The 288,358-nt window shown below is 39.3% G+C and overlaps 1 protein-coding gene across 1 annotated transcript; it reads left to right on the forward strand.

Moving 5' to 3' along the window:
- Nucleotides 1-37,817: 37,817 nt before the first annotated feature.
- LOC128657214 (period circadian protein homolog 2-like) lies at nt 37,818-216,025 on the forward strand. The gene is made up of 22 exons (XM_053711471.1): nt 37,818-38,248; nt 48,692-48,784; nt 61,512-61,666; nt 75,786-75,907; nt 76,082-76,283; nt 85,536-85,587; nt 89,354-89,496; nt 90,169-90,247; nt 95,735-95,841; nt 95,990-96,143; nt 98,722-98,830; nt 100,450-100,578; nt 124,675-124,765; nt 130,657-130,801; nt 130,988-131,145; nt 131,359-131,730; nt 145,819-146,031; nt 156,902-156,924; nt 176,120-176,938; nt 177,016-177,190; nt 177,350-177,533; nt 215,787-216,025. The coding sequence occupies exons 1-22, from the start codon at nt 37,818-37,820 to the stop codon at nt 215,950-215,952; spliced, it is 4,122 nt and encodes a 1,373-aa protein (XP_053567446.1). The 3' UTR covers nt 215,953-216,025.
- Nucleotides 216,026-288,358: the final 72,333 nt, after the last annotated feature.

Below are 288,358 nucleotides of genomic sequence, written 5' to 3' on the forward strand. Positions count from 1 at the left end.
TGGGATATCGGGCAGCAGCGAACATGAGCTCTCGCTGCTGTCAGACTCCCATTGATTTCTATGGGATCCGCCGCCCTGGAGGAGTCTGACAGCAGATGGGAGTCTGGGAGTCTGCTGTCAGACTCCCATTGATTCCTATGGGATCCGCCGCCTCCAGGGCGGCGGATTGAAAACCAGGTACGCTGGCCCGGAATAGTGGCAAGCGTACCTGGTAGTAGTTTGATAACTACCAAAAGTAGTCAGATTGTGCCGAACTTGCATTCGGAACATCTGTAGTGACGTAACCATCGATCTGTGTTGGACTGAGTCCGGCGGATCGTAGGTTACATCACTATATTCTACTTTTGCCGGGCTGTAGGGCTTGATAACTAAGGCGAATCAGCCTCGCCACAAATACGCTGCGGAATTCCAGCGTACTTGCGGTTGACGGCTTGATAACTAGAGGCCAAAGTATTAACACCTAAACCGCCAACCACCACATCGCAAAATAATAAAGTAATTAACCCCTAATCCACAAATTAAACAACGCAAATAACATAATTAAAATATTAACCCCTAAACTGCCAACTCCCCACATCGTAATAAACCTAATTAACTTATTAACCCCTAAACTGCCAACCCGCACATCGCAATAAACCTAATTAATCTATTAACTACTAAACCGCAAATAACTAATTTAATTACTAAGCGCCCTAACCTAACACCCCCTAAATTAACACCAATACTAAGTTTCAATTAAAATAAAAAAACTAACTAATTTAAAAATAAAACTTAACATTAAATTACAAAAAAATAATCTAAAAGTAAAAAAAAATAAAAAACTCTAAAATTACATAAAAAAATAAACTAAACTATCAAAAATAAAAAAATAAACCCAATCCCTATGAAAATAAAAAAGCCCCCCAAAATAAACACCCCCTAATCTAAACTAAACTACTAATATCCCTTAAACCCCCCGAGTAAAACCCCACCAAACCCCCAAAATAAAAAAAACTAACACTAAAAAACCAATACTACCCATTGCCCCTAAAGGGGTATTTTGTATGAGCATTGCCCTTAAAAGGGCTTTCAGCTCTTTTACTGCCCTTAAGAGCCCAAACAAACCTAATCTAAAAAAAAGCCACCCCAAAAAATAAAAGACTAAGACTAAGCCCCAAATAGGTACTTGTTCCGGAAGTCCGGCGGAGAAGGTCTTCTTCCAGGTGGTTCCATCATCTTCTATCTTCATCCGAGGCGAAGGCGGCGCAGAGCAGAGGTGCGGAGCTGCTTCCCCGATGCTCAGATCCTCAGCGGTGGTCTTCAGCAGTGGCGGTCCTCAGCGGTGTGGATGCTCCTCTTCATGCGATCGTCTGTCGCACACTGAAGATTGAATGCAATGTACCCCATATTTATTGGGGTACCTTGCATTCCTATCTGCTGAAATTTTGAAATCAGCCAATAGAATGAGAGCTACTGAAATCTTATTTGAACAGTCAATAGGATTTCAGTAGCTCTAATCCTATTGGCTGATTTCAAAATTTCAGCCAATAGAAATGCAAGGTACCCCAAATTGAATGCGGTACCTTGCATTAAATTTTTAGTGTACGCCGGAGATCGGATTAAGAGGAGCTTCCACACCGCTGAAGACTGCCGCCGGATCCGTGCATCGGGGAAGGCTGCTCCACGCCACCTTTGCTCCGTATGAATATAGAAGATGATGGAGCCACCTGGAAGAAGACCTTCTCCGCTGGACTTCAGGAACGGTAAGTACCTATTTGGGGCTTAGTCTTAGGCTTTTATTTTTTGGGGGGCTTTTTTTTTAGATTAGGTTTTTTTGGGCTGTAAAAGAGCTGATTGCCCTTTTAAGGGCAATGCCCATACAAATGCCCCTTTAGGGGCAATGGGTAGTTTAGTTTTTTTTAGTGTTAGGTTTTTCTATTTTAGGGGGGGTTACTGTTATGGGGGGACTTAGTATTTTTTTAAATGTAAAAGAACTGTTTAACTTAGGCCAATGCCCTACAAAAGGCCCTTTTTAGGGCTATTGGTAGCTTAGTATGAGATTAGGGGGTGTTTTTATTTTGGTGGGATTTTTTATATTTATAGGGGTATTAGTTTAGGTTTAATTTTTTTTATTTTGGATAGCTTTGTTTATTTTTTTCTGTAATTTTACATGTTTTATTTTTTGTAACATTAGCTTGGCTTTTTGTATGTTTTTAAACATAGATGGCCCTCTGGGCAGGCTTATCTCCTAGTTATATATATATAAGTGCATTGGAGTCCTTTGCAGTTAAGTCGAAGAAAACATGTAAAAACATATTTATGCAATAATCATATTTAACCCCTTTCTATGATTGGTGTATTTCAATAGCCGTGGTCCTTGCCGGCTGCAAAATAGTGCCCGCAAACTGGACTACCACTGGAAGAAGGCTATCCACAATAAGCATACTAGTCAACAGGTTCCATTGTGGTACCATTGCTGGTACCATTGTGTCCTTCTGAAAACTTGGTGGCTTCTTATACTAAAGAGGAATATCGTTTCCATATCACTGTAGTTTCTAAACCTACAGACCACTTTGTTGAAGATCACTGATCTTTATGGTTCAAATAATGGGAGCATGATAATGTTTCCAAATATTTGCTTATGAATATTACCTATACGACTACATTGGAATTTGTCATTAAAGGGACGCTGAACCCAATTTTTTTTATTTTGTGATTCAGATAGAGCATGCAATTTTAAGCAACTTTCTAATTTACTCCTATTATCAAATTTTCTTCATTCTCTTGGTATCTTTATTTGAAAAGCAAGAATGTAAGTTTAGATGCCGGCCCATTTTTGGTGAACAACCTGGATTGTTCTTGCTGATTGGTGGATAAATTCACCCACGAATAAACAAGTGCTGTCCAGATTGCGGAACCAAAAATTGTCTGGCTCCTTAGCTTTGATGCCTTTTTTTTCAAACAAAGATAGCAAGAGAATGAAGAAAATTAGAAAGTAAATTAGAAAGTTGCTTAAAATTGAATGCTCTATCTGAATCACAAAAGAAAAAAATTAAGTTCAGTGTCCCTTTAAATATATCACTGGTAACAGAAGTCCTGTTCTTGCTCAGAAGGAAAAAGAAAAATACCAAGTTTGATTCCCTTAATGGCAAGTGCTGGTACAGCCACCTGAAAAGCTAGTTGGCAGTTAGTTAAAGGTACACTGAACCCAATTTTTTTCTTTTGTGATTCAGATAAAGCAACTTTCTAATTTACTCCTATTATCAATTTTTCTTTGTTTTCTTGCTATCTTTATTTGAAAAAGAAGGCATCTAGGCTTTTTTTTCTGTCAGCACTCTTGACAGCACTTTTTTATTGGTGGATGAAGTTATCCACCAATCGGCAAGAACAACCCAGGTTTTTCACCAAAAATGGGCCAGCATCTAAACTTACATTCTTGCATTTCAAATAAAGATACCAAGAGAATGAAGAAAATTTGATAATAGGAGTAAATTAGAAAGTTGCTTAAAATGTCATGCTCTATCTGAATCATGAAAGAAAAAAAATTGGGTTCAGTGTCCCTTTAAATTCAAAGAGCCTTGATGATCAAACCATTATTGCATAAGTTCTTTATTTAGAAAACAGGTTGAGACACAGGGGGTATGGATTTCAGATTTGTTAGATAATAGGGTAAAATAATAATGTCTTTAAAGGATTACAGCCTAGATGTTGTCAAGATTTCCATTCAGGTTGTTTTTTCACTAGCTCTTCAGGATTCCTAAGAAGGGAAAACAATTTGGTTATGATTATGGATTTCTTGAACCTACTGGTCATTTCCTTAGTCAGAGTGTTTACTTCAACCAAAGAAAGGTGCCTAGTTCAAGGCTGGATTTTAAATTACTAAACAATTTTGTTAGGATTACTTTTTTTCAAAATAAACGGCCAGATTACGAGTTTTGCGTTAGGAGCTGTGCGGTGCTAACAAGCAGTTTTTTCTCACCGCTCACTTACCTGGAGCGCTGGTATTAGAGGTTTGTACAAACCCGGCATTAACAGGCAAGAAGTGAGCGTAGAGCAAAATTGTGCTCCATACCGCACTCCAATACCAGCGCTGCTTAAGTCAGAGGTGAGCTGGTCGTACGTCCTCGTGCACGATTTCTCCATAGACATCAATGGGGAGAGCCGGCTGAGAAAAAGTCTAACACCTGCCAAAAAGCAGCGTAAATCTCAGTAACGCAGCCCCATTGATTCCTATGGGGAAAAACATTTTATGTTTACGCCTAACACCCTAACAGGAACCCCGAGTCTAAACACCCCTAATCTTACATTTATTAATCCCTAATCTGCCACCCCCGACATCGCCAACACCTACATTATACTTATTAACCCCTAATCTGCCGCTCCCGACATCGCCACCACCTACATTATACTTATTAACCCCTAATCTCCCTCCCCCAATGTCGCCGCAACCTACCTACATTTATTAACCCCTAATCTGCCGCCCCCAACGTCGCCGACACCTACATGATATTTATTAACCCCTAATCTCCCTCCCCCAATGTCGCCGCAACCTACCCTACATTTATTAACCCCTAATCTGCCGCCCCCAACGTCGCCGACACCTACATGATATTTATTAACCCCTAATCTCCCTCCCCCAATGTCGCCGCAACCTACCCTACATTTATTAACCCCTAATCTGCCGTCCCCAACGTCACCGACACCTACATTATATTTATTAACCCCTAAACCTAAGTCTAACCCTAACACCCCCTAATTGAAATATAATTTAAATAAATCTAAATAAGAATAACTATCATTAACTACATTATTCCTATTTAAAACTAAATACTTACCTATAAAATAAACCCTAAGATAGCTACAATATAACTAATAGTTATACTATATATATATATATATATATATATATATATATATATATATATATATATATATATATATATATTATTTACAGGCAAGTTTGTATTTATTTTAACTAGGTAGAATAGTTACTAAATAGTTATTAGCTATTTACTAACTACCTAGCTAAAATAAATACAAATTTACCCGTAAAATAAAACCTAACCTAAGTTACACTAACACCTAACACTACACTATAATTAAATAAATTACCTACATTAAATACAATTAAATAAATTCAATAAAATAAGCTAAATCACAAAAAACAACAACACTAAATTACAGAAAAACAAAACAAATTACAGATCTTTAAACCAATTACACCTTATCTAATAGCCCTATCAAAATAAAAAAAGCCCCCCAAAATAAAAAACCCTAGCCTAAACTAAACTACCAATAGCTCTTTAAAGGGCCTTTTGTGGGGCATTGCCCCAAAGAAATCGTCTCTTTTCTCTGTAAAAAAAAAAATACAAAGACCCCCCCCCCCAACAGTAAAACCCACCACCCACACAACCAATCCCCCAAATAAAATACTAACTAAAAAAACCTAAGCTCCCCATTGCCCTGAAAAGGGCATTTGGATGGGCATTGCCCTTAAAAGGGCATTTAGCTCTATTGCAGGCCCAAAACCCTAACCTAAAAAATATACCCACCCAATACACCCTTAAAAAATCCTGAGTCTTCATCCAAACGGCAAGATGTCCTCAACGAAGCCGGCAGAAATGGTCCTCCAGACGGGCAGAAGTGGTCCCCCAGACAGGCAGAAGTGGTCCGCCAGATGGGCAGAAGTCTTCATCCAGACGGCATCTTCTATCTTCATCCTTCCGGCGCGGAGCGGGTCCATCTTCAAGACTTCAGACGTGGAGCATCCTCTTCCAATGAAGTCTTCTTGCTGAATGAATATCTCTTTAAGTGATGTCATCCAAGATGGCATCACTTAGATTCCAATTGGCTGATAGAATTCTATCAGCCAATTGGAATTAAGGTAGAAAAAATCCTATTGGCTGATTGGATCAGCCAATAGGATTGAACTTCAATCCTATTGGCTGATTGGATCAGCCAATAGGATTGAGCTTGCATTCTATTGGCTGTTCCAATCAGCCAATGGAATGCGAGCTCAATTCTATTGGCTGATTGGATCAGCCAATAGGATTTTTTTCTAACTTAATTCCTATTGGCTGATAGAATTTTATCAGCCAATCGGAATCTAAGGGATGCTATCTTGGATGACGTCACTTAAAGAGATATTCATTCAGCAAGAAGAAGATGCTCCGCGCCGGAAGGATGAAGATAGAAGATGCCATCGGAATGAAGACTTCTGCCCATCTGGCGGACCACTTCTGCCCGTCTGGAGGACCACTTCTGCCCGTCTGGATAACCACTTCTGCCGGCTTCGTTGAAGACATCTTGCTGCATGGATGAAGACTTATCCCGGTAAGTGAATCTTCGGGGGTTAGTGTTAGGATTTTTTTAAGGGTGTATTGGGTGGTTTATTTTTTAGGTTAGGGCTTTGGGCCTGCAATAGAGCTAAATGCCCTTTTAAGGGCAAGGCCCATCCAAATGCCCTTTTCAGGGCAAAGGGGATCTTAGGTTTTTTTTAGTTAGTATTTTATTTGGGGGGTTGGTTGTGTGGGTGGTGGGTTTTACTGTTGGGGGGGTGTTTGTATTTTTTTTTACAGGAAAAAGAGCTGATTTCTTTGGGGCAATGCCCCGCAAAAGGCCCTTTTAAGGGCTATTGGTAGTTTAGTTTAGGCTATGGTTTTTTTTTATTTTGGGGGGCTTTTTTATTTTGATAGGGCTATTCGATTAGGTGTAATTATTTTAAAGATCTGTAAAAAAAAATCCTGTAATTTAGTGTTTTTTTTTTTTGTGATTTAGCTACTTTTATTGAATTTATTTAATTGTATTTAATGTAGGTAATTTATTTAATTGTAGTGTAGTGTTAGGTGTTAGTGTAACTTAGGTTAGGTTTTATTTTACAGGTAATTTTGTATTTATTTTAGCTAGGTAATAAGTAAATAGTTAATAACTATTTAGTAACTATTCTACCTAGTTAAAATAAATACAAACTTGCCTGTAAAATAAAAATAAACCCTAAGCTAGCTACAATGTAACTATTAGTTATATTGTAGCTAGCTTAGGGTTTATTTTATAGGTAAGTATTTAGTTTTAAATAGGAATAATGTAGTTAATGATATAATTTAAATAAAAATTACTATTTCAATTAGGGTGTGTTAGGGTTAGACTTAGGTTTAGGGGATAATAAATTTAATATAGTGGCGGTGACGTTGAGGCGGCAGATTAGGGGTTAATAAGTGTAGGTAGGTTGCGGCGACATTGGGGGCGGCAGATTAGGGGTTAATAAATATAATGTAGGTGTCGGCGATGTTGGGGGCAGCAGATTAGGGGTTAATAAATATAATGTAGGTGGCGGTGATGTTAGGGGCAGAAGATTAGGGGTTAATATTATTTAACTAGTGTTTGCGATGCGGGAGTTCAGCAGTTTAGGGGTTTAATATGTTTATTATAGTGGCGGCGATGTCCGGAGCGGCAGATTAGGGGTTAAAAATTTTATTATAGTGTTTGCGATGCGGGAGGGCCTCGGTTTAGGGGTTAATAGGTAGTTTATGGGTGTTAGTGTACTTTGTAACACTTTAGTTATGAGTTTTTTACTACAGCGTTGTAGTGTAAAACTCATAACTACTGACTTTAGAATGCGTTATGGATCTTGGAGGTAGAGGGTGTACCGCTCACTTTTTGGCCTCCCAGGACAGACTCGTAATACCGGCGCTATGGAAGTCCAATAGAAAAAAGGGTTTACGAAGTTTACGTAAGTCAGTTTGCGGTAAGGCCAAAAAAGTGCGGGGCCCCTAAACCGGCAAGTCTCGTAATAGCAACGGTAGTGAAAAAGCAGCGTTAGGACCTGTTAACGCTGCTTTTTTACCTTACCGCAAAAGTCGTAATTTAGCCGAATGTTTCTTCATTTATTCTTACTCTGTGATAGGATTGGTTTAATAAAGGGACTGTCTACGCCAAAATGTTTATTGTTTGATAGATAACACCTTTACTACCTATTCCCCAGCTTTGCATAACCAACATTGTTATATTTATAAGATTTAAACCTCTCCATTTCTGCCTGTTTCTAAGCCACTACAGACAACCTCTTATCACATGCGTTTTTATTAGCTTTTCACAGCAAGACACTGCTAATTAATGTGTGCCATATAGATAACATTGTGCTCACTCCTTTGGAGTTATGCCTTAGTCAGCACTAATTGGCTAAAATGCAATTCTGTTAATAGCCCTGAGAAAAGGCAGCTGTCTGCAGAGACTTAGATACAAGGTTATCATAGAGGTAAAAAGTATATTAATATAACAGTGTTGGTTAAGCAAAACTGGGGAATAGGTAATAAAGGCATTATCTATCTTTTTAAACAATAATATTTTTGGAGTAAACTGTCCCGTTAAGTCACAATTCATCTTTCACAATTCAGATAGATAAAACATGCAATTTTAACCAACATCACTTTTATTATCTTTTGTTGAAGAGTACATCTATGTATGTTCAGGAGTAGCAATGCAATAATGGGAGTCTAACTGAACACATCTGGTGAGCCAATTACATGGGGCATATATGTGCAGCCACCAATCACCAGCTAGCTCCCAGCAGTGCATTGATGAGCCTACCTAGGTATGCTCAACAACAGAGGCAGCCAGTTTAGAGATATGTTGGCCAGAATGATTTTTCTGTAAACTTGATTGGATGTATCTATGCATCTAAGACTGGATGAAAGACTATGACGACAGAAGCATGTGCTATTACCGCTGATTCAAATTTATTTTGAATAGGAGACTAATTTACAAGAGTACAAAACAAATCCAGAGGTTAAGAAACTGTCAGATCCTCTTTTGCCTCCTTCCTATTGGCCCCTTACATCCTCTCTACCCTATTTAACATACTGAACTACCACTCCTTATTGCTGGATAATTTCAATACACAACCCCATTGTGTATTCTATGAGCCAATCCGGCTCCAAGCTCACCACCGTTGTTTTCAGACGCTGCGCACATTCTCCCTGTCAGTTCTGCGCTCTACATCGAGTAAGACGTTGCCTGTGTCTCACTCGCTTACGTCATCAGCTATTGCCGCTCTCAGCTCACAGGGAAGAGCCGCTACAGCTCACATCACACAGACACGCTCTGTGTCTGATCTCTGCTCACGGTCAAGCTTCTACGGTTGGTTTAGCCCTATCTCTGCAGGAACCGTTTACTCACTTCTGCTGGAACTAGCAGCCAGGTTGTATACAGGGCTAAAGCTGTTATATATCATATCTCTTGCTAAGCATTGACATTGTCTCTTTGAATCATATCTAAACAATCTATGTGTGAATCTTATTTCCTGCCTACTGAGTTTAAACTGACTTTGTGTCTGATCCACAACTCTCTTTGGCACATAACAAATTCAGAGGGGTTAACTTATCATCAGCTGATGTAAGATAGCACCTCTGACACAAATAACAAATTATATTATATCCTGATTACCAGGAACATCCTAGTGGCATATAGAAAATCCTCTAAAGCGTGAAAAAATAAATATTACTGATATAATTATCCAGCCTAAATCTAGAGGTTATAAGCAATTATGGATGTGAATGAATTAGCAAATCAGGTTACCACTCTTTCACAATGTATGGATACTATCACTCAAACACTCAGGGAGGTACAAACTGAAAACCAGGTACTGAAAGATTGTTTTAGAGAGTTCTATACAGCTAAACCTGCACATACAGAAGTACTCCCTGAGCCTCAGGTTTCATTGCCAGATAAATTCACTGGTAATAGAGCAACATTTAAAGAGTTTAGAAACGCTTGCCTCCTATTGTTTGAACTTAAACAAAGAACATATAACAATGACAGAATAAAGGTTCTAACAACAATTTCTTATTTGAGGGGTGAGCCCCGTGCTTGGGCGGACAGCCTGTTTGAAACACAAAACCCCATACTGAATTCCATACAGGAATTGTTAACAGCATTTTCTTTGCTCTATGATGATCCATTCAAACAGGAGTCTGCGGAGACCTCCCTAAGGGCCCTGCGACAAGGCAGACAACCAGTTGAGAATTACATCTCACAGTTTAAAATATACGCAATTGACTCTAAGTGGAATGAACCAACACTTAAACACCAATTTAGAGCTGGGCTCTCTGAGGACATCAAGGACGAACTTTCACGCACAGGTGTCCCAGAGAGATTGGAAGATTTATTCATCCACTGCACCACTATTGACAGAAGGTTGCGCGAACGCAAACAAGAAAGGGCAAATAACCCACCAGCTTCTTACAGACGCTATAATCCTCCCTCAAGTCTTCCTAAGAAGTCTGAATCTCCCATGGATATTGGGTTCATTAGAGGCCCCCTCTCAGCAGAGGAAAAAGGCAGAAGAAGAGCACATAGATTGTGCATGTACTGCGCTGCCCCAGAGCATGATGTGAATGCCTGTCCTTTGTTAAAAAAGACGAAAATAGGTAACAATATTACAAATTCTCTTAGTTTATCATTAACAAAGCTAACACGACCTCATATATCTATACCTCTTACCTTACAGTGGGATCAACACAGTATAAAGATTGACGCAGTTATCGATACTGGCGCCTCAGGGAATTATATCGATTTTGATCTTGTAAATAGTAATAAAATACCTTCACAAGCAAAACAGTCTCCTGTCTCTATTAATTTGGTTGATGGGTCTACTCTTTCAACAGGGCCCATAACTTTAGAAACCATACCTTTACTTATGCACACTAACACTGGACACAGGGAGTCAATTAGCTTTGACATTATACCAAGTCCCCTTTATCCTATTATCCTTGGGCTCTCCTGGTTACAAGTACATAAACCTGACTTTGATTGGGACCATATGACTGTTATTCTATCTTCATCATATTGTTCACAGACATGCTACCCCCTTAACAACATTTTACTCTCAACCACTATCACATTACCAGAGGATTATTCTGACTTTCAAGACGTGTTTAACAAGGTTGATGCACAAACACTCCCCCCACATAGGCCGTATGATTGCCCTATCGACCTATTGCCAGGGGCAACTATACCTGTAGGACATATATACCCACTTTCCAAACCCGAATTAGATCATTTAAAACTTTATCTACAAGAAAATCTTGCAAAAGGTTTTATAAGACCTTCCACTTCTCCGGCCGGGGCTGGTATCTTTTTTGTAAAGAACAAAGACCTGTCACTTAGGCCAATCATTGATTATAGGGAGCTTAACAAAAGAACTAAGAAAAATCGCTACCCTCTACCGCTCATTCCTGAGCTAATAGAGAGATTACGCACTGCAAAGGTCTTCACAAAGTTGGACCTTAGGGGGGCTTATAATCTCATACGAATGAGGGCTGGAGATAAATGGTTAACAGCTTTTAGAACTCGTTATGGCCTGTATGAGTATACAGTCATGCCTTTCGGGTTATGTAATGCTCCAGCTACATTTCAGTGCTTCATAAATGATATATTTAGAGACATTCTAGACAATTTCATCGTTGTTTATCTCGATGATATACTCATATTCTCTGACAACCAACAAGAACATATCACACATGTAAGAACTGTACTAGCACGACTCCGTGAACACAGATTGTATGCGAAATTAGAAAAATGTGAGTTTAATAGCTCGCAAGTCGCATTTTTAGGTTATGTCATATCTAATAAAGGCATTAAGATGGATGACTCTAAAATTCAAGCTATTACGCAATGGCCTACCCCAAAAACCAGAAAAGAGGTGCAAAGATTCCTCGGTTTTGCCAATTTTTATCGTAAATTTCTTAAAAACTTCGCTCATACTGCCAGACCCCTTACTGACTTAACAAAACATACTCAACCATTCAACTGGACATCGGACTGTCAAAGGGTTTTCCAGAAATTGAAAACTGATTTCACCACCGCACCTATACTTACATTCCCTGATGCAAATTTGCAATATATTATAGAGGTCGATGCTTCAGATTATGCTCTGGGGGCAGTGTTGTCACAAAAACAATCGCTCACTGACACTATGCATCCTGTTGCCTACTTGTCCAGGCTCATGCTTGCAGCTGAACGAAATTATCCCGTTGGGGAAAAAGAACTGCTAGCAATAAAATCAGCATTTGATCAGTGGAGACACCTCTTGGAAGGAGCCAAATTTCCTACTATCATTATAACAGACCATAAGAATTTGCAATATTTGCAACAAAACAGGACGTTTTCTGCCAGACAACTCCGGTGGAACTTGTACTACTCTCGCTTTGATTTTATCATCATGTACCGCCCTGGGATCCGTAATGGCAAGGCTGACGCCTTATCCAGAAGAGACACTAGACCACCTTTGACAGATACCCCAACCTGTATCATCCCTAGTTCAAAGTTCTTAGGCATGATTGTGAACTCGGATCCACTCTTCCAGAAATCTCAGCTTGAGGATGCCACGAAACCTTTCCATCTGCTTCACAAGAAACAAAATGGTCTTTACTACCATGGAAATCAGCTTTATATTCCACCAACCTACAGGACCACTCTTCTTCAAACTCATCATGACTCTCCTCTTACAGGACACCTTGGAGAATGGAAAACCCTGAATCTTCTTAAACGAAACTACTGGTGGCCTGCTATGACCACGTCAGTACATGAATACATCACTCACTGTACCACTTGTGCGACTACCAAACCATCTCATACTTTCCCAGTAGGCCTTTTACAGCCTTACTCAGTCCCGGACACTCCCTGGTCTCACATCGCAATGGATTTCATTGTCGATCTTCCAAAATCATCCTCCTACACCTCCATACTTGTAGTTGTTGATCTCCTGTCGAAAATGGCTCATTTCTTACCGGCGGTTGGCACACCCACCGCACAACAAAAGAGTGACATGTTCATCAAAGAGATCGTCCGCTTACATGGCCTACCCTTGGTGATTTTAACTGATAGAGGATCTCAATTCACTTACCGCTTTTGGAGACTACTTTGTAGGACTTTACAAATTTCTCAAAAACTCACTACTTCTTATCACCCCCAGACTAATGGGCAAGCTGAGCGCACGAACCAGTGGTTGGAACAGTATCTCCGCTGTTTCTGTTCCAATCAACAGGATTCTTGGGCCGACCATCTTGCATTGGCAGAATTTGCCTACAATAATGCCGCTAATTCATCAACTGGGTTCAGTCCGTTTTTTATCAATCAAGGTATCCACCCTAGAATTACCTACCTACCCTACTTGCCCTCACCAAATCCGACAGTTAACAATACTGTAAATGATATTTCAGAAACCTTTGCTGTTGCCCAGAACAATATCAAACGTGCTCAAGCATCCCATAAAAGGTTCTATGATTTACGACACACACCTCAACCTCTGTACCAGGTTGGTCAACTAGTCTGGTTGTCTACCAAAAACCTTCGCTTGCATACCCCATCGCAGAAGTTGAGTAAGCTCTACATCGGTCCATTCCCAATTGTGGCAATCAGAAACCCAGCAACAGTCACCCTTCGGCTTCCTGACTCATACAAGATTCATCCCACTTTCCATGTCTCCCTGGTCAAGCCATGTCTTTCTGCCCATTTACCATCTAATACCGTTTCGCATGATGTTTCCCAGGATGTGGAATATGAAGTCCAATCTATTCTGGACTCCAGACGCCGTAGAGGTCACTTGGAATATTTGATCCATTGGAAAGGGTATGATCATACTGAGGATTCTTGGGAGCCTGCGTCCTCTGTTTCTGCACCCCGGTGTGTTTCCCTATTTCATCCCCGAAATCCGGATCGACCTAGTCCTTGAACCCTCGCTGTGGGTTTCCTTGGGGGGGGGGGGATGTGTCAGATCCTCTTTTGCCTCCTTCCTATTGGCCCCTTACATCCTCTCTACCCTATTTAACATACTGAACTACCACTCCTTATTGCTGGATAATTTCAATACACAACCCCATTGTGTATTCTATGAGCCAATCCGGCTCCAAGCTCACCACTGTTGTTTTCAGACGCTGCGCACATTCTCCCTGTCAGTTCTGCGCTCTACATCGAGTGAGACGTTGCCTGTGTCTCACTCGCTTACGTCATCAGCTATTGCCGCTCTCAGCTCACAGGGAAGAGCCGCTACAGCTCACATCACACAGACACGCTCTGTGTCTGATCTCTGCTCACGGTCAAGCTTCTACGGTTGGTTTAGCCCTATCTCTGCAGGAACCGTTTACTCACTTCTGCTGGAACTAGCAGCCAGGTTGTATACAGGGCTAAAGCTGTTATATATCATATCTCTTGCTAAGCATTGACATTGTCTCTTTGAATCATATCTAAACAATCTATGTGTGAATCTTATTTCCTGCCTACTGAGTTTAAACTGACTTTGTGTCTGATCCACAACTCTCTTTGGCACATAACAAATTCAGAGGGGTTAACTTATCATCAGCTGATGTAAGATAGCACCTCTGACACAAATAACAAATTATATTATATCCTGATTACCAGGAACATCCTAGTGGCATATAGAAAATCCTCTAAAGTGTGAAAAAATAAATATTACTGATAGAAACATAATATCACTCATCCTTTAAAAGTTAAGAGGGTAACCAGACATCCCATTTTCTAACGCATTGTTCTGTTTTTTAACACACTGTCCCTTTCTCCACAGAATTTTTTCAAGGAATGTCCCAATTTTTATCATGTTTAGTTTTTTCTTTTGTTATTAGATATGCTCAACGCTAGGGCTGATATTATTTTTATGATTATTGCAGCACTATGTTATGCAATATCTACGGCTGTTAGTAGCACTGCTTCTGGGGAACTACAGCTCCCTGCATGTTGCAGGGGTGGACACGTGTAAAAGGAGGAGGGAGAAGTTTGCCTTTTTGGTAGTGTCTGATTGGGAGTGTGGACAGGTGGTTTGTGAAGATCAGAGAGAGAGAGTTGAAAAGCAGAGAGATTACTCTGGGAGTTTATGGTTAATAACTACTATTGTATTTTATTGTAAACTAGGTGATAATCCTGCCCAGAAGGCAGTCTATTTTTAAAAAATGCTGTCAGTATATGGCCAGGTTATAACACAATTTATTTAATAATTATTCTTTAAAACAAACCCCCAATAAAATTCATATACAAAACAATTAAAATCAATATTTTATTCCTAAATTCTTTATATTAGTTAAAGTTATAAACACATTGAATTATATTTATAGGAACCAGATTATGAATCAAACTATAGAAGCTTAAACTGTTACAATATTCTATACAAAGATCATAAAAATATACCTTTACAATTTACCTTCTTCACAATGAGCACATTAAAATACCACAATAAAATACCAGAATATAGATCGTTAACTTTCACAGTGCCTAGTTAAACAATATAACAAGATACTTTAACAGCCAATTTCTATGCCAAGTTATCTGAGCTGAAATAAATCTTATTTTAGCTACAATTAAGGCAAGTTCTAAAATATATATACAGTTGCAAATATGAATTAATTAGCACTAAATATGACTAGTTAAACTACACAGGAATTGAACATGAGCTTGAAATACAAATTATGCCCTTTTAAAATTACTAACTGCAGTCTAGTTATAGTTACCAAATACCTTTGATTTAAATATTATTCCAGAATTTCTTGTTTCACCTCATATGAATAAAGGTATTGCAATATGGATAATAAAAGGTAGCCCAATTTTGCTTATAGTGACTGTGTCCCAATATGGCAGCAAAGTTATCAGTCAAAATTTAGCAAACAGACAGCCTCTTCTATTCCTTTGCATGAGGTTATATACTATAATTTTGAGTATTAATAAACTTATCTGGCCAACATATATGGGACCATATAGTGTCATTCTCTCTGATTATTTTAATATTAAATATGATTATACTTCTAGTAATCATATTAATAAGCAGCTCACTGTTAACCATCCTTCTTCACAGAATCATAGCTTTCAACATCCTGGTATTGTATTGCATCTTAAATAAATAAAGCACATTTCACTTTTCTAATAACTTTTGAGAGCATAGATTCCTGTTTATGATCAATATTCATAGGACATGTTGTTTAGAAATCTCATTTTCACATCAGTTTTTCCTTGTAACTTTCACTAGATTTCTGGAAAACAAAGAAAAATGTGTTTATCTTGAAATAAATGGGTCAATATTTATATATACCAATGCAGTTATTATTCAATACAACAGATATATATTTTACATAGTATAATTTTCAGATCTCTTTCTCTCTCTATATATATTATATTATATATATATATATATATATATATATATATATATATATATATATATATATATATATATATATATATATATATATATATATATACATATATATATATATATATATATATATATATATGTTTTAAATATGATCTGTGTATTTTAAATTATTATGAGGATTTAGACACAATTTCTTTATCTGAGATCTCGTTTCTCATGTGCTGTAGGTAACTTGAGTTCAGATGCCTTCTCAACTGAGAATGTGTATCAGATCTCAGCAGGGTCAATTTAACACTTAGATGAGGACAGCTGTTTCCTGTGAGTAAGTTTGTATATTACCTTATTCTTGCAGACAGACCGTCTGTTCCTTCCAGGGTTTCCTGTGATCTAAGTAATGAATTTCTTTGACTAAATTAATTTAGAGATTTCAATCTGGGAAGGCTATCCAGCAATAATTCTTTAGAAGTTATCTCTCTTCTGAGACCATGATCAAAGGCCCTTTAGATGTGACATCTCTTATAATTTGGGACCAATTTTTGTTTTTCTTTAGAAGTCCTGTCTATATTCTTTTTGTTCTACAAGTCTGTAGTTGAGAACAAAAGGGAGGGGTTGATATCACCCATTCTTGTGTTTGTTCGCAATGCAGCTAAATCAATTCATAGTAGGTATTAGCTAAATGAAATATTAGATTCTATGATACATCTGTAGTTTATTTATGTTTAAATATTTTTTATTGTTGTTATAAGAAAAGTTTTGATCATATACAGTACAAAAAGGGTTCAAAAGTAGTTTTGATAACATCAACAGATAATAACATGAGCATATCTGGTAAATCTTCAGTTCCTCTTATGTGTATCAATACTCTTCATATTGCCAGTGGATGTTTTGATCTGTAGACAGAACTGCGCTAAATAAATCTATATTCTCGGTTTATACATTAGTTGTCTATGTCCAGAAACATTTTAACACATTTATCACTCTGTGAACCTCTTAATCAGTAAAAAAGAACATATTAGAGAAAAAGAAAATAACATCAAAGATAAAGTATAGCCAGTGATTCTTATCTCTAGTGATGATCATAGGAATCCAGCTCTGTATAGAGCAAATATGGGTGGGGGGAGGAGGAGGGGGGGAGGAAGGGGGGGACGGAGGGGAACAGACAGTATTCCCACTCCCAGCGATCCTCCGCAGTCTCTAAGTTATATTTAGAGTCAATTCTCAAGATACAGGTGGAGTCTCAGCTTCTCTCCTAGACAAAACCGAATTACTGATCCAGTAGAACCATACTTTCTGGAATGAAGCTCTGTTATTTAAGGTGTCTACTGCGTATTCATGCATGATATAAGTGTAGGAAATTTTGTTATATATTTCTGACCATGTGGGGGAGCCTACCTTCCAATATTTCGCTATGCAAATTCTTGTCACCGTACATAGTATTCTTATGAACGTGTTAATGTGTTTATGGAATTTATCTATATGTTCGTGTAGTAATGCCTGCTGGATAGTAAGAAGGAACTCCTCCTCCAGAAGTTGGCCAATAAGGGCAGAGAGTTTCTGCCAGATCCTCTGTATATCCCTACAGTCCCACCACATATGCCTGTATGACCCTATCTCTCCACATCCCCTATAGCATAGATTACTGCTGCTTATGTGCATATGGGCTGTCCTCACTGGTGTGAGATACCATCTAAATACAGTCTTCATAACATTTTCTTTTAAATCCATGCTAATTAATCCCCTATCGGCCTCCTGGATCAGTTCTTCCCATTCCGAAATCCCTTTAGATATGTTTAGATCTTTCTCCCACGCCTTTATTATCAAGGATTTAGTCCTGTCCGGGGGTGTCTGTAGTGCTATGTATATTCTAGAAATGTTCTGTTTAGTTCTAGTTAAGCTTGCGCCACAGCTTTCTAATACCGTGAGTTTCCCATTTATCGGGTTTTTAAGGAAAGTATGTAGGGAGGAACGTAATTGGAGATAAAGATACCAGTGGAGTTTTATAGGTTCCAGTTTTTCCTGTAACTGTGTGAAGGGAAGTAATTGCCCCCCCACCACATCTGCCACTCTATAGAGTCCCTTGTTCTCCCACTTAGCAATCATTCTACGGGAGTCGCCTGTCAAAAAGGTTCTGATTGGGGTCAACAGAGAGTATGTAGGGAATAAGTCTGTTCTCCTACGCATTTGGGTCCAGGACTTTGTAGTCAGGTCCGTGGTGTATGCTTGAGTGTGTAGCTTCTTTGGATGACCAGGGTGTGTGTCCCAGAAGATTGAGTCTCTCTCTTCCCACCCTCCTAGCTCCATCTCTAGAAATACCCAAGTAGCCTCTTCTGATCTCCTCATGAGGCAGGAGTCTTGAGCCAATCTAGCGGCCCTATAGTATACAAAAAGGTCCGGGGCCCCCACTCCCCCTATAGCTCTGCTTCTGCTTATCACCTGTTTCGCTATTCTAGCCGATTTCGGTCCTCTTATGAAAGCTAATATGTCAGACTGCATTTTAATAATATCTGCCGTGATCAGCCTGATGGGGAGGGCTCTGAAAAGATACAGAATCCGTGGTAACAAGTTCATTTTAATTAGTGCTACCCTCCCCATCCAAGAAAAACCACATGCTCGCCACCTTAGGAGGTCTCTCCTGAACTGTTTAAGCAATGGGGAGTAGTTATATTTATATAAGAGATGCATCTGAGCTGGAAGGTTAATGCCTAAATATTTGAGTGTTTTAGAGACCCAGCGAAACTCGAAGTTCAGTTCAATTATTTTCCGTGTATGTGAGGGGATGGCCACCGGGAGAAGTTCGCTTTTTTCCATGTTTATTTTGTATCCCGATATCTGTGAGAATTCGGTCAGTGTCGCGTTTAAATTAGGGAGTGATAGAAGTGGTTTAGTAATGGTGAGTAGTATGTCGTCCGCAAATAATGATATTTTGTATTCGGTTTGGGCCACCTGAATACCTGCTATGTCTGGGTGTGCTCGGATTTTGGCCGCTAGTGGCTCAATACAGAGAGCAAAGAGCAAGGGTGATAGAGGGCATCCCTGTCTGGTCCCGTTTAGTATGGGGAAGAGATTTGACCTATAGCCTCCCGCAGTTACTTGGGCTTGTGGTTTTGAGTAAATTGCTTGTAAAGCAGTCATAAATGTTTCAGTAAAACCCAACTCTGCCATTACCCCTAGCATGTATTTCCAGTCTATTCTGTCAAACGCCTTCTCCGCATCCAGTGATAGGACCAGAGAAGGCGTTTGTGTGCTCTCTAAGTGATGGATCAAATTGATTACTCGCCTTATATTGTCCGGGGCCTCCCTGTTCTGTATAAACCCCACCTGGTCGGGGTGGATCAAATGTGGCATAATTGGTTTGAGGCGGTTGGCTAGGACCTTAGTAAAAATCTTGAGGTCCTGGTTGATTAGAGAGATAGGTCTATAGTTTTGACATTTCTTATGGTTTTTGTCTGGTTTAGGGATCACTACTATCTTTGCATCTAATAATTCCTGAGGGATGGGTTTGCCTTCCATGATGAAATTACAAAATTTAGTCAAATGGGGGATCAATGTGTTTTTGAATAGTTTATAGTATTCCCCCGGGAACCCATCGGGGCCCGCCGCCTTTCCTGGTTTCAGGTCTTTAATGGCTTTTGAAATCTCCTCTATAGTTATCTGGGCATTAAGGCTGTCTCTCTGTTCTGTCGTGAGTGGGGTCAATTTACAGTCATCTAAGAATCGTCTTGTCTGGGACATTGTCTCTGAATTATGAATCACCTTTTTTCCATCATAGAGTTTGCTGTAAAAGTTTGCGAAAGTGTTAACTATTTCTTGTGGATGGGATGTCTGGTCTCCCCTCTCCGTTTCTATCGACATTATAGCCGACGCTCTGCATCTCTCCCTAATCTTATGGGCCATGAATCTATCTGGCTTATTCGCAAATATGAAGTAGTGTGATTTGAGTCGTTGAGCTGCCCTAACTGCTTGCGAGTTTAATATTGTTGCTAGTGATTGTTTTTTATCCTGAAGTGTTCGTAATAACTCTGGGCTCTTAGTTAGGTTGTGCTGTCCCTCTAGATGTTCAATATCTTTGTGAAGTTGTTCTGTGTGGATTCTGTATTTGTGGTTAATCCTAGCCTTCAGTTGAATTAATAGTCCCCTCACCACTGCTTTATGTGCTGCCCATGAATAAATTGGATTCGTGGTTGAGTCGGTGTTGATTACCCAGAATTCAGTCATAGCTTGTAATATAGCTTTATGATCTTGGTCTGATTTTAAAAGAGTGCTATCATATGTCCAAGTCCTATGTCTGTTAGTGTCCCTTAGGCCCTCCAGGTCAAGTGAAATTATAGAATGGTCAGACCAAACGCAAGCATGTATACTTGAACTGCATAGTAAGGGCTGTAGTATCTGGCTCAGGTATATGTAGTCAAGCCTAATGTATGAGTTGTGTGCAGCTGAGTAAAAGGTGGTGTCTGTAGTCGACCCATAAAGCGTGTGCCATGTGTCCAAGAGTGTGTGTGGTACAAATGATTCTTGGATTGCTTTAACAATGCGATTATGTCTATGGTGTTTCGGAGTTAGGTGTTTGTGCTGAGAGGGTTGGATTGGAGTCATGGTTATGTTAAAGTCCCCCGCTGGGATAATTTTGGTTTGTGACCATTCTGTCAGTAAGTGAGCAATGTGGGCGAAAAATTCATGTTGGTTATCATTGGGGGCGTAAACGTTGCATAGGGTTATCTCAGAGTCGTGGATGCGTCCTCTTATTATCAAATATCTACCTTCAGGATCTGCCAGTGTGCTAATATGAGAAAATCCAATGGAGGAGTGGATTAAAATGGATACCCCGCGGGTTTTATTGGGTGCAGTGGCATGATAATGTGTATTAAACTGCTTGGTCCAATACTTAGGTAAATTGTTCTTAAGGAAATGTGTTTCCTGTAAGAACACCAGGTTAGCATTTAAGGTCCTATATTGATTCATTGCAAGCCTTCGTTTGATGTCAGTATTTAGGCCTCGAACATTATGGGATATCAGTCTAATTTTACTATTCATAGGCATATGTGGTGGTCTGCAATTCTAAGTGTATCATGTGTATTAGAAGTGTGTCACTCACGTAGTGAGTCAACTTACCCTGGAGATCTCGAGACGACATGGTGTGTTGCTTCTTGGAGGTCTTTGTCTTGGAGGAATCGCTGAGAGGGGGAGGAAGGAAGAAAAAAACAGGGAGCAAACAACATATTGTTAAACAATTAACCGTTAATCTGTCCCCACTAAGGGGACATCTCAACAATGCCTGAAAACCTTTTAACAAACAAGTGATTTCCACTTAAACTTAAGTACTAGGGGACAACTTTTTGTCCCTTTTAAATGTCAATGTAGTGAGCCTTGCAGCAGAATGTACTCATTTCCTGGTCAATCTCTTCCAGTGATATTGAGAAAGTCATCTGTCAGCGACATGGTGTTTTAGGGTGACCAGTTCAGTTAAGTGTCGGGGGTAGTTCCCCCCACATAGACAGTGATGTATGAAAGGAAAAGAAAAAAGAAAAAAGCAAGTGGGGGGGTAAGTCATCATACCTCGGAAATGTCTTGGTGATGTCCTCAAATCCCATAATTGTGGGAGATTGTATCCGCAAGAAAGGAGAGGGAGATCAAAAAGTCCAGTGAAGAGAGGAGAAGAAGGAAAAAAAAAAGGGGAGAAAATTCACGTCAGCTCATCTCTGGCTTCGCTCATCTTTTGCTTCTTGTAGCTGACCTTTTGCCAGGTCTTCTGGGTGATGGAGCCTGTGGGTTTGTCTCTCCGTAGGGTAGGTGAGTGTTGTTCTGGGGGAGTCGGGAGATCTGGGGGTTCCAAGCCCAGTATAGTGCACACCTCTGGGATATCCTCCTGGTTTTTGATGTTAATGGTTTTGGAGTCTTTGAGGATACTTAGGACAAAGGGAAATCCCCATCTATAGGGGATTTGTTGTTTGCTGAGAATAGTTGTTAATGGTTTCAGTGAACTCCTCCGTTGTAAGGTCCGTAGACTTAGATCCTGAAAGAACTGTACTACATTGCCCTGAAACTTAAAGGTTGGGTTCTTTCTGGAGGCTTGCAGTATCTTCTCTTTATCAGGAAAGAAAGTCAATTTAACTATCACATCCCTTGGGGGAATACCATTTTTAGTTTTGGCTTTAAGAGCTCTATGAGCCCTTTCCACATGAAGTGTATAATCAGGAGCAGACCCTGTTATTTGACTGAAAAGTTGCGCAATATATGCTGGAATGTCCTTAGATGTTACATCCTCTGGGATTCCCTTTAATCTGACATTATTCCGCCTGCTCCTGTTCTCTAAGTCCTCCATTTTGTCTTGTATTTCCTGGAGAAGCTGTTGTTGGTCGGACACTGTTTGTGTTATCTCATCTACATTCTCCACCATTGCATCCTTCTGGTCCTCCAGAATGTCAATTCTATTACCCATATCAGTAAGATCAGATTTGATTTCAGCAAGAGTTGATGTCACTGACGTGTGGATTGAGTCTATCTTCTGCCATAATTTCTCAAAGTTGTCCGTCAGATCCTTCTTAGATACCAGGTGTTGTAGGTCTGCTTTTGTAATAGGGGGTTGGTTGACAGTGGTTGGAGGTGAGGGTTGAATAGTGTCCTCTCCCTCTGCCATGTCTTTGATGGTTTTTGATGGTTGAGAGGCTTTGAAAAAGGAGGACACCGCAGAGTGTGCTTGGGTTTGCTATCTTTTCCCCTTTCCCTCCTCTTCTAGTGGTCATTATTTCACAGGTTATTGTGGCTGTGGAGGGCAAACTATATTTCCTCCCCTCTACTCCCCCATGTGGGATGTTTAATACATAAGGTTTGAGGTAATCTCCAATATTAGTGAGGTATGTGCTATTGAAACTTCTTCTCTTCCACAACAGGCATGGTTCTGCTAAGGCTCTTTTGTAGCATATGAAGAGACATTTGTCCCCTCACTGTGTGTTCATCAATTACATATTGCCAGGTTGGATTGTACAGCCGTATTTAGGATTCTGCTCCAGCAATCACCTCTTATTTGTATGGCTCTCTACCAGGGTTCGGACCAGTAGGTAGATCGAATTCCCACACACTCTCCCCAGGGAAATTGCCTTCACAAGGCGATCACGGGAAGGGAAAGTGGGGTATGACCCACCGTCCGCTGGGGCGGCAGGAAAGGGGGGGGGAGAGTGTGTTTCCTCAGATCTGAGAACAATCAGTATAAAGCAAACTGTTAGGTGGTTTTCTGGGGTAGGTATAAATAGTTTCTAGTGTTCAAGAGCCCCAAGGCCTCTGCAGATAGATCTTGTATATATACAGTGAAAGTTACATCTGTTTGTAGCTTAATGTAAGGTATTTCCCTTATTATGGTTCTGTCTGAAAGTGCACTGCAAAATCTTTTAATAATAATATATAACGGTTATGGGATCCAACCTGCAGAAGGGAGATGTCTCTACTCTGTGCGTTTCATATAAAGAGTGAGAATCATGTGGCTAGCTTGTTACAGTCCATATATTGCCTTTCCTAGTTTAAAGCCACAGGAATCTATTAGCTTGTTCCCCCGGTGTCATCAATCGTTGTGTGAACTAATAGGCTGATTTTTCTCAGCAATATATAATTTTTTATGCAGGGAAGAAGTGTGCAGGGGTATCTCTAAGATGGCGTCTGTTCGCGCCTTTGGCCCTCTCCCCACGTGGCTCAGGCAATAGTGCAATTCACCCGCTCGGGTCTTTCCATCTTTTAACCCCTTGTAGTGTTCTGATCTAGGGGGATTGCCGTTGGCGGGGTTGTTGGCTTGCTGTTAGAGGTAAGTGTATCAATAAGTGCGGTGTGGAGGGAATAAGTGTGGCGGTTGTTTTGTATCCAGAAGTGTCTGCGTTATGCAAAAAGGAGACCTCTGCCGTTACCTGAGATTCCGTTCCCCAAAGATGTAGCTCCAGGTCTGGAACAAGTCCGGTAGGCTCCGACAAAGGCAGGGGTGTAGATTGAGTGGTCAGGTTAATGGCGCCTTCGTTTAGCAATGTGGGGTTGTAGCGTTATAGGCCCCGACCACGGCAGAGGTCCGTACTCTCCTGCAGAAGTGCCCAGGTGCCTCGACCCTCCGGAGTTAGGCAGCAGAAGGCTGATCGTTCTCCATGCAGGGGTAATTCCGTTGTGCACACCGGTTCTTAAAGAGTTAGGTCTCAGGGACCGTTCCCTCCGTTGCAGGGTGTTAAGAGGAGATAAATGCGGTGTCTTGGCTGTCTCTGTATGCTATATATCTCCAGAAGTCTTTAACCGTACTTGATCCTCTGTGTTTGCATTAAAATTTTATATATGTTAAGCTTAAATCATATAAAAATTCAAGTTATAGCAGAGAGCTCTCTCCAGAGACGTCTTCCTTGCTTGGCAGTTAACTCCGCCCCCCATCTGTAGTTTATTTAAAGGGACACTGAACCCAAATTTATTCTTTTTTATTCTAGAGCATGAAATGTTAAGCAACTTTCTAATTTACTTCTATTATCAAATTTTCTTCATTCTCTTGGAATCTTTATTTGAAATGCAAGAATATAAGTTTAGATGCCGGCCCATTTTTGGTGAACAAACTAGGTTGTCTGAACCAAGAAAAAAGCTTAGATGCCTTCTTTTTTTTATATAAAGATAGCAAGAGAACGAAGAAACATTTATAATAGGAGTAAATTAGAAAGTTGCTTAAAATGACATGCTCTATCCGAATCACGAAAGAAAAAAATTGGGTTCAGTGTCCCTTTAAAGTTACTTCATAGATACCCTGACAATACAAACCTTCAAGCTAATGTTACAAAAAATTAAAATGTAAAATGACAGAAAAAAAATAAACAAAGCTATCCAAAATATTTTTTTAACCTAAACTAATACCCCTATAAAAATAAAAAATCCCCACCAAAATACCCCCCCCCAATCTAATACTAAACTACAGGGAGTGCAGAATTATTAGGCAAGTTGTATTTTTGAGGATTAATTTTATTATTGAACAACAACCATGTTCTCAATGAACCCAAAAAACTCATTAATATCAAAGCTGAATATTTTTGGAAGTAGTTTTTAGTTTGTTTTTAGTTTTAGCTATTTTAGGGGGATATCTGTGTGTGCAGGTGACTATTACTGTGCATAATTATTAGGCAACTTAACAAAAAACAAATATATACCCATTTCAATAATTTATTTTTACCAGTGAAACCAATATAACATCTCAACATTCACAAATATACATTTCTGACATTCAAAAACAAAACAAAAACAAATCAGTGACCAATATAGCCACCTTTCTTTGCAAGGACACTCAAAAGCCTGCCATCCATGGATTCTGTCAGTGTTTTGATCTGTTCACCATCAACATTGCGTGCAGCAGCAACCACAACCTCCCAGACACTGTTCAGAGAGGTGTACTGTTTTCCCTCCTTGTAAATCTCACATTTGATGATGGACCACAGGTTCTCAATGGGGTTCAGATCAGGGGAACAAGGAGGCCATGTCATTAGATTTTCTTCTTTTATACCTTTTCTTGCCAGCCACGCTGCGGAGTACTTGGACGCGTGTGATGGAGCATTGTCCTGCATGAAAATCATGTTTTTCTTGAAGGATGCAGACTTCTTCCTGTACCACTGCTTGAAGAAGGTGTCTTCCAGAAACTGGCAGTAGGACTGGGAGTTGAGCTTGACTCCATCCTCAACCCGAAAAGGCCCCACAAGCTCATCTTTGATGATACCAGCCCAAACCAGTACTCCACCTCCACCTTGCTGGCGTCTGAGTCGGACTGGAGCTCTCTGCCCTTTACCAATCCAGCCACTGGCCCATCCATCTGGCCCATCAAGACTCACTCTCATTTCATCAGTCCATAAAACCTTAGAAAAATCAGTCTTGAGATATTTCTTGGCCCAGTCTTGACGTTTCAGCTTGTGTGTCTTGTTCAGTGGTGGTCGTCTTTCAGCCTTTCTTACCTTGGCCATGTCTCTGAGTATTGCACACCTTGTGCGTTTGGGCACTCCAGTGATGTTGCAGCTCTGAAATATGGCCAAACTGGTGGCAAGTGGCATCTTGGCAGCTGCACGCTTGACTTTTCTCAGTTCATGGGCAGTTATTTTGCGCCTTGGTTTTTCCACACGCTTCTTGCGACCCTGTTGACTATTTTGAATGAAACTCTTGATTGTTCGATGATCACGCTTCAGAAGCTTTGCAATTTTAAGAGTGCTGCATCCCTCTGCAAGATATCTCACTATTTTTGACTTTTCTGAGCCTGTCAAGTCCTTCTTTTGACCCATTTTGCCAAAGGAAAGGAAGTTGCCTAATAATTATGCACACCTGATATAGGGTGTTGATGTCATTAGACCACACCCCTTCTCATTACAGAGATGTACATCACCTAATATGCTTAATTGGTAGTAGGCTTTCGAGCCTATACAGCTTGGAGTAAGACAACATGCATAAAGAGGATGATGTGGTCAAAATACTGATTTGCCTAATAATTCTGCACTCCCTGTACTAATAACCCTTAAAAGGGCCTTTTGTAGGGCATTGCCCTAAGTTAAACAGCTCTTTTGCTTAAAAAAATTACCAATTCCCCCCTAACAGTAAACCCCCCACCAAACCAACCCCCCCAAAATAAAAAAACTAAGTCTAAAAAACCTAAGCTACCCATTGCCCCTAACGGGGCATTTGTATGGGCATTGCCCTTAAAAGGGCATTCAGCTCTTTTACTATTATTAAAAGGGCAATCAGCTCTTTTACAGCCCAAAAAACCCTAATCTGAAAAAAGCCACCCCAAAAAATAAAAAAAAAGCCTAAGACTAAGCCCCAAATAGGTACTCACCGTTCCTGAAGTCCAGCGCTGAAGGTCTTCTTCCAGGTGGCTCCATCATCTTGTATCTTCATCCAGAGCGAAGACGGTGCAGAGCGGTCTTCCGTGATGCGTAGATCCAGATCGGCGGTCCAAAGCTGAGGTGGTCCAAATCGGCGTGTAGGCTTCTCTTAATCCGATCTCTGTTGTACACTGAAAATTGAATGCAAGGTACCGCATTCAATTTGGGATACCTTGCATTCCTATTGGCTGAAATTTTAAAATCAACCAATAGGATTAGAGCTACTGAAATCCTATTGGCTGTTCAAATCAGCCAATAAGATTTCAGTAGGTCTCATCCTATTGGCTGATTTCAAAATTTAAGCCAATAGGAATGCAAGGTACCACTATAAATATGGGGTACCTTGCATTTAATCTTCAGTGTGCAGCGGAGCATCATCCACGCTGATTTGGACCGCCGCCGCTGAAGACCAGCGCTAATAATTGCCGCTGAGAATCCGTGCATCGGGGAAGCCAGCTCAGCACCTCCGCTCTGTGCCGCCTTTGCTCTGGATGAAGATAGAAGATGATGGAGCCGCCTGGAAATAGACCTTCTCCGCCGGACTTCAGGAATGGTGAGTACCTATATGGAGGTTAGATTTAGGATTTTTTTATTTTTTTGGGGGGGGAGGGGGTTTATTTTTAAGATTAGGGAATTAATGGGCTTTTAAATGAGCTGAATGCCCTTTTATGGACAGTAAAATGCCCATACAAATGCCTCTTTAGGGGCAATGGTTTTTTTAGTGTTAGGTTTTTCTATTTTGGGGGGTTTGGTGGGTGGGGGGGATTTTACTGTTAGGGGGAACTTAGTATTTTTTAAATGTAAAAGAGCTACAAAAGGCCCTTTTAAAGCCCTACAAAAGGCCCTTTTAAAGGCTATTGTTAGTTTAGATTAGGGGGTGTTTTTATTTTGGGGGGCTTTTTTATTTTCATAGGGATTAGGTTTCATTTTTTTTATTTGTGATAATTTTGTTTATTTTTTTCTGTAATTTTAGACTTTTTTTATTTTTTGTAATTTTAGATACATTTTTTTGTAATTTAATGTTAGGATTTTTATTTTAATTGTAACTTAGTTTATGTAATTGGGGTTAATTTAGGGGGTGTTAGGTTAGGGGCTTAGTAATTAAATTAGTTATTTGAATAGTGGGGGGATGGCGGTTTAGGAGTTAATAGGTTAATTAGGTTTATTGCAATGTGGGGGGTTGGCGGTTTAGGGGTTAATATTTTAATTATGTTATTTGCATTTAATTTGTGGATTGGGGTTAATTACTTTATTATTTTGCAATGTGTGGGTTGGCAGTTTAGGTGTTTGTTAATACTTAGTCTGGGCGGTTAGGTTTTTTTATTTCGTGCTGGCGGTTTATTTTATTTTTTTATTTCTTGCGGGCCGTTACGTGTTTTTTTGTTATTTCATGCGGGTGGTTGCTTGTTTTTTTTTATTTTTAAGGCTTCGTTTGCCTACGCTGAATCCAGGTGGATTCTGAAAATGGCAGGGTAAATCCACCTGGATGCAGCTTACGCTGCATCAGGTGGATTCTTTTGGCTGCCTCGCGCAGCCAACATTCCTTTGAGGATGCGTACGCAACTAGTGGCGGACACGTTGCAAATGTGATTATAGTATAGATTGATATTTGGAAAATAGATGGAGTCTTCTGCCTAACTAACTTAAAACGTCACCAGTTACAACTAATAGGAATTACAGTTGATATATCACTATCTGTATTTTTTCAACAATGTTGCATGTGATGTTGGTAACTAACATTGATAACAGGGCAGGTATTATTTCCATTCGTTATTTAATTTAAAATAAATGGTTTGAAATGCTACAACTAAAACCTAGTCTAATAATTCATCCTTTTGATCTTGAGTATGTTGTGTGTTGTCACAGAAGTGTCTCTTTTAGAGTGCATAGCCTGCTTAAAAGGACATTAAAAACCTCAATATATTAATATAAATTGTTTAGTTACATGTAGTAAAACAACTTTGAGATATACTTTCATTATTTATTTTGTTCTCCTTTCCTGTAATTTGATTCTGAAAATTGTGAGCTTTCCAATTTCTGTTAAACATGTAAGTGCAGCTATATTCCACAGTCATTGGTTGCACACTCTAGTAAGCCATTTATAACCATTCCTAGTTGGCCTCAGCAGAAAAGTTAACCTAATATAGAGACGCCCACTGCTTTATGGACCCTAAGTTAACCTTTTTTTCTCTGAATACATAATTGAAGCAATGATTTGTTTAGTGTTTAATGTCCCTTTAAAGTGATGGTAAATTAAACCCTTCAGAAACTTACCTGTAGAACCTAGGTGGCATTCACAACTACACCACTATTATAATTTATATAATAATAGGTGGGCAGACATGGGGGTGACAAAGTAAGAACAAATAACAAAAGAAGAAAAAAATATTTATAAGCATTACAAAACTTTTTTTTCACATTTACTATTAATTTGAGTCATTAGTAGCTTCCAGTCCAGCTCCACACTATACAAGAGTTTAAAAAGCCGGAACCACATCATTGCTCTGATACTTCTCATCAGGTGCCTGGTGAGCTAAAGCTCTCTCCTCTGGCGAGATTATCAAAGAAGTCTCACTGGCACTGTGAGGTCCCTCAATGAATGCTTTAAAGGCAAATCTTAGCTTTAGTGCTATTTATCTAGCTATGCAGGGTTTTGGATTTGAAGGAGAGGCTTCTACATTACAAAAAAAAAGTACCAAAGTTTTTAATCATCCGTTCCCAGGTGCTTAATTACAACCTCCAGGAATCACAGCTACAGCAAACTGTAAGACACAACTCAACAATCTTCCAGTAAGCAATACAATTTGTACTTCTTCAGCAATGGGTACACAATGGATGTACAGCTCTAACAGGTGTCTAGTTAACTATATTTCTTCTAATGACACGGTGAGTCCACGAATCATCATAATTACTATTGGGAATATCACTCCTGATCTGCAGGAGGAGGCAAAGAGCACCACAGCAAAGCTGTTAAATTCCACTCCCCTTACCCACAACCCCCAATCATTCTCTTTGCTTGTATCAGTTGCAAGGAGGGGTAAAGTTAGGTGTCTGATTCTTCAATCAAGAGTTTGTTATTTTTGGACAGAGCCAGTCTCTTCAGTAGAGCAGTGGTGGCTTTTAAGCATTTGGGAACTTGTGGGGTATAATCCTTACTGTGCCTCCCAAGTTGTTGATGCTGCTCTTTTGGTAAAAGACTATGTAGGTTTACTTGGTCTTTTTTTGTATCCACAGGTCCATGTGAGGGATGAAACCTTTCAAACTTTGTGTGCTGCCCTGCTGCCGGGCAGATTGCTATGGAGGTAAGTGCTGTTTTTTTTTCTGATATGATGGTCAGAAAAGTTTGGCACTTATGGGGTTAATTTGTGATTGTGAACTTGCTTGTGCAGGTTTTTTTTATGGAGCACTGCTGATTTAGGCTGTTTCTTTTGGCTCTGTTTTAGGCTCTCCTTTTTATGGCGCCTTTATTTTTTATTTTTATGTCAGTTTTCTCTGTGGGACTGTGTATTTATTAGGCAGACTGCTTGGGGAAGTTAGTCTCTCATTTTATTTTCCTCCCGGCGACTGTTTGTAATGGATATGAAGTATGTCGGCCAGGAGGTGTTTGTATACACCCACGATGGGCGGAGCTTATGCGACGCAAGTTTTGCACACTCTTTTCTATCACTTCTAAGTGTAGGAAGTGATATGCTGTTGGCGCTAGTTCCGGTGTGGGGATTAGGTTGAACGGAGTTCGGGTGCTGAGAGTGGGGAGTCCGATTGTATTTGGCTACGTTTTTTATTTCCCTAGTCGTGGGAGGTCAGGTAAGCACCTCACCAAAGTTTGCTGAGGTGTAGAGGTGCAGTAGGGGTTTCGATTTTTATTTTTGCTGTAAAACAAATGGTCTGGGTGACTTTATTTTTTGGTTTAACATTTTTTTTTAAAGGAACAGTAACGTTTTTTTTTTTGTTTTTTTTCTGCTGCTTCATTTTTTTTGATAATTTCTTGTGTGCTAAGGATGGAACAAGAGGACTTGCAAGCTGTGACTTGAAATTTATGTCTTGATGCTAATGTGGAGCCTCCTATCCCTTTTTGTTCCTCATGTCTAGAGAGGACATTACATTATAGGGATAGGCTTTTTGATTCAGAGCCTTCATTCATCATTTATATTTCTCCCCAATCATCCCAATCTCTATCCTCTTCTCATGCAGTGCCCTGCGTTTCATCTCAGGTTGGTTTTTCTTTGCAGGATATGGCTACTCACATATCCTCTGCTGTCTCGGAGGCTTTGTCTGCTTTTCCTGCATTGCAGGGGAAGCGCAAAAGGAAGTATAAGGTTTCTGACTATGTTGCAGTTATGTCTAATGTTTCTAATCATAGGTCTGAGGAAGAAGATACTTCATTAGTGTCTGAGGTTGAAATTTCAGACTCTGATAGTGTGATTCCTTCGGCTAATTCTGAGGTTGTTTCTTTCAGATTTAAGCTGGAGCACCTCTGTTTGTTACTCAGGGAGGATTTGGCTACCTTGGATGACTCTGATTCGACGGTCATAGTTACTCCCAAGAAGGCTAGTAAACTTAATAAGTTTTTTGATGTTTCCTCTGTGGCGGAAGTTTTTCCTGTTCCGGATCGGGTTTCAGAGATTATTTCTCGGGAATGGGAGAAGCCTGGAATTCCTTTTTCCCCTTCTCCTATTTTTAGGAAGATGTTTCCTATTGCGGTTTCTATTAAGGAATCTTGGCAGACAGTTCCTAAGGTAGAGGGAGCTATTTCCACTTTGGCTAAGAGGACCAGTATTCCTATTGAGGATAGTTGTTCTTTTAAGTATCCCATGGATAAGAAGTTGGAGGCTTTGCTTAAGAGGATTTATGTTCACCAGGGGTTCCAATGGCAGCCTGCTGCGTGTATTGCTACGCTTACCACTGCGGCTGCATATTGGTTTGATGCGTTGTCTGATTCTATTCAACAGGAGACTTCTCTTGAAGAGATTCAGGATAGAATTAAGGCTTTAAAATTGGCCAATTATTTTATTGCGGACGCTTCTTTGCAGGTCATCAAGTTGGGAGCAAAGATTTCTGGCTTTGCTGTTTTGGCACGCAGGGCTTTATGGTTAAAGTCCTGGTCTGCAGATGTATCATCCAAATCTAAGCTTTTATTGATTCCTTACAAAGGGAAGACTTTGTTTGGGGCTGGTTTGGCTGAAATTATTTATGATATTACTGGTGGGAAGGGGCATTCTCTTCCTCAGGATAAGAGAAGTAAGCAGAAGGGTCGTCAGATTAATTTTCATTCCTTTCATAACTTCTCTGGTAAGTCTTCCTCCTCCTCTTCCAAACAGGATCAGTCCAAGCCTTCTTGGAGACATAATCAGTCCTGGAGCAAGGGAAAGCAATCTAAGAAGCCTGCCGCTAACTCAAAGTCAGCATGAAGGGTCTGCCCCCTGATCCGGGAATGGATTGTGTGGGGGGCAGGCTGTCTTTTTTCGCTCAAGCCTGGGTTCGGGATGTTCCAGATCCCTGGGTGATAGATATTGTGTCCCAGGGATACAGGCTGGAGTTCAAGAATTTTCCTCCCAGGGGCAGGTTTTATCTATCAAGGTTATCTGTAGACCAGATAAAAAGTGAGGCATTCTTAAGTTGTGTTCAGGATCTTTCCGACATGGGAGTGATCGTTCCTGTTCCAGTTCAGGAGCAGGGACTAGGTTTTTATTCCAATCTGTTTATCGTTCCCAAAAAGGAGGGAACTTTCAGACCAATTCTAGACCTCAAATGTCTGAACAAGTTCCTCAGAGTACCGTCCTTCAAGATTGGAGACTATTCGTTCCATTCTTCCTCTGGTTCAAGAGGGTCAATTCATGACTACAGTAGATCTAAAGGATGCATATCTGCATATTCCCATTCACAATGATCATCACAAGTTTCTGTGGTTTGCTTTTTTCAGTTTGTGGCTTTTCCTTTTGGTATTGCAACAGCTCCCAGGATGTTTTCAAAGGTTGTTGGCAGTTCTCAGATTGCAGGGGGTTTCGGTAGCTCCTTATCTGGATGACATTCTAGTTCAGGCGCCATCTTTTCATCTAGCAACCTCCCACACAGAGTTGCTGTTGTCTTTTCTGCACTCCCACGGTTGGAAGGTGAATTTAGGAAAAGGTTCCTTAATTCCGGCTACAAGAGTGGTATTCTTGGGAACCATTATAGATTCTCTGGAAATCAAGATCTTTTTGACAGAAGCAAGGAAGTAAAAAATGTTCAATTCATGTCTGGCTCTTCAGTCCTCCCCTCAGCCGTCAGTAGTCCAGTGTATGGAGGTTATTGGTCTAATGGTCTCAGTCATGGACATCCTTCCATTTGCTCAATTCCATCTCAGACCTCGGCAGTTATGCATGCTGAGACAGTGGAACAGAGATTATACGGATCTATCTCCAAAGATTGTTCTAGATCAGGCTGCAAGAGATTATCTTCCATGGTTGTTGTCTCAGGATCTTCTCTCCCAGGGAACCTGTTTTCGCAGGCTGTCCTGGGTGATTGTGACCACGGATGCCAGTCTGCTGGGTTGGGGAGCTGTCTGGGGTTCATTGAAGGCTCAGGGTTTGTGGACTTAGAAGGAATCGGTTCTTCCTATAAATGTCTTAGAGATGAGGGCAATCTTCAATGCTCTTCTTGTCTGGCTTCAGTTGGCTTCAACTGAGTTTATCAGATTTCAGTCGGACAATATAACATCCATGGCTTACATCAATCATCAGGGAGGAACTCAGAGTTCCTTGGCGATGAAAGAAGTAGCCAGGATTATTCAGTGGGCAGAGGCTCACAATTGTTGTCTGTCTGCGATCCACATTCCAGGGGTGGACAATTGGGAAGCGGATTTTCTGAGCAGACAGTCTTTTCATCTGGGGGAGTGGGAGCTTCATCCGGAGGTGTTTTCCAGTTTGATTCAATAGTTTGAATAGAACAATTTTGCAATACATGTTTATTAACAGAAATTCTACTAGTACAAATGATGACCTTTTTTTTACTAAGATCATATGTACAAATGCCCCATACACCCTCCTTCTTTTAAACACTGTACAGTGACCTGTATATTTCAGTGATAATGCAAGCTGTCATTACCAACATAAGGTATGCTGTCTGAGCAGGTGCCGTGTTTAAATGCAGGTGCACAGAGCATATGTATATATGTTCTGTGTACAGTACAAGCAATCATTGCATAATATTCTCATGTTTTTTGTTTTTTTAAATGATTATTAATACTAGAATTTGTACATATATCTTTGCACATACTTGTGTGTGTGTGTGTGTGTGTGTCACAATTGGAGCCTGTCTCTTTAAGGGGCGGTTCACATTTTCACTTACTTGGCCATAAAGGAGCTGGTAACATTCAATACCTTGCTTGGTTTTGAAGTTACATGCTTCCTGTCTTAGCCGAATCCGGACATCCTAAGTGGATCCTCCCTGTTTGCCTTCCTGTCAGCATACGCTGACCAACTCACGCCGTCTTCGTGACGTCACCCGAACTTCCGGTTTCACGGACCTGAACGCTGTGTCTTCTCTGCGTTCTGTGCTGCAGCTCTGAGTGCTGCTCTCCCATCTCCCTGCTGTCTGCCTTACAGCACACTGAACCACCACTGAAATAGATTACTTTTACCCTCCGGAGGTGAGTCTTATCTGGACTTTGTATCATCCATATTTAATTATACCTATAACTAAACATCTACCGATTTTTGTGACAAAGCTTATTACATATTTTTTTACTGTTATCTGCAGTTTGTAATTAGATCCTTAACTGCTTCATTGCAATTACTTGTTTAGTGAGAACCACAATCACACTCAGCTTTATTGTTCATGACAGTAGGAGATCTTACACTAAATCCCACTCACCCAGATTATATGTGGGTTTTCATAGATTAAACACACTCTAATTTTATGGTCTGCTAAAATATTTGACACTCATATCTAAGCTTCTAACTTTAAGTTAGTGTGTGTTACAGAGTGTGTATATATATTTATTTATTTATAAAATATTTTACCAGGAAGGATACATTGAGATTTCTCTCGTTTTCAAGTATGTCCTGGGTCCACAAAACATTGCATTGATACAATAGGGTACAATAATACAAAAACAATATTAATACATAACATATGCAGAATTTAACATAGAACAGGAAGGAATTATAAAATCAACCATGACAGATGCATTCTGTTTTGAGATATGCAGAGAGGGATCTCTTAAAGGATTTTAGACTTGGGGAAGGTTTTAAAGTGTGCGGGAGGTCGTTCCATAATTGTGGTGCTCTGTAGGAAAAGGAGGATCGAGCTGCTTTCTTTTTGTATTGAGGCAAGCTAAATAATGTGCTGGTACTGGATCGGAGGTTATGGGAGGTGGGAACAGCCGGGAGAGCATTCTGCTCAGGTAGGGTGGGAGCTTCCCAGAAAGGCTCTTAAACACAAGGCAGGAAAGATGGAGGGTGCGTCTGGATTCCAGTGACAGACAGTTTAGTTCTTTTAGCATGTCACAATGGTGGGTCCTGTAGTTACATTGTAGCACAAAGCGGTAGAACGAGTTATACAGTGTATTAAGTTTATTAAGGTGAGTTTGCGGTGCAGGTGCATATACTACATCTCCATAATCCATGATTGGCATCAGCATTTGCTGTACAACCTTTTCCTTTACTGTAGGGCTGAGGCAGGATTTGTTTCTGTACAGGGCACCTAGTTTTGGATAGAGTTTAGATGCAAGTTTTTCTATGTGGAGGCCAAAAGATAGATTGGGGTCTAACAACATACCCAAGTATTTGAAAGAGTGGACTGCGTTCAGTGTGCCATTTGATTTTGTTTTAATGCGTAGATGGGACTTTTGTAGTTTGCGTAATTTAGGTACCGTTCCAAAGATCATTGTGACAGTTTTGTTAGTGTTTAGGAAGAGTTTGTTTTTTGAGATCCACTTTTCTACCTCTGTGAACTGGTCTTGGAGCACTGCCTCAAGCTCATTTTCCAGAAGTCTACCTGTTGCTTGCAAATGGCAGCTTCAACAACTGAATGAAAATCCTTGTATTTTCTGGGAGTTTTGGGGCAGGAATATATTTCAAATTAGTCTGAAGGAGAGAGATATATTAGGGTCATGATATGCCTGTAAAAAGTGTTTTAAAGGAATGGGGAGGGTGCATTTATTGATGACTGAGGTATTACAGGGGGGTGAAATAAAACCATTAAACAAATAAATAGACAGATATATGGGCCAGAGCTGCTTAAACTAACTTAACATAATGTGCAGACATAAAGTGGATAAAATATGCAATGTGCTAAGGGTATGTAAATTAAGACTAGCACAGCCTGTGATTTTAAAGTCATAGTAATATATACATTTAAAATAAGAAAATAAAAATAACTACTAAATATACAAACACATACAATAAAAACAACTTGGTAGATAAAATATAATGAAGAAATCATTTTCCAGACGTCTACCTGTTGCTTGCAAATGGCAGTTTCAACAGCTGAGTGAAAATCCTTGTATTTTCTGGGAGTTTATATATATATATAGGTTATGTTAGAAATCTTTTGCAAACATATTTACATGTCCCTAAATTCCTTTTTCTGTTCTAAACAATGCTGTCTTTCACATCTCTGTGTTTATTTATACCACTATATGTATATAGTGTAAATGTATTTTTATTCTGAGCAGGAATAATTGTGAATATTGCGAAATGTAATCTGGGTATCATATGTATTTATTTGCAATCAATGGATATTTTAAGAGCTGGGCCAGTATTCTCTCTGCATCCTAACCCCTCCTGATTGCAGTCTAGTTTTAAACTCCACCCCTACACAGGTGTTTAAAAATGGGCTGGCATATAAGATGACGTTTCTTAATAAAAATGAAATTCAAGAGAAGAAAGAAAAACACTGAAAATAGCATGACAGTAAAGAGGTTATTTTAATTTCTGCTGTATCTGATTCATGACAGTTTAATGTTAGGTAGACTATCCCTTTGAGCTATCAACTTAAGATTATATTGAACCAAACATCATTCGAATTTTAAAATCATTGTCTAAAATATTACCTTGTGTGTCCTAATGTCATCATCAATGTTTAACTTTAAAAACTAATTTCATATACATACTTTGAAAGTATAATACACAATGTAACAAATGGCACTTGATGAGTGATCAATGACACAAGTATTTAGCAATTTGATTAGTTAGTAATAGTAAACGATTTATATTTAAATCATGTGATTATATATTTCCCAATAAAAAGTGGTGGACAATTTCACTAGTTTGTGGGTTGTTTTTGAGTATTGCATAAAATTTGGTGCCAAAAGTGTTACGTCAAATTTGGTGCGAAGTGGAGAGTGGGACGTGTATTACATGCCTTAAACATGGCGCAAATAGATTTATCCCAACAAAAAAAAAGGGAAGGAAGGAAGTTAGCTATATTATGTTATGAATTTATTTCATTTTTATCTCTATATCTACTAGTGAACCAAATTTGGAGCAATTCTTCGCACCAAATTTGGAGCAATAATATTGTCCCCTTGTTTTGAAATAAATACATTACTACTTATGGATTATGTTACATCTTTGTCTCTCATTACATTTTTATCCCAATATCTACTAGTGCACCAAATTTGAAGCAATACTTTGTGTATATATATATATATATATATATATATATATACTATTAATAAAAAAATAAAAAAACTTGTATTTCTAAGTTTTATTTTCTGACGCTATTTAATTCTCGCTCTCTCGTCCCTTTAGATAACTCTGTGCACTAATGCTGCCCCAATTTTGATGTAATGCCCATCCACTGCAACAATTAACTTCCAGAAAATGCATCACCAAACGGACTAAATGCATTATGGAGGACTAATAGATATGAACTCTAACCTCCTCCAGCAAGAAGACACCTCCCCTCAGGAGCACCAATCTTTTCTAGAACTGTCTTCCCAAATTTTGCTATCTAGTCCAATCTTGGAGCCCAAGGATCTCATATCACAGGATCCAAATACTAGCCCTTGTATTCAGTCTCTAGATCTTAAACCTGACACCCAACCAGAAAATCCAAATCTGCTAATATCCTCAACAGATCAATCAATGGAGTCTATATATAAGAGACATTATGAGACTTTGGGGAGAGTCCCTAGAGATCTTAATCAAGCACTTTTCAATCCTAGAAGCTCAGATGAACCTGAAAACATTTCAAACACTCTTCAAGACAACATGGATAGCAGTAACTTTTTTAATGTGATACCCAACAACAGAGAGGACACTGAAAAGAACAGGTAAGAGAATTCAAAATAGTTTGAAAGGAAGAGGTAATTAAATTGATGCTAAATTTAGTGATAATATTGCAATATTGGTAGAGTATAGTGTAGGGCTAATTTTGCATTTAAAAATGCATTTAACTGTCTAAAACAGCGGCTTGTTCCCCTTGCAGTTTGCACTGTAGAGTGAATAGGCCAGAGAAAAGGCCACTTTCTTTGTCTGTGCACACCTCAGGACTGTAGCAACAAACCATGAGGCAAGTAAAGTGGCGGCGGTAGCATTACGTTCTGTGACACTAATGTGATGCTTCGTGGTCTACTCTGGAGGAGTGATCAGTGCTGCTGCTGGGCTGGACTGGAGCGTTTTTGTATGACTAACAAGACATGTTAAAGGAATAGTTTAGTCAAAATGAAACTCATGATTCAGATAGAGCATGCTATTTTAAGCTACTTTCTAATTTACTCCTATTATCAATTTTTCTTCATTCTCTTGGTATCTTTATTTGAAATAGCAAAAATGTAAGCACAGGAACCCGCCCATTTTTTATTCAGCACCTGGGTAGCACTTTCTGATTGGTGTCTAAATGTAGTTAACAATCAGCAAGAGCTACCCAGGTGCTGAAATTAGCAAATTAAAAAGTTGCTTAAAATTGCATGCTCTATCCGAATCATGAAAGTTTAATTTTGACGAGACTATCCCTTTAAGGAAGCTGTTACTTAATAGGAACAAATCTTAACATAGTACAACATTTATTCCAATAGGTATTATTAAGCATTGTAGGCAATCAAAGAATCAGGTAAGTGCCAACAAGGATAATTGACATTGATACGATTGAAAATAATTGGCCAACGTATCTGGTTTTTACGGAAAATCACAATAAAAGCACACAGGTGCTCACAAACAAATATAGTGATAGTAATAAATGTGATAAAAAATAAAAACCAACAAAAGGATATAAACGTGAGTCAATGTTTGAATCTTCAATATAGTTTTAAATCATATGTGAAAGTCCAACTTTAGACTCTTTGTGTATTCCAATGAACCTTAAAGAGAAAGCATGTATAGTGTAACACTTTTAGACCCAGTTGGTAAAAATAAGTGACAGATCCGTACTCACACTTTAGAGAGCTACTATAAGCTCATGTATATATCAGTCCTGATTCACAACGCTGTCAGGATCAGCGAACCAAGCAGCTAGAGATCCGATGTATATCTATATATAAGAACTTAGAAGAGAGGTAGAATAGTGTGATACCATAAACACACAATATAGGGAATCGTGGTAAAGATATATACTCACACTTTTTAGAAGCGATACATAAAATATATAAAATATACCAGCCAAGGTAAAGTCACTCAGGGATATAGTATGTACATACTCTTAAATACAGAGTATCAAATGTCTGGAAGCAGGATGGCTTCGGATTGAGACTCTTGGTAAGCCGTGTATCGAAAGAGTCAAGATGATACAATGTAACTCCCTTTACTGTGACGTCACTGACAGACAAAACCCAACGTACGTTTCGCCACGCCCATGTAGCTTTTTCAAGGGTAAGATCCAAGAGTTCCTGTGCGGTCCATTTCATACCTTTCAATTCTTAAGGTACAAAAAAATGTTTTCAATCATAGGATACATACATGTGTAGAGATGAAATATAAATGTACCAGATACATATAAAACAAAAATTAACTCCACAGATAATCATAATCACGTCTATAAAATATGTGTATCATAGAGTGCATTAACAAGATAATGTTTAGAGCACCTAGAAAAAGGTGTAGATGAACAGTAACTAATGGTATCTATATAGTCACTGCCCTAACATGGTCGCCAACGTGTGTGTGGAAACTTCCCAAATAAATTACATAGATAAATAATCAATACCACATCCTCTCCAGCAATCTGATGAAAAACCTTTAAAAATTGAAGCTTATTTAGAGGGTGTTGGTACCATCTGCTCAATCATTTCAAGTTCATTTCCATGTAATGTATGGAGGCTGTAGCCCTATTCATGTTTCTAAAAATAATGGACCAATCCTGAGCTCCTCCTCTTATTTTTTAGTATAAAATGGCAAATTCTTTGAATGGTGCTTAAGGATTAATTTATAAGTGAGTAAAAGCATACCTCTTATAAAGGAGTTAGTGTTACATAGAGATTCAAAGATTTAAAAGGTCGATAAAATTTTTTTTTAATCAGTATGGCTAGAGATAAAATGTGATAATTGTAAATATCTAAACCATTGACTAAATAAGCCATTATGAATATCTTTAAGATCTATCTTTTGGTTTCATTTACCATTCTGTAGGACTACATAACATGGTATAAATGATTGGAGAGTAGTGGGAGTCCAGGATCTATTAGTAGTAGCAATTGGCAAATTTGGGTTGGCAAGTATAGGAGTCAGTGGTGAAGGGATTGTAGAAATAATTGGGATTTTTAGGATATATTTATTCCATATTCTGTATGTTTCATTGATTTACATAGTAGTTTGGGGTCGGAACTTTCTTTGTGAAGAGGAAAACCAACAATAACCATCGAATTGTTCCACACCTGCTAAAATATGTTCTAAACCCACCCATTCTTTATGCAAATCATTTTTGCACCAATCAACAGTTCTCAACAGGGACACTACCCATCTGTAATATTTCATGTTTGGGACTCCTAGGCGTACTTTATCGAATGTTCTATATGATTTTGCTTTCGCTATTCTTGGCCTTTTGTTCTGCCATATATAAGCATTTAATTAACTTTGTAATTTATTAAGAATTACATCTGTTGGTACAGTTTGGAAAATGTATAAAATCTTAGGCAAGATAGACATTTTAGTTCCATTTATCCTGCCTATCCACGATAGTGTCTTACCATGCCAAGAATTAAAAATTGAATGTTCCTTGTCGTGTGCCATTATATATATTAAAGGAGGAAAGAAAGAAAGTCATTTAATTTAATCTTGGCGCTCGGTTTATCATAAAATGCAAATATCTTGCCTATAAAGGGTGCTGTGAATCCGAATGTGTCTGTTTAAGAAAATTCTAGTTGAGCCTATCAAAAGCTTTTTCCACATCCATTGATGCAAATATGGTGGATATTTCAAGCTTTTTGGCGTGTTCCAACAGGTTAAGTATTTTAAGGGTATTGTCCCTAACTTCTCATTATGGTATAAAACTAACTTGATTTGCATGTATGAGAAAGGGTAATATTTTATTTATGTGGGAAGCCAGTATCTTTGCATATATATTTATATCGACATTAAGCAATTTATTGGCATAAAGTTGAATGTGGAATCTGGAGTATCTGGAGTTTTCCCGGGTTTAGGTAAAGCAGTGAAATGTGCTTCCAACATGGAAGCTGGGTAAAAGCTCAGTAAAAGAGGTATAGTTAAACATATTATGTAGATGGGGTGGTAAAAAGGGAGTGAATACTTGATAATATTAGACTGATTGTCCATCTGGACTAGGACATTTTTCTGAATTAAGGTCTTTACTAGCTGAAGCTATTTCAGATGGAGATAAGGGGGAACTGAATTATTCTGCCTGTGACCTAGATAGCTTTTGTAATTTACATAAGTCCAGATATTTGTTAAAATTTGGATTGTTCTCTAAGGTATGATATTGTGGATAAATATTATATAAGAGGGAGTAATAATCGTGAAACTGACTTAAAATATCTGGAGTGGTTTTTACGGTGGAATTATGAGGAGATTTGAGTTTGTGTATAACGGGTTAAAAAAAATTCTGTTAAAGTGTTCTAGCTAGGAGTTTACCTGTTTTGTTTTCTTCATAGTAGAATAGTTATTTAGTTCTCAAGGAGGATTTTAGGTATTCAATTGATAAATAGTCATTAAGTTTTGTACTGAGTTGAGCAAGTTCAGTAAGAATTTTAGTATTGGATGGGTCTTGTTTGTGATCTATTCATTTTAGTTAGTCAATTCAGTCTCTGTCTGACTAGTTAATCATTGAATTTGGGTTTTAAGATTGATAAAATCTGCCCTAGTGGTGCACGTGTGTGCTTCCCACAAGGTAAGGGAATCTTGGACTGAATTAATATTGAAGTTGAAGCATTCAGTCAAAGCTTTATTAATTTTCTCCACGAAAATGGAATTGCCAGGAAGGTAATCATCAAATTTTCAATTAAAGGAGTCTGTTGGGACATTAGGCCGAGTTCATATGTATTTTATTTACATACCTCATAGAATAGAAAAAAAAACAATGGAACAAATGGACAAAAAGAGCTACATAGACAAAATGACATGTAGTGTACCTTAAAAATTTAGTTTATGAAAAAGTGCTATTATGATATGTTCTTGAAAACTAACATTCTGCTGAAATGCAATACAGATTTATAATGAGTGACGTGACACACGACTAAGGTTATACCTCTTTCAGGACTGACTTTGGATTGTTGGAGATCTTGTCACACAGGCCCCAGACATTAATGAGTAACCCAGGGGGACCTCTATCTGTCTCATTCTTGGAGGCGTAGGCAAGGGGTCATGTTGGGATGACCTAGCTTTTCACTGTTGGGCCGTGTGATTGTATGCATTTTAGTCTACTGTATTTGGATATTGTGGTCTATCTCTGCTCTAGCTATAGCTTAATTTGTTATTACTCTGCTGGTTCCCACATTCTTAGGTGCTTGAACAAACCAAATATTTTGTAGTTTTCTTTAACATCACCTGATCCTTCAAGAATCACCTCCATGCTCGATATTCCAGCCAGTTCTGTGAAATTTCTTTATCTAGGAGGCAGTTTGAGGATTTTTATGATATTTGTATAAACACTAATGATATTCAGGGATATAAAATAGTTGTTTTCAAATCTCTTACTCTGAAGCTCTTTTTTTTTTTAGGTTCCAGGGAATCTAATTGAGTGCTTTTTGGCAATTGTTTATTATATTTTAAAATCTGGAAGGACAGTTTTTATTCCATTTACATACACGTTCCTGACAATTATTTTAATCTGTTCATTGCTACTAAGGGGAAAAAACTGTTTTGTTTGTGGTTTAGTTCTGTACTTAAAGAGACAGGAAACCCAAACATTTTCTTTCATGATTTAAGTAGAACATACAATTTTAAACAACTTTCCAGTTTACTTCTATTATCAAATTTGCCTCATTCTCTTGGTATCATTTGTTGAAAGAGCAGCAATGCACTACTGGTTTCTAACTGAACACATGGGTGAGCATATGACAATATATATATATATGCAGCCACCAATCAGCAGCTAGAACCTAGGTTCTTTGCTGCTCCTGAGCTTTCCTAGATAAACCTTTCAGCAAAGGATAACAAGAGAAGGAAGGAAATTAAAAATAGAAGTAAATTGGAAAGTTGTTTAAAATGGTATGGTCTGTCTAAATCATGAATGTTTAATTATGACTTTACTGGTGTTCCACTCATTCGCCATTCCTTCTCCAGCATCTTCTGGTATATGATGGTTTGGTTTACTAGCGTACTAAACAATCCCAGATAAACTAACACTGCACTATTTTTTTTCCTAACCCAGCTATCTTAATATCTTATGGTTCCATAATTACTGCAGTGTTTACTGTTAGCCTCTAATCCTTCATTAAACATTTTTTTTTAACAGGGTTTTAACAGTACTTATGATTTTACAGTTTGCTACAGTTACAAGTACTCTACAAGATCATTACTTTATATTATGGCCCCACGTATCAAAATACGCACGTAATCCAGTTCTCAGATTTATCAAGCTATGGACCCTTTTCAAAACAAGCACCTAGATTCCGAGTTTTGCGTTGCGGCTTTTAATGCTGAAAAAATGGCAATTTCAGCGTAAAAGCAGTAAAACCGCTATTGGGAGTCGTGTCGGTATAGCTATACCGCAAGCCTTTTAGCCTGTAACACAACGTCAGTCCCGCACTCAAAAAAATTACGTCTTTTGCGTGGGATTTCCATAGCGCCGGTATTACAGGTTGTGCGGTGATGCTAAAATGCTTGCGTTACAGCCTATACCGACACAATCCATATCGCCATCTCTGAAAGCAGTAGTTATGAGTTTTGCGCTACAAAAATGTTTCACAAAACTCATAACTAAAGTGTTACAAAGTACACTAACACCCATAAACTACCTATTAACCCCTAAACCGCCACCCTCCCTCATCGCAAACACTATATTAAACCTATTAACCCCTATTCTGGCACCCACCCACATTGCGACTATTCAATAAAGTTATTAACCCCTATTCTGCCGCCCACCCACATCGCGACTATTCAATAAAGTTATTAACACCTAATATGCCGCCCACCCACATCGCCAACACTATTTAAATATATTAACCCCTATTCCCCCGCACCCCGACATCGCCACCACTATAATAAAGTTATTAACCCCTATTTTGCTGCTCCCCGACATCGGTGGCACTAAATAAAGTTATTAACCCCCTAAACCTCCGGCCTCCCACATCTCCGTCACTAAATAAACCTATTAACCCCTATACCACCCACCCACATCGCAAAACACTCAATTAAACTATTAACCCCTAAACCTAACACCCCCTAAATTTAAATTAAAATTACAATATAACTGTGAAATAAATATAAACCTAACATTAAACTATAAATGAACCTAACATAACTAATCTAATAAAATAAAAAATACTACCAATTCAAATATCTAAATTACAAATTTAAAAAAACCTAACACTAAGAAAAAAAATTAAAAATCTAAATTACAACTAAAAAAAAAATTTTTACGAAAAATTAAAAAAAATCTAACACCGAGATTACGAGTTTTGCGGTAACAGGGGTGCATTGCTAACGCTTAGTTTCAGCTCACCGCTCAACCTAAAGTAACGCTGGTATTACAGTTTTTTTTAACCCCGGCATTATCCGCAAAAAGGTGAGCGTAGAGCAGAATTTAGCTCCACATCTCACCTCAATACCAGCGCTGCTTACGGTAGCGGTAAGCTGGCTAAATGTGCTTGTGCACGATTTCCCCATAGCAATCAATGAGGCTGATTCGGCTGAAAAAAACCTAACACCTGCAAAAAAGCAGCGTTCAGCTTCTAACACAGCCCCATTGATTCCTATGGGGAAATAAAAGTTATGTCTACACCTAACACCCTAACATGAACCCCGAAACTAAATACCCCTAATCTTACACTTATTAACCCCTAATCTGCCGCCCCCGACATCGCCGACACCTATATTATATTATTAACCCCTAATCTGCCGCTCCGGACACCGCCGCCACCTACATTATACTTATGAACCCCTAATCTGCCGCCCCCAATGTTGCAGCAAACTAACTACATTTATTAACCCCTAATCTGTCGCCCCCAACGTCGCCGCCACTATAATAAAGTTATTAACCCCTAAATCTAAGTCTAAATAAATTATTCCTATTTAAAACTAAATACTTACCTATAAAATAAACCCTAAGATAGCTACAATATAACTAATACAGGTGGCCCTCGTTTTACAACGGTTCAATTTACACCGTTTCAGAATAACAACCTTTTTTTCCAGTCATGTGACTGCTATTGAAAAGCAGTGCATTTATTACAATAGCCAGTAGGTGGAGCTGTCTGCTTGTGTTGCAGCAAAGCCAAGCCAGCTGAAATTAATCAGTTTAACCAGACCTGAGCTATTGAGCAGATTTCAAAGGAACAAGATCTTCCTGTCTATAAATCGGTCCAGATTGGAATGCATAGAAAGAACTGTTTGCAGAAAAATGCAAGTGAAGTCTGTGTTGTGTGATTAATTTATTAGGTTTATAATGCTGTTTAGCAAATTTTTTTGTTCATTTTACTTAGTTTAATTATATATTCTGTGTTGTGTGATTACTTTATTAGGTTTATAATGCTGTTTAGCATTTAAAGTCTTCATTTCAAAGCTTTAAAAAGGTGTTACTTATGACAATTTTGAGAGGGGCCTGGAACCTATCTCCCTCACTTCCCATTGACTTACATTATAATTTGGGTTTCAATTTACAACGGTTTCAATTTACAACCATTCCTTCTGGCACCTAACCCCGGTGTAAACTGAGGGCTACCTGTAGTTACATTGTATCTATCTTAGGATTTATATTTATTTTGCAGGCAACTTTGTTTTTATTTTAACTAGGTACAATAGTTATTAAATAGTTATTAACTATTTAATAACTACCTAGTTAAAATAAAGACAAATTTACCTGTAAAATGAACCCTAACCTAAGTTACAATTACACCTAACACTACACTATCATTAAATTAATTACCTAAATTAAAATAAATTACCTACAATTAACTACAATTAAATAAAATAAACTAAAGTATGAAACCCCCCACTAAATTACAGAAAAAAAAAAATAATTACAAGAATTTTAAACTAATTACACTTAATCTAATCCCCCTAATAAAATAAAAAAGCCCCCCAAAATAATAAAAATCCCTACCATACACTAAATTACAAATAGCCCTTAAAAGGGCCCTTTGCTGGGCTTTGCCCCAAAGTAATCAGCTCTGTTACCTGTACAAAAGAATGCAATACCCCCCAACATTAAAACCCACCACCCACACACCCAACCCTACTCTAAAACCCACCCAATCCCCCCTTAATAAAACCTAACACTACCCCCTTGAAGATCACCCTACGGTGAGATGTCTTCACCCAGCCGGGCACAAGAGGTCCTCCAGAGGGGCAGAAGTCTTCATCCGATCCGGGCAGAAGAGGTCCTCCAGATGGCCAGAAGTCTTCATCCAGGCAGCATCTTCTATCTTCATCCATCCGGAGCGGAGCAGATCCATCTTGAAGCCAGCCGACGCGGAGCATCCATCCAGACCGACGACTACACAACGGATGACGGTTCCTTTAAATGACATCATCCAAGATGGCGTCCCTTGAATTCCGATTGGCTGATAGGATTCTATCAGCCAATCGGAATTCAGGTAGGAAAAATCCTATTGGCTGAGCCAATCAGCCAATAGGATTGAAGTTCAATCCTATTGGCTGATCTAATCAGCCAATAGGATTGGGCTTGCATTCTATTGGCTGTTCCAATCATTCAAATTGTCCTTAAAAGGGCATTTTGTAGGGCATTGCCCTAAAGAAATCAGCTCTTTAAAAAAAATAAAAGTCCCCCAACAGTAAAACCCACCACCCAACCAACCCCCCAAAATAAAAAACTAACTCTAAAAAAAAACCTAAGCTACCCACCCATAAAATTAAACAAAAAAAACACTTACACCTAATCTAATAGCCCTATAAAAATAAAAAGCCCCCCCCCCAATAAAACACCCCCTAGCCTACAATAAACTACCAAAAGCCCTTAAAAGGGTCTTTTGTAGGGCATTGCCCTAAAGAAATCAGCTCTTTTACCTGTAAAAAAAGTCCCCCAACAGTAAAACCCACCACCCAACCAACCCCCCAAACAAAAAAAACCTAACTCTAAAAAAAACCTGTTACCCATTGCCCCTAAAGGGGCATTTGTATGGGCTTTGCCCTTAAAAGTGCATTTAGCTCTTTTTCAAAGCCCAAAACCCTAATCTGAAAAAAAAAAAAACACCCATAAAATAAAAAAAAAAACTAACACTAACCCCAGAAGATCTACTTACGGTTTCTGAAGTCTGGGCATCCATCTCCATCCAGTCTTTTAACTTTTTAAATATTTTTTTTTTTAATAATTTTTATTTGACAGTGTCAGACTTTTATCTTTCCCTACCCTTAACGTAAACTCTCAAATCGTGCTAATCTGACTTGCGTAAATCATAATTGCGCTTGATCGAATGAGTTTAAATTCATGTGTGCAAAAAGCTGAAAAAACCTGATAACGCTTGCGCACTACCCTTAGCATGCCACTATGTGTGAGACAGATACAGTATAATACTTTACTAAAGAAGACCTTAATTTGTAATTAAGACAGGGGACAAATGGGACCCTGCGAGGTGAATGGTGACATTTTTGAGAAACAAGTGCAGTTTTTAACTAATAGGAGAAGGAAAAGCCACTGAAGTCAACACTTGCTCCATAATCTTTAGAGATTAGGTCATCAGTAATGCTTCCCCATATTGTTGGCATATACACAGATCACTTATGGATGTTATTTTTTTTTTTTTTTTTTTAAACAGGCTTTATTGAAAATATCAGACATCGGTACAATATATAAAAAAAAACAAAAATACTTCGGAATACAATGTGGCTCACAAGAGCAGAGAGAAGTAAAACTGTAAACAAAGACCGTCTTAGCTCTTGCCCCCCAGTGGGGAGAGAGGTGTTTTTGTTCTCCAATAGTAGCTTTCAAAAATATTCGTATCAATCCTTGAGTCCAATCTAATCCACAAAGCCTGACAGTTTTACAGTTCAAAAAATTTGTAACATTAGAAAATATTCAATCCAACATCAATCTTATAAGGCAGAATTGTGTATAACTGGTAAAGTTCTGGGGAGGGTGAATAAGGAGAGAGAAGTAAAGAGAAAGGATGTTATTTTTTAATTGTGTATTGTTTATGTCTTCTCAACAGCCACTCTGAGTTCCAGTCACCTCCCTGTAGTTCCAATGCATTCTCCCTAATGATGGCAGATTCTGAACACAACCCTTCCACCAGTGGATACAGGTAAGAGTACTCTCCAGTTACTGAATCTCAAATACATGCTATAAACCACTATAGGTCTGTTGGATATTTTGCTGCATTTATAAATAAAGATATGTAGGTGCTTTTAACAATTGTAACTGAAGAAACATTGAACTACTGCTCAAATTTTAAGATTCCTTATGCTCTGGAAATGTTTTCCAAACCAAGTCAAGATCTCAATCCTGTTACTGTTATTTAGAACAGGAAGTCCTGTATATTAACCCTACCTATAGCTGGCTATGAAGCTAGATTATAATCTCCTCCCATTATAATTGGAGAGTGTAATAAAGGTGTAATTAGCATAATTAAATTGTGATGGACTCCAACTATCCCGATTGGTAGCTCCGCCAAAAGGGTATTTCCTGTACCTGGAACCTGTAGCTGTAGAGCGGGGAAAGTGATTTTAGCAAGAGCCCACCCTATTAACCAGACAAGACCAGTATTAAGGTGAAACAAGAACAGACTTTATTGGAAAAACCAAACGGCTTTCTATACACATTCTAATCTTGATAAGAGCCTTATCTGATTTTAAGATTCCCACTATTCCCGCCCCTCCCGACAGCCTGGCGCCTCCATAAGATAATTAGGTCAATAGGGATCCCATAATAGCTAGGTCACGATCTCTGGGTGATCCCAAGGGAGCAGCGGCTATATCCCGGTACCATAGTAGAGTTCTCAGTCCAAAAAGCGACATGATCTGTCGCTGGGGGCCCGGAGCGGCAGCTGATCAAAGGTATACCGGGTCAGCCAGTGGTAGTAGCGGTAGAAGGGGGTTCCGAAACCCTGAGTTCCAAAGTGAGCTTCCTCCTGGTAATCACCCCAATCCTTGCCCTTTATAGGAAGCACCAATTTCCAAAAGAGTGGAGCTCTGGGGCAAAGGGCCTCTGGAGTGACCTAGGTGGAAGTTCAGCAGGGATCCAGCCTGCGAGTAGTTCAATGATATTCCGGCCGGACCTCGATGTGGCGGGGAGGGGATAAGTGTGGTAGCGATCAGCTCTTTCAAGGCAAAAATTCAAGCAGTGTAACAACTAAAAGGGGGTGCGGTGAAAACACAGTAATCCAATAACAAAGAGTGGCCTTGGCAGCTTGGTATCCATGACACAAAGTATCCCAAAATTATTTAGATTTTGTATTTGGGACATAGATATTACATTAAGTGATTAGGTGATCATTAAAAACCATGTGCAAAATAATAAATATTCCCTGTTGATCTTTAATTGTGTTTTTCTTCTTAAATTGAAAGAGTCCACAGCTGCATTCATTACTTTTGGGAATTAAGAACCTGGCTACCAGGAGGAGGCAAAGACACCCCAGCCAAAGGCTTAAATACTCCTCCCACTTCCCTCATCCCCCAATCATTCTTTGCCTTTTGTCCCAGGAGGTTGGCAGAGAAATGTCAGAAGTTTGTTGTTTGTCTCTTATGGAGGGTAGTACTCTTCGACATGGGACAGGAGTTTTAAGTAATCCTGTCAGTCTCTCAGTGAGGGCCTGGATGAAAGTTAGAATCCGGAGATGCAGGAAGAGTCTATCTGCAAAACCATCCCGACTCATTTTAACAGCTCCACAAGCAATCGGCGTTGTCGAACTTCGCTTCACTGCCTGCTTTCTTCTCTCAAGTCCATGGCGGAGGCGGTGCTACTATCTGTCACACTTGAAGGGCCGTGTTCCTGTTTCCACGGCATAGATTACAGTAAGATAGTTTAATTTTACTTCTTCATGAATGTACTGTCATACAAATGTTTCCGGTGAGGAGCCTGCCTTGTGGGATTTACTAGACTATAGGGTCTCAGTGGGACTCCTTTTATATCTTGGAATCAAGGGTTAATATCTCCTGAGGAGGATTATTGAACAGGGTTTTTTTTTTAATCATGTTTGTTATGTGATTCAATCTGCTTATGTGTAGTGTTAACTGGGCTCATGGCTTGGAACATAAAGGCCTTTGGAAGTGACGCGACCTTAGGGTTGGGTGCGCTTTTTTGGACTGTATGGTTCACCTTGTGACTGGGCGTGATTACATTCTGGCCTTCTATTTCTGCATTCCTGACCGTGTGGTGACAGAGAAATTCTGGTCTGCAGGGGTCTGGTTCATAGGAGGTGGTGAGTGCCCTAGCCATTGTGCGTGTCAGGTGCCGTTTAATTTTTGTTTTTCTTATAGTCCATATTTGCATATTCTCTATCCAGTTATGGAGGATTCTTATGCTGAGACTGTTTACATTTCAGATTCTTTGTCCTGTGAAGAATCTGGTTTGGCCTCGTCGACACATGTCAATCAGTTATGTTTGGTATGCCGTATTAGAGCGCCTTGTTCCCTGGGCTCTGGGAATCAAGGGTACGGTGAGCCATCTGCCTCTGGGGGCCCTGTCCTCCGAGAGGTGAGTTCCTTACTGCTCCCTCTAATTACACATTTGGATAACCCAGATTATGTTTATCCCTCCTTGTAGGGCGGCTTGTCCCCCCCGGAGGTTGCAGCACATTTTTCGCTTCCACATATTTTTGGCGATTATTTGTCTGCAGAGTCCAGACATTTATTTGCGATTGTTCTCGTGCCCTATTGTCCCGGGTCTCCCAGCCTTGGGAGGGCTTGTACAGTTCCCTGCGGATGTAGCTGTCCCTGAATGTTGTGCCTTTCATTACAGAAAGGGTATGGAGGTGATGTGGAGACCAGCCTTTGCTCGAGTGTTTTTGGCCTCGAGGTATCCACTTGCTTGTGGTCCTGTGGCTGTTGTTGTACAACTTAACGCCTTAGCTCCTTTGGAGCGTTGGACTTCGGCAAGGGGTGGTTTCTTCCTTGGGTAGGGACTTGTGAGTTATTCTCGTTCTCCGGGTTGATTTGGATATTGCATTGATATCTCCCTGTGGGTCTGGTTTCTATATCAGACGGGGTGTTCAGTTCTCGGTTATTGTTTGTTTAAACAATTGTGGGCTCGGACCTATCTTCACCCTGGTGCTTCCAGTTGCTGAGGTTTCACCCAGCGTTTTCCCTTGTGGATCCCATTGCGGGTTGTTACTGGACTTTTAGGCTCTGGGGCTGATTCAGGGTCCCCCAGTTCCAGGGAACTTGGGCTATGACCTTTACTCTGACTAATTTACCTGGTCATGGTTGGCCAGGTTTTCCGAGTGCCGATGCTCATTGGGCTTTATGGTCGGTTTCTCTTGGTCAGTTTTCTGGAGTAACCTTCTGGATTCACTGCTCTGCAGGTGAATGGGTTTGCAGTGTCACTGCTGCAACTATTGCACATTGGATGTGTGTTAGCAAGCTAATTTTTTAGGGGAATTCCTTCCAAGTTCATTTTGGGTTGGAGATTTGATCTCTCCTTTAGCCTGTGGCTCTGTGTCTTATGGGCAGGTGCTCTGCTTTTATGGCCCCATTCCTTTTCTTAGGGTGGGGGCTTATTCTCCTTCTTATGGAAGTGTGGTCCCCTTCTTAGGGCTTCTCCTGGATTCAGGAGGTTGGAACTGAGAGTTAACCTTCAGAGAGGGGTATTCTTTCTGGGTTGTTATGTTCCATCTGGAGTCTTGCTGGCTTTGTGTCGAGACAATGTTTGTCCTTTGCTAGATTCCTTTGGGTCTACGGCCTTGACGTCTGTTCCTAAGGAGTCAGGTTGGCACCCGTGCTCTGTTGGGATGGCTGTGGCTATTTTTCCACTCTTTTTTGAGCTGGTGTTGGGGTTCTTCTGTTCCCCTGTTTCGGACCTTCCGACGATTGGGCTGGCCTGGCTGGGAGTAGGTTCTGAGATGCGTTGTCATCTTCAGGATCTAGGATAGCATAGTGGCTAGCTCTCTGGGCTTGCAGGCAGAATCTGTTCTCTTGCGGGCCGCTTTTTGATTCTCAGCAAGTATTCTTGTGTGTCATCCTGATGATTTCTGCGTGTTCTTGACTCAGGGTTTTTCGTTTGGGTCTGTTACACGTTTTTTGTGTCAGAATACTAAAGTATTCTGCATCTGACGATGTGAGGACTCCGTCTTCAGTTGTCTTTCGGTGCTTTGCACGATGTTGAGAGAGAGGTTTCTCTGTTCTGATGCCCGGTCCTAAAACTCTGGTTTCTGCTTGGTCTGGGCGTAGCCTCCCTTTGTTTGTCAGGACCCATTTGGGTCTTTGTGAGCTGGGCTCGCTATTGGGGGTTTTTCTTCTATGAATTCTGTGGTGACCTTTCGGTTTTCCTTTGGTTCTTCCTTGCCCTATCCCTTTGGGCGTTTAGGCTGGTGTTCCCTTCGTTAGTGAGGGGTGAGTGGTGAGGGACCGACCATTGGGCGATGGTGTCTCCTGAAGGACTGTTGGCTCAGTTGAGTCCATTTTTGCTGGTCAGTGTCCTTGGGGCTTTTCCTTTTCAAAGTTTTCTCGGCTTTGGACGAAGCAGGGGTTTTGTTGAGTAGTGGTTCAGGCTTGGTGCCTTCAGAATGGGCCACCTATTGTTCCCTCCCGTCTTGGCATACAGTGTCCTCTGTGGCTTGGGTATTGTTTTCCCAAAAGTATTGAATGCAGCTGTGGACTCTTTCCATTTAAGAAGAAAAACTTAAATTATTCTTGACAACAAAAAGTATCGGTGCACATCCAACAACTTAAGTCCACTCTTTCATGGCATATTTGTATATGCTTCTGTCTGTCAAATATACTTACATAGCTTCTAATAAGATTGGGATCAACATCCCACAATAATATTGGCTTATATTTGAGCTGCAAAAACAAATATACTTCTATCTGCTAAATATACTTACATAGTTCAAATAAGATTGGGATTAACATCTCGCAATAATATTGACTTATATTTATGCTGCAAAAAATTGCCTGTTAAATATGCTTTTAAATTTAAATAAAAACTTCTGTCTCTTAAATATACTTACATAGTTCAAATAAGATTGGGATAAACATCTCACAATAATATTGACTTATATTTATGCTGCAAAAAATTGCCTGTTTAAATTTAAATAAAATAGGGATCTTAGTCACACAATATGATCATATTCTGCTAAGCCAGTCACCACTTACAAGGTGTCCCATATTAGACTGGTCCTAACTCTAACCAGTTTCCACACTGCAGCAAGGCATGTCTACACAGTGTGAAGCTTTCTAGCTTATTAAGTATATCACAATTTATCTGGAACACACCTGGGCTGGGTGGTGTGCATTAACCAAAGGGGAGGGATTTGGTCAGCTCCCTATTCAAACATACAACAAAGGTTTTTTTTTGTTAAGCACACCACAAAAGGACTGCTTTATCTTAGCACACATTGTGGGAGTGCTACCGAAGTGACCAAAACAATTACAAGACAACAAAAGGTATCGGTGCACATCCAACCACTTAAGTCCACTCTTTCATGGCATATTTGTATATGCTTCTGTCTGTCAAATATACTTACATAGCTTCTAATAAGATTGGGATCAACATCTCGCAATAATATTGGCTTATATTTGAGATGCAAAAACAAATATACTTCTATCTGCTAAATATACTTACATAGTTCAAATAAGATTGGGATTAACATCTCACAATAATATTGACTTATATTTATGCTGCAAAAAATTGCCTGTTAAATATGCTTTTAAATTTAAATAAAAACTTCTGTCTGCTAAATATACTTACATAGTTTTAAATTATGCTTACCTGATCGTTTTCTTTTCTTCTGATGGAAAGAGTCCACAGCTCCCCACCGATATTTTTTATGTGGGGCGTTGTTATTTATTCTTCTGGCACCATTTACCCTGATATTTCTTCTACTATTCCTTGTTCCTCGGCAGAATGACTGGGGGATGAGGGAAGTGGGAGGAGTATTTAATCCTTTGGCTGGGGTGTCTTTGCCTCCTCCTGGTGGCCAGGTTCTTAATTCCCAAAAGTAATGAATGCAGCTGTGGACTCTTTCCATCAGAAGAAAAGAAAATTATCAGGTAAACATAATTTAAGTTTTTAACCTAATAATTTACATGCTTGCCTAATAGAATAGCCAATCCCCTACTTTTATTGTTATATGTGGCATACATTACATCTTTAACCCAGTCTCTCTTAAACTTATCATGCTCTTTATCACTCAGATGAGTCTCCTGGATAAAAGTGATATCAGTATTTAATCTTTTCAAATCAGGGGTCAAGTCCAGCAGGAACTCCTGCACTATTTTTGCAGGAGGAACTAAGTTCCCCCTGGATAGATAACATAAATGCTTTAATAAACACTGCTGCTGCTAGTGGGAGGAGCAGGAGCACAATCTGGTTAGAGGGATAGTGAGATCCTCTAATAATGGGCAGTAATACTTCCTACAATACACTAAATGTAAGCCTTTCAGCGGTCCTGCAGGTGTGATCCCCCTACACTGTGTGGAACAGATGCTGCTTACATTTCTGTCTGGCTTGCTCTGGGGTTATTTAGCTCCCCTTTGCAGAAATAGGACTATTGCACCTTAAACTGGTAAGACTCTCTTACAGAGGAGGAGTCTGAAGTTGCTGTCAGACACGGAGGTCTCAGCCTGCCCTGGAAGCTAAGCTGTGTATGCACCATGTGAGTTAAAAACAGTATGAGTACCCTGGATCTTGACATTAAACAGGAGTTCATGTGTGTCTAGTTTAGTTACTTAAGTTGTTTTACAAAAGTTCAGTGTTTCCCAAAAGAAAAAAAAGTGCTCATCAAGCAGGGAAGAGTCATGTTCTTCCAGCTTCCTCTTTGATTGAAATTCCTTTTAGTTCTTCCAGGGATAAGTTGGGTGAGGTTTGCAAGTGAAATAAATGTGTACACACAAAGAAAAATAGTCCTTGCAATTAAAGGTGTTTGTGAAGCATCTTGAAATAGAATAAAACCAATCCCAAAAAGAACTTTTAAAGTCCAAAAAGTGAAAAAATAAGAATGTGGTGTCCAAAAAACAACAACCAAGGCCTGTGTGATAATCAATCTATTGTAGTGCTGATATAAGGGACTTTTTAAGTCCAAAAAGTGAGGAGAAAAAGGAACCCCCCCCCTTTCATTCCTAACTCTATGCTGGACCTATCTATAACCTATCTATACGTAATAAGATATATATATATTTCTAGCAGCTTTGATATTATCTACCATTTTTTCAATGTCTTTGATTGAATTCAAAATTGTAACACCTTCAGATTTTTCTATCTTAAAGGGACATAATACTCATATGCTAAATCACTTGAAACTGATGCAGTATAACTGTAAAAAGCTGACCGGAAAATATCACCTGAGCATCTCTATGTAAAAAAGGAAGATATTTTACCTCACAATTTCCTCAGCTCAGCAGAGTAAGTTCTGTGTTAAAAGTTATACTGCCCAGCTGCAGGTAAAAAAAAATAAAAAAATATGAAGAAATGAACAGCAGTCAATCAGCATCAACCGTGCTGAGGTCATGAACTCTTTTACTGTGATCTCATGAGATTTGACTTAACTCTCATGAGATTTCATAATAAACTTTCTTTAAACTGAATAGGGAAATAACATGAGAGTGCACAAGGCTCAACCCCTTAGCTGTTCCGGGACAGACATACTGATTTGCTGCTTAGAGGTCCTTTACAATGGGATGTGGCTACTGAGGAACTTTTGAGGTAAAATATCTTTCTTTTTTACATAGAGATGTTCAGGTGATATTTTCTAGTCAGCTTTTTACAGCTATGCTTCATCACTTTCAAGTGTTTCAACATTTGGGTATTATGGCCCTTTAAGTTTAGCTGGAAAAAAGTATATAGGCCTTTATTCCTATCTTTTTTTCAATTAATCTGCAAAAGGGATTAAGCTTCTTCCTTTCCTTGAAGTTTCTACAAAATAGTCTTGGGTAGATATATTTTCGCTTGTTAAGATATTTCAGATCTCTAATGTCTTGGTAAACTCTTATAATTCTCATTTTAGTCTGGCAAATTTACAAATTTGATTTCTCTTGATATTGGGTGTAATTTCGTAATAACCAAGTAGTAAAGTATTTACGTGAATATAATCACAGTGGTGACTTTACCCCAATTAGGATTGTTCTATTAAGAACTTGAGTCTAGGAGTAATGCTGTATAGTTCTCTTCCTCTTTCTTTTTTTTTTTGGCGTGTCTCGGGTGAACAGACATTGGTATAGATAAAAGAACTTCAGGAACACTTGAAAAGTGAATAATAGATGTAACATATACTTACATGGTTTGTGATGTTATGAGATCTATAACTATTTGTAAATATTCATATAGTTTGAGGTATGAAATAATTAACCATTTCTAAACACCATATGATGTTTTAATATTTAGAGGGAAAAAACTCCTTTTAATAGTTAAAATTCTGGTATTTTTATGTTTACTCTACTTGGGACTTTGTTATTGAAGATATGTATATCTGAACTAGCCTGGTCAAGCTATGAGCCATTCATTGAGTAGGTTTTCATGATACGCTGTATTATCAGATATATGTGTTATAAGGAGTTAAGTAGGTTGAAAATGATGGTATGATTCTGTTTCGTATATGATACGCTGAAAATGAACTCATTTGTGTTAATCAGGATAATATCTTTGGTCTTATATGCATAAGAAATTCCGGTATATCTACAAAAGGCTAACTGAGTGATATTGCTTCATAGTGATGATTGCCAAAAATGCAATATATCCATAATATGACCAATAGGAATAACAATATTCACAATGGAGGCGATGTTATTAGCATCTGAAAAGCAGAGTTTTTTTCTCTGTTGTGCTATAGGTTGTTACTAGGATTAACAGGCTGTGATGAATCCTCATTAAAGAATAAGGGGGAGGCGTATGCACGCCGTAGCTGTCAGAGTCACGGTGATCGGCTGTGACTCTACACACCCTCTAAACATAGCGATCAATAGCGTGAAGCCCCTGGTGACATGTAACTGAGATGTAAGCTGTCATCAATAGCTGGCCAATATATGGTCATACTCCACGTGGGTTGTGTGGGTGTGTAGACAAACGAAGTTAGGGATTGACCTATTGAGAGAGAAGTACCGTCCAATGAGTTTTTCTGAACAAATGTAAACAATAATAAACCGTTCAGTATATCGAGCGGCAGAAAGCAATGAGAAGGAAAGCATTGGATAGACGTATCTGTAGTTAAAACATTTACATAACAGATATTATCTCGTAGAGTGACATTACTGATAAGATAGAAATAATAATGACGTGTTTAATCCTAATTAATTGCCCATAACCGTTGCAAGCTAAACAAGTGATGATTGGTTTAATCCTGGTGGGAGCTTTCTGATTGGCTAGAATAACCTATTTAAAGTGGAATGAGACATTTAACAAATTGCCTTTAATAAAGCAGGAGTGAAACGTGCATCAGGCGTTTTGTGACATGAGTGGGTCCTGGCCAGGAGCCTCTGGTATCGTATTTTCACTATATTATTGAATGTATTGATGGAATTTTTTCTGATTATTAGTTGTTTTTCATATACCAGCCTAGTACGGGAACACCCAGCTTTTTTTTAATAATTATATTGGAGGAACACGTGAGAATCGCCAATCCCTTTTTGCAGTGCTCCATATGGAGATCTAATAGTCACTGGTAGACTTTGTTCAGGGATCTTTTTGTTTCGTGTTGCCCAATGTAATGGGGATAGTTACCTACCTTGTAATTTTCTGGTATTAGGCAGTTATTTGATTATAGAACCTTATTGTTAATATAGGACTTATATTGTGAACTGGAGCACTCATGCCCCTGTATGTTGATAATCTTTTTTTGGGTTTTTATTTGTTTTTAAAACCATTTATTTTAACTCTATTCGTACATTAAAAGCTAAGTTTTAGTTATCTTTTTTTCATTTTTTCCTCTCTTTTGAGGGCAAGGTTCCCCCGTTTCTTCCAATACTTGTTGGATTAATGGTGTTTTGTTTCTTTTGTGTGCTTATGGGATGCTTCTTTCTTTTTCCTTGTTAATAACTGTAATTACCTGCATCCAGCACTACCTGACTGGAGGGTTCATGCTAGTCCTCTAGATCAGGGCATACTTATATAGTCTTGACATCTATACTCTCTTTATATCTACTCTAAATTTACAAATTTAGCCATAACTGGCCTTATTCCATAGTAGCTTTCAGATTTCCCTGATCCACTTCTGTATGCCCATTCAACAAAAAATGGGTCCGCATCCAAGGATGCGCATAATAATTTAGGCAGTTAGAATGAATCCGTTCCTTCCAGTTTAGTTTGTTCTGATAGTCCAATAATTCTTATGTTATTTTGCCTGCTTTTATTTTCAAGATTTTCTTATCCTTGTAATAAAACCTCATTCTGTTTAACTAGACTTTGCTATTTTTCATGCTGTTTCTGATAATCTTCCATGTCTGATATATTTTGTTTAGCTTGATTTAATCTAGCATTGAAAGCTTTAACCTCATCAGATAAAGTCTCTAACACTTTTTTTTTCTCTCTTAGATAAACATTCCTTCAAAAATTTGAGTCATTATAGGATGTTGACTTGAACAATCTATATGTTCCAAGGATTAATTAGAAATATCCATATTAGGCTCTTTTGTAGTTTTGACTCTCTTATCCCGACTTTTATTTTTAGAGGGCAATTTTTTTGTAAAATCTATTCATAGGATTAAAAAAAAGAAATATATGTAAGGCTTCAGGTGCCAATTATGCAGTCTTGTTACACTTTATGACAGCATCATCCATGTAAATGACTTATAAGATTACAGTTGCTGATTATACAAACATCTTTTCAGTGGCACAAAGAATCTTTATATGTCAATCAATATATCTCTAGTCAGTCTATGTCAATAAAGATATTGCAGATTTAATGTATTGAAGTTTCTTGCAATTTCTAGCACTCAGGTGCTTTTAATTAAGAAATCTTTTAATGTCAGCAAACAATGATTGGATTTAAAGTCCAGCACACAGATTGGTAAAAAATCTTTAAAGTGTTCACAGAGTTAAAATCATTGGACTCAGCAGTGTGGATTGGATTTCACAACTACTCTACTAAAATCCCCAGATCTTCTTATAAGGATAGCCTAGCCAGAGTCTTTCTAGCCTATGACCTTTGTATTAAGCAGCGAGCATGCAAACAGTTTTATTTTGTTACCAGCATGCCGGTGTTGTGTCGATAACTCCAATTCATCGAGAACTCCAATATGACATCACTTCAGGCTGCAGATTACACTATTTGCCTCCATTGGGCATGTGAACCCGAGATTATTCATCTGAAAAGAGGCATACCCTGGGGAAGACTCATCGAATTCGCCAATAAAAGCCATTGAGCATGCATATTTTTTTATGACGCAAAAAACCGACAACCCTTGAGAAGAACTTATCGAGTGCTACAAGAACTGCTGTTGTGCATGCACGCATTGCGTGTAAAGTTAAACACCGTGCTCGTCTGTTGCTCAATAGCTTTACCCTCAGGTTGTCATGATATTCAGCTTTGAAACCGCTGAGCACACATAATATTTATTATCATTTACTGTTTATTTCTTAAAACTTATCTCGGACTGAGGGTAAAGCTATTGAACACAGATGGGCCCGGTGGTTACACGTAATGCGCAACAGCAGTTCTTGTAGCACTCGATAAGTTCTTCTCAAGGGTCTGTTTTTTTGCCTTAAAAAAGAAAATCCGCATGCGCAATGGATTTTATTGGAGAATTTGATGAGTTCTCCCCAAGGGTACGCCTCTTTTCAGATGAATAATCTCGGGTGCACGCTCCATGCGCAATGGAGGCAATTAGTATAATCTGTAGCCGGAAGTGACGTCATATTGGAGTTCTCGATGAATTGGAGTTATCGACAGAACACCGGCCCCTCTGTGGCGCTTACAGCAGCCTAACCTTTGGCATCCTCAGTAGGCTTTGAGTGCCTCGCCATACTCCTTGACCACACCCACACCGTCGGCAGCGTCCTCACTCTGCCAGTCCCCCCCTCATAGCAAACAATTACCAGCTAGCTCCCACTAGTGCTTTGCTGCTCTGTAGTTAGATTTAATAATGTTGTTAACGCCTTTGCAATCAGCTGTATAATAATGTAACAGATTAGAGCATTTTCTTTTTCCAATATTATGTCCAATTAAAGGATTACTTTCTGTTATAATTTTTAAGCTAAACAACTAACATATTAAAGTTAATAAACATTAATTAAAACCTACTGACCTATATTTTCTCCAAAACGAAGTTTCATAACGTTCTAAAAGTTATATCTTTTATTCGCCGATGATGTCACGTTATCCTGCCCACTATTTTCAGCACTGCGTGTTCAAAATACTTAAACCAATAACTTTGTGTTTAAAGCGCCATTTTGAAACCTAGGTATTGTAAACGGATTGGTACAGAGCAAAGGATACCCACGGAGTGGGTTTGGAAAACAATTAAATTTGCAGACAAGATTTCTGATATACGGTAGAGATATGTTAATGAAATGCTATTGATAAAAAGCGTATTTGGGGTAGTTAGTTAGTAACAGGCATAGAAAATATTTACTTACAGTGGCCCTTTAAGAAACTAAATTTATTATTTATTTATTTTGTGTGATGGCTGTTATTAGCAATCTAGGGGAGTACAAGACTAATTACCAGACCCTTTCTTGATATCTGCATCTCAGTACTTTCTATACCTGGCCTTCATCCCATGTCTTGTTGCCATCCTCTCATTTCTTGTCAGCAATCATTTCTGTATGGTAGCTAATTAACTCATCTTTCTCTGGCTTTTTTTGTTCTTTCCTCTGCTTTTTTCCATTTACCTATATTTACCTGAAGTCTTCCTGTTTACTTCTCATATGTTTTTTTTTCTTTACAGCAGTGAACAGCCAGCAAAAGCAAGAACTCAGAAAGACCTGATTAGGACCCTGAAAGAGCTGCGGTCATTTCTGCCCCCAGAAAAGAAAGGCTGCAGCAAATCCAGTACTGCTGCGTCACTCAGATATGCTCTGCGCTGCATCCAGCAGGTCAAAGGTAACAGAAAAGGCTAAAAGCATTGCTAAACAGTAATTACTAGTAAACTTATATAAATTCACTGTATGGCCCAAACCATTTGCCGCATTGTAGGTGACATTTATAAAATATCTATGAACCAGAGTTTGTGTGTCCAACCTACTATGCATCTGTTTTATTTTGCTGGAACTAATCCCACTTTGCCCAGTATATTTTCCCATTATTATTTCTCTTTGTTATGTCTTGACCTCTTCACTTTTAACGCCATCATCTTGTCTCTAACCTGTTCTCTACCTCCCTTTTATATCTGTTGACCTCTTGATCTGGGCAAAAGTCACAAAATGGCTTATACAGGATCACCAGTTCCTTTGTTAATATGTGCAGCTTAAAGGGACACTAAACCCACATTTTTTCTTTCATGATTCAGATAGAGCATGCAATTTTAAGCAACTTTCTAATTTACTCCTATTATCAATTTTTCTTCATTCTTTTGATATCTTTATTTGAAAAGCAGGAATGTAAAGCTTAGGAGCTGGTTATTTTTGGTTTAGCACGCTGGATTGTGCTTGCTGATTGGCGGCTACAATTAGAAAGTTGCTTAACGTATGCTCTATCTGAATCAATAAAGAAAAAAATTTAATTTAGTATAATTTTAACACAAAGGGGCCAATTTATCATCGGTCTGACCAATATGATTTGCTCAGTGGATCATGTCCGACAGACATCCATGAATGCCGACAGCGTATTTAACATTGCACAAGCAGTTCTTGTGAACTGCTTGTGCAATGCCGTCCCCGCAGATTCGTGGCCAATCAGCCGCTAGCAGGAGGTGTCAATCAACCCGATCGTATACAGGCGGACCAGTTAAGGAGCAGCGGTCTTAAGACCGCTGCTTCTTAACCCCTTAATGACCGGACCATTTTTCAATTTTCTTACCCTTAATGACAATGGCTATTTTTACATTTCTGCTGTGTTTGTGTTTAGCTGTAATTTTCCTCTTACTCGTTTACTGTACCCATACATATTATATACCGTTTTTCTCGTCATTAAATGGACTTTCTAAAGATACCATTATTTTCATCATATCCAGGGGCGGACTGACAAGTCGGGCAAATCGGCCCTTGCCCGAGGGCCCCACACCTTAGAGGGCCCACTGCACTGCAGGCATGTGTCATGCTGCAGCAGAATCAATATTTTTTATTTGTAAGTACTTAGTACTATTATAATATAAGGAGTTAAATTCTATATTTTCTTTATTATTGGCAATGGGCATGGCGGCTTGGGGGGGCCTTCTTACATTTATGCTGTGGTGCAGAGTGTGGGATAGAGTGGAGTGGAAGGAGCCAGTAACGGTAAGTCATGGCCTGGCATAGCCGGGTGTCCCTGCTCCTGCAATATGTGAACCGGATGCGGATAACTCCCGTCCACATATTACAGATCACCAGCCGGCTCCAGCTCTGCCCATCCAGGCATGATGCAATTTTGTCTGCGCAGTGCACAGTTAGAGGCGGTCAGCCGAGGCAGCAGGCAGAAGGAGGGTACAGAAGCAGCCAGCGTGTGGACACGTGTGTTAGTGATAGTGGCGGCCTGGCGGATGGCGACAGACTCAGTTCAGACAAGGTGAAGGAAGAAGTCAAAGGGCATGTTACACATATTTTCAAAAGTAATCACTCTTGTGTGAAAGATACATAAATAGCAGTGGTTTGGGTAGCAGTAATGACATGGAGGAAACTCATGGTAAAATATCAGCATGGCTACAGGAAAATGAAATTCTTTTAGTACAATATTTGCAACAATACTTCTATCCTCCGATTATGAAGGGGTGTTCATTTTACAATGTAATAATGAGTTTTAGAATTGATAATCCACTCTGAGCTAAAGAATTTGTTTTAAATTTATCCTCTTTGTAATTTTTTTTATCCCTTCTAAACCGTATCTTAGTTTCCACAGCCAAGCTGGAATTTTCAATGAATGAATGAACTGTGGGAGGAACGATCAGCCTTTCATTTCAGCTTTCTTGACATTTTAATCTGTTGTGAGTGTGACATAAATATATAAATTCCAATGAATCAGTAGAGTGATATGTCTCCTGTATGGCTGAGTAAATTCACAGATAAAAAAAACAACATAACTTAGGTTCATGCTGTAGTTTTAAGGACCATAAAACATTGGGATGCATTTATTTCTGTTGCAGAAGCACAAATAGTTAAACTATAGTACTGTAATGTGTGCTTATCTCCTTACTTCTAAATATTAAATAATATTTAATGTAGTACTCCATAATGTTTTGTTTAAGACAGCTAACTAATGATTGTGCTATAGATAAAAACAAATATAGAATCTAGTAAATACTGACTTTCCATTTTGACCTTCTGTTTAAATTATTCTCTTTAAAATGATATGATGTCTCCTTATAATAATATATTACTTTTGCCATGAAAGTTCATGAAAAGAAAAGATTGTTATTGTCCGGTAAATGAACAATAAGTATCATTCTGTGGAATTAATGTGAAAAAATATTTTCATACCAAAGTAAGGAAGTCTTAATGTGTCTTATGTGTGATTGTGTGTGTGTATGTATGTATGTCTGGGTGATTGTATGTGTGTGTATGTATGTGTGATTGTATGTGTGTGTATGTATGTGTGATTGCATGTGTGTGTATGTATGTGTGATTGTGTGTATGTATGTGTGATTGTGTGTGTATGTATGTATGTGTGATTGTGTGTGAGTGTATGTATGTATGTATGTGGGATTGTGTTTGTGATTGTGTATGTATGCATGTGTGATTGTTTGTGTGTATGTATGTGTGATTGTGTGTATATGTATGTATGTATGTGTGATTTTGTGCATATGTGTGATTGTATATGTGTGTGTATGTGTGATTGTGTGTGTGTGTGTGTATGTATATGTGTGTATGTATGTATAATTGTGTGTGTGTATATGTATGTGTGTGTATGTATGTATGTGTGATTGTGTGTGTATGTATGTATGATACTAGAATATTATACATAACTCTTATGCATGGGCAATACAGAGGATGACAAAGGGAAAGGGGTCTTATAAAGTTAGAGGTAATATAAGGGCAGAGGGTAAGGAGGAGTTTCTTATAAAGTTATATATATATATATATATGGGTAAGACTCAAAGCGTGATAGAGAGATATTAGATTTTGATAGATTATAGTATAATCTAATATCCCTCTATCACGCTCTGAGTCTGTCCTTATATTACCTACATACATATAACTTTATAAGAAACTCCAACACTCCTGCCCTTATATTACCACTAACTTTATAAGACCCCTTTGTCATCCTCTGTATTGCCCATACATCAGAGTATAATATTCTACCAATCCATTTGTCCTCTGACCCTTGTATTACCCACATATAACATTATTATAGTTTGTTTATATAAGGAAAAAGGGTAATTAGTAGGGGTATTCTAAAGTGTAAGTATATATATATATATGAGTGCACTTTATAATTCTGTGTATGATTAAAAAAAATATATTAAATTTTTTGGGTACAATGCAGCACTTGTTAATTCATATTTTGTTATTAAAATATTTAAGTTAAAAAAATGTCGCTTTATATTGCAATTAAAAACATGGTAGGGGAAGGGCATATGAGGTGGGAGGGGCATTAGGTTGGAGGAGGGGCATATGAGGCGGGAGGAGCACAATAGGTGGGAGGGGCATTAGGGTGGGGGAGGGGCAGAGGAGGTAGGTAGGTGGGTGGGACCCTGCCACACTTTTGCCCGGGGGCCCTGGTTGGTCTCAGTCCGCCCCTGATCATATCTTATAATTTACTAAAAAAAAATGATAAAATATGAGGAAAAAATGGAAAAAAACACACTTTTTCTAACTTTGACCCCCAAAATCTGTTACACATCTACAATCACCAAAAAACACCCATGCTAAATAGCTTATAGATTTTGTCCTGAGTTTATAAATACCCAATGTTTACATGTTCTTTGCTTTTTTTTCAATTTATGGGGCAATAAATACAAGTAGCACTTTGCTATTTCCAAACCACTTTTTTTCAAAATTAGCGCTAGTTACTTTGGAACCCTGATATCTGTCAGGAATACCTGAATATCCCTTGACATGTATATATTTTGTTTTAGAAGACATCCCAAAGTATTGATCTAGGCCCATTTTGGTATATTTCATGCCACCATTTCACCGCCAAATGCGATAAAAAAAAAAAAAAAAAAGTTCACTTTTTCACAAATTTTGTCAGCTTCTGCAATTATGGCACAAATGGTTGTAAATGCTTCTCTGGGATCCCCTTTTTCAGAAATAACAGACTTATATGGCTTTGTGGTTGCTTTTTGGTAATTAGAAGGCCGCTAAATGCCGCTGCGCACCACACGTGTATTATGTCCAGGAGTGAAGGGTTAGGGAGCTTGTAGGGAGCTTGTAGGGTTAATTTTAGCTTTAGTGTAGTTTAGTAGACAACCCCAAGTATTGATCTAGGCCCATTTTGGTATATTTTATGCCACCATTTCACCGCCAAATGCGAGCAAATAAAAAAAAAAAACTTTACATTTTTCACAATTTTAGGTTTCTCACTGAAATTATTTACAAACAGCTTGTGCTATTATGGCAGAAATTGTTGTAAAAGCTTCTCTGGGATCCCCTTTGTTCAGAAATAGCATATTTATATGGCTTTGGCGTTGCTTTTTGGTAATTAGAAGGCCGCTAAATGCTGCTGCGCACCACACGTGAATTATGCCCAGCAGTGAAGGGGTTAAATTAGGTAGCTTGTATGGAGCTTGCAGGGTTAATTTTAGAGATCAGCCTCCCCCCTGACACATCCCACCCCCTGATCCCTCCCAAACAGCTCTCTTCCCTCCCCCACCCCACAATTGTTACCGCCATCTTAAGTACTGGCAGAAAGTCTGCCAGTACTAAATAAAAAAGTTTTTTTTTTTTTTTTTAAATAAAAATTATAAAATATTTTAGTTGTGATGGACCCCTGCCTTAGCACCAACCTCCCTGATCCCCCCCTCCAGCTCTCTAACCCTCTCCCCTACATAATTACCGCCATCTTGGGTACTGGCAGCTGTCTGCCGGTACCCAGTTTAGCCCCACAAACCAAACTATTTTAATGTTATTTATAACTTTTATTTGTATGCTTAATTATTTCTGTAGTGTAGCAGCCCCCCCCACAATACCCCCACCCCCTCCCCCTCCCAGATCCTTTTAAATGTAAAAAAAAAACAAAAACTTTTTTTCCCCTTCCTTTTTCATTGGTGTCAGTGTGGCTAATGTGCGCATGTGCATGTGCACGCGCGCCCACGTGCACACGCGCGGCCACGTGCATACGCACACCCGCGCATTGTGCACGCGCGCATCGTGCACGCGCGCACACACGCTCCTTCCTCCCACCAGACAAAGGCACCATCGGCACCATCACTACCGGTGCAGAGAGGGCCACAGAGTGGCTCTCTCTGCATGGGAGTCTTGTAAAGGGGTATTGCAGGATGCCTCCATATCGAGGCATCACTGCAATACCCTCAGAGCTGCTGGAAGTGATTGTGATGACTTCCAGCACTCTGTTAGACAACTGACGTACCAGGTACGTCCATTGTCATTAACTGCTTGTTAATGCATGACGTACCTGGTACGTCAGTTGTCATTAAGGGGTTAACTACTGTTTCCGGCTAGCCTAAAGGCTCTCATGGAAACAGGGGCATCAGGGGCCATTCACCCCTTGATAATTTGGCCCCTAAATCTCACTAATCTTGCCATTCTTTAGTGAATTAGTTGCAAAGAATAATATAAGAACTGGTGAGCTGGAGAGAACGGACAAGCCTTCTAGTTAGTTTTCTTGTTTATTTCTGTTTTTTCTCTTAAATCTCTCTCGCCTTCACTCTCATCTCTTTTTGTGGTCACTACTTCTATGTATTTTTGGAAGCCGGCATGAGTCGCAGCATATAGCCTCCCTTCTTTATTCAATATGATTTTGAGACAGCTCTAAATTGCTGCTTTGGAGAAGTTTTACCCTTTTAGCCTTTTTCTAGGTTCAGGACCCTTGATGGCACTTGCTTATTGGTGGCTACATTTAGCCACCAATAAGCAAGCATAACCCAGGTGCTGAACCAAAATTGGACCCGCTCCTAAGCTTTACATTGCTACTTTTTAAATAAAGATAGCAAGAGAAGGAATACAAATTGATAAAATTAGTAAATGAGAAAGTTGCTTAAAATTGCATGCACTATTTAAATTACTGAAAAAATTGTGTTTAGTATCCTTTTAATGAAAGATTTCAAATCACTGCAGTCTTTTCACAGATCACTGAAAACTGGGGCTCATCCTTAGAGGATCTCATTGCTTCCAAAAAGAATGACAATTTTGTTTTTATATCCTATCACTCTATAAAACAAAACAAGCAAAGAGGGTGCCTTAATGACAAACAAACAAACATGCAGCGTACTCACAAACTAGTACAGCACCCAAATGTGCTGTATGAGGCCTGCTGGAAGATCACAGTGTCCCAGCTCACCGGCCTGAGGTGACAGAAACACCTGCATCCCCTCCATGTCAGCAACACAATGCAAATGTTGCTGGAGAGATCGCTGCCCATATTTGTAAACCGTTCCAGGTGTTCCTGTCACTTCGACCAATGACCTGGGACACTGTGATCTTCCAGCACACCTCCGACAGCACATTTAGGTGCTGCACCACTTTGTGAATACCCTGCTCATTGGTTTGTTTATCATGAAGGACACTGACTGATACGCACATGAAGCTCCTTCTTTGCCTATTACAAGTGTGACATCATCTACAAACTGTTTATGGGACTATGGTTTCTATATCCTGGGTTCAGCATATTCTGAACTGAGAGGTTTCCATTTCTGACACAGTAATATTAGTTTGTTTTAATATAATTGTGATATATGTGGACACTTAACTTTTTTTTAACATAGTTGCTATACTGTTTAACCAAAATGTGTTGTATATAGTATTAATGCAATTCTTATAGCATGACACACTGTTCATATTGGATGAGCGTCCCCTTGTTTTATACATCAGTTGTTTGGTTTTCATATCCTTGGATCACTAACTGGCCTTTGTAGATGCACTGGCCTCTCACTAAGACCATAGTCCTCTCTCTAGTTGTGATATTTCCTAAGCTCCTCCATAACCTTAAATTGGATAATCAGCACATAGTGACATTGAGTCAGTTTGCCTCAAATGTGTTTACTCTCAGATCTGATGGTGTTCTCAATGTGATCCTTTATTCAATTACCCAGTCTCCAGGTTAATTCCTTTACCCAGACTTGCTTCTGAAGTCCTGGCAGACTATTTGCTGATTCCTAGTATTCAGAGGGGTATCATCTGTGGTCATTTATACCTTTTTAAAATACTTTTTCTAAGATCTTTAGCATCTCGACCCCCTGACCCAGGGATTGGTATGCTTTTGAAGTTCATGTTATTTCTGCAACCTTAACTTATCTCATTTGATATATCCTCTTTGTACGGATACAGTTAAATGTGATTTCTCTGGATTGTATTGTAGTAATTCATATCTTTGTATTTTTTTTATGATGGATTCTTTATGAGTCCAAGTGAAATCAAGCAGCCCCAGATACCCCTTATTTATACTATTTTTCAATACATGGTAATAAAAGTCTATTCATAGGTCCTTAAAAGTGCAGTAAACACTTGTAACATTGTAACATAAAATGCTCAATTCTGTCTAGTTAAATACAATGCAATAAAAATGCAACAGAGATGATAAGATAAAGAGCTACAAAACGACAGATATTTATGTTATCAAAATGCCTGTGGTTAGTCCAATAACAAATTCAGATTGGGATTTTTTTGGAGTTCAGCTACTGAAAAACACTTGCAACAAATAAGGTATTGATTTTTATGGTGTTTACTGACTCTTTAATGCCTCTATGAGATGCCTCTTTGGTTCCTTTGAACTTCCTTAGGAAGGATTCCCCTGGAACTGTACAGTCAAGATGAGTTTTCTCTTTGTCAAGGGGATGCTGACTGCAGATTGACTGAGATGAATTCTGAAACAAAGTGATCTTGGGGAAACTAGATAGATTAGCTAATGGTAAAGAACAATACCCAATAAACTACCAAATTAGTAGAATTTATTACTTTAGGTGGAGTAGTATCTGAGCCACCAAATTTTTATTCCTGCTCACATTTGATTTTTTCATCATGTCAAATTAATTCTCTGTCCAGTTAAATATATCACAAGAAGTAAACTATTAGTAAAGTAACTGTTAAAATCTATTTGTCATCTACAGCTACAAATACTATTTTCCAAAACAACAATAAGCAAATGTGCTATTGTTAAGCTGAATATTAAAACGGAAGGCAGTTATTAGCATAAAATCTCAACCATGATATGATGGAGAAAATACAATTATCCACAAAAAGAAAATAATGAAATCAATGAATGTCCTTTTGTAGTTTAATCAGATCAACAAATCTGTTTATTAGGAACCAGTAAGAATGTTTAGGGGCCAGACATACTTTTTGGAGGCAGACAGTGTTATTTTTATATAGCTATATGGAGAATGACCCAAAAACGTAGGAACCAGGGATAAGATTCTAATAGCCACTGGCTCCTGGGTTTGTCAAGCCCTGCACTAAGCAATGTTTGCATTAAAAATGCACACCTGAGAACATGCAGCATTTGCCAGAGCTCACAGGGTATCTTGCAATTTTTCTGAAAGCCTCAGTGGAACTATCTTTAAAAAGCTGAGCTTCAATAAATAAGTAGTAAAAACAAGTAAAAATATAGGTATGTGGGTTTATAAATATGCTAAACTATCTCTTCAATCATAAATGCTATTAATTTTAACATCAATGTATTATTAACATACTTTTATATGTGAATCTGATTACACTGTTTTAAAGGACATATTCTGATTTAAAAAATTTTTATGAATAATTGTATATTTTTCTTGATATTGGGCATGTATTTTTTTATAAATATCTGCCTTAGATATTTGTAGTAAACTTTGATATATCACTTCTTTGTTTTCATTTTTTTTTTGTCTGAAGATGCCAACTAAATTATGCCACTCAATTAATAACATATATATATATATTATTAAATTAAACCCGGAGAGTGGCTGCCCTTTTTGGAAGCTGTGTAGTGTTCTGCTGAGCACCCGGTCCAATATGGGATATTGTGAGTGCTAAACCACAGTGGATTTTTTTCATTTTTTTTTATTTTGTTTTTATTGAGATTCAATAAATATATACAAAATATATATGTCCATGTATGTTACATAGGAATAGATACAAACATAAAAACAGTTGTTATAAATCCAATTATCACAAAGCATGAAGACCAGACATCAGCGAGCTGAATATGTACAGTATATACCCTTCAAACTATATGCCATCAAAACAGGAAAACTATAAGGCCACTCTTGGACCTCACATTGTCATAAACAAAAAATACAACAGATTATGAATCAGCAGTTTCTTATTTTTGTACTATTGAGCAAGCTCTTATATCAGCTATGAATGTGAAAAAGAAAATGGAACGGCAAACTAATAAGAAAACACTATGTCACGTGTTAATTATATATAAGAACAACAATATATATAACAATATCATATGTAACAGAGGATGGGATTGCTATATGATTTATTTTCCTATGCTCACGACGTGAGCCCAATGGAGTATAGGGTGGGGAGGGGAAGGGAGGAGAATGATCAAATATAAATGTTGTGGAGGTTGAGTTAATAAAAACTAGATCTAATGAAGTAAGAGTTGTGAGTAGAGCATTGTAACAGAGCGGGGGTCTAGGGAGGTAGAAATGCATAGTTCTTATTGCAAACATAGATGGGAGGTTAAGGAGGGAAAGGGGATGGGGGGAGTGGGGGCGGATCTGAAAATAAGAATTTAAGACTGTGTTGGCACAAAGTGGGTATAGTATTCCAAGGATAACTGAGAACTATGTATTAATTCATAACTCCATAATGAACCACTATGAGTAAGGGATGTGATTTGTATCTCCCCTCAGGAGTTGTTGTCCCCACTGGACACAGACGGAAAAGGGATATTGGATATGACCCACCCTGATAGACAGAGTGGGAAAGGGTGAGGGGAGATACTTTCCCTATCTTTTCTATTCCAGTAAGGTTTTTATTCATACATAGTATAGAAAAGAACATTGTAATCAAAATATCTGAATGTAGTTGTATATATATGGTCAGGCTGATAAGGGAGCATAATTTGAAACAATCTGAGATCTAACACAAAATATTGTATGAAATTCTCAGCTGTAGGGTCATAAACAACAAGTAATAATGTTGGGAAAATAAATAAGGCATACATAAGGTTATAGGGAGATAGTATCTTGACTACCTGGAGTATAGTAAACATATCAGAATAATATTATTTTAAAAATTGATAGCCATGTCATCTCGGCCGCTGACAACATGGCCATATTACTTCCAGCTTGAGTCATATAAAACATTAAGGAAGAAGTAGTCACTCTAATTAATGTTGATGGAAATACCCCTATATGCAAGAGATCCTGACATTAGTTAACCCATATAGTGTGTATAGAACAGGCGCAGTTAGATAACGGTGGGACTATAGATTGTAATAAGGAGTGTACACGAACACATTGCCCATTAATTCTTTAAACAGTAAAATGTAATTTAGTTCAGTGGTGTACTATAATTGCCACAAATAAATGAATGCTGCCCACCTTCCTCAATATATCATATGTTCAAACGTCATATTGCCCTCTAAAGAACGTAGTAGTACTATCAGCCTAGAGAATATGTAAATGACTATGCTTTGGATCCCATTTAAAAATCCACATCTAGCTTACAACCAGGCTCCCCTAAACAAATCGCTACCTATACAGCTATATTGTAGTAAGTATCATGTGACTGCTTAATATATGGCATCCCAGATTAGGAAATAAGAGAGTAGCATATAAAATCAACCTAATGTGAACGACACATCACGTGCAAAAGAAGCTGATATAGCTATTAGTATACATGGGTGTATCAAAAATCAGGCATACCAAAGTGTATAAGAGTAGCAATGGGGATTTAGAATCTTCTTAACATGGAGCAGAACATAGTGGTCAAAGTTCTATTAACCTGAGCCAAAAATATATTGCATAAAACTTACATACATGAGACTAGATACAATTTTCTGCTTGAGAGTTATTAATGAAAGTCTGGATAGGTATGGGAATTTTGAAGTATGCTTAAGTGGTCAGGGTAGGATAAAACAAAGCATAATTATACCCAATAATATACTATAATGAAAAAGTAACTGGAGAGTCGACAGTTCCATTGCAATCTAAAAATGAAATCATGATACATTAACATAAAGTGTTGTCTACAAAAAGGTAACCAAGCACCTTGCAATTGCCAGTTAATATCGTTATTACAGTTCCAAGGATCCGTCCTCAATCATGGCGTACTTCATCCTATGCCTTCTCTCACATAAGGCCATCGATCCACAGGGCTGTCAAATGGGTCAACTTGTCTGTCTAGCTGGGAGATATGGCGCTTGAGAATCAAACCACTCAAGTCCCACCTGTGAGTGATTAGCTTCTCTAAATATTTTATTTTTTGACATTGTCTCACTCTTTATTGACTCACTATTTTTATTTTTATATATTTTTGGAGTATTTTGGAGTTTTTTGGAACTATTTGGGATTTTTTATCACCTAACAATTTTTTCATTTTTCTTGTTTTCATATTTTCTTCTTTACATTTTTTGGAGGACTTTTGAACTTTATATTTGGACTGTTTTCAATATCACTGTTTGGAATACATCAACTTTGGAACACTCCACACATGTTTTATTGCTTATCGCATTGAACGGGACCATAGACGATCACTTTTGTCTCTTAAGGTGCACCTTATAGAGTTCTGTTGATTTTAGTGGACTTTTTATTTCTTTATTTTTTATTTTATTTTACTGTATATTGTACCATCTCATTTATCTGTTTTTAATGTACCCATTCCCTTAACTAGGGTCTAACAGTTACATAGCATTACCATTTTTTGGTTATTAAATTTCCCCTTTTTAACACATTATATCTTTTGGCGCTCTTAACAGGGGGGATAACACAGCAGGACCACTGACAGTCTTACATTTAGTGTATTGTAGGAAGTGTTACTGCCCATTACTAGAGCATCTCACTTTCCCTCTAAACAGACTGTGCTCCAGCTCCTCCTCCAGCAGCAGCTGTGCTTGCTGAAGTGTTTCTGTCCTCTGTCCAGAGGGAACTTAGTTCCTCCTACAAAAATAGTGCAGGAACTCCGTTTCCCTGCGTTCCCGCACGACTTGACCCTTGAACTGTTATTGAGACAAACTTATTAATCAAGTTGAAAATACAGCAGTGTAATACAATAATACACACCATAAGAACAAAACCAAAACAGAAAGTCAACAATTAAACATTACATTGATATAAAATATGCCTGAGTTCAACATGAGACAGCCTTATATGATAGATATAGTCTATCTTACTCATAGGTCTATGAGTAAGCGCCTGTAGGGGGCGTGAACGCATCAGACTGTTTTGCACACCTTCTGCCTGCCATGTCTGTCTAACCTTTTAATGCATTTTGAATAAATTTGAATTTTTATTGATTTGGTCTTGGCAGTAGTGCCTGCCGCTTCCCTTTCTTCCTCATACTGTATTGCGGACTGATCCACTGTTTGGGCTACGGCACTCCGAGCTTTTCTTTGAGGATTATTGTGTTACAAACTTTTAAACCACCTTTGGAGGATTTCACTTCCGAATCTCAGTGCACACTGCGAGTTGCGTAAGTTCATTTTTATTCAATATACTGTTTTATGCTTGATTTATCAAGAAAGGGCGGACAGGAGCGTACATATTCACCTCTGTCCACCCCAGCTCTCCTCTGGCGGGCAGCAATTCACTGCCTTAATTTAAGATTGCACATGAGCACTATTTTGCGCTCACGTGCAATCCTGCCCTCTGCCTGCGCACAGCCAATCACGCGCGGGCAGGAGCTGTCAATCTCCTCGGTTGGACGAGATATGGCAATATATGGCATCCGATTTTGCAACAATTTATACATTAGCAAGAGCACTAGATGGCAGCATTATTTCCTGTCATGTAGTTCTCCAGATATGAGCACGCTACCTACCTAGGTATCTCTTCAACAAAGAGTAACAAAGCAAATTTGATAATAGAAGTAAATTGGAAACTTTTTTTAAATTGTAATCTTTATCTGAACCATAAAAGAAAATGTTAGGTTTAATGTCCCTTTAAATTGAATTGCAAAGCATTTGGAAGTTCTGTTATGTGCATTGGTTGCACACGAAAAACTTTTTTGCGACTTAATATTTATTTTTTTATTCTGAGGATCTGTAATGCAATATGGTGAATTTTTTTTGTGTTAATATCTCGATAATTACTCTGAATTGTAATTATTCACTTTTCTGTTATTTTTATGTTTAGTGAAATATTATTACCCCTAATTTGTCTCACTATTAATTAACCCTTAATAAACAAGTCATGTTATTAGTATTATTATCACTATTATTATTATTATTATTATTGTTATGATTATATTAAAGGAATAGTCTAGTCAAAATTAAACTTTCATGATTCAGATAGAGCAGGCAACTTTCTAATTTACTCCTATTATCACATTTTCTTTGTTCTCTTGGTATCTTTATTTGAATATAAGCTTAGGAGCTGGCCAATTTTTGGTTCAGCATCAGGGTAGTGCTTGCTGATTGGTGGCTAAATTTAGACACCAATCAGCAAGCGCTACCCAGGTACTGAACCAAAAATGGACCGCCTTCTAAACTTACATGCTTGCTTTTTCAAATAAAGATACCAAGGGAACAAAGACAAATTAATAATTGGAGTAAATTAGAAAGTTGCTTAAAATCGCATGCTTCATCTGAATCATGAAAGTTTAATTTTGACTTTACTGTCCCTATAATAATAATCATATTGTGCATAGCAGTGTATTCTATGGAGTTCAGACTATTCCTTACTTACTGCTGTATATTTATTATCTGTGAACAAGTGTTGTAGAAGTATTATAAGGAACATTGTAATTTTTCTTGGTGTTGAAATATTCCATGTGATTGAGAAGCAGCTGTCTGAGCCTTGTCTTTTTCTGTTGTGCAGCAAATGAAGAATATTACCAGCTGCTGATGGCTAATGATAAGCAGCCATGCAGACTGGATGTGTCATGCTACACCGTCCATGAGATAGAAAGCATCACCTCTGACTACACAAGAAACAACACAGTGAGTGCATAAGACTGACAGTGTATAGGGACACCTGATATTAGTCTTTATATGTGCTCAGTCCTGTAATCGTTGATTGATGATGTTTAATTGTGATTGTTCTGGGTATTGTGTGCACAGAATAAGTATATATTTCCTTACTAAGGGCTATTACTAATTCTCATATGTCCTCAGGATGTGTTTACTGTGGCAATATCCTTAGTCACTGGGCGGATCCTATATATTTCGGAGCAAGCTTCAATGGTCCTGCGCAGTGGGAGAGATTTGTTTTCACAAGTTCGGTTTGTGGAACTTGTGGCACCACAGGATGTCAGTGTCTTCTACAGCTCCACTAATCCATACAGACTGCCATCTTGGAGCCTATGCAATGGACCAGGTAAAAAACAACTCACACCATACATAAGTGATTATTAGCTTACTAGCGAATTACTCCAGTTCTAAGGTCATTTAGACAACTTTTTATTTTTCAGGTCTGGTTCAGTGAAGTGTTAAATATCACCCTGTGCATATTGATTTATTAATAAATATATGAGAGCTTATTGGGCTGTAAAATCTAAATTTTAACTGTGGATAAGGTTTAAAGAGTAGGCTTTGCAGAAAGGAGGTATGATATGAAGTGTCCTAACACAGTGTAGGGAACAAATTAACCTATACTGTATGTACAAAAGTATGTGGAACCTGAGCATCACACCTATATGAGCTTGTTGGGCATCCCATTCCAAAACCATCCCATTCCAAAACTCTTTAGGCAGGCTTTCCACAAGATTTTGGAGTGTGTTTAAGCCAAAGGAGCATTTGTGAGGTCAGGCACTGATTGTCAGGGTGCCAGGAATAAGACTGAGACGAGAAGTGCAAAAATAATCATACCTTTATTAATAACAAAAAATAATAAAAAGTCCACAAGTCAAATAACAAGCCAGGAGTCAAAACCAGAGCTGGTAGTCAGACGAGCCCAGTCAGGAGCCAAAACGAATAGTCAGATGAGCCAGAATCAGGAACAAGGAAAACAGCAGTGCCAGGAACAAGCCAGGGATCAGGAACCAGGAAGGACGTCAGGCAGCCAGGTAATACACAGGAACTCTCACAAACAGGTCTGAGACAATGCAAAGGCAAAGCATACTGAACAGAGGCCCTTTAAATAATAAGTGATGACATAACAATTCTGAGACTGCATCCTGTCTCACATGGATGATGCACACCAGTCTGGCCATAAAAGGAAGTGCAGGAAGTGAGCAGCATCCCCCACAATGCACCATAATCAGGAATAGAGGTGAGTAAAATGGCTGCCAGCAGCACATGGCAAGCACAACAAGGAAAAAACCCTGACAGTACCCTCCCCTCAATGACCCCTCCCCCGCAGGAGGACAAAAGGCTTATTGGGGAAACAGGCATGGAAGGCATGGAGGAGGGCGGGATCATGAACATCAGAGGAGGGAACCCAAGAATGGCCCTCCGGACCGTAGCCCCTCCAGTGAACCAAATACTGTACACAGTCCCTGGACATACGAGAGTCAATAATGCTGCTGACCTCATACTCCTCATGTCAACAAAGATAGGATAGGGACGAGGCAACACAGTGGTAAACCGATTACAAACCAATGGTTTCAAGAGGGAGACATGAAAAACATTGGAGATGCGCATAGCAGGAGGAAGGTCAAGAGCATAGGCCACATGATTAACCCGTTGGGGAGCCAATTTATTGGAAGGCACACGAAGGTTCAAGTTGTGGGAGGACAGCCAAACTCTCTCACCAACCTGGTAGGAAGGTGCAGGCAGACGCCTGCGATCAGCCTGGAACTTTTGGCGCTGCATAGAACGATGAAGGCAATCCTGAATCTGCACCCACGTGGAACGGAGTTGCCGGAGATGCTCCTCCAAAGCCGGAATACCCTGAGACATGAATGAATCGGGCAACAAGGATGGTTGAAACCCATAATTCGCCATGAACAGGGATAACTTGGAGGAAGCATTAATAGCCCTATTACGAGCAAACTCTGCCCAAGGTAACAGTTCAGACCAATTATTGTGGTGATCTGAGACATAGCAATGGAGGAACTGTTCCAGAGCTTGATTAGACCGTTCCGCAGCCCCATTGGATTGAGGGTGATATGCCGAGGAGAAGGAAAGCTGGATCCCCATTTGAGCACAAAAGGAACACCAAAATCTGGAGACAAACTGGCTACCCCAGTCCGACACTATCTCCTTGGGTAACCCATGTAAACGGAAGACCTCCCGGGCAAAAATTGAAGCAAGCTCCTGAGTGGTAGGCAGCTTCATCAAGGGAATGCAATGTGACATTTTAGAAAAACGGTCAACCACCATAAGGATAACAGTATTGCCATTGGAAACAGGGAGCTTGACAATGAAGTCCATGGAAAGATGTGTCCAAGGATGCTCACCATAGCAATAGGTTGAAGAAGACCCACAGGAAGACGTCGAGGAGTCTTATTCTGTGCACAAACTGAGCAGGAGGCAACATACGCAGCAACATCAGAACGAAGACCTGGCCACCAGAATTGTGACAGACCAAATCATTTGGTTCTTGCCTGGGTGACCTGCGGCTTTAGGATAGTGGTAAGTGTGCAAAAGTTTAGTTAGAAGATTCTCAGGAACAAAACACTTACCACTAGGTTTCTCAGGAGGTGCATTGGTTTGTGCAGCCAGGATCTCCTCCCACAAGGGAGAAGTCAAATTAGTACGTATGGTAGCCAAAATATGGTCAGGAGGTATAACAGGAGTAGGTACAGACTCCTCCTTGGACAGAGGCGAAAATTGTCAAGAAAGGGCATCAGCCCTAACATTCTTACTACCAGGCAGGTAGGAGACCACATAATTAAACCAAGACAAAAATAGCGCCCATCTGGCCTGTCGGGGCGACAAACATTTTGCTTCAGATAGATAAGTTAAATTCTTGTGGTCAGTAAGAATGAGCACTGGCACGCTAGTACCCTCGAGAAGATGCCTCCATTCCTTAAGTTTCAAAATTATGGCCAGTAATTCCCTGTCGCCAATTTCATAATTGCACTTCGCTGGAGACAATTTCTTAGAGAAGAAACCACATGGATGCAAGGAACCGTCAAGCATGGGACGTTGAGATTGGAACAGCCAATAGAATGCGAGGTCAAACCTATTGGCTGATTGGATCAGCCAATCGGATTGAACTTCAATCCGATTGGCTGATTGCATCAGTCAATAGGATTTTTCCTACCTTAATTTCGATTGGCTGATAGAATTCTATCAGCCAATCGCAATTGAAGGGACGCCATCTTGGATGACGTCATTTAAAGGAACCTTCATTTTTCAGTTGGACGTCGAACGAAGAGGATGCTCCGCGTCGGATGTCTTCAAGATGGACCTGCTCCGCTCTTGATGGAAGAAGATAGAAGATGCCGCTTGGATGAAGACTTCTGCCCGTCTGGAGGACCTCTTCTGCCTGGATTCGATGAAGACTTCTGGCCGGATCGGATGAAGACTTCTGCCCGACTGGGTGAAGACGGCTCAAGGTAGGGTGATCTTCAAGGGGGTAGTGTTAGTTTTTTTTAAGGGGGGATTGGGTGGGTTTTAGAGTAAGGTTGGGTGTGTGGGTGGTGGGTTTTAATGTTGGGGGGGTTGTATTTCTTTTTTTACAGGTAAAAGAGCTGATTACTTTGGGGCAATGCCCTACAAAAAGCCCTTTTAAGGGCTATTTATAATTTAGTATAGGGTAGGGAATTTTATTATTTTGGGGGGGCTTTTTTATTTTATTAGGGGGCTTAGATTAGGTGTAATTAGCTTAAACTTCTTGTAATTTTTTTTTATTTTCTGTGAGTTAGTGTTTTTTTTTCTAGTTTATTTTATTTAATTGTATTTAATTTGAGGTAATTGTAGTTAATTAATTTAATTAATTTAATGATAGTGTAGTGTTAGGTGTAATTGTAACTTAGGTTAGGATTTATTTTACAGGCAATTTTGTATTTATTTTAACTAGGTAGCTATTAAATAGTTATTTTACTATTGTACTTAGTTAAAATAAATACAAAGTTGCCTGTAAAATAAAAATAAATCCTAAAATAGCTACAATGTAATTATTAATTATATTGTAGCTATCTTAGGGTTTATTTTATAGGTAAGTATTTAGTTTTAAATATGAATAATTTAGTTAATAATAGTAATAGTAAATTTATTTAGATTTATTTAAATAATAATTAAGTTAGGGGGGTGTTAGGGTTAGACTTAGGTTTAGGGGTTAATAACTTTATTATAGTGGCGGCGACGTTGGCGGTGGCGGCAGATTAGGGGTTAATACATTTAATAGGCTATGTGGACTATGGCAGTTTAGGGGTTAATACTTGAATAGGTTTATTGCGTTGTGGGTTAATGGCGGATTAGGGGTTAATCGTTTTAAGAGGTAGTTTGCAATGTTGGGGTTGGAGGATTTAGGGGTTAATAGACTTTATTAGTTATTGTGGTGGGGGATTGCGGTTGACAGGTAGATAGACATTGCGCATGCGTTAGGTGTTAGTTTATTTTTGCAGGCATTTTTGGGAGTTTCGGTGCTCCCAAGGCCTGCTACGGCTGCCTTTTATGGCGAGGCAAAAATTGAGTAAGATTTCTCTTACTCCAGTAAGGCTTGCTACGGCTGCCTTTTATGGCGAGGTAAAAATGGAGTAAGATTTCTCCATTTTCGCCACGTAAGGCCTTGCGCTGGATATTGGATACCGATTTACGACGCGGTCCCATGTTAGCCTATGGGAGTAATAATTGTGAGCGATGGGTGAAATATACATGCGTAACTTGTATGCTACGCCGTATATGTAATACCAAAATCGCATAAAAACTGGCGGCGGAGGATTTTGCGGGGGAACGCTGCATATTTAATGGAGGCCCTGATTGTAAGTTCCCACGGGAATAGGGCCCTCAATTCCTCCTGTATGCATTTGTAAAATGTTGTCCTTTCTCTTACAAGTTTTATATCATTGTTTTATTTAAATGAATTGTATCTATGGTCATCGCTGCAGTATATATTGACGCTTCATAAATAAAGTAATAATAATAACATGAGCAGGTCTCCTCTTTCTGTAGGCTCAGCCAATTTCAGTGGGCATATCTTTGAGAACAATGGGTCTTGGTTTCAATAAGCAAAACAGATAGTTCAAATGCAAAAACAAACACAAAATAACATTTTCCCATACATGTAATACTCTGCAGCTACTGTAAGAAGTCATTGGGAAAATGAATTCCAATACAATATAGGTTGTGTTAATTTTTTTCACTTAGAAAATCAACAAACTACGGCCTAGATTTGGAGTTTGGCGTTAGCCGTGAAAACCAGCGTTAGAGGCTCCTAACGCTGGTTTTAGGCTAACTCCGGTATTTGGAGTCACTCAAAAAAGGGTCTAACGCTCACTTTTCAGCCGCGACTTTTCCATACCGCAGATCCCCTTACGTCAATTGCGTATCCTATCTTTTCAATGGGATTTTTCTAACTCCGGTATTTAGAGTCGTGGCTGAAGTGAGCGTTAGAAATCTAACGACAAAACTCCAGCCGCAGGAAAAAAGTCAGTAGTTAAGAGCTTTCTGGGCTAACGCCGGTTTATAAAGCTCTTAACTACTGTGCTCTAAAGTACACTAACACCCATAAACTACCTATGTACCCCTAAACCAAGCCCCCCCCCCATCGCCGCCACTCGATTACATTTTTTTAACCCCTAATCTGCCGACCGCCAACTACGTTATACTTATGTACCCCTAATCTGCTGCCCCTAACACCGCCGACCCCTATATTATATTTATGTACCCCTAACCTGCCCCCCACAACGTCGCCGCCAGCTACCTACACTTATTAACCCCTAATCTGCCGACCGCAAAGCGCCGCCACCTACGTTATCCTTATGTACCCCTGATCTGCTGCCCCTAACACCGCCGACCCCTATATTATATTTATTAACCCCTAATCTGCCCCCCTCAACGTCGCCTCCACCTGCCTACACTTATTAACCCCTAATCTGCCAAGCGGACCGCACCGCTACTATAATAAAGTTATTAACCCCTAATCCGCCTCACTAACCCTATAATAAATAGTATTAACCCCTAATCTGCCCTCCCTAACATCGCCGACACCTAACTTCAATTATTAACCCCTAATTTGCCGACTGGAGCTCACCGCTATTCTAATAAATGTATTAACCCCTAAAGCTAAGTCTAACACTAACACCCCCCTAAGTTAAATATAATTTTAATCTAACGAAATAAATTAACTCTTATTAAATAAATTATTCCTATTTAAAGCTAAATACTTACCTGTAAAATAAATCCTAATATAGCTACAATATAAATTATAATTACATTGTAGCTATTTTAGGATTAATATTTATTTTACAGGCAACTTTGTAATTATTTTAACCAGGTACAATAGCTATTAAATAGTTAAGAACTATTTAATAGTTACCTAGTTAAAATAATTACAACATTACCTGTAAAATAAATCCTAAACTAAGTTACAATTAAACCTAACACTATACTATCATTAAATTAATTAAATTAAATACCTACAATTACCTACAATTAAACCTAACACTATACTATCAATACATTATCTACAAATAACTACAATGAAATAAACTAACTAAAGTACAAAAAATAAAAAAGAACTAAGTTACAAAAAATAAAAAAATATCTACAAACATAAGAAAAATATTACAACAATTTTAAACTAATTACACCTACTCTAAGCCCCCTAATAAAACAACAAAGCCCCCCAAAATAAAAAATGCCCTACCCTATTCTAAATTACTAAAGTTAAAAGCTCTTTTACCTTACCAGCCCTGAACAGGGCCCTTTGCGGGGCATGCCCCAAGAAGTTCAGCTCTTTTGCCTGTAAAAAAACCATACAATACCCCCCCCCAACATTACAACCCACCACCCACATACCCCTAATCTAACCCAAACCCCCCCTTAAATAAACCTAACACTAAGCCCCTGAAGATCTTCCTACCTTATCTTCACCATACCAGGTTCACCGATCCGTCCTGAAGAGCTCCTCCGATGTCCTGATCCAAGCCCAAGCGGGGGGCTGAAGATGTCCATGATCCGGTAGAAGTCTTTATCCAAGCGGGGCAGAAGAGGTCTTCCATCCGATTGAAGTCTTCATCCAAGCGGGGCATTAGAGGTCTTCCATCCGATTGAAGTCTTCATCCAGGCGGCATCTTCTATCGACATCCATCTGGAGCAGAGCGGCAGCATCCTGAAGACCTCCGACGCGGAACATCCACCCTGGCCGACGACTGAACGACGAATGGCGGTTCCTTTAAATTACGTCATCCAAGATGGCGTCCCTCGAATTCCGATTGGCTGATAGGATTCTATCAGCCAATCGGAATTAAGGTAGGAATATTCTGATTGGCTGATGGAATCAGCCAATCAGATTTAGCTTGCATTCTATTGGCTGATTGGAACAGCCAATAGAATGCAAGCTCAATCTGATTGGCTGATTGGATCAGCCAATCGGATTGAACTTGATTCTGATTCGCTGATTCCATCAGCCAATCAGAATATTCCTACCTTAATTCCGATTGGCTGATAGAATCCTATCAGCCAATCGGAATTCGAGGGACGCCATCTTGGATGACGTCATTTAAAGGAACCGTCATTCGTCGTTTAGTTGTCGGCCAGGATGGATGTTCCGCGTCGGAGGTCTTCAGGATGCTGCCGCTCCGCTCCAGATGGATGTCGATAGAAGATGCCGCCTGGATGAAGACTTCAATCGGATGGAAGATCTCTTCTGCCCCGCTTGGATGAAGACTTCAATCGGATGGAAGACCTCTTCTGCCCCGCTTGGATGAAGACTTCTACCGGATCATGGACATCTTCCGCCCCTCAGCTTGGGCTTGGATCAGGACATCGGAGGAGCTCTTCAGGACGGATCGGTGAACCTGGTATGGTGAAGATAAGGTAGGAAGATCTTCAGGGGCTTAGTGTTAGGTTTATTTAAGGGGGGTTTGGGTTAGATTAGGGGTATGTGGGTGGTGGGTTGTAATGTTGGGGGGGGGGTATTGTATGTTTTTTTTACAGGCAAAAGAGCTGAACTTCTTGGGGCATGCCCCACAAAGGGCCCTGTTCAGGGCTGGTAAGGTAAAAGAGCTTTTAACTTTAGTAATTTAGAATAGGGTAGGGCATTTTTTATTTTGGGGGCTTTGTTGTTTTATTAGGGGGCTTAGAGTAGGTGTAATTAGTTTAAAATTGTTGTAATATTTTTCTTATGTTTGTAGATATTTTTTTATTTTTTGTAACTTAGTTCTTTTTTATTTTTTGTACTTTAGTTAGTTTATTTCATTGTAGTTATTTGTAGATATTGTATTTAATTAATGTATTGATAGTGTAGTGTTAGGTTTAATTGTAGGTAATTGTAGGTATTTTATTTAATTAATTTAATGATAGTATAGTGTTAGGTTTAATTGTAACTTAGGTTAGGATTGATTTTACAGGTAATTTTGTAATTATTTTAACTAGGTAACTATTAAATAGTTCTTAACTATTTAATAGCTATTGTACCTGGTTAAAATAATTACAAAGTTGCCTGTAAAATAAATATTAATCCTAAAATAGCTACAATGTAATTATAATTTATATTGTAGCTATATTAGGGTTTATTTTACAGATAAGTATTTAGCTTTAAATAGGAATAATTTATTTAATAAGAGTTAATTTATTTCGTTAGAATAAAATTATATTTAACTTAGGGGGGTGTTAGTGTTAGGGTTAGACTTAGCTTTAGGGGTTAATACATTTATTAGAATAGCGGTGAGCTCCGGTCGGCAGATTAGGGGTTAATAATTGAAGTTAGGTGTCGGCGATGTTAGGGAGGGCAGATTAGGGGTTAATACTATTTATTATAGGGTTAGTGAGGCGGATTAGGGTTTAATAACTTTATAATAATAGCAGTGCGGTCCGCTCGGCAGATTAGGGGTTAATAAGTGTAGGCAGGTGGAGGCGACCTTGTGGGCGGCAGATTAGGGGTTAATAAATATAATATAGGGGTCGGCGATGTTAGGGCAGCAGATTAGGGGTACATAAGGATAATGTAAGTAGCGGCGGTTTACGGAGCGGCAGATTAGGGGTTAATAATAATATGCAGGTGTCAGCGATAGCGGGGGCAGCAGAATAGGGGTTAATAAGTGTAAGGTTAGGGGTGTTTAGACTCGGGGTACATGTTAGAGTGTTAGGTGCAGACGTAGGAAGTGTTTCCGCATAGCAAACAATGGGGCTGCGTTAGGAGCTGAACGCGGCTTTTTTGCAGATGTTAGGTTTTTTTTCAGCTCAAACAGCCCCATTGTTTTCTATGGGGGAATCGTGCACGAGCACGTTTTTGAGGCTGGCCGCTTGCGTAAGCAACTCTGGTATCGAGAGTTGAAGCTGCGTTAAATATGCTCTACGCTCCTTTTTTGGAGCCTAACGCAGCCTTTATGTGGACTCTCAATACCAGAGTTATTTTTATGGTGCGGCCAGAAAAAAGCCGGCGTTAGCTACGCGGGTCCTTAACGACAAAACTCTAAATCTAGGCCTACATTTGCACATAGCTGTACATTTTAACAGATTTGTGTTATGTGTTATCTTCTGTGTATTTTGCGTGTAACCTCTCATTTCTCTTTAGACTTGGTGTCTATGGAGAGTTTGGAGGAGAAATCATTTTACTGCCGAATCAGGTGAGGTTTCTAGTTCTGTAGTGTGTAGCTAATATCATGTATGTAACTTATATGGTTAATAGTATTACGCATTTTTATATAATATTTAACAGTATGCCTATTATAAGATCAGGTGGATTAAAAAAAAAAAATATTTAACAAATTAAAAACATTGGATTATTTTTTTATTTAAATCAGATTTTTATTTATTGAATTTTTTTTTGTTTGTTTTTTTTTAAATATGTTTTTTTTTTAAATAAAATTATTATTTTTTTGATGAAAAATCTAAATTTAGTTTCTATTTAAGGAACATTATAATCCAAAGATTATTTATCCTGAAATAAGGAATTCTTTTTAATTATGTAGCATGAGGCTGTATATTCATGGCTGTAATATTTCATTTTTTGGCAAATGAATTCCATTAATCCATTCACAGTCTCATGCTCTCCCAGAGGTCTCTGTAAGATTATTTTTGGCAATTTTTCTGTCTAGAAGTCACATATTCTTGTTTTTTTAGTTCTTAAAACTGTGAATTTGTGTCTGCAGAAATAACATACATCTTCACAGCTAAATGTTATAACATTAACATACAGAGTTGAGAAATAGACCTTAAAGGGACATAAACCCCAATTTTTTTTTTTTTCATGATTCAGATAGAGCATACAATTTTCAGATTTACATTTATCAAATTTGCTTAATTTTCTTGGTATCTTTGTTGAAGGAGAGAAAAGCTCTATTGGGAGCTAGATGAACACATTTGGTGAGCCAATGACAAGCAACTAGCTCACAGTAATGCATTGCTCCTGAGCCTACCTATGTATGCTTTTCAACAATGGATATCCAGAGAACGAAGCAAATTCAATAAGACGAGAAAATAGAAAAGTTAACATTGCATGTTCTATCTGAATCATTAAAGTTTAATTTTGACTTTATTGTCCCTTTAATGCCATTGCTCTCCTGCAAATCTATGTGCACAGAATAAACTTTTACTAAGTTTCAAGAAGCTCAATGAATAGAAGATTTTTTTGAGGGGAATTAATCTGCACAAAGACCTACTTGTGAGGAGGGAGGGGCAAGCAGTAAAAATTATATATAATGTTATTGTTTCAGTTAAATAAAACTATTTAAATTGCGGGGCCGGATTGGGCCGCCGGGATACCGGGAAAAATCCCGGTGAGCCGGCAGCTGGTGAATATTGTTAACCAAGGATATAATAATTTGCAAGTAATATAGGGGTTGAGATTGTTATGATCTGTGACAGATCTTCTAATTGTGTAGGGTAGTGTAACATAGCTAGAATGTACATTATATTAGGCACTTGATGATGTTAGACTTAAATAATAGAGGGATTAAATAATTGCTTTAGAATTTGTGTTTTATCGGATAGCTTTGGTTATTGAGAGGTAGTGGGCAATTTAAAGAAAAGGAGTTGAAGAGACCCTGTGCTGTAAAATTATTTTGTATCTTGATGTGTTCCCAATTATTTGTTATACCTGTTGCAGAGTGTTAAATATATGTGAAATTGCTGCTTCAGACTTATGTTTGTATTTTAAATAAGTTTTTTTCCATTGCCAATTATATTCAAGGCAAATAGTTTTGTATTTCAATTGGTTTGGCTGATATTTATTTTGCAAATTTAGTGCAATACAAACAGTGTCATTGTATTAATTACGAAACCTAGAAATCTTTGAATGTGCTGGCTCCCCTGAAGAGAAGTAGGAATAGGTCTCAGGGGTGCAGCCCTGACTGATGTTCTGGGATAGCAGTGACACAGTGAGCACCACTGGGTGTGTGGTACATCTCCTAAAACAATATACATTTTGTAAGTAATAATTTTATATATGGGTATGTTAAAGGGGCGGGGCTGGAGAGGGCAGGGCTTGGCTTGAGGGGCGGGGCTTGGACAGTCTATACACATTTCCAGGGCCGGTCTAATTCCCCAGTCCGGCCCTGTTTAATTGTTATTATTAAGGTAATCATTATTTTTCTCCTTCTAATAAAGTACAGCTGAAAAGTTGTTCAAATATCAACCTAATAAACTGGAGATAGTTCAACTCCCAATAAGTTATTTAAATTCAATGATCTATCTATGTATTTCTAATCGTATATAACTAAAGCAGTATTTGTTTTATATAACTGGAAAAATTAAAGTTATTATTCTAAAAATGAAACCTTTATGTAGAAAACCATGATTTCTTTCTTAAGACACGGTAAGTCCACGGAATCATCAGTTACTGTTGGGAATATCACTCCTGGCCAGCAGGAGGAGGCAAAGAGCACCACAGCAAAACTGTTAAGTATCACTTCCCTTCCCACAACCTCAGTCATTCTCTTTGCCTCAGTGCAAGGAGGATGTGAAGCTTAGGGCTATTTCTTCTGCTCGGAGGGTTTCTGAACTCTCCGCATTGCAGTGTAATTCTCCTTATATCATATTTCATGCAGATAAGCCAGTACTCGGTACCAAGTTTGGTTTTCTTCCAAATGTTGTTTCGGACAGAAATATTAATCAGGAAATTGTTGCTCTTTCTCTCTGTCCTAATCCTTCTCATAAAGAACGTTTGTTGCACAACTTAGATGTTGTGCGGGCTCTTTAATTCTATCTGCAGGTTACGAAGTACTTTCGTCAGTCCCCTGCATTGTTTGGTTGCTTTTCTGGAAAACGTAAGGGCCAGAGAGCTGCTGCCACTTCTCTTTCTCTCTGGTTGAGAAATTGTATTCATATGGCTTATGAGACTGCTGGACAGCAGCCTCCTGAGAGAATTACAGCTCACTACACTAGGGCGGTGTCTTCTTGGGCCTTCAAGAATGAGGCCTCTGTAGAACAGATTTGTAAGGCTGTGACTTGGTCTTCTTTGCACACTTTTTCTAAATTCAATAAATTTGATACTTTTGCCTTGGCTAAGGCTTCTTTTGGGAGAAAGGTTCTGCAAGCAGTGGTGCCTTCTGTTTAGGTTACCTGTCTTGCCCTCCCTAATCATCTATGTCCTCTAGCTTGGGTATTGATTCCCAACAGTAAATGATTATTCCATAGACTCACCGTGTCTTAAGAAAGAAAACAAAATTTATGCTTACCTGATAAATTTATTTATTTCTTGACACAGTGAGTTCACGGCACTCCCTGTTTTTTCCGACAGGTTTTTTTTATATAAACCTCAGGCACCTCTGCACCTTGTGTTATTTTTTTTCTCTGCTTTTCCTTTGGATGAATGACTGGGGGTTGTGGGAAGGGAAGTGATACTTAACAGCTTTGCTGTGGTGCTCTTTGCCTCCTCCTGCTGGCCAGGAGTGATAATCACAACAGTAATTGATGATTCCGTGGACTCACCGTATCAAGAAATAAATACATTTATCAGGTAAACATAATTTTTGGTTTTAAATTGATTTCAACTGAGTCTTACTGCTAGTGATTTAAATTGTATTTAAATCAAATCCACCCTGTGTGAGCTTATCAATTTTCTGAATGCTTTGTCTTGAAATTGTTTTTATCTGTGTGGAAATCACATTGACTGGGTTTCATCTCTGTTGCAGCTGTTTAAACGTGTTTATTGGTCTCCAAAGCAAAGTAAATAATAATGATTAAAACAATAGGGCATTAAAGGTGGTGAGGATGAAAAAGTAAATTGGTAGAGTAAATTAGACAGGAGCAGATACATGAGGGGTAACAGGCATGAGGATTACTTTGCTAAAACATGTGTATTTGCTCATGAATTTAATTAAAAGTTATATTATAATTGGGGAACACTGTGCCCAACTGAAGAATGTTTTACAGCTCTTTATTTCTTAGCAGCTGTGGACGGGAGTCACATAAAGAAATCTGTTATCAGCCCTTCCGTATGATGCCATACTTGATCCGTATGAAGGATGGAGATAACATGGAGGAGCAATTGTGTTGTGTTCTGTTTGCAGGGAGGATGCACTCTGGGTATGAAGGTGCGTACAAGGGCAAGTTATATTGTACATACTTAACACAGAGAACAGTATGTTAGCAGCACGGATTTGCAGAAATAACTGTGAAATGGGGCTGCAGGCTTTTATATATACATTTTAAAGAATCCCATTTCCCAGAATTCATGTCAAATCTATGATAAAAAGAAAAGGAATCCCTTATATGTTTTTCTTCTTGATGCTGTCTCACCAGGGTGATGTTTTCATCTATCACTGTTATAACTCCTGGTTAGCAGATCCTGTAAATCTTTTTGTATCTTGATGTGTTCCCAATTATTTGTTATACCTGTTGCAGAGTGTTAAATATATGTGAAATTGCCGCTTCAGACTTATGTTTGTATTTTAAATAAGTTTTTTTCCATTGCTAATTATATTCAAGCCAAATAGTTTTGTATTTCAATTGGTTTGGCTGATATTGATTTATTTTGCAAATTTAGTGCAATACAAACAGTGTCATTGTATTAATTACGAAACCTAGAAATCTTTGAATGTGCTGGCTCCTCTGAAAAGAAGTAGGAATAGCATAATAAAGTACAGTACTTAGCCTTGTGACAACACTCGGTTGCTAGTTGTTAGTGTTTAAAACTCAGTTCCTTGGATTATTACTAAAATGATCTGGACTGAATAATAATACAGCATGTCTTTATTTTGTTTTAGCCCCACGGATACCAGCAGATAAACGTATCTTTATAACCACCCACACTCCAAGTTGTCTATTCCAGGATATAGATGAGAGGTGAGTGGGGGGCGAGACCTTTGGTTTATGTTTTTTAACCTTACGGTTCTGTGTACAGTGTCAGGAGGGCAGGTCAGAAACAGGATTGCTATTGTTTTAAAACAAAATACCTCCCATTCAGACTTGGCACCAAAGACATACAAAAAACACTATTCTTATGGCATTCCACTTCAGGACTCGGCATCTAAGAGACAGCGCACCCTGGACTGCCAGTCATGAAGTTCCCTTAGCGTGGCCCCCCTGAGCTTAGTGCACCCACCGGCCCTGCCAGCCACAACAGTGTGGTCTCTGCCGCGCCTCGGGGCCTAATACTATATTACAAAAAGTCTGTAGATGGCATTTTAAATGCAATGTTGTTTTTGAACAACAAAAAAGTGTATGTGCAGTGACTTTTTATTTATTATATTTTGTTTTCTTTACCTTTTATTGTTTATATTATGGTTCCCAGGACTTTCAGGGAAGAAATCTCTCATTACAACCTGTTATGTTATTAATATGGGTACATCATTTTGATGCCATGCTTGGTGTTTCTGAGCAATCCATATTAATCACAGTATTATGACTGCAGTTGACCACAGCAAGCTCTGACCCACCATTTGCTCCTGTTGGCTGTGATTTTTGCGCATGTCATTACCAAGTTGCGTTTTTGTTTTGAGTGGAATTTTTTCTCTGAATCTCAAGTGACAAAAGGTTCTGTAGGCTGTTTTATTATTATTGTGAGATAAAGGAGGGAGGCATAGTGCCCATGGATACAAGTAATTACTTAAATGAGGTTAACAGATCACATCACATATGAAAAACACACAGTGAAACCAAACATATGTTTAAACAAGATGTGAGGTCTCATTGGATGATGCATAATAAAGTGGTTATACAGATAAAAACTATAGTCCAATCTCCTGTTACATTTATCTTCTGTGTAGTATCTAAAGTACACAAACCACCATATATGCCCTAGCAAGAGGCAGAAATTGGTCTAAATTAGTAACGGTGTTCCCTCTAAGGCCAGTTTTGTCCGTGGCCCAGCAGTGAAATAGTTAATTAGCACATTTAGCAAACACTACAGAATGCAAACTACAAGATGTGGTTCCCTTATTAACTGTTGCACTGCTGAGCCACTCTCAAAACTGGCCTTAGAGGGAACACTGATGGGGGCAGCAGGTGAATATTTTTAAAGCTTTAAGGGCTGCATATAAATTTATGACTAATAAAGGGCCATAATAGTTGAAAATGAAATGCTCTAATTTATTACAGTATGTAATTTTAAGACTATCGACCCTACACTACTCTGTGTTTAACCCCTGCAAAGAAGTTAAACACACAGTCGAAGTGCCACTTGGGACCAGCCATGCTCCGTGGGTCCTGAGCGGCACTTCTACTATGTGAACCCCTTTGCTGGGGTTAAACACATAGTAGATCAGGGTCTATAGTCTTAAAATGACATGCTGTTACTTATCAGACCATGTAATTTTTAAACTATTCTGGCCCTTTAATTAAACACCCAAATTATAATATATTTTCTATGTCTAGTGGCATGAGGATTTAGTTAAGGTTGCAGGTCATTCTCCCATCCAGAGGGCTCTTTTGAGTTTTGGTCACCCCAGAGGACACATTTTTAGGTTTGCTTGTGTACATGAGTTGGATATACCTGATAAAAATGAAAGTTTGGGTGAATAAATTGCTGCTGTTCTTCAATCAAAAAAATCAAAGAAATATCAGAAAATTGCATAAGACAAAGAAAAAAATGTTATATGAAAAATCTTAATTATATATCATAATCCAAAAATAGCCAGATATTTGTATTTTTTTTAAAAAATATCGCCTAGATTTAGAGTTTTGTCGGTAAAGACCCGCGGTGCTAACGCTGCTTTTTTTACCAGCGCTCCCTTAAAGGGACACTGTACCCAAAAATTTTCTTTCGTGATTCAGATTGAGCATTAAATTTTAAGCAACTTTCTAATTTACTCCTATTATCAAATTTTCTTCATTCTCTTGGTATCTTTATTTGAAATGCAAGAATGTAAGTTTAGATGCCGGCCCATTTTTGGTGAACAACCTGGGTTGTCCTTGCTGATTGGTGGATAAATTCATCCACCAATAAAAAAGTGCTGTCCAGAGTACTGAAACCAAATAAAAGCTTAGATGCCTTCTTTTTCAAATAATGATAGCAAGAGAACGAAGAAAAAGTGATAATAGGGGTAAATTAGAAAGTTGCTTAAAATTGCATGCTCTTTCTGAATTACAAAAGAAAAATACCAGCGTTGCTTAAGTCAGCTGTAAGCTGGAAAAACGTGCTCGTGCACGATATCCCCATAGGAAACAATGGGGCTGAGCTGGCTGAAAAAAACCTAACACCTGCAAAAAAACAGCATTCAGCTCCTAACGCAGCTCCATTGTTTCCTATGGGGAAACATTCTCTAAGTCTACACCTAACACCCTAACATGAACCCCGAGTCTAAACACCCCTAATCTTATACTTATTATCCCCTAATCTGCTGCCCCCGCTATCCCTGACACCTGCATTATATTATTAACAGCCTAATCTGCCGCTCCGGACACCGCCGCAACCTACATTATAGCTATGAACCCCTAATCTACTGCCCTTAACATCGCCGACACCTATATTATATTTATTAACCCCTTATCTGCCCCCCAACGTCGCCGCCACCTACCTACACTTATTAACCCCTAATCTGCCGACCGGACCTCGCCGCCACGATAATAAATGTATTAACCCCTAAACCGCCGCACTCCCGCCTCGCAAACACTATAATAAATAGTATTAACCCCTAATCTGCCCTCCCTAACATCACCGCCACCTACCTACAAATATTAACCCCTAATCTGCCTCCCCCAACGTCGCCACTACTATAATACATTTATTAACCCCTAAACCTAAGTCTAACCCTAACACCCCCCTTAATTAAATATAATTTAAATTAATCTAAATAAATGTACTATAATTAAATAAATTATTCCTATTTAAAACTAAATACTTACCTATAAAATAAACCCTAATATAGCTACAATATAACTAATCCAAGTTCCGATCAGCCAATAGAATGCGAGGTCAATCCGATTGGCTGATTGGATCAGCCAATCGGATTGAACTTCAATCTGATTGGCTGATTGAATCAGCCAATCAGATTTTTCCTACCTTAATTCCGATTGGCTGATAGAATCCTATCAGCCAAACGGAATTCGAGGGACGCCATCTTGGATGACGTCCCTTAAAGGAACCGTCATTCGTCGTTAGTCCGTCGGTTGAAGAGGATGGCTCCGCGTCGGCTGGCTGGAAGATGGCTCCACTCCGGATGGATGAAGATAGAAGACCCCGCTTGGATGAAGACTTCTACTGGATGGAGGACTTCTTCTTGCCCCGCTTGGATGAAGACTTCTACCAGATGGAGGACATCTTCTTGCTCCGCTTGGATGAAGAATTCGGCTCGGCTGAGTGAAGACGACTCAAGGTAGGGAGATCTTCAGGGGGTTAGTGTTAGGTTTATTTAAGGGGGGTTTGGGTGGGTTAGAGTAGGGGTATGTGGGTGGTGGGTTTTAATGTTGCGGGGGGTATTGTATTTGTATTTACAGGTAAAAGAGCTGATTACTTTGGGGAAATGCCCCGCAGAAGGCCCTTTTAAGGGCTGGTAAAAGAGCTGATTACTTTTTAATTTAGAATAGGGTAGGGCATTTTATTATTTTGGGGGGCTTTTTTATTTTATTAGGGGGCTTGGATTAGGTGTAATTAGTTTAAACTTCTTGTAATTTTTTTTTTTTCTGTAATTTAGTGTTTGGTTTTTTTTGTATTATAGATTAGTTTATTTAATTATATTTTAGTTTAGCTAATTTATTTAATTAATTTATTGATAGTGTAGTGTATTTGTAACTTAGGTTAGGATTTATTTTACAGGTAATTTTGTAATTATTTTAACTAGGTAGCTATTAAATAGTTATTAAACTATTTAATAGCTATTGTACCTAGTTAAAATAAACACAAAGTTGCCTGTAAAATAAATATAAATCCTAAAATAGCTACAATGTAACAATTAGTTATATTGTAGCTATATTAGGGTTTATTTCATAGGTAAGTATTTAGTTTTAAAGAGGAATAATTTATTTAATTATAGTACATTTATTTAGATTAATTTAAATTATATTTAACTTAGGGGGGTGTTAGGGTTAGGGTTAGATTTAGGTTTAGGGGTTAATAAATTTATTATAGTAGCGGTGACGTTGGGGGCGGCAGATTAGGGGTTAATATTTGTAGGTAGGTGGCGGCAATGTTAGGGAGGGCAGATTAGGGGTTAATACTATTTATTATAGTGTTTGCGAGGCGGGAGTGCGGCGGTTTAGGGGTTAATACATTTATTATAGTGGCGGCGAGGTCCGGTCGGCAGATTATCGGTTAATAAGTGTAGGTAGGTGGCGGCGACGTTGGGGGGGCAGATTAGAGGTTAATAAATATAATGTAGGTGTCGGCGATGTTAGGGGCAGCAGATTAGGGTTAGGGGTTCATAGCTATAATGTAGGTGGCGGCGATGTCCGGTCGGAAGATTAGGGGTTAAAAAAATGTATTATAGGGTTGGCGATGTGGGGGGGGCTCGGTTTAGGGGTTCATAGGTAGTTTATGGGTGTTAGTGTACTTTATAGCACAGTAGTTAAGAGCTTTATGTTCCCGCGTTAGCCCATAAAGCTCTTAACTACTGACTTTTTTTGACGGTAGGATTCTTGTCGGTAGAGGCTCTACCGCTCACTTCTTCCAAGACTCGAAATACCAGCGTTAGGCAAATCCCATAGAAAAGATAGGATACGCAATTGACGTAAGGGGATCTGTGGTAGCCTCGAGTCACGGAAAGAAAGTGAGCGGTAGACCCTTTCCTGCCTGACTCTAAATACCAGCGGGCAGTAAAAAGCAGCGTTAGGACCCCTTAACGCTGCTTTTGACGGCTAACGCCAAACTCTAAATCTAGACGTATGTTTTTAAAAATGTTTAAAAAAATGTTTTTAAAATGTTTATTTAATATTTTTATAGAAAATATTCCTAAACATGTTTCTGTAATTCTACAGTTTTGTGTCTAAAACCGGTAAATAAAATCACCATTGCAGTTATGTAGAACATTGTATGCTTTCAGATGTGTACAACTCAGTGGAATTAGGCATCAAAACAAAATAATAAATTATACGCTACGTACAAAAATACCCCTTGACATTTTGACAATTAGCCATTTCAAAAAACCTTATGCATACAACTAACAGAAAGCAAAGTAACTTTAACTGCATTATGTGTTCCCTCTATATGTTTATCATTTCTATGCTTGTATTTATATGTTTGCTTTGTCTATATTACGTTTCCCTTCACTTTATGTTTCAGCTTTTTGTCTCTCTCCTGAGTACATACCTATTTCTTATTATTTTCCTGCAATTTTACCACTATATTTTAGTCACTGCTATGAATGCTGATTTGCTTATTTGATTTTGTTTCTATAGAGCTGTTCCCTTGCTGGGGTATCTGCCCCAGGATTTGATTGGCACTCCTATAATTCTGCATTTGCATCCCAGTGACCGACCACTTATGATTGCTATTCATAAGAAAAGTATGTATAAGATAAAATGTCACTCCTGTCACTATCTACAAGAAATTTAACATTAGAATAATGTGTAAAGCAATTCTTTCACTATTGAGCATTTTTTGTTTAGAATGTTTTATGCTGCTATAGTGATAACAATTGTTTTTACCCTTAGTTCTCCAGTATGGAGGGCAGCCTTTTGATTCCTCTCCAATGCGATTCTGTGCCCGTAATGGGGAATACATCACCATAGACAGCAGCTGGTCCAGTTTCATAAACCCCTGGAGCCGCAAAGTGTCCTTCATCATTGGAAGACACAAAGTCAGAATGTGAGTGTCTAATCCACATTTTCCCATACTCCATAAGCACAGTATACTGGCAAGTCCCTTTGATTGTGAAGGATCATGTAACAACCATGAAATATTAGCATCAAATGAGTTACTCAAGTGGGTGCTTATCATATAAAAAGCAAAACAGCTTGAGGGGGGCATTTGCCCCCTTCTTGAAAAAAAATGCTTATTTGCATGAGACTTCATTCAACAGACTAGTCATGTGTAAGAGAGCAGAAACAGATAGAATGTCCTGGAGGAGGCATAGTGTAGTTAAAAAAAACATAAAATGCAAGCTCTTGCATTGAGACCCCTGTAGTTAAGCCTCTGAATAGGAGAATAAAGTCAACTTTAAGAAAATGTAGTTTTCATAGCAGTGATCCTTTTGACCGTTTACAAAAGAAGGGGACAGATATCCTCACATAGCATTACTCTTTAGCATGTTCATGAGCTAATATATCTAAGTCAAGTGCCCTTTTGGAGACACCAAATGGTCACACTTGAACCTTTTGCTAAAATGATTTATTATTCACAAAAAAAGTTTAAAAATACATTATAACCACTCGGAGTTATAACCTAAAAACATATTTTTCTAATTTTTTTTTTACCAATAAATCAGTTTAACAGAATGTCCCAGTGTGTGTTAAATTGTGTTCTTATCTTTGAGCTGCAGTCTCTAATGAACATGTGAATAAAGACATTCATGTATGTATCCTCATCAAGTTGATTATACTCTCTTAGTTTGTGCACAGTAATTATTGTGCTATTTTTGGTGACTGGTAATTTTAGATTTTGTATAATTTTAGTGTTTTCTGTTCGCTTAACTTTTTTTGTTAGCACTTGTCAGCTGTATTTATAGTAAAATGGAATACAGTTAAAGGGAACTGTAATCCTTGCAATGCAATGTATATTCTAGACAGTGTCATTCTATCGCAATGAATAGGAGGAAAGAGAGTCCTGGACAGCTTGTTAAAATCCTTAGAACATCTTTATTAGAAAACAGCAGCGTACTCCATAGTACTGTATAAAACAATCCGACAGCATGGCACAGCGCTCAGGGCTGCAACACAGGATGGTGGTCACTAAGGCTGACACGCTTGAATCGCGGTAGTCATAGCTTAATTAGTGACCGCTAGCCTTTCAATTTAAGGCAGAATGAATCTATTACAATTGGTTAACACAAAACCACACCTAACCAATCCTGTTCACTATACATAATTCCTATCTACGCCTACTGATATCTTCATTTAGTTCACGGGCACTTGGCTAACCCTAGTACATATTGCTAGTACTATGTTGGGGAAGAAAAAATCAACTCACACCAATTCTTATGTGAAACAATATTTGCTTAAGTATCTGTCATCTCACAAAGTTAGGAACGTTAACTTCCTATTAAGCTTTGGACATAATTATGTTTACATAGCTTCTCAGCGTACCCTTTTAGTCATATTTTAATCATACAATAATCATTGTGAGATAAGATGCTAAACAAACATAGTACATATATGCATGCTAGAAAGTGATCATTTTTGTTGCTATATGAACCACATTTGATTCCAAAAATGAATTTCAAAGTAGTAACCTTTGTGGTCATTTTTTGAGCAACAGCATAGTGTACTAAATATAAACCATTTCATTACATTTTGATTAAATCTAAGCTCCTTTTAAGGGGTGATAATAGTAATGAAAAAAGGGGGATTACTTGATACAAAGCTAATCCAAACCAGATCACTGTTAATGGCAAAAGTTTGAGGTCATACTCACTATTAAGGCCAGATGGTCTCCTGGTTTTTAATCTAAGGATCCAGTAGACCTCCTCCCTTGCGAGTAATTGATCTGTCACCCCCTCTCGGTGGGGGGGGGGGAAATATGTTTGCCAATCGTCCATTTCAGACTACTAGGGCTCTTGTTATGATGGTAGTTGAAGTGTGAAATCAATGGGGTTGTCAGAATACCTGCTTTTTTATTACTGACATGCTCACGAATTCTAGATCCGACCTCTCGTGAGGTCATACCTATGTATTGCAACTTACATAGTGAGCATGCACGTAAATACATCACATAGGTAGCTCTGCAGTTGAAGCATCTCTCATGTGTGAAGTTTCCCCTGTTCCTTCACTTTTGTATCCATTTCCCACTAATAAGTGGCTACAAGCTATACAGTTTGCATTGTGACAGTTATACACTCCTTTTGTGGTCAACCAAGAGCTCAATACATTTCTACTCTTTAGAGTCGTGGGTGCTAATCTATTGCCTATTGTTAAGCCCCTTTTAAAGGCAAATCTACAGCCTTTGCTAGCAGTATCTGCTATGTCACTGTCAGCTGTAAGTAAGGGATAGTGTTTAGAGATGATGTCACAAATCTATCAGTTGCTGTCCATAAAAGTGAAAGTGCAGGGACGTCTATTAAAACTTTGGTCTTTGTACCAGAGTGACCTTCTGGCTAGCACTTCCTTTCTTTTAATGTTTTCCGATGCAATGTAAACTATTAGAGTAAAGACTCCTTTATAAGATTATCTAAATGCTGCCATAAAGATAAAAAGTCATACATGGTGAACAATTTTTTTTTCTTCCCTAGGGGTCCTGTTAAAGAAGATGTCTTCTCTGCTGCCCCTTGCACTGAGAATCGGTCAATGCATCCTGAAATTCAGGAAATCACAGAGCAGATCTATCAGATCCTACTTCAGGTAATATATATACGCTGCAACCAGTGAGCCTGCCCCAGCATTCATGTTATAAAAAACAGTCTAAATGCTATAGAGAGATGTTGTATAGGGTAGTCTTTTTTTAGAACAGGATGCAAGGTGTATGAAGCGTTAATACTGCTCATGCAAAATTCATTCCTCTTCCATTTTTTAAGTTCTGCATTTTTTAAATTTATTTTTTTGCTTTGCATAATTTAAAAATTCAAATTAAGTAATATAATTCATGACCATTCCTATTGGTTAATCCATGCAAGGATGCCAGATATTTGTTTTGGCTTATTTAAATTTTTCAATCAACCAAATATCAATGACCATTTCTATTGGATGATTTGGAATACACCAGCCAATAGGAGTAGGGGGAAAAAAAAGCTTAAAATGCTGGAGAATAGGCAGAATGGGACAAGGGACATCAAGAAGATGACACCTTCTTAGTGTAGAAGTCAATTTAAGTGGTGGTCTTGAAGTAAAGGGATTGCGGTGGTGGTGTATAAGGCTCTTAGGGTAGGGGTCATGTTAGGTGGCAGCTCTTAGAGTAAGGGTCAGTTTAGGTAGGGGTTCTTAGGATAGGGGTCAGTTGAGATAGTAGGCTCTTTGTATAGTTGTTATTTTAGTTGAGGGAGGTCTACAGTGGGGGCATCTTAGGGTAGGGATCAGCTTAGGTGGAGGGACCTTCTAGTGGAAAAGGTCCATGGTCGGGGGGTTAGAGGTTAATAGGAGGGAATTTTTGCAATAATTTCTGCTAAATTTGGAATTATGATGGCTAAATGGTTAGTGTGTTTAGTGGTTAGGGGGGTTTAGCAGTGGGGACTAATTGGGATGGCTGTTTATACAGTTAGAGTGTTAATTGTTTTGAGGATTTAGAGTTGTAGGCATTAACAGTAGTTAGGGGTTTTATTGTTAGGGGTTTAATTGTGTTTATGGGTTTTGATGGGGAGGTTTTTGGTGGTTTAGGGGCCGTTAATGGTTATTAGGTTTTAATGGTGGGGATTTAGTGACAGGGTTAAGAGATTTTGTAATTTGGGGGTTAAGGGGTTAAGGTAGACTGTAGTGCTTTTAAGAAGTAATATTAAAAGTCAATTACATGAATTAGCACACAACAGTATCAACAATATTAATGTAAATTTGGCTAGCATAGTATTTAGCAAATCTTATAATAAATATGGGATGTGCTAACTGGTCTTTGATTAACCGATGACTATAATACCCAATTGAGCAATTGTGATTGCTCAAGGCTGCATACAATTAGTATAATTTGACTTTCATTGTTTTGCTGTATATTCTGTTATCTCCTCTGCTGAGGCCAATTAGGAGGAGATACAGTATGTGGCAGGGTTTGGCTTGTAAAATCTGCAGTGTACATGTCCAATTCTCATAATTAACCCCCCCCCCCCCCCCAACACACACACACTCACTTTTTTAGTTAAATTAGAGGAAAAAGTGGAAAATAAGCAAAGTTTAATGTAAAGATTTTAATTACACTTAATTAATAAAGATAGAGGATACAGGAAACCAGGTTTACTGTGCAGTTTTTGGGTTATTTTATACTTACTGTTTTTGGGTAGTGGATTTGAGAGTGATTTTTGTTTTTTTTGTTTTTTCAGCCTGTCCATAATAGTGGCTCAAGTGGATATGGCAGTCTGGGCAGTAACGGATCCCATGAAAACCCGTTAAGTGCAGCATCATCCAGCGACAGCAATGGAAACCTTAATGAGGACATGAAGGACAAGCATGTTAGTTTGTGGGGGTTCTTTAGTGCAAGCAATGCTCCTTATTTTCACCTTGTTCCTACCCTTTATGTTCTTGTATCGTACATCTTTTAGTTATTCACCTTCCATTCTTCTCCTTTTGTTTGGTGCGTCTTTTTGTTGTTTGTTTTTAGTAACTTCACACAGATCTATACACCTCACTCATGCTTTCTAATGTATTAACCTTGAGTTCTACACCCCCCATCACATATCAAATGACCATCAGTGTGATGAGGGAGAACAAATAGTATATTTACCCCTTACCCTTGGTATCTTCTGCTGAGAGTCTAAATAAATTTATTCTTAACAGTGGGTACAAGAAAATAATGTTTCTATCACATTATTAATTACAGTTGTATTATTTCCCCTTTGTAAAGCTAGAGTTTATAAATCATGGCTTCTTCCTAAATATGACTTTTGCTGTTGCAACTTTCTGTTACTCATATTATCAATTTCTTTCCATAAGGCAGGGAGAGTCCACGACTTCATTCCTTACTGTTGGGAAATACAACACTTGGCCACCAGGAGGAGGCAAAGATACCCCAGCCAAAGGCTTAAATATCCCTCCAACTTCCCCTATCCCCTAGTCATTCTTTGCCTTTCATTACTAGAGGAGGATGGCAGAGAAGTGTCAGAAGATTCGGAGAGTCCTTAATGGGTATGTTCCCTTCAAGGACTGGAGTTTTAAGTAATCATATAAACCTCTCAGTGAAAGTATTGATGAAAGTTAGAGTCTGGAGATGCAGGGAAAGTTTTTTTTTTTTTGCGAAGCCATCCAGACTGTCTATCTAACAACTCCTGAGCAATCAGTGTTAACTAATTACACTTCTTGCTTTTCCACACTCAGGTCCCTGTCAGAGCATTGCTACAGATGCGAGGATACAGATGAGAGGCTGTATCTGTTCCACAGCACGGATCCTGGAGGGTAAGTGTGTTATTTTCATATAGCAAGGACACCTTATATAGGGTCACAGTGGGACTCCTCTATACCTCAGTAGGATCGAGGGTTAATATCTCCTCAGTTGGAATTTATTGGAAACAGTTTGGGGAGTTTATATACTGCTTTAAATTTTGTGAATACTTTTTCAGGGCTCATTTAGACTGTGTACTTTTGGCTGGAACAGGCAGGTTTCACTTTCACTTTTGTGAGTTGCGCAGCTCCTAATAGTTTTGCGCACTTTTTCATAGCAAGGGAGGTCCTTCCTTGCGCACCATGTGACCAGGTGCAGGTTCATTCACTTCCTTATGATCCTGCTGCAGACAGCACTCCTGAGGAGCGTTTTTTTGACAAATTGTCTGGGTCTAGAAGTTGGTGAGTACCCCAGCCATTAAAGTTGCCAGAATGTTATCTTTTTTCCAGGATGGACTGAAGAAGGGTCTATCTGCTAGTTCCCTGAAGGGACAGATATCGGCCCTGTCGGTGTTGCTGCACAAGAGATTAGCTGAGCTTCCGGATGTGCATTTATTTTTGTTAAGGCTCTGACTAGGATTAGACCGCTGTTTAGAAATATGGAGTCTCAATCTTGTTCTTTGTGTTGCAGCAGACTCCGTTTGAACCCATGCATAATGTTGACATTAATCTTTTATCTTGGAAGGTTTTGATTCTATTGGCTATTGCCTCTGCACGCAGAGTCTCCGAGATTTCTGCCTTGCAATGTGACCCCCCTTACCTTGTTTTTCATGCTGATAAGGTGGTTTTACGTACAAAGTTAGGTTTCATTCCTAAGGTGGTTTCTGATCGCAACATTAATTAAGAGATTGTTGTTCCTTCCTTGTGTCCCAATCCTTCTTCGGCGAAGGAACGTTTGCTTCACAATCTAGATGTGGTTTGTGCCTTGAAGTTCTACCTTCAGGTTATAAAACGGCGGCCTCCTGAGAGTATTACGGCTCATTGTACTAAAGCAGTAGTTTCCTCCTGGGTTTATAACAAAGAAGCCTCAATGGATCAGATAATGATTTGTAAGGAGGCTACCTGGTCATCCTTACATACATACTTTTTCTAAATTTTACAAGTTTGATGTGTTTGCTTCAGCTGAAGCAGCTTTCGGGAGAAAGGTTTTGGAATCTGTGGTGCCCTCAGATTAGGGTCCGCCTCTTTTTTGTCCCCTCCCATTATTCCTTCAGTGCCCTCTGGAGCTTGGGTATTGTTTTCCCAACAGTAAGGAATGAAGTCGTAGACTCTACCTACCATATGGAAAGAAAACAAAATTTATGCTTACAAGATAAATTCCTTTCTTTCCTGGCAGGGAGAGTCCACAACCCTGCCCGTTAGTTCTTCTTTGTTTAGGCGGCTCCCTTTTTGTTTTTCTTCTGGCACCTTTATACCCTGATGTTTCTCCTACTTTTCCTCGTTCCCTCCGCCGAATGACTGGGGGGATAGGGGAAGAGGGAGGGATATTTAAGCCTTTGGCTGGGGTGTCTTTGTTGGCCAGGCGTTGTATTTCCCAACAGTAAGGAATGAAGTCGTGGACTCTCCCTGTCAGGAAAGAAAGGAATTTATCGGGTAAGCATAAATTTTCTTTGTTCTATTGGTATCTTTATTTAAAAAGCAGATATGTAAGCAATCAGCAAGCGCTACCCAGGTGCTGAACCAAAAATGGGCCGCTCCTATGCTTTCATTCCTGCTTTTTCAAATAAAGATACCAAGAGAACGAAGAAAAAATGATAATAGGAGTAAATTAGAGAGTTTCTAAAAATTGCATGCTCTATCTGAATCATGAAAGAAAAAAAATGTGGGTTTCATATCCCTTTAACAATGCATATAATGTTTTTATGATGTTTTCTGGAGTTGACAGTTCTGAATTTGAGTATCAACGTCAGAAGCATTTTTGGATTGGTATTACTGGAAAAACACACTGTTAAAGGGCCATACTAGTCAAAAAAATTACATCTTCTAATTCGTTAGAGCGTGTAATTTTAATACTATGGACCCTGCACTACTTTGTGCGGAACCCACCACTGATCCAATCAGCAGCTCTAGTTGCACATCTGAGTTGTGCAACTAGCGCCGCTGATTTGATTAACGGTGGGTGCTGCTTGGGACCAGCAGTGCTTTGTGGGTCCTGAGTGGTACTTCTCCTATGTGTTTAAACTCTTTGGCGGGGTTAAACACACAGTAGTGCTGGGTTGAATTTGAGCATGTCATTGTTTTGACTATTATGGCCGTTTAATACCGGCTAACACATCTTTGATTAAAAGATAATGAGACAACACAATTTGGGGTATGAAGGTCTCATCAGTTTAGAAAAGACCATCTCTCACTTTTAACTTTCTTCTCATTTTGTTGCCATTCTATTACTCCCTCTTTCTCCTTGTTTAATCACATTATTATTGTTTAATCTCCTATTCCCCTCTTATTGTGTATTCATTTCATTCTTTCTTATTCTATATAAACTATATATTTTTTACAGAGACTGTCTATAGATTTGTGAAACCTTCTCTTTTATTTGCTATTGCTTGTGACTGCTCAGGAGCAATCACTCGTTTCTGTAACTTGCTGTCTATTGGGATCTATTTACAAACATTTTCCCTGCAATGTAAACACATATATAAAGCAGTTATTGATGCTGTTTATTGATTCTCTGCTCCTGTGGATTCTGTGTCATGCCGTATCAGGTGTCAGGGTTTTCCTCCTCTAGATCTGAGCTTCTGACTCCCTCCTTCCCTGTGTGTATAACTCTGCAGGTGGGTGGTTAAACGCCTGCGGACTGAAAATATGCATCACACTTAGAATATGTGCATCACACTTAGATAGAATTTGTGGCTTTGATAAGAAGTGTGCGCCACATTAAGATAATGTTATATATCTAAAAGAATACGGCAGTGTGGGTGTTTTGCAGTGACTCGTGTGTATATGCCAAGGCAATGTTTGCATTGCCCTTTCTCTTCAACTAATATCATTATTTTATCCGTCTACTCAGCACTATACACTGTACAGTTTTGTAGTTCTCTACTGTATTCAGTGCTGCACATAGTGGTATGAGTTATGCAGGGATGTGCCTAAAGGGTCATTAACGTTATTTTATTATGTTGCAACTAAAAACAAACATTTTAAAATGTTTTCTAGGGGCATATCACTGTCTTATCAATGCAACTGTAGAGTTTTCACTCTCAGCCAATGAGCTACAATAAAATACACTTAGAGCTAGATTTTGAGTGGCACGCTAACTGTTTTGTGCAACAAATATTTGGTCTATTGTGGCTGTTTGTGCACATTATATTACAAGTTTAAAGTAAATGCAAAGCGTGAGGGTAAGAGCGTCTTCAGAGCTCTGGTTAAATATTACGCGAGACAAAAAAGTGCAAAAAAATATTTCAAAAATATATTTAAAAGTACAGTTACACTTATAATAGTACTCAAATAGAGATCCATACATACACATGTCTAAATATGTATATGTATGTAAATGTGTGTGTGTGTATATATATATATATATTTGTATTTACAAACATATATACACATATAAACACATAAATACATATGTATACATATATAGACATATATGTATTTGAAGTCAAGTAGCTGAAAACATGGAAAATCATATTTATGCAATATTTAATTTTAATGAAGTGTTTAGTTATGTATTTACTTTAAATATTACATATTCCAATGTTCTTCACATAGGGGAATATGTTCTAAGTATTTTTAAATAGATATTCATATATACTGTATATAGTGACAACAAAGATTTTACTCACACATTATTGGTCAATACCTGTATTTAACCTTATAACAGGTGAACACCTGTAGATCTCTGATGAAGCGCATGTGAGCATGCGGGAAACGCGTCAAATCTAATCCTTGCACACTGTGACTGTGTCTCTCACTTACCTGCTCTAATAAACCAACATTGGCAACAGTCTTGGAGTTCCTTGTTTCCTTTCTATATTCTCTCTCTCTCTCTATATATATATATATATACAGTACAGGTGGCCCTCGTTTTACAACGGTTCAATTTACACCGTTTCAGAATAACAACCTTTTTTTCCAGTCATGTGACTGCTATTGAAAAGCATTGAGAAGCAGTGCATTTATTAAAATAGCCAGTAGGTGGAGCTGTCCGTTTGTGTTGCAGCAAAACCAAGCAAGCTGAAATTAATCAGTTTAACCAGACTTGAGCTATTGAGCAGATTTCAAAGGGACAAGATCTTCTTGTCTATAAATCAGTCCAGATTGGAATGCATAGAAAGAACTGTTTGCAGAAAAATGCAAGTGAAGTCTGTGTTGTGTGATTATTTTATTAGGTTTATAATGTTGTTTAACAAATGTTTTTGTTCATTTAACTTAGTTTAATTATATATTCTGTGTTGTGTGATTATTTTATTAGGTTTATAATGCTGTTTAGCATTTAAAGTCTTCATTTCAAAGCTTTAAAAATAATGTATTAGGTGTTACTTAAGACAATTTTGAGAGGGGCCTGGAACCTAACTCTCTCACTTCCCATTGACTTACATTATAAACTGGGTTTCAATTTACAATGGTTTCGATTTACAACCATTCCTTCTGGAACCTAACCCCGGCGTAAACTGAGGGCTACCTGTATATATATACAATATAGTGAAAAGATCAGCACTCACTGGACTTGTATCAATTGTGATATATATCACAATTGATACAAGTCCAGTTAGTGCGGATCTTTTCACTATATTGGATACAATTTATCTTTCCTGACCTCCCTGGCAGTTGCTGTTTCTTTTAAAAAGTGAGTGCAAACCACCCTGATATCTCTCTTTCTCTTTTCTCCCTCTCTCTCCATATTCTGCTATGTGAAGAACATTGGAATGTGAAATATTCATATTTTCATGTCGGGTTTGCGCACTTGAGAAAATATGATCAGGTTTGCGCTCAAGTAAACCTTGATCCATTGACTTCGGGGAATACGTTAATGTGATCGAGATATTCTAACTTCATTTTTTTGCGTGTTTAGGATTAATTATTGTTTGAAAACTTTTTACTTTCAACTTGTAATTCACGCAACTCAACACGTGCAAAAAGCTTACTTCTAGCGCATTTAACACACAAGCAGGAGTGATAAATTACGCTCCACTCGTAATCTATCCCTTACTATTAAAAAATCAAACAGACGTTAACTTTGTGTTTTTAGATGTAAAAATGATAAACATATTTAAAAAACACTTTTCTTTAAAATTCATGAATTATTGTAATGTCCCTTTGTCATAGTTTATGCATACAAAGTGCTGATGTTTATGTGATGCTGTGGGGTACTATATATTTTGCTCTGGTGTGTGTTGCTGTGCAGTTTTCTGCCTAGTGTATATAATGCTGTTGTGTGTGATGCAGTGATGTGCCTAATCAGTAGCGGACCTACTTAAAGGGACAGTCAACACCAGAATTTTTGTTGTATAAAAAGATAGATAATCCCTTATTTACCAATTCCCCAGTTTTGCATAACCAACACAGTTATAATTATACGCATTTTACCTCTGTAATTACCCTGTATCTAAGCCTCAGCAGACTGCCCCCTTATTTCACTTCTTTTGACAGACTTGCAGTTTAGCCAATCAGAGCTGTCTCCATGGTAAATTCACGTGCATGAGCTCAATCTTATCTATATGAAACATGTGAACTAATGCTCTCTAGTGGTGAAAAACTATCAAAATGCATTTAGATTAGAGGCGGCCTTCAAGGTCTAAGAAATTAGCATATCAACCTCCTAGGTTTAGCTTTCGACTAAGAATACCAAGAGAACAAAGCAAAATTGGTGATAAAAGTAAATTAGAAAGTTGTTTAAAATTACATGCCCTATTTGAAACATGAAAGTTTTTTTTGGACTTGACTGTCCCTTAACAAAGCCCCCCCCCCCCCCACCCAAGATATCTTAGTAGTAAGAAATAGTAGTAATATACATGCTGCTCTGTATAAGGATTTCGAGGGTGATGGATCTGCAGCCTGCTCTAGTGAAAGGCTCCCCTGCTTTAGGATTGTACACATTCTGCACACACCTATGAATAGACCGGTTGTTATGGGCCCCCCAGCACTTGGGCCCTGGGGCCACTGCACCTACTGCACCAATTGTAATTCTGCATTTATACCTACTAATACATGATATATCTCTCACATCAAATAAAAAACACAAGCAACACTGAAAAGAAAAAAACAGGTTATGTAAATATTTGAGATTGTACAATATTTGCATTTATTTTGTTATGATAAAGCAGTCTTATTGGACAGAATGAGAGTTGTCTCCAGAGGTGATTATAGGCAAACTGATGTATTCTAGAGTCATGGTCAGTAATTTTCACCTATATCTCAGTCCATTATAAATGGTAACAATCAATTATGACCACTATTCAGTAGCAGACCTACTCATTGAGGGTCCAGGTGCAATTTCTTTTCTTGGCCCCTTAAAGGTAAATCATTAATAGCCAATAGCAATTGTCATGAGATGCAGGGCACAACATAGAAGGTACAACGCTATTTTATTGCAGAGCATAGAAGAATACAGACTGCACAACACATCAGATTAGTAACTGCGACATAGACTATAACGGCTATAGGTCACGCCCCCATCCGGTGACGTCACACTCCCACTCTCGCCACATCTTCCCCTTTTTCAAAGGATAAATTATACATTTTTTTACAGTACAACCAATAACAAGGTATACAAGAAGCATACAATTTTTTTTAGTGTACAAGAAATAAGTTATAAGAGAATATATATGAACAACAAGAAATACAATCCGGTCTTGGACATCAGGGTAGACTACCCTAGTCTACAGTGACTTTTCCACTTGACGTAATTTTACATGAACTATCCTCTGATACAGAAGAAGTTGATTGAGAGTCTGCTGGAAGCACATAAATATCCCCGCTGTAGTCTTGCTAAGGGGAAGTCACCCCTCCTAAAACAGGGGATCCCACCGACTGTGGCTCCGAGGCATCCAGTCCCAAACTCTCAGGTACTGGCTGAAGATGTCTTCTATTTTGACGTGTGACTGTCCCTCCTTCAGTAAGGACTACAAAAGACTTTAGTTCTGGAGAGCGTCCTATTACAGTAGCAGGCGTTTTTGATTTCTTCTCATCATCCAGTTTAACTTTGACATTTTGGCCCACATTCAGCTCCTACAAGGGCCTCACAGAGAGTTTTCTGTCGTAGAAGAATCAGTAGCCCCTTTTCGCCTCTTCATCCCTCCTAAGTACCTCGTCCCGAGGAACAGAGGGGGCTGGCTGGAAGACACCCACAGAGGGTAAAGTAGTGCGGATCTGATGTCCCAACATCAACTGTGCCGGCTAAAACCTATGGCTTGGATGGGAGTCACCCTATAGGCCAAGAAAGCTAGGTACGGCTCAGATTGCTTCAAAATTAACTTGTTTGTTTGAACTGCCCTTTCAGCCATTCTATTGGCCTGCGGGTAATGCGGACTTGACGTAGAATGGATTAAATCATATTCACTGCTGAAAGAACTGAGCTCCATGGAAGCAAACTGCATTCCGTTATCACTCACTAGCTCCATCGGTATGCCCCACCGGGCAAACAAGCTTTTGAGATGAGTGATAACGGCCAGAGTCATTCAGGGGTGCAATCTCCAAATACCTGGAATAGTAATCTCACACCCAGGTACTTCTTCTCATGAAGTTCGCAGAAATCTGTGGCTATCTTCTGCCATGGGCCTGCAGGCTGTGGGGTAGAAATTAAGGGACTCCCTTTTTGCTCCACCTATCTACTCCCTCTGCTACCTACTTTGTAAAAATGTGCGCTCCATGCACACACTGACTCCATCTTACACAGGCGCTGATAGGTATGTATGCTTTGTGTAGTGAGCATTTTAATATACTCTGTCTTGCATACTAAGTGGTTCCTGCTCCCTAAAACAAAAATCAGGAGGTGATCCTCAGCTTTTTAGTGGTAACTGTGTTAAAACTGGTCTTTAATAAAAAATAGAAATGGTCTACAGAAACCATGTAAATCAATGTTTTTTATTTACCAAAAATGATTATTTTATAGTGCACTTACACACAAATAAATAAAACTAAGTAGAAAGCACACAAGGGACAAAAGTTGCATTTAACACATGCATGCAAATTACATTATAAAAACACAGGTAGTTTAACCATTTGTTTCCATGCACCTGTATCTTTTAGCACATCCCCCTATCAACTAAATAATTCTAAACTAAAGCCACTTTGAATTCCATGTCAGTCACACTAGCCTCTTCAGGGAAACAAGATAGTACAGTATGTGTTAATGCAGCAGTGTAAGGGTTAAGGTAGAAGTAAGTTGTCAGCCTAGTGATTTATTTCATGCAGGAATTTAGTAAGGGGGAGTTCAGCTCACTAACATAAAAGGCTACCAGAAAACAAGTTTGGTTTGCTCTTCTCTGCAAGCCATGTGTCAAAATTTGCCATTTGCTGGAAATGCCGGCCTACTCAATGTTGGTACTGATCCCATGTCACCATACCGCCGTAGCTGCCCTTTCTCTGCACTTTGTAATGCCCAAGTGGCCATTGTGAATCCTGCTTAACATCTCCTGCCACATGCTAACAGGAATAAAAATGCAGTCTTGGAACAGCACTAAACCGTCCACCTCCGTGAGCTGTGACCTCTCTGACTGGTAAGAGCTCAAAGACATCCAGGCTGCCCGGCTCTCGGGCCAACCTTATATATATATATATATATATATATATATATATATATATATTTAACTTCTTGAAGATCTGTATCTAAACGTGTCTCCTTTCTTATTTGCTCTCTTTTCATCGCCTCATTCAGCCGTTTCAAGTCTATGCAGATGCATACCTTCCCGTTCTTCTTCGCAACGCGCACAATGGGGGCACACCAGTCAGTTGCTTCGACAACCTCTTCAATAACTTCCATATTCTTCATACGCAGAAGTTCCTTCTCCACTTGAGGCATGAGCGGTAATGGAATTCTACGAGGAGTAGTAATGCTGTTTTGGACTGCATCAACTTTAAGTGATATTCGGACTGGGTTGCAATTTAGCAGGCCCAATTCACCAAACATATCTTCCGTAATCTCGTTTACTTTGGCAACAAGGCCCAAACCACAGGCTGCTTTTCTGCTCATGTACCATGTGGGTACATCTAATAGAGGACAGTGTGTTAACACTGTCCTCTAATTACATGTACCCACATGGTGAATTTCCTCTGTTTATACTTGCAGCTGGCAAGAAATTTCCCGGCCACCAGTACTATGAACTTTCTTAGTAACTTTACTATGAACTTTCGTAGTAACTTTCGCCAGCTGAGGCTGTCGAGGCAGTTTTATAAATTCTGCAAGGGACATAACAGTGATGTCTGCTCCTGTGTCAATCTTGAAGGCAACCTTGGCTCCCATTACAGTAAGGGTAACCCGCCAATCTTCGTCTGAACCAGACCGTTCTTGAGCCTCCTGGTCACTATCCACCTGCATCTCCTTAATGGATTCAGTTTTACACACCACTTCAAAATGGCCCATTCGGTTACACTTTCTACATCTTTTATCTTTAGCAGGGGGCATATGATATTCTGATCATGGGTACGGTTACACTGCATGCAGCAAGCCTGCTGCGCCCATCTGCTTATGGGCCCATCTGTCGCCCTTGGTCTACCTCTCACACTGTGCCTTTCACCTGCAGCTCTCCTGAACTGCTGCACTTCATCCACAATACTCTCAGACCTCATGTCAGCACTTTCCTTTTTACCAGTTCACTCTGGCGGGCCATCCTAATAGCCCCATCTAACGTCAATTCAACCTCCAACTGTAGCTTCAGTGAGACCTCAGCATCTGCAATTCCTATAACTATTCTGTCTCTGATTTGCTCTTCTTTAGCAGCACCAAACTCACAGAGATTAGCTAGTTCATAAAGGCTGCACACAAATGACTCCACAGATCCTCCGACATGCTGAGCACGTTTATGGAAACAGGCCCTCTTATGAATCACATTATGTTTGGGTACAAAGGGAGCACTAAGCTTGTTCATGACTATTTCAAAGTCAAACACTTCCCCTTCTTGAAATGTAAAGGCATTAAATACTGGCTCCACATCTTTCCCCATAGAGTATAAAAGAGAATTAACTTGTACTTCACCACTCTCCTTGTCTAGCTTGGAAGCAATCCTGAAGCGTTGAAACCGCTGACACCATGTGGACCAAGCTGCAGGCTGAGAGAAATCAAAAGGCTCAGGTGGAGTAAACTTCGACATCATCATTAATCAGGAATCAGAAGCGCAGGCAAGTAATTCTGACACCATGTCATGAGATGCAGGACACAGCATAGAAGGTACAGCGCTATTTTATTGCAGAGCATAGAAGTATACAGACTACACAACACATCAGACTTAGTAACTGCGACATAGACTATAACAGCTGTAGGCCACGCTCACATCCGGTGATGTCACCTGCCAGTCTAATCACAGCAATACTATACATGCTTCTCTATTTAATAGTTTTGAGGATAGATGATAGACAACGTTCACTAATAAAAAAACTCAGCTACATTAGTATTATACACATTCTGCACATGCCTATGCAGCTAGGGCCCCTTCCAGCACTTGGGCCCTGGTGCCACTGCACCTGCTGCATCAATGGTAGCTCCGCCCCTGTGCTTAATCCTGGTTTAGTATGCACTGTGTATACTGTTTGTGCATACAGTGCTCTGCATGCTTCTGTGTGTGATGCTATTGTGGCAGGCAGTGCTGTATGTTATGCTGTTAAATCAATAATGCAGTGTTTTCAATCATTATGCTATGTTACAAAGCATCCTGTACAATGAATATGCATTTTACTATTGTTTGACCCTAACAATAACAATAAGGGGTTATACAGATTTGTAAAGTCAGCAGAAGCAGGATATGGGTGTGACTTGTAGGCTATGTACATATGCTGCTCCTAATTGGCTTGCTGACCTTGTACTGTACAGGAGCAGCAGTGCATTGGACTCCTTGCCCAATGTGCTTAAAGGGATATGACTGCACCTCCCTGACGAGGCCCAAAGGAGGCCAAAACGATCATATGGGTTTTCCATTTCCCTTGTTCAGAGGAGAATTGCCTGATATTTTGGGGCTGGACTGACCTTGTTAGGTGGGATCAGATTGATATACTTCAGGAAAGTTCTCCACTGTGAAAAGCACAATTGAGCTAAAAGAAGCTACTCCCAGATGGTATCCAAGCCATAGAGGAATGCACTGAGTTGTTGTTCATTCATGGCAGATGCCTTCTCTTTTTGAATGTATTTGAACTTTAGGCTGACACAGATTCTGACATTATATATCCCTCTAATCTTTCTATGGTAATGTCTACCCTTCCCTTTCTTCTCTTTCTTTCTTAATTATCTCCATGGGTAATGATGCAGAATCTGTTGGTAGTATATAAAGACATATATAATTTGAGCCATTTATGTATGTGTGTGTGTGTATATATATATATATATATATATATATATATATATATATATATATATATACACACACACACACACACACACACACACACACACACACTATATAAGCTTACTTAGGGCTTGTTTCCATTGAGCCATAGTTAGGTTTGCATGCGCTCGCAAACTGTTAAATAAGCTGTCGGAAGCAATATTATTTCGGCAACCGGACTCCGGCTGCCGAAAACATTTTCGTGTCCCATACAAAGTATCAGAAGCCACTAATCTTTAAATAATACCAGGTTTCCAATGCCGGCACGAACCGTTTAAACACTGTTGGAGGCTACCGATACATTAACAAAAATTACACCCAGCTCTACTAGGTGTAAAAGAGGACTATTGGTAGTTTAGATGTAGGGGTGTTTTTATTTTGGGGGGCTTTTTTTTATTTTTATAGGGGTATTAGATTAGGTTTAATTTTTTTATTTTGTATAATTCGGTTTATTTTTTTCTGTAATTGTAGACTTTTTTTTATTTTTTGTAATTTTAGATTTAAGTATTGTAATTTAATCTTAGGTTTAATTTTTAAATTAATGTTAGGTTTTTTATTTTAATTGTAATTTAGAATGTATTATTTTAATTGTAATTTAGGATTATTTTAATTTATGTAATGGGGTTAATTTAAGGGGTTTTAGGTTAGGGGGCTTAGTAAATAGCTATTTGCGTTGTGGGGGCATGGCAGATTAGGGGTTAATAGTTTAAATAGATACTTTGCAATATGGGGACATGGCAGATTAGGGGTTAATAGTTTAAACAGATACTTTGCGATATGGGGGATGGCGGATTAGGGTTTAATAGTTTAAATAGATACTTTGCGATATGGGACATGGCGGATTAGGGGTTAATAGTTTAAACAGATACTTTGCGATATGGGGGATGGCGGATTAGGGTTTAATAGTTTAAATAGATACTTTGCGATATGGGACATGGCGGATTAGGGGTTAATAGTTTAAATAGATATTTTGCGATATGGGGATTGGCGGATTAGGGGTTAATACATTAGTTTTTGTGGTGGGGGGTTTGCGGTTGAGAGGTAGATATTGTGCATGCGTTGGGTGTTTCATTTTAACAGAGAGCGACGTATATGCGATCGAGTGTAGTGTAAGGTCGGGTTACCATAGTAACCTATTAATGTGTTAGAAATCTGGCATCGGGTGGATGCGTTAACACAACGCTATCTTACACCTACACATAAAGAGCGACCGCACGCAAATGGAAACTTTTTCAATGGAAACCTGGTACTAAAATGGAGACACAATTTACTTTTAGCTGTCGGCCACTTTGGTAGCTAACAGCTCCATTTTTTAATGGCTCAATGGAAGCGAGCTCCTAGTTGGTCCATCATAAGTCTGATTGGATTCATTAGCTGAAAATGTGTCTGTTTGTTCACAGTAGTAATCCCTACAAAGCTGGATGATTCTAATTGAAAAAGTAGTTTTTTAACATTTTAACCCCTTAATGACCGCAGCACTTTTCCATTTTCTGTCCGTTTGGGACCAAGGCTATTTTTACATTTTTGCGGTGTTTGTGTTTAGCTGTAATTTTCCTCTTACTCATTTACTGTACCCACACATATTATATACTGTTTTTCTCGCTATTAAATGGACTTTCAAAAGATACCATTATTTTCATCATATCTTATAATTTACTATAAAAAACATTATAAAATATGAAGAAAAAATGGAAAAAAACACACTTTTTCTAACTTTGACCCCCAAAATCTGTTACACATCTACAACCACCAAAAAACACCCATGCTAAATAGTTTCTAAATTTTGTCCTGAGTTTAGAAATACCCAATGTTTACATCTTCTTTGCCTTTTTTGCAAGTTATAGGGCCATAAATACAAGTAGCACTTTGCTATTTCCAAACCACTTTTTTTCAAAATTAGCGCTAGTTACATTGGGACACTAATATCTTTCAGGAATCCCTGAATATCCATTGACATGTATATATTTTTTTTTCAAAGACATCCCAAAGTATTGATCTAGGCCCATTTTGGTATATTTCATGCCACTATTTCACCGCCAAATGCGATCAAATAAAAAAAATTGTTCACTTTTTCACAAATTTTTTCACAAACTTTAGGTTTCTCACTGAAATTATTTACAAACAACTTATGCAATTATAGAATAAATGGTTGTAAATCCTTTTCTGGGATCGCCTTTGTTCAGAAATAGCAGACATATATGGCTTTGGCTTTGCTTTTTGGTAATTAGAAGGCTGCTAAATGCCACTGCGCACAATACGTGTATTATGCCCAGCATTGAAGGGGTTAATTAGGGAGCATGTAGGGAGCTTCTAGGGTTAATTTTAGCTTTAGTGTAGTGTAGTAGACAACCCCAAGTATTGATCTAGGCCCATTTTGGTATATTTCATGCCCCCATTTCACCGCCAAATGCGATCAAAGTAAAAAAAAAACGTTAATTTTTTCACAATTTTAGGTTTCTCACTGAAATTATTTACAAACAGCTTGTGCAATTATGGCACAAATGGTTGTAAATGCTTCTCTGGGATGCCCTTTGTTCAGAAATAGCAGACATATATGACTTTGGCGTTGCTTTATGGTAATTAGAAAGTCGCTAAATGCTGCTGCGCATCACACGTGTATTATGGCTAGCAGTGAAGGGGTTAATTAGGTAGTTTGTAGGGAGCTTGCAGGGTTAATTTTAGCTTTAGTGTAGAGATCAGCCTCCCACCTGACACATCCCACCCCCTGATCCCTCCCAAACAGCTCCCTTTTCTCCCCCACCCCACAATTGTCCCCGCCATCTTAAGTACTGGCAGAAAGTCTGCCAGTACTAAAATAAAAGTTTTTTTGTTTTTTTTTAAAGGAAAAAAAAAAAGCATATTTACATATGCTGTGTTTAGGATCCCCCCTTAACCCCCAACCTCCCTGATCCCTCCCCAAACAGCTCTCTAAGCCTCCCTCTTAGCCTTATTGGGGGCCATCTTGGGTACTGGCAGCTGTCTGCCAGTACCCAGTTTGAACAATCAAATGTTTATTTTTATTTTTTTTATATTTTATTTTTCTGTAGTGTAGCTCAATCCAACAACCCCCCCCCCACCCCCCACACACGGACCAACCCCCACCACCTAAATAACACCTAAGTTTTTTTTTTATACATTTAAATTTTGTCCCAAAATAAAAAAAATTCCGTACCCGTGCACGCGCCCGCCCCCGCGCGCGCCCCGGACTTACCCGCCCACGATCCCGCCCCCCTCCACATGACCAGGGCCATCGATGGCCGCCACCCACCTCCCACACCGGCTCCCACCCACCAACGATACCGGCCATCGATGTCCGGTGCAGAGAGGGCCACAGGGTGGCTCTCTCTGCATCAGATGGCCGTAAAAGGTTATTGCAGGATGCCTCCATATCGAGGCATCACTGCAATAACCGGAAAGCAGCTGGAAGCGAGCAGGATCGCTTCCAGCTGCTTTCCACACCGAGGACGTGCAGGGTACGTCCTCAGGCGTTAACTGCCTTTTTTCTGAGGACGTACCCTGCACGTCCTCGGTCGTTAAGGGGTTAAAAAATATATATTTATCTGTGACTCTGTTAGAAATTTTGTAATGTTAGGACTGAACTCACTGGATATTTATAAACAATTAATAATTTATTGTAGCATGTGACATTTTGGGGACCCAATCACCTTCCTCACACCAAACTAGATAGAGAAATGAAACCACCATAAAAAGACAGAGCCCTTCCCACTGGGTGGATTTGGGACAGTAAAGGCAAAATTTAACTTTCATGCTTCAGATAGAACATGCAATTTTAACAACTTTCCAATTTACTTATATTATCTAATTTGCTTCATTCTTTTGGTATCCTTTATTGAAAGCATACCTAGATAGGCTCAGAAGCAGCAATGATCTCCTAATGTTTTCAGCTAGCTCACAGTAGTGCATTGGTGATCCTTCAACAAAAGATACCAACAGATTGAAGCAAATTTGAAAATAGAAACAAATCAGAAAGTTGTTTAAAATTCTATATCCTATCTGAATCATATAATAATTTGGGGTTTGTATCCCTTTAAGGTCTATTTGTCAACTCTGTATTCTGTGAATAGAGGTCATGTCATTTCTGCACAGTTCTGAGAACGTCAACACCAAGAATATGTGATAATATTTTCTAGATAGAAATAAAATGCCCAAAACATAATTAAAAACTAGTCCTTATTTCAATCTGTAGATTGATTTTTCCTCAAAAAGCTTTTTTTTATTAAAAAAAAAAAATCCTATTTAAATAACCAATATCCGATATACAAAAAAAAAAAGCATTGATCTTTATCTTCCCTGCCTTCCCACCAATCATTGCATGTAAAGTCCATAACTATAGTGATACAATGTAAACAAAACAGAATGTGTACATTATCATATCTAGTAAAAACATTTCTATGTACCAAACATACTAATAGTATGTGTACAAACAAAATAAAATGGCCCATTATGTACAGGATGTAAACTATAACAACCAATTTGTATTAGATTTCAAAATTACTATATATTGCAACACACTAATCGCTATTCCAAGTAACTGTTCATTACCTGTTATCCTGGGTGTTATACATTGTATCAGATTGTATACTAGAAAGACTGTTACTCTGCTGCTAAATATTTGATCATATTGTAAGTACTTCTTTGGGTAGTAACAATATAGTGGTTTGTCAATTAAACATCTATACAAGGAAACTCCATCCTCATATTGCGTTAAGTTCCAGATGCATGGTGTAGTGCAACCTGCACGTTCACAAGAGAGTAATATCAGATTGCACTTCTATGACAGTTCCTACTGCTTTTTAGCCATGCCTCCTCCTGATAACAATGTATAGAGTCTGTTAGTACCAATCTGTCACAAAGCCTTTTCCCTCTACGGTACCCCACAATAGGTGGTTGCCAATCCTTGAAAGGTAGATTTGGGTAGAGCCTTTCTACCTGCAGGACACTTTCGCCTAGATTTAGAGTTTTGCGGCCAAAGGGGTGCGTTAGCTACGCGTGCTTTTTTTCCCCCCGCACCTTTTAAATACCGCTGGTATTTAGAGTTCACAGAATGGCTGGGTTTTCAGTGCGTTAGGCTCCAAAAAGGGAGCGTAGAGCATAATTTAACGCCACTGCAACTCTCGATACCAGCGGTGCTTACGGACGCGGCCAGCTTCAAAAACGTGCTCATGCACGATTCCCCCATAGAAAACAATGGGGCTGTTTGAGCTGAAAAAAAACTAACACCTGCAAAAAAGCCGTGTTCAGCTCCTAACGCAGCCCCATTGTTTTCTATGGGGAAATACTTCCTACGTCTGCACCTAACACCCTAACATGAACCCCGAGTCTAAACACCCCTAACCTTACACTTATTAACCCCTATTCTGCCGCCCCCGCTATCGCTGACACCTGCATATTTTTTTTAACCCCTAATCTGCCGCTCCGTAAACCGCCGCTACTTACATTATCCCTATGTACCCCTAATCTGCTGCCACTAACACCGCCGACCCCTATATTAATTAACCCCTAATCTGCCCCCCTCAACGTCGCCTCCACCTGCCTACACTTATTAACCCCTAATCTGCCGAGCGGACCGCACCGCTACTATAATAAAGTTATTAACCCCTAATCCGCCTCACTCCCGCCTCAATAATCCTATAATAAATAGTATTAACCCCTAATCTGCCCTCCCTAACATCGCCGACACCTAACTTCAATTATTAACCCCTAATCTGCTGACCGAATCTCGCCGATACTGTAATAAATGGATTAACCCCTAAAGCTAAGTCTAACCCTAACACTAACACCCCCCTAAATTAAATATAATTTAAATCTAACAAAATAAATTAACTCTTATTAAATAAATTATTCCTATTTAAAGCTAAATACTTACCTGTAAAATAAACCCTAATATAGCTACAATATAAATTATAATTATATTATAGCTATTTTAGGATTTATATTTATTTTACAGGTAACTTTGTATTTATTTTAACCAGGTACAATAGCTATTAAATAGTTAAGAACTATTTAATAGCTAAAATAGTTAAAATAATTACAAATAAATCCTAACCTAAGTTACAATTAAACCTAACACTACATGATCAATAAATTAATTAAATAAAATACCTACAATTATCTACAATTAAACCTAACACTACACTATCAATAAATTAATTAAATACAATATCTACAAATAAATACAATGAAATAAACTAACTAAAGTACAAAAAATAAAAAAGAACTAAGTTACAAAAAATAAAAAAATATTTACAAACATTAGAAAAATATTACAACAATTTTAAACTAATTACACCTACTCTAAGCCCCCTAATAAAATAACAAAGCCCCCAAAATAAAAAAATGCCCTACCCTATTCTAAATTAAAAAAGTTCAAAGCTCTTTTACCTTACCAGCCCTGAACAGGGCCCTTTGCGGGCATGCGCCAAAGAATTCAGCTCTTTTGCCTGTAAAAAAAACACATACAATACCCCCCCCAACATTACAACCCACCACCCACATACCCCTAATCTAACCCAAACGCCCCCTTAAATAAACCTAAAACTAAGCCCCTGAAGATCTCCCTACCTTGTCTTCAGCACACCGGGTCCCAATCTGTCCAGAAGAGCCTCCGAAATCTTCATCCAAGCCCAAGCAGGGGCTGAAGAGTGACGTCCATCCTCCGGCTGAAGTCTGGATCCAAGCGGCAAATGAAGAAGTCCATCTTCGGGAAGAAATCTTCATCCTATCCGGGCAGAAGAGGACATCCGGACCGGCAAACATCTTCATCCAAGCTGCATCCATCAGCCAATCAGAATATTCCTACCTTAATTCCGATTGGCTGATAGAATCCTATCAGCCAATCGGAATTCGAGGGACGCCATCTTGGATGACGTCATTTAAAGGAACCTTCATTCTTCAGTTGGACGTTGAACGAAGAGGATTGATCCGCGCCGGAGGTCTTCAAGATCAGCCGCTCGTCATCCGATGGAACAACATAGAAGATGCGGCTTGGATGAAGATGTTTGCCGGTCCAGATGTCCTCTTCTGCCCGGATAGGATGAAGATTTCTTCCCAAAGATGGACTTCTTCATTTGCCGCTTGGATCCAGACTTCAGCCGGAGGATGGACGTCACTCTTCAGCCCCTGCTTGGGCTTGGATGAAGATTTCGGAGGCTCTTCTGGACAGATCGGGACCCGGTGTGGTGAAGACAAGGTAGGGAGATCTTCAGGGGCTTAGTGTTAGGTTTATTTAAGGGGGGTTTGGGTTAGATTAGGGGTATATTGGTGGTGGGTTGTAATGTTGGGGGGGGGTATTGTATGTGTTTTTTTTACAGGCAAAAGAGCTGAATTCTTTGGGGCATGCCCCGCAAAGGGCCCTGTTCAGGGCTGGTAAGGTAAAAGAGCTTTGAACTTTTTTAATTTAGAATAGGGTAGGGCATTTTTTTATTTTGGGGGGCTTTGTTATTTTATTAGGGGGCTTAGAGTAGGCGTAATTAGTTTAAAATTGTTGTAATATTTTTCTAATGTTTGTAAATATTTTTTTATTTTTTGTAACTTAGTTCTTTTTTATTTTTTGTACTTTAGTTAGTTTATTTCATTGTATTTATTTGTAGATATTGTATTTAATTAATTTATTGATAGTGTAGTGTTAGGTTTAATTGTAGATAATTGTAGGCATTTTATTTAATTAATTTATTGATCGTGTAGTGTTAGGTTTAATTGTAACTTAGGTTAGGATTTATTTTACAGGTAATTTTGTAATTATTTTAACTATTTTAGCTATTAAATAGTTCTTAACTATTTAATAGCTATAGTACCTGGTTAAAATAAATACAAAGTTACCTGTAAAATAAATATAAATCCTAAAATAGCTATAATATAATTATAATTTATATTGTAGCTATATTAGGGTTTATTTTACACGTAAGTATTTAGCTTTAAATAGGAATAATTTATTTAATAAGAGTTAATTTATTTTGTTAGATTTAAATTATATTTAACTTAGGGGGGTGTTAGTGTTAGGGTTAGACTTAGCTTTAGGGGTTAAACCATTTATTACAGTAGCGGCGAGATTCGGTAGGCAGATTAGGGGTTAATAATTGAAATTAGGTGTCGGCGATGTTAGGGAGGGCAGATTAGGGGTTAATACTATTTATTATAGGGTTATTGAGGTGGGAGTGAGGCGGATTAGGGGTTAATAACTTTATTATAGTAGCGGTGCGGTCCGCTCGGCAAATTAGGGGTTAATAAGTGTAGGCAGGTGGAGGCGACGTTGAGGGGGGCAGATTAGGGGTTAATAAATATAATATAGGGGTCGGCGGTGTTAGGGGCAGCAGATTAGGGGTACATAAGGATAACGTAGGTAGCGGCGCTTTGCGGTCGGCAGATTAGGGGTTAATTATTGTAGGTAGCTGGCAGCGACGTTGTGGGGGCAGGTTAGGGGTTAATAAATATAATATAGGGGTCGGCGGTGTTAGGGGCAGCAGATTAGGGGTACATAAGTATAACGTAGGTGGCGGTCAGCAGATTAGGGGTTAAAACATTTTTATCGAGTGGCGGCGATGTGGGGGGACCTCGGTTTAGGAGTACATAGGTAGTTTATGGGTGTACTTTAGAGCACAGTAGTTAAGAGCTTTATAAACCGGCGTTAGCCCAGAAAGCTCTTAACTACTGACTTTTTTCTGCGGCTGGAGTTTTGTCGTTAGAATTCTAACGCTCACTTCAGACACGACTCTAAATACCGGCGTTAGAAAGATCCCATTGAAAAGATAGGATACGCAATTGACGTAAGAGGATCTGCGGTATGGAAAAGTCGCGGCTTGAAAGTGAGCGTTAGACCCTTTCCTGACTGACTCCAAATACCAGAGGGCGGTAAAAACCAGTGTTAGGAGCCTCTAACGCTGGTTTTCACGGCTACCGCCCAACTCTAAATCTAGGCCTTTGTATTTAAAGTGAGCTACTACTGATTGTGCTCAAGGGCAGGGATTCATCTCCTTTTGCATAACTCAATTATTGCACCTACAACTGTAATGTACCCCAATACTGTACTTGTTTGTTTGTGTATGTAATGCATCCCTGTAATGTTTTACTATTACTTGTATAGCGCTGCGTAATCTGCTGGCGCTTTATAAATACCTGATGATGATAATAATAATAATAATAAATCATCTGTTACAACAGAAATTTGTCTAAGAGAGGGACTTCTGTCCCTGCTTCAGTAAGGTATGCTGTAGCTTTAAGGAGCCCTAGAAGATCAATTAGGCCTTAATTGTAGTAGTCTTTATATAAGCTTTCTGGTCGCAGCATGATGCTGCTTGTGTATTGAGTGTTCTGACTTCTTTTTGGCTATACTAGTTTGATTTTGGCTTCCACTGACTTCGCTTCTGCATTAACCCCTTGTTTTGGACTGATTTGCTATTTGACTTTAGCTAGTTTTTTTACTTTGCATTTGTTAAATGATTTTGTGCTGCTTTTCCCTGTGAGGCTTTGACTCTGAATTTCCTATTTCTCTACCTTAGCATAGTGAATTGCAGTTTCTATCTGACTATTTATTTTGCACTATTGCTGCTGTTTACTTGGTATGTCTCTGCTCTTAAGAGATCTGCATTTAAAGTCATCTGTGCAAGTTTGTCTTAATCTGGACAGCGAGACTAAACTTTTACTAAGTTATGTTTTCCTTTGGTATTTAGATTTATGAATATACAGTTACATTCTACTACATATTTATTATTTTACTTTGTAGCTGCTGGTTAAAGTACTAGAGAGAGTTCAGCTACTAAGTTTAGTCTCATTTCTCTTTTACCACTAACCTCTGCTTGGTTACTGTGTTTAAATTGCAGTGTCCCAGTAAGGGTTTGTGGTGAGTTGGGCCTATCAACCATTGTTTCCTGATTTTATTTTTTTATTTTTTCTGGAACAACTGTACTCCACCTTATGTTGGCACGGCCAGGAAACGGTTTGTGTTACATCATCATTGATATAATCAATGCACAAGAGCATATGTACCATATCCATTGAATCCCTAATTTAGGAATCCATGTGTCTCTCTATTTGTTGCAGATGATAATCAACAAAAATGGCAACAGGTTGTAGTAATAAGCCTCTGGCAGATGCAATGGGTCAGCCATGGGGTTTCTCAAGATTTTTATGTACCTTGGGTAGAGTATGAAATATCGTACATATGGGAAACTCGACCGATAAAAAATCTTATATATACTGGTCAATCCATTGTTAATTTTTGTCCAAAGCTAAGATCATGTCAATTTGGGTTTTTAATTGCTTAGTAGTGTCACCGCCAAACAAATGATATGTTTGTATATCCATTAACTGTGACCTAACTTCTAAGAATATAATTGCTCCACGCTTGTCCTCATTTCTAATGACAATTTCTGGGTCCTGTGACAGAGTTTTAAGAGCCTCAAATTCATCTTTTGTCAGATTAAGGCTTGATAGTGCATGATGGTATTTTCAAAATATTGTTGTTGATCAGTCTAGTGTATGTCTTGATGCTAGCCCCCGTGTTAATAGGCTCAAAGTGGCTCTTTGGTCTGAAGGGGTGTTTTTGTGGAGCATCCATTGTACCAAAATATTCTTTTAGTTTAAACATTTTCTGAAACTTTTGTATATCCAAATATATGATATTATTCTCTTGTTCTCCTTCGTGGTAGTAGAGGTTTCCTTGTGGTATAAGCAGCCCACCCTCCTCAGGTGCGGCCTCCTCTTCTTATATTTCCTGACCTAGTGGAAACGCCTAAAAAATCTTGCGAGGAGGATGTTTCTTCTGTGTTATGTTTGTGTGGGTACTTGAGTATCTGAGTTATGTTGCATGTCAGATAAATCCAAAATAATCCACTGTTAGGACCACACTCACTGGATTTTTACAAACTATTAATAATTGTAGCATTTGACGTTTCGGGACGAAATCTTCTTCCTCAGATGAAACGAGATACAGAAGTGAATGAACCATAAAAATACAGAGCTCCTCCCATCAAACATTTTATATTATATATATAATATAAAATAGTTTATTAACCTCTTTGTTTATATGAATTTCAGAGAAAAGCTTGCCCAGAGTACCAGAGATTGTTTAGCATTTTTTGCTATTACTCAGTTTAAACAGAAATACAGCATTTATTTTTTTGTTTTGTTCTTTACCTATGAAAATGTTATAATATTTTTAAAGTACACAACCCAAGGTATTGATCTAGGCCTATTTTGATAAATTTGATGCCACTATTTGGCTGCCAAATATGATCACATAAAATAAATTGTTGTCTGCCAGTATGCAGTTTAGGACCTTTTTTCATTATTTGTTTTAAATACTTATGTTTTTAAATTAATGCAGTGTAGGGATTCACCTCACCCAACCTTCCTGACCCCCTCCCCAAACAGCTCTCTTAACCCTCTACCCCCTCCTACAGCTCCCCACCATGTTTGTTACTGGCAGCCAGTCTGTGTTTGGGGCAGTTGATGCTGTTATACACACAGTTCTTTGCATTGTGCAGTCCAGATTGCTGTTGTAAATATGGTGCTGTGGATCATGTGGTTGCATATGAGGGTGTTACACTGTTTGCGTGTGTTTATGTTGTATACGTGATGATGTAGAACATGGTGCTTTGTAGAACAAGACATATTATGGTTGATTAGAGTGTTGCCATTATTTGTGTTTGTCTATAACAGTATTTTTTTACACTGCAGACGACTTCTCTTGAGCAAGCTGCTGAGATTCAGGTGAACAGTGGTCTTGAATTTAAAGATCAACAAGAGCTTGAGAAATCCCCACAATCAGGTATGAAAGATGTGTGTTTGTACCTACAAATATATTTATGTGACTTTTATCCCTTTCTGCCCTATTCATTCAGTCTCACTGATATGTCTGGCTTTGGGGTGTGACATTCTGGGGTTAGCAGTTAGTTCATATCACATTTGTGGAGATTGGAGAGTTATGTTACTATATTATTGGTGACAGGTAAATCCAGATCTTTGTGTGTTGCACTTTCACAATAATAAATCCGGTGACAAAAAGAGCCGATTGTCGCTGCTAATGGCAATATTCAGCATTTGTTTGAAAAAACAAAAAAACGAAAAGCTGAATGCACAAGTCTAATTTGTATTTTTTTTCAGATGAAGATTGCCCTGTATAATATATTAAGTTAGGTGGTGATGGTCAAGTTGATTTATGATACTTAAATGATACTCATTTAAAAGACATGAAAGTCAAAATTAAACTTTAATGATTCATAAATTTACTTTGTTCTCTTGGTATCCTTAGATGTAAAGCATATGTGCATATCCTCAACAGCAGCAATACACTACTGGGAACTAGCTGGTGATTGGTGGCTACACACATTGTCATCTGTCATTGGCTCACCAGCTAGTTCCCAGTAGTGCATTGCTACTCTGGAGCTGACTTTAACCATAGAAGTAAAGTGGAAAGTTGTTTCAAATGTAATTCTCTAACCAATTTATTTCAATTTGATTTTGTCATTACTGTCCCTATAAATACATTTCCTATTCCAAATAAGTATCTATAAAAGAATGATGAAAAAAAGTCCCAAAAATATATCAAAACTGGCAGAAGCTGTTTATTCCAGGAAAATTGTTTGTGACAAGAGGTTGGAGGAAATGAGATTTAATCTCCAGCAACGGAAATGTTTTTTCACTGTAAGAGCAATAAAATTGTGGAACTCATTTCCAAAGGAGGTAGTGAATGCCAATACCCTAGATACATTTAAAAATTGTTTGGATACATTTCTGGCTAGAAACAAAATTCATGGATATGACTGCTTGTATTAAATGGGTCACCTTTTAGTGGGATTAATTTAAGCTAAACTGGAGCTTTTTGTAACTATGTTAGATTTGTATAGGTTGAACTCGATGGACTTCGGTCTTTTTTTCAACCTCATCTACTATGTTACTATGTTAAAACTCACACACATTAAAGGGACAGTGAAGTGTAAAAAGAAAATGATCTAATGTTTATTATTATTCTGTTGCTTACATAAGACCCTGTATTTAACACTTACATAGGGGTTAAACACATAAGTCAGCGCCAGAGCAGCGATGCTCTACTTTGGCCTAGCTGAACACATCTTGGGCCAATGACAAGAGGCATATGTGTGTATCCTCCAATCACCAGCTAGCTCCCAGTGGAGCATTGCTGCTCTTGAGCCAACCTGGTTTTTAGCAAAGAATGAAGTAAATTTGATAGAATAAAGAGTCTAGTAGAATATATGATCCATCTGAATCAAGTTTAATTTTAACTTTCAGTAACCTAATATAGATAACTAGTCCTAAAGCCCGTTCACACGGGCCATTTTTTGCAGGGTACAGCAGTCCCAACCCTTGCGCTCTCTCCCTGCCCCTCTCTTTTGCTCTCTCTCCCCCCTCTCTTTTGAGATCTCTCTCCCCCCCTCTCTTTTGCGCTCTCTCTCCCCCCTCTCTTTTGCGCTCTCTTTCCCCCTCTCTTTTGCGCTCTCTCTCTCCCCCTCTCTTTTGCGCTCTCTCTCTCCCCCCCTCTTTTGCGCTCTCTCTCTCCCCCCCCTCTTTTGCGCTCTCTCTCTCCCCCCCTCTTTTGCGCTCTCTCCCCTCTCTCTCTCTCTCTCTCTCTCTCTCTCTCTCTCTCCCCCCTCTTTCTCTCTCTCCCCTCTTTCTCTCTCCCCCCTCTCTCTCTTTCTCCCCTCTCTCTCTCCCCCTCTCTGTCTTTCTCCCCCCTCTCTCTCCTTTCTCTCTCCCCTCTCTCTCTCTCTCTCTCTCTCTCTCTCTCCCTATCTCCCCCCTCTCTCTCACTCCCCCTCCCCTCTCTCTCTCCCTCCCCCTCCCCTCCCCTCTCTCTCTCCCTCCCCCTCTCTCTCTCCCTCCCCCTCTCTCTCTCCCTCCCCCTCTCTCTCTCCCTCCCCCTCTCTCTCTCCCTCCCCTCTCTCTCTCTTCTCCTCCCCCCTCTCTCTCCCCTCTCTCTCTCTTCTCCTCCCCCCTCTTTCTCTCTCCTCTCCTCTCTCTCTCTCCTCCCCCCCCCTCTCTCTCTCTCTCTCCTCCCCTCTCTCTCTCTCTCCTCCCCTCTCTCTCTCTCCCTCTCTTTCTCTTCCCCCCCTCTCTTTTGATCTCTCTGTCCCCTTTCTTTTGCTCTCCCTCCCCCTCTCTTTTTCTGTCTCTCCCCCTCTCTTTCGCTCCCTCTCTTGTGCTCCCTTTATCTCCCCTCTTGATCTCTCTCTCCCCTCTTGATCTCTCTCTCTCTCACCTTTCTTATCTTTTCCCTACCCCCTCTCTCCCCTCTTTTGAGCTGTTTTGAGCTCTCACTGCACAGCCTTTCACGGGCTGTCTGGCCCCGCCCCTTCATGATTGGCCACGCCCCCATGGCCCTCGCGCTCGGCCACGCCCCCGGCCACGCTTGGTCACGCACACTTCTGCTCGCACTGCAGAGCAGAGACTTAGGGACTCTCAAAGGCCAGGTGTGTTTGTCCTCGTGCTGTGCTGTCTACTGCGCATGACAGCTTCGGACAAACACACTTGGCCTTTTATTATATAGCATATGCTTCAAATTGGATCAAACATCACATGCTCAGCAGTTCAATCAAGTTGTGAATAACACAAATTGTGTGTGGATTGTTATTAATTAAATAACCACAAAAGAGAGGATAGCAGGAGAGAAACTGACTGCCAATGAGCTGTTTTCAATTTCGATGATATCAAAATCAGCATTTTTTATAGTTTGTTGGCAGCACTTTTTTCATTATTGGTTTTGTAATAAAATGGCCCCTTACTTGTATGCCAGTAGTGTTTTCATCATCATAATCCAAATTCATTATACTTAGCAACACATTTACGTGGTCATTTTTTTTACTGAATTGAATTGAACAGCTAAAATGAATTGATAAACCCCTGACAGTACCTCAAAAGGATTTTGATTGTAACATTAGTTTTGCACATAGGCCACCATATCGGAAGCAACACCACCAAACAGATACCAATTATACTTTTATGCTAATAAAAATTAACCAAGTCAACAGCTGAACAAACACAACACGCCCTCGTCGAATCCCTTAAACCTTTGAGTGCTAACAATGGCTCTGAGCTGTAGCAAATTGACCCAGTCAGGTGCTGACGACGGCTCAGCGCCATCGCTAGCATTCACCCACCTTGAGGGCAATCTGGGGACTCCCACTGACTCCCACCCCGGCGATCTGGCCTGTATAGTGACAGGCATCACGGGGGCTTCACGTTTGGCATGGTGACATCATGCGTAATGACGTGATGACATCACCGAGCAACTTTATTTAAAGTTGACAATGGACAAGTATAGGGAGATGGGGCATGCTGCTTAGAAGCCTGTATCTCTGGTATCTAAGCAGCTACGAAACCCCAAGACCCACCGTTGGACTTTCCAACGTATATAAGTCTTGGGGATCTGGAAAAAAAAAGTAAAAATAAATATATTCAAAAAAAGTAAAAATAAAAAAAAAGCTCAAAACCAGCTTAGCACCCAGGTGGGAAATGGCTTGGCAGCCAAAGGGTTAAAGGGACATCATACTTGTATATGCTAAATCACTTGAAAGTAATTCAGTATAACTGTAAGAAGCTGACTAGAAAATATTACCTGAACATTTCTGCATAAAAAGGAAATATTTTTACTTCACAATTTGCTTACTGTGATCTCATGAGATTTTACTGAAATCTTGTGAGATTTCATATTAAACTGAATAGGAAAATAACATGACTGTGCCTACACATGCCAGATGCACAACTCCTTTGCAAGTCCAAGGACTAGCATCCTAATTGGCTGCTGAAAATTCCTTTGCAATGGGATCTGACTACTGAGGAAATTTTTAGATAAAATATCTTCTTTATTTACATAGATATGTTCAGGTGACATTTTCTAATTAGCATGTCCCTTTAAAAGATATTCACATATATATCTATGGTTTTGGAGTACAACTGGTTTAATTGCCCATATGTAATTTATTAGCATCACTAAACACTTATGAAAGTGATCAATCAACAGACCCCTCAACCTCAGCAAGGCCAGTAGGATACTTGGCAATATAGAAAGAGTTTCCTATACCAATTTATAGATCACTAGCAAGACTTTATCGTGAAAATTGTATACTTGAGGAAATCATTAATGATCTTTAGATGTACAGTGTTGAAGAGAAAAGGAGAGAATTGTTATGATACAAACGATAAAAGGGGACATTCTTGTTGTAACTAAAATACATATATAGCATATCTCAAATAAGATTAAATGCAGTTATTAGCAGTTTTTAGTTATAGTTTTTACTGTGCTTATGGCCTGAGGGGCATACTCTGTATGTTATGTCCTTTTTACATTCATGTAGTAATACGCTTGATATTGCAAAACTGCGTCTAATCAAAAGTGTTGTCCATATCAATTTCAAAGTGTTCCCTTGTAGGGTGTAATAAAGTAAAGATCATGAATTTTTTAAATCAAAAAAGACCTATAACATAACAAGGGGTTATGATATAAACTTTGTGACTATAAATTAAAGAGTGTTTTGAGTATATTACAGATATTATAGTTGATTTATAGAAATAATAAAAAGAGAAAAACAAAGAAGATACCAAATAGCACAGATGTCTACCGCAATTGAAAAATTAACAACCGTATACACATATTCACTGCTGCGCATAAATACATCATATTTGTACAAACTATTACAATAATACAAAAGGCACTTCACATGTTGTACCAGGATTTAGACTTCCACAGTAAAGTGTTTGTTCCCATTCGAAGAATCAGTTAATCACAGAGGCAAGCTTTAAGATATTAATAAGCACAAGTAATATAAAGCTTAGTGCAAAGTCTTAGCTGAAATTAATTAAAAGCTGGCAATGTATAAGCTGTCCATATCGGCTCTGGGTTAGTAACTTTGTTAATAATACGAAACAATTCAGTGTTTATACAGTTCCGTTAAAAGTCACTGTTCTCATAGACAAATAACAATACTGCATACTTTGGGAATCCATTGGGGTTGATGAATCCCTCACTGCTACCATCACAAAGATGATCTGCTTAAATGCACCAAGCTGATGAGAGCACCCTGTATTGACAGAGGTAAAGACCGGCCAAGGTGAGAGCGGCTTTAACAAAGGGGTGGTGTTCTCAAATATGTCACTGGTAGTCAGTAGCCCGGCCAATCTAATTAATTTCAATGGAGAAGCTATGATCTAATCTAGGGCACACTTCCAACCATGCCACTGATATAGGGCTCACTTAGAACCTCCAAACGCCAACTCCTACTAGGAGGTCTGAGGTGAAACCTATAGCAGTGGCATGGTTTGAAGTGTACGCTAGGTGAGATCCTAGGTTCTCCATTGAAATCAATTAAAAAATGCACCAGTGCTTGTCAAAAAGATCCAGATCACAGTGCGTGCAAAAAATGATGCATAATGATATAAGATGCATCAATATACACATTTTGTTCCTTTCATATTCAGTTGCATACACTATAATAATATATCACATGATAATTGTTATTGGATTGCTTATTGAGATTCAGTTGTTATACAGTTATTAAGGCAATGTGTGGCAGTTTTGTTTTGTATATGTTTCTCATGTTTATTTTAAATTTTCTTTATTATGTTACTGTAGAACAACTGCTCAATATAGGATATCATTGAATGTAGCATTGTAAATAACATTGTTTAGTATACTTTTATCTATAGGTTACCATTCTGTAGCTAGTACTGACAAACAAAACACTGTGCAAGAAACAACCGGAGGATTTATGCCCTCTCAGGGCAAAGAGTTGCCAGTAATGAAGCCGTCCTATTCCTACCAGCAAATCAATTGTCTGGACAATGTTATTAGGTAAAGGGAGCATTGATAACCATCAAATTGAAGTGACTGTATTTTTTAGCCATTTGTTTAAAGTGATTATGTGTGTTTATTGTTCACACTATTAGAATATGGTGAGGCTGAGGCACTAGTAATATATGTGTGTGATGTGTATGTGATGTTACTGCAAGCTTTACATTTCCCTTTCTCTCCTCACAGATACCTAGAGAGTTACAGCATCCCAACAACAAGTAAACGCAAGAGAGTTCCAACTGGCAACAATATCTCTTCTGCTTCAGATGACCAGTTACAGACACAGAGGCAGAATTTAAAGCTACAAGCCAGGAACCCAGACTTTGTGACAGGGTTAGGACTAGGTAGAGTGAAATACTTATGTTGATAAAGGAAATTTAATTCAGAACATAAAGTTTTAACTTAGATGATAGGTTACTCATCTGGTGGTGACATTGTGTTGTGTACATAAGTTTCTATAGATCAGGAACATAGTGACACATTTCTGTGTTTGTTTAACAGTATGATTGTGAAGATTCTACAAGTTGACTCTGTTTCTGTATCTTTTTTTCCTGCAGATACCCAATCAGTCTTACAGCCTTTACACAAGATGATTAATTCTATACCCCAGTCAACATTCACCCCCTTTTCTAAGCCAGGTCCTATCCATAGCACTGCTTTTCTTCCCATGAGTTTATCAAAGTCCACACCCTGCACATCCCCCCCAAAAGTGTCTGTGCCTGAGTCTGATCCTGAACCTGCACCAACACCAGGATCTGTTTCCTGCCTGTCCTTCAGCTCCCAGACTGTGCCAGTTTGTGCTCCTGACACCACTCTCACCAGCCTCTCCATGGACCCAAAGCCAGAGAGCGTGGTGTCCTTCACCAGCCACTGCAGCTACAGCAGCACAATTGTACATGTTGGGGACAAGAAGCTGCAACAAGAGACAGGTATTAATGGCATAATTGTTGATTAGGAAATAACAGGGAATAAAAATGCATTATCCAATAGATAGTTATCGGTTAATAAAAGCTACGAGATTACCTTATAATATCGAAGATAGTTTTGGATTTACTAAAATTTCAGTTACTGGTTCATAAATCACTATTATGTCACTATTATGTCCACCTGACAGTCTTCTAGATGTGCCACTCTGCTGGCTGTTGTATGGTGCTGTGATTATAAATCAATGGTTATGTGAAAGTAAACTTTGGTTTAGAATAGTGCACATTCAGTGACACTCAGATTCCCTCCTACTGAGCACATATAGTAATGGTCATCCTACCATAGAAAGTTTGTATGCCTCTATACTATATGGAATCCTCTCAACATTGCAGAATATTACAGCAGGGTTTGTAATAGAAACCATTTCCTCACACTTTCATATGGTTGTTACCCTGTTCCTTGATGTACTTGCTGCTTGAAAATGTAAAATGTATTTGTTATCACCTGTCTAAAAATAATATTGTAATTGTTTAGAGTGACCACTAGGTGGGGTGAGTGCTCAGGTGTGTAGAGCACAAAAGGGTTAATTTGATGCTATTTAAGGTAGACAGGATATGATGTCTGTATGCATGATTAAGGGGTTGACCCCTAAAATGTCTCTCCAATAAAGCTTTGATTCAAAGCCTTTGAACTATATTGGGGTGCTGCTGCCTTTTTTGACAAAGTTGGGTACAAGCCAGGGTTAACACAAAGAGGAACACATCAGGAACCAAAAGACAGGAAATAACCAGTTGTCGTAAGTAACCTGACCAGAGTGTAATACCAGGAAAAAAACAGAAGCCAAATGTTAGAAGAATAATCCAAATTATGTTCCATGGGTCAGCAGCCAGATTAACAGTCCACAGTTCAAGGTACAGGCAAGAGTGAGCCAAAACGCATAAACTAAGGTACACGCCAAGGTCAGGATCAGGAAAAGAGTCCATCAACAAGAATGCTAGTATTTCCATAAAGAATAAATAAGCATTTGACTGGCGTTAGCCAAGATCTTTTATCACCTCCTTATTTGTCTTGTTGCCAAAACAAGTGCGTGGTCACTTCTGACATCAGGGTCGCAAATAGTGCTGCCCTTAGCACAGGTAGCACAGTTAGTATTATTAATAGAATAAGTCTGTAGGTCCTGTGTGCTAAACTTAGGGAACCCCTTTAAATCCAGTTCAGCATCTGAATGCATCAGTAGAGCTAGTCTTTAGCTTTACAGCACAACCCTGGACTATATAAGTATCTGTTTTCTGAAAAGAATAAGGCATGAAGTTGGCAAAAGAGGCTTTATTAATGTGTATCAGAGCTGTGGAGAGGTTGAAATCTCAGTGAATGTTTCTCTTTATGGTGACCTAATTTTATTTTTGAATGAATTTACATTATTTTCATATGGAATCTGATATTGAAATGGAGGGTCATGGATAATAGCAGTAAATGTCCAGCATACATTGGGTTAATAGAAGTGGAGCTTCAGCAGGTTAGGATTAATAAATCACCTCTGGTGCAGTGACATGCATTGCGGAGTTCTGTTGCTGTTAGAGTTAACTACGGGCAGGGATGTCAGTGTTTTTAGGTGTTGTTTGGGAGCATTGAGGAGATAAAGTGTGGTTGTGATGGGAATCTGGTATGATTAGGGGTTACTTGTATTAAGGGGGTGTTGTTGTTAGAGATGTTAAAGGGACAGTCAACACCCGACACAACCGGCTTCCATATGTTTGTAACGCAAACGAAGATCCATCTGCACCGGCTCCCTTCTCTATTACCTCTATCCTTGTCCTAGGAATCCTTCCAAATACATACGTTAATGTAGTCGAAATATGGCCGCCAAACTCCCCACACGGTTATGTACTGACCTTCTCATTCAATCCATCCTCCAATCCGAATGGAATCCTAGGTCAGAATCTTCACTGGTTCACGGTGTTTCGCGCATGCGCGATTTAATAGGAACCAAAAAAGCGGAACTTTATTCTCCCCAATAGTTTCCAACGTATTATATTTTAAACAGTACCATATCACTTAACACTGATCTAATTAATTGGATGTGTCAAGTCCTATTGCTGATTTACAAATGCGCATGCGCAATGACATATTGTGCGCGTCATCTATCCCTTCATGAACGAGCATGATTTGGAAGTAAGATGGGGAAGAAGGAGGAGGGGAAGGAGTTTGGCGGCCATATTTCGACTAGAGTAACATAAGTATTTGGAAGGATTTCTAGGACAAGGATAGAGGTAATAGAGAAGGGAGCCGGTGCAGGCGGATCTTCGTTTGCGTTACAAACATATGGAATCCGGTTGTGTCGGGTGTTGACTGTCCATTTAAAGGATGGTCTGAAGATCCCTAATATAGGTACCAGTGCTTATTGTAGTAAGAGTCAGTAGCTTCTAACTATCTGGTCATTATGGTTTTGTGGCACAGCCACAAACATAGTGCACATGCTTCATTTCTTTCATCAGATGGTTTGAATCCACGAGTGATCATGTGTGGGAATTTCTCTCCTGAGCACTAGGAGGATACAAAAAGATACCCCAACACACCAGAGCTTTAAATCCCTCCCACTTCCCATGGATACTCAGTCATTTTCTTTTGATGGAGAGTTGATGTTTGTAACCGATCGGAGGCCCATTTCCTCCTCGCAGTTCCCTGTCGGACAGAGGAGTAGACAAGGATTTTACACTCAGGTAATGAAGGATCTTTTCTCAGTGGGAAACATCACAGGCCTCCAAGGGGGTAAGGTGGATTCATCCACCAACTCCCTGGTCCACAGTGTGCTGTTCCTTGTGAGATCCACAACTATCCCCAGGTGAAATCTGGATTCATTCACCAATCCCCTGGGTTAAAGAATGCTGTTTATTATGATAGATCTTTAGCATTGGGCTCACCTACTGAAAGCAAGTTGCTGCAGCTGAGGTGAGAACAGTGAAGGAAGATGCTATTAGTATGAACATGTAGCAGTTTTTAATCCCTTAAAGGGACATTAAACTCTAAATACATGCTAGATAGAATGATGCATTCAAAGAAAAGATTAGTCCATGAGTAACATGTAGATGTATTTTTTAAAGTTTCATTAGTGGTTTAAAAAGTGACAAAATAAGTGTAAAGTTTTAGTGTCTATAAAACACTGGGAGCTGCCATGTTGTAACTTGTGTTACCTTCTCTGCTGTGGCCAATTAGGGTCAGTTATAAATAGGTCACTAGAGTGTGCAGCCAATGGTTGTGCTGGATTTAACAGTGTTCTGCACTTCCATTTCTAACAGGAACTGAAAAGCTCACAATTTCAGAATGGAATTACAGGCAAAGAGGACAAAATAAATAATGAAAGTATATTGCAGAGTTGTTTTATTATATACAATTTATCATTTTATATTACCATCTCAAAGTGTTTAATGTCCCTTTAAGGACCAGGATCGAATTTAAGAGAAAACCTTGCCCAAAATACCTGGGGATTTTTATGATTTTTCAATCACTCCATTTAAACAGGAATAGAGGCTTTATAATTTTGGTATATTTCATGTCACCATTTTGCCGCCAAATGTGATAATATTAAAAAAAAAGTTAACTTTTTCACAAACTGTTTTTTTAAAATACTATTAAAAACAGGGGCACTTTCACTCATTAAACTTTACATAGTAGCGCTTCCTCCAGTCACGGCATGGCCACACAAGATGTATGCTCCAGGGTGCACGCCATGATTGGAGGAAGCCAGTTTCATCATTGCTGAGGTAAGTACAGAGAATCTGCGGGCGGAGTATCGCCAGTCTGGGTTTGCTAGAGAAAAAGGTAAGTATTTAAAAAATAAAAGGACTGCAATGTAAAGTTTAAAGAATGAAAGCGCCCCTGTTTTTAATAGTATTTTTAAAAACCGGGCACTCATTCATTCAACTTTACGTTCACTTTACGTAATGTCAGACAATCTGCCAGTATGACATTTTAGGGCTTTTTTTTAATTCATTAGTTTTTTTATGTTTTCTTATTTTCTGCAGTGTAAGATTCCCACCTCCCTGATCCCTCCCAAACAGCTCTCTAACCCTCCCCCTCCTAATGGTCTCTACCTTCTTTTCAGAGTGTGCATGGGATTGTCACAGCAGCGCTCAAACTTAGTGTTTGTCAGATTCACGCTTTTAAATCTACGTACGTCGTGGTTGTGCTCACACTTAGCGCTCGTCTGGAAGCAAGCATTTTCCTCTGCACATGTCGGACATTTCTTGCCTGTCTTTTGTGCATGTCGGCCGCTGTGAACGTGCTAAGCCCAACACGCTATTCTGATGTCTGCCTCTGGCATGCTAATTGTTCATGAGTGTGGGATTGATGGTCTGTTTTTTTTTATCCAATCTTTGCCAGTGTATAATTGTTAACTTTTGTGTGCGCTTTAGTTGATGGATTGCTTTTGTGGACCAACCTTTTTGCTTGGACTCTATCTACTCTCTCTGGATAGTGTTTTGTTTGCTTCATTGTATCCTTTGACCTCTGTCTTATCTATGACTACACTTCTGGATTGTGGTTTGGCTAGGTTTTAGTTTATCTAGTTATTGATCTCTCTACCTCAACTTACTACTCGCTTTAGAATGTGATTTGGTACCTGCTAGTTGCAGATTTTATGTTTAGGCCTGCTGTCAGTGTTGCTTGTGTAGCTACTGCTACAGCTGTTTGGTGTGACAACCTTTCAGAATTTGTTTCTGGGGAAACTACTCCGGATGAGCTTCAGGATTGCATTAATCTCTGGAGAACAGAAAATAGCTTTATATGTGATACACTGGTGGAAATGATTTGCATTAATGCTAAAAATGCTGTTTTAGCTAGACAAGCTTAATGGCTTGGTCTGCTGTTATGACTTCTAAACACAGGTTTCTTTCTCTTCCCTTTCAGGGTAAATCTCTGTTTGGGCCTGGACTGGATGCTATTATTGCTACTTTGACAGGGGGTGAAAGAGCTTTTCTGCCCCCCCCCCAAAAAAAAAAAAATCTTCCTGGAAGCCCAGTCTTTCTTTGTCTAAAACAGACCAAGAAATCTAGCCCAGCCTCCAAGTCCACAGTAAGGTGCATCCCCCATGCAAGATCAGTCTCGGGGGGGGGTCAGATTGAGACTCTTTCAGAAAGCTTGAGAGAATTTTTTTCAGGATCCCTTGGTGTGGGAAATCATTTCTCAAGGGTATTGAATAAGCTTTCAAACACTCTAAAAGGAAAATTATTCCTGTCTTGAGTGCCTTAAGATCTTTTAAAGGCTTGTGCTTTCTTGACTTGTGTAAGAGATCTAGGGGTCGATCCGATATAAAGCGTCGCCCGCAAAAGCCGGCGACGCCAATATTTGCGCGGATTTGGTATCACATATACGGCGTAACCTAGAAGTTACGCGCGTATATTTCTGCCGTCGCCCGCAGTTTTTTGGGCCATAGGCAGGTATACCAAACCCGCGCAGTTTGGTATCCAATATGCAGCGTAAGGACTTACGTGGCGAAAATGGAGAAAACTTACTCCATTTTCACCTCGCCACAAAAAGCAGCCGTAAGAAGCCTTACGCTGACTATTGGAGCCCCGTAACTCCCTAAACTAACTAGAAAATAAACCTAACACCTAACGCATGCGCAATGTCTATCTCCCTGTCAACCGCGATCTGCTAAAATAAACCTAACACCTAACGCATGCGCAATGTCTATCTACCTGTCAACCGCGATCCCCCCCCCCCCCCGAAATCCCTAATAAAGTTATTACCCCCTAAACCGCCGCTCCCGGACCCCGCCGCCATCTACATAAACTAACCCCCTACTGTGAGCCTCTAAAACCGCCGCCATCTACCTTATCTATCCCCTAATCTGACCCCTTACACCGCCGCCACCTATATAAAAATGATTAACCCCTAATGTAAGCCCCTTACACCGCCGCCATCTCTATTAAAATGATTAACCCCTAATTTAATCTACCTACCCCGCCGCCAGCTATATTATCTATATTAACCCTAAGTATATTATAGTTAATATAGGTATTACATTATATATATTAACTATATTAACCCTAATTATATTAGGGTTAATATAGTTAATATAGTTACTATAGTATTTATATTAACTATATTAACTCTATGTAACCCTAACTAAATTTATATTAAATTAATCTAATTCATTTATAAACTAAAATATTCCTATTTAAATCTAAATACTTACCTATAAAATAAACCATAAGATAGCTACAATATAATTAATAATTACATTGTAGCTATGTTAGGGTTAATATTTATTTTACAGGTAAATTGTTAATTATTTTAACTAGGTATAATAGATATTAAATAGTTATTAACTATTTAATATCTACCTAGTTAAAATAATTACCCAATTACCTGTAAAATAAATCCTAACCTAAGTTACAAATACACCTACACTATCAATAAATTTAATAAACTACTAACATCTATCTAAAAATACAATTAAATTAACTAAACTAAATTACAAAAAAAAACAAACACTAAATTACAAAAAATAAAAAAAAAGATTACAAGATATTTAAGCTAATTACACCTATTCTAAGCCCCCTAATAAAATAATAAACCCCCAAAATAAAAAAAATTCCCTGCCCTATTCTAAATTCAACAAATTTCAAAGCTCTTTACCTTACCAGCCCTTAAAAGGGCCTTTTGTGGGGCATGCCCCAAAGAATTCAGCTCTTTTGCATACAACAAATACAATACCCCCCCCCCCCCAATTACAACCCACCACCCACATACCCCTATTCTAAACCCACCCAAACCCCCCTTAAAAAAGCCTAACACTACTCCCCTGAAGATCTCCCTACCTTGTCTTCACCACACCGGGCCGAACTCCTGATCCGATCCGGGCGATGTCTTCCTCCAAGCGGCAAAGAAGAATTCTTCCTCCGGCGATGTCTTCCTCCAAGCGGCAAAGAAGAATTCTTCCTCCGGCGACGTCTTCCTCCAAGCGGCAGCAAAGTCTTCATTCTTCCGGCGGCATCTTCAATCTTCTTTCTTCGCTCCGCCGCCGCGGAGCATCCATCCCGGCCGACTGCTGAACTTGGAATGATGTACCTTTAAATGACGTCATCCAAGATGGCGTCCGCCGAATTCCGATTGGCTGATAGGATTCTATCAGCCAATCGGAATTAAGTTAAAAAAATCTGATTGGCTGATTGAATCAGCCAATCAGATTCAAGTTCAATCCGATTGGCTGATCCAATCAGCCAATCAGATTGAGCTCGCATTCTATTGGCTGTTCCGATCAGCCAATAGAATGCGAGCTCAATCTGATTGGCTGATTGGATCAGCCAATCGGATTGAACTTGAATCTGATTGGCTGATTCAATCAGCCAATCAGATTTTTTTAACTTAATTCCGATTGGCTGATAGAATCCTATCAGCCAATCGGAATTCGGCGGACACCATCTTGGATGACGTCATTTAAAGGTACATCATTCCAAGTTCAGCAGTCGGCCGGGATGGATGCTCCGCGGCGGCGGAGCGAAGAAAGAAGATTGAAGATGCCGCCGGAAGAATGAAGACTTTGCTGCCGCTTGGAGGAAGACGTCGCCGAAGGAAGAATTCTTCTTTGCCGCTTGGAGGAAGACATCGCCGGAGGAAGAATTCTTCTTTGCCGCTTGGAGGAAGACATCGCCCGGATCGGATCAGGAGTTCGGCCCGGTGTGGTGAAGACAAGGTAGGGAGATCTTCAGGGGGGTAGTGTTAGGCTTTTTTAAGGGGGGTTTGGGTGGGTTTAGAATAGGGGTATGTGGGTGGTGGGTTGTAATGGGGGGGGGGGTATTGTATTTCTTGTATGCAAAAGAGCTGAATTCTTTGGGGCATGCCCCACAAAAGGCCCTTTTAAGGGCTGGTAAGGTAAAGAGCTTTGAAATTTGTTGAATTTAGAATAGGGCAGGGAATTTTTTTTATTTTGGGGGTTTATTATTTTATTAGGGGGCTTAGAATAGGTGTAATTAGCTTAAATATCTTGTAATCTTTTTTTTATTTTTTGTAATTTAGTGTTTGTTTTTTTTTGTAATTTAGTTTAGTTAATTTAATTGTATTTTTAGATAGATGTTAGTAGTTTATTAAATTTATTGATAGTGTAGGTGTATTTGTAACTTAGGTTAGGATTTAATTTACAGGTAATTGGGTAATTATTTTAACTAGGTAGATATTAAATAGTTAATAACTATTTAATATCTATTATACCTAGTTAAAATAATTAACTATTTACCTGTAAAATAAATATTAACCCTAACATAGCTACAATGTAATTATTAATTATATTGTAGCTATCTTATGGTTTATTTTATAGGTAAGTATTTAGATTTAAATAGGAATATTTTAGTTTATAAATGAATTAGATTAATTTAATATAAATTTAGTTAGGGTTAGATAGAGTTAATATAGTTAATATAAATACTATAGTAACTATATTAACTATATTAACCCTAATATAATTAGGGTTAATATAGTTAATATATATAATGTAATACCTATATTAACTATAATATACTTAGGGTTAATATAGATAATATAGCTGGCGGCGGGGTAGGTAGATTAAATTAGGGGTTAATCATTTTAATAGAGATGGCGGCGGTGTAAGGGGCTTAGATTAGGGGTTAATAATTTTAATATAGATGGCGGCGGTGTTAAGGGCTCACTTTAGGGGGTTATAGATATAATATAGCTGGCGGCGGGGTACGGGAGCGGCGGTTTAGGGGTTAATAACTTTATTAGGTTGCGGCGGGGTAAAGGAGCGGCGGTTTAGGGGTTAATAGCTTTTTTATTGTTAGGCTAGTGAGGGGGGATAGCGGATAGAGGGTTAGACAGTGCGGGCTATGTTAGGGAGGCGTGTTAGACAGTGCGGGTGTTTTAGACTTTAGTCAGGTTTTATAGGCGCCGGCAGATTCTAACGTGGCGCAAGTCACTGGCGACGCCAGAAATTTGTACTTACGCAGATTTCTGGACATCGCTGGTTTGTGAGACTTACGGCACGTTAGCATCTGACGGCGACTTATATGGGATGGCTCGAGTTGCGAGCTGAAACTGCGGGCGACGCCGGTTCCCTCGCTTGCGCCGCAAACTGCGATCGATATCGGATCGCGCCCCTGGAGTCAGTGGGAGTTAATACTCCAGTGCTAGCTTAAGAATTAAACCAAGATTTTTATTAAAATCTTTTATAGTACCAAAGAAAGTGGGTACTTTTCTACCTATTTTAAATCTCAAAATCCTAAATGAATTCCAGAAAGTTCCTACTTTCAAGATGGAGAAAATTCACACTTTACTTCCTTTAGTGCAGAAGTATCAGTTTGTGTCTACCATAGACTTAAAAGATGGTTATTTGCATAACCCTATTTACAGGTCCCTGTGATTTGCTTTTCTATACAGGCAATCTCAGTTTGTGGCACTCCCTTTTGGTCTGGCTGCAGCACCCAGAGTCTTTACAAAAGTGCATGAAAGTCATGGGTCTTATGATGCCGTTCCATTTTCCAGACTTCATCTTCTGTGCCTCTAGATTGCATGCAGTGGAATGAGGACCTTGTAGATCATCTCAGAGAATCTTGTTAAATCACAGGGCAAGAGAGTCCCTAACTTTGTGGCAGATGCACCTTTCCTTGATTCAGGGGGCATTTTTCTTTGACTAGTGTGGGTAGTAATTTCCAGAGACGGCAGCCTGTTAAGTTGGGGTGTAGTCTGGGGGTTTCCAAGTGTGTAGGGAATGTTGGCTCCACAGAAGGCAAGGTAAACCGTAAAATATTGTGAAATGCTGAGCAATCTTCAGGGCTCTCCAGAGTTAGCCCAACCTCATGGCTCACATAAATCATTAGGGCGGAGCTTGCAGTTCCTTAGCAATTTGTGAAGTTTACTGCATCATCAGTTGGGCAGAACCTTTTCATAATAAAATTTCTGACATCCACTTTCTAAGTGTGAATAACTGACTCTCAGTTGCCAGTCTCTTAACCTAGGAGAGTTTTCTCTAAATCAGGAAGTTTTTGACCAGATTGTGAGAAGTTGGGCTCTGCCAGAGATAGATCTCATGGACTCTTGCTTGAACCACAAACCTTCCTAGTACTGTGCAATGTCTTTGGACCCTTGTGCGAGTTCAATAAATGCCTTAGTTGTTTCCTGGTTTTTATTGCTATCCAGAGTGATAGACAGAATCAAGCAGTAACAAGCCTCAGCAACTTTTTTTCAGGCTAGGAAACTTATTAATATGTGTATTTATCATAAGGTCTGGAGAAACGTTTTCACTTGGTGAGCTTGCAAAGGTTACTGCTTGAATTCTTTTGCAATTATTAGAGTTCTTTTGTTCCTACAGGAGAGTTTGGATAAGGGTTTGTCAGTCAGTTCTCTGATGGATCCGATTGTCCCATAAGAGAGTTGCTAAAATTACAGATTTTCATACCTTTAATCAGAATTAAAGGGACAGTAAACCTTAAAAATAATGTTATATAATTCTGCACATAGTGCAGAATTATATAACGTTATATTAGCGCAAACGTTATAAAACAAAATTTCCCCTTTGAATTTTAAAAAAAACCCTGTTGTATAGTCACAGCCCGGCCCGACCACGCCATAGCACTAAGTACAGCTCGCTCCTGCTCTGTTTGAAAAAAATAGACCCGCTCAGAAGATCACAGAGAGCGGGTCTGTAAAACAGCAGGTTTTTTTTTTAATTCAAAGGGGAAATTTTGTTTTAAAACGTTTGCGCTAATATAATGTTATATAATTCTGCACTATGTGCAGAATTATATAACATTATTTTTAATGTTTACTGACACTTTAAAGCAGTTTTCCATCCACTTTCGCCTCCCTGGAATCCTAATCTTGTTTTGAGTGTCCTTCAAACTCCTCCTTTTGAACCTATGCATGATTAAAGGCACAGTACACTGTAAAATTGTTTTTATATTAATTTATTTTCAATGACTTGTTATACCAGCTGCAGGGTATAAAATGTATGATAAATTGCATTCTCAGGTTTATTTGTGTATATGCAGTAGCTGGTTTTGTGCTTTTAAACCACAGCATTATGTTACCACTTTGTGTAAAAACTAAAGTTCAATACTTCGAGAGAACAATGGAAAATTATCATTTTATTACTTAAATATCCTGCACCCCACTGGGAGGGTAATTTCTTCTGCTAGCTGTGTTTACATAGGCTTATCAATAGCTTAGACTCCAGTATACAAACTTCTACGAGTCCCACCCTTTCTCTTTGTTCAGGTGGCAACAGTACTTGCTTCAAGGTAGATTTCAAGTGGAGCGCAAAATTACAGCACGCCTGCAAATGGGCAAATTTGCGCAATAATTAATCAGCCATTACTAGTAGCTGGTTATTGCTACCGCGATCTCTGGTTAATTTTATAAATCTGCCCCAAATGGTCCCAAAAACTGTCTATCATATTTTATTAAAAAATAAAGATAACTGCATCTTTATTTTTTAATAAAATTACTGCATTAGGCAGTATCTTGGGGTTAAATTTGGTGGCAGTGGGTGTTAGAAAAAGCCCATAGCGGTCTATGGGAACTGTGTGTTTCCAGAAAATATATATGTATATTATTATATATATTTATGTGTTAATATGTGTATATACACATAGTAACACATAAATATAATTGTATATAATCTGGTTAACTGCCTGTGACTCTGTAAATAGAGGAGCTTTATGTGATTTTGATAGCAACCAAAGCTGAGCCTGTTTATGGGTCATGGCATGTGTATCCGGTCCAGTCTGGATGTGCTGCCCTTATTCCTGATTTTGCTTATGCCCAGGGTGATTACATAAGTCTGTGAACCCTGACTTGTTCCCAGTTTTTTTGATTATTAGCTTGCATGTGTGTGCATGGCTGCAGTTGTGTGGCTGTATTAGGGACCCAGGTATGTGGAAGAGACCATGACGTGGTTCCTGGGCTTGTCCCATTTGGCATAAAGGGGTAACTAACTCTTCCGATTTTGCTTTTTAATCCTAGCTGAGAGCTTGTAAGTGAGTACTGGACTTTATGTGTGTTTTATTATCTGTTTTTGTAATTCTCCCTAAGGACTTGCACCCTGGCAGGACCGGGGGTTAACTGCCTGTGACTCTGTAAATAGAGGAGCTTTATGTGAGTGTGATAGCAACCAAAGCTGAACCTGTTTATGGGTCATGGGATGTGTACCCGGTCCAGTCTGGATGTGCTTCTCCCTATGGACTTGCACCCTGGCAGGACCGGGGGTTAACTCCCTGTGACTCTGTAAATAAAGGAGCTTTATATGAGTGCGATAGCAACCAAAGCTGAGCCTGTTTATGGGTCATGGGATGTGTACCTGGTCCAGTCTGGATGTGCTGTCCTTTTTCCTGATTTTGTGTCTATAATCATATACATATATATTTAAAATTGCTGCCATCACTGCGCTACTTACTCCCTTCACGGCGGCATCAGAACAAGGTTCCCATAGGAGCCTATGGAAGCGCACTCTCGTGGGCGCAATGCTTCCCAGCAATGGGAACGCAAGGTCACATTCGCATTGCTGTGAATTTGTAATACAAGCGCACATTAGCGTGCGCTGGTATTATACAGTAGAATGCAAATATCGCTTTCATGAAAGCGATATTTAGCGCTCCACTTGTAATTTGACCCTTTATCTTTACTGCTTTTCTGTTTCCTACATCTACTTAGCTATATGTATGAGGAGTCAAGGAAAGTAGGAGGTATTTAATGTGTTGGGGAATTTTTTGGCTCCTCCTAGTGGTCAAGAAGGAAATTTCCACACATGCTGATTGATTAATTTGTCAGACAAGCATACATTTTGTTTTCTTTCAGCAGATCACTATGATGAATCATACAAGATACAGACTTTGTTATTAATACATGGTAGCCCATGGACAGCCAACGTCAGTACATTTTTAGAATACGAAGTAGCCATGTTTGATTACATTTCTGCTTTGATTGTATGTTATACTCATAGCAATGCACATGATCTGTTGTTTATATTCACTAACCTTCATAGTATTTGGTAATTGTATATAACACTAAAAGCACTAACATATGTCTGCAACTTTAGGGTCACAGAGGTAATGTACAGCTAATTCCTTTAACCTAGTGACTGTGCAAACACAACTATAATCGCTGACCTGATTTAGCCTTGAGCCTTAGTGAGATCCATCTGACAGCTGCTTTCTTCCTCAGTGCCATGATCACTATGTGGAGCTTGTGTGACATCACCGGACTGAGGCTGCAGCTTTGAGAAAGATTTGAGCAGTGGGATATGTAGTGTAGGGAAGGCTGGTATGGCTATGCACATGTTAATTACACACACTCTGCTGAGCTGCACACCGTCACTGACTGCTGTGCTCCTGGCTGTGCCGTAACCTATTGGAAAAGAGCCACAGGCTCACAGCAGTCAGGGACATTGTGCAGCTCAGGAGAGTGCATGCAATTAATAGGTGGGCTGGACTAAGGGAACTGGGCCTGATTGAGATGCTCCTTTCCCCTTCACAATCAGCCATATGTGCATCCTACCAATGTCGCCGCTCCTTGCTGCTCCTAACTCAGTTAATGTGAGGCTTTTGGCGCCCTAAGGGCTCAGACATTGTAAACGCCCCCTGTGTTGCGCAGCCTTAGTTGTCAGGTGCTCGGGTAGCTGATTGGCTCCCCGGGGTCTTTTTTTTTTTTTTTTTTAGAGCAATAATAAAGACATATTTTTTTGCCCATATGACAGGGGAGGCTCTGCCTTACCTGCCTCTAGTGACTGCACGTGCTTCTGGTAAATATGTATTATATCACAGTAAACCTCTTTGGCACATTAACACTTTCAATCATAAAACTGCAATGGAGAAGAAACTCCCTGATCTTTAAACAATAGTAATAACTATTGTTAACAATTGCTATTATTTAATGCTCTTCTTAATCCCCCTGTGAGTCAAGAGGTGTCCCTAATAACTTTTTGATCCCTCCAAGACCAAAGTTCAATAATATTATATTATATAGATGGATGGATAGAGATATATATTCTCACAGTATCCCTTTTAAAATAGGTATATGTTACACAAGGGAAAATGATGGATAATAATGGCTAATGATGTTGTTTTGTTCTTCACATTACTCAGAGCTGGAGGATTATTTAGCATCAATGGACGTTCCCTCGCCTGCTCCTGGCACGGCAGAGAAGAAGTCATTCAAGCAGTTGGGACTAACCAAAGATGTGTTGGCAGCTCACACTCAGAGAGAGGAGAATGATTTCCTTACTGGCTTTATGGACATGAAGAAACTTAGTGACTTCCACACCCGGTGTAACAGCTACCTACATGAGAGGCCTAGAGGTGAGTATACAGACAGACAGTATATGGCACTATAAGAATGGGGCAGTAATTAACTACTTGAATAATTTCCCTTCTTCTGTAAGGTGTGAAAAGTAAAATATTACCGAACATCTTAATCATTTGTTTAAATATTTTCAATGATGAGTGATCACATGAGTATATAAAGCAATGGAACTGATGATGCAGGAATTAGAATACATTGTAGTATATTGTGGTAAAAAGAGTGTGGAAATGTTTTATAGATAAAGAAAAGATCCAACAAATAAAGAGGCTATTGAAGTATGAAAATAAAGATCTTGAATAAGAGGCAAGAGGAGAAACAGAAGGAGAGAAACAAGGAGCTATAAAAATGTAAAAATGGAGGTGGTCCAATGAAATAAATAGTGTAAAATGATGCATTAGATTTAAGAAATGATTGAAACTCTTGGAAATTGATTGTGGAAGGAGATTTGTAAAGTCCTCTGAACAAAGACACTTATAGAAAAATAAAGGGGGTTTTCTATACACACTTCCTAATGCAATAAAGCTCTTTTAATGAGATTCGGCCTCTACAACCAATCCTATCGAAAGATGCAAATCTAAAAGTCTGGGGGAAAAAGAGTGCTTAAAAGCAATCACATCAAACAATATGGTAAAAGGCAATATATATTAATAAATGAATATACAAATACACATGTAAACGAACAGTTTATGTTGATAAAGATAAAAATAAAGGTAAGTATCAGAGTCCAGAAAAAACACCGGTGGCTATTTTTTTTTAAATTTCAATAATTTTTATTAGTTTTCAATTTTTTCCAAAACAATACAACAAGTAGACAAATACGGTTCGTGCCAATAACAAAAAAGAAAGAAAGAAAAAGAAAAAAAAAAAAAAAAAACATCTGCGGTATATGGCATTCATATAAATAACATATCTAGATTCTCTAGATCCTTTATTTCACATACTTTTTAAGCCACCACATTGTTATCTGCTATCTGTATTGTTCTATCTTTAAAGGTTATATAAATAAAGAAAGGCAATAGTGTTTGGGGAAAATGGGGGAGGGTAGGAAGGGGAAAGAATAAGAAAGTGTATCCAGTTCCCACTAGTGTATGTCTAGTCTGAGTGTATGTTAAACTAGGGATGATTTACCATGTTCCCAAATAAAGAGTAAGTCATTAATAAAGTCGTGTTTGCCGGTATAGGTGTAGTGATGTTTTTCTAGTGTTATAATATGGTCTGTCTCAGCTAGCCATTGTGTTTGAGTGGGTATTTCTTGGCTCTTCCATAGACGAGGGATTAGTCTTTTTGCACTTGTTAGCATCAGTTGGAGAAGTTTCGTGCGGTAAATACAATGTATTGGTGGAAGGATATTGAGCATAATATGTTTACTATTGAGAGAGATATTTGTTCCTAGTATTTTATTAATACCCCTTTCTATTTGTGACCAGAATTCTGTCAGAAGTGGGCAATCGCACCATATGTGAGTTAAGCTGCCTGTCCCACCACAGCGCCTCCAGCATGCTGAGGAAGTGGTCGGATATATGTATCTAAGACGCTGTGGTGTCAGGTACCAGCGGGAGAGTATTTTATAGTTCAGCTCGGTTAGTAACACCGAAGTGGAAGCAGAGTGTGTAGCTTTAAAACTGTTTTTCCAGTCCTCATTCGTGATCTCTTCTAGTCCCTCAGCTTCCCATTTCTTTAAGAAAGTAGGACTACGGTCAGGAAAAGATCCTCTCAATAGCTTATATGTCAATGAAAGCAATGATCTTTGGTAGTCGGGATTAATACATATCTTTTCGAATACAGTCAAAGGTCTAAATATGTGATCTTTGTGTGTGTTGTTGTGAAGCGCTTGCCTTATCTGAAGGTATGAGAACCAACTATAACTCAGTTCTGTCCTTAAACTTTCCTGATTCTAATAAAAGATATATTGGCAAGTTACGTAAATGTTTCTCAGAGTTCCGATGAGTAAAGGAAACCCCTTCTAAAAATAGCCGGTTGCCTAGTAAGGGAGTGAGAGGCGAAACTGGGGTGGAGATTACAGTATCATGGGCTAGGACTGAATCCCAGATTTCTAGAGTGGCCTTAATATAGGCATTCTGGTATGCCTGTGGTGGTCTGTGAATTTTAGGTAACCAAGCTATATCTCTCATTTGGTCTATTCCAGTAAGGGAGCTCTCCACTTGCACCCAGAGGTCTGATTGTCGGGAATGAGTCCAGGAGATCACCCTGGATAGGTGTACCGCCTTGTAGTAGTTTAAGAGGTTTGGTACACTAAGACCGCCATCCTCTTTATGCATGTATAGTGTGTGCTGGGAAACTCTAGGCTTTTTGTAGGACCATATAAATGAATTGATCATTTTCTGTTGCGACCTTAGATATGAGATAGGCAGGGCCATCGGTAGTGTCCGGAAGAGAAATAGATATTTGGGTATTATCATCATTTTAATAGTGTTCACTCGTCCGAACCAAGAAAGATGTCCCCGCCTATGCCATCCCTCCAGAAGGTTTTTGATAGTTTTTTGTAGGCTGATATAATTGCACCGGAAGAGGTCTGTGTTGTTCTGGGGAAGATTTAAACCTAAGTATTTAAGTTTGTCTGTAACACGAAATGGCGTATGTTTCTTTATAAAGTCAATATCTTGCTGGGGGAGGTTCGATAGCATTATGCCTGATTTTTCCATATTTATAGAAAAGTTAGAGACCTGCCCGTATTCCTCTAGAGTTTTTACCAAGGCAGGAAGGGTAGTGGTAGGTGACTGGAGAGTGAAGATCACATCATCCGCGAATAAAAGGCACTTTTGGTTTACTTGATTATATTGCAAGCCTAGTATATCTTTATTTTCTCTGATTTTTATTGCAAGGATTTCGATAGTTATTGCAAATAGTAAAGGCGACAGAGGGCAACCCTGACGGGTTCCGTTTGTTATATGAAAAGGCTGTGAAAGGGTTCCATTCACTCGGACTCTAGCTTGGGGGTTTGAGTACAACGCCTGAATTCTTGTAATGAAAGCTTCCGAGAAGCCGAACTTCGACAGAGCCCCCCACATAAACTGCCAGTTGACCCTGTCGAAGGCCTTCTCGGCGTCGGATGACAGAAGCGCTAGAGGTGTCCCATTTTCTTTTGTACACTGCAGGGATTGCAACACTCTAATTGTGTTGTCCTTTGCCTCTCTTCCCCTTACGAAGCCAACTTGATCTGGGTGTACGATCTTAGGTAAAATTGCATTAAGGCGGTTAGCGAGAATTTTTGCATATATCTTTATATCAGTATTCAAAAGTGAGATGGGTCTATAATTACCCGCCAGGGTCCCCTCTCTGTCTGCCTTCGGTATCACTGTAATTATGGCGTCTAGTAAAGAGGTAGAAAAAGTCTCTCCCTTATCTACAGATGTAAAGAGTGCATGTAGTGGGGAGCAGAGATGAGCCTGAAATAATTGGTAGAATTTGGCAGTTAATCCGTCGGGTCCAGGGGATTTACCATTTGGGAGTGTCTTAATAGTGTTTGCTATTTCTTGGATAGTTATTGGGGCGTCTAGCACTTGGCAATCTACCTCTGAGATACAAGGGGTCTCCAGAGAAGCAAGGTAATGAGAAATATTTTTAGTAGTCTCCTGGGTGGTGTTGGAGTTGATGTTATAGAGCTTTGTATAATAAGAAACAAACGTGTCCGCTATTTCTTCGTGTTTGCTGACCGGCCCTCTAGCTGGGTGTATGATAGTCCTAATAAACGAATGAATCTGTCTTCTTTTGAGTGATCTTGCTAACAAGCGCCCCGCTTTATTACTTTCTGCGAAAAACTTGGCTTTGGTTGTTAAAGCCCTCAGGTGGGCTTTTTGGGTTAGATAATTATTAAGTGCTTCCCTTGCTAGCTTAAGGTCAGTGAGCTTTTGGTCTGAAGTTGGATCTACCTTGTGTGCTTTATCAGCTGTGTTCAAATTGTCAGTCAGCGAGGTGAATTGAGTTTTCCCCAGTTTCCGCATTGTAGCGGTGTATTTGATTAAGTGTCCTCTTATGAAGCATTTATACGCCTCCCAATTATTGCCTACAGATGTGTCTTCTGGTTTGTTATGTAGGAAAAACTCCTTAGTCGCCTTAGTTACTTCTTTTACTGTTTCTTGGTTTGTCAAAATAGTTTCATCTAACCTCCAAGTCATTGTGTTTTTTGGTCTAGTTGTCCAGAGAAAGGTGGAAACGACCATACTGTGGTCTGACCACGGTGTGTGTGATATAGTAGACTGGGTCAGGCTAGTTAAGAGTATTTGACTACACATGATATAATCCAGTCTGGAGTAGGAATGTTGGGGGTGAGAAAAAAAGGTGTAATCTTTCTGTGTGGGGTGTGCAATTCTCCAGGTGTCAAAAAGTGAGATGGAGTGTAAGACTTCACAGTTGGCTTTCAGGGCTTTTTTACTAAGATATGATTTCCCTGTGGAGTTGTCTAAGGACGGGTACATGGTAAAGTTGAAGTCCCCTCCCATTATAATTGGACCTTTGGAGATGTCAAGAATAGCATTGGTAACAGATTTGAAGAAGTGGGGAGTGGGTCTAATCGGGGCGTATATATTGACGAAGGTGACTAAATTACCATAGTATAGCCCTACGAGGATCAATAGTCTGCCCTCTTTATCAGTATATTTCTGTGTCAGTTCAAAGGGGGCGCCTCGTCTGAACGAAATACCAACACCATTATGCCTATTTGTGCTTGAGCTAAGGAAATGCTTGTCAAAGTGTCGTGTGGCTAGCTGAGGCTCATTTCTTTTCTTAAAGTGAGTTTCCTGCAGCATAATAACATCAATACCCTTTTTAAAAAAATCAAAATAGGCAATTGACCGTTTGCCTGCTGATAAGAAACCTTTTACATTCTGGCTTGCTACTTTAATTGTATTCATTTTTGGTCCTAGTTGTAGCTAAGAAGAACACTAGGTTAGTATTTTACCTTATTAGACTTGTGTGCCGGTGGTCTGGAAAAGAGGAAATAAGCAAAAGTGGGGAGATAAGGGAAGGAGAGATATAGCAGGGGTAGATGAACTATTGCCTTTTAGATAGAGCAGATCTCGTTGTATTGTGAAAAAATATAGCAAACAGTAATATAATTAACAAATACAGTACAATTACTTTAGGTCTTGAAAAACTTTCAACAAACAAGTGAGGCAGGATAACAGACCGGGAAACTATACACATTTCTGCCAGTGTTTCAGCTGTTAATATCCTTAACTAAAACATTCTATGTTAATCGGTATAATACAAAGATATCAACTCACCATCTGTCTCTTATTGTTAATTTGAGACACCTCTCTATGTAATCTGTCCTATGAACATTAACATCATTATAAATCAAACTTTAGAGTGAACCTCCTTGTTACTTGTGTAAGCTCCTGTCCTCGCTCATTTGGTATCAGTGAGCTGTTAGTTTACCAAATGAAAAAATATCTGACTGAGCTATCTGTTTACTTACTCCGGGTCAGTGATTTACCATGCCCCTCGACCCCTTTTCGCACCGATTACTGTGTTGGATTATAGATTTATCTGTATTAGGGTCAGTTATGTTGGAGGTAACACTGTGGGTAATACATCTCATTGTCTTTCAGGGGCCCTTATATACAATTTAAGTCCCATATAGTAGGTACTGCATTGAGACATAAACGATGTGATATAACCTAAACAATTAAGGCGTGCCTAATACATGTAATATACAATAAGCAATTAAAGTACTAACCCTGTATGTTTTTAACATTCGATCATTTTAACTAAACCATTAACTACAACCATAGAACGTGATAAATGATATACTTGCCCAGCTTCGTCAGTATTATCTTCACTTAATATTTCTTCATACTATTGTAAAAATTCCTGATGTTAACTCATCAGCCTGAGAAATAAGCGTGAACATATACTAGGGCATGCATAATAGACAATGATCTTCAATAAACAAAGCAATATATCTAGTTCAACCTGGTTGTATAGAGTCTGTGTCCACTGTACTATCTTGTTTCCTTTTAAGTTGAGTGCTGGTGTTATTAGACCATGCTTTCCTCTGCTGTTTTGGGGCCAAATGATCTGGCAGAGCATCATGAGAGGACAGTTCAGCGTATGGTGTGGGTGTGGGTATTCCTGCTGTAGTACAGAATTTGCCAATATCAGATATGGATCTGCATTCAAGTCTATTGCCGTTTCTCGAGACGATCACAGAGGTGGGGAAACCCCATCTGTATGGGATGTTTAGTCGTCGTAAATGAAGGGTTAAGATTGAAAAGTCTCTCCGTTTTTGCAAAGTCCTCGGGGAAAGGTCCTGAAAGATCTGTATTCTGCTTCCTTGGTACATTACTGCTTGTTTCTTTCTAGCCAGATTGTAGATCTCTTCCCTTTGTGGGTAACTTTGAAATCTGACAATGATGTCCCTTGGTGGCGATTCCGCATCAGGTTTTGGGCGAAGGGCCCTGTGCGCTCTGTCTAGAGCCACATCTGTTAGCGTTGTGCCCTCCTCACCGTTAGCCATTTCTGAGAATAACCCTCTTAGGAATTCTTTTATTTCATTGTTTTGCACTGTTTCAGGAATCCCTCGAAATCGTAAATTGTTTCGTCTGGTGCGATTTTCGAGTTCATCCAGTTTTTCTTCCAATTCTGCATAATTATGATGTTGATGTGATACTTTAGAAGAGAGATCTGCCATTTTCTGGGAGAAAACAAACTCATGTTCCTCTAGTGAATCGACTCTGCAACTGAGATCTGTTATATCTTTTTTTAAATCGGCACATTCATTTTTGATGCACGTTTTAACTTGATCTATTAGCGCCTCCATGGCCCTGTAGGTGATAGGTGGTTCATCTATTGAATCAGTGACTTCTGGTGTCGTGCTTCTAGAATCCTCAGAATCATCCATTTTTTCTTCTAAGACTGGAGGGTGTAGAAGGGTGGATTCGATTTTATTTTTGTGCTTTTCAGCCTGTTTAAAAAAGGCATTCACTGCCTCCTGGGATTTCTGGGGTGTTTTTGGATGTTTGTCTGCTTTTCCTGCCCTTCTCTGTGACATTATGATATGGTTGTATGGTGGTATGGCAGAGGTGACTTATCGGCGTATTGAATGAGCTCTATCCCCCCGGGGCTTTGCTCACACAGAGCGATCACGGACAAGGGAAGGTGGATATGACCCACTGACACACGGGACAGCAGGAAAAGGGGGGGGAATAGGCTGTATTTATTGTGTTGTTAGGGAGTTCTTCAACTAACAGACCCAAAAATCCAGATGAGGCCCCCAATTTTCTTCTGTTGTGTTGAACGATGAAATGCCTATTCTAGAAGTGTAGGTGTTGGAATGCAGCTAGATAACATAAGTACTGCTCGATCTCTTGGTCTGTTGTCCTAAATTATGCGTTTGTGAGAGGCTAATTGGGGAAGGTGTACAAAGTTCGCTGCTATAACAAGGAATCCAAGGTTATCTGAGCACTTTATGATGTTGGATTAACCAAGTTTCAGACTCTGTAGCAGTGAAGCGCTGATCATTCAGGGTTCAATCTACTTTCGGTTCTGTGTAACTGCGTCACAGCTCATACAAGAATGTCTGAATTAATGTCTCACTTTAAGCAATGGACAGGTTCTCTGTGCTGGGGTTGTAATAGGCTTGCGGTATCATTTATGAGTATCTTGCATAATAAAAGTTAAAGCAAAACAGATATTAGGAGGCCCCTTTTCTCAAGTAATAAAAATTTGCGCTGATCGTTCAGGGTTAAATCTACTTTCGGTTCTGTGTAACTGCGTCACAGCTCATACAAGGATGTCTGAATTAATGTCTCACTTTAAACAATGGACAGATTCTCTGTGCTGGGGTTATAATAGGCTTGCGGTATCATTTATGAGTATCTTGCATAATAAAAGTTAAAAACAGGTACCAGGGGGCCCCTTTTTTCAGATAATAAAAAAATTTTCTTTGGTCTTACAGTTCAGTTACGGTTCTCTGTATTCTAACAGTGAGATATAACCGTTCCTTGGTATCTACTTGTCAAAATTACACATAATTCTTTGCATATCACGTTTAGGTATTAGTGGGTTTGCTTCTGTCTCCTTACTGGAGTAAGATAGGTGCTGGTGGTTGGTGATATCGTAACATTTTTATCATTAGATGGTTTCTCTTACCCTTCTCGGCGATGTTTTGGTTTTCCGGAACATTTGCAAGCCGTCTTGAGTTAGGGTTTGAGCTGGAGTTCGCTCGACAAAGCGTTAAGGGCTTTAGGCAGATATCACCCGGACTTCTCTCCGATCTGCTACGTAACCAGGGTTTCACCCTGCCTTGTGGTGGTGTAGTTCCCATGCAGCTCTTTGCGGCTTATAGGCCTCCTTCGGTGCTGACTATCAGGTCTTATGGCAGTACTCCGAGGGGATAGAAAAAGCCATACTAAGTGATATCTTTGTGATCCAGGTTATCTCCCCCAGCAAACTGCACCTTTAGGATCTCAACAATGCTGAAGAGAATAGTTATATTTTGTATAATTCCCGGTCCGTCGTAAGAGCTTTAGCTTGTTGCAGCCATCTTAGGAGACCGCACGCTCCGCCTCACCGGTGGCTATTTTATTAAAAAAACAAAAAAATTTGCTAGCAATAAAATGTTTCAAAACTATTTACGTTTCTAAAGTATAATAAAAACAATAGGTACAGTGGGGATTCCCCAGGTTCCTTGGAAACCTTTGTATCAATAGTATGGTTGCTCACAGGAAAAGATTGCCGTCAACTATACACGATTGCAGTCCAATGAAACCACACACCCGCCGTTTGCTCACCTTTGGCTTTCAAACTTCATGTGCTTTATTCAATCACTTACTGCGATCCACACTTGTTTGTATGGCTCTCTCAGGTGTATCAGTAATGCTCTCTTGGCATGTTCTCTTGTGTCTGTGACTACGGTCACGTGGTCAGAACTTGTCCAATCCAGACCTTGCTCCTTCGTGTCAGCCTACAGGCATTTTTTTGTCTCTTCTCACAAATTCACCAGGTAGTTCACAGAGCGCTGTGTATTTCAAGTGGCAATATTGAGTCTCCTGCATTCATCTGCGCGTTTTCAGCCAATTGTAGGCTGAAAAGCATAAATGAATGCTGGAGACTCAATATTGCCACTTGAGATTCAAAGCGCTCTGTGAACTAGCTGAAATCGAGACTTATCAGACCAGGCAACATTTTTCCAATCTTCTATTGTCCAATTTTTGTGAGCCTGTGTGAATTGTAGCCTCAGTTTCATGTTCTTAGCTGACAGGAGGGGCACCCGGTATGGTCTTCTGTTGTTGTAGCCCATCTGCTTCAAGGTTTGACGTATTGTGCATTCAGAGATAGTATTCTTCATGCCTTGGTTGCAACAAGTGGTTATTTGAGTTACTGTTGCCTTTCTATCATCTCAAACCAGTCTGCCCATTCTCCTCTGACCTCAGGATATCAACAAATAACAAGGCATTTTTATCCACACAACTGCCGCTCACTGGATATTTCCTTCTTAATATAAGGAGACAGCATCATTCCTTACTGTTGGGAAATACTGATCCTAGCCACTAGGAGGAGGCAAAGACACCCCAGCTAAAGGCTTAAATAACTCTTCCACTTCCCCCATCCCCCAGTCATTCTTTGACTTTCGTCACAGAGAAGTGTCAAGAGATTTTAGAGTAGTTCCTTAGGAAGGGTATCTGCCCTTTGATATGGGACTGGGCTTTTAAGTAGTCTTTTCAGCCTCTCCGTGAAAGCATTGATGAAAGTTAGAGTCTGGAGATGCAGAGAGAGTCTTTCTGCGAACCCATCCAGACTGCCTGCTAACAGCTCCTAAGCAATCAGTGTTGATGAGTTTCACTGCCTGATTGTTTTCTCACTCAAGTCCATGTAAGGGGCGATGCTACAAGACTGTCACACTTGAGAGGCTGTGTTTCTGTTCCACAGCATGGATTCTGGTAAGATCGTTTAAATTGTTACATATGTTGAAAACGCTCGAAGACAGGGTCACAGTGTGGCTCCTTTTATCTTAATAGAATCATGGGTTAATATCTCCTGAGGGGGATTATTGAACAGTGGGGATTAATCAAATGTGATGCTTTGATTTTATGCTGCTTTATGTGTGAGATTTATTGGGCTCATAAACTGTTTGTTATGTGGCTGGAATGTACAGGTTTTTACTTTCACTTTGAGTGCTGCACAGCTTGTAGCTTGGCATGCTTTTTCTCATAGCAGGGGCGGTCCTGCCTTGCACACCATGTGACCGGGAGTGGTCTTGCTTTCATTTCCTCTTTCCTAACTGAGCTGGCTGTCTGAGAAGATGCTATTTCTCTGTATTGTCTGGGTCTAGGAGGTGGTGAGTGCCTCAGCCATTGGGAGTATAAAGGTGCTGTTTTTGAGAAATAAAGATTGTTTATTTTCTGTGTCCTGCTGTCATTAGCTTAAGCTATGGAGGATTCTGATATATTAGTGGGTACTCCCTCTGTTCCAAATAGTAATACCTGTTTATATTGTGAGGAGGCTTTGGTATGCCCGTCCTCTCAATTATGTTCCACATGCCTTGACAATGTTATTCGGTCAAAGAAGGTTAACCCTTTTAGTACCACTGAGCCATCCACCTTTGAGGATTCGCCATCCCATGAGGTGCATACCCTGCATTCATCTCCTTCTACACATGCAGCTTGGACTCCAGGCCTGGACTCCATTATCGCTACAAATACAGGGGGCAAGGGTGCCTTCCTACCTCAAAATAAAAAGAGCAAGTCTAAGGGACAGGTTTCTAATTTTCGTTCCTTTTGTTCTGATAAATCCCAATGACAGCAGTCCTCTGCTAAGCCCGAGTACTTGTAAGCCGGCTCAGTTCTGGAATAAGTCCAAGCAGAGCAAGAAGCTCACCAAGACTAAATCGGCATGAATGGGCAGCCCCCAATACGGCTCTAGATCGTGTAGGGGGCAGACTGTCGAATCGAATTTCGAATGTTTATATAACATTCTAACATTCGATTTTCGAATGTTCGGTTTCAAATTTTACAATTACATTCGAAAATATTCATTTAGAAAAATTCAAATTTATATTTCTAATAGTATTTCTAATGCTTTCTTTAAATATAATATTCAAATTATGCAATATTCGAATTCGAAAAATTTGAATTTATATGTTTGTAATAGTATTTCTAATGCTTTTGTAAAATGTAATATTCGAATTATGCAATATTCTATATAGAAACAATCGAAATTATATATTTGTATCTATTATGTATCAATTTACTAGATTCCCTCCCTACCACATGAACTATTGAACTTCTGAATAGTATTTGTTAAATAGAATGTTAAATTCGAAATTTCGAATGTGGACATTCAATATAATTATAAACATTCGAATTCGAAAGTGACATTCGAAAACTGTAAATAGCATTCAATTATAGAATTTTTAAGAATATTCGTTCTTATCAACATTCGTATTTATAATTCGAATTTCGGTAATAACATTCATTCTAACATTCAAATTCGGAAATTTACACATTCACCCATCCCTAGAGATTTGTGTCCAGTACGGAGATCAATGAGATATTCCATACCTTCAGGCAATTTACACATGCAGTGGCATTAATAACATTAATCCCAAGGTAAGCAGAGAAAGTTTAGATTTTTTTAAATACACCTATTTCGGAAGAAGAAATCATTAAAGAGATTAAACAGGCTGCATTAAACAAAGCTCCGGGTCCTGACCAACTACCCATAGAATTCTATAAGATACTTTTAGAGCCATTCATACCAACACTACACTGCCTTTTTAACCATTACTATACTCAAAACAAAATACTCTCTCCTTACTTTACATCATCCATTATTACCCTTATACCTAAAAAATGGAAAGAGTCAGAGTCAATTGATGCATATAGGCCTATTTCCCTGCTTAATAATGACTACAAGATTCTGACCTCAATTGTGGCCAAAAGGCTTAAACTTATTTTAGATCCCATAATACACACGGACCAGACCGGGTTTATGCACGGTAGAAACCCTGCAAAGAATATGCACAGAGTTCTGTCTTTAATCGAACACCTCTGGTCCAGTAACCAAAAGTTAAAGGTCAGAGAAAAAAGAAAGGCTGCAATGCTTACAATTGATGCAGAGAAGACCTTTGACTCCATCACAAGGGATCACTTATTTGCCTCCATAGGTGAATTTGGGTTGATTGGACACTTTGAGAAGTTTATTCAAGCTATTTATAGTAACCAACATCAGTATTAACCATTAATGGACAATTTCCCCCAGCAATTAATATTACTAAAGGTACTAGTCAGGGCTGCCCCCTTTTCACTGTTACTGTTTAATTTGGCAATAGAACCGCTGGCGATAATTCTTAGGAAAGAATTAGATGGTATATTCTTGGGCGGCAGGAAATTAGTTTTATCGCTCTATGCAGATGATGTCCTGATTTTTATATGAGACTCTAAAAAAAATATTCCTATCTTACTTGATACTACTCAAAAATTTAGTTCATTCTGGGGCTATAAGATCAACTTGTCTAAGTCAGAAATCTTATGGTTACATAAAAATATTAAAGCATTGGTAGTACACCTTTTAAGGAGGTAAAAGAACAGATCCAGTATCTAGGTGTCACAAATATCTCAGGATTCAGCTGCTAAGGAGTTAACTTTGTGTAGCTTGCACTCAAAACAGTTATTTGTTTTCAAGAAGAATTGTGTTTGTATTTTCTTTGAAGTGCCAGAACCCCCTAAATAGCCACCAAATGTTAGTGTGTATGCATTGGGTCATAAAGTCACTGAAACTCTTAGTCACAGAGATACACAGGATAAAGTTTATGGCTTAAGCTGTCAATAGAATGCCTGATGCAAAACAGGCTCTTCATTACAAAAACTGACCAGGTCACTGACAGGACATTGGTATATTATGTACATATGTGGGTTAAAGCTGTTATAACCTAAAGGCAGGTAAATATGACAACCTATGGCATATTTGATATCAAACCGGTTCTCCCAATAAAACTAAGAGGTTCTAAATATGTAAATATAGAAATTTCTTACCTAGCAGGAATGATAATGGGTTGTATAAATTCAGGCAAGAAATTAATCTATTGAAGGTTGTAAAGACAGGGGGGTTTCTTAGCCCGCCCAGGAGGGTGTGGTTAAGCAACCTTATCTCTGAAAAGTAGGGTTTAAGAATCTTATTTTTTAACAATAAGATTGTCATTCTTACAAGGGGAGCTGCTGTACAGAAGTAAGGAGCCATCATTTTCATGCCAGCCCCTGGCGCATATCTTGAAGACTAGGAAAGTATTCAATTCTGTTTTTCTCCTTTTTATTTTAAAATACTGTTTGCGTGTGTAATTTTATTTGTAACATCTTTTTATTAATAATGCATTGTGCATAATATTTTTGGCATAATAAATAATTCCTTTATTAAGTTTGGCCTTTGTCTAATAATTGAACCACATTACTGAAAGAGACTGGAATATTAGAACTGTATAATTTTAGGTTATTTTCTGCTAAATTGTATTTCTAGAGTTAATGTGTAAAGTCTGGGGTTTTCCTTAAGATTTTCCCTTTAATAAATTTTAAGTGGTGGCAGCATTTGAGCTATAGGATTTATAGTTTATTGTGGGTGACATTGGAAAGGGAGTGTTGGGCATTTCTCTTACGTCTAGTACAGATTAAGGGAGTGCAAATTAACTCTTGCACCCACTAAACTGAATCACAAGCTTGCCTGGTGTGGCTAGATTGTGACCTATAGGTGACAGAAAAGGGGGCTGAAAACCCTTTCTGTGCCAAATAAGTGACTGGCGCAGGGTTGGATAACCTTGGTTCGTCACAAATTGGTGGGCAGCGGTGTAGATCATTTTTTTTATTTTATTATTAGATTTTAGTGCTTGTGGATTTGCTAGTGTGAAAATCCCGGTACTAAAAGAAATTGTTTCTTACAATTTCCAAAGGCTAAAACTCAGTGCATTATATAGTCACACATTGCAAACAGTCCCCTTCCCTATTCTCTGTTTTTCTTTTCTATTTTATTTTTGCTATGGAGGCATACGAGCAGCGATCTAGAGAGGCACTTATACTCCTATGCCAGGAGCGGGATATTCCAATACGTTCAAAGAACAAAGATTCACTAATACAAGCTCTTGTTGAATATGATAACAGCCAAATCACACCAGTTGAAGTCTCAGGAGAGATGTCTACAGCTGTGGGCGGTGATTCATCAGGATCTGGGGATCCATTGGACCGTTATTTGCAAACTGTTCTTAAACATATGGGCTCAGTGGATGCAAGTTTGCGCATGGAACTGATTACAAAGTTTTATGAAAGACAGGCTGCTGAACGACAGGCTGTCATGGCTGAGAGGCAGGCGTCTCTGGCAGCTGAGAGACAGGTTGCTGAAAGACAGGCGGCTGAACGACAGGCGGAGAGAGAGTATCAGCTACAGCTTGCACGGTTGGAGAGAGGGATGGTCTCACCTGTTAGTTAACCTAGAGACCCCCCTGCTCCCAGAGTGCGTGCAGAGAATTTTCCCACCCTGGAGAAAGATGGAGATGTGGATGTATTCCTGCGTAGCTTTGAGAAAGTTTGCAGACAGTTCCAGTTGCCAAGGGAGCAGTGGGCCAAGTACCTTACCCCTGGCCTGAAAGGTCCTGCACTGGAGGCGTTTGCTGAACTACCCCCAGAGTTTGATCAGGACTATGATTCCATTAAAGCTGCACTACAGAGGAGATACAATCTTACTCCTGAAGTTTACCGAAATAAATTCCGTTCTCTGCTGAAAGGTTTGTCAGAGAGTTATATTGCAGCTGTTGGGAACTTGATGACAGCCTTTAAACAGTGGGTCAGAGGATTAAAAGTTGCCACTATGGAGGAGCTGGAAGATTTGATTGTGAAGGAACAGTTTATGCAGCTGTGCCCAGCCGGAGTTCAAGAATGGGTTTTAGATCGGAAGCCCATAACAGCATTGGAAGCTGGCGAGCTGGCTGATTTTTACACAGCTAACAGGTCTCCAGAGAATGGGAGGAAATCCTTTTCTAAGGGGGGATCCACCTGTAAAGGAGCTGCTGCACGACCCCCCTTCACAAAACCTGCTGTGCCTTTATCCAGTGTTTCTGCTCCCTCTGGGAAAGGAGGGGCGAGTGCTGCATCTGGGCAGGGGGATACCCGCAGATGTTTTATTTGCAACAAAGTGGGCCACATCAGCTCCACTTGCCCAGAGAGGATTAACTTGGGGCAATCAGATGGAGGGAGTAACCCCTCAGAAGTACCAGCATCTGTTTTGTTTGTTACCTGTCCAGAGGAAAACAACCATGAGAACCTGCAACCTGTGACTGTTGGAGATAAGGTAACCCTAGGGCTAAGGGACACAGGTGCAGAAGTGACTATGGTGCATCCAAAGCTAGTGAACTCTGAGAACATTATCCCTGGAAAGACTCTAGCAGTTAAAGGGATTGGGGGAATGAAACTTGCAGTGCCTATGGCACGTATATATCTTGATTGGGGAGTGGGGAGAGGTTTAAGAAATGTGGGGGTATCTGAAAATATTCCTAATGATGTTTTACTGGGTACTGATTTGGGTAGATTGTTATCTCTTTATGTGCCTGACAATGCTACATGTGACCTAGTGACATTAGTTGCAGACCCTTATGTGGAAAGGGCTGTGTGTAAAAATGCTCAGAGACATTATGACCAGGAGGGAGGACAGAGTGCATGTGTGCACAGGGCTGTGCCTGCACTGGGGGTGTCTGTGCTGAGAGGTGAATCTGTGAGAGAAGAGACTGACTGGGGAGGATGACAGACAGACGGTGTGTGTCTTCCTGTACTTAAACCAGCAGTATCGGCAGAATTACCGTTAGCTGTACAGGGTGAGACTGATGGGGGAGAATGGCAGATAGACTGTGTGGGTCTGTCTGTGCCGGAACCAAGTTTAGCTGTACGGGAAGAGCTTGTCTGTGAGAGAAGGCAGATGAGGGGTGCGTGTCTGTCTGTTATTGAATCAGTGGATTCTATAGAAGGAGGTGAGATTGACGGGGGAGAGAATGACTGGGTGACTGGGCCGCTGGATGATGTGTGCCAGTCTCTGCCAGGGACAATTCTGTACCCTGTGAAAAGACACAATAGTTGGGATAAATGGCAGAAGGAAGATGTGTGCTTGTCTGCACCTGTGTCAAAAGGATACCAGATTCTGTGTGATTACGCAAAGTGGCAGACTGACTGTGAGAGAGAGCAGGGGGGCAAACTAGCCCACTCTATGACAGAAGCAGCAAAGCCACAGATTTCAGACTGTGTGGGGGAGGAGGGTACAGGATACTCTTTGAGGGACCCCCAGAGTGAGTGTGAAAGATTGTGGGTGACAGAGACCCCAGTAACCTCAGCTGTGACCTATAAACAGACTGCACAGGCTAGGGGACAGGGACTGACACAGACTGCAGGCACAGGGGGGAGGTGTACAGAGAAGTGTATTTACACAGCCCCACAGTGCCATTCAGCAAATACACTGATAGATGTGCAGCATCAGTGTCCTCAGCAGGTTCAGCAGTTAGAATGCACAGTGAGGAGGAGGGGGGCAGTTAGTCAACCCCCTACCAACCATAACAGAGTGCAGGAGTACAGGAATTCGACTCCAGTGGGAGGGCAAGAGCCTATGGTAGTTAAGCAGCAACTGACAGCACACAATATGTTTAGAGAGCACACCATAGGTAGCAAGACACTAGGTTTCACAGGCACCTCTGTAACAGGGGATGATGTGTTATTCCTGGATAAGATGCAAACCTTATTGGGGGAGGTACCTGCAAAACCCAGAGATGCCATATTCGCACAAAAACAGTTGCAGGAGTTTACTGCCAGAGAGGGAGTGTGTGAGATGGTCCATAATGTTCTTGTACTCACGCCCATGAGACAGAACAAACTAGAGGCTGCATGGGAGGGGCCCTGCAATATATTCAATCAGTTGGGTAGAGCAACTAGTGTGTTACTTTTAAAAGGAGGGCATCCTGCTGCCAAAACTGCTAGGTGCAATCTGTCTGGCAATGGTGTTCTCACCGCAAGGGGAAGCTCCTTTTGATACGCATCGGGAGTGGCTCATAGCCACCCCCTTTTGCTTCTCTTATTGGGGGAGGTGTCACAAATATCTCAGGATTCAGCTGCTAAGGAGTTAACTTTGTGTAGCTTGCACTCAAAACAGTTATTTGTTTTCAAGAAGAATTGTGTTTGTATTTTCTTTGAAGTGCCAGAACCCCCTAAATAGCCACCAAATGTTAGTGTGTATGCATTGGGTCATAAAGTCACTGAAACTCTTAGTCACAGAGATACACAGGATAACGTTTATGGCTTAAGCTGTCAATAGAATGCCTGATGCAAAACAGGCTCTTCATTACAAAAACTGACCAGGTCACTGACAGGACATTGGTATATTATGTACATATGTGGGTTAAAGCTGTTATAACCTAAAGGCAGGTAAATATGACAACCTATGGCATATTTGATATCAAACCGGTTCTCCCAATAAAACTAAGAGGTTCTAAATATGTAAATATAGAAATTTCTTACCTAGCAGGAATGATAATGGGTTGTATAAATTCAGACAAGAAATTAGTCTATTGAAGGTTGTAAAGACAGGGGGGTTTCTTAGCCCGCCCAGGAGGGTGTGGTTAAGCAACCTTATCTCTGAAAAGTAGGGTTTATGAATCTTATTTTTTAACAATAAGATTGTCATTCTTACAAGGGGAGCTGCTGTACAGAAGTAAGGAGCCATCATTTTCATGCCAGCCCCTGGCGCATATCTTGAAGACTAGGAAAGTATTCAATTCTGTTTTTCTCCTTTTTATTTTAAAATACTGTTTGCGTGTGTAATTTTATTTGTAACAACTTTTTATTAATAATGCATTGTGCATAATATTTTTGGCATAATAAATAATTCCTTTATTAAGTTTGGCCTTTGTCTAATAATTGAACCACATTACTGAAAGAGACTGGAATATTAGAACTGTATAATTTTAGGTTATTTTCTGCTAAATTGTATTTCTAGAGTTAATGTGTAAAGTCTGGGGTTTTCCTTAAGATTTTCCCTTTAATAAATTTTAAGTGGTGGCAGCATTTGAGCTATAGGATTTATAGTTTATTGTGGGTGACATTGGAAAGGGAGTGTTGGGCATTTCTCTTACGTCTAGTACAGATTAAGGGAGTGCGAATTAACTCTTGCACCCACTAAACTGAATCACAAGCTTGCCTGGTGTGGCTAGATTGTGACCTATATGTGACAGAAAAGGGGGCTGAAAACCCTTTCTGTACCAAATAAGTGACTGGCGCAGGGTTGGATAACCTTGGTTCGTCACACTAGGTATTATATTAAAGGGACAGTATACACTCATTTTCATTTAACTGCATGTAATAGACCCTACTATAAAGAATAAGATGCACAGATACTGATATAAATATCCAGTATAAAACTGTTTAAAAACTCACTTAGAAGCTGTCAGTTTGGCACTGTTGAAAAAGTAGCTGGAAAGCCCACTGCAAGTGGCAAATAAGACACTACCCCCCTCCCCCTTCTTTTGCATATGAAAAGACCCTTTACACAAACAAGAGCAAGCTGGAGAAGGTAGCTGACGGTATTCACATAAAACTTTGGGGCTTGGTTAGGAGTCTGAAAATCAGAGCAATGTTATTTAAAAATAAGCAAAACTATACATTTATTTAAAAAAAAAACTTTATGGGCTATATAAATAGATCATCTACAAAACATTTATGCAAAGAAAAAATGAGTGTATAATGTCCCTTTAAGTAAGAACCCAAAAAGATGGTACAATCTAAATTACAATAGGATATAGAGTTCGATTACTAAAGATCTTCAGAGATGGAAGATATTAGCATATCTGCCAAAGTGCAGCTAATCAAGATGATACTCATTCCTAAAATCCTACATCTGTTAGAACTTCCATATATTCATTAGGGAAACCGACCTGGGGAAATTTTATTCAGATTGCACATACTTTCTCCGGAAAGGGAGAGAGACTCAGCTAGCACTTAAGAAATTAATGCGGAAGAAGGTTTCCCAGATGTTAAATTATACAATCAATCATTTTTGGTGAAGATTGCCAGCGACTGGTTAACAGGGAAGGATTTAGTTTCCTACTCTCAGATGGAGCAAAACATGATCTCTCCTTTCTCACTTAAAGGACTATTACACTCCAATCTCAAAAATATACCCAAAGAGATAGTAAAGAAAAAACAATATTTAATGTAGTGGTTGCCTGGATCAAATATAACCAAGATTTAGAGATCAATAATCGGATATCATACTATCTGACTATTGTAGGTAATGCAGAATTTACACCAGGTCTCACCTGTAGAATCTTTAGGAAATGGGAACAAAAAGGTTTAAGATTTGTATTCCAGTTAGAAGATACAGAACATCAGACAATTAAATCATTTGATACTCTATCCCAAGATTTTATCATTTCATCTAAAGAATTGTATGCATACTTGCAAGTGAGACACTACTATTGTCAAGCATTAGAGAAGCACGGGAATAATTGGTCCCTGGGGGTTATAGACACCAATTTGAACCTATACCAAGCCAGGATAAGTACCATCTCAATCTGGTATAACTTAATAATGCAAAGAAGAGGGCAGATCAAGTAAGATCAAAAATGTTCCCCGCTACAGAAAATGGATATATAAAGAAAAACTGATTTGTGGTTTCATAACAATCACTCCTCTGGGAACATCCAATTTTTTCCTTTTCCCCTCTTTTTCAACAGGTTATCCTGAACATTTTAACCTTATTTGGTCGGCCGACCTTTGCTCTGTATTTACTGTGACAAATTTAAATTTTTTATATTAATGAGCCTATGACTAGAAACGTTTAGACGATTTGTAACAAATTTACATTTTTTATATTAATGAGCCTATGACTAGAAACATTTAGACCATTTGTTTTAACATATTAAATATAATTTATTTGAATCAGTACTTTTAGCTGTCTGTTTTAAATACTCTTAGGCATTAATTCACAGATACAATCCGTTTTCTTCATGGCATAATTTGGCAAAAAGACTTCATTTTTAGTTTAAATAAGTATTGGAAGTACTCATATCGGTTTAAGCATCCATTTCTGCTTTTTCTCCTACCACTTCTCTTTTAAGGTATATGAGGACAGGGTGGTGCCTCAGGCCTTCCCGGTTCCTGTTAAGATGGCAAATATTATTAAGAATGAATGGGAGCGATTAGGTTCTACCTTTTCCCCTTCTTCTTCTTCTTCCTTTAAGAAGCTGTTCCCCGCTGTTCCCCGTTCCAGACTCTCAGCTTGAGCTGTGGGGTACTGTCCGTAAGCTGGATGGTGCTATCTCCACGCTAGCGAAGAGGACAACTATTCCCCTCGAGGATAGTTTGTCGTTTAAAGAGCCCATGGATAAAAAAGTTGGAAAAGGAAGATGAACATGTTAAGGAAGATGTTTCAACACACTGGGTTTGTTTTTCAGCTGGCAGCGGCCATAGCCACGGTTGCGGGAGCTGCAACATATTGGTGTGAATCCCTGTGTGAAATGGTCGAGGGGGAGACTTTCATCGACGAGATACAGGATAAGATTAAGGCTCTGAAGATCGCCAATTCTTTCATATGTGATGCCAATATGCAAATTATTCGCCTGAACGCCAAGGTGTCAGGTTTTTCTGTTTTAGCTCACAGGGCACTGTGGCTAAAGTCTTGGTCTGCAGATATGACCTCTAAGTCGAGGCTGTTTTACCTACCTTTTCAAGGAAAGATTCTGTTCAGTCCAGGATTGGATTCGATCATATCCACGGTTATGGGAGGCAAGGGCGCTTTCCTACCGCAGGATAAGAAGGCTAAGCCTAAAGGATCTACCTTTCATCCCTTTCGGGCAAACAAGGCCCAGCGCAAGCGGCCACAGTGAAAGTAGACCAGTCCAAGGGAACTTGGAAACCGGCTCATTCTTGGAACAAGTCTAAGCAGAGCAAGAAGCCTGCCGAGACAAAATTGGCATGTAGGGGGCAGATTATCTCTCTTCTCAGAAGCCTGGTTGCAGGACGTTCAGGATCCTTGGGTTTTGGACGTTGTCGCCCAGGGTTACAGGATAGGGTTCAGATCCCATCCACACAGGGGCAGATTCCTCCTGTCAAACCTGTCTTCAAGACCGGAAAAGAGAGAAGCATTTCTAAAATGTGTGAGAGATCTCTCCTCTCTAGGTGTTTTCGTACCAGTACCCCAAGCAGAGAGGGGTCTAGGGTACTATTCAAATCTTTTTGTCGTTCCAAAGAAGGAGGGCACGTTCCACCTGATTCTGGACCTAAAGTGTTTAAACAAGTTTCTTAGTGTTCCATCGTTCAAAATGGAAATTATCAGATCTATTCTGCCCCTAGTTCAAGAGGGACAGTTCATGACAACTATAGACTTGACGGACGCTTACCTTCATGTGCCAATTCACAGGGACCACTTCCAGTTTCTATGATTGGATTCGATCATATCCACGGTTATGGGAGGCAAGGGCACTTTCCTACCGCAGGATAAAAAGGCTAAGCCTAAAGGATCTACCTTTCATCCCTTTCGGGCAAACAAGGCCCAGCGCAAGCGGCCACAGTGAAAGTAGACCAGTCCAAGGGAACTTGGAAACCGGCTCATTCTTGGAACAAGTCTAAGCAGAGCAAGAAGCCTGCTGAGACAAAATTGGCATGTAGGGGGCAGATTATCTCTCTTCTCAGAAGCCTGGTTGCAGGACGTTCAGGATCCTTGGGTTTTGGACGTTGTCGCCCAGGGTTACAGGATAGGGTTCAGATCCCATCCACACAGGGGCAGATTCCTCCTGTCAAACCTGTCTTCAAGACCGGAAAAGAGAGAAGCATTTCTAAAATGTGTGAGAGATCTCTCCTCTCTAGGTGTTTTCGTACCAGTACCCCAAGCAGAGAGGGGTCTAGGGTACTATTCAAATCTTTTTGTCGTTCCAAAGAAGGAGGGCACGTTCCTCCTGATTCTGGACCTAAAGTGTTTAAACAAGTTTCTTAGTGTTCCATCATTCAAAATGGAAATTATCAGATCTATTCTGCCCCTAGTTCAAGAGGGACAGTTCATGACAACTATAGACTTGACGGACGCTTACCTTCATGTGCCAATTCACAGGGACCACTTCCAGTTTCTATGATTTGCATTTCTGGACCAACACTTCCAGTTTGTGGCCTTTCCCTCAAAGGTTCTGGGGGCGCTACTGGTGGTGGCCAGGTCCAGAGGCATTGCTGTGGCGCCCTATCTGGACAACATCCTAGTCCTGGCGCCATCGCTCAGTCTCGCAGAGGATCATTTGAGGGCGCTTCTTCTTTTGCTCCAATCTCACGGTTGGAAGATCAACTCAGGAAAGAGTTCCCTGGTTCCCAGCAACAGAATGGAGTTCCTGGGCACGATAATAGACTCTATGTCCATGAAGATATTTCTTACAGACCATTGAGGCTGGCAGATTGCGTCATCTTGTCTTGCCCTTCAGTCCTCCTCAAGCCCCTTGGTGGCTCAGTGTATGGAGGTGATCGGACTCATGGTCTCCAGCATAGACATCATTCCATTCGCCAGGTTCCATCGCAGACCTCTTCAATTGTGCATGTTGAGACAGGGGAACGGCGATCATTCAGATCTGTCACAGCAGATATCCATGGATGCTTGGACTCGGATTTCCCTCTCTTGGTGGATCTGTCCAGAGCAACTGTCCATGGGGACATCCTTCTTGAGACCTTTCTTGGAGATTGTGACCACGGACGCGAGTCTGGCAGGAAGGGGAGCTGTTTGGGGTGCCAGGATGGCACTAGGAAAATTGGTCCCGGGGGGAGAATAAATATTCTGGAACTCCGAGCAATCTACAATGCTCTGAAGGCATGGCCTCCTCTGGGGGCATTCAGCTTCATCAGATTCCAGATCGACAACATAACTTCTGTGGCTTACATCAACCATCAGGGGGGTACGAGGAGCTCCCTAGTCATGAGGGAGGTGTCTTGAATCTTGGAGTGGGCAGAGTCCCACAGCTGCTCGCTCTCAGCGATTCACATTCCAGGTGTGGACTGGGAAGCAGACTTTCTCAGCAGGCAATCCTTCCATCTGGGGGAATGGCCTCTTCACCCCGAAGTGTTTGCAGAGATTTGTCTCAGGTGGGGGATGCTGGAGATAGATCTCATGGCGTCCAGACTCAATTGCAAGCTACCCCGTTACAGGTCAATGTACATGTATCCTCAGGCAGAGCTGATAGATGCCTTGGCGGTGCCTTGGGGATTTGGCCTAGCTTACATTTTTCCACTGTTAAGACTTCTACCTTGTGTAGTGGCAGGAGCAAGCATCGCCATTCTGATTGCTCCATCATGGCCGCAGAGGACGTGGTTTGCAGATCTGGTGGGGATGTCATCCTCTCCGCCATGGAGGTTACCCTGTTGCAGGGATCTGCTGGAATAGGGCTTTTTTCAACATCAAAATCTCGATTCTCTGAGGCTGACTGCGTGGAGATTGAACACCTAGTTTTGGCCAATAGAGGCTTTTCTGAAAGTGTAATCGATACTCTAGTTCAGGCAAGGAAGCCAGTCACTCGTTGCATCTACCATAAGGTGTGGAGGACTTACTTGTCCTGGTGTGAGAAGCATGGATATCCTTGGCAAAAGGTAAAGGTATCCAGGATTCTGTCCTTTCTCCAAAACGGTTTGGAGAAGGGTCTTGCCGCCAGTTCCTTAAATGGACAGATTTCGGCATTATCAGTCTTGTTGCATAGGAGACTCGCTGAGCTCCCTGACATCCAAACTTTTGTTCAGGCTCTGTCTAGAATCAGGCCTGTCTTTAGACAGTCTGCTCCCACATGCAGAGGGTTCCGTTTGAGCCTATGCATTCCATTGACATTAAAGGGATACTGAACCCAATTTTTTTCTTTCATTATTCAGATAGAGCATGCAAATTTAAGCAACTTTCTAATTTACTCCTATTATCAATTGTTTTTAATTCTCCTGGTATGTTTATTTGAAAAGCAAGAATGTAAGTTTAGATGCAGGCCCATTTTTGTGAACCACCTGGGTTGTCCTTGCTGGTTGGACAGCACCAATAAACAAGTGCTGTCCATGGTCTGAACTAACAATTTGCTGGCTCCTTAGCTTAGATTACTTCTTTTTTAAATAAAGATAGCAAGAGAACAAAGAAAAAATCATAATAGGAGTAAATTCGCTTAACATTGCATGCTCTATCTGAATCATGAATGAAAAAAATTGAGTTCAGTGTCCCTTTAAGATTCTGTCCTGGAAGGTTCTCTTCCTGTTGGCCATTGCATCAGCAAGCAGAGTATCTGAACTGGCTGCCTTGCAATGTGAGCCTCCTTATCTGGTTTTTCATGCGGATAAGGCGGTGCTTTGCACTGGTTTGGGGTTTCTTCCCAAGGTGGTGTCTAACCATAGAATCAATCAGGAAATAGTGGTTCCTTCTTTGTGCCTTAACCCTTCTTCCAAGGAGAGGTTACTTAATAATCTGAATGTGGTTCATGCCCTGAAGTTCTATCTTCAGGCTATGAAGGATTTCAGACAGTCTACATCTCTTTTTGTGGTGTATTCAGGAAAGCGCAATGGGCAGAAAACCTCTTCTACTTCTTTGCCCTTTTGGTTGAGGAGCTTGATTCGCTTGGTCTATGAGACAAGGTGACATAAGCCTTCTCAGAGGATCACGGCTCATTAAACTAGAGCTGTGGCTTTGTCTTGGGCCTTCAAGAATGAGGCCTCTATGGAGCAAATTTGTAAGGCGGCAACCTGGTCTTCCGTACACACGTTTACAAAGTTTTATAAATTTGATGTCTTTGCTTCTGCGGAAGCTGCTTTTGGGAGAAAGGTTTTGCAGGCTGTGGTGCCCTCATATTAGGGTCTGCCTTTTTTCCCTCCTGATTTTATTCAGTGTCCTTTAAGCTTGGGTATATGTTCCCAACAGTAATGAATGAAGCTGTGGACTCTCCTCCACTTTATGGAAAACATACATTATGCTTACCTGATAATTTCATTTCCATCAAGGGGAGGAGAGTCCATGACTCCCGCCCGTATCTCTGATGGGCGGACCTAAATTTAATTCATCTTCTGGCCAGGTTCTTAATTCCCAACAGTAATGAATGAAACCATGGACTCTCCTCCCCTCGATGGAAATGTAATTATCAGGTGAGCATAATTTATGTTATTCTCAGCATTCCCCTGCGTTACTAATTGTTGCCTCCATAGGAGAAGGTAAAACTTAAAATTATTCTGATCTTCAAATTGTTTATGTGAAAGTTGCCTCTTGGCCAGAGCAAATGGAAAGAGTTTAGCGAGGAAGTGAAATCTTTTTACAGTCACAGTGCCCCAAGTAAAATGCAGATTTATCAGCCAATGTTCTGGTGTACAATGGACTTCTTCTTGAAAGATCCTTGGAACTGTGATTCCCCTTTCGGTTAAGCTCTTCAATTGAATGCAGTCTGCTACATTTGTGGTAAAAGGTAGAGGAAGTAATTACAGGTAAAAAAAATATTTTACATTCCATGGCATAGCAACCATAGCTTCCCATTGGACACACCAGGCAAATTCCTAGTGAGTCAGCTGGTTAGCTTAGCTCCACCCACCAATTAGTCTAAAGTAGGTCTTGACAGAACTACACGGAACCTTGAGCATTGACATGAAACCCAATTGTTTTTTCTTTCATAATAACATAGAACATTTTTTTAAACTCTATTCACAAATTTGATTTATTTATTATTATTATTTATTTAATCAATCACAGCTTGCTTTTACTTCTATACTGTTCTGTGCTGTCTACAATAGGTTTCTCACTGAAATTATTTACAAACAACTTGTGCAATTATAGCACAAATGGATGTAAATGCTTCTCTGGGATCCCCCTTTGTTCAGAAATAGCAGACATATATGGCTTTGACGTTGCTTTTTGGTAAATAGAAGGCTGCTAAATGCCGCTGCGCACCACACGTGTATTATGCCCAGCAATGAAGGGGTTAATTAGGGAGCTTGTAGGGTTAATTTTAGCTTTAGTGTAGTGTAGTAGACAACCCAAAGTATTGATCTAGGCCCATTTTGGTATATTTCATGCCACCATTTCACTGCCAAATGTGATCAAATAAAAAAAATTGTTCACTTTTTCACAAACTTTTTCACAAACTTTAGGTTTCTCACTGAAATTATTTACAAACAGCTTGTGCAATTATGGCATAAATGGTTGTAAATGCTTCTCTGGGATCCCCTTTGTTCAGAAATAGCAGACATATATGGTTTTGGCGTTGCTTTTTGGTAATTAGAAGGCCGCTAAATGCCGCTGCGCATCACACGTGTATTTTGGCTAGCAGTGAAGTGGTTAATTAGGTAGCTTGTAGGGTTAATTTTAGCTTTAGTGTAGAGATCAGCCTCCCACCTGACACATCACACCCCCTGATCCCTCCCAGACAGCTCTCTTCCCTCCCCCACCTCAAAATTGTCCCCGTCATCTTAAGTACTGGAAGAAAGTCTGCCAGTACTAAAATAAAAGCTATCTTTTATTATTTTTTTTATTTTTTAAGCATATTTACATATGCTGCTGTGTAGGATCCCCCCTTAGCCCCCAACCTCCCTGATACCCCCCAAACAGCTCTCTAACTTATTAGAAGCCATCTTGGGTACTGGCAGCTGTCTGCCAGTACCCAGTTTAAAAAAAAATGATTTTTTAAAAAAAAAATGTTTTTCTGTAGGGTAGCTTCCCCCCCCCAAAGACAAACCTCCCAGATCCCTTAGATCCTTTTTAATTTTTATTTCCCTCCTCCCTCTCTCCCACTTTTCTTACAAATATTTTCTGTAGTGTAGCGGTTCCCACCCGCTCCTACCCCGTGCACGTGCCCGCCCCCCGTGCACGTCTGTGTGCGCCCCTGGCTACCCCGCCCACGATCCTGCCCCCCTCTGCATCATAGAAGCCATTGATGGCCGCCCACCCGCCTCCCACGTCAGCTCCCACCCACCAACGATTGTGGCCATCGATGTCCGGTGCAGAGAGGGCCACAGAGTGGCTCTCTTAGCATCAGAGGGGTAAGAAAGGTTATTGCAGGATGCCTCGATATCGAGGCATCACTGCAATAACCGGGAAGCGATTAGGATCGCTTCCACTGCTTTCCAAGACCGACGACGTGCAGGGTACGTCCTCGGTCGTTAAGTGTATTTTTTGGAGGACGTACCCTGCACTTTGTCGGTCGTTAAGGGGTTAAGGAAGTTTACTATGAAATCTCATGAGATCACAGTAAAACAGTTCATGACCTCAGCACTGCTTATGCTGATTGGCTGCTGTTTATTTCTTCCCTTTCTTTTTACCGGCATCTGGGCAGTAACTGAAAGATAACTTTTTACACAGCACTTACTCTAGTGAGCTGAGGAAATTATGAGGTAAAATATCTTCTTTTTTTACATAGAGATGCTCAGGTTATATTTTCCTGTCAACTTTTTACAGTTATGCTGCATCACTTTCAAGTGATTTAGCATATGAGTATTATGTCCCTTTAACAAAAACAATATGTGGACAGTCCAGAATAGCACAGACTTTGCTAAAAATATAATTGTAAACATCAGGGCTCTACAAACCGAGTCACAGATGCCTTTAGGCCCTGGCAACCTGGTTTAGAGCCTGCAAGACACTCATTGGTGTCCCCCCCCCCCCCCCCCAATCAGCTTCACCTGAAATAAAGCCAGGTGTGGCTGAATTCTTCGTAGTTGTGAAATACAAATCTATTGATATATTTTCGGCCCCCCTTCTAAAACCTCTTGCTCAGCCTCTATTCCAATGAGGGCCCCCAGGGGGATGAGGAATAGGTGAGACAGTTAATGTCACTTGATCTCACGTGCGATACCATCCAGAGCTTTCAATAACATGACATACAAATTGGGAGTCAATCTTCCAGGGGTCTTTGAGCATATATGTAGCCAAATGCTGCAGGTCACCCTGCACACAACACACACTCCCATACATACAGACATTATATATATATGTATATATATACAGTATACGGTAGGGGTAAAAATATCAATTTCATACAAATAAGCTTTTTGCAACAGTCCAGTTCAGTTATGTCACTACCTAACATGCTCAGTAGAATGCTTCTTTTTCAGCGCATTATTAATGTAGCTGCTCTGCAGAAGTCTGTCAGCAGAGGGAACCTGTAATGAACAGTCACCATCATCAGTACTTAACTGTGATCTAATGCTATTTCACTGAAATCTCACAAGATTTCATAGTAAGCTTCCTTAAACTGAGCGGGGGGAGTAACTGTGGTGCCAATAAACTGAGAGCTGCTATGGCTTAATAACTTTAACTTGATGTACCTTATAGCTAAAGTCTCAGTCTTTTACATAGTCTCTAATAGCATGCTTTTATCTCTGCCCTTTCAACATACAATAAATTCCTTTTTGGGCCTGGCCTGGATGCTCTCACATCCATAGTCTCTGTGTGTGTGGGGGGGGGGGGTTTACCACAGGATAAGAAATCCAAGGGCAAGTGCTGAACAGATGGACATTTTCATTAATTCCTTTTGGCCCTCAAGATATCAAAAAGCGTGTTCCTCCACTCATGCTGCAGGATCCTCCAAGACTTCATGGAGACCCAGCTTTTCCTGGACTAAGACCAAGCAGGCCAAAAAGTCCTCTCGCCCTTCAAAGTCAGCATAAAGTGTGCTCCTCTGTTGAGATTCTCTTTCTGTGGATGGCAGGTTGTGACTTTTCTGGAGGTTTGGGCTCACTCTGTTTCTAATCCCTGGGTTCTAGAACTGTAATTGCAAGGTTACAAAATTAGTTTTCATCCCATGCCTTGCAGGGGAAGAGTTATTTTATATCATGTGTCAGAGGACTCTATTAATGTTTCTTGTTGAGTGGATCCAGAAGGGAAAGGAGGTATTTCTCTGGTTCCTTGATGATTGCAGTAATAGTTATTGCTAATACCAGTTTGGGATTCCCAAAATGGAAGGAGCAAATTCTTCCCTTTTTGTTTATTTTACTACTTTAGCAGCCTGGATTAAGGCTCTGATCAGAAAGGTGGTGGTGGTCCCCTTCTGAATGTATAACTGCTTATTCAACTAGAGCAGTGGCTGCTTTAGGGACCTTTCAGAATTATGCTTCTATTGACCAGATTTGTAAAGCATTTGTAAAGCAGTCAATGTTTATGCCTTTGCTGAGGTGGCCTTTGAAAGTGCCTGATTCTTAACATGCTTCCCTCAACGTTTTAGTATATTCTGGTGCTCTCATAGACCTCACTGCATAGGTATTAGATCCCACATGTGATGGACTCTCGCCATCATATGAAATAAAACATAATTTATGCTTACTTGATAAAAGTATTTATATCATGATGACCCTGCCTATAAATACTGTATTTACCTTTAGTTGCCAGTAGGTCCTGTTTTGTACATCTTTGGCTTCACTTTGGTTCTTTCCTGTTTTTAGCTTTCCTATTCTGATTTGCCATACATATTTTTGGAAATGTAGAACAAAGCTCTGCAATGTATGGGTGTTTTTCATCATTATAGTTTATAGGAAATATATCCCACACATGATGAATTTCACCATCATGAAATAAATATATGTATCAGCTAATCATAATTGTGTATTTTTTCTCTCTGTTTCTCCAAAAAAAGTTCTAATTTGGCTGAAGTAGCAGGAAAGGGAAGGAGTCCCAAAGTATTTTAGGATATTTCTAATTGAGTTCAAATGAAACAAAATTATATCCCCACTAGTACTCAATATGTTTTTTGAATATGAAGAAACGGAAATATTATAGATCAGAATGTCAACTAAACAGAAATAGTTTTACTTAGGTGCATTGAAGTTATCCATAAAAATAATAATTTCACTTTCAGAGTATTTTATTCCTGCAGCAAAAGTACGTCTGTAGTGTAGGTATTAAATCTGACCCTAGGTATGGCAACCTGCTTATTTAATATATTTTCATAAATTAAAGACTTTAGCCCAATTATAAACTTATGTTAATAGGCATGACTAATGTGTATATACACAGTGGACAGTTAGGCTCTAGATAATGAACTTCAATTTAAGATACTGGAATGAGACAATTAAAAGATATGATGTTGTTTTAAAGATGTTTTTTTTTATTTTTTTATTTCCTCTCTCAGGCTGTCCAAAGGCACCTAATACTTTATGGAAAAAAAGTGGGAAGACTCGAAAGCCCAAAGCAAAGCGTGTATGTCCAGAGTCATGGGACAGCAGCAGTTCTGGCCTCGCACAGATACCTCGTTGCCCCCTTCCTGGTCTCAACACTACAGCTTGGTCCCAATCAGAAACCTCTCATGCCAGTTATCCTCCATACCCTATTTTGCCTGCATATTCTATTCCTATTATCCCTCCACCACAGATGCCAGTGCCAAATGAAACACCACATGAGCCTCTATCCAGCACTTGCCCCATACCACCTTTCCCAAATCCAATGCTTCCTCCTATGGTGGCTGTTATGCTGCCTAACTATATGTATGCCACTAGCATTCCACCTAATATTCACCCATTGACAACGGCACAACCTATAATCTCTGTTCAACCACCCTCTCTCCCTAATCCTCAACCTACCTTTCCAGTTACAAATACACCCTTTACTGTTCTGCAACCTACGTTTCCTGTTGCACAGCCTATATTTCCCTTTCCTCCGCCTCCATTTCCAGTTCTGCCACCATTACATACACCACTGCCATCACAAAACCTGGCTGAGCCTTTAACTAATCCGCTTCCCCCTGTCTCAAAGAACATGAAGACCCTTTCCTGCTCCTCTCTTCCTCGGAATCCCCTATCTCCTCCTCTCTTCCAGTCTCGCTGCAGCTCTCCATTACAGCTCAATCTACTGCAGTTAGAGGAGACACAGAAAGAATGTACAGATGGGATTATAAGAAATGTGTACAGGGGAATGCCAGTCAGCAATGTTGTAGCATCTCAATCCTGCAATGAATTTGAAACAGTGAGTGTTATTTTTGTGCTCATTATTTAGTTTTGTATTTAAGTAGACACAATTTGAATTTAATTTCTTATTCCCAGGTCCATCCCCAGCCTGGATCTTCTGCAGTTGCTTACACAAGTGAAGCTTTGTCCACCTGCAGTGACCTGCTTGACCTCCTTTTGCAGGAAGATGCATCTTGTGGGACAGAGTCTGCTTGCTCTGATTGTCTTACATCTGGATCCCATGGACCTGAAACCACTGATAGTCAAACGGGTGGGTCTGAAACAACAATAGGAATGTGTTTTACTTTATTTTTTATAATATTTCAGCAGAGAGCAGAACAAAATATGTATGTATTGTTATTTTATCTGTCTTGAAAAAAAACTATATATTACAAGTAACAGAAGTTAATTACTGGTTGTAAATTCATAGGGAGCAGCCTGACTAGCTGTAGTAGCAAGTACTTTGGCAGCGTGGATTCATCAGAGAACATTCAACAACAAGTAGTTCAATCTCTCGAGAGCAAAAGCATGAATTATATTCTGCAGGACCCCATGTGGCTGGTCATGGCCAACACAGATGAAAAAGTAATGATGACATACCGGATACCACAAAGGTACGTAAGAAAAAGTTTGGAAACAGGGTTGGAAATAAATGTACAAAACCTACTATATAAAAACCAGGAAAATGTTTCTTCTACAAAAAAAATCTTTACCCAAAATAACTGCCCAAATTATTCTTTAAAAATTACATAGACCAGTGATTTTAGGAAAGCAATAAGTGATTAGTCTTATAATGGACTAAAGCCAAAAAGGTTGATTATTCACTTCTGATGGGGTAGTTTGTGATGACATGAAGTTAAAACTTTGATAAATATAGGTTTGCTAAGTCTCTAACAGTTGGAACAGTTAAAATGAAACCAGTTGGCAACAAAAATTGGAGTACTATCTTAAAAATATCAGATGAAATGACAACATAAATTATATTTAAATGAAAAAGAGGAAACACAATGATCAAATCTGATCTGGAAAATGAGCCAAAGTTTGGTTTGATTTGATTTTCCATAATGTGGCGTGGGAAAAAGCAATCAGAAAGTAGGCATAGAGTATTGGGTAGTATTGAAAATATAGGTACATAACACTTGTGTTATTGAAAGGTAGATGGTACAAGTTGTATTTTTATTTAAGTTTTGAAAAATATGAAATGTCAAGCTTGGAACTGGCATATAAGAGCAAAAGTAGTGTGTCAAAAAATCATGATGGATATATTATGGATCAAAGTGATGGGAAGACATAGAAGGCCCTTTGGCTTTAAATAAGACAAAATATGGTAAGTCAATTAGGACCTGATATTCAAAAGCTCTAGTGAGATGATTTAAGACATCTCGTCAGTATGGAAAGATCCCTAAAAAAATGTTAGAAACAAAAAACTTTAGTTTGAAAGATATGTATCTCACTATGCATGGTTCTTGATGTGAAGGAAAGACACCTTACATTACAACTTAAAGGGACAGTCTACACCAGAATTTTTATTGTTCTAAAAGATAGATAATCCCTTTATTACCCATTTCCCAGTTTTGCATAACCAACACAGTTCTAATAATATACTTTTAACCTCTGTGATTATCTTGTATCTAAGCCTCTGCAAATTGCCCCTTTTTTCAGTTCTTTTGACAGACTTGCAGTCTAGCCAATCAGTGCCTGCTCCCAGATTACTTCACGTGCACGAGCACAGTGTTATCTATATGAAATATGTGAACTAACACCCTCTAGTGGTGAAAAACTGTTAAAATGCAAACTGAAAGAGGTGGGCTTCAAGGTCTAAGAAATTAGCATATGAACCTCCTAGGTTAAGCTTTCAACTAAGAATACCAAGAGAACAAAGCAAAATTGGTGATAAAAGTAAATTGGAAAATTGTTTAAAATCACATGCTCTATCTGAATCCTGAAAGTTTATTTTGGCCTAGACTGTCCCTTTAAGGTCTAAAACCCCCCCAAAGATTTTGCATGATTTCTCTCCATGCTGTCAAGCTTTTGAATATCAGGCCCTTAGAGATTTGCTGCTATGAATAATGAAGGAGAAATTTGAATCAATTATAAGCATAGTAAGTAAGAATTACAGATTTAAGTGAGGTAGTATGTCTCACTAGAATTAAATATGTCATTAGTTTGAAAACAAATACATAAATATAGAACTGTAAATTGTAACCGTGTTTTTGTTTCTCTCTAAGATTTCTCCATATCTTCGTTATTACCTAACTTACTGCCTAATCTTTTGAATCAGTTTTCTAAAAGTGAGATTGAGCTATGTCAGTCAGCTCTTACAGCAAATATCCAAGTCAGACAAAGTGACTGTATTTGCTTCCTCTAATAATTGTAATAATAAGAAGCATAGGTTTATACTATTTTCTGTTTTTCAGATCAAGCAAGCATTTGCTTAAGGCAACTTTCTATCTTTCATTTACTTTGAAGGAGGATATTATGGGTCTGTAATAAGTTGCTTGATGTTAGGGGAAATGAAGCAAAAGAGGAGGTAGCTATACTTTTCTACCTCTATGTGGCTCTTCCTTTTAGTCTTTATACAGCCATGTGGTTATTTAACAAGGTGCCACAGTGAAAGCAAATGACAAGGGATTTTAAAAGGCTTCACTGGTGTTATTGTGTATATGACTCAGAAAATGTCATGTTTATAGATGAGAAGTCTTATTCTACATGTGAAGTTGTGCTGAGTATTTGGATTACTAAGACCAGGAATCCAGTGAGATATACTACTGTGAGTGAGAAGCCTTCCTGAATCGGCACAATTGGGTGCTGCAACTCTTGTAAGTCTTGGTTTGCTGTTTCTTGTATATCCCTTTGGTCTACATAGAGGGGCCGATTTATCAATGTCTGTCCGACATGATACGCTGTAGCGTATCATGTCCGACAGACATCGCTGAATGCCGACAGCATACGCTGTCATCATTTAACATTGCACAAGCAGTTTACCAGAACTGCTTGTGCAATCCTGCCCCCTCCAGATTCGCTGTCAATCGGCCGCTAGCAAGGGGTGTCAATCAGCCCAAACGTAGAGGATCGGGCGGATTGCAGACCGCAGCCACAGAAGCAGTGGACTAGTTATGGAGCTGCTTCATAACTGCTGTTTCTGGCAAGCCTGGAGGCTCGTGCGGAAACAGGGGCATCAAGCTCCATTTGGAGATTGATAGTTCAGCCTCATAGACTACACTGTGAAGTGCCTTCTATCTTTTATTTATTTTTATTGGCTACCACCTTTTTTGCTTCATAACTACTTAATCAAAGGCCAGTGGACAGACTTCCAATGAAAGGAATGTACATTGGCTTTCAGTTGAGTTGCCAGTTTACAAGCATATGAGAGACTAGTAGAAAGACTTACTGCAAAAGGACCTGAAACAGGGGCATGCTTACTGTTGAGAGGTTAATATGCACAGGATTATTGCTAAAAGACCAATATACACTGTATTGCTGCTAAGAAGACAAGATACTCAAGATTATTGCTGAGTAGTCAAGGCACACATGCTTGCTGCTGACATTCCAGTAAACCAAGGTTTGCTGCTGAGTTTTAAGGAAACCAAGCATTGCTGTGGAGAGGGAAGGAAACACAGCTACGTGTTTACCCATGATAGATCGGGAAACAGATGCAGGCTGAGAGAATAGAATACAGGCAACTGGAAGCCAGGACTTAGGCTGTTTCTGTGAGCCATAAATACAGGAGTTTCCAAGACTGGAAATACAGGCAGGCATATAGAATAATTGCTCACAGGAAGCTGAATAGAGCAGTCAAAAAATCTGACACATGCTCAGTTGTTATCTAACTAGAGCTTTGTACACTTTTTAGGGTGCTACTCAGTCTGAATGCACATGGCTATCTTTTAGTGGAAACCTGTATACATTTCTTTGCCATTTTCTTTGAACGTGTAGACAAATGTAGATTTCTGGAAGACAGCAAAACTTTCTCAGGTCTGGTCAGCTGCTTTCTTATGAGCTTGCAAAACTTGAAGAGCATAATAGACTACCTTGAAAAGACCAGCTGTACATCAAACTTAAGGTATGGAAACTCTGAATGAAAAGCTGGATGAAATCCAAAACTTATGAAGAAAGGAGAATATTCTGTAAGGTCAATTTTTTAATTAGGGAAAAACTGATATCTGTCATGCTTTGTATAAGAGTTAAAACAATACATGAATTTGGGGGGACTTCCAGTAGAGGCTATTGCTGTGTTGGTGAAATCGCTTGCTACTACCGAGGATCTTAAAATCTATTTAATATTGCCACTACCAGGCAGCATCTTCACCTTCTGTTGACACCTGTGGTACCGGGAAAGTGCAGACATCATATGAGCAAATTTGAGGCCTCTCATAGGAGTATAGTCAGTGAAAAAAATGCAGTGGTGGAGGTCTCAGTGACGATCCCTAGTCACAACTTCCCTCTCCCTGCAAGAGGTTGAATATGTATAGCTTGATAATGCTTCAGAGGCGGCATGGTTGGAGCCAACAATAATGGTGACAACAATAGAACATATTTTCAGAATCCTTGAGGAACTTTTGTCTCTTCTTTGAATAGATCTATTGGGCCTTTTGCAGTCCAAAAGCCATGATATACTGAAATGAGCTGAATAATGAGTTGAATAGCAGTAGTTTTACGAAAAAAGAAGTCAGGCATTGCTCAGAGGGTAAAAATAAAATACATCCTTTATTAGCAACAAATTAAAAATAATGTCCATAGCAAGACAGTCACCGGAGTGTGAAAAGTTATGGCCTGACGCATTTTGCGCCCTCTAGTGGCACTTAATCATAGGCTGCAGTATGTAAGAAAGGATACCCTTTTATATGGAAATTCATTAACCCCTTACAACATAAGGATCAATAAATAAAATATAGAATCGAATTCATAAATGTACAAAATATATTAGGATTACAAGCACAATCACTACTAACAGGGGATATAAAAAACAGTTATTAATGCCTCATATGAGAAATCATGAAAATCAACAAAAGGAGCACAACAAATTATTATACATGATTTTATAAGGACGAGTATAATGTAAATACTCTCAACACTGTATATTAATGGGACGAATAAGGAAAAATAGCTAGGCTACCTAAACAAGCTGAGCACAGTTAATGATCTATAAAATAGTTAATATCACACTCCTTATTCACACCATTAGATTGACATGAGTGCAGTCTCAAAATCCAGAATAGTTCCTTTTTGTCAAAGATTTTTTGCTTATTACCTCCTCTTGGAGGAATGGTAGCTATGTCTATAATTTGCACAGACATATCCGCAATGTGGGCAAAATAAAAACCATTAAAATGGTTTGCCACAGCTGAGTCTTTGCAATAATTTTTGACATCTCTAACATGCTCGCCAAATCTGGTCCTAACCTCACGAGAAGTCATACCCAAGTACTGGCAATGGCAAATATTGCAAGTAACGAGGTAAACAGCAAATGTGATTTTGCAATTTGCATAAAATGTTATGGTATGTTGAGAATGATCAAAGCTTGAAACAAAAGTATCCCCAATAACTAAATTGGAACAAGTGACACATTCTCTACTCCCACATTTGTGCCTTTCTAAGATAACCAATCATGAATACCTGTAGTTTTATTATTTCTCACTAAGCTAGGAGCTAGTGATCTAGCCAAAGTCCTAGGTTTCCTAGGAACAAATCTACAAGTGTTAATAAGAGGCTTGAGATTCTCATCCCCTGATAATATGTGTAAATGTTTTTTAAGAATCTTTACCACATCATTTTATTGTTGCGAATATTCAGCAGTAAAAACTATTGTATCCCTGCTGTCATTATTCAAAAAATGTGTATTATGGATATCAGTGCGATTAATTTTGTTCATAATTTCTGACTGCAGTTCTACAATTCTCTAATAGGGTTGAATTATAACCACTCTTAACTAACCTTTCTCTTGTAAGGTGTATCCAGTCCACGGATTCATCCATTACTTGTGGGATATTCTCCTTCCCAACAGGAAGCTGCAAGAGGATCACCCACAGCAGAGCTGTCTATATAGCTCCTCCCCTAACTGCCACCTCCCAGTTATTCTCTTGCAGCTCTCAACAAGGGAAGTAGCTAGAGAGATGTGGTGCATTAATGTAGTTTATCTTCAATCAAAAGTTTATTATTTTCAAATGGTACCGGAGTTGTACTATTTTAGCCTCAGGCAGAAAGTTGAAGAAGAGTCTGCCTGTGGTTTTTGATGATCTTAGCAGCTTGTAACTAAGATCCACTGCTGTTCTCACACATAACTGAAGAGATGGGTAACTTCAGCTGGGGGAATAGCGTGCAGGGTCTCCTGCTCTGAGGTATGTGCAGTTTTAAATTTTTCTAGAGAGATGATAAGCTAGAAAATGTTGACAATACCGGATTTATTTAAGGTAAGCCTGATTACAGTGATTTAATAACGACTGGTATCATGCTTGCTGTAAAGGGTAATATTTTTTTTATTTACTCCCATTACTGAATAGATATAACGTTTGCTTGAGGTATATAAACGTTTATTATATATTGGTTATAAAACTTTATTCTGGGGCCCAGTTTTTCCACATGGCTGACTAGATTTTGCCTAGGGATAGTTTTTTAAGGCCCTCTCACTGTGAGTACAGGTTGGGAGGGGCCTAGTAGTTTTTGCAGCTTGAGACATCCAGCTTCCCTGAAGGAGTCCCCTGAACATATAGGACCTCTCTAAAGGGTTTTTGTGCCTTCCAAAGTCGTTGTATGGGCAGGTAGGGCCACAGCAGAGCTGTGGCAGTTGGTTGTGACTGTTTAAAAAAGTTTATATATCGTTTTTTGATCCGGTTTTGAAACTAAGGGGTTAATCATCCATTTGCAAGTGGGTGCAATGCCTTTTCAGTCTATTATACACACTGTAAAAATTTCGTAAGATTTACTGCTTTTTTCACTGTTTTGCAGTTTCTGTGATTGTTTTTTTCTCTTAAAGGCACAGTACCGTTTTTATTTTTTGCTTGTTCACAGTTATTAAAGTGTTTTCCAAGCTTGCTGGTCTCATTACTAGTCTGTTTAAACATGTCTGACTTAGAGGAAACTCATTGTTCATTATGTTTAGAAGCCATTGTGGAACCCCCTCTTAGAATGTGTACCAAATGCACTGATTTTACTATAGATTACAAATACCATATTCTGGCTTTAAAAAATTTATCACCAGAAGAAATTGACAAGGAGAAAGTTATGCCGTCTAACTCTCCCCACGTGTCAGAACCTATAAATTCCGCTCAGGGGACGCCAAGTACATCAAGCGTGCCCATTGCGTATACCTTGCAAGACATGGCGGCAGTTATGAATCATACCCTTACAGAGGTATTATCTACACTGCCAGGATTGCAAGGAAAGCGAGACAGCTCTGGGACTAGAATAAATACAGAGCTCTCTGACGCTTTAGTGGCTATGTCTGATACACCCTCACAATGTACTGAAGCTGAAGCAGGGGAGCTTCAATCTGTGGGTGATTTTTCTGATTCAGGGAAGATACTTCAACCTGATTCTGATATGTCTACATTTAAATTTAAGCTTGAGCACCTCCGCGTATTGCTCAGGGAGGTCTTAGCAACTCTGGATGACTGTGACACTATTGTAGTCCCAGAGAAATTATGTAGATTGGATAAATTCTATGCAGTACCTACTTACACTGATGTTTTTCCAATCCCTAAAAGGTTTTCTGAAATTATTACTAAGGAATGGGATAGACCAGGTGTACCATTCTCTCCCCCTCCTGTTTCCTATAGACGCCGCTACCCGGGACTTATGGCAGACGGTCCCTAAGGTGGGGGGGGAGCAGTTTCTACTCTAGCTAAGCGTACCACTATCCCTGTCGAGGACAGTTGTGTTTTTCTAGATCCAATGGATAAAAAATTAGAGGGTTACCTTAAGAAAATTTTTATTCAACAAGGTTTTATTCTCCAGCCTCTTGCATGCATTGCCCCAGTCACTGCTGCTGCGGCTTTCTGGTTTGAGTCTCTAGAGGAGGCTCTACAGGTTGAAACCCCGTTGGAAGATATTATTGACAAGCTTAAGGCTCTTAAGCTAGCCAATTCATTTGTTTCTGACGCCGTTGTTCATTTAGCCAAACTAATGGCTAAAAATTCTGGTTTTGCTATTCAGACGCGTAGGGCGCTATATCTTAAATCCTGGTCAGCTGACGTAACTTCAAAGTCTAAACTTCTCAACATTCCCTTCAAAGGACAGACCCTATTCGGGCCTGGACTGAAGGAGATCATTTCTGACATCACTGGAGGAAAAGGTCACACCCTTCCTCAAGATAGGTCCAACAAATTAAGGACCAAACATTCTAGTTTTCGGCCCTTTCGAAACTTCAAGAGTGGCGCAGCTTCAAATTCCTCTAACACAAAACAAGAGGGAACTTTTGCCCATTCTAAGCCGGTCTGGAGACCTAACCAGGCAGGGAACAAGGGGAAACAGGCCAAAAAGCCTGCTGCTGCCTCTAAGACAGCATGAAGGAGCAGCCCCCGATCCGGAAACGGATCTAGTAGGGGGCAGACTCTCTCTCTTCGCCCAGGCTTGGGCAAGAGACGTCCAGGATCCCTGGGCATTGGAAATTGTGTCCAAGGGTTATGTTCTGGAATTCAAAACCTCTCCCCCAAGAGGGAGATTTCATCTCTCACTTTTATCTGCAAACCAGATAAAGAGAGAGGCATTGTTACATTGTGTTCAAGACCTCCTAGTTATGAGAGTGATCTACCCAGTTCCGCAGGAGGAACAGGGACAGGGCTTCTATTCAAATCTGTTTGTAGTTTCCAAAAAAGAGGGAACATTCAGACCAATCTTAGATCTCAAGATCTTAAACAAATTTCTCAGAGTCCCATCCTTCAAGATGGAGACTATTCGAACCATCCTTCCTATGATCCAGGAGGGTCAATATATGACTACCGTAGACTTAAAGGATGCTTATCTTCACATCCCGATACACAAAGATCATCATCGTTTTCTCAGGTTTGCCTTTCTAGACAGGCACTACCAGTTTGTGGCTCTTCCCTTCGGGTTGGCCACGGCACCAAGAATCTTTACAAAGGTTCTAGGGTCCCTTCTAGCGGTCCTAAGGTCACGGGGTACAGCAGTAGCCCCTTACTTAGACGACATTCTGATACAGGCGTCGACTTTTCAAATTGCCAGGTCCCACACGGACATTGTTCTGGCATTTCTGAGATCCCATGGGTGGAAGGTGAACGAAGGAAAGAGTTCTCTATCACCTCTAACAAGAGTTTCATTCCTAGGGACTCTGATAGATTCGGTAGAAATGAAGATTTACCTAACGAAGGCCAGATTGTCAAAACTTCTAGGCTCTTGCCGTGTTCTTTATTCCACTTCTTGTCCTTCATTGGCTCAGTGTACGGAAGTAATCGGTTTAATGGTAGCGGCAATGGACATAGTACCGTTTGCCCGCCTACATCTCAGACCGCTGCAACTTTGCATGCTCAGTCAGTGGAATGGGGATTACACAGATTTGTCCCCTCTACTAAATCTGGATCAAGAAACCAGGGATTCTCTTCTCTGGTGGCTATCTCGGGTCCATCTGTCCAAGGGGATGAGCTTCCGCAGGCCAGATTGGACTATAGTAACGACAGATGCCAGCCTTCTGGGCTGGGGTGCAGTCTGGAACTCCCTGAAGGCTCAGGGTTCGTGGACTCAGGAGGAGGCCCTCCTTCCGATAAACATTCTGGAACTAAGAGCGATATTCAATGCTCTTCAGGCTTGGCCTCAGCTAGCTGCGGTCAGGTTCATCAGATTTCAGTCGGACAACATCACGACTGTAGCCTATATCAACCATCAGAGGGGGAACAAGGAGCCCCCTGGCAATGTTGGAGGTTTCAAAGATAATTCTATGGGCAGAGGTTCACTCTTGCCATCTCTCAGCTATCCATATCCCAGGAGTAGAGAACTGGGAGGCGGATTTTCTAAGTCGGCAGACTTTTCATCCAGGGGAGTGGGAGCTCCATCCGGAGGTATTTGCCCAGCTGATTCAACTTTGGGGCAAACCAGAACTAGATCTCATGGCGTCTCGTCAGAACGCCAAACTTCCTTGTTACGGATCCAGGTCACCCAGGCAGTGCTGATAGATGCTCTAGCAGCGCCCTGGTCCTTCAGCCTGGCTTATGTGTTTCCACCGTTTCCTTTGCTCCCTCGGCTGATTGCCAAGATCAAGCAGGAGAGAGCTTCGGTGATTTTGATAGCTCCTGCGTGGCCACGCAGGACTTGGTATGCAGATCTGGTGGACATGTCATCCTTTCCACCATGGACTCTGCCGCTGAGGCAGGACCTTCTACTTCAAGGTCCCTTCAAACATCCAAATCTAATTTCTCTGCGTCTGACTGCTTGGAGATTGAGCGCTTGATTTTATCAAAGCGTGGTTTTTCCGAATCGGTCATTGATACCTTAATTCAGGCTCAAAAGCCTGTCACTAGGAAAATCTATCATAAAATATGGTGTAAATATCTTCATTGGTGTGAATCCAAGGGTTACTCATGAAGTAAAGTCAGGATTCCCAGGATATTGTCTTTTCTCCAAGAAGGATTGGAGAAGGGATTGTCAGCTAGTTCCTTAAAGGGACAGATTTCTGCTCTGTCTATTCTTTTGCACAAGCGTCTGGCGGATATTCCAGACGTTCAGGCGTTTTGTCAGGTTTTAGTTAGAATCAAGCCTGTGTTTAAACCTGTTGCTCCGCCATGGAGTTTAAATTTAGTTCTTAAAGTTCTTCAAGGGGTTCCGTTTGAACCTCTGCATTCCATAGATATCAAGCTTTTATCTTGGAAAGTTCTAAGGTGGTATCTAATAAGAATATCAATCAGGAGATTGTTGTTCCATCACTGTGTCCTAAGCCTTCTTCAAAGAAGGAACGTCTATTACACATTCTTGACGTGGTTTGTGCTTTAAAATTTTATTTACAAGCTACTAAAGATTTTCGTCAAACATCTGCATTGTTTGTTGTCTACTCTGGACAGAGGAGAGGCCAAAAGGCTTCAGCAACTTCTATTTCTTTTTTGTTAAGAAGTATAATCCGCTTAGCTTATGAGACTGCTGGCCAGCAGCCTCCTGAAAGAATTACAGCTCATTCTACTAGAGCGGTGGCTTCCACATGGGCTTTTAAAAATGAGGCTTCTGTGGAACAGATTTGTAAGGCGGCGACTTGGTCTTCGCTTCATACTTTTTCTAAATTCTACAAATTTGATGCTTTTGCTTCTTCGGAGGCTATTTTTGGGAGAAAGGTTTTACAGGCAGTGGTGCCTTCCGTTTAAGCGCCTGCCTTGTCCCTCCCTTCATCCGTGTCCTATAGCTTTGTTATTGGTATCCCACAAGTAATGGATGAATCCGTGGACTGGATACACCTTACAAGAGAAAACAAAATTTATGCTTACCTGATAAATTTATTTCTCTTGTGGTGTATCCAGTCCACGGCCCGCCCTGTCATTTTAAGGCAGGTGTTTCTTATTTTTAAACTACAGTCACCACTGCACCCTGTAGTTTCTCCTTTCTCTTGCTTGTCTTCGGTCGAATGACTGGGAGGTGGCAGTTAGGGGAGGAGCTATAAAGACAGCTCTGCTGTGGGTGATCCTCTTGCAGCTTCCTGTTGGGAAGGAGAAGATCCCACAAGTAATGGATGAATCCGTGGACTGGATACACCACAAGAGAAATAAATTTATCAGGTAAGCATAAATTTTGTTTTCTTTCAATTCTATAGAATGTTGTTCATAAATTGTGTCAGACTTTGTATTCCTACGCAGCCTTATAAACTGACCTCTTGGAATTTCCTTGATTAGATGAGGGGGATGCTGGGAAGCTGCATAGAGAATAGTATTTCCAGCAACTGGTTTTCTAATTTTTGGTTTTGGTAATTATCTGATTGTCAATAATCTGGAAACTAAGATCCAAAAGTTGATCTGCTGTCTATACCTAGAAAATTTGAATTCTCATCATTTTGTACCACCAATAGCAAATCGTCAACGTATCGAACAAAAAGGACTATTTGTTCTTGCCAGGGGTTACATGTGCTGTAAATATATGACAATATCCACCATGCAACAAAGATATTGGCAAATGTTGGGGCAAATTTTTCCCCCATAACGGTCACCCTCACTTGCAAATAGTACTCATTGTCGAACATGAAATAGTTATGAGAGAGCAAGAATTGCAAAACCTCCCCAACATAATATCTTTAAGGTCCCAAATCTGATTCTTTCTCCAAAAAAACCTCAACAGCATGTAAAGATGTTATGTCTGCTGAAACCCAGCAATAGTTAGTGTCATGAGATGCAGGACATATGCAGGACACAGCAATGATGGTACAACTCTATTTTATTACAGAGCACAGAAACATACATCTAGTCAGGTTGATTTCACTAACTAAACTGCGACACAGACCACCGGGCCCAAGCCCCGCCCCCAAACTAGTGACATCACTTCCTGCTCTCATCACATCTTCCCCCTTTTCAAAGGGTGAAGCATACATTTAAATATAACAAATAACAGGGTATACCAAGAGCATACAACAACATTTTTAAACAGTAATAGCAAACTGGTTACAGAAAAATAGACAACATTAATTACATCCTGACTTGGACATCAGGGTAGACTACCCTAGTCCACAGTGACCATGGGATTATTCTGCCCATACTTCCGGTCACTGTTCTAGCTAAAGTCAGTCCCTATATCGGGCCGGAAGTTTCACCACTCTTCCGCTTGATGTAACTTTGCATGAACTATCCTTTGATACAGAAGGAGGTGAATAAGAGTCCGCTGGAGGCAAAGACATATCCCCGCTGTGATCTTGCTGAGGGGAAGGCACCTCTCTTAGAACAGGCGATCCCACCAGTGGTGGTACTGAGGCATCCAGTTCGAGACTCTCTGGTACAGGCTGAAGATGTCTTCGGTTATGGCGTGTAACCGTCCCTCCATCAGTAAGGACTGCATAAGACCTTGGTTCTGGAGAGCGTCCAATTACCGTAGCAGGCGTCTTCCATTTCTTCTCATCATCCAGTTTAATTCTGGCACTTTGCCCGGCATTTAGTTCCTGTAAGGGTCTGACAGAATGTCTCCTGTCGTAGAAGAAACGATAGCCCTTTTTGGCCTCTTCATCCCTCCTAAGGACTTCGTCCCGAGGAACAGAGCCAGTCGGCTTGAAGACACCCACTGAGGGTAAAGTTGTGCGAATCTGGTGTCCTAGCATCAGCTGCGCCGGGCTAAACCCGGTGGCTTGAATGGGCGTTGCCCTGTATGACAAGAGGGCTAGGTACGGCTCAGATTGCTTTAAAATGAACTTTGTTGTTTGAAATGCCCTTTCAGCCATTCCGTTGGCCTGCGGGTAATGTGGAATGTACAAAGTCATATTCCCTGCTGAAAGCACTGAACTCTGTAGAAGCGAACTGCATGCCATTATCACTCACCAGCTCCATCGGAATGCCCCACCGGGCGAACAAGCTCTTCAGATGAATGATAACGGCTTGACTTGTGATATCATTCAAGGGTGCAATTTCCAAATACCTGGAATAGTAGTCGATCACAACAAGGAACTTTTTCCTGTGCAGTTCACATAAATCAGCAGCTATTTTCTGCCACGGCCCTGCAGGCAGCGGAGTAGAAATCAAGGGCTCCCTTCTCTGAGTAGGCCGGCATTCCCGGCAAAAGGCACATTTAGACACGTGATCTGCAATGTCGGAGCTGATCCCAGGCCACCACACAGCTGTAGCTGCCCTTTCTCTGCACTTTGTAATGCCTAAGTGGCCATCGTGAATCCTGTTTAACATCTCCTTCCTCATGCTGACAGGAATAACGATGCAGTCTTGGCACCAACCCCTCCAGCTCTGTGAGCTGCGACCTCTCTGACTGGTAAGAACTTAAAGACATCCAGGCTGCCCGGCTCTCGGGCCAGCCTTCTTTTATGTACTTTATAACCTTTTGCAGATATGTGTCCAAATATGTCTCTTTCTTTATTTCTTTTCTTTATTTCTTACAGTTTCCTTGAAGAAATGGACTTTGAGGCCAGAACCGAATCAACATACACTTTCACATCAGATTCGGTTGAGGATTCTTCAGCAGCAGCCAGCGGGAGCCTGGATAGTGTATCTGCCACAACCAGTTGTTTCCCCGGCACATGCACTGCCTGAACATTGAACCTGAGTAGTCTCATTAAAAGTCTCTGGCATCTTAAGGGTGTTTTGTCGATATCGTAGGAGTTGATTAGAGGGACTAGCAGTTTATTGTCAGTCTCCAGACTAACTTTCTCTAATCCCACTAGATAACGCTGAAAGCGCTCACAGGCCCAAACTGCAGCCAGGCACTCTTTCTCAATTTGAGCGTATTTTGACTCAGCAGCCGTCAGTGTGCGGGAACAGTAGGCAATGGGCTGTAGTTTATTTTCATTTAACTGCAGGAGAGCAGCCCCCAACCCATAACTGCTTGCATCTGCACTAACCACAGTCTTTTTAGAAGGGTCGTAGAACCCCAGCACTGGGGCAGACCCCAGCAGGGACTTGGCCTGCATAAAAGATTTTTCTTGTGAAGGTCCCCAGACCCAGGCAACGTCTTTCTTTAGCAACTCTGTGATAGGGTGTAGAACTGTTGATAAATCTGGAAGAAACTTGCCCACATAATTTACAAGGCCCAATATCTGTCTCAGCTCATGTACATCAGAAGGACTTTTAATCTGTTCAATAGCACAAATTTTCTCGGGGTCTGGCTTGATGCCATCCCCATTGATGATATGCCCAAAGTAACATAACTCAGTTTTCCTAAAATGACATTTTTCTTTATTTAACTTCAGCCCAGACTCTTTGATAGCCTGCAGCACACAGCTTAAACGCTGATCATGTTCCTCCGCTGTAGACCCATACACTAGAATGTCGTCCATGATGACTGCCGTGCCCACGTGGTCACTCAGGAGAGAACTCATTTCCCTTTGAAAGATTTCAGGAGCAGAGGATATCCCAAAAAGGGAGTCTGCAGAAGCAAAACCGACCTACCGGTGTGATAAAGGTAGTCAGTTTGTGGCACTTTGGATCCAAGGGGATCTGCCAAAAGCCGCTAGAAGCGTACAATGTAGAAAATAACTTCGCCCCAGCCAACTTTGGAGCTATATCTTCTAATGTCGGCAGCACAAATCTCTCTCTCTTCACTGCCTCATTCAACCTTTTCAGGTCCACACAGATGCGCACCTTTCCGTTTTTCTTTGCAACAGGAACAATGGGGGCACACCAATCAGTCGCTTCAACAACCTCTTCAATAACCCCATAGACTTCATGCGCGTAAGCTCCTTCTCCACTTGAGGCATGAGCGGGAACGGAATTCTACGGGGAGTAGAAATACTGTATGGGACTGCGTCACTTTTAAGTGCTATACGGACTGGCTTGCAATTCAGTAGGCCCAATTCGCCAAATATATCTTCGGAGATCTCATTCACTCTGGCCATGAGGCCCAAGTCACAGGCTGCTTTTCTGCTCAATAAATTGCTAACACACTGACCTCGAATCACATGCACCCACATGGTGAATTTCCTTTGCTTGTACTCACAGCTGGCAAGAAATTTCCCCACACAATCAATGCGGCCACCAGGACTATGGACATTTGTAGTAACCTTCGCCAGCTGGGGCTGTCGAGGCAGTTTCATAAATGCAGCAAGAAACATTACAGTGATATCTGCTCCTGTGTCAATCTTAAAATCAACTTTGGCTCCCATTACAGTAAAAGTAACCTTCCAATCTTCCTCTGAGCTTGGCCGTTCCACAACAGACCCCACAAAAGACACTTCCTGACCCTCCTGGTCACTGTCCACCTGCATCTCCTTAATGTATTCAGTTTTATACACCACTTCAAAATGGCCCATTCTGTTACATTTTCTGCATCTTTTATCTCTGGCTGGGCATATAACACTCTGATCATGGGCAAGGTAGCAGCGTGTGCATCGGGCATGCTGCGCCCATCCACTTCTAGGCCTATCTGTTATTTTAGATCTACCGCTCACACTGTGCCTTTCACCAGCAGTTTTCCTGAACTGTTGCACTTCATCCACAATACTCTCAGACCTCAGAACAGTACTCTAACTGCAGCTTCAGTGAGACTTCAGCATCTGCAATTCCAATAACTATTCTGTCTCTGATTTGCTCTTCTTTAGCAACACCAAACTCACAGAATTCAGCTAGTTCATACAGGCTGCGTACAAATGACTCCACAGATTCTCCCACACGCTGATTACGTTTGTGAAAACAAGCTCTCTCATGAATCACATTTCTTTTGGGCACAAAGTGGGCACTGAGTTTATCCATAACTATATCAAAGTTAAATTCTTCCCCTTCTTGGAAAATAAAAGCATTGAACACTGGCTCCACATCCTTCCCTATAGAGTATAAAAGAGAATTAACTTGTACTTCACCACTCTCCTTGTTCAGTTTAGAAGCGATCCTGAAGCGCTGAAACCGCTGACGTCATGTGGGCCAAGCTGCAGGCTGAAAGAAGTCAAAAGGCTCAGGTGGGGTAAACTTTGACATCGTCATCGATCAGGAACAGAAGCGTAGGCCAGAACTTCTGACACCATGTCATGAGATGCAGGACATATGCAGGACACAGCAATGATGGTACAACTCTATTTTATTACAGAGCACAGAAACATACATCTAGTCAGGTTGATTTCACTAACTAAACTGCGACACAGACCACCGGACCCAAGTCCCGCCCCCAAACTAATGACATCACTTCCTGCTCTCATCACAGTTAGATTGCCATTTAATAGTTTCAAGGGTTTGTAAAAGATGGGATGTTTATTGGAGGTAGCTTAACTGTCTCTTAGCTATGGGATGCAGAATTGTATCCATCCTTTCCCCCAGGGGCTCCAGCAGTGAGCCAATACTGGCCACTATCAGTCTCTGGTGGGAAATCTTTATTCTTGTGTACCTTAGGTACATGATGGAATATTGGGGTAATAGGGCTCTCTGGGACCAATGTATCCAAGTCAGTAGGGCTAAATACACCCAACAATATACCATCCTCAATAATTTAGACATATCTCTTTTAAATTTATGGACTGGATTGCATGGAAGTTGACGATACACAGTATTTTCTGAGAGCTGTCTCATGGCTTCTTGAAAATAATAGGTCTTATCCATCACAACGATACTGCCACCTTGATCAGAATTTCTGATCACAATTTCATTATTATCTTGAAAAGCTTTTATTGCAGCACGTTCCTTGTGCTTTAAATTTAAGGTGACAGTATCTTTGCTATTGCCAATCTCATACTCCAATTTAAGAATATCATCCTGTATCAGCCTTTGTTAGGCATTAATTATGGGACCCCTAAAATTTACTGGATAAAACTTGGGCTTATTTTTTTTAGATTTTTTAAGTTTGTCTGAGGGGGCCCCAGGGTCAGTGTAATTATACAATTAATTTAAAGTGAATACAGAACAAGCATTACTAAATAACAAATGAGGGGAAACAGTATTTTCTTCAGGCATATTAATTGGGTTATCTGTACTCTGCTCTATAGCAGAAAATCTCTTAAGGGATAGTTTTTTTTATAAATTTAATATTTAAAAGGGTATTAAAGCCAGAGAATTTGCTAGCGGGAGCAAATCCCAATCCCCTTAATAGAACAGATTTATTTTGTTAGCACATTTATGTGATATATTATTTACATTTAGTCCTTGTTTGACCGAGTTTACAGAGTCAATTATTTCTGTCCTTTCTTCTTCTTGTTCTTTCCTCGTCCTCCCCTTTCTCCATCTTCTTCTGTGTCTCTTTCTTTTTTCGTGGATTTTCGGGTTTTTGGGCGAACCAATAGTGCAGTCTCCTCCACTTCTTCCCCTGACGACTTCTGTAAAAAAACACAAGAGGAGGAAGGAGAAGCAGAGGAAGAAGAAAAGGTGGAAGAACAAAGTGAGGAAAAAGAGGTAGCTGTAGTATTGGCGTCTGAATCAGTGGCTTCTCCTTCTGAGGCACTGAATGACACTTTTCTGGCATTCTTCTTTTTCATTATAGACTTTGTCACATTTTTTATAGGATCATTTTCTTTCTGCTGGGCCTGTCGATTTTTTTTCTCCATTGTTTGTTTCTGTTTTCATGCTGTTGTTGGTGAACAACAGCCCAGTTGTACACCTTATTTTGATCATAGTCCTCTTTATCTCTTAGGAACTTTGTACCTTTGCGAGAGGCCTTTTCCTGGTCAACTTTTTTGAGAATCTTATCCATTTTTTTCTTATGTTCCAAAAATTTGGAGCTGGTCTCTAAGGGTTTTAGAGCATCCTTGATATCATTAACTACTCTTTTGAGTTTTGTTCTCTTTGTACAGCTCTGATGCAGCTGTACAATGTGGGTCTCACTTGTTTGTATCCAGCAGTAGTTTTACCCACACTTTCACAACTTTGATATTCAATGGTCACTATTATTAGTGCTGTAAGAAGTTTCTATATGGACTGGAGTTTAGTACCTACCATCAATCCCTTTAAATTAATAGATTTGTTGTTCCCTCTTATTTATTTTATATTTGTTTGTGATTGATCTCATTTGAAGTGTAGTTTAGGAAATGAAAGCCTATCTTAGTGCAATGAAGGTTTATTCAGTGTTTGAATATTTAACCCCTTAAGGACCACAGCACTTTTCCATTTTCTGTCCGTTTTGGGACCAGGGCTATTTTTACATTTTTGCTGTTTGTGTTTAGCTGTAATTTTCCTCTTACTCATTTACTGTACACCCACATATTATATACCGTTTTTATCGCCATTAAATGGACTTTCTAAAGATACCATTATTTTCATCATATCTTATAATTTACTTTAAAAAAAATATAAAATATGAGGAAAACATGGGGGAAAAACACACTTTTGCTAACTTTGACCCCCAAAATCTGTTACACATCTACAACCACCAAAAAACACCCAAGCTAAATAGTTTCTAAATTTTGTCCTGAGTTTATAAATACCCAATGTTTACATGTTCTTTGCTTTTTTTGCAAGTTATAGGGCAATAAATACAACTAGCACTTTGTTATTTCCAAACCACTTTTTTTCAAAATTAGCGCTAGTTACATTGGATCACTGATATCTGTCAGGAAACCCTGAATATCCCTTGACTTTTTTTTTTTTTTTTTTTAGAAGACAACCCAAAGTATTGATCTAGGCCCCTTTTGGTATATTTCATGCCACCATTTCACCGCCAAATGCGATCAAATAAAAAAGCTGTCTGCCAGTACCCAGTTTGAAATAAAATGTTTTGTTTTTTTAAATGTTTTATTAAAAAATGATTCAATGTTTTCTGTAGTGTAGCTGCCCCCCTCAACATCCAACCCTCTTCCAGATCCCTTAACTTTAAATTCCCACCCTCCCCAGTCCTCTCCCACCTTATTCGTAACATTTATTGCGCCACAGTGTAGGGTTCCCACGCGCCCACCCCCGTGTGCGCCCCTGCACTCAATCCCGCCCCCCTCCTTCACCGATGGCCGCCTCCCTGCATCAGCTCCCACCCACCAACGATCACGGCCATCAATGGCCGATGCAGAGAGGATCGCTTCCACCGCTTTCAAACACCAACGACATACAGGGTACATTCTTGGTCTTTAAGGACCTTTTTTTGTAGGACGTACCCAGTACGTCATTGGTCCTTAAGGGGTTAATTTCTAATTTTTACCTTTTTGACTTTATTATCAATGTGTACTATGAAATATTTTAGGTCCAAAATTGCCCCCGTGTTGTATTACACCCCTGTGTTTCCCTCTATATTATAAATATGTGCAGTTTAGTCCAAGAGTGGCCACTCTTATTTAATGAGGGAAATTCTTTCTCAGTAGATTTTGACAGTTGCAGGGAATAATGAAGCATAAATAAAAAAATTAAAAAATACAGGTTTGCTAAAATGGTACAGTACAGTTTGTTTTCTTTAATATAGGTGATAAGAGTCTATGATCCATTACTCCTGGGAATTACCTTTCTTGCCACTAGGGGAAGGCAAAGATTTCCAAACCTCCAAAAAGCTCTATATAAACCCTACCACTTCTATTGTAATCAATCTTGTCTTTGTTGAAGAATGACGATGTGCAAAATTGTTTGTTATTTTATTTTAGGGTTTCATGGTTAGGACCCTGCAGTTCCCCTCTTCTGTACTGATTTTGTCGTCAGGGATGTATTGGAGTATTCAGCATTACGTTTATTATTATCTTTTTTATTTAAAAGGGATAAAGATATTCTTTTTTTTATATTTAGTGCAGGGAACTTCCTGTGCACTTATTTGGCTTTTTAAGGGGCATTTGTTTTTTCCCTTTTTGGCATTTATAGGTGTTCTGATACAGCGGTCGCTGTCTTTAGTAGACGTTGGGCTGCTGGGTGGTTGTTTGTTTCTCAAAGATCCTCCTTTCATATATTCCTCTTATACCCTTTGTTCAGGCAGAGAAAGACGGTAGGATTTTACATTGGGAAGTGGTGCTCCAGGCATAAGATTGATTGGGCAGTCTTAACTGCAATGTGGAGGCACCACTTCTGCCTTCTTTTTGCAGAAAACATACATATAATCATCATATTCTTTGGGAAAGGATTGAATACAGTCCAACAGAGTGTTATATCGCTTTTTAGGCAAGTGAATGCAGGACAGGAAACAGTCTGACCCCCAGGAGGTTAGCTCGCCTGTTTTCCAATCAAAGCTTGGGTTATTTTACTGCTACCAAGGAAATCCTAGAATAACTGGGCTGAAGGGAGAGTCAATAATAGAAAAAGTGACTTTCTCTAAGTGCAGTAGCCCAATCTGTAATGTTACAGGTGCAGACTTGAACTCTATTAGGCTTGTTCCTAACGGCTGACCACACAGAGTGGTTACATGGATGGATCTTTTCTTTTGAAGATAAGGGACGTGGTGTTTCTTTGCAAATTCAGTCTAGGAAGATACCTGTACCAGATTTTTTCCAAGAAGGAAGAGTGCTGGAAGTAGGATTTTAGTCAATAAGGTCTAACCAGGTTCCCCTGACATAACATAGACCTTCCCTTTTCTTGGACATGTAGGACAGGAGGTTACCAAATGCCCTTTCAGGCTACAGTAAAGGCAAATACCCAGTGTTCTCCTTCTTAGTTTCTCTGCCTCAGTAAGACGAAGGCAGTTGATATCCAAAGGCTCTGCTGCAGGTTTGGACTGTATTACAGGTGAAGCTTCCAGCGGAGATTGGAAGTGGGGAGCCAAACAAAAAGTTGGATGAATTGCTGTACATGCTCATTCATACTCCTGCATTCTTCCATGATATATGACATCATCAGATGCATAAATCAATATAGGCCTCCACATGCTCTGGAAGATTCTTGTAGACCAATTCATTTTTTTTTTCCGTTTTGACAGGCTCTTACGAAAAGCTGTCCTTAAAGCTCCTGAATCCCAACTTGTCTCTGCCTCCAGTGTATGTAACTAAACCACATACTGTGCCCCTGTTTGTGTGCCCTGTCTTATATCCAAGAGAGAACACTCATCTGCAGCAGGCCTGCCACCTTATCAAAGATGGTCTTAACTGACAATAGGAACTTTTTAGAATCATGCAATAGTGGGTTGTTACGCTCCAAATAAAGTGAGACCCAGGCTAGCACCTTCCCTTTAAGAAGTGATATGACGAAAGTCACCTTAGCTGTATGTGGTTATAGAGAACTGCGCCTAGATTTATATATATACAGGCTACACTATAAAAGACCGCCTAACTGGATCTTGGATTCAAAGTACCGAAAAAGGGAAAAGGAGCGCCAAAGTTGGCTAAAGTATATATAAAACAGGATAAATCAGGAACAAAGCTGACTGAAAAAGAGGGTGATAATGACAATGGTATATCTAATAATGTATAATATATAATATAACACCTACAGTTGGTCTTTCTATATAGACAAATAAGTATAGAAACTGGTGGTTTCAAAAATGCTTAAAACAATTTATTTATATTAAAAACTTATATTAAAAAAATGTATTAAAATGTTTTTATAATAAGAAAGGAGTGACTCAGGATTGGTCGCTCTCACATATATATTAAGTCAAGTCAAAAACTGTTCAGATAAAATACAATCAGATTCAATGCTATAGAAATACATATAATACAATTGGTATACAATGTAATAGATATAAAGTGCAAAAAATGAATACACTAATAGAAGAGACAATCTCAGAAGATCAAAATAGTGCAATGTCTGGATAGATCTCCGGTAAGGATACCGGTTGGTTACCTATGCAAACGTGTACACTTGCAATAAAAGGTGATAAACTGTGGAAAATACAGTCAAAAAATGGCCAAAAAATGCAAATAAATATATATATATATAAAAATTAAAATTTAAAAATCATAACGTGAAAAATATGTGAAAAAATATGTGAAAAAATATTATATATATTAAAGTGTCCAAATCAAAATTAAGAAAAAAATCCAAAGGTATAATTCCAATGATACTATGTATATAATACCCCAAAAATATATAAATATGAGTATGTGTCCATTGGTATTATAGTACTGATGATACAATCCAAGTGTCCAAATAAGTGTGTATATTATTGGTAGTGATTCCTGTGTCCAAACTCGATATCCAAGAGGTCCCGCTGCTGGCATAATAACTAGTAATAAACAATACAATCCTAAAGAAAAAAGAAAAAACAGTGTACAAAATGCTGTTTATAGGTAGAGGCTATTGTTGTTGCACTCACCCAAATAAACGATTCTGAGAGAAATAGAAAGCCTCACAAATCCTGGTGGGGATACTGGTCGATGCGTTTCAGCCCTTATATAGGGCCTTTTTCAAGACACCTTCCTGAGTCACTCCTTTTTTATTATAAATTTTTTTTTAATAAAAAAAATTATATAAGTTTTTAATATAAATAAATTGTTTTAAGCATTTTTGAAACTACCAGTTTCTATACTTAGTTGCCTATATAGAAAGACCAACTGTAGGTGTTATATTATATATTATACATTATTAGATATACCATTGTCAATATCACCCTCCTTTTCAGTCAGCTTTGTTCCTGATTTATCCTGTTTTATATATACTTTAGCCAACTTTGGCGCTCCTATTCCCTTTTTCGGGGGTTTTCGAAAGTCACCTTAGCATCAGAAGAATGAAAGGTCTCAGGATGATCTCTAAACTGTAGGCGACACACATTAGGAAAGCCTCTACAGTCGTCCGGTTCACCTCCAAAGTTTTTTTAGGCAAAGGTAGTTTAGGGAGCACAGAGATAGAAGGAAGCAAAACAGGACCTGGAACCAGAGAAGGAAAGCATTAACTTATTATAAAATGCCTGTGAGATTTTGGGGATTTGTGAATGTATTAAACAATATTCACTTGCTTGGTATCATTATTTAGTCACAGCGTGGATCTACATTTTTATGTTGTGTATTTTATTATGTTGCACTTGTTTGTTGTTTTGTATTTTACCCATAGTGCTCATGGTGACAAAATGAAATCTTTTAGGTAACAAATGCTATGCTATAAACAAGAATGGTCAAGCATTTTTTTCTTGGTAATAGTTTGATAGTCGGCCAGGTCACTAGTTACTTTCTAAGTTCCACAGTTATCAGTCTTTGCAGCTATTTAATTTAACTTTTTGGAAGTTTGTTTATAATTTCCTTGATATTGTAAAACAAGAAATTTCTGACTTAATTTGAATGCTTTTTGTGGCAACTGCTAAGATTTTTTTTACATATTTAAAAAAAAAAAAAAAAGATTATTTTAAAACAATGTATGTGCTGTTTTACATAATATATAGAAAGGGGTGCAGGAGGCTATTTGCAGCGTAATCTTATTTAAGACTTTAAGATGACTTAAGGTGTAGACTGCCCCTTTAATATTTTAATTGTTTTTTACTATGGATACAATTTTTTTAAAAACATACACACAAATAATGACAATTTATAGGATTAGTGTGGATTTAAAAGAGCATAAAAGGCCGTACACAATTAAAGGGATATGAAACCATTACATGTTCTTTTGTGATTCAGACGAAGCAGACAATTTAAAAAAAAGTTTCCAATTTACTTCTATTATCAAATTTGCTTAATTCCCATGATATTCTGTGTTGAAGAGCTACCTAGGTAGGCATCTGGAGCACTACGTGGCAGGAAATAGTGCTGCCATCTAGTGCTCTTGCAAATGGATAATATTCAAGCAAAACTGCTGCTATATGTCCCTCCTTTTCAACAAACGATACCAAGGAAATGAAGACAATTTGATAATTGAAGTAAATAAGAAAGTTATTTCAAATCGAATGCTCTACCTGAATCAAAACATTTTGGGTTTCATATCCCTTTAAGCAACGTCATGTCTTAGCTAAAGGAGAGAGCTTGCCTTGTCTAAAAGTCCAGTTTTCCTCTTGTGAAAATACAGCTGGCTCTGTTGTCTTCTGATTATAAGCTTCCATGCATTGCTCAGATACAGGTGTCTGTAGACATGCGGAGGACAGTGGAAAATGCTAGAGACAACAGTGTCTTCAACATTTGTCCAGAAGAGCAACACCGGACTTTTAGCTTTAACACAACGTATGTTGAAGACACTGTTGTCTTCTGATTATAAGCTTCCATGCATTGCTCAGATACAGGTGTCTGTAGACATGCGGAGGACAGTGGAAAATGCTAGAGACAACAGTGTCTTCAACATTTGTCCAGAAGAGCAACACCGAACTTTTAGCTTTAACACAACGTATGTTGAAGACACTGTTGTCTTCTGATTATAAGCTTCCATGCATTGCTCAGATACAGGTGTCTGTAGACATGCGGAGGACAGTGGAAAATGCTAGAGACAACAGTGTCTTCAACATTTGTCCAGAAGAGCAACACCGAACTTTTAGCTTTAACACAACGTTGCTTACAATAGCGCCTAAATAGTGGAAAAGTAAAGTCAAAATTACTCGTTCATGATTCAGAAAGCGCAAGCAATTTTAAACCACTTTCTAATGTATTATTTGATTTGTTCTCTTGGTATCCTTTGTTGAAAAGCTTACCTAGATAGCCCCACAAGAGCAACAAAGCACTACTGGGTGTTAGCTGCTGATTGGTGTCTGTTCCTATATGCCTCTTGTCAATATCTCATTATTGCTTTTTATTCAACAAAGGATAGGAAAGAGAATTAAGTATTTTTTTTAATATAAGTAAATTTAAAAGTTGTTTAAAATGTTATGCCCTATTTAAATCATGTCCCTTTAAGAAAGGATGAAATTAGTTAAAGAACTACAGAATCAATTCACTAATATGCTCTTTATGAAATGAGAATATATTGTTAATGGAAAAAATGTTTTAACATTTGAAATTATTAAAGGGATAGGAAAGTCAAAATTAAACTTGCATGATTCAGAAAGAGCAGGTCAAGGCACTATCCCTTGTTTAAAAAGAACATGCACATATCCCACACTAGTGGGAGGAGCTAGCAGCTGATTGGTGCCTGCACACATTTGTCTCTTGTGATTGGCTAACTAGATGTGTTCAGCTGACTGCCATTGTTTATTCAGCAAAGGATAACAAGAAACTGAAGCAAATTTGATAATAGAAGTAAATTGGAAAGTTGATTAAAATGTTATATTCTATCCCAATCGCGAAATACATTTTTGGAGTTTCCTGTACCTTTAATAAAACCTTAATTTTTTTTTTTTTATTTAATATTTTTTATTGAAGAATAAACTTACAAAAACAATGATACCACCATAAACATACAGGGCAAATGTGGTAAGGATCAAACATATTAGTGGTATATAAAAGGTCATACACTACATATTGCAATGTACTCACGCCCCCAGAACTAAGCTGAGTCGCAAGTTTACAAACATACTTGTTGAAACATTTAATAGAAATAATGTATTAGAGCGGTGAGATGTTTATACCAGATAAGAGAAAGGATAGAAAAGTAAGGGGGAAGAATGGGAGAGGGGAAAAAAAAAAAAAAAAAAAAAAAAAAAGGGAATGGGAATGGGGTATGCACAGGGAAGAACCCTAACCTTACAGCACTTCTCCTGAGTCAAGGAGCTTTATATCGAACCATGCCAAATTGCTAGTAAAAGTTCGTATTTATCCAACATGTGGTTTTTGAGATAATGGTATCTTTCCAGAAGCAACAACTCCTCCACCTGAAGGCGCCACTCCCCCAGATTGGGGATCGAGCGGGTCTTCCACTTTCTTGGAATTAGTCTCTTTGCACTAGTAATCATAATTAGCAAAAAAACCTTAATTTTTTGACACTGTTGTGGGTGACACAGGAAATATATATACATGTTCTGCTGATGGTTATCCACAACACTACAGATGTTAATGTTAAAGGGACACTGAACCAAAAATGTTTCTTTTGTGATTCAGATAGAGCATGCAGTTTTAAGCAACTTTCTAATTTACTCATATCAATTTTTCTTCATTCTCTTGCTATCTTTATATAAAAAAAGAAGGCATCTAAGCTTTTTTCTTGGTTCAGAACTCTGGACAGCAGTTTTTGATTGGTGGATGAATTTATCCACCAATCAGCAAGGACAACCTAGGTTGTTCACCAAAAATGGGCCGGCATCTAAACTTACATTCTTGCATTTCAAATAAAGATTCCAAGAGAATGAAGAAAATTTGATAATAGGAGAAAATTAGAAAGTTGCTTAAAATGTCATGCTCTATCTGAATCACAAAAGAAAAAATTTGGGTACAGTGTCCCTTTAAGCCTAGAACACCAGTTTTCCATGCTGAACTTCAATGGTTGCAAACCTGGATTTAAAGGGACAGTCTACTCAAAATTAAACTTTCATGATTCCAATAGCACATGCAATTTTACGCAACTTTACCATTTACTTTTATTATCAAATTTAGCTTGCTCACTTTGTATTTTTTGTGGAAAGCTAAACCTAGGTAGGCTCATATGCTAATTTTTAAGCCGTTGAACTGCCTCTTATCTCAGTGCATTTTGACAGTTAGACATTGCTAGTTCATGTGTGTCATATAGATAACATGCTCACTCCTGTGGAGGTATTTAAGAGTCAGAATTGATTGGCTAAAATGCATGTCTATCAAAAGGACTGAGATAAGGGGCAGCCTGTAGAGGCTTAGAAACAAGGTGATCACAGAGGTAAAAAGTGTATTAAAGGGACATTCCAGTAAAAATCTAAATGCACATAGATTACATCTTTGAACAGAAACATATTTGCAATATATTTGTATTCACAAAAATGCTTCCAGTAAAAGTTATTACTGTTTTAGTGTTAACATTTTTCTCTGCATGTGCATGTGAAGCATAGCTAGATATTGTCACTGCACTCACATTTTAAATAATGCAGCTGCTAAGATCATCACAGGGGCTTGTATCATGTCAGCAATGAACAAATTGAGTCATTACCAGATGGTACTAGCACCTTGGGGTCTCTCAGCAAGTGCTGTGTTTAAAATGCTGGTGCACGGTGCATACTTAAATACACTTTTTAAACAGCTATAGCTTTTATTAGAAGCATTTTTGCTTATAGATGTATATTACAAAATTGCTTCTGTTCAATACTGAAATGCACCCATGTGGTTTCCAATTTTGGCTGGAATATCCTTTTAATATAACTGTGTTGATTATGCAAAACTGAAGAATCGGTAATAAATGGATTATGTATATTTTTAAACAATAAAAATTCTGGAGTAGACTGTCCCTTTAAGTTAACTGTACAGTACATCATTGGCTGAACAGGTACAGGCACAGAGATCCTGAAATCACAGCATATTCATGGTTCTCAAGTACTTCTTCGTCTAAAAGAAATCAAGCGCACCTACGCAATCAGTCTCCTTGACAACAAGAACTGATTCATGCTTTAAGTGTTTGGTATGTGGCACATAAAGACAAAATTAAGTTTCTGTTATTTGTTAATCCTAAGAGTCAATGCACAAGATCGATAAAGGAGATGTGGGGGGTTTTTCAGAGATTATTTTTGCTTTATCCAATATGATGTTTATTATCACTACTGCTTATTTTAGTTTTGGCTAATTTGTTCATGACTAAAAGTAAAAGAAAATGGTTGCACTAAATAGCCAGAATACATATCATACAGAATCACTAATAGCTTATTGCAATTTATATTCAAAACTCCAATTTGTATTCAAATAACTCATTTGCTTAAAGGGATACTAAAACCAATTTTTTTTCTTTCATTATTCATATACAGAGCATGCAATTTTAAGCAACTTTCTAATTTATTCCTATTTATTGTTCTCTTGCTATCTTTATTTGAAAAGCAGGACTGTAAAGCTTAGGAGCCGGCCCATTTTAGGTTCAGCACCCTGGATAGCGCTTGCTGATTAGTACTTGCTACCTCACTTTCCAGAGGTAGCAAAGGTTATATAGAAATATAGTAGAAACCAGTGTCCCTCAGTGGTTAAAATCTCATCTAGACCCTACTCTGGCTTGAATAAAGGATTTGATATTAGCTCATTTTGACATTCACTAACATCAGTTGTATTCATTTTTTGTATTCTGTTTTACCTTTCACTAAAATTAAATAATAAATAACAGATAATTTTACATTAAGTCGTCAAACGTATATATTTAAAGGGATAGGAAAGTCAACATTAAACTTGCATGATTCAGATAGATCATGTAATTTTAAGACCCTTTTAAATTTACTTCTATTTTCAAATGTGCTTTGTTCTCTTGGTATCCCTTGTTGAAAAAGTATACGCACATATCCTACACTAGTGAGAGCTAGCTGCTGATTGGCGCCTGCCACACATTTGTTTCTTGTGATTGGCTAAATAAATTAGTTAATTTCGCTGCTAGTAGTGCAGTGCTGTTCCTTCAGCAAAGGATAACAAGATAATGAAGCTAATCTGAAAATTTAAGTAACTTGGAAATCATAAAAAGGGATCTCCTGTCCCTTTAAGATTAATACGAATTATACATTCTGCATGATCACATAACAAATTTCTCACGGTTCATTGTTGAAGGGATATTAGGCTTAACTTTTAGTTTCTTTTACATTTAGTGCTCTGTTAAAGGGACATGATAACTAAATTTTGGTGAAAGTGATGCAGCATAGCTGTAAAAAGCTGACTAGAAAATGTCACCTAAATATATCTATCTAAAAAAAATATCTCAAAATTTCCTCAGTAGCCAAATCCCATTGTAAAGAGACTTTAAGCAGCCAATCAGGATGCTAGTCCCAGGACTTGCAAGGGCAAGTGTGCCTGACATGTGCAGCACAGTGAGTTTAAGGAAGTTTACTATGAAATCTCATGAGATCACAGTAAATCAAAGTGTGACATCAGCACTGGTGAAGCTGATTGTCTATTTTTCTTTCAACGTGCATCTTATAGTAGCTGAAGGATAACTGTTCATTGAGCACTTACCATTGTGTTGAAGAAAATTTGAGGTCAAATATTTATTTCTTTTTTACATAGAGATGTTCAGGTGATATATGGTTGTCAGCTTTTTACAGTCATGCTACTTGATTAATCTCATAGGAAGAATGTTCCCATTTATACAAATGGTACAATGGGCCATACAGAGCATGTGCTTCATCCAGTTCTGAATCTCATACAGTTGTTGGCATTCTTTCCCCTAAATACAGAATACATTAGGTAGGTGGTATGATCAAGTTTGGAGATAGGCAGGCCCTTGTCAGATACTTATCACCCTAAGCTAGGGAAATACTTTACAGAATCTATTACTTTAGAATTTGGGGAAATTGTTCTGGCTATTCAGCATTTTCAGAATCAAATGGAAAGTACAGTAGTAAAAGTCCTTTTCGATAATATAGCAGCAATACCCTACATCAAACTTCAGGGAGAAATGCCCTCTACATATCTGACTTCTATGACCATAAGAAATGGTTGTCTCACCCCAGATTATTCCTTCTGATTCAGTTACCCCCCAACCTCAGATTTGAAGCCTTTAGACTTTGCTCTCTTCTGAGGTCTTGGGGATTCTCTAAAAACAACCTTAAAGATCCTACGGCTTGGGAGCAGAGATGGACCCAAGGGACCCAAAGGGGCTCTCTCAAATCACTACAACCTGCTTCTAGAACCTCATACCCACCACAAAATCCCACAGCATTTAGCCTGGGAAAGAGACCTAAACTTTGCTGCTGACGTTTTGTTATTGTTCATGTACCTAACTTCCTCAATAAAAACGTATTCAATTAAAAAAAAAACTTCAGGGAGATACATTTTTTTGCTGATACAGGAAAGCCAGACAGATTTTGTAGTGAACAAAAGTGCATCTCATAGATATTGCAGCAGTTAACATTCCAGGTACTTGAAAATTGGAATGTAATTGTCTAGAAGATTATCACTAGGATCTTGAATTCTTGCAAGGGGAATCACTTGAGCAATTCGTTAACGAACCAACTCGAAAGTAAGCTATATTAGATTTAATACTTACAAACAGTGAACAAACAGTGATACGGTATCAGATGTGTCTGTTGGTGACAACTTAGGGTCTAGTGATAATCAATCTGTTTAGTTTAGTAGTATTCATGTGCAGTCACTGTCCACCCAGACTAAAACAAAAGTTTTATACTTTAGGAAGGCTGATTTTTCATGCATGGGAGAATACCTGAACAACCATTTGAAAGGGTAAACGCTAATTATGTGGGCTCAAGGACAGTGGGAATTTTTGCATTGTGTCATTTTAGATGCAACCGCACACTTAGGTATGTTTGTAAAAGAAAGAGGAAACCAATATGGTTTTCCAAAAAAGTAGCACATTTTGTAAAGACAAAAAAGACAGCTAATATAAATAACAGAAAAACAGTCAGATGATGGTATGCAAATATTGAGACTACAACAAAAAAGACTAAGCAGTTAAATAGGAAGGCTAAAGCTTATGTGGTAGAGAAGATAGCATAGTCAGTAAAACATGGTGCAAAACCTTCTTTAGATATATCAGTGAAAGGAGAAAAACTATTGTTGGAATAGTAAAATTGAAAACAGTTGATGGTAGAATAGTAGAAGTAGATAAGCAAATTGCAGACTGGCTCAATGATTACTTCTGTCTTCACAAAAGATTGTAAAGATGAGATATCTACATTTAAGGGATTTTACAAAAAATGGAAATGAGCTTAATCTTTTTAGAGAGGGTGAAGTTACATTGTCATTATCAAAAATAAATGTAAAAAAAGTCAGTGGATCCTGATAATATTTATCCAAGAGTTTTAAATGAACTTTGATCTGTGCTAGCTGCCCCATGAACTGATTTGTTTAATCAGTCACTATTGACAGGGGCTGTTCTAGAAAGATTATTGGAAAATAACAAATGTAGTACCTTTTCATAAAAAGGGCAGTAGAGAAGAATCGGGCAACTACAAGCCAGTCAATTTAACTTCAGTACTAGGGAAAAAAATGGAACTATGACTTACACAAAGACATAAAATTTAGAGGACCATAATCAGCATGGTTTTACTTCAGGGAGATCATGTCAGACTAATCTAATTTACTTATTTGATTATGTAACAAAAGTATTAGACCAGGGTGGACCAGTTGATGTAGCATATCTAGATTTCAGCAAAGCATTTGACATCTTCCCACACAACAAACTAATTCATCAACTGTATCTGCTTGGTCTAGGCTAAACAATTGTGAACTGGGTAGAATGCTGGCTTAAGGATAGAAAACAAGGTGTCTTAGTAAATGAAGAATATTCAGCAGAGGGGGCAGTTACAAGTGGTGTTCCTCAGAGGTCAGTTCTGGGGCCTGTTTTGTTTAACATATATATATCAGCAAACTGCTACAGAGAAAAGTATTTATGTTTGTGGATGATACATTTTTTTGTAATAGACTAGATGTTCTGGGGGGGGGGAACCCAAATAAGAAGTGTTATTAAAAAAATTGAAGGATTGAACAAATGACTGTGATCTAACATTTAACACTCCAAAGTGCCAAATTATGCATTTACTAAAGAAAAATCCAAATGTTAGTTACAGACTCAATTGCACTTTACTGACTGTTACAAATGAGGAAAAGGACTTGGGAATTATTATTTCAGATGATTTACAATGTACTAAACAATGTAGTGTTGCAGCAAGTAAGCCCAGTAGAATGCTTGGTTGTATAGGTAGAGATATTTGCAGCAAAAATAGTAAGGTTCTTATGTAACTTTACAGATCACTAGTTAGGCCTCAGTATTGTGTGCAGTTCTGGAGGCCATATCTCCAGAAGGATATAAAGAAACTTGAATCTGTGCAAAGGAAAGTTACTTTACCAGGAGAGGCTCAATGACCTAAATATCTATAGCTTAGAGGAAAGAAGGGAAAGAGGTGTTATGATAGTAACTTTTCAAGTATAATAAGGGGCTAAGTAAAGCTGAACAAATGGTCATGATCTCAAGCTAAAGGGTAGTAGATTCAGGAGTCATTTGTGGAAGCCCTTCTTTACAGAAAAGGTGATTAATTCATGGAATAAACTTCCACAAGAAGTGGTAATGAAAAACGCTGTGGGGGACTTCAAGAATGCCTGGGATAAGCATAAGACTATCCAATCCTACTAAGTAGATAAGTTTGTACTTTTAGGAAATATTGGGCAGACTTGTTAAGCCTTATCTTCTGTCAAAATGTATGTTTCTAACAACTTTTGTGAGAATAGATTCTCAGAAGAAAGATTTTTCAACTCTTCACACAATTTTGAAGAATGCCATTAACAGAACTGTTGTTATTCATCAGGCCAAGAGGTTCTTCAGCTGGTTTCCATGCCCAGAAGTATATGCAGTAGATGACCAGATTTTTTATTTGCTAATTTCTTTAACCATTTGCTTTCATAACTCTCATAACTCAAGAATTTATCTGGGCAAAGCAGAAGACGTTGTTATTCTGCCACGTTGACTAAAACATTACTTGTTCCCATTTCCTATGTGTTTACAGTAATACAATCATTTGGAATTTTCATGCTGAGACCTATTGACACACAACCTATTTTTCATCAAGATATACAGACCCTGGATCTGATCGTGTCTGAGTTGTACCATTTAAAGAAGGTTGGATTTTGGGATTTGGTGGTAGATGCACTTAAAAGCTTTTAGAGTTTGTACATCATTATCCTTTTATTAGAGTGATGTCTTCTCTGCATAGAAGCATTCATATGGGAATTATTTGGAATCTTTTGCTGTACATAATATAGTCAAATGTTTAAATAAAGGATTCATAAAGCATCTAAATTCCATTGCTCTGATGGTTTAAGTATTGCTTTGTTAGTTATGTTATTCAAACAGTGGTGCATATATTTCCACTAGGTCATAGTCTCTGAAGGTGTGCAGAAATACGGAACTATTCCTCTAGAATTTCACTGAAGACAGTTATTCTCATGGATATTACCTGAACTAGGTAGGTAGATGGGGCTCTGTTCTGGGAAAAGTTTTTTTTTTTTACTTTGTATATGGTTTACTCTCTTAATAACTATATAAAAGATGATAAGACTGGAGGAAACTGACAGGCATTTTTTTTTTCTTTTATCAGATAGTGATAGTCATCACCTGTAGGAATTCCCCTCTTGACCACTACGAGGAGGTAAAAAACACCCCCACACACCTGAGCTTTAAATCCCTCACACTTCTCATGATCCTCTTTCATTTATTTTGCCTCCTTGATGAGAAGTGAGGTGAACATCAGGTTTTAGATATGGAGAGAGCAGGGAGTTTCGTCTCAGGAGGCGAGGTTACCCATAAATATTCTGGTACTCTTCAGAGCTCTATAGAGATGGCCGATTCCAGTTAGACAATGTCCCAGCATTGGCCAAAGCCAATCATCATGGAGAAACTCGCAGCACCTTAGCGATCAAGTGTCCTGCATCATCATCTAGACAGAACGTCATCATTGCATGATTTCTGCCATCAATAAAACAAGTATCCCTCTGCACAAGTAAAGGCTTGAGGCCCAAAAAGTAAAGTTTATAACATGGCAAATTATATTTAAGAGAAACAAAAATAACTGGTTATTTTAAAGGCAATAAAACTTAATTGAGAAATGAATGATACCACTGTAGCATAATACTATAAGGTTTGCAGCAGGTGTCCTAAGTCAACAGTATTTCCAAACTATATCCTTTGACCTCTGTATTCTGTATTATGCCCTGCAAGAAAAAGCAAACAAACAAGAGAACCACTAATGTGGAGTATTAATGGCTCAATGATTGCTATCCACGTTCCAGGTGTGAATAGTTGGGAGGCAGACTTTATCAGTCTTTTCACCCAGGGCAATGGTCTCTGAATCAGGAAGTTTTCAACCAAATTCTGAGATGTTGGGGTCTGACATAGGTAGATCTAATAGCTTGATTTACAAACTGCCTCACTATTGTGCCAGTTCTCAGGACCCTTGGGCTAGTCTGTTAGAAACCCTAGTGGTTCCTGGTCAGTCAACCTTATTTTCCTCTGTTTTTGTTACTATCCAGAGTGATAGCTAGAATCTAGCAGAAACAAGCCTCAGCAATTCTTATTGCTCCGGCGTGGCCTTACAGTATTTGGTTTGCAGATCTGGTTCAGATGTCCTCATGCCCATCTTGGGGGCTTCCTCTAATAAATTATCTTCTCTCTTAAGGTCTTTTCTTTTATCAAGATCTCAAAACTCTGAATTAGACATCATGGTGATTGAATGCTTAGTGCTGTCTCAGAGTTCTGACAAGGTTATTGACATATTGATTCCAGCTAGGAAACCTTTTACCAGATGCATTTATAATAAAGTTGGGGAAACCTTTTTATGTGGTGTTCTTGCAAACGTTATTGCTGGAATTCTTTCAGAAGTTCTGGAGTTCCTGCAGGAGGGTCTGGAAAAGGGTTTGTCATTCAGTTCTCTAAAGGGTCAGATTTTGTCTCTTTCTGTTTTGTTTTACAAAAATTTGCTAAAATTCCAGATTTTCAGAACTTTGTTTAGGCTTTGGTCAGAATTAAACTAATTATTCATCCATTTTCCCCTCCTTGGAATCTTAATCTGGTTTTGAGGGGTTTCCAAACTTCCCCTTCAGAGCCTATGCATTGTTTTGGATCCTTCAGCTTTTAACCTTTTTTAATCTTTTTGTTCTAGCAATTTATTCAGCTAGAAAGCTTTCAGCTTTGTCATGCAAACTTTCTTTTCTAATTTTTCACCAGGAAAAAGCTGTTCTTCATAATAGCTATTCTTTTCTTCCTAAGGTAGTATCTGCAGATACTATTAATTAAGAAATTGTATTTCCTTCTTTTGACCAGCCCTAAGAACTCTAAGGACTTGGAGCACACAAAACAATCCAGTCCTAATTTCTAAGGCATATTTTGGTGGTGGGGAAGGCTCTGCCTGGGCGCATTTCTGCACATTCTACGTAATGAAGCTTCTATTAATCAGATTTGAAAGCCAGCTACTTTGTTTTCTTTTCACACGTTTCATAACTTTTATCGCTTTCACGTGTATGCCTCTTCTGAGGCTGCTTTTGGCAGGAAAGCTTTTTGGGCCATAGTGCCTGATTAGTAACGTTCTGCCTTCATTCCCCAATTATGGGTACATTGTAGACTTCACTGCTTTGGTATAGATTCTCACATGTTGTTTTTCAAATGTGACATCACAAATGTTAGCTACTCTATCCCACTGCTTTGTTCAGTCCATTATTTCATCAGTCTATGGAGATATCTATTCTAAAGGGTCTACAGCCTCATTCTTCAAAGGTAGTTTTGACTTAGCAGATATATGTTCTGAGGATCTATGTGAGACAACACTGTTGTGTTCACCTCATTTATATTTTGAAACATCATTAAGGTGTCCATGTCTCTACAGATACCTTGCGCACAAGAATATTGAGAAATTTGGGTTTCTGTATAAAGTCTATTTTTTAACAATATTTTGCTGGGCCTCAGTGTTTCCTCTTGCTTTGACCCTCCTTGTATTTACCTCAATGGTACTTTTATTGTTGGGAAGTGCTACTAGATATTGTCTGTCTTTGTGTCTGTGAATACTACTTTGGCAACTTACCCAAGACAATGAAGTCATGATTAAATATGTGTTTCTGATACAAAAGATGCACATCCACAATGAGCATAGGGATATTAGACTGTTGGTGATTGTTTACTCTTGGACTATTCAATATTTTATACATGATTTAATCTCCACACAGTAATAAATCAACATCAAATAGATAAATTACCACAGTTTATTTTTTAATAGCAGACTCCTGATTGAGTCTCTGTATAATCTGACCACCACTAACGATAAGGGTGCATAAAACATGGAACAAGAAACACAGAATTAGTGGTAAAATCCTAAAAATTATAAAAGTGAATCTGTGTTTTTAGTGAAATAATAGGCCAATCAGCACAATTTATTTTATAATACTGGCACTAAGGTCTTCTACAAGAGACTTCATCAGTCCAACACTTCCAGAGGTATACAGCATAAAGTTACATAACATAAGGTACTCAGACAGGCATCCAAAATAAATTACTCAAAATGATTCAGCAGATAACACCTTTGTCATTTACCAGTAGTATTATTCTAATGGAAATTTGTATTTCTCTTTTTTTTGCATTTTAGGCTATTATCAAATTATTTTAGCTCTGTGTAGACCTAGCTAAATAAAGGGACGAGTGTAAAGGATGTGTGGGTATCAAATGGTTGTAGATTATTATTATTTTATTATTATTATTGGTTATTTGTAGAGCGCCAACAGATTCCGCAGCGCTAGATTAGCCAGGGTTCTGGACAGCTGGTGGGTTTCCTAAAAGTTATCTTTTACCAGTCATTGGTGCGTGCTTACCTTGCCATATCTATGGAATTAGCAATCCAAGTTCATCCTTGTCAGTCACTTGGAAGCTCTGCATGATGTCTCTGAATAAACTCAGATTTTCTTTGAATACTGTATTTTTATGTACTAAGAGTCACAGTACAATCCATACCTTTCTAATGCTAGAAATGTATACATGTATGCTTAAACTCTTTGTACGCTTAAACTATTTCTACGCTGTACATATTCATACTCAATAACACAAAGAAATTATAAGATTTAAAGGGACAGTCAAGCCAAAAAACCTTTCATGATTCAGTTAGGGCATGTAATTTTAAACAACTTTCCATTGTACTTTTATCACCAATTCTGCTTTGTTCTTTTGGTATTCTTTGTTGAAAGCTAAACCTAGGAGGTTCATATGCTACATTCTTAGACCTTGAAGGCCTCCTCTAATCTAAATGCATTTTGACAGTTTTTCACCACTAGAGGGCGTTAGTTCATGTGTTTCATATAGATAACATTGAGCTCATGCATGTGAATTTACTGAGGAGTGAGCACTGATTGGCTAAAATGCAAGTCTGTCAAAAGAACTGAAATAAGGAGGCAGTCTGCAGAAGCTTATATACAAGATAATCACAGAGGTAAAACATGTATTATTATAACTGTGTTGGTTATGCAAAACTGGGGAATGGCTAATTAAGGGATTATCTATCTTTTAAAACAACAACAATTCTATTGTAGACTGTCCCTTTAAGGGGTATGTATCATATATGTCCCTTTAATATGTTGCACACTTACACTTTTTATTTTTCAACCTGCTTTGCTGTTCTGTTCATGCTATTGTCAGCTTATTTGTACAGAAACGTTTGTGGAATAATGTCTTCAAACTTTGTATATGGCCTCTGTACATTTAGAAGCACACACATATATCTAGATCTGTATAGATGGCATCTCTGCACCTTAGAAACAGTACAAATGGAGTGCTATATCGTGGGCCCACACTATGAATAGAACACAATTTGGTATAACAAGTAAATGATTAAAAAAAAATACCAGAAAATGTTTAGCGAGGCCAACATCTTTTTAGCACACCCTATACTCTCATTAAAATAGGGTGGTCGTGCCAAACATGGCTCAAATTACAAGTTGTGAGTTACGTATTGCACTTGTAACAGCTCTAAATGTAAGGGCTAAAATAAAAGCACATTTAAACACATGTAAACCATATTAAATAAAGTATTACACTTATACATATTAAAACATATTTAAAATATATTTTTAGAAATGTTTAAAAAGTATTTTAAAGGGATATGGTGCTTATCAAAGTGTTGAATTAGGAACGGCATATGTATGTGTGTGGATTTGAATATGTGTATATTATATATATATATATATATATATATATATATATATATATCACTCCTTCATGCCATTAGGAAGTTCCATGCCGTCCTAACTGCACTGGCCTTTAGCGCTTTTAGGATAGCATGGAATGTCCTAGCCGTTTGGATGTCCTGAAGCCATAGTTACTTGCTAAATGGGATCGCGGGCTGGAGGGCGTGCCTAGTATCATAGACACTCCCCCCCTGAACCAATCCCATCGTTAAAATAAGGCAATCATTCAATTTTTACTTGTTTACATCGGAATTTAGCCCCTTGAGTGCTAACGAAGGCTCTGAGCCATCACAGAGTTTCCCACTCTGGTGCTAGCGACGGCTCAGAGCCGTCGCTAGCACTCTCCCACCTTGAAGGAGATCTGGGGGCTCCTACCTGCTCCTACCCCGGCGATCGGGCCTGCATAGGGACAGGCATCGCCGGGGCTTCACGGGATGCGCGGTGACGTCATGCGCAATGACGTGATGACGTCACAGTGCAACTTTATAATTCACAATGTTAAGTATAGGAGCAGGGGGCATGCTGCTTATAAGCCTGTATCTCAGACATCTAAGCAGATACAGACCCCCAAGGCCCACCGTTGGAAAGGTAATCGTCTTAACAGTGTAAGTCTTGGGGATCTGAAAAAAGAAAAAAAAAGTAAAAAAATAAATATTTAAAAAAAAAAAAAAACTTTAAAAAAAACAGGTGGGAAAGTGCTTAGCACTCAAAGGGTTAGACAATCTGTATTGAAACATTACAGTTTGTTCATTTGTGTTTCCACAGTTTGCACATATCTCATAATCTCTGTACTTCTCATGTCCATTTATTTTATTCTCAGAGATCTAGATGTAGTTCTACAACAGGACAGAGAGAAACTAAAATCATTGCAGAAGCTCCAACCTCATTTCTCTGAGTTGCAGAAGGAGGAACTGGGGGAAATCCATCCCTGGATACATAAAGGAGGATTGCCACAGGCCATAGATGTAAAGGTGAGTGATGGATGAGGTGTTTTATTCCCATTTGCTAATAATATTTAAAGTATATTTTCCTTTACACTGTACAGTAATATTAGTTAATTGTAATGTTGCATATTTTTATTTTTGGGTATCACAAGTGATGAAGAGAGATCTATATTTAAGGAAGAGCTTGCACTAAAGTAACATTTAAGATTTACAAGTCAGAATTTACTCAGGTTTCTTGAGGAGCTTCTAACTGTGCGTCAGAGTAGCCCCTCTCAACTTTCCTTATTTAACATTTGAATGTAAGTAAGTGTAATTTGGTGACTTTAAATTTTTACACTTCACTGTAATCCCCCCCACACACACACACCAAGTAATTGTAACATTTTTAATGTTTGATAGTAGAAATAGTAGACATTTTTAAAAGTGATTCAGGTAATCGCAGAACAGAAGGGGGTACTCAGAAGTCAAAACCTAAAGCCATTACATCATTCTCCAATCAATATGAACAAGTATGTAAGATTGTGAATAAGAACTTGTCAATATTGCTTGGAGACAAAAAAACTGAGAAACACAGTGGAAGAGGGGTGTATGTTTGTGGCCAGAAGAAACGTGACACTGGGCAATATCCTGTCTCCGAGTTTGCTAAAAGAGGCAGACTCTCAAAGGTCCTGGTTAAGGTGTAATGGTACCTATAGGTGTGGGAGAAGAATATGCACCTCATGTGACCATGTCAGAATAGATAAAACCTTTACCTCCTTCCACAAGAGGTTGTGTTAACTGCAAGAGTACCTAGATCATCTACGTGATAGATTGTACCCAGTGCTCAAAGAGCTATGTGGGTAGAACTACACGTGAGATAGGAACACGCATTGGGAAGCACCTGTCTTACATTTGGGGAGAGCAACCATGCTCTGCGTTGTCCAGACACTTTCTTGAGGTGAATAATCAGAACGTCTCCAATCTGAAATGGAGAGCGATTGAACAGATCAAAAGACCCCCTAAGTTTTCTTTACTCTGTAGACAAGAGATCTATTGGATCTTTAGACTTAATACTCTTACTCCAAGTAGTTTTAACTCAGAGTTTGATATTATCAATTATTGGCAACATTAGGGCCTAGATTTAGAGTTGGGCGGTAGCCGTCAAAACCAGCGTTAGAGGCTCCTAACGCTGGTTTTGGGCTACCGCCGGTATTTAGAGTCAGTCATTAAAGGGTCTAACGCTCACTTTCCAGCCGCGACTTTTCCATACCGCAGATCCCCTTACGTCAATTGCGTATCCTATCTTTTCAATGGGATCTTTCTAACGCCGGTATTTAGAGTCGTGTCTGAAGTGAGCATTAGAAATCTAACGACAAAACTCCAGCCGCAGAAAAAAGTCAGTAGTTAAGAGCTTTCTGGGCTAACGCCGGTTTATAAAGCTCTTAACTACTGTGCTCTAAAGTACACTAACACCCATAAACTACCTATGTACCCCTAAACCGAGGTCCCCCCACATCGCCGCCACTCGATTAAATTTTTTTAACCCCTAATCTGCCGACCGCCACCTACGTTATACTTATGTACCCCTAATCTGCTGCCCCTAACACCGCCGACCCCTATATTATATTTATTAACCCCTAACCTGCCCCCCACAACGTCGCCGCCAGCTACCTACAATAATTAACCCCTAATCTGCCAACCGCAAGGCGCCGCCACCTACGTTATCCTTATGTACCCCTAATCTGCTGCCCCTAACATCGCCGACCCCTATATTATATTTATTAACCCCTAATCTGCCCCCCTCAACGTCGCCTCCACCTGCCTACACTTATTAACCCCTAATCTGCCGAGCGGACCGCACCGCTACTATAATAAAGTTATTAACCCCTAATCCGCATCACTCCCGCCTCAATAACCCTATAATAAATAGTATTAACCCCTAATCTGCCCTCCCTAACATCGCCGACACCTAACTTCAATTATTAACCCCTAATCTGCCGACCGAATCTCGCCGCTACTGTAATAAATGGATTAACCCCTAAAGCTAAGTCTAACCCTAACACTAACACCCCCCTAAATTAAATATAATTTAAATCTAACTAAATAAATTAACTCTTATTAAATAAATTATTCCTATTTAAAGCTAAATACTTACCTGTAAAATAAACCCTAATATAGCTACAATATAAATTATAATTATATTATAGCTATTTTAGGATTTATATTTATTTTACAGGTAACTTTGTATTTATTTTAACCAGGTACAATAGCTATTAAATAGTTAAGAACTATTTAATAGCTAAAATATTTACAAAATTACCTGTAAAATAAATCCTAACCTAAGTTACAATTAAACCTAACACTACACTATCAATAAATAAATTAAATAAAATACCTACAATTATCTACAATTAAACCTAACACTACACTATCAATACATTAATTAAATACAATACCTACAAATAACTACAATTAAATAAACTAACTAAAGTACAAAAAATAAAAAAGAACTGTTACAAAAAATAAAAAAATATTTACAAACATTAGAAAAATATTACAACAATTTTAAACTAATTACACCTACTCTAAGCCCCCTAATAAAATAACAAAGACCCCCAAAATAAAAACATGCCCTACCCTATTCTAAATTACAAAAGTTCAAACCTCTTTTACCTTACCAGCCCTGAAAAGGGCCATTTGCGGGGCATGCCCCAAAGAATTCAGCTCTTTTGCCTGTAAAAAAAACCATACAATACCCCCCCCAACATTACAACCCACCACCCACATACACCTAATCTAACCCAAACCCCCCTTAAATATACCTAACACTAAGCCCCTGAAGATCTTCCTACCTTGTCTTCACCATGCCAGGTATCACCGATCGTTCCAGGCTCCAAAATCTTCATCCAAGCCCATGCGGGGCTAGACATCCATCATCCGACGGCTGAAGAAGTCCAGAAGAGGGTCCAAAGTCTTCATCCTATCCGGGAAGAAGAGTAGATCCGGACCGGCAACCATCTTCTTCCAAGCGGCATCTTCTATCTTCATCCGATGAGGACCGGCTCCATCTTGAAGACCTCCACCGCGGACCCATCTTCTTCTTCCGACGACTTCCCGACGAATGACGGTTCCTTTAAGGGACGTCATCCAAGATGGCGTCCCTCGAATTCCGATTGGCTGATAGGATTCTATCAGCCAATCGGAATTAAGGTAGGAAAATTCTGATTGGCTGATGGAATCAGCCAATCAGAATCAAGTTCAATCCCATTGGCTGATTCAATCAGCCAATCAGATTGAGCTCACATTCTATTGGCTGTTCCGATCAGCCAATAGAATGCAAGCTCAATCTGATTGGCTGATCGGATCAGCCAATCGGATTGAACTTGAGTCTGGCTGATTCCATCAGCCAATCAGAATTTTCCTACCTTAATTCCGATTGGCTGATAGAATCCTATCAGCCAATCGGAATTCGAGGGACGCCATCTTGGATGACGTCCCTTAAAGGAACCGTCATTCTTCAGTTGGACGTCGGAGGAAGAAGATTGATCCGCGCTGGAGGTCTTCACGATGGAGCCGTTCCTCATCGGATGAAGATAGAAGATGCTGCTTGGATCAAGATGGTTGCCGGTCTGGATCGCCTCTTCTTCCCGGATAGGATGAAGACTTTGGAGCCTCTTCTGGACTTCTTCAGCCACAGGATTATGGATCGCCAGCCCCCACTTGGGTTGGATGAAGATTTCGGAGCCAGGACCGATCGGTGATACCCGGCGAGGTAAAGATAAGGTAGGAAGATCTTCAGGGGCTTAGTGTTAGGTTTATTTAAGGGGGGTTTGGGTTAGATTAGGGGTATGTGGGTGGTGGGTTGTAATGTTGGGGGGGGTATTGTATGGTTTTTTTTACAGGCAAAAGAGCTGAATTCTTTGGGGCATGCCCCACAAAAGGTCCTTTTAAGGGCTGGTAAGGAGCTTTGAACTTTTTTAATTTAGAATAGGGTAGGGCATTTTTTTATTTTGGGGGGCTTTGTTATTTTATTAGGGGGCTTAGAGTAGGTGTAATTAGTTTAAAATTGTTGTAATATTTTTCTGATGTTTGTAAATATTTTTTTATTTTTTGTAACTTAGTTCTTTTTTATTTTTTGTACTTTAGTTAGTTTATTTCATTGTATTTATTTGTAGATATTGTATTTAATTAATGTATTGATAGTGTAGTGTTAGGTTTAATTGTAGGTAATTGTAGGTATTTAATTTAATTTATTTATTGATAGTGTAGTGTTAGGTTTAATTGTAACTTAGGTTAGGATTCATTTTACAGGTAATTTTGTAATTATTTTAACTATTTTAGCCATTAAATAGTTCTTAACTATTTAATAGCTATTGTACCTGGTTAAAATAAATACAAAGCTACCTGTAAAATAAATATAAATCCTAAAATAGCTATAATATAATTATAATTTATATTGTAGCTATATTAGGGTTTATTTTACAGGTAAGTTTTTAGCTTTAAATAGGAATAATTTATTTAATAAGAGTTAATTTATTTCGTTAGATTTAAATTATATTTAATTTAGGGGGGTGTTAGTGTTAGGGTTAGACTTAGCTTTAGGGGTTAATCCATTTATTACAGTAGCGGCGAGATTCGGTCGGCAGATTAGGGGTTAATAATTGAAGTTAGGTGTCGGTGATGTTAGGGAGGGCAGATTAGGGGTTAATACTATTTATTATAGGGTTATTGAGGCGGGAGTGAGGCGGATTAGGGGTTAATAACTTTATTATAGTAGCGGTGCGGTCCGCTCGGCAGATTAGGGGTTAATAAGTGTAGGCAGGTGGAGGCGACGTTGTATAATGTAGGTGGCGGTGGTGTACGGAACGGCAGATTAGGGGTTAATAATAATATGCAGGGGTCAGCGATAGCGGGGGCGGCAGAATAGGGGTTAATAAGTGTAAGGTTAGGGGTGTTTAGACTCGGGGTACATGTTAGAGTGTTAGGTGCAGACGTAGGAAGTGTTTCCCCATAGAAAACAATTGGGCTGCGTTAGGAGCTGAACGCGGCTTTTTTGCAGGTGTTGGGTTTTTTTTTCAGCTCAAATGGCCCCATTGTTTTCTATGGGGGAATCGTGCACGAGCACGTTTTTGAAGCTGGCCGCGTCCGTAAGCACTGCTGGTATCTAGAGTTGCAGTGGCATTAAATTATGCTCTACGCTCCCTTTTTGGAGCCTAACGCACTGAAAACCCAGCCATTCTGTGAACTCTAAATACCAGCGGTATTTAAAAGGTGCGTGGGAAAAAAAGCACGCGTAGCTAATGCACCCCTTTGGCCGCAGAACTCTAAATCTAGGCGTAGGTCTCTGTAACAATTAGCTAAGTGGGTATTACACTACATTTACTAAGAAAGTACTTTTTCCCATCTATATATACATTAATATATTACATTTTTATTACCCATTTTCCTTATTAATTCCTCACGATTAGAGCTATTAGGTATTGTAAATTATTATATATGCCAGTATCTTATCACCATTTAGACTGACATTCACAGTGGTTAGTTAACCTAGTCTATCCCCCCCCCCCCCACACACACGCACACACACACACACACTTTTTTGCCATTTTTTACCATTATTTTTTATCCTTTACCTAGCTGGTGGCTTAGTGAGTCCCTAAAATTCATATAGGGTTAATATACTGAGTATACACACATATATATATTCTATTTAGGACTATTAGGCCCCCCATTTTGGCCAAATCTATGAATATAGTGGGAACTAGCTAAGGGGAATATTTGGGCCACTTTTTGGTTATAATTATATGGCATTATCTATTGCTGGACGTTTGAATGTCAGTCTAGAGTTACTCTGTGATATTTAACTGCTTTCACGCCTAGTATTTGCCTTATGGATTTGTCCTTCTATGAGTGAACAGGAATAGTCTAATGTGAATATCTCTTTAAATGTATTAGTTGGTCCAGACTTTTTTTCTTTTTTTCGTTTCACACCCCGTTGCGCTCATAACTTGTAATCTACCTGTAAGTTAGTATTAAAAAATTAGGAAACTATGCAATAAGAGGCCTAGGGGCGTAGCTATAACTACATATATAGAACTATACCATTGGGCACAGTGAGTTATTAAAACAAAAAACATACGCCTAGATTTAGAGTTTTGTCGGTAAAGACCCGCGGTGCTAACGCTTTTTTTTCCAGCGCACCCTTAAGACAACGCTGGTATTTAGAGTTGTCTGAGTGGCTGCGTTAGGCTCAGAAAAGGGAGCGTGAAGCATAATTTAGCTCCATTTCAACCCTCAATACCAGCGTTGCCTACGGTAGCGGTAAGCTGGAAAAACGTGCTCGTGCACAATATCCCCATAGGAAACAATGGGACTGAGCTGACTGCAAAAAAAACTAACACCTGCAAAAAAGCAGCGTTCAGCTTCTAACGCAGCCCCATTGTTTCCTATGGGAAACACTCTCTAAGTCTGCACCTAACACCCTAACATGAACCCCGAGTCTAAACACCCCTAACCTTACACTTATTAACCCCTAATCTGCTGCCCCTGCTATCGCTGACACCTGCATTATACTATAAACCCCTAATCTGCCGCTCCGGACACCGCCACAACCTACATTATAGCTATGAACCCCTAATCTGCTGCCCCTAACACCGCCGACACCTATATTATATTTATTAACCCCTAATCTGCCCCCCCAACGTTGCCGTTACCTAACTACAATTATTAACCCCTAATCTGCTGACCTGACCTCGCCACCACAATAATAAATGTATTAACCCCTAAACCGCTGCACTCCCGCCTCGCAAACACTATAATAAATTGTATTAACCCCTAATCTGCCCTCCCTAACATCGCCGCCACCTACCTACAATTATTAACCCCAAATCTCCCGCCCGCAACGTCGCCGCTACTATAATAAATGTATTAACCCCTAAACCTAAGTCTAACCCTAACCCTAACACCCCCCTAACATAAATATAATTTAAATAAAACGAAATAATATTCCTATAATTAAATAAATGAATCCTATTTAAAACTAAATACTTACCTATAAAATAAACCCTAATATAGCTACAATATAAATAATAATTACATTGTATCTATTTTAGGATTTATATTTATTTTACAGGCAACTTTGTATTTATTTTAACTAGGTACAATAGCTATTAAATAGTTATTAACTATTTAATAGCTACCTAGTTAAAATAATTACAAAATTACCTGTAAAATAAATCCTAACCTAAGTTACAATTAAACCTAACACTACACTATCATTAAATTAATTAAATAAATTAACTACAATTAAATACAATTACATTTAATTAAATAAACTAATCTATAATACAAAAACAAACAAACACTAAATTACAGAAAATAAAAAATATTACAAGAAGTTTAAACTAATTACACCTAATCTAAGCCACCTAATAAAATAATAAAGCCCCCCAAAATAAAAAAATGCCCTACCCTATTCTAAATTACAAAGTTATCAGCTCTTTTACCAGCCCTTAAAAGGACTTTTTTGCGGGGCATTGCCCTAAAGTAATCAGCTCTTTTACCTGTAAAAAAAAATACAACCCCCCCAACATTAAAACCCACCACCCACATACCCCTACTCTAACCCACCCAATCCCCCCTTAAAAAAACCTAACACTAACCCCCTGAAGATCTCCCTACCTTGAGCCGTCTTCACCCAGCCGAGCCGAATTCTTCATCCAATCCGGGCGATGTGGTCCTCCATCCGGGCGAAGTCTTGATCCAAGCGGCATCTTCTATCTTCTTTCTTCCGGCTCCATCTTCAGACCGCCAACGCGGAACATCCATCTTCCCCAACAGACTAACGATAAATGACGGTTCCTTTCAGGGACGTCATCCAAATGGGCGTCCCTCGAATTCCGATTGGCTTATAGGATTCTATCAGCCAATCGGAATTAAGGTAGGAAAAATCTGATTGGCTGATTCAATCAGCCAATCAGATTGAAGTTCAATCCGATTGGCTGATCCAATCAGCCAATCGGATTGAGCTTGCATTGTATTGGCTGTTCCAATTAGCCAATAGAATGCGAGCTCAATCCGATTGGCTGATTGAATCAGCCAATCAGATTTTTCCTACCTTAATTCCGATTGACTGATAGAATCCTATCAGCCAATCGGAATTCGAGGGATGCCATCTTGGATGACATCTCTTAAAGGAACCGTCATTCATCGTTAGTCCATCGAGGAAGGTGGATGTTCTGCGTCGGCGGTCTGAAGATGGAGCCGGAAGAAAGAAGATAGAAGATGCCGCTTGGAGGAAGACATCGCCCGGATGGAGGACCTCTTCTTTGCCGCTTGGATCAAGACTTCGCCCGGATGGAGGACCACATCGCCCGGATTGGATGAAGAATTCGGCTCGGCTGAGTGAAGACGACTCAAGGTAGGGAGATTTTCAGGGGGCTAGTGTTAGGTTTTTTGGTTTGGGTGGGTTAGAGTAGAGGTATGTGGGTGGTGGGTTTTAATGTTGGGGGGGTTGTATTTTCTTTTACAGTTAAGAGAGCTGATTACTTTGGGGCAATGCCTTGCAAAAAGCCCTTTTAAGGGCTGGTAAAAGAGCTGATTGCTTTGTAATTTAGAATAGGGTAGGGTATTTTTTTTTATTTTGGGGGGCTTTATTATTTTATTAGGGGGCTTAGATTAGGTGTAATTAGTTTAAACTTCTTGTAATATTTTTTTATTTTCTGTAATTTAGTGTTTGTTTTTTTGTATTATAGATTAGTTTATTTAATTAAATGTAATTGAAGGTAATTGTAGTTAATTTATTTAATTAATTTTATGATAGTGTAGTGTTAGGTTTAATTGTAACTTAGGTTAGGATTTATTTTACAGGTAATTTTGTAATTATTTTAACTAGGTAGCTATTAAATAGTTAATAACTATTTAATAGCTATTGTACCTAGTTAAAATAAATATAAAGTTGCCTGTAAAATAAATATAAATCCTAAAATAGCTACAATGTAACTATTAGTTATATTGTAGCTATATTAGGGTTTATTTGATAGGTAAGTATTTAGTTTTAAATAGGATTAATTTATTTAATTATAGGAATATTATTTTGTTTTATTTAAATTATATTTATGTTAGGGGGGTGTTAGGGTTAGGGTTAGACTTAGGTTTAGGGGTTAATACATTTATTATAGTAGCGGCGATGTTGCGGGTGGGAGATTAGGGGTTAATTATTGTAGGTAGGTGGCGGCGATGTTAGGGAGAGCAGATTAGGGGTTAATACAATTTATTATAGTGTTTGCGAGGCTGGAGTTCGACGGTTTAGGGGTTAATACATTTATTATAGTGGCGGCGAGGTCCGGTCAGCAGATTAGGGGTTAATAATTGTAGTTAGGTAGCGGCGACGTTGGGGGGGGGGGCAGATTAGGGGTTATTAAATATAATATAGGTGTCGGCGATGTTAGGCGCAGCAGATTAGGGGTTCATAGCTATAATGTAGGTGGTGGAGGTGTCCGGTCGGCAGATTAGGGGTTAAAAAATGTTATTAGAGGGTTTGCGATGTGGGGGGTCCTCGGTTTAGGGGTACATAGGTAGTTTATGGGTGTTAGTGTACTTTGTAGCACAGTAGTTAAGAGCTTTATGTTCCGGCGTTAGCCCATAAAGCTCTTAACTACTGACTTTTTTTGGCGGTAGGAGTCTTGTCAGTAGAGGCTCTACCGCTCACTTCTTCCAAGACTCCAAATACCAGCGTTATGCAAATCCCATAGAAAAGATAGGATACACAATTGACGTACGGGGATCTGCGGTAGCCTGGAGTCGCGGAAAGAAAGTGAGCGGTAGACCCTTTCCTGGCTGGCTCTATATACCAGCGGGCGGTAAAAAGCAGCGTTAGGACCCCTTAACGCTGCTTTTGACGGCTAACGCCAAACTCTAAATCTAGGCGATAGTGTCCTTGTAAATGTGTTTACTTTTTATGTATATTGCATGCAAGACATTTTCTGACCATGTGCAGGGATAGGGTCGTAAGAGTATGTGATGTTTTTATGCTGGGTCATGAAAAGAAAAGCTAAAGTAGGTCCCATTGTAAGAAGCTGACTTTGCAGGATATTTAGTGGTTTTAGAGATATGAAGTTGGCTACTCTCACAATGTTTAGATCTTTAAGCATCTGGCATAAAGCAGATCAGAATGAAAAAAAAGCATCTTAAAAGTAAACTGAGTTCTGCTGCTTAATTTGTTAATCGGCTTGTGCTCAAACAGGTTCTATAATCGGCATCGGGATGAAGCTGCACTTAAAATAGTTGATGCTGTCTGGGACACATTGTGCATTTTTAGGACCATGTGCTGTCTAAGTTTAAAGACCAAAGATTACAAGGTTAGACATGAAGAAGATACAGAGGGGCATATGTATCAAGGTCTGGCGGACCTGATCCGACAGTGCAAATCAGGTCCGCCAGACTTCGCTGAATTGCTCGCCGTATTCAGCATTGCACCAGCAGCTCACAAGAGCTGCTGGTTCAACGCCGCCCCCTGCAGACTTGCGGCCAATAGTCCGCCAGCAGGGGGATGTCAATCAACCCGATCATACTCGATCGGGTTGATTTCCTGCTCTGAGCAGGCGGACAGGCTATGGAGCAGCGGTCTTTGTGACCGCTGCTTCATAAGTGCTGTTTCTGGCGAACCTGCAGGCTCGCCAGAAACATGGGGCATCAAGCTCCATATGGAGCTTGATACATATGCCCCAGAGTGTCAACCAGGGATGCACTAAAATACTGGTACATAATGTCAAGGCCATAGGAAGTAAAGGCAGAACATGTGGTGATCTGAGATGTCATCACAAAAAATGCAGCATGTCTGCAGAAAGAAAGGGACACATGCAGGAACTGTTAGCACTTTTGCTTTGCTACACAGTCATCAGGCTTTTCTCTTTAAACATGACTGTGTCCTAGCTGACCTGTGCCAGTTTCCCTTAACACAGTGCAGCCAGAGCAAAGTGTTGTTTGAAGAGAACAATCAAATACAGAGTAGCGCATTGATTGATGACTGACTCTCAAGGATTTTTCAAACCCAACCCCTAGCCTGTCCTGGTCTCTAAAGCTGTGACTCCTGAATGCAAGCAATGGGCTTTTTATTACTAATGTTTTACCTTTTAATTAGGTGATGTTAGACCAAGGAAACAAATTTATTTAAGAGACATTTTTAAATCTTAAAGGAATATGAAACCCAAATGTTTTCTTTTGTGATTCAGATAGAGCATGCAGTTTTAAGCAACTTTCTCATTTACTCCTATTATCAAGTTTTCTTAATTCTCTTGGTATCTTTATTTGAAAAGGCAAGAATGTAAGCTTAGGAGCCGGACCATTTTCGTTTCAGCCCCTGGGTAGCGCTTGCTTGATTGGTGGCTACATTTAGGCACCAAACAGCAAGCGCTACCCAGGTGCTGAACCAAAGATGGGTCGTCTCATAAGCTTACATTCATGATTTTTCAAATTAAAGATACTAATAGAACGAAGAAAAAATTATAATAGGAGTAAATTAGAAAGTTGCTTAAAATCGCATGCTCTGACTCATTAAAGAAAATATTTGGGTTCAGTATCCTTTTAACCAGAGCTCTGAAGTTGCGCTAACCCGATGAGCATTAAATTACATTTTTTCTTTCTATTTATAATACACATGCAACTTCCGACATGCTCAAAGAGCCGCAATAAACCCCTTATCGCTAGAGCTCAACAGTTAGCTCGCCACTCATAATTTTTTTTTTTCATTTTTAGATTTCTTTTGCATGTACTATGTACAGAACTACATATTGTAGGTTAGATTACAAGTGGGCGGTATTTGTTTGTTTTTTGCGTAAGAGAAAACTCTGATAGGATTTTCATTTTTGCACTTGTCAGGTTGCGTTCGTATTACAAGTTCCAAAACAAACATATTTTGTGCAAGCGTTAACCTGAATAGCGTGAAAACCATAACATAATAAAGTTTTCGCGTGCGCATGCACATGCACGTATTCCCTCATAGAGCTCAATGGAGAAAAAAGTGGAAGTGGAAAAAAAACTAATACCCAAGATCTCGCAAACTCCATCGCATTTTCGCATTCCCCATAGAAGTCAATGGAGAAACAAAAATTGTTGGAAAAAAACTAACACGCATCGTGCAAAAAACATCGCATATTTGCATTTGCAAATGTCAAATATTTACAGTAAATACATAGTTAAAATCTTTATTAAATATGAATATTGCATAAATATGTGTTATCATGTTTTTATCTGCATAATGGCCAAGGGCTCTAATGCACATATACAGTATATGTCTATATATGTGTAAATATATATTAATGTTTTTATATGTGTATATATATATATATATATATATATATATATATGACTGTAAACACATATATCCTATTATATAAAAGGTGTAATGCGCAGTAGAGACAGCACGAGGACAAACACACCTGGCCTTACCTGACATGCTGTTGCAGCGAAAGTGGGCGTAGTCTGATGGGAATGTGGGTGTGGCCGGGCGGTACTGTGGGCGTGGTCGGGCGCAGTTGGCGCAAGAGAGAGGGGAGAGAAATAGAAAGAGAGGGGGAGAGACAAAAAGAGATAGGAAAGAGCTAAAGAGAGGGGGAAAAGCAGAAGAGAGGGGGGAGAGAGAGCAAAATACAGGGAAGATAGAGAAAAAGAGAGGGGGGAGAGAAAAAGAGAGTTTGAGAGAGAGAAAAAGAGAGTGGGAGAGAGAGCAAAAGAGAGGGGGGAGAGAGAGCAAAAGAGAGGGGGGAGAGAGAGCATAGGAGAGGGGGGGAGAGAGAGCAAAAGAGTGAGGGCAGAGAACAATAGAGAGGGGGAGAGAGAGAGCTAAAGAGAGGGATGGAGAGACAGAGCAAAAGAGAGGGGGAGAGAGAGAGAGCGCAAAAAAGAGGGGGGAGAGAGATCAAAAGAGAGGGGGAGAGAGCGCAAAAGAGAGGGGGAGAGAGAGAGTGCAAAAGAGAGGGGGAGAGAGAGCACAAAAGAGAGGGGGAGAGAGAGAGCGCAAAAGAGAGGGTGAGAGAGAGCGCAAAAGAGAGGGTGAGAGAGAGCGCAAAAGAGAGGGGGAGAGAGAGTGCAAAAGGGGTGGAGAGAGAGAGCGCAAAAGAGAGAACGCAAAAGAGAGGGGGAGAGAGAGAGCGTAAAAGAGGGGGAAAGAGAGCACAAAAGAGAGTGAATTGCAAAAGAGAGGGGGGAGAGAGAGCGCAAAAGAGAGGGGGAGAGAGAGCAAAAGAGAGGGGGAGAGAGAGCAAAATAGAGGGAGAGAGAGGAAGCAAAAGAGAGGGGGGAGAGAGAGCACAAAAGAGAGGGGGAGAGAGAGAGAGCGCAAAAGAGAGGGGGAGAGAGAGAGCGCAAAAGAGAGGGGGGAGAGAGTGCAAAAGAGAGGGGGAGAGAGAGAGCGCAAAAGAGAGGGGGGAGAGAGAGAGCGCAAAATAGAGGGGGGAGAGAGAGCGCAAAAGAGAGGGGGGGAGAAAGCAAAAGAGAGGGGGAGAGAGGGAGCAAAAGAGAGGGGAGAGAGCAAAAGAGAGGTGGAGCGAGAGAGAGCGCAAAAGAGAGGGGGAGAGAGAGCAAAAGAGAGGGGGAGAGAGGGAGCAAAAGAGAGGGGAGAGAGCAAAAGAGAGGTGGAGCGAGAGAGAGCGCAAAAGAGAGGGGGAGAGAGAGCAAAAGAGAGGGGGAGAGAGAGCAAAAGAGGGGGGGAGAAAGCAAAAGAGAGGGGGAGAGGGAGCAAAAGAGAGAGGGGAGAGAGAGAGAGCGCAAAAGAGAGGGGGAGAGAGCGCAAAAGAGAGGGGGGAGAGAGAGAGCAAAAGAGAGGGGGGAGAGAGAGAGCAAAAGAGAGGGGGGAGAGTGAAAGCAAAAGAGACGTGGAGCGAAAGAGTGCACAAAAGAGAGGGGGAGAGATTGCAAAAGAGAGGGGGAGAGAGCACAAAAGAGAGGGGGAGAGAGCACAAAAGAGAGAGGGAGACAGAGAGCAAGGGGTGGGACCGCTGTACTGCAAAAAAATAGCTGTGTGAACGGGCTTTAGGACTAGTACAGATATAAATGCATTAATATATATGTACACATATATATAAACCTATAAATATACATACATAGAAATACATCTTTAGCAATGTATATGTATGTGTATGAATGTTAAAGCCATTTGCCTGCCTTTTTTTTTTTCTAACACCAGAGATCTCATATCTTTGAGCACTTTTTTGTGCAATATTTTTTTTAAATATTTTTTATTAGATGTTGTTAATATGAGTGTGATTGTACTTTGTAATGTAATGTATTTTTGATGTGTTTTGTACAACATTTTAGTTTCAGAAAACAATTAACCACAGTTCTGAGATCGTGGAAAGGATTGAAGCGTAAAGATTTCACTCTGCTTGTAATAGCAGCGTATTGAAAAAGGCTTGCAAAAACACGACTGTGCTAGCGCTAAACTGTTTGCTCCTCACTTGTAATTTAGCCCTATGTCTATACATTTAGCCACCAAACAGCAAGCACTACCAGGTACTGAACCAAAATTGGGCCAGCTCCTAAGCTTAGATTCCTGCCTTTCTAATATACTCGTATTATCAATTTTTCTTCATTCTCTTGCTATTTTTATTTGAAAGTTGCTTAAAATTGCCTGCTCTATCTGAATCATGAATGAAAAAAAAAATGGGTTTAGTATCCATTTAAGGGTTGTCTTTATTTCTACTTTATAAGGAAGCCCTGCTTATTATTGTCATCATCTGTAAAGTGTAAATTTGGTTGACATTTATATATGAATATTCTTCAAATTCTTTACTCGTGTGCCCCTAGCACTTCTCCTAGAATGCTACTCTACTATGTGAATATAATTTAGAATATTAGGCTGGTAAATTCATCTGCAGCCAACAATTTAATTGTGTTATCTGCTAATGAAGTTGTAAACAATGAATGTGCCCAATGGATTATTATATAGAACTGACATTGTGAAGAGCTGACATTGTGGCTGGATATAGTTTTCTTCGCCAAGCTGCATTCAATCCATTTTGTCTCAATATGTATTCATTACCACAGTGCCTTTGCCACTTACCTCTTTTTCTTTTCACCCACAGGATTGTGTATATTGCAGAGAAAGAGACTCTGAGTCTGCAGAGTATGGAGATCCAATTCAAGAACTAGAACTTAGTGGTTTTGTTGAGTCATGTGATTAGCAATACCACTGAGCCGGGACCATCAGCTTCAGCTCAACAAAGTTCAAACTGCTAAAGGCCATGGAAAACCAGGAGGGTATAGACATATTATCCACTGCTCTAAAAATGCCACGTTTTGTTCATTATTATTATTACCCTTTGGTGCCTGGAACAAAGTCTAGCTTCTGTTACTCAAAAGGATCCAAACTATTGAAGCAAATACCATTTCAGCACTGTGCAACTAAGCTGCAAAATAAATACAAACATCAGCTGTCATTGGAGCAACAAAATAGTGTGGTGCTAATGTTGCAGTCTTTTTGCACCTAATTGTTCTAACAAGCTTTGATCTCTATTTATTTATACATGAAGGATTTTCTTCTGCGAAATCCACTGGCTGCTCAGAAACTTTATTTAGTAAACACTGGATTTGCAGAAGACTGACATCAGAACTGCTTAGCATATTCTCAGCCACAGCTTGCATTGCGAGTTTGCCTATTGCGATAGATGGATTTTATAGCTTTTGGATTTCATGGTCAATCTTTTTTACAAAGCTGTTTTTGATTGTTTGATAATGAGACTATTGTATAAATTTCATTTTCTACTGACGACTGTTCTTTGTGGCTTAATGCTCTGTCCTGTATTTGCTGATGTGGAAGCCTAGGCAGCGTCTCTTTTTTAACCTGAAATTGTCCCAGCTATATTGGTTGCATCTCTAGGGCCGTTCTTATTCTGTATGGATTGAGATATTTAGTAAAATTTGCATACAATTAGACAACATAGAGCTGATCCCTTAGCTGTGTTATTCAGTTCTCTTTAAATTATTTATAAATTTTACAAAAAAAATCTCAGAAATGTTCAAATATTTAAAAAAAAACAGACTTTTGAAATGGCCTATATTGCATATGTTTTGCCTTTACAATGTCATTTCTAGATATGATACCATTTGTATTTAGTCGTTAAGCAAAACCTTGCAATAGTTTCATATTAATTATACTTTCTAACTTCATGCAAATCCACCACAGTACATGGGTTTAAAAAAGTAAACATTACTAGACCAAAGTATCTGCACTTGTTATGTGTTTAGAGAAAAAAAACATTGCATTTTGCACAAAAAAAGTGTCTGATTTGACTGCCAAGGTCACAAAGATACTGCCTCCTGTTATGTTATCAGTTACATGACAAATCAAACTTCATTATTTTCCATCTATTGTGTACTGTACGGATTGGGTTGGACAAAGAACTTATGTACTTATACTGGAATAGAATCATCAGATAAATCTTATAGAACCCTACGACATAGTTTATCACTACTGTTGCACAGGTTTTATATAGTTGACTGTTTAATATACGTGTACTGTAAATTATGTAGTACTGATGTCTCTTTCTGTAAGTCTTTTGTTGCAATATATTTGTTTATACAGGACATTAGTGAAGTTGTACTTTGTTCCTGTCTATATGAATTCATAACAGAGTTGAGTGTGATCAATTAAAGTGCACAGATTTATTTGAGCCTATACAATGTGTGTAAGCGAGTCTCTATATAACGCTGAAGCATATGCCAGCAGTCCGTGTGTCATTGAGCATATCCAAAAAAGGTTTTGTGTGCTGGAAGTATTTTCACTGCTGGGTGATATGTGCATACATAATACATTTGTATATACCCCACTAGTAAGTGTTTCTACATTGTATCACCATTGGTGTGGCAGTCCTTGGATACAGAGTAGCATTTTGTGTGCCAGCTAGTATGCATTGCACAGAATTAGTTGTGACAAAGTGGTCTATTCCAGTCCATTAAAAATGCTTGTGAAAGTGTATCACATGACTTTGTTACAGTACTTTCAAGGGTATTCGAAACAATTAGAAAAGCTTGACTAATGTGTGTTTTCACAGTGTTTTTCCACTTCCCTAATATTTTACACTGACAGAATAAGATAGCTGTATTCCTATCTGAGAGAAAAAGCATTCCTACATTTTTTCACTTGGTTTTTGAACATTTCATTTTTATCAGCCTTGACCTCTGACAAAATAAATTTCAGCTCTCTTTCAAGTGGAAAAACGAGCCTAAGATGCATATAATGTTGTTTCATGGCAAAGTCTCATGGGTTGGAATGAGAGCCGAAGAATGGGTATAGATAAGGGTTGTGTCTGCCACTAAGTGAATGTACAACAAGGTACTTACTGTGCATACCTTACCCAACACGTCACAGAGGCTTTTTTGGGACAGGGATATGAGGGGGACTTGTGGACAGTAGCCCATCTGTGTTTTGTGGGTAAAGCCAAGCTAGAAGAGGGCAAGCAATGGACAGGGCAAGGTATGTCATATACATGGTTAGGTCTATGTTGCGGGTATTGGCTGGCAATCCCTGAAAACCAGGACATTTGCCCTCATAGGGAGGGGGCACAGGAGGGACAGTGAATAAATGTTCCAACCTGTGACAATTCCTCCGTATTCTGGGTGGTTGGGTATGACCATGGCATTTGTAATTACAACTAAGAATATATACAGCTAGGTCATATGGCAGAGCATATAAACAGCAGAAAACTGTGTGCAAAATGGCACTTACAGAGTAGGATTAGGTTTGAAAGTGAATGAATATAAATAAATGGTAGTGGCAGTGTGAGCATTAAAAGCACTATAGTAAGTATGTAGCACTGAATCTACTATACAAAGATTTTTTTTTCTATTCATGGCTGTTAAGTTAGGAGAATGTATCCATAAGAATATACACAATATGTGTGTCATTGTCAAGACAGAAATATTTCCTGTTCCAATGATAACAACAGTGTGATGTGTGCAAATGTAAATAGAGTAGTTTAGCCTCTTCCAATCATTGTAAAAGCAACAGCATGAATGATGGCAGTTATATATACACATGTGACAGCCCAGTGATTGTATTTACAGAGGTGTTATGTCTGGCATTGAGACTGTATACACTACACTAGTGTGCCCTATTCTATTAAAAAACAGCATGATGAAGAGTAACTGTATATATACAGTGTATGGATGTATATTTATATATATAAATATATTTACACAGTTGTGCTCATAAGTTTACATACTGTGGCCGAATTTATGATTTCTTGGCCATTTTTCAGAGAATATGAATGATAACACAAAAACTTTACTTTCACTCATGGTTAGTGTTTGGCTGAAGCCATTTATTATCAATCAACTGTGTTTACTCTTTTTAAATCATAATGACAACAGAAACTACCCAAATGACCCTGATCAAAAATTTACATACCCTGGTGATTTTAGCCTGATAACATGCACACAAGTTGACACAAAGGGGTTTCAATGGCTATTAAAGGTAACCATCCTCACCTGTGATCTGTTTGCTTGTAATTAGTGTATGTGTATAAAAGGTCAATGAGTTTCTGGACTCCTGACAGACCCTTGCATCTTTAATCCAGTGCTGCACTGACGTTTCTGGATTCTGAGTCATGGGGAAAGCAAAAGAATTGTCAAAGAATCTGCGGGAAAAGGTAGTTGAACTGTATAAAACAGGAAAGGGATAAAAAAAGATATCCAAGGAATTGAGAATGCCAATCAGCAGTGTTCAAACTCTAATCAAAAAGTGGAAAATGAGGGGTTCTGTTGAAACCAAACCTTGGTCAGGTAGACCAACTAAAATTTCAGCCACAACTGCCAGCAAAATTGTTCGGGATGCAAAGAAAAAACCACAAATAACTTCAGGTGAAATACAGGACTCTCTGAAAACATGTGGTGTGGCTGTTTCAAGATGCACAATAAGGAGGCACTTGAAGAAAGATGGGCTGCATGGTCGGGTCGCCAGAAGAAAGCCATTACTACGCAAATGCCACAAAGTATCCCACTTACAATATGCCAAACAGCACAGAGACAAGCCTCAAACCTTCTGGCACAAAGTAATTTGGAGTGATGAGACCAAAATTGAGCTTTTTGGCCACAACCATAAACGCTACATTTGGAGAGGAGTCAACGAGCCCTATGATGAAAGATACACCATTCCTACTGTGAAACACGGAGGTGGATTGCTAATGTTTTGCGGATGTGTGAGCTACAAAGGCTCAGGAAATTTGGTCAGAAATGATTGCAAGATGAATGCAGTATGTTATCAAAAAATACTGGAGGAAAAATGTGCATTCATCAGCCCGGAAGCTGCGAATGGGACGTACTTGGACATTCCAAAATGACCATGATCCTAAACACAAGGCCAAGTCGACCTGTCATTGGCTACAGCAGAATAAAGTAAAGGTTCTGGAGTGGCCACCTCGGTCTCCTGGCCTCAATATCATTGAGCCATTCTGGGGAGATCTCAAACGTACAATTCATGCAAGAAAGTCCAAGAATTTACAGGAACTAGAGGCTTTTTGCCAGGAAGACTGGGCAGCTTTACCATCTGAGAAGATAAAGAGCCTCATCCACAAATACCACAAAAGACTTCAAGCTGTCATTGATGTTAAAGGGGGCAATACACGGTATTAAGAACTGGGGTATGTAAACTTTTGATCAGGGTCATTTGGGTAGTTTCTTTGTCATTATGATTTAAAAAGAGTAAACACAGTTGATTGATAATAAATGGCTTCAGCCAAACACTAACCATGAGTGAAAGAAACGTTTTTGTGTTATCATTCATATTCTCTGAAAAATGGCCAAGAAATCATAAATTCTGCCAGGGTATATAAACTTATGAGCACAACTATATATTTATATATATATATATATATATTATATATATATATATATATATATATATATATATATATATATATATATATATTGTTGCTTGGGTGTTTCTTGATCTGCGCTGTGTACGTTGCAAATGGTTATTTTGCTCTAAATAGTTCCTCCTGATATATTTCAATGGCAGCTAGTTTCTGAATATTCCACTATCATCAAATGGAATGTGAAGGAAAAAGGTATGGAGTTGAGTTTCAGAGTTCAGTTCACATAGAATGGAGAAAAACAAAAACAAAACCAAATTATGGTGCAGTATGTCAGTACTAGGCAATCAAAAACTAAACGTGAGATTTAAATGTGCTCACCTTGCTTAACCTCAAACATGTGAGGTATGTTGGAAGCATGGAGGGGATGTAATCCCTATCTGTGGTAAAGATGTTTCCAGCTGGTATGCAGAAACTTTTAGCAGGTGGAAATCTTGATATCCCTAGAGTAGAAATATGTTGGTATTTCAGACAAACTTCTCCTCTCTGGAGTTAGGTAGAGACACTTTAATTCTTTTTGCCGGATTTCTTTCCTTGTTGCTGTTTATTTCTTTTCCCCTTCTTCATACTTGAAAGGCTTCTCCTCTCTGGAGTATGGCATAAACTTTATGTATGCAAACCAATTAGTGCTCAGTTTACATACTATGAGATCAATTGTGGATATTAATTGCAGCATTTATGAGATGCGTATAAATGATGCTTGCAAGGACACAAAGTGAAATTTAAAATAAAAACACTTTTATTTTCCAATGTCCAATAAAAAATGATAAACAGAAATCCTCTTTGATAATAGTCCAGATCAGGGACAGAAATAGGTGAGCAGATGAAATATAGTATATTTCTCTAAATCCGGTAGTGAGTTTTTTTTTCTTATCAGGGCTGGTGCAAAAACAGCTAGCTGATAAAAATTAGTGATATTGTGGTATAGGATGCTGTAAGTACAGCTGAAGGTAAATTCCTTGCATTGGTTTTGAGCTCTGAAAAGCTCCCAGAGTTCAGGTGGATAAGTTGGTGTTTATGATGGAAAACCATAATAAATAGTTACATGAACTGCTGTAAATACAGCTAGATGATGATTCCTTGTGGTTTTTTGAGCTCTAGATAGCTCACAATATCCGGATGGATGTGGATTCTTAAGAACTGGATTCAGAGAGGAGAAGCCTTTCAAGTATAAAGAAGGGGGAAAGAAATAAACAGCAACAAGGAAAGAAATCCAGCAAAAAGAATTAAAGTGTCTCTACCTAACTCCAGAGAGGAGAAGTTTGTCTGAAATACCAACATATTTCTACTCCAGGGATATCAAGATTTCCACCTGCTAAAAGTTTCTGCATACCAGCTGGAAACATCTTTACCACAGATAGGGATTACGTCCCCTCCATGCTTCCAACATACCTCACATGTTTGAGGTTAAACAAGGTGAGCACATTTAAATCTCACGTTTAGTTTTTGATTGCCTAGTACTGACATACTGCACCATAATTTGGTTTTGTTTTTGTTTTTCTCCATTCTATGTGCGCTGAACTCTGAAACTCAACTATATATATATATATATATATATATATATATATATATATATATACATATATATCAATATTTGGTGTGACCACGCTTTGCCTTCAAAATAGCATTAATTCTTCTAGGTACACTTGCACACAGAATTTTGAGGAACTCAACAGGTAGGTTGTTCCAAACATCTTAGAGAACTAACCACAATTCTTCTGGATTTAGGCAGCCTCAGTTCCTTCTGTCTCCTCGTGTAATCCCATGCAGACTTGATGATGTTGAGATCAGGACTCTGTGGGGACCATAACCACTTCTAGGACACCTTTTTTCTTCTTTACTCTGAAGATAGTTATTAATGACTTTGGCTGTATTATTATTATCGGTTATTTGTAGAGCGGCAACAGATTCCGCAGCACTGTATGTTTGGGGTCATGCTGCAGAATAAATTTTGAGTCAATCATATGCCTCCCTGTTGGTATTGCATGATGGATAAGTATCTGCCTGTACTTCTCAGCATTGAGGAGACCATTAGTTTTGACAAAAGTCCATTTGCAGAAATGCAGCCCCAAACTTTCAAGGAACCTCCACCATGCTTCACTGTTGTCTGTAGAAACTTATTCTTGTACTGATCTCCAGCGAACAAACTGCCTTCTGCTACAGCCAAATATTTCAAATTTTGAATAATTAATCCAGAGCACATGCTGACATTTTTTTTGCACCCCAGTTTCTGTGTTTCGATGCATAGTTGAGTCACTTGGCCTTGTTTCCACATTAGTGATATAGCTTTTTGTCTATGAAGACCACTTCTAACCACACATCTCTAGACAGTAGATGGGTATATCAGGGCCCTGCTGCTGTCTGTCAATTTTGAGCTGATAGCACTGTACAACATCTTCTGTTTGTGAGGGGAAGTACGCAGAATAAGTATTTCATCTGCTGCACTTTCTTTGGCTGACCAAAGAGTTTGGACAGCACATCTGGAAACCCTTTTCTGCCTTGCAATTTCTACTTTGTAGAGACCTTGTTGATGCAGTATAACTACCGTGTGTCTTGTTGCTGTGCTCAATCCTGCCATGGTGTATGACTTACCTCTTCTTGTTAGAATATTTTGGCTGTTCCTCACCCAGTTTTATTCCTCCTAAACAGCTAGTTCTCTTTTAGTTAATGATTTTGTTTCAATGTACATATTAAATTAATTATCTTTAGCACCTGGTTGGTATAATTGTTTAATCATGTACCTGACTATATGCCTACAAAATCCCTGAAAGTGTGCCTAGAAGAACTGATCCTGTTTTGAAGGCAAATGATGCCACACGAAATACTGATTTAATTTACATTTTTCTTCAGTTCACTCACTTTGCATTCTGTTACGATAAAAAATAAACTATAACATTTTTTTCACACCTGCCTATAACTTTTACACTTATATATAGCAGTATGACAGTAAGTGTATATGCAGATAGGTGACCTGTCATAATGTCACAGCATGGTTTGTGATACAACCATGTGGGCTGTCCTAAACAATACACAGCAGCGTGGCATTCATTGTGTATAGAATAACATGGCCTATTTCAGTGAGTACTGCAGTATGCTGTGTGCCACTTAGTATATATACTGCAGGGTGATATGTGCCATAGAGAGAATGTATTGAGGGAAATGTGTGACAGTGAGTATGTAGACTGTATCTGTAAGTGTATATAAAATATTATGGTCCATAGTCACAACTGAGATACATCACCTCTCTACCAATTCTTGTCATTACCAGGCTATAACATAATTGTATTTTTACTTTCATACATTTTCCCACTATCTTTGTCATTAATAAAATTATTTTTTTAAGCACTGGTTCTGTTATTATTTTCCTTTTTTTTCTGGGTCTGGGTACTTCTGATAGTATATGCTTATTAAAATAAAACAAACAGCACTTCACATGTAGTATTTGTGAGATACAGTTGATTATCTCTATAGAAAAGAAAACAATTGATTTATGTTTTGTATGTATGTAAATATAATCTCCAGTAATACCATGACTGAGGTATTAGGAACCTGTATATTTACAATTTAATAGTTCATTCGTGGTTAAAGTCACAACTATGAAACTAATTAGTAGTGACAGACTCAAAATAATGAGTTAAGTGAATTGAGGATATATGTATAATGAACACTGATAAACCTTAACAGATTACTTATCATTGGTGTAATAGTGAACATTAACACATTATCTCTGAGAATTAATAATTGAGCACAATAAATAGTTAATGAGCATAGAAAGATTTTAGTGTGATTGCAACTTGTATTCCAGAAAGAGATATAAGTCATGTAACAATTGTATTCGCAAAGATAGAATGTAGTTTCCTCCAACTGTTAAGTATTTTCAGTAATGCATTACAAACAGATTATTGACCTAGCATGCTGAAACTAAATAACGTTGGTGCACATACCTTTTCAAAGAGCTCGGTTAGTTTTAAATAGAGGTTGCTTGTCTTACTTGTATAACAGAGTTCCAAGCGTCTATAAGCAGAGCGGGAGAGCAGCGTTCAAGCTACACTGAAAGCCTTCGACTCTGGCGTGGTGCGCAGAGAAAGCGGAGATGACGTCACTGACAGGCTGTGTCTCCGTATCGGGTAGATTCCGCTTGAGCTGCAGGCACACACAGCTGAAGACTTCAAATGGAAATAAACTCCTAACCAGTTAGGAGAAAGTTGTAAAACATTAATCACAGAAATTCCCCAATAAACTAAGGAATAAGTTGAATCTAGAATATAATTAAATCTATGATACAGGGAATAACGTAGGGCTATACATATCTTCAGTAGATAGAGAGACAGGAACTTGTCTCCTTAATCTCCTTCAATAATCAAGCAATGATTTCTGGAAGTGGGGGTGTTTATATAAGATAGAGTTTGGGGAGGAGAAGTTGACTTAAAGGTATAGTAATAAGTCAAATGTTGACAGATCCCCCCATTCAAGAGCCCCTCCCAGCAGCTCGAGGACTCGGTTTATGGGGAAAACGAACATGGAAATCCCTCAACAAATCAGGTGCATTCAGGTCACGTAAAGAAACCCATGAATTCTCATCATCACCATAACCTTTCCAATGCACAAGGTATTCGAGTTTCCTCCTACGAACTCTAGAGTCCAGAATCTCATCAACCTCATAATCCTGAGGATCAGGTAGAGCGAGAAGAGTGGAGTCCGCAGATGGAATTGTAGTACCCCTAAATGGTTTTAATAAGGATACATGAAATGAGGGGTGAATTCTCATGGTGGGAGGTAATTTTAAGGTTACCGCATTCTCATTGATAATCTTGAGAATCGGAAATGGACCAATGTACTGATCTGCTAGTTTTTTACTAGGCACAGGTAGTTTTATATTCTTCGTGGATAACCACACCATATCTTGAGGTTTGTACACTGGTGAAGGTAATCGTTTCTTGTCAAAATATTTTTTCTGAGATTCTTTAGCAGTAACCAGATGGTCCTGCAAAGATTCCAAAATGTCTTTCAGAGTTCCAGTGTAGTTGGTAACTGATGGAGAATGTGAACATGTAAGAGTGTTTGGGTAAGTACGTGGATGATAGCCATAAGTTGCGTAAAAAGGAGAGATTTTGGTTGAGGTATTAACTTAATTATTGTAAGCGAATTCAGCGCTAGATAACCAATCATACCAATCATCTTGCTGAGATGAGACAAAACATCTCAAGTATTGCTCAAGAGTCTGGTTTAAACGTTCCGTCAGTCCATTAGACTGAGGATGGAAAGCTGTTGTCAGTCTTAGGGTGATGTGTAAAGTTTGACATAAGAATTTCCAAAATTTTGAAGTAAATTGACTTCCACGATCTGACACAATGGATGCTGGTAAGCCATGTAATTTAACAATGTGACTATGGAAGACTTTGGCTGTTGTAAAAGCAGTTGGCGTTTTTTTTAATGGAATAAAATGAGCCAATTTAGTTAAATGATCTACTACAACCATTATGGTATTGTGACCATTTGAGATGGGTAAGTCTACAATAAAATCTATTGCTATCATATCCCAAGGTTTTATGGGTATGGGCAAAGGCATTAAAAGACCATATGGTTTATGGTGTTCTTTCTTTTTCTGTGCGCAGGTTTGACAATTTATTATATAAGATTGAATGGCAGTTTTCATCTGTGGCCACCAATATTCCCTACTGACAAGTTCAGTAGTTTTTTCAATGCCTGGATGTCCGGCTAAGGGGGAATCATGATGTTGTTGGATAATCTGGTCCCTTAAAGTTGGTGGAACATATATTAATCCATTATTCAAAAATAACCCAGACTCAGAATCTGGGGTACAAATTGGTGGTATATCTGGATCTAAATGTTGTGCATGAAAAATGTCAGCTGTCTCTAGAACTGTTACAGCAATCATTTTTGTTGGCGGAATTATATAGTTATTAATTTGAGAGTCTTCTGTTGAATCAAAAGATCGGGATAAGGCATCCGCTGTTACATTCTTTGTTCCAGGTATATGGGTAAGTAAAAAGTTAAACCTATCCAAGAATAGAGCCCACCGTACCTGTCTAGAAGACAGAGTTTTATTTTTCTTCAGGTACTGAAGATTTTTATGATCAGTATATACCTGGAAGGGGATAGTCGTTCCTTCCAGGAGATGACGCCAATGCTCCAATGCAGATTTCATTGCTAGTAATTCCTTATCGCCTATAGAATAGTTAGTCTCTGCAGGAGTTAGTCTTCGAGAATAATAAGCGATAGGATGTAAATGATTATCTTGAAATCCTGGTTGTAGGAGTATAGCGCCAATTCCAACATTGGAAGCATCCACCTGTAAGGTGTATGGTAAGTCTGGATTAGGTAATCTCAAGATAGGAGCTTTTGTAAATTTCTCCTTTAAAGTGTGAAAGGCTTGTTCAGCCTTGGAGTCCCAAACAAATTTTTGTTTCCCTGTAAGACGAGTTAAAGGTTGAACAATGGTTGAATAATGATTTATGAATTTCCTGTAAAAGTTAGAGAAACCTAGAAATCGTTGAAGAGATTTCAAGGTAGTGGGTGTTTGCCAATTGATTATGGCTGTGACCTTTTCTTGATCCATCTGAATACCTTTGGGAGAGATAATATACCCCAAAAATTTTATGGTATCTTTGTGGAACTGGCATTTTTCCATTTTAGCGTATAATTGATGATCACGTAGAGTTGAGAGCACCCATCTTACATGTTTCCTATGTTCTTCTAGAGAGTTGGAATATATAAGAATATCATCCAAATAAACAATTACGCACACATCCATTAGTTCTTTGAAGATTTCATTTATAAAAAACTGGAATGTGGCAGGAGCGTTTGTCAGACCAAAAGGCATAACGTTATATTGAAATAACCCATATCTTGTTTTAAAAGCTGTTTTCCACTCATCTCCGGATCTCATACGTATTAAATTGTATGCACCTTTTAAATCTAGTTTAGTGAATATGGTTGCACCATTTAGACGTTCAATTATTTCCGGGATGAGTGGCAATGGGTATCTATTTTTTATGGTAACAGAGTTTAGAGCACGGTAATCTATTATGGGTCTGAGCGTGCCATCTTTGTTAGTTACAAAGAAGAATGCAGATGCTACAGGTGAGGATGATGGGGATATAAAACCTTTTCTTAGGTTTTCATCCAAATATTCTCTTAAATGTTTCAATTCTTTTTGAGAAAGTGGAAAAATCTTTCCTGATGGTATCTCTACCCCAGGTTTGGTGTCAATCGGACAATCAAAATGCCTATGAGGTGGTAGTGATTCAGCATTTTTTAAATTGAAAACATCATTGAAATCATGATATTCATGTGGTAATGTAGAACCTATATGACCAATATTTACATATGGATAACATGTCTTTAGACAATATTGTGAGGTAAAAATGACTTTATTTTGAGACCAATCTATGGATGGGTTATGTTTTTGTAACCATGGTAACCCAAGAACTATGGGATGAATTGAACTAGGTATAATGTCATAAGATAGAAATTCTTTGTGTCCATCTGGTGTGATGGTTAACAATGGTATTGTGTGGTGAGTGATAGGTCCCTTTAAGATCTGAGTACCATCAATTACCCTTACAAAAACAGGAGAGGTTTTCTGCAGAATAGGTATTTTATTTTGTTTTACTATAGACTCAACAAGAAATATACCATCAGCACCGGAATCAATAATGGCTTCGTTCTGAAGTTGTTGATTGTCCCACTGTAAAGACAATGTTATTGATAAGTGTGATGGGTGTTTTAGGTTTTCACATGCACAGTTGTAAGTTAACTTACCCTTCTTCTGACGAGAAAGGACTGGGGAGTTAGCAACATCGTGATCTTTGTTAGCGCAATAAAGGCATAGGTTTGCTGATCTTCTCCTTTGCTTTTCTTCCTGACTAAGAGGTCCGCGAATGGTGCCTATTTCCATTGGAATAGGATTTGGATAGGCTTTTTCTTGATAAGTATGAAAAGACCTTTTGGGTGTTGTTTCATAAGTATGCTTTTCAGTCTTCCTTTCACGAAATCTCCTATCCATCGATATGCACAATTTGATTAAAGCGTCTAAACTTTCAGGGAATTCTACTCTAGACAGTTCATCTTTTAAATATTCAGATAATCCTAGTCGGAACTGATTCTTCAAACTAACTGTGTTCCACTCTGAATCCGTGGCCCATAGCTGAAAGTCCGCTATGTAGTCTTCTACGGGTCTTTTTCCCTGTTTAAGGGATCTTAGTCTGTGTTCGGCAGTTTGTTGTTTGTTTATATCATCATAAAGTATGGCCATTGTTTGAAAAAAGTTCTCCAACGAATTCAAAATTGGATCTTCAGTCTCTAGGAACCTGTCTGCCCAAACTCTTGGCTCCCCAGAGAGGTATGAAATTGCTGTAAAAACCTTGATCTTTTCAGTACGGTAGGTACGAGGTTTTAGAGTGAATAAAAGAATACAAGCGTTCCTATATTCACGGAATTTTGTGCGGTCTCCAGCGAATGGTATTGGGGGATTAACCTGTGGTTCAGGTGTCTCATTAGCCTTTTGGGTCACTAATTCATTTATAATTTGTTTTAAACTGCTGTTCTCATTTTTTAACTCAGTTAAACCTTGAGCCAAAATTTCCACCTTTTGATTTAAAGAGGTGACTTGGTTAGCCATTTCTATGGGATCCATATTGACCTAAAAATATGTGTTAATTATTAAAGGTTATATTTTTTATAGGCTTAATTATTCTGTGAGATACAGTTGATTATCTCTATAGAAAAGAAAACAATTGATTTATGTTTTGTATGTATGTAAATATAATCTCCAGTAATACCATGACTGAGGTATTAGGAACCTGTATATTTACAATTTAATAGTTCATTCGTGGTTAAAGTCACAACTATGAAACTAATTAGTAGTGACAGACTCAAAATAATGAGTTAAGTGAATTGAGGATATATGTATAATGAACACTGATAAACCTTAACAGATTACTTATCATTGGTGTAATAGTGAACATTAACACATTATCTCTGAGAATTAATAATTGAGCACAATAAATAGTTAATGAGCATAGAAAGATTTTAGTGTGATTGCAACTTGTATTCCAGAAAGAGATATAAGTCATGTAACAATTGTATTCGCAAAGATAGAATGTAGTTTCCTCCAACTGTTAAGTATTTTCAGTAATGCATTACAAACAGATTATTGACCTAGCATGCTGAAACTAAATAACGTTGGTGCACATACCTTTTCAAAGAGCTCGGTTAGTTTTAAATAGAGGTTGCTTGTCTTACTTGTATAACAGAGTTCCAAGCGTCTATAAGCAGAGCGGGAGAGCAGCGTTCAAGCTACACTGAAAGCCTTCGACTCTGGCGTGGTGCGCAGAGAAAGCGGAGATGACGTCACTGACAGGCTGTGTCTCCGTATCGGGTAGATTCCGCTTGAGCTGCAGGCACACACAGCTGAAGACTTCAAATGGAAATAAACTCCTAACCAGTTAGGAGAAAGTTGTAAAACATTAATCACAGAAATTCCCCAATAAACTAAGGAATAAGTTGAATCTAGAATATAATTAAATCTATGATACAGGGAATAACGTAGGGCTATACATATCTTCAGTAGATAGAGAGACAGGAACTTGTCTCCTTAATCTCCTTCAATAATCAAGCAATGATTTCTGGAAGTGGGGGTGTTTATATAAGATAGAGTTTGGGGAGGAGAAGTTGACTTAAAGGTATAGTAATAAGTCAAATGTTGACAGTATTAAATGTTTTTGCATTTTGGTTATAGACTAACCTACTTTTACTACAATAAACAGTATGATACTTATTAGGTCACATGCATCCAACCACTTACTAGGTGAAACACAGATGATCTCATCCCGATCTGCACATTGTACAAGCAAATGCTAATTAGGCAAACCTAAAACTATTCTACCTGTAGCCTAGAAAAAGAGAAATGGTCTTCTTTGACAAATTATATTTACTTATTTCTTCATTTTACAAACCTGTAACCCTGTTACAGCTAAAGCTTGCTATCTATTTCAGGTTGTTCTTTCCAGTGGTTTGTAAAGATAAGGGGGCCGATTTATTAAGGGCCAAATAGCCCTGAATGCCCCTTTTTCGGAAACAGGAGTTAATAAGCAGAGACCGCTGCTCCTTAACTCATCCGCTGCCTCTGAGGCTGCGGACATCAATCCCCCCGATCTCATACGAACGGGTTAATTGACACCCCCTGCTTGCGGCAAATCTGCAGGGGGCGGCATTGCACAAGCAGTTCACTAGAACTGCTTGTGTAATGATAAATGCCGACAGCGTATGGATCATGTCCGCCAGACATTTGATAAATTGGCCCCTAAATCTACACAGGGCTTCTCAATCAGTGATTATATCCATAATTGCATAGGTTAGTTGTTAGCTGTTAGTTCTCTGAAAGTTGTAATGCTTCTCTTTCTGAATTGCTTAAAGGTATATGAAACCCAAAACATTTCTTTTGTGTTTCAGACAGAGCAGAATGTTTTTAAAAAGTTTGAAATTTACTTCTATTTAAAAAATCCAAAAACCAGCGAGCCTCAAGGCAGTCAAATTTTAGAATTTTATTGATAAGAGAACAGGTTCAATAAAATTAATGAGACTAACAGCATTTGCAAGTCTTACGCGTTTCGGCTGTAAATGCCTTTGTCATAGACATAAAATCACAAAAGGTAATAGGTGTTTATATAGCATACTCGCTACACTATTAATAAAAAAATGAATTAATAAAATGAGTCAAAAAGCCAAATGACAAGCCAGGAGTCAAAGCCAGAGCAGATAGTCAGACGAGCCTGTCCAGGAACCAAAGCGAGTAGTCAGACGAGCTGGGGTCAGGAACACAAAGATCAGTGAAGTCAGGAACTAGCCAGGGATCAGGAACCAGAAGGGACGTCAAACAAGCCAGGTTATACACAGAGTCAGGAACAAAGGAAATCAGAGAAAACTGTCAGGGTGCTAGGAATCAGACTGAGACGAGAAGTGCAAAAATAATCACACCTTTATTAATAGCAAAAAATAATAAAAAGTCCACAAGTAAAATAACAAGCCAGGAATCAAAACCAGAGCTGGTAGTCAGACGAGCCGAGTCAGGAGCAAAAGTGAATAGTCAGACGAGCTGGAATCAGGAACAAGGAAAACAGCAGAGTCAGGAACAAGCCAGGGATCAGGAACCAGGAAGGACGTCAGGCAGCCAGGTAATACACAGGCACTCTCACAAACAAGTCTGAGACAATGCAAAGGCAAAGCATACTGAACAGAGGCCCTTTAAATAATAAGTGATGACGTCACAATTCTGAGACTGCGTCCTGTCTCACATGGATGAGCACACCAGTCTGGCCATAAAAGGAAGTGCAGGAATTGAGCAGCATCCCCCACAATGCACCATAGTCAGGAAGAGAGGTGAGTAAAATGGCTGCCAGCAGCACATGGCAAACACAACAGGGAAAAAACCCTGACAAAGGCAATAGCAAACAGGTTTGAGGCAGTTAAATAGGGAGTAATGACATCATCATTCTGCGAATGCAACCTGTCTCTCTCATGATGTTCTCCAGTTTGGCCATAAGAGGGAGCCTGGGACTAGTGAGCAGCATTACACACTCTTCTACAAGCAAGCAGAAAAGACAGGTAAGTCTAAAATGGCAACCAAGATAAAAAGCAGCAAATAACTATTGAACTCAGGGTGAAACCGTGACAGTACCCTCCCCTCAACGAACTCTCCACCACGGGAGGACAAAAGGGTTATTGGGGAAACGGCTATGGAAGGCACAGATGAGGGCGGGGGCATGAACATCAGAGGAGGGAACACATGAACGCTCCTCCGGACCATAATCCTTCCAGTGAACCAAATACTTTACGCGACCTCTGGACATACGAGAGCCAAAAATGCTGCTGACCTCATATTCTTCATGGTTGTTAACAGAAATAGGATGGGGACGAGCCAACAATGTGGTAAACCGATTGCAAACCAATGGTTTCAAGAGGGAGACATGAAAAACATTGGAGATGCACATTGCAGAAGGAAGGTCAATGGTGTAGGCAACTGGATTGACCCGTCTGAGTATTCGAAAAGGTCCAACATAACAGGGAGACAGTTTATTTGATTATAATAGAAAAGATGATCAAATACCTTCATTAATCATTTCTCTCTCCTTCTGTCTCAATTTTATGTTAAAGTTAAATCCATTTCCAAACCCACCGTGGGATTGATTATGCGAGTCCTACCAGGGTGAGCAACCTCAGTAGGATTGTGTTAGGTCATGCGGAAGTGAGCACATACCGACACATGCGCATTCAGTCACTGCTGCCATTACGCATATGCAGTGAGATGCTGAAGTAATCAAAAGGTAATGCGTTCTAGCACTGTGATGCGCTAACGACAGTGGGATCCATCTGCGCATGCAAAAATGGATTCTGACGTTGTGGTCTGATGTTGGTTATTAGTGATGTCGCGAATTGTTCGCCGGCGAATAGTTCCCGGCGAACATAGCATGTTCGATCCGCCCCCTATTTGTCATCATTGAGTAATACTTTGACCCTGTACCTCACAGTCAGCAGGCACATTCCAGCCAATCAGCAGCAGACCCTCCCTCCCAGACCCTCCTACCTCCTGGACAGCATCCATTTTCGATTCATTCGGAAGCTGCATTGTTAGTGAGAGGAGGGACAGTATAGCTGCTGCTGATTTAGTAGGGAAATCTATAGCTAGGCTAGTGTATTCAGTGTCCACTACAGTCCTGAAGGACTCATCTGATCTCTGCTGTAAGGACAGCACCCCAAAAAGCCCTTTTTAGGGCTGCTTTTTTTTTTCCTGTGTAATCTAATTGCAGTTGCCTGCCTGCCTGCCAGTGTGTGTGTCAGGCTCACAGCGTATACTGTGCCCACTTGCCCAATTCCACCACTCATATCTGGTGTAACAGTAATGTAGATTTAAAAAAACAACACTTTTTTGACTGTGTTAAATAATAGCAGTCAGTTTCCTTCACACGTGTGCGTTTAAGTGCCAGCCTGCCAGGGCACAGTGTCACCCCAGTGCAACTCATATGTGGTGTAAGAGTAGTGTAGATTTTAAAAAAACAACACTTTTTTGACTGTGTTAAATAATAGCAGTCAGTTTCCTTCACACGTGTACGTTTAAGTGCCTGCCTGCCTGCCATGGCACAGTGTCACCCCAGTGCAACTCATATCTGGTGTAACAGTAGTGTAGATTTAAAAAAACAAAACACTTTTTTGACTGTGTTAAATAATAGCATTCAGTTTCCTTCACACGTGTGCGTTTCAGTGCCTGCCTGCCAGGGCACAGTGTCACCCCAGTGCAACTCATATCTGGTGTAACAGTAGTGTAGTTTTAAAAAAAAAAACAACACTTTTTTGACTGTGTTAAATAATAGCAGTCAGTTTCCTTCACACGTGTGCGTTTCAGTGCCTGCCTGCCTGCCAGGGCACAGTGTCACCCCAGTGCAACTCATATCTGGTGTAACAGTAGTGTAGTTTTAAAAAAAACAACACTTTTTTGACTGTGTTAAATAATAGCAGTCAGTTTCCTTCACACGTGTGCGTTTAAGTGCCTGCCTGCCAGGGCACAGTGTCACCCCAGTGCAACTCATATCTGGTGTAACAGTAGTGTAGATTTAAAAAAAAAAACACTTTTTTGACTGTGTTAAATAATAGCAGTCAGTTTCCTTCACATGTGTGCGTTTAAGTGCCTGCCTGCCAGGGCACAGTGTCACCCCAGTGCAACTCATATCTGGTGTAACAATAGTGTAGATTTTAAAAAAACAACAACACTTTTTTGACTGTGTTAAATAATAGCAGTCAGTTTCCTTCACACGTGTGCGTTTAAGTGCCTGCCTGCCAGGGCACAGTGTCACCCCAGTGCAACTCATATCTGGTGTAACAGTAGTGTACATACCTGATGTTTTAAAGCACGTTATTCCAAACAATTTAGGAATGTTAGGGGATTTATGCCCTTTATGGATTAAAACCAGACTCTGCATCAACTATGTAATTTTCCATGGGAGTTTTGCCATGGATCCTCCTCCGGCATGCCACAGTCCAGGTGTTAGTCCCCTTGAAACAACTTTTCCATCACTATTGTGGCCAGAAAGAGTCCCTGTGGGTTTTAAAATTCTCCTGCCTATTGAAGTCTATGGTGGTTCGCCCGGTTCGCCCGTTCGCGAATAGTTGTGGAAGTTCGCGTTCGCCGTTCGCGAACGCAAAATTTAGGTTTGCAACATTACTATTGGTCCTTGATGCTGTAATATTGAGCTTCGTTATGCATAGAAAGTAAGTGTGTTTTACTTGCAATAAGATTATCTTGCAGGTGCAACAGTTTTTGTTACAAGTTCTTTTTACTGTTACATGCAGAGTTTTAAAGGAACATAATAGTACAAATTTAAATATGCATGAAATTTTGAAATGCACTTAAAGGGACACTCAATCAAAATTAAACTTTCATTATTCAGATAGAGCATGCAATTTTAAACAACTTTCCAATTTACTTCCATTAACAAAATGTGCACAGTCTTTTTATATTTAAACTTTTTGAGTCACCAGCTCCTACTGAGCATGTGCAAGAATAAGTGTGTATGCATTTGTGAATGGCTGATTGCTGTCACATGGTACGTGTATGCATTTGTGATTGGCTAATGGCTGTCACATGGTACAGGGGGAGTGGAAAAAGACATAACTTTTAAAATTGTCAGAAAAAAAATCTACTACTGATTTGAAGTTCAGACTAAGTGCTATTGCATTGTCTTGTTATCTTGCATTTGTTGATTATGCAAATCTACAGTGTTGACTGGTCCTTTAAGTACATTACAGTTGTAACCATTCTGTCACTGTAATTGTATTCAATATTATATGCCATGAAGAGCTTGCAAAATATGTTCTATGTGACTAAAGAGCTTGCTGCCTAAAGGGACATGAACCCCATTTTTAAAAAAAAAAAATATGATTTGGATAGAACATATAATTTTAATGAATTTTCCAATTTACTTCTATTATCTAATTTGCTTTATTTTCTCTGTATTCTTTGTTGAAGAATCAGCAATGCACTAGTAGGAGCTAGCTGAACACGTATGAGTCAATAACATGAGGCATATATGTGCAGCCACCAATCAGCAGCTCCCAAGCCTACCTAAGTATACTTTTCAACAAAGGAGGAGAGACACAAAAGAAAAAACCGGTAAGAGAGACCGAGATACCATCAGACACAGACGTGTCAGAAGAACCGGTAAGCCCCATCAAAAAATATCAAATTTTTACTAAGTACAGACAACTCTGTTTATACACTATACACCAAAAGACATTGCTACAAAAAGATAACAACTGAAATAACAATCTATTGGACTATGAAATGTAAATTGTTTCCATCTGATACAAAGTAACAATACAAAAGTAGGAAACAATATAATATCTGAGAAATTTCTTACGACTACTTAGCATCAGAATTAAGGTGGAAATTAAAAGATAATTGATTCAAGGTGAAAAAGAAAAACCTAGGTGGAATCTTTTAGAGAAATATACAAAAGTGTTTTTTTTGATGCAGTAAATTTTACTTGTTCTTAAACTACAAAGGGAGACGTCCCAAAATCAATTCTAAATGTTATATACATGTTTTATATTATTTTAATAAATATATTTTTGATAAAATATATATCAGTTTCCAGAATTTTCTCATTTAGCTTCTAGCGCTCCCAAACTACTATTGATTTTTTGTTATTGTGTATTATTTAACGGTAATTATAGGGAAAATTACTTGTGAGGGAGCTTTGGGGAATAATACCTGGCGCTGCTCTTTATAAACTTATACTTTTCAACAAAGGACACCAAAAAATAAGAGAATTTTGATAATAGAAGTAACATACTCAATCTGAATCATGAAAGAAAAAGGTTTTAAAGAGACAGTGTACTCTAATTTTGTTCCCCTTTAATATGTTCCCAATGGTCCATTTTACCTGCTGCAGTGTAATAAATTGTTTACAAATAGCTAATTTACCTTTATATTAGCATTTAAAATAGCTGTTTTGCCTGTGGTATCCCTACCTACTGAAAGTTTCTGTTCTTAAAGGGAAAGTCTACTTCAAAACTTCTATTGTTTAAAAATATACATAAGTACGATCGGGTTGATTGACACCCCCCTGCTGGTGGCCAATTGGCCGTGAGTCTGCAGGGGACGGCGTTGCACCAGCAGCTCTTGTGAGCTGCTGGCGCAATGATGAATACGGCAAACGTATTGCTCGCCGTATTCAGCGAAGTCTGGCGGACCTGATCCGCACTGGCGGATCAGGTCCGCCAGACTTTCATAACTAGAGGCCAATGTCTTTATTACCCATTCAGCTTTTCAAAACCAACATTGTTAAATTAATATACTTTATAATCTTTTCTAATCCCTGCCTGCAGACCACCTTTATCTCAGAGCATTTTTATAGCTTTTCACAGCCAAACAGTGCTATTGTATATGCATTATCCATGAGTCAGCACTAAATAGCTAAAATGCAAGTCCGTAAATAGCATTGAAATAAGGGGGCTGTCTGCAGAGGCTTAGATACAAGGTAATCACAAAGGTAAGAAGTATATTAATCGTATTGGTTGTGCAAAACTGGGGAATTGAATGGTAGTAAAGGGATTATATATCATTTTAAACAATATAAATTTTACAGTACACTGCCCCTTTCATTTTATGAAATGTAACACACCATTAACAGCTTACTGCTTTATGATTTGAGCTTTGTGTAACTCGTCTAGAGATACTTAATTCCAAGCATTCCTTAATCCTGTCTCTCAGCTCTAGCCTTAGGGCTAGATTTATTAAGCCCCTACAGCAGCAAGTTCTCTCAAGAACTTGCTCGCTGTGATTTATCAAGCAGCGGTCACCAGACCGCTGCTTCCCTAACATCTACGCCACCTCTATTGTGGTGAAATTCAATCTCCTCGGTCAAGTCCGACCGAGGAGATTGACAGCTCCTGCCCGCGCGTAATTGGCTGTGCACGGGCAGGGGGCGGGATTGCACGCAAGCGCAAAATTGCGCTTGTGCGCAATGTTAATTACCTGCGGGTAATTTCGCCCTGCAACAGGCGAGCTGAGGCGTACAGGGGCGCGTATACGTGCCCCTGTACGCCTCAGCGTTGATAAATCTAGCCCTTAGTATGCAAGAATGGTTCTTGATTACAACGTATGGGGTGCCAAAAGATAAAATATCAAGTGTGCAGTGAGTTGGTGCCTCTGCTTTTATTTTATTTTGTCATAAATCCCCTTACTTCCTCCTTTCTCAGTGTAGAGCGTACATTCAGCTTTTTGTAGCAAGTACCCCAAAAAGCATACATATGAACCCCCAATATTTTTCTTCCATGATTCAGATAGAACAGGCCCATTTCTGGAGCACTATATAGCAGCAGCTTTGCAAGAACGTTATCCATTTACAAGTGCACTAGATGGCAGAGCTATTTCCTGCTATGTAGTGCACCAGATGCCTACCTAGGTATCTCTTTAACACAGAATATCATGGGAGCTAAGCAAATTTGAAAAGTAAATGGGAAACATTTTTAAAATGGTGTGCACTGTCTGAATGACAAAGTAACATTTTTGGGTTTTGTTTCCATTTAAGTAATCTTGGCTGCAACACATAAATATTATTAAGTTAAAAAAAAACAAGAGGCAAACTCCAGAGGCCCCATTACATACTCAGCGTCGCCCGCAAAAGCCAGTGACACCGATTTTGTGCTGTTTTGGTATCCTATATACAGTGCTGCATATAAATGCGGCACGCATATTTCACACGTCGCCCACAATTTTTACTCCCATAAGCTAACATGGGACCACGTCACAAATCGGTATCCAATATTCAGCGCAAGGACTTACGTGGCGAAAATGGAGAAATCTTACTCCATTTTCACCTCACCACACAAGGCAGCCGCAGAAAGCCTTGCGCTGAGTATCAGAGCACAGTAACTCCTGAAAATGCCTGCAAAAATAAACACCTAATGCATGCGCAATTTCTATACCTGTCAACCTCAATCCCCCACCGCAATAAATAATAAAGTGTATTAACCCCTATATCCGCCAACAAACCCACACCGCAAGTAATAACTAAATTATTAACCCCTAAATCCACCAACCCCAACATCGCAAACTACCTATTATAACTATTAACCCCTAATCCGCCATTAACCCACAACGCAAACTACCTATTAAAGAATTAACCCCTAAACCGCCAAAGCCCACAACACAATAAACCTATCAAAGTATTAACCCCTAAACCCCCAAAGCCCACAACGCAAATAAATTCCTAACCCCCCTAACCTAACACCCCCTAGCCTGATTAATATAGCCAATAGAATTTCAGTAGCTCTCATCCTATTGGCTGATTTGAACAGCCAATAGAATTTGAGTAGCTTTCATCCTATTGGGTGATTTGAATTTGAATAATCAAATCAGCCAATAGGAATTCAAGGGACGCCATTTTTAATCGCGTACCTTGAATTCTCTATCCAGTATACGGCAGCGATTGTACGAAGGGGATCCTCCACACTCCATGACTCCCCGTTTGCCGGTCTCCAGTTCCAGGGTCGCCAGTCTTCAGTTCCAGGGTCACCGTTCTTCAGCTCCACGGTCATCGGTCTTCAGCTCCGCCCTCCGCTCCACGCCGGATTGTTCCTGGAAGAAGAAAAAAGAGGTCCCCGCTTGGAAGAAGACTACCTCGCCTGGAACAGGACCTTCTCTGCTGGACTTCAGGAACGGTGAGTACTAACCTTTTTTTTAAGGTTTTTTTGGGGGGGTTGTTTTATTTAGATTAGGGATGGGCAGTAAAAGAACTAAATGCTCTTTTAAGGGCAATGCCCAAACAGTTTAGTTTTTTTAGTGTTAGGTTCTTTTATTTTGGGGGGTTTGTTGGGTGGGGGTTTTTTACTGTTAGGGGGGACTTTGTATATTTTGATGTAAAAGAGCTGATTATCTTGGTGCAATGCCCTGCAAAAAGCCCTTTTAATGTCTACTGGTAGTTTATTCTTAGAATAGGAGGTGTTTTTATTTTGTTTTGTTTTTTTATTTTCATAGGGATTAGGTATAATTTTTTTAAATGTGGTAATTTTGTTTTTTATTTTATGTAATTGTAGCTTAAATGAACAGTCTACACCAGAATTTTAATTTTGACTAGACTGTCCCTTTAATTTATACTTAGTTTATTTTTATTTTTTAAGTAGTGTTAGTTTTTTTATTTTAATAGTTACTTTAGTATTTTGTAATTTAGGTAATTTGGGTACATTTAGGGAGTGTTAGGTTAGGGGGCTTAGTAATTTATTTATTTGTGTTGTGGGCTTTGGTAGTTTAGGGGTTAATACTTTAATAGGTAGTTTGCGTTGTGGGTTAATAGCAGATTAGGGGTTAATAGTTTTAATTGGTAGTTTGCGATGTTGGGGTTGGCGGATTTAGGGGTTAATAATTTAGTTATTACTTGCGGTGTGGGTTTGATGGCGGATATAGGGGTTAATAGTTTAATTAGGCATATTGCGTTGTGGGGGGTTGTCAGTTTAGGAGTTAATACATTTATTATTCGTTGTGAGAGGGGAAGATTGCGGATGTAGAGGTTTTACGCATCAGGCTTATTTTTTGGAGGCGTGTTAGACTTTTACGGGAGATTAGTTTTTTTTTTTAGTTTTCTTATGCGCCGGCAGTTTCTAAAGTGCCGCAAGTCACTATCGACTCCAGAAATTTGTATTTACACTCATTTCTGGACATCGCTAGTTTATTCGACTTACGGCACTTTATGAAGTGCCGGTGGGGTTTATTGTATACCCCGATATGCGAGGCGATATTACAGGCGGCGCGGGTTGCAGCCGTATATGTAATCTTGCCCCAGAATGTGAGAAATTGGTAACAGATATTTTTCTGTTTTCGGAAATTTCAGGAATTTTATTTCAAAATCCAGCTTTACTAAACGCAAATGCAGCAAACCAAACTAAATATTAGAGCAATATGTAATAAAAAAACGACATATAGAGAAAACACACACACAGCGCATATGTAGTTCTTCAATATTATGTCACTTAATTATTTTTGCAGCCAAACTCCAAGCACTATTTAGTTTCTTTAGAGGAGCCAATCTGGGCTTTAGTCATCAGACATCAAGGCTAGCAATTGTCATAAAGTTAGTATAAAATGAATTGTCTTGTAGTTATTATCTGATAGAGCCAATTAGGGACAGATATATAGCAGAATTAGCCTTGAGAAGTCATCAGGTGCATTTCAAGGTCTGACAATTAGAAATTGCTCAATTTCAGAGCTACATGACTTGAAATTGGGGCAAAATAAATAATGAAAATATATTGCAAAGTTGTTTCATTATGCATAACTAAACATTTAATACAAAATTTCAAGGTGTTTACTGTGCCTTTAAATGTCACTAACTGGGCAGATTCTGCATATCAACTTTTAAACAGAACTTCACAGAGAGTTGTAGTTTATAATAGGTTCTGTCCTTCTGTGAGTCAAAAGCAACACACACTGTAAATACAGTTTCAGTTGTTTATTCAGTAACTGTCAAATTACATTTATTGGACAAGAACGTCAGCCAGCTGTACCAAAAGAAGAAGCATTTTCAGCCTGCGGATGTTACAAAACACATCACTGCACAGACCACACAGTACAGAAAAACAGTAAGAAAATGATGACACCTGCTGGTCAAACCTGGAACATGCAGTGAATACATAGTTACACAGCTGAAAAAAAATCACTAATAATTAACATCCATCTAGATTGCGAGTTTTGAGCGCTATAGGGAAAGTAAAGAACATCACAAAAGTTGCGCTGCCATTACATGTTTGAAAAAACACTGCTTGTGCGGGTGATATGGAGATTTTAAACTCCATACCGCTCCCAAAACAAGTGATGTGTTTGACGTGCTCGTGCACGCTTTCCTCATAGAGATCAATAGGGAAAACCAGCAAAAAAAAAAAGTCTAACATCTGCGATCGCGGAAACAAAAGCTCCGTAACGCAGCCCCATTGATGTATATGGGGAAGATAAAATACAGTTTAACCTAACACCCTAACATAAACCCTACGTCTAAACACCTCTAATCTGCTGCCCCTGACATAGCCGACACCTACTTAATGTTATTAACTCCTAATCTGCCGCTCCCGATATCGCCGATGCCTAAATAAATTATTAACCCCTAATCTGCCGCTCCCGATATCACCGCCACTATACTAAAGTTATTAACCCCTATTCCGCTGCACCCCATCGCCGCAACTATATTAAAGTTATTAACCCCTATTCCGCCGCTCCCGATATTGATTGATTAACCTAGATCTAAATTAAACTAACAATTATTAACTAAATAATACCTATTTAAAACTAAATACTTACCTGTAAAATAAAACCTAAGCTAGCTACAATATAACTAATAGTTACATTGTAGCTAGCTTTGGTTTTATTTTTATTTCACAGGTAAGTTTGTATTTATTTTAACTAGGTAGACTAGTTAGTAAATAGTTATTAACTATTTACTAACTACCTAGCTAAAATAAATACAAACTTACCTGTAAAATAAAACCGAAGATGCCTTACACTAAAACCTAACATTACAAAAAAATAAAAAAAAAACTAACATTACAAAAAATAAAAAAACTACCATTACAAAACAAAGAAACAAAATTATCCAGAAAAATAAAGATTATTCCTATTCTAATACCCTTAAAAAAAATACACCCCAAAATAAAAAAGCCAAATCTAGAATAAACTACCAAGGGCCCTTAAAAGGGCCTTTTGGGGGGCCCTTAAAAGGGCTTTTTGTAGGGCATTGCCCTGAGTTAAACAGCTCTTTTGCTCCAAAAAAAAATACAAACACCTCCCTACCACATACAAACCCCCACACCCCAAACTACCAAGGGTCCTTAAAAGGGCCTTTTGGGGGGCCCTTAAAAGGGCCTTTTGTAGGGCATTGCCCTGAGATAAACAGCTCTTTTGCTACAAAAAATAAAACAACCATTAAAAATATACATTACACAAAATAAAAAACAAAATCATCCAAAATAATAAAGAATTACACGTAATCTAACAGCCCTATCAAAATATAAAAGCCCCCCCAAAATAAAAAAAAACTCTAGCCTACAATAAACTACCAATGGCCCTTAAAAGGGCCTTTTGTGGGGCATTGCCCCAAAGATATCAGCTCTTTTACCTGTAAAAAAAATACAAACACCCCCCCAACAGTAAAACCCACCACCCAACCAACCCCCCCAAATAAAAAAAACTATCTAAAATAACCTAAGCTACCCATTGCCCTGAAAAGGGCATTTGGATGGGCATTACCCTTAAAAGGGCATTTAGCTCTTTTACATTGCCCAAACCCTAATCTTAAAAAAAAAAAACAAAAAAACCCTTAAAAAACCTAACACTAACCCCCAACGATCCACTTACAGTTGTTTAAGTCCAGCTTGAAGGATCCATCCAGCCGGCAAAGTCCTCAATGCAAGTGATGCAATCCAAGATGGCGTCCCTTGCATTCCTATTGGCTGAAAGATTTCAATCATGCAATAGAATGAGAGCTGCTTAAATCCTATTGGCTGATTTGAATAGCCAATAGGATTTTAGCAGCCCAAAATTCCTATTGGCTGATTCAAATTTTTCAGCCAATAGGAAAGCAAGGGCTGCTTGAATAGTGTCCCTTGCATTGAAGATTCAATGTACTGCGGCGACCGTATGAAGAGGATGCTCCGCGGCGGATGTCTTCAGGATGGACTCGCTCCGTGCCGGCTGGATGAAGATCAAAGAGGCCACCTGGATAGTTTTTTTTATTTTGGGGGGATTTTTTTATTTTGATAGGGCTATTAGATTAGGTATCATTCTTTTTTATTTTTGATAATTTGTTTGTTATTTTTCGTAATTTAGTGTTTTTTTGTAATTAGATACTTTTTGTAATTAGTAGTGTTAGGATTTTTTAACGTGTAGTTTAGTTTTATTTAATTGGTAGTTAGTTTAATTTTAGTTTAGTAATTATAATAATTTAATTGTTAGTTTAAAATTATTTTTTTTAATTCGACAGGTAAGTTAGTAATTAATTTATTTCGTTGTGGGTCAATAGTTTATTTTAGTATATTTTGTTGTGGGGGGCTTGCGGTTTAGGGGTTTATTAGGTTTATTATAGTGGCGGTGTGGGAGGATGGCAGATTAGGGGTTAACAATATTTAAATAGTGTTTGCGATGCGGGAGGGTGGCGGTTTAGGGGTTAATACGTTTATTATAGTGGCAATAATGTCGGGGAGCGGCGGAATAGGGGTTAATACATTTTTTTTAGTGGCGGCGATGTCGGGAGCAGCAGATTAGGGGTTAACTTTAATATAGTGTTTGCGTTGCGGGAGGGCCTCGATTTAGAGGTTAATAGGTAGTTTATGGGTGTTTAGTGTACTTTGTAACAGTTTAGTTATGAGTTTTATGTTACAGCTTTGTAGCGTAAAACTCATAACTACTGACTTTAGATGGCGATACGGATCTTGTCATTTTAGGCTGTAACGCTCACTTTTTAGCCTGACCGCAAAACTCGTAATACCAGTGCTATGGGAATCCCATGAAAAATGTAATTTTTTCGAGTGCAGGACTGACATTGAGTTACAGGCTAAAAGGTGTGCGTACACCTATACCGACAACACTTGTAATAGCTGCGGTGCTGGAAATGCCATATTTTCAGCGTTACAAGCCGCAACGCAAAACTTGTAATCTAGGTGATCTTTTATTAGCAAAAATAACATACAAATGTAAAACAACCACCCAAAATTGGATCCATCAATCAGGCCATAAACACATAATACATTCATGGCTGAAATAAAGAAAGACAAGGGAACAAAGAAAATATGAAGAAAAAAATTCAGTACAGTTGATTCCTGTTAATCGGCCAGATTACATTTGACGCAGTAACAGTTACGCGCAATAGATTTGGGGTTTATCACGGCTGTTTGCTTTTGTTGGATGTAGCGCTCGTATTACAAGTTTAAAGCAAACGCAATTGTGACCTCAGTGCACTGGTTAACTGTTTTCGCTATACAAAAGAGTGTCACAAAACACATAAAAATACATTTAAAATTATAGTTACACTCATATTAACACTATGTGATAAAAAATATTTAAAACATATGATTGCACAAAAAAGTTATAAGGACTCAAAGATATGGCAGGCAAAGGGATTGAAAGGGATTTAAAGTGAATGTAAAGTTTTATGAATGAGTGCCCGGTTTTTAAAAACTACTATTAAAAACAGGGGCACTTTCATTCATTAAACTTTACATTGAAGTGTTTTCTTTTTTTAATACTTACCTTTTCTTTAGGAAACCCAGAATGCGATCCTCCGCCTGCAGCTTCTCTGTACTTAGCACCTCAATGACAAAACTCTAATCACGGCGTGGCCTCACAAGATGGACGCTCTGGGGTGCACGCCATGATTGGAGGAAGCAGATTTCGTCATTAATAAGGTAAGTATAGAGGAGCTGCGGGCGGAGGATCGTGGTCTGTGTTTGCGGAAGAAAAAGGTATTTAAAAAAAATGCTGCAATGTAAAGTTTAATGAATGACAGTGCCCCTGTTTTTAATAGTATTTTCAAAAACCGGACACTTATTCATTCAACTTTCCATTCACTTTAATATAGAGATCCATAGATCCATTGACTTCTATGGGGGAATACGTTTACGCAATTGCCATATTCTAACTTTGGCTTTTTGCAACCTTTGGATTAGCGCTTGTGCTAAACGTTTTTACTTTCAACTCATAATACAAGCGCAACCTAACGCACACAAAAAGCTTACTTCTAGCGCAGTTAACAGTCGAGCTGGAGTGTTAATTAGCACTCCACTTGTAATCTGCCCTTTAATGTTTTCACAGTGACCCATTTTAAATGCTAGACTGTATTAAATTGTTTACATATAACTTCTCTACTTGTATTTTATCGTTTGAAATAACTGCTTCTGCCTGATGAAACTGTCATCTATACTAAAGATTTCATTGCATTATTAGCGATAGAAACAAGAAAATAGAGAGACGCACTCAACTGAGACCAAACAAAAGCTAGAAAAACTTCAGTGCTTGTCCACAAGGCAAGTGCCACTCAGGGTGTAGTCTCTTTTAGCACATTATGCCTTTCACAGAGAAAAAATATCCTGTAGCATATCAGTCTGACCCTGCCCAATGACAGTCCAGCGCCGAAATACCAGGCAATTCTTCTCTGAACAAGACAAACAACAAAGCCCAGACATACATTTCAGCCTCCCTTGGGCCTCGTCAGTGAGGTGCAGTTGCATCTCTCTAGGGCATATGTGCAAGGAGTCCACATCTGGTTTCTCCTTTTTACTCTTAGGGAGACCCAAGAGTAATTTGCATAAAAACAAGTAAAAAGAGAGATGCACTCAACTGAGACTGACTGATATACTACAGGATATTTTTCTCTGTGAAAAGGCATACAGCTAGATTACGAGTCTTGCGTTAGGCTTAAAAAGCAGCGTTGGCTGGTCCCAACGCTGCTTTTTAATGCCCGCTGATATTACGAATCTTGCAGGTACAGGTGTACCGCTCACTTTTTTGGCCAGACTCAGAAATACCGCAAATCCACTTACGTCAAATGCGTATCCTATATTTTTAATGGGACTTGCATAGCGCCAGTATTATGAGTCTGACAAAAAGTGAGCGGTAGACCCTCTCCTGTCAAGCTTGGTACCGCATTTAAAAGTCAGTAGTTAAGAGTTTTACACTACAACGCCGTAGCATAAAACTCTTAACTAAAGTGGTAAAAAGTACACCAACACCCATAAACTACCTATTAACCCCTAAACCGAGGCCCTCCTGCATCGCAAACACTAAAATAAATATTTTAACCCCTAATCTGCTGAACCAGACATTGCCGCCACTATAATAAATATATTAACCCCTAAACCGCCGCACTCCCGCATCGCAAACACTAGTTAAATATTATTAACCCCTAATCTGCCGGCCCTAACATCGCCGCCACCTACATTTATTAACCCCTAATCTGCCGCCGCAACTATAATAAAGTTATTAACCCCTAAACCTAAGTCTAACCCTAACCCTAACCCAACCTAACTTAAATATAATTTAAATAAATCTAAATAAAATTACTACAATTAAAGGGACAGTATACACTCATTTTCATATAACTGCATGTAATATACACTACTATAAAGAATAAGATGCACAGATACTGATATAAAAATCCAGTATAAAACGGTTTAAAAACTTAGGAGCTGTCAGTTTGGCTCTGTTGAAAAGGTAGCTGGAAAGCCCACTGCAAGTGGCAAATAAGGCACTCCCCCCCTCCCCCTTCTTTTGCATATGAAAAGACCCTTTACACCAGTGTTTTTCAACCAGTGTGCCGTGAGAGATCCTCAGGTGTGCCGCGGCAGACTGAGAACAGAGACATATTTTTTAAATTTTGCTTGTTTTGATGTGACAGGCTCATTAGGCAGACAGGCAGGCATCATTTACAACCATGACATATTGACATTCATTCACAGACAATCATTATGATGTATAATATATGCTGTATTAGGCTACAATGTGTGATTTTGTAAAATTTTGGGATGGCAGTGTGCCGCAGGATTTTTTAATGTAAAAAAGTGTGCCACGGCAAAAAAAAATGTTGAAAATCACTGCTTTACACAAACAGGAGCAAGCTGGAGAAGGTAGCTGACGGTATTCACATAAAGCTTTGGGGCTTGGTTAGGAGTCTGAAAATCAGAGCAATGTTATTTAAAAATAAGCAAAACTATACATTTATTTTAAAAAAAAACTTTATGGGCTATATAAATAGATCATTCACAAAACATTTATGCAAAGAAAAAATGAGTGTATAATGTCCCTTTAACTAAATAATTCCTATTTAAAACTAAATACTTACCTATAAAATAAACCCTAAGCTAGCTACAATATAATTAATAGTTACATTGTAGCTAGCTTAGGGTTTATTTTTATTTTACAGGCAACTTTGTATTTATTTTAACTAGGTACAATAGTTATTAAATAGTTATTAACTATTTAATAACTACCTAGCTAAAATAAATACAAATTTACCTGTAAAATAAAACCTAACCTAAGTTACAATTACAACTAACACTACACTACAATTAAATTAATTACCTACATTAAATACAATTAATTACAATTAAATACAATTATCTAAAGTACAAAAACAAACAAACACTAAATTACAGAAAATAATAAACAAATTAAAAGATTTTTAAACTAATTACACCTAAACCAAAAATAAAAAAAGCCCTACCCTACACTAAATTACAAATAGCCCTTAAAAGGGCCTTTTGCGGGGCATTGCCCCAAAGTAATCAGCTCTTTTACCTGAAAAAAAATTACAGTCCCCACCCCCAACATTAAAACCCACCACCCACACAACCAACCCTACTCTAAAACCCACCCAATCCCCCTTAAAAATCCAATCAGCCAATCCAATCAGCCAATAGAAAAAATCCAATCAGCCAATAGAATGCCAGTTTATTATTACAAGCACAGAGACTCCTATTTTGCATTACCTTATTTTTACTACTTATGCAGCTTTTCACAGAATAACACTCAATAAAATGTAAACAAGTTGAACATCACAGTGAAAACAAGAACAACCAATGAAAAATAGACATGCAAATGAGCTGAAGAAACAAGCCAATAAGCATGATCGTAGTGTCCATAAACAGTCCACGTAGTCCCAATTCCTCCTCTTTCTTCTCCAAACTATTTCTGGAGCCACAATAGACATTTTTGTAGACATCCCCTCTCAAAAAATTTTTGTTTTTCAAAAGATCCACCATAGATTCAGAAATTTCATCTCTAGCATCAAAACAGGCCATAGAGCTGGTCCTCAGGGACGAGAACAGTTATACAAGAAATCTGTTTCTGGTCAAAAAGAACAGTCTTTTCCGTCCAGTGATAAATCTCAGAACTTTGAATGCCTTAGTTTGATACCAACACTTCAAAATGGAGGGTATTCATCTTCTCCGAGATTGTCTCCAGGATCGAGATTGGCTTATTTGCTTAGATCTAACTGATGCTTACTTGACCGTCTCCATCCATCAGGATTTCAGGAAATTTCTCAGTTTTTCTTGGAACAACATTCTTTGGAAGTTCACTTGCCTTCAATTAAGTCTTTCCTCGGCCCCTTGGTCTTTTACCAAAATTCTACCCTCCTATCTCATCTCCAACTCACCACCTCTCTATCAGAAAATGTGGGTTTCCTCATAAACAGAGAAAAATCAGTTCTTCCCACCCAGAATCTTACCTTTCTAGGATTCCTTACAGACACCATCTCTTCTACTCTCAGCCTTCCTCAGGACAAAATTGCCAACATAAAGAAAGAAATAACCCTTCTTCTCAAGAAACCTTCCTTTCCCCTAAGACTTTTAGCTTGAATTATTGGCCTTCTTTCTTCCTCCATTCAGGCGATCTTTCCTGCACCTCTCCACTACCGGGCCCTTCAATGTTTAAAGATTCAGTACCTCTGCAAAGGTTGTGCTTATTCTTAACTGATTTCTCTCTCTTTAGAAGCTCGCCAGGAAGTAATTTGGTGGCTTCGCAAAATGGAATGGCAGAGCCATTTTTGGGAATTCACCAGACCTGATCATAGAGGCAGATGCCAGCAATTCGGGTTGGGGCACTCGTTTTGGTCCTCTTATCACCGGTGGCAAATGAACAAATGCAGAGAGAAGTCTTCACATCAATTGTAAAGAACTTCTTGCAGGCTCTTTTGTGATAAGGAGTTTTGTTTGCAACTCTTCTCCTTTATCTGTTATCCTCCGCATGCACAAAATTTCCGCCATAAGATACTTGAACCGCTTGGGAGGTACCAAATCAATGTCCCTTTCATCACGAAAAAGTTAATACACCATTTCCTGAAGAACAAAATCTCTATCCAGGCCAAATACATCCCTGGCCTCTCAAATTTTGCTGCAGATTGGAGATCTTGCCATCTTCAGGACTCCAGCGATTTGAAATTACTCCCGGAAATATTCCTTGCCCTCTACTCCTTGAGCGGTCCATTTGTAATAGATCTTTTTGCCTCCAGATACCACTTCCAAATGAAACCCTATTTCAGTTGGGGTCCAGATCCAGAAGCCTCGGCAATAGATGCATTTCTCCAATCCTGGCCGATTCAGGGAGCATATGCATTCCCTACTTTTTCCATGATTCCGAGAACCCTTGCTCATCTTCGCAGATCCCAGATCTCCCTTCTCATGATCACTCCCCAATGGCCAATCCAATACTGGTACCCCGCCCCAGGGCCGCCACTAGAAATCTTAGGGCCCCTGACTTAACCATTGATCAGGCCCCCCCCCCCCCCCACTCCTTTGACATGTGCAATTTTTGACCAAGTGACTAGAACGTATATATACACTTTATTCTTAAGTGTCTATTTAAACTTGGAAATGTTGTAAAGGTAGTAACATACACACAGACACACTCATACACTGAAACACACACAATCACACATAAGGATTCACATATAGACACTCTAGCAGACACGCAAAGAAACACACTCAGACACAGACACCCAAACAGACACTCAGCACTTGTTTACATTGACCTGACGACAAGTAATGAGGTAAACTACAGTTTTGTAAAAAAAAGGAGATTTAGAAAACAAAATATGGAGTTCTGATTATCTTTTTTAAAGGAAGATGACAACTAAATGCTGTTGTCATCAGAAAACACACAAAGACATACACACACACAGAGAGACAACCACATAAAACACAGAAAGAGATACATACACACACCCTCAATGAGACATCCACAGAAAACACACAAAGACATACACACACCCTCACAGAGACACCCATAGAAAACACACACCCTCACAGAGACATCCACAGAAAACACAGACATACATACATACACACACACACCCTCACAGAGACATCCACAGAAAACACAGACATACACACACACCCTCACAGAGGCATCCAGAGAAAATACACAAAGACAAACATACACACACCCTCACAGAGACACCCATAGAAAAAGCTCAAATACATATGCACACACCCTCACAGACATCCACAGAAAAGGCACAAAGACATACACACCCACCCTCACAGAGAGACCTACAGAAAAAAAATACATACACACTCATAGAGACCCAAACCAAAGCACAAAGACATAAACACAGACACCCACAGAAACACTCACATGAGGAAACATTTATGTGCCTTGCATCCCCTACATGCATGATAAAAAAATCAGAAATGAAGAGATCAGTTTTTAAAGAATCATATTTGTAAATGTGCAAACAAAAATAATTCTGTGAATTCAAAATTGTACATTAATGATCTGGGTAGATGACTAGATGAAGAAAAGTACTTTTAAAAGGTTGACATATGTTTGTTTGTTTTTTTCCTCATTTTCCCCAACTAAGAGCACCACTTTAAATATAGGTTATATCTATATATAGATCTGGTTAAATGCAGGATTTAGGCTTGTTGGTATGTATTTCAAAATTAAGTCAGCTGTAGTGTAAACTGAACAGTTTTAAGTTAACCTGTCTCATTTCAAACACTGAGCAATCTTAGTCTGAGAATATAACATTTTATGCAGATGTAAAAATCTTATCTAAAATGCCTTCTTGCATCTGGAAAGTCCTTGCATAAAGGGGCAGTAAACTGCCAAAAGGGCACCTACCACTTGTGTATTGAGGAGGAAACATTTCTGCATGGTTTTAAATATATAATTTCTACAGCATTGTCAAATAATCATAAATACACTGCTGCTAAAAAAAATGTGTTTTTATGGACTCCTGGCCCCACCATACAACTACTACCACACTGAAGTTACAATCCAAAATTGCACAGAGAAATAAAAAACATTTGCTAAGTAAGTCCTACCTCCTCTGCAAATGAAATTGATCTGCCGTCTGACTCAGGCACACACTGGTGGCTGCTAAAATTAAAAAATTTTTTTTTTTTTTTAGTTCTTGCCTCAAGGGGCCCCCCTGGCCCATTGGGCCCCTGACAGGAGTCACCCCTGTCACCCCCTGATGGCGGCCCTGCGGGCCTGCCCTTCTGGAACTGTCTTTTCTTCCACCCTCTTCTCATTCCTCTCCTCCCCAATCTCCTTCTGGATCTGTTGGATCCGTTGGATCGTCCTCACCCTCTCATTCAAGATGGATCCCTCAACCTCATGGCTTGGACAATTTCTGGGGCCCCTGGACCCTCAAAGGCCTTTCAGAGAGATCTCAATCACTTCTCCAAGAGTCTTGGGCTCCAGGCACCAAAAAGCCTATTTTTCAGCCTGGTCTAAATGGGGTAGCTGTTGTTTACGAAGGAACTTGGATTCAATTTATGTCCCTCTTCACAAGATAATTAATTATTTATCTTCTCTCTTTGATAATGGTTTCGCTTATCGTTCCATTAATCTGGCCTGTTCCGCTATCTCTGCTAGCCACAATTTCATTAATGATTCTCCTATTGGTAAACATTCTCAAATTTGTCACTTACTTAAAGCCATCAGGATTAAAAATCCCCCCTCTTCAAAATATTCATTTTTCTGGGATGTAGACCTTGTCATTTTTTTCCTTCTAACTTGGCCCTCTAATTCTGATCTTTCCCTCAAACAACTCTCTGCTAAATTAGTTACTTTTTTATGTCTTCTCTCATTCCGCAGGATTTCAGATGTCAGAGCCATTGATCCGTTTGTAGTAACCTTTATTATTTCTGGCAGAACAAAATCCTTTTCTAAGTCTATTTTCTATACCTTTTTTTCTGACCAACCCAATCTTTGTGTTGCTTCTTGCAAATCCAAAACTTCTTCCCTTAAATCTACCTCTTCCCCTCAACTTTTTATTTCTTTTGTTTCTCCCCATAAGCCTGTCTCTTTTACATCTATCGCTAGATGGGTGAAATTGATGATTTGGTTATCTGGAGTGGAAGACTCCTTTTCAGCTCATTCGGTCAGAGGAGCTTCAGCCTCCAAAGCTTTCCTTAAATATTCCTCTCTTCAAGACATTCTTAACGTAGCAGATTGGTCTTCAGAATCCACATTTAAACAATTTTACTTTAAAGGGACACTGAACCCAATTTTTTTATTTTGTGATTCAGATTTAGCATGCAATTTTAAGCAACTTTCTAATTTACTCCTATTATCAATTTTTCTTCGTTCTCTTGCTATATTTATTTGAAAAAGAAAGTCCAGAACCTTGGACAGCACTTGTTTATTGGTGGATGAATTTATCCACCAATCAGCAAGAACAACCCAGGTTGTTCACCAAAATGGGCCGGCATTTAAACTTACATTCTTGCTTTTCACATAATGATTCCAAGAGAATGAAGAACATTTGCTAATAGGAGTAAATTAGAAAGTTGCTTAAAATTGCATGCTCTACCTGATGCACAAAAGAAAAAAATTGGGTTCAGTGTCCCTTTAAGCCTATTGCTAATGCTGCTTCCTCTCTACTTAACTAATTCCTCTTTGCTTTAAACTAGCAAAATAGGAGTATATGTGCTTGTAATAAAATTCTGATTATCCTAGCATAGTGAAGGAATAATCTAGATTTTATTAAAGACACAGAGACGAGTATTTTCCTTCCCTCCCTTCCCTTTTAGGGTTGAAAAGATGTGTATTACTATATTAAAGGGACAGTCTAGTCAAAATTAAACTTTCATGATTCAGACAGGGCATGTAATTTTAAACAACTTTCCAATTTACTTCTATTATCTAATTTGCAAAATTCTTTAGATATCCTTTGTTGAAGAAATAGCAATGCACATGTGTGAGCCAATCACACGAGGCCTCTATGAGCAGCAACCAATAAGCAGCTACTGAGCATATCTAGATATGCTTTTCAGCAAGTGATATCAAGAGAATGAAGCAAATTAGATAATAGAAGTAAATTAGAAAGTTGTTTAAAATGACATGCTCTTTCTAAATCACGAAAGAAAAAATGTGGGTTTCATGTCCCTTTAACATATTGTTGTTCTTTTGCAGCATCTTCAATCTAACCATTTCCAGATTATGAATCTCAAGGATTCCAGGATAAATGTCTTCAACTTCTGCCATCTCATCATATCAAATGCCTCAAGTTTTTTAAGTTACGTTCCAGTTCCTGCTTCAAGATGGTTTTCTGTTTTCTCCTTGACTTTAATTGCTTTTTCTTCAGTGGAATCCTCATCATCCTTTTTCCTCACCTTTGGAACTTTCTACCTCTACGCATCAAAGAAGAAAGAGGAGGAATTGGGACTATGTGGACAGTTTATGGGCACTACGATCATGCTCATTGGCGTGTTTCTTCAGCTCATTTGCATATCTATTTTTCATTGGTTGTTCTTGTTTTCACTGTAATGTTCAGCTTGTTTACGTTTTATTGACTGTTATTCTGTGAAAAGCTGCATAATTAGTAAAAAGAAGGTAATGCAAAATACTTGTCTCTGTGTCTTTAATAAAATCTAGATTATTCCTTCACTATGCTAGGATAATCAGAATTTTCTACTATGACCTGGCCCAACTGAAATTAACCTTACACTACTTAACCCCATCACTACACAACCTATATACAACTATATAACTTCCCAACACTACAATGCCCCATCACCCAAGGGACCCACCCTCACTGTAATACAAACAAAACCTAAAGGTGCCCAACAGCTCAAAAAACCCTCTGAATTGTAAACACTCAAGAAAATGTCCTATCTTAATCCTTGTTCCGTCATAGTCTATTTGTGTGTCCCCTTCTAGACAGCAGCAACGCAATCCCTCACAGTTCTACTCCTTGCTGTAGCCTGAGCCTCCTATTTATCTACATTTTAAAGCAATTTTGGTTGATTTTAAAATGAATAAATCAAAAATGTGAGGGACAGGCTCACTGACAAAACAACCCTCCCACTCTTCTGACTGGTAATTTACTTAGGGGTTCAAGGTCATCATGAACAGGGAGTAAGTAAGTAACTTTGGAAGTGTTTTCCTCTAAGAAAATATATTTATGTAAGGTCCTTGCAACATTTAAAGACATTTAATTGTAATATAGAAGATGGTGCTTATGGGTAAATTTCATAAGTGTGTTTGTACTGTTACTAGTTAGACAGGCACAGAGGCACACCACTTTTAAATGTTACCTAAATAAATATCATATATATCTGCATGCACTGCTTATAAATGTACACCTTTATATTACATGGCCACACACTCTGCTTTAAATGCTGCGTACAAAAACACTGAGGGCTAAATTACAAGTGAAGCGGTATTTTGTGTTTTCGCTATGGCGAAAATTCCGCTAGAATTTTCATTTTTGCACTGGTATTACAAGTTGAAAAAAAACATATTTTGCACTAGCAGTAACCTAACTAGCGCAAAAAAAAACCGGAACTTACAATATCGCGAGCGCGTTCATGTTTTCCCCCTACTCTCACGCAAATACCATCACATATTCTCATTAGCGCTATACCCACATGAAAATAGGAATATTTCATATTCCAATGTTCTTTAACATGTTTGTAATATGCGCATACCTGATCAAATACTGTAAAATGCACATACATGATCGCATACTGTAAAATGCGCATACTGTAAAATGCGCTTACCCAACATGAAAATATAAATATTGCATAAATATTCTTTAACATGTTTTCTTCTAGCTAACTGCAAAGGTCTACAATGCACTTAGCAATGTATATTTATGTATGTCTATGTTAAAGTCCTTTGGTGGTTTTTGATTTCTAAGTAACACCCGAGACCTCATATCTTTGAGCCCTTATAACTTTTTTGAGCAATTTTTTTGTAATACTTTTTTATTAGACAGTGTTATTATGAGTGTAACTGTACTTTGTAATGTCTTTTTGATGTATTTTGTGACACTTTTTATTTTCAGAAAACCGTTAACACCAGGTCTGAGATCGCGGTATTCATTCCTACTCAACCTGCAATATCAGCGCAATTAAAAAAGAGCGCAAACAATCGTAAAAACCCTTGTGAAATCATTTGCGCTCCACTTGTAATCTAGCCCTGTATATCCTATATATATATAATTAAAATAGTGTGCCTCTGTGCCTGTCTAACTAGTAACATGTACAATAGTCTTTGTTGATTTGTGCATCAGGGTAACTGCAATGTGCATAAAAAAATATATTGCATAATCAAGCTGTTTAGTGTGGGGAAAAACATCTTTTTGTGTGCTATCCCCTTCACCAGCACCTGCTGTATGGGCTGGCAGCTGTTGCTCCTTCTGGAGAGAGAGAAACCACAGCAGATTTCTCATCCTTTGTTCCTAGCCAGGGAAGAGAGGTGTTTACATGGAATACTGTGTTCTGCACTGCGATTGGAAACAGCATGAACGAGCAGAAAAAGAATGCCTTTCACAGTCTAATTGTGCCGGGGTTCATTTACAGCCATATAGATAGATACAAACCTAACATCTGTGATTTGGAGTAAATGCACAAGTCAGCTGTAAGAGGAAAACAAGTTTTGGGGCATATACACTGTATATTACAATAATTATTCAACTAGGAAAACAGCAAGTTTTACATAACAGAAGTGTGGAAAATATAAGTTGGGTATTAGCTCTGGGGAAAAATACACTTTCAAGTTTGTTTAAAGGTTTGTAGACTGAGCTTTGTTGAGTATGAATAATGGTCCAATTATACGACAAGAGAATATGCAAATATACATTATAAAAGGACTAACAAGGGATACGTCATCAGCAGAAAGAACCAACAGGTTTAGAAGTGAGCACTGGAATATGGATAGAATATATATTATATTATAAATTGTTTCAGAATTTGAATCTCAATTGAGAGGTTGTTTGTGGGTTTGCAAATAGTAGAAATAAGTAAGAATTGCACTATTATTATTGGGTACCAGTAAGGAGACATTTTAAGGGGGTTTGAAAGTTTTTGTATTTGCTTTAACATTTTACTCACAGTATGACAAATTGACTGACATGTAATCTAATCCTGAGTCACATAATAATAATAATAATAGTAATAATAATAATAAAATAATACCTTTTTGAATAGACATAAAAGATGTCTGAGTAAACTGAGTACATTTCAGGTCCAGGTTTATAGACAACATTTAAGCAATAATTTTGTAATGTGAGCAACATGCTCTGTAGACGTTTTGGTGCACACAAAAGTGGTTTCTTGAAAATAGATATCAGAGGCTTATGGTCAGTTTCTGCGGTGATCTCGTCACGACCATAGAGGTAGTGATGAAAGCGCTGGCAGGCAAACACAATACCCAGACATTCCTTTTCGATTTGTGCATAGTTTTGCTCAGTAAGGGTCAGTGCCCTTGAAGCAAAAGCGATAGGCTGGTCAGCTTGCAATAGGCAACACCCTAGTCCACTTTTGCTTGCATCACTTTGAATAGTTACAGGTTTTGTCACATCACAGTACTTCAGGACAGGTGTATCTGTGACCAAACGTTTGATGTCCTGCACTGCATTATCATGATTAGGAAGCCAATGCCAAACTGCATCCTTGTCCAGAAGCCTTCTCAATGGCTCGCAAACCTCTGAGAGGTGTGATAGGAATTTTGATAGGTAGGTAACAAATCCTATGAAGCACTGCAGGGATTTCACATTCGCCGGCTGTGGAATATCCAGTATAGCTCTGATTTTTTCTGGGTCAGCCTTCAAACCCTCAAAGGATAGTATGTGTCCATGGAAGCGGACCTCTTTGACCTTGAATTGCAGTTTTTTCATGCCAAGTCTTAGTTTCACCTGCCTACAACGATTCATTAGTTCTAATAATTTGCCATCATGATCTTGCTCTGCTTCACTATCTGTGTCCCCACAACCAAACACAAGGATGTCATCAGCTATTGGTTCAATACCACTGAGTCCAGCCAATAGTTCATGTTGTTTACGTTAATACACCTCTGGTGTATTTGATACTCCAAAAGGCAACTTGAGCCATCTTTTTCTGCCCCAGGGAGTCCAGAAGGTTGTCATGTAGCTACTTGCATTATCCAACTTACATTGTAAAAATGCATCACGGGCATCAACAAGCGTGAACAGACGTGCCTTAGGCAGCTTGTACAAAACATCCTCGAGAGTTGGCATGATGTAGTGAGATCGCCTCAGTGCCTGATTCAAGAATTTGGGATCTATGCATATTCTTAACTTCTCAGGCTTCTTTACAATCACCATGTTACTTATCCAATCAGTTGGTTCAGTCACTGTTGCTAAATGTCCATCAGCCTCATTCTGGTCAAGCTGCGCCTTAACTGCCTGTTTTATGGCCACTGGCACATTGCACGGTGCACATTGTACTGGAGGTACACTCATGTCAAGGTCAAAATTAACTTCCCCTGGTACAGATTCTACTGGCCCAGTAAAAACATCACTAAATTCCTTTAATAGCAAATGTTTTGTCAAGGGCCCTTTGAATTGATTGTCTATCACGTTGAGCTCTGCGGGGATAGAGAAATGCATCAGCCCTAGACGCTCACAGGTTGAGCCGGATAACAGTGGCTTTTGGCAGGCTTCCACAATTTCAAACTCTAGCTTGTGTGTCCTTCCACGTATGACACATTCTGTCCTGAAGAGTCCTAGAGATTTCATAAGCTCACCTGAGTATAACTTTAGTCTGGTGTCACTTTGCAGTAGACGTACTTCTGGTGCTAACATCATTTTGTCTCTCAAACACATTACATCACATGTTGCTCCTGAATCGAGCTGGCAGGATTGGGGCTTATTATTTAAAGTTAAAGTGACAAACCATTTATTTCCTCTGGCTTGCACAGTGCCGATCAATTCACTACTGTATATCACTTCAGCGGAGTGTGGCTCTTCATCATATGCAGATGTATTCTCAATGGTGTGTAACTTTCCTAGTGATGGCTGTCTTTTACTTGACAAACAAACATTAGCAAAGTGATTTGTTCTTCCATAAGACCTACAAGACTTCCCATAAGCTGGACATTGCTCTTTAATTCCCACAATATTTGCATGCGGTAGGGTTTGCAGTATTTGTGCTAAACTGGCAGCGTTGTTGCTGCGGTTTGCTTATGTGTTGTCGCTGCATTGCAATGTTTATGCTGTTGGTCTGCTGTCTGTAGTGTTCCATAACTTTTAGACGTCTGTCAGTGAGCTCTGCTGTACGGCATGTTTCAATGGCTGTGTTTAAAGTTAAGTCATGTTCTCTTAGTAGACGCCTGCGTGTGTTCTCACTAGCTACACCGAGAACAATTTTATCCCTTATTAATTCATCCCTTAGAGTACCATATTCACAAGTTGCTGCCTTTTCTCTCAAGCGTGTAACAAAGTTATCAAGAGATTCTCCCTCTTCTTGTTTGCAGCATCCAAACATATACCTTTCATATATAACATTTTTAGCAGGTTTAAAATAAGCTTCCAGTGCATTTAAAATGGCTGTAATCTTTGGTTGCCTGCAAATAAAACTTCAAGGCACGAACCATGTCCAAGTTGTGCAACAGACGGTCCCTCTTAGAAGAAGGTTTAGGACAGAAGGAACAACAATTTCCTGATGGATATTCCTCTTAGAAACAACCTTAGGGAGGAACCCAGGTTTGGTACGCAAAACCACCTTATCAGCATGGAAAACAAGATAAGGCGAGTCACATTGTAATGCAGATAGTTCAGAAACAGAACTTTCCAAGATAGAAGCTTAATATCTATGGAATGCATGGGTTCAAACGGAACCCCCTGAAGAACTTTAAGAACTAAATTGAGACTCCATGGCGGAGCAACAGGTTTAAACACAGGCTTAATTCTAACTAAAGCCTGACAAAAAGCCCAAACGTCTGGGACATCTGCCAGACGCTTGTGCAACAGAATAGACAAAGCAGATATCTGTCCCTTTAAGGAACTAGCGGACAATCCTTTCTCCAATCCTTCTTGGAGAAAAGACAAAATCCTAGGAATCCTGATCTTACTCCATGAGTAGCCTTTGGATTCACACCAAAAAAGATATTTACGCCATATCTTATGATAGATCTTCCTGGTGACAGGCTTTCGAGCCTGAATCAAGGTATCTATGACCAACTCAGAGAAACCCCGCTTTGATGAAATCAAGCGTTCAATCTCCAAGCAGTCAGTTGCAGAGAAATTAGATTTGGATGCTTGAATGGACCTTGAATCAAAAGGTCCCGTCTCAGTGGCAGAGTCCATGGTGGCAGAGATGACATGTCCACCAGGTCTGCATACTAAGTCCTGCGTGGCCACGCAGGCGCTATCAAAATCACAGAAGCTCTCTCCTGTTTGATTCTGGCAAGGAAGGAGAGGGAATGGTGGAAACATATAAGCCAGGTTGAACGACCAGGGTACTGCTAGAGCATCTATCAGTACTGCCCAAGGATCCCTTGACCTGGATCCATAATGAGGAAGTTTGGCGTTCTGACGAGACGCCATCAGATCCAATTCTGGTGTGCCCCATAGCTGAACCAGTTGAGCAAACACCTCCGGATGGAGCTCCCACTCCCCCGGATGAAAAGTCTGACGACTTAGAAAATCTGCCTCCTAGTTCTCCACCCCTGGGATATAGATCGCTGATAGATGGCAAGAGTGAGTCTCTGCCCATCGGATTATCCTGGAAACTTCTATCATCGCCAAGGAACTCCTTGTTCCCCCCTGATGATTGATATAAGCTACAGTCGTGATGTTGTCCGACTGAAACCTGATGAATCCGGCCGAAGCCAGCTGAGGCCACGCCTGAAGAGCATTGAATATCACTCTTAATTCCAGAATATTTATCGGTAGGAGGGCCTCCTCCTGAGTCCACAAACCCTGTGCTTTCAGGGAATTCCAGACTGCACCCCAGCTCAGTAGGCTGACATCCGTCATCACAATAACCCACGCTGGCCTGCAGAAACACATTCCCCTGGACAGGTGATCCTGTGACAACCACCAAAGAAGAAATCTGCATAATCCCCATTCCACTGTTTGAGCATGCATAGTTGCAATGGTCTGAGATGCAAGCGAGCAAACTGAACTATGCTATGTCCATTGCCGCTACCATAAGTCCGATTACCTCCATACACTGAGCCACTGACGGCCGAGGAATGGAATGAAGAGCTCGGCAGGTGGTTAAAGTCTTTGATTTCCTGACCTCCGTCAGAAATATTTTCATGTCCACCGAATCTATCAGAGTTCCCAGGAATGGAACTCTTGTGAGAGGAATAAGAGAACTCTTTTTCACGTTCACCTTCCACCCATGAGATCTTAGAAAGGCCAACACTAATTCCGTGTGAGACTTGGCAAGTTGGAAAGTCGACGCTTGAATTAAGATGTCGTCTAGATAAGGCACCACTGCCTGTCCAGAAAGGCAAACCTGAGGAACTGGTGATGATCTTTGTGCATAGGAATGTGTAGATACGCATCCTTTAGATCCACGGTAGTCATATATTGACCCTCCTGGATCATTGGTAAAATAGTCCGAATGGTCTCCATCTTGAAGGATGGAACTCTTAGGAATTGGTTTAGGATCTTGAGATCTAGAATTGGTCTGAAGGTTCCCACAAACAGATTGGAGTAGAAACCTTGCACCTGTTCTGTTTTCGGAACTGGGCAGATCACTCCCATGGTAAAAAGGTCTTCTACACAGCGTAAGAACGCCTCTCTTTTTGTCTGGTTTACAGACAATTGAGAAAGATGGAACCTCCCCCTTGGAGGAGAATCTTTGAAATCTAGGAGATACCCCTGAGTTAAAATTTCTACGGCCCAGGAGTCCTGAACGTCTCTTGCCCAGGCCTGAGCAAAGAGAGAAAGTCTGCCCCCTACTTGATCCGGTCCCGGATCGGGGGCTACCCCTTCATGCTGTCTTAGTGGCAGCAGCAGGCTTTTTGGCCTGTTTACCCTTGTTCCAAGCCTGGTTAGGTCTCCAGGTTGGCTTGGATTGAGCAAAGTTCCCCTCTTGCTTTGCAGCAGGGGAAGAGGAAGCGGGACCACCCTTGAAGTTTCGAAAGGAACGAAAATTATTTTGTTTGGTCCTTGTCTTATTTGACTTATCTTGAGGGAGGGCATGACCCTTCCCTCCAGTGATGTCTGAAATGATCTCTTTCAGTGCAGGCCCGAATAGGGTCTTACCTTTGAAATGGATTGTCAAAAGCTTAGATTTAGATGACACATCAGCTGACCAGGACTTAAGCCATAACGCTCTTCGCGCTAAAATGGCAAAACCTGAATTCTTTGCCGCTAACTTAGCAAGATGAAAAGCGGCGTATGTAATAAAAGAATTAGCCAACTTAAGGGCCTTAATTCTGTCCAAAATTCAAACCAAAAAGCAGCTGCAGTGGTTACCGGAACAATGCACGCTATAGGTTGAAGAAGAAAACCCTGATGAACAAAAATTTTCTTTAGGAGACCCTCTAACTTTTTATCCATAGGATCAATGAAAGCACAACTGTCTTCAATAGGTATAGTTGTACGCTTAGCCAGAGTAGAAATAGCTCCCTCCACCTTAGGGACCGTCTGCCATGAGTCCTTTATGGTGTCAGAAATGGGGAACATTTTCTTAAAAACAGGAGGGGGAGCGAACGGAATACCTGGTCTATCCCACTCCTTAGTAACAATGTCTGAAATCCTCTTAGGGACCGGAAAAACATCAGTGTAAACAGGAACCTCTAAATATTTGTCCATTTTACACAATTTCTCTGGAACGACAATAGGGTCACAATCATCCAGAGTAGCTAAAACCTCCCTGAGCAATAAATGGAGGTGCTCTAGCTTAAATTTAAATGCCGTCATATCTGAATCTGTCTGAGGGAACATCTTTCCTGAATCAGAAATCTCTCCCTCAGACCGCAAATCCCTCATCCCTACCTCAGAACATTGTGAGGGAATATCGGATACGGCTATTAAAGCGTCAGAAGGTTCAGCATTTGTTCTTAACCCAGAGCTAATGCGCTTCCCTTGCAACCCTGGCAGTTTAGATAAAACCTCTGTGAGGGTAGTATTCATAACTGAAGCCATATCTTGCAAGGTGAAAGAATTAGACACACTAGAAGTACTTGGCATCGCTTGTGCGGGCGTAACTGGTTGTGTCACTTGGGGAGAATTAAATGGCGAAACCTGATTTCCTTCTGTCTGAGAATTATTTAATGCCAAATTCTTATAAGTCAAAATATGCTGTTTGCAATTTATAGACATATCAGTACAATTGGGACACATTCTTAGAGGGGGTTCCACAATGGCTTCTAAACAAATTGAGCAATGAGTTTCCTCAGTGTCAGACATGTTTAACAGGCTAGTAATGAAGCAAGCAAGCTTGGAAAAACACAATTTGCAAAAATGGTACTGTACCTTTAAGAGAAAAACTGCAAAACAGATTAAAATTGCTTCAAAAATTCCAAAATTTTAACAGTATACCCACTAAGCCTTAGAAGGATTGCACCACAAGTAAAAAAGCAATAGATCCCCAAATGAAAAAAAACGGATTGATAATTGTGGCCCTACCTGCTCTTAGGAAGCGATAATATAGGGTTTAAAGCTTCAATTAGTCCCTCAGAAGACTATCAGGACCTCAGGTTGCTTGCTGATTGTAAATGTAGGCCCCGCCCACCTCACTCGATGTTGCTGGGGCCTACACAAACTAACAAACCGTGCCTGAAAGCCATGTGGGCTATAAACAACCCCAAAGGACCCTCAAGCAAATGTCCCATAAAACAGAAAACATTAATCCCAGACACAAAAACGTTTGTCCCAAATTCACATAACAAACTGAGTCCCAACAAAAAAATTAACCCTTTATGCAAGCTAGTAAAAACCTCTGATAACACTAGGATTACTGCTTCCCCTTCCCCTAATGGGGACACTGTCAGCCTTTCTGAGTTAACACAGTCTCTGCAGAAAATATGACTGAACATACCTCATTGCTGTATAGCAAGAAACCGTTCCTCACACTGAAGTTTTCCTGTACTCCTCAGCTTCTGTGGGAACAGCAGTGGACCTTAGTTACAAATGCTAAGATCATCATCCTCCAGGCAGAAATCTTCATCTATGTCCTGCCTGAGAGTAAATAGTACAACACCGGTACCATTTAAAAATAACAAACACTTGATTGAAGATAAAATAAAACTAACAGTTTAACACCTCTTCTCTTTACCCTTCCTGCTTAGAGCCAGCAAAGAGAATGACTGGGGGTGGAGATAAGGGGGAAGCTATATAGACAGCTTTGCTGTGGCGCTCTCTTTGCTACTTCCTGTCAGGAAGGACAATATCCCACAAGTTAGGATGAATCTGTGGACTCGGTACATCTTGCAAAAGAAAAGTGTGTTTTTTCCATTTTTTCCTCATATTTTATCTTTTTTTTCTATAGTAAATAAAAAGATATGATGAAAATAATGGTATCTTTAGAAAGTCCATTTAATGGCGAGATAAACGGTATATAATATGTGTGGGTACAGTAAATGAGTAAGAGGAAAATTACAGCTAAACACAAACACCGCAAAAATTTAAAAATAGCCTTGGTCCCAAATAGACAGAAAATGGAAAAGTGCTGTGGTCATTAAGGGGTTAATCAAATAATAATAACTAACCTTTGGAAGAAAAACAAATTGTGTTTTACTAGAAGCATATGAACATCAAATACCTGTTTTGCGTATTTGCATATAATCTTGAGAAGCCTTTTATATGCAATAAAGGTGACAGAAATGGAAAATATATATTATTATCCTTGGGTTTGATGCAGTAGTGGCTTGTCTATTATTAAACTGGGGACTGAGTCCCACCCAAAACTGCTTTAATTTCACAATGGTGTCAAAATGTTAGCATTACCAACAAAGCAGGAATTCTTGTGGTATACCTTTGGTATGCCTTTGCTCTGATTTAGTGCTATTCTATAAATTCCCATAATCTTGAACAGTGCTTGTATGATCTGGTACCTTTGTGTCAGAAAACCCTGCTCCTGCAGGTTACAATAGGAGTACAGTTCTGTTTTCTGTGCATCTGTTTGTGCCCTCTGGTAACCCAACTCTAGGCTAGTTTTGGGATTTTGGCTCTATGGTCCTATCACTCTGCATCTGGCTAGCCCTCCGGGTTTGACCCTTGGCTATGCATCTTGACTTCACTTCTTGTTCCATCATCCTGACAGAGGTTGTGCTTTTCCTACAACTGAGTTCCTGAAGAATAAACTAAGGTACCAACTTTTCATATCTCATTAGACCTCATGGAACTTGCACAATTATCTCTGCCATTTCCCATCAGCTAATTATCCATACAAATTGGTGCAATAATTACTAATTCATCTAATCCAGAGATATGAGGGTATATAGGCTAAGGCCTCCCCAGTCTCAACAGTCTCACTGCCCACCCCTGACCCTACCCCAGTTGACCTTCCACTGTATTCCCTATACTGTACAGGCAATAGAAGTTAACACCATACTTTCCTCAGTGCCTGCTATGCCTTCATCTCTTTTAACCCCTTAAGGACCGGGTACTTCAGACAAAAACTTCCCCTAAAGACCAGAGCAGTTTTAGCATTTTTGCCATCACTACATTTAAACAGTAATAAAGCCTTTTTTTTTTTTTTTACCTATCAAAACTATATATTTTTTTTTAGTAGACAACCCAAAGTATTGATCTAGGCCTATTTTGGTATATTTCATGCCACCATTTCACCGCCAAATACGATTAAATAAAGCAAATTGTTAACTTTTTCACAATTTTAGGTTTCTCACTAAAATTATTTACAAACAGCTTATGCAAATGGTTGTAAATGCTTCTCTATCCCCTTTGTTCAGAAATAGCAGACATATATGGCTTTGGCATTGCTTTAAGGTAATTAGAAGGCCGCTAAATGCTGCTGCGCACCACACTTGTATTATGCCCAGCAGTGAAGGGGTTAATTAGGTAGCTTGTAGGGTTAATTTTAGCTTTAGTGAAGAGATCAGCCTCCCACCTGACACATCCCACCCCCTGATCCCTCCCTGACCCCTCTCAAACAGCTTTCTTCCCTCCCCCACCCCAAAGGTCAGCCACATCTTAAGTACTGGCAGAAAGTCTGCCAGTATAAAAATAAAAAGTTTTTTTTTTTTTATTTTTTTTTTAATTATATATTTTCTGCAGGGTAGTATCCCCCCTTACCTCCCAACCTCCCTTATCCCCCCCCCCCCAACAGCTCTCTAACCCTCCCCCTCTACCTATTTGCAGCCATATTAGGTACTGGCAGCTGTCTGCCAGTAGCCAGTTTGCTGCAAAATAGGCAATTAAAAATATATATATATACTGTATAAAACTAATTTTTATGTAGTGTAGTTGCCCCCCCTCAATACCCAAACCCCCCTCCCAGATCCCTTTTCCTCAAATGATCCCACATATGATCCCCCTCATTGCCCCTCCTTCCCCCTCAATGACACAACTTTAATTTTTTTTTTCCCTGTAGCGTGGCGTAGCGGTCTCACCCACTCCTGGCCTCCTCCTGCCTCCTCCAGCGATGGGCAGCCCACCCGCCTCCCTCCTTACGCTCCCACCCACCAACGAACGGTCCCACCACTGTCCATTGCAGAGAGGGCCACAGAGTGTAACTCTGCAACTATTTCCACAGTGCCCCACTCATGGGGCATTCAGAAATAGCGCAATCTCGTAATTTTGAGCGAGATTGCGGCAGAGAGAAATGCATAACTACCAGCGTCGTACAGGGTATGGTGCTGGTCGTTAGGGGTTAAACTAGCACCTCTGACACACAAAGTAAAAACATTTTTTGCACGAAAGCTAACCCAATGTGCGCAGGAAAGTCGAACTTTGAATATCACAACTGCGTTAACGTATTCCCCCTTAGACTTCAATGGAGCGCAAAAGGTGGGAAGAAAACACCCTTACTCATGCTCAAACCCAATCGTGTTTAATCAAGTGCGCTAGACTGACATGAAACATGAATATTTCACATTCCTGTTCTTCACATAGCAGAATATGATCTATTTATTCTTAAATACGTATTCCTATATATACTGTAGTGTAAATATGATGATATTTTGGTAAAATATACATCTATACCGATTGCTAGGTATGGCTATATACAGGGAGTGCAGAATTATTAGGCAAATGAGTATTTTGACCACATCATCCTCTTTATGCATGTTGTCTTACTCCAAGCTGTATAGGCTCGAAAGCCTACTACCAATTAAGCATATTAGGTGATGTGCATCTCTGTAATGAGAAGGGGTGTGGTCTAATGACATCAACACCCTATATCAGGTGTGCATAATTATTAGGCAACTTCCTTTCCTTTGGCAAAATGGGTCAAAAGAAGGACTTGACAGGCTCAGAAAAGTAAAAAATAGTGAGATATCTTGCAGAGGGATGCAGCACTCTTAAAATTGCAAAGCTTCTGAAGCGTGATCATCGAACAATCAAGCGTTTCATTCAGAATAGTCAACAGGGTCGCAAGAAGCGTGTGGAAAAACCAAGGCGCAAAATAACTGCTCATGAACTAAGAAAAGTCAAGCGTGCAGCTGCCAAGATGCCACTTGCCACCAGTTTGGCCATATTTCAGAGCTGCAACATCACTGGAGTGCCCAAAAGCACAAGGTGTGCAATACTCAGAGACATGGCCAAGGTAAGAAAGGCTGAAAGACGACCACCACTGAACAAGACACACAAGCTGAAACGTCAAGACTGGGCCAAGAAATATCTCAAGACTGATTTTTCTAAGGTTTTATGGACTGATGAAATGAGAGTGAGTCTTGATGGGCCAGATGGATGGGCCTGTGGCTGGATTGGTAAAGGGCAGAGAGCTCCAGTCCGACTCAGACGCCAGCAAGGTGGAGGTGGAGTACTGGTTTGGGCTGGTATCATCAAAGATGAGCTTGTGGGGCCTTTTCGGGTTGAGGATGGAGTCAAGCTCAACTCCCAGTCCTACTGCCAGTTTCTGGAAGACACCTTCTTCAAGCAGTGGTACAGGAAGAAGTCTGCATCTTTCAAGAAAAACATGATTTTCATGCAGGACAATGCTCCATCACACGCGTCCAAGTACTCCACAGCGTGGCTGCCAAGAAAGGGTATAAAAGAAGAAAATCTAATGACATGGCCTCCTTGTTCACCTGATCTGAACCCCATTGAGAACCTGTGGTCCATCATCAAATGTGAGATTTACAAGGAGGGAAAACAGTACACCTCTCTGAACAGTGTCTGGGAGGCTGTGGTTGCTGCTGCACGCAATGTTGATGGTGAACAGATCAAAACACTGACAGAATCCATGGATAGCAGGCTTTTGATTGTCCTTGCAAAGAAAGGTGGCTATATTGGTCACTGATTTGTTTTTGTTTTGTTTTTGAATGTCAGAAATGTATATTTGTGAATGTTGAGATGTTATATTGGTTTCACTGGTAAAAATAAATAATTGAAATGGGTATATATTTGTTTTTTGTTAAGTTGCCTAATAATTATGCACAGTAATAGTCACCTGCACACACAGATATCCCCCTAAAATAGCTATAACTAAAAACAAACTAAAAACTACTTCCAAAACTATTCAGCTTTGATATTAATGAGTTTTTTGGGTTCATTGAGAACATGGTTGTTGTTCAATAATAAAATTAATCCTCAAAAATACAACTTGCCTAATAATTCTGCACTCCCTGTAAAGATAAATATAGGAATATCTATTTAAAAATACTAAGAACATATTCCCCTTAGTGAAAAACAATGGAATGTAAAATATTTACAGTAAATACATAGTTAAGCAGTTTATTAAATGTGAATATTATATAAATATGATTTTACATGTTTAAGCTACTTGACTGTTAAGGGCTCCATTGCACTTATTTATATGTCTTTATAGGCATTTATGTGTTTATATGTGTACATATAGCTGTAAATACATATATACACATATAAATACATAAAAACATATGTACACACACACACACATATATATATACACAGTGGGTATTGAAAAGGATCACCCCCCTCGAAAATAATCACATTTAGTTGCTTTGCAGCCTGAAATAAAGACAGATACCGTTTTTGTTTATCCAGTTGTAATTACTCAGTGCAACTTCTAACATCCCAGTGAAAGATATAATACCAAAAAAATAAAAAAAAAACAGAATCACTGCGTTGCAAAAAGGATCACCCCCTTGTGTTAGTATTTTGTTGAACCAACTTTTGCTTTAATTACAGCCTTTAGTCTGTTGGGATATGTCTCTACTAACTTTGCACATCTAGACTGTGCAATATTTGCCCACTCTTCTTTGCAGAACTTTTTCAGTTCCGTTACATTTAATGGTGACCGTTTGTGGACTGCAGTCTTCAAGTCATGCCACAGATATTCAATGGGGTTTAAGTCTGGGCTCTGACTAGGCCATGCAAGGACATTTACCTTTTTCTCCTTCAACCACTGTGTGAACATTTTTGCTGTGTGCTTTGGGTCATTGTCATGTTGGAAGGAAAACTTTCTGGCAGAGGGCAGCAGATTTTCCTCAAGAATATGACAGTATTTTGCCCCATCCATTATTCCTTTTATCCTGACAATTGCTCCAGTGCCTGCTGCAGAGAAACACCCCCATCACGTATATTATCACCTCCATGCTTTACTGTAGGTATGGTGTTATTTGGATGGTGAGCTGTATTGGATTTCCTCCAGACATATTGTTTGGTGTTGAGGACAAATAATTAAATTTTAGTCTCATCTGACCATAACACCTTTTCCCATGTGGCCTCAGAATCTCCTAGGTGTGTTATGGCAAAGCTCAGTCGTGACTGCTGTGATGAGAGTGGGAGGTGACTTCACCGGATGGGGCGTGGCCTGGGCCATTATTGTCTATGTTGCAGTTACTAAGTCAGATGTATGGTGCCAGGTGTATACTTCTATGCTCTGCAATAAAATAGCGTTGTACCTTTTATGCTGTGTCCTGCATCTCATGACATGGTGTCAGAATTACTTGCCTGCGCTTCTGTTTCCTGATTGATGACGATGTTGAAGTTTACCCCACCTGAGACTTTTGATTTCTCTCAGACTGCAGCTTGGACCACATGGCGTCAGCGGTTTTAGCGCTTCAGGATTGCTTCCAAGCTGGACAAGGAGAGTGGTGAAGTTCAAGTTAATTCTCTTTTATACTCTATGGGAAAATATGTGGAGCCAGTGTTCAATACCTTTACTTTCCAAGAAGGGGAATAATTTGACTTTGAAATAGTTATGAACAAACTCAGTGCCCACTTTGTGCCCAAAAGAAATGTGATTCATGAGAGGGCTTGTTTTCACAAATGTACTCAGCGTGTGGGAGAATCTGTGGAGTCATTTGTGCGCAGCCTGTATGAACTAGCTGAATTCTGAGAGTTTGGTGTTGATAAAGAGGAGCAAATCAGAGACAGAATAGTCATAGTAATTGCAGACGCTGAAGTCTCACTGTAGCTACAGTTAGAGGCTGATTTAACATTGGATGGAGCTATTAGGATGGCCCGCCAAAGTGAACTGGTGAAAAAGCAAAGTGCTGATATGAGGTCTGAGAGTATTGTGGATGAAGTGCAGCAGTTCAGGAGAGCTGCTAGTGAAAGGCACAGTGTGAGCGGTAGACCAAGGGCAACAGATAGGCCCAAAAGCGGATGGGCGCAGCATGCTCGCTGCACACGGTGCAACCGTGCCCATGATCAGAGTGTCATATGCCCTGCTAAAGACAAAAGATGTAGAAAATGTAACCGAATGGGCTATTTTGAAGTGGTGTGTAAAACTGCGTATATTAAGGAGATGCAGGTGGATAGCGACCAGGAGGGTCAAGAAGTGTCCTTTGTAGGGTCTGTTGTTGAACGGCCTGGTTCAGATGAAGATTGGAGGGTTACTCTTACTGTAATGGGAGCCAAAAATGCCTTTAAGATTGACACAGGAGCAGACATCACTGTTATGTCCCTTGCAGCATTCATAAAACTGCCTCGACAGCCTCAGCTGGCGAAAGTCACAATAAAAGTTCATAGTCCCGGTGGCCGCATTGATTGTGCGGGGAAATTTCTTGCCAGCTGCGAGTACAAGCAGAGTAAATTCACCATGTGGGTGCATGTGATTAGAGGTCAGTGTGTTAACAACCTATTGAGCAGAAAAGCAGCCTGTGGTTTGGGCCTAGTCGCCAGAGTGAATGAGATTTCAGAAGATATGTTTGGTGAATTGGGCCTACTGAATTGCAACCCAGTCCGAATATCACTTTAAAGTGATGCAGTCCCATACAGCATTACTATTCAACGTAGAATCCCATTCCCGCTCATGCCTCAATTGGAGAAGGATCTTCTGCGTATGAAGAATATGGGAGTTATTGAAGAGGTTGTTGAAGCAACTGACTGGTGTGCCTCCATTGTGCCTTTTGAGAAGAAAAACGGGAAGGTATGCATCTGCAAAGACTTGAAAAGGCTGAATGAGGCGGTGAAGAGAGAGAGATGTGTTGCCGACACTTGAAGACATAGCTCCGAAATTGTCTGGGGCAATGTTGTTGTCTACACTGGATGCTTCCAGCGGCTTCTGGCAGATACCTCTAGATCCAAAGTGCTGCAAACTGACTACCTTCATTACACCAGTAGGTCGGTTTTGCTTCTGCAGACTCCCCTTCAGGATATCCTCTGCTCCTGAAATCTTTCAAAGAGAGATGAGTTCTCTCCTAAGGGACCACGAGGGCACAGCAGTCGTCATGGACGACATCTTAGTGTATGGGTCTTCATTGGAAGAACACGATCAGCGATTGAGCTGTGTGCTGCAGACCATTAGAGAGTCAGGGATGAAATTAAATAAGGAGAAATGCCATTTTAGGAAGGCTGAGTTAAGCTACTTTGGGCATATTATCAACGGGGATGGCATCAAGCCAGACCCTGACAAAATCCTTGCTATTGAACAGATGAAAAGTCCTTCCGATGTACATGAGCTGAGACAAATATTGGGCCTTGTGAATTATGTGGGGAGGTTCCTTCCAGATTTATCCACAATACTACACCCTATTACAGAGTTGTTAAAGAAAGATGTTGCTTGGGTCTGGGGACCTTCACAGGAAGAATCTTTTGTGCAGGTCAAGTCCCTGCTGGGGTCTGCCCCAGTGTTGAGGTTCTATGACCCTTCTAAAAAGACTGTGGTCAGTGCTGATGCGAGCAGTTATGGGCTAGGGGCTGCCCTCCTGCAATTGAATGAGAACAAACTACAGCCCATTGCCTACTGTTCCCGTACACTGACGGCTGCTGAGTAGAAATATGCTCAAATTGAGAAAGAGTGCCTGGCTGCAGTTTGGGCTTCTGAGCGCTTCCAGCGTTACCTAGTAGGTTTAGAGAAATTTAGTCTGGAGACTGACCATAAACCGCTAGTCCCTCTAATCAACAAATATGATATTGACAAAACACCCCTAAGATGCCAGAGACTTCTGATGAGGATGCTCAGGTTCAACGTTCAGGCAGTGCATGTGCCGGGGAAACAACTGGTAGTGGCAGATAAACTTTCCAGGTTCCCGCTGGCTGCTGCTGAAGAATCTTCAATGGAATCAGATGTGAAAGTGTATGCAGATTCATGATGGCCACTTGGGCATTACAAAGTGCAGAGAAAGGGCAGCTACGGCAGTATGGTGACCTGGGATCAGTTCTGACATTGCAAGCCATGTGTCAAAATGTGCCTTTTGCCGGGAACGCCGGCCTACTCAGAGAAGGGAGCCCTTGATTTCTACTCCGCTGCCTGCAGGCCCATGGCAGAAAATAGCTGCTGATTTGTGTGAACTGCACGGGAAAAGTACCTAGTCGTGATTGACTACTATTCCAGGTATTTGGAGATTGCACCCTTGAATGAGATCACAAGTCAAGCCGTTATCACTCGTCTCAAGAGCTTGTTCGCCCGGTGGGGCATACCAATGGAGTTAGTGAGTGATAACAGAATGCAGTTTGCTTCCACGGAGTTCAGTTCTTTCAGCAGAGAATATGATTTTGTCCATACTATGTCGAGTCCACATTACCCACAGGTTAATGGAATGGCTGAAAAGGCAGTTCAAACAACAGAGTTCATTTTGAAGCAATCTGAGCCATACTTAGCCCTCTTGTCCTATAGGGTGACCCCCATTCAAGCCACGGGTTTTAGCCTGGTACAGCTGATGCTAGGACGTCAGATTCACACCACCTTACCCTCTGTGGGTGTCCTCCAGCCATCTAGCTCTGTTCCTTAGGAGGGATGAAGAGGCTAAAAGGGGCTATCGATTCTTCTATGACAGGAAACACTCTGTGAGGCCCTTGCAGGAGTTGAATGTGGGGCAAAGTGTCAGAGTTAAACTGGATGATGAGAAGATATGGAAGACGCCTGCTACGGTAATTGGACGCTCTCCAGAACCAAGGTCTTATGTAGTCCTTACTTATGGAGGGACAGTCACACGTTGGAATAGAAAACTTCTTCAGCCAGTACCTGAGAGTTTAGGACTGGATGCCTCAGTACCACTGCCAGTGGGATCCCCTGTTTTAAGAGGGGTCCCTTCCCCTCAGCAATATCACAGTGGGGATAGTTCTTTGCTTCCAGCAGACTCCCAATCACCTTCTTCTGTATCAGAGGACAGTTTGTGTAAAATGACATCAAGTGGAAGGGTGGTGAAACTTCCTGCCCGATATCTGGATTAGCTTTAGTTAGAGCAGTGACCGGACGTATGGGCAGAATAACCCCATGGTCACTGTGGACTAGGGTAGTCTACCCCGATGTTCAAGTCAGGATTGTATTTCATGTTG

The sequence above is a fragment of the Bombina bombina genome, chromosome 4 (genome assembly GCF_027579735.1).
Source record: "Bombina bombina isolate aBomBom1 chromosome 4, aBomBom1.pri, whole genome shotgun sequence".
In the NCBI taxonomy this organism is placed as follows: Eukaryota; Metazoa; Chordata; class Amphibia; order Anura; family Bombinatoridae; genus Bombina; species Bombina bombina.

Coding starts and splice junctions, on each gene's coding strand:
- LOC128657214 (XM_053711471.1), top strand. CDS start 37,818: ATGCATTATGGAGGACTAATAGATATGAACTCTAACCTCCTCCAGCAA. Junction 75,908..76,081: donor ACTACACAAGAAACAACACA/GTGAGTGCATAA, acceptor ATATGTCCTCAG/GATGTGTTTACTGTGGCAAT. Junction 177,191..177,349: donor AACCACTGATAGTCAAACGG/GTGGGTCTGAAA, acceptor GTAAATTCATAG/GGAGCAGCCTGACTAGCTGT.